The sequence below is a fragment of the Sciurus carolinensis genome, chromosome 1, assembly GCF_902686445.1.
Source record: "Sciurus carolinensis chromosome 1, mSciCar1.2, whole genome shotgun sequence".
Lineage (NCBI taxonomy): Eukaryota > Metazoa > Chordata > Mammalia > Rodentia > Sciuridae > Sciurus > Sciurus carolinensis.
Window position 1 is genome coordinate 7,627,539 of NC_062213.1, and position 288,358 is coordinate 7,915,896.

Consider the following 288,358-nt stretch of genomic DNA (forward strand, 5'->3'; position numbering starts at 1 on the left):
TCTCACAGCCCCTGTGACCAGGAGCTGAGATAATGCTGCTGCAGCTAGGGGCTGAGGACCCCTCCTGACCAGGGTTCTTGGGTTTCCCCGGCAGCTGTGCCAGATGTGTCCTGGCCAGCTCTCTGGGCCTGTCTGACAGGTGTGTCCAAAGTCCGGAGTGTGGAGGAGCTCATGCTCCTGAGCAGGGGCACAGGAGCCACTGCACATGCCCAGCTCAGTGGCCTATCTGTGCTGTTCTTGTTCTGCGCACAACTATTAGGCTACAGACTTGTGAGGGCCAAAGCTGCTGTGGGCTTGTGGGACCAAGAAGGCAGCTTGGAAATGAGAGCCATCTGCTGAGAGGCCGAGGGCTGCAGAGCAGAAAGGAGGAGAAGCTGAGGTCCCTCAAGTGGGGCGGGGCTGCCACACCACAGAGTGCATTCTGGACGCTGGAAACCCACGGCCTGTGGCGAGAACCTCTGCTCTGCTACGAGATGCTGGAGCGTTCCTGGAACTCTGCGACTCCCTTTCCTCATCTGTGCACTGGAGCCATGAGCAACTCCTTCCTCAAAGAATTGTTCTGAGAATTAAAAGCAGTGATTAGACCTCAGATGCTGCACCCAAGCTGGGCGCAGTCCTCCCACCTCAGGACCAGCGACCGCCAGGACCAGAACTAGGAGACAACAAAGGACTAGCTTGTCTAAATCCATTGCCGAGGTTTCTGCAAAGCTAACAGATACAACACGTGCTCCCACTTCTCACAGGAGCCTACCCGTTCCAGGAAAAGGACAACGCACTCCTTCTCCAGCACCTTCTGAGCTCCAGGTTTTGAAATTACCATTGCATGTTCATCTTCCAGAGGGCGGGACTCTGAGCTGTCTGTCAAACCCCAGTTGCCATGGCCTTCCTGAGGTCGCAAGGCAGAGTGAAGATGGAAGGGCAGGCTCCTTGTGGGCAGAAGCCTGTCCAGGTGCACAGTGGCCACCCTCCAACACCCGAGGGTCTGCAGATGGAGGACACATTAGCCTCCCAGCAGGACTGTGGGACATGAGCCCCAAGGAGACAGGACCAGGTTTTCTGCTGGTGACACTCAAACGGCCTAGTCTAAAATAAAGAAGTGTGAGCAGATACGTGGGCACAGTAGAGGCACTGGCATGGGCCGCAAAGCTCTGGAGGCCAGTGGTAGGGAAGGTGCTGCCATTCCAGCCTGAGGAAGTTAGTGAAGGGCTGCGCAGACCTGGGAGGGAACCACGACCTTGGAGGAGGTGAGCCTGGCAGAAGCAGGTGAAGGTGGGGGACAGCAGCCAGGAGGGAGAAGGGACTCCCACGGGATTCAACCAGGAGCCCTAGAGCTCAGACTTCCAGGGGACAAGCTGAGGCGAGGAGGGCGGGGAGGGGATCCAGGGCAGAAGGTGCGTAGCTAACATGCGGGATCTGTGGGGCGAGACCCTCAGGGATGGAGGTTCTGCAGTCTGGGAGAAAGCAAGGTCCCTGCCGCTGGAGGTCCTGGTGCAGACTGGAGGGACACACAGGGGCTGCCACTGGGGGATTCCCAGCTCAGTTAGATGGGTTCCCAAGTTTACAGCACACCAGAATCGTTTAGGAGACTTTTAAGATTACAGATGGCAGGGCCTTACCCCAGCCCTACGGAACTGGCTGCCAAGTAGTGGCTTGGGAAGAGCTGGGGGGTTAGACCCTGCACTCTTCACCTTCTAAATGACAGTCCCCCACTCACCCCAAGCTGTCAAGTGTGGAAGGAACCAGCTGAGTGCCTGGCCCCAGGAATGCCACCTGCCTGCCCCTTCCCTAGCCTGGCTGGCTGGACATGCACTTGCTGTGACCAGCACACTGCCCACAGTCTCTGTGTCTCCTTGTCTCCTCCATTAAATGGCAGTGTGTAGGACACCCAGCCTGCGTACAGAAGGTCCCACTATTTCATTCTGTAGAGCTCAGACCAACACAGGGAGGGGTGTCAGCTGGTGCTGCTGCTGCTGTGCCCACACCCCCTGGCCAGAAGGAGCACAGGCAAAGCTCTACACACAAGGACAACAAGGGCCTGCGGATACCACACCTGGAACACGTTCTGGAGGTGAGGGAGACTCACTTCAGATCCTGGGATGGTTGTCGGGCGGAAGGGATGTTGGCCTAACATACGGTGCAAAGGCCAAGGGGTGGGGCAACAGGAAAGCAAGTGGCACATGAGATGCACTTGTCTTCTTCCGTCCCGGCTTCTTCCCGTCCCCACCCGCTCCAGCCACACACCCAGGGGCCTGGACCGCAGGCCAGCACCGTGCCAAATGCACACCTGTGCTCAAGCTGCCACGGTCCAGCCCTTGCCCTGGGCCCCCAGCACGACGTCAGCCTCCGTCTTAACACTGTTCACACTGCCCTGCCAGAGCTGCCCAAGAAGGTCCGGGTACCTTGGGCAGTTGGCGATCTCCCCATCACAGACTGTGGAAGCAAAGGCAGAACCTTCTTGGTGCTGACTTAGGGAGGGACAGGATGGCCACTCTGGGCAGGGCCATGGCTGGAGGTGAGCAGCATTCCCTGTGCCTCACAGGCCATCATCCTGGTGGGGCCAAGCATGGCGAGCAGTCCCCACCACAGGCCCAGAGAGCCCCTCCTGCTCCTTGCCTGGGGACCTTCCTCCCATCTTCCTGGCTCCCGGGGGTCACCTACCTTCTCTTGGCCATGTGCCTGAGACCCGCAGAAGGGCCATTCCTCAAGGGGCTCCTTCTCCGCACTCCCCACCCTCCCTGCTCCACATAACCGAGCCACCCACGCCCACCCTTCTTGGCTCAGGATTGAAGCCTGTGCTTGCAGCAGGCCATTCTCACAGCCCTCCGGTGGCCAGCAGACCTGGGGTGCTGGGAGGGGAACATCTCCCAGGCCCGAAGCCCTTGGGCACCCTCCACCCTCCACCTGGCTCCTCCACACGAAGAGCCATCTGCTCTCGCTCGCACCCTGCAGGTGACAGTCCTGAAACCATTCTCAATCACCGTAACGAGGTATAGAAATCTGCGGGCTTCAATCTGCAAGCCGCTGCCAGTCCCGCTTTCTGTGGGACACGTGCTCCCCACGCCCTTTGTGGCAAGTTGGGGACCATGGGACCAAGCATTTCCCACGTGCTGCTGTGAGCGCCAACCTTGGGTCCCTCCTGGCAATCCTTGTTGTGGGCAGGGACCCCCAGTGGAGCGAGGAGGAGGCCCCAGAGCTCAGGGGCCCCGGCAGCTGCTGCCCTGGCGACTGACTGCCTCTGCTCCAGGCACCTGGCGGCTGCACGGGTGGCTCAGAGGAGGAGCATCTGCAGCCCCAGTGCCGGGTGCGTGTGTGTTTTCTCAGCTTTAGAGTGATCTTTATTTTGTGCAGGTTTTTCCCTCTTCTTTTATATGTGTTTTAATATTGCAAGATTTCTCGGATCTTTTCTAAGGGTAGACAGACTTCGAATGATAAATCAGTAAACACGTAAATAAATAAGGACGATGCGAACATCTTTTCTGGAGCTTTTTCATTCCTTCGTGGTGTCAGGCACCGAAGGCAAAGGCCAGGCTCATCGCCCGGCCCCAGCTACTCAGCCCTCCCGGGTCCCCACTCACCCAGTGTGCAAGAAGCACCTTCTACGTTCTGGTGTGCTGGGGCCTGGGACACAGTGGTGCCCAGAGAGAGCAGCAGCCAGGTGAGATGGGAGGGAGACTGCGCGAGTGACCAACCCTCTCCTGACGGCGTCGGGGCCAGTCCCTCCTGACGGTCCCTTCTGCCAAGTTTTTAACTCCTGAAAAGGTCAGAGATGGCGGAGGCCCCAGGATCCCCAAGTCTGTGCGCCACAGCCTCCTGCACCATCCACAGGAAAGCAGACGAAGACTGACGTGACCCCTGCTCCCATCTGTGCGGCCACCCAGAGCTGCCACTGCCCAGAGGCAGGCATGGGGCTGTGTGGGTTTCACCCTCCCCTGGGGGCCTCCCACGGTGGGGGTGGTGAGGAGGCCTGCTTGAAAGCCCAGGGCACTGTAGAGACTGGCGGCCAAGAGGGGCAGGAGGGAAGGTGACAGAGGGTCCTCTGAGTGAGCGTGGCTCACAGCCTGCTCTGGTGTCAGCATGAAGAGGGCCTCTGCCCATGGCTGCCCCTCCCCAGAACTGTGCTCCTTGTCTTTGTCTTTGACACAGCCTCTGGACGAGGGGAGGATGTCCTGAGTGACCCCTGGAGTCTGTCTTTAAGGACATTGTTAGATGATAGTGATTTTCCAAGTCCAAAGCAGAAAATGTATTGTCCCTTAACTCCAAGAAGAGAGAGAACCTTCCAGAAAGTTGGTAGACCTGTCTCTGAGGTAACATTGGGGAAGGGAGCCCCTGTGGTCTCAAGCCTGATGGCCACGTGGCCACAGAGCAGGAAGAGACCACAAGCAGGCTTTTCCAGTAGCTGGCTGACTGCTCCTCATAGCCGGGACCTGCCAGGGTGGGCGCAGGAAGGCGTCCTGCTGTGCCACGGAGCACGCCCTACCCAGAGTGACCCAGTTCACAGTGTTCATATTGGCAAAACTTTTTAGGAGTAAGAGTTAGAAAACTGCTGGCCTTGGGCAGCTGGCTTGAGAGCAGAAATCCCTTCCCTGCACATCTGGCCCCTGCCTCACTCCAAGGCGATCAGGAGTTGATACAAAACCCTCAGCTCGCCCCATCCACGATCAGAGCTGATGGAGGACTCAGGGGCCATTGCATGGAGACCTAGATGCACCTTCTGTCACCTGCCACAGAGTTGCTGGTGGCCACGCAGCAACTTCACCTTCCTGCCAATAAAACATGATTTCATGCAAATTACTCCATTGAATGACTAGATTGTCCAGCCTCCCTGGCAGCCAGGAGTGGTTATTAAGTGTTGGTCAAGAAGATCTAAATGAAAATATTATGCCGGATTTCTAAGGGAGTTGCAAGAGGACTTTGCTGGGATGGGTATCACATTGAACTTCACAAAGTCAGCAAGGAATGCAGAAGCAATGGCTAGAACTCCAGCAGGCATCTTGGCCTGTGAGGTGACTTTCAAGATGAAAGCCTACCTTTTGGGTGAGAGGGAGGCTAGGTGCCTGGGGCCTTGTAGAAGCATGATACCAGTCCTATGATCTCTAACTTATTTGTGGGCATCCTTTATGAGAGAAATAAACTTCTATCAGCTTAGATCACAATTATTCAGGGTTTTCTGGCATATGCAACCAAGTCTGTCCTCTTTGATAGGCATGCTTAGAAGAACATGTGACTTTCTAAGGTATGAGTCTAAAAGAATTCTATAACACTCAGGCCTTCCCCATGCCCAACTGGAGGCAGACAGCTTGCCCTTCCAGACCACAGCTCCCCTTGCATTCTGACCAAGAGAGGAGAAAAGACAGAGGGCTCCAGCTGAGAAGGTGCAGAAGGGACCCTTCTCCTGGGGTTCCAGGAGGACACTGTGTTCCACTGTGACTTGGGTCCCCACCCCGTGGGGGATGGGCTCATTCAGACCCTGGACAACCCTGACTGCAGTAAGGTTGCTCATCACCCCAAGCTGGAGAATCTCTGTCCGGGAGGCGATGCCCAGGGGCTCCACCCAGAACAGGTCCTCTCTCCCTTTGAAGGGTCTGAGCAGGCCTCAAAACCAAGGGAGAGTCTAGATGGTAGAGCTGTCCAGAGAGCGCATCCTGTTAAATCTTAGTTTTAGATAAACCGTGAAAAAAATTTTTGTAAAATATGTCCCAAATATTGCAAAGGAGATATTTATGCTTAATGACTTATTTGCTGCCTATCTGAAATTCAAATTAAACTGGGCATCTTGTGTTTTTATTTGCTAAATCTGGCAATCCTAGCCTGGAGGCACAGGATTTCCACTCCCAGATGAGCTGCACTCTTTGTTGAGAAAGAGTGTGAGGCGAGGTGAATGCGGAAGTGGCTTATCTGCCACTTCCACCGGTGATGCTCTCCCCTCTCCTGCACCTATCCTCCGGCCTAATTCTACCTCCGCCTTGCTCAGAAGTCCCGGCCTCCACCAAGCTTTCCCTGTGGACTCGAGCCCACAGTCATCCCTGACCTGCCCCACTTCTGGCTCCAGGACACGAGTGCCCCCAACATCAGCCCCGGACTCAGGCTGGAGGGGAATTGGGCTGAGCCCATCAGTCTCAGCTCTCCGACAACAGTGATTGGCTGGGAGCCTGGCATGTGACTCAAATCTGCCCAATCAGAATGGATCTCAGAGTGGGCTGGTAAAGATGTCCAGATCTCACCCTGGAAGGACACAGCTGTCTTGGGACGCGGAGGGGTCAACCAGTTCAGGAATGGTGCTTGCCTCCGGGGGCCAGATCCAAGAGACAGGCTAGCTATATCCTCTGCACTTTTCTGCTCACCTGAATCAATATTTCCCCTCTGGCTGGAAGCCAGCTTGTTCTGGGTTGTTTGAACACTTGCAAACAAAAGACAGTTGACTGGTACGAATCTAAAAAGCTGGGGCTGAGAATGAAGGAGGCAAGAAAGCCTGCCCCACTCCACCGTATGCCCGACACTGGGTACGTTGTCAGCCCCAAAGACGCTGGCTCCCCTGGCCTGTTTCAGGCGGCCCCCAGGGTGCGTCCACTTCAGCCTGGCCACAGCTCTCACTGGAGTTAAGCAGACCAGGACACAATGAGTGCCCTCACCAGCCCCAGCTGCTGTGCCAGGACCAAGGCTGAGCATCTGCTGCTTGTGGTCTCACTCGGTCCTCACACTGGCTCTGCGTTTGCTGCTATTCCATCTGCGCTACAGATGAGGACATGGAGGTCACCGGCCATGACAGAACCAGCCAAGCACCCTGGCTACCGCTGAGCTGAAGTGGGGCTGGCGCCCGAGCAGTCCAGCCCCGGGGCCTGTGCTCTTCCTCAAAAGGGGTGCGTGCCCGGGTGCCAGGGCTGACTGGGACAGTAGAGAGGCTGTCGGCTGCAAGCGGCAAACAGAACTCGCTCCGGAAGTTAGGTCGGACCTTGGCCCCGCCCACACTTGCCTGGGAAGGAAGAGCCAGCTCAGCCCCCTCTCCGCACCGCAGGGTGCTCACCTGTTAGGGGCCCGACGACCTGCTTTCCCTGGGTCAGCAGCACCCTGGGTGAGGAAGAGGCCGAGGGCTGTGAGCAGCTAGGGATGATGGGTGCGTCAAGCTGCTGATGCTCAGGGGAAGGAAGGTGGGCAGAGAGCGGGCAGTAGAGGAGCCAGCCAGCAGCCTGGACGGTCTTGCAGCCATGGCTGCCCCAGGAGCTGGGGAGCGAGGATACCGTGCTTCCCAGGGATGATGTGGCTCTGGTTTCTGGTTTGGGGGTCTCATCCTGGGCTTTCTGAACTGACTATTGCTGGACAAAGCATCCCTCCATGTTGTGGGGAACATGCGCCTGCTGCCTTGGGCTGGGTGCTGGGCACCAGGGGAGTCAGGAGGGTTGACACTGGGGCTCAGGAGAATCTTGTGCCTCCCTGGCTTCTGTCCTCCAGCTTACGCAGGAGACAGCTTTCACAAGGCCTGGGCAGTGGGACAGGAATGAGCTGCGGATTCTGGTGAATGTGCTGAAGCCCGTGCTGCTCCCAGCTAGTCCCCCAAGACACAAGTCCACACTCTCATTCCCCAGACCGAACCCAAAGGCCCTTCGCCACCAGCAGGCCTCCATTCTAGCTCCTGGGCAAGGCGGCGAGGTGCTACTGGACTCCTCCTACCCTCTGCCACTGTGTGGCTCTGCCCGTGCCCTGCCAACGCCCCGTCTGCACCTGACTTGCTCCTGCGGCTCCCTCTGCTCCCTCTTCCTTGCTCCCTCTCCTTAGGCTGCTAGCTGAGGCTCTGGCATTGCCTCCAGGAAGCTCTCCAGTGTCCACCCTCCTGCCCCAGCCCCCAGGCCTATGCGTCCTCCTGTGTGTTCTTTCCACTTAGAAGGATGTAACTTGTGGAGACCAAGCCTTGCGATTACTCTCAGTCCTTTTTGCCTTGGCTGCTGGGATGCTCAAGGGCCCATTTAGGTGACAAAGCACAGAAAGAAGTAAATCAAAATGATAAAATCCACCAACTTCTATGAATTATGCGACTAACAAGAACCCTACATTCTCCTGAGAGGCTCAGAGAAGGTATGCTGCCTTCACTCAGAATGTAAAATGTTGTTAGTGTTCAAGGGAAATGAGAAATGAATCTTGCTGGCTTCTTCCTACCACTTACTCCTACTAGTTTTCTCTTAAACCACCTTAGAAGTCACCATGAAATGTGCATCAGAAAATCAACAGAGAGGTTCTGTAATAAAGCTCAGTCTTCCAACTAGTTGGCAAAGCCAGGAAATTCAAAGCAGGACAGACTAACTCCCGAACTTGACCTCTCCTTCTCACACCCAAGGACTGCCGAGGTGGTCTCAGACACGCGTCTTAGCTTCCCACTGCCGCTGTAACAAATCAGCACATGCTTAGTGGCATATGCTAGGCGTTCAAGCGGGTCTCATGTTCTAGAATCATGGTGTGGGTAAGTTCTGCTGCTTCCTGAGGCTCCAGGAGACTGGTTTCCTAGCCTGTGCCAGCTTCTGGAGGCTGTCCACATTCCTTGGCTTGGGGCCCTCCTCATCACAGCAGATCACCGCCATCTCTGGATGGGCCCTTACATCTCCCTGCTCTGACTTGGACTCTCTTGCCTTCCTCTTAGAAGATCCTTGTTTATAATACTGGCCCACAAAGATAATCCTGAACAATTTCTCCATGGCAAAATCCTTAATTCGCCCATATCTGCAAAATCCCTTTTGATGTGAAAACAAAATGTTTGCAACTTCTAGAAATTAGGGCGTGGACAATTTTAGGGAGCATTTTTCTGTCTACAATGGTTTGCATTCCCCCAGAAGCAGCCTAAGACAAGGACTGGGATGCAGACAGCTGATTTGGGAGGTGCGGACAGGTTGCATGGTGAGAGAAGCAGGGCGTGCCTGGGACAAGAGCCGTGCTGAGGAGAGGTGTGCTCACGAGCTGTGTCTGTGCAGGCACCTGAGCTCAGCCTGCTGGGTCCCTCCAAGAAGCTGGAAAATCATGCTTCCGAATTTCTGTAGCAAGAGGCAGGGAACTTGGTGAACTCTCCTGGCAGCTGCCCTCCCTTCTTGGCTGAGAACTTCAGCTGGGGTATCATGGCATTGGCACTCTGCTGAGCCACAGAAAGCTCACGGTGTAAAGGGGTGATCCACGGGAACTTCTGCAGACCTCGAGTGACTGGGGGGACTGTCGGGTGGGGCCCCTGCAGTGCCTGTTGGGATTGCACTGTCAGGTCTGACCTGAAGAGGTTCGGTGAGTGCCGCAAAAGGTGAGGGAGGGGGTGTGGGAACGGGGAGGCAGAGATGCTGTGCGGTGCGGAGGGGACCCAGCCCTGCCAGCTCCCGCCTGCTCCCAGCCCACCTCCTGAGGGGTCCTGAGGTTCCCAGAGCCTGCAGTGCAATAGACTTGGACGGGCTTGTAGCAATCCCTCGTCTCCGCAAGACAGCTGAGCTCAGAGTGGACCTGGCTCTTTAGGCCTTTCTTAGAAACTGCGCCGTGCCACTCAGGGCAGTGAGCCCCAGACCACAGAGGGTGCACTGATGCGGACAGGCCCCCTGAAGAGACGCATCAGGCACGAAGTCCTCAGGAAGTTATCTTCACTCGCACTGTGGTTGAAGATGGGTTGGTGGGTGCTCCTCGCAAGGTGTGTGCAGGTGTGTGGCTTTGTCCTCCTGGCCGCTTCCACGGACTGCAAGGAAAGAGGGCCGAGATGGCACATCCTCCTGAAGTGCCTTGTCTTTGGCCCTGTCACTGCCCCTCACTGGCCATGGTGACTGTCAGGTGCCAGGGACAGACACATAATGCGTCAGGAATAAGAGGGTTCAAGGAGGTGAAGCAACACCCATCCCAGCTTGGGGCCGGACAGAGGGTCTCCAATCCCTCCCTTCCTCTTCTCTCCTTGGGATCTTGGACTAGTCATACGTGAACATGCTCAGGCTGCCGGGGTTACTGCAGATCACATCTAAGAGCAGTGTGGCAGCAGGTGGCCAGCACAGCACTTGCCCTTAGGTGGTGTCCACAGAGACTAGGTCCCTTTCTCTCCTCATGGATCTGGTCTGATCTCTTGCTATCCCGTTGGGCTGGACGTGACCAGCTTCTTTCCTCTTTTTTGGCTGTGTTTACTGCAATTTTGACTAAACAGAGCAAATAGCTTTTATGCAGAGACGTGGCCCTAGGAAAGGAGACAGACCCGGGCTGTCACCCCCAACACGCCTCCATCAGCTGGTTTTCTCCAGCTCCACACTCGAGGCTGAGTTCTCCTCTGGAGACAGGAGGCGGAGGCCCTGGTTCCTCACCCACCCCGGCTCCGCCTCTCCTCGGGTCCCCCAGGATGGCTTCATCTATTTACAAGCAGGTCATAAACAGAGCGCTGCTGTCTCAAGATAGAAAGTCATTTCAGAGCAGAGGTCCGCACTTGCCTGCGCGCTGCGAGGCTGCTTCCCTCCTTCCCTTCCTGCTTCCCTGCACTCCGCCAGGTCTCTTCTGCCTCCACTGCTGGTAGCTCGAGGGGACCGAGGGGCACTTTTCAGAGATAGTCTTGCCCACACGGTAGTGCCGCCTTCCCGAGCCTGCCCATGGGAGGGCCTGCGCCTGCCTCCCCCACATTTCCTTTCATTCTTTGCACAAACCCAGCTAGGTCACTGCTAATGTCCCACCTTCTCAGTTGAGGAAACCCAAGCTGTGGGTCAGGCCCCGAACCCCAGAGGCAGGATGCGGCAGAGCCCAGCAGGGTAACAGTGGCAGGCTCACCACACCATGGCACTCGGCGTCACGTCCACCAGAGCACCAGGTCAGGAGTGAGGGGCCCATCCGGTCCCTGTCCCGTAAAGCTGGTCCCGAGGTGGCGCTGACCCAGTGCTACCTGTGCTGAGACGCGATGCCCCCGTGGGGTCCCACTCTTGGCAGAAGCATGTCTGAGTGCCTGGATATAGCATAGGGGCCGCCCGGAATGCGAGCGGGCATCAGCCTGGGCCTGGCACAGCTCGGGTCTGGATCGGAACCACGCTGAGGCTCCCTCTGGAAGCTCCCGGGCCCATCTTGTCTCTTCCCTTCCATTTCCCACCAGCCTCTTCCCACTGAGCAGCTGCCTGTGTTCTGGAACGGCCCACTGCAGGCCAAGCTACTCATGGGCTCACGGTGCCTCCGGACCCAGCTGGAGGCAGTGACGATCTGCCGCAGCAGTTGGAACTCGGGGTGTGACCTCTCCTGGCTAGTTGCCCCCCACCCCCGCGCTGCAAAACAGAAAGCGTGGGACAAGGCCTCACCGCTCGGGCCCAAGAAGATGCAAGTGCCGGTGTGGCCCCAGAGCTGCCAGCAAGCGAGCGAGGCAGGCTGAGTGGAGGGCAGTTACAGCAGGGCCCCTGCAAGGTGCCACCCAGCAGCCAGCTCATGCTGAATGCAGCCTGCTGCTGCAGAGCATCTGCTTTAACAAGAGAGACGGAGTCCAGTTGTCTGTGTGGGGTTTGGGGCAATAAGTGAAAATAAGCTAAAGGGCACTGTGGGCCAAGGAAACCCGACTCACGTGTGGAAGGAGAAACAGGCACCTTGTTTAACACTGTCTAATGGAAAAGAAAATTTCTTTCTAAAGTATCTACAGTTTGACCTCAGTTGCTCAGGGTAATAGATTGGTAGGGAAAGGCTCGGAGGGAAATGGCTGATCTGTAACGCGGCTGCAGCCCTGGGCTAAGACGGAGGCGCTAAGGATGGAAAGGGCAGCTTGCCTGCGCCAAGCCCGCCTGGCCTAAGGGGTGACTCCTGCCGCAGGTTTTCAAATGGGAGGCAGCTTGTGGTTTCCATCCAGAATGCGGACCTCCCCAGTCCAGGAGTGCCCGGGCGGAGTGCCCTGCGGGATTCAAAGCCGCCTCGCCCCCAGCACCAGCAGCGGGTCCAGCGGCCTGGCCTCGGGCCCTCACCCTCTCCTCTGAAGACCTGAGCTCTGTGGGCGTCTTCAGCACCACCGGAAGCTCAGGTTCACACTCACATGTCCCGCCCGTTCAGGGAGTCGGGGCAACCCCTCACAGAAATGAGTTGTCCCTGCACGTGGACACTGGTCTCCCCTGGACCCTGTGGCATGGTTTTGGAAGTTGGGGTGGAAAGTTAATTAGTAAGTCATAGCATTTGTTTGAGGTGACCCTGAAGTTTGTTCAGCTGAGATATCCCGTTAGACTAGACATCTAAATGCTCTTTGTCTGATTTCTGGCTTTGGGAAAATGTGTGCTTGTGATCTTCTGATCCACCTTCTGCCCTACCCGGTCTGCCCTGCTCAGGGAAGATGCTCAAGCAGCAGTTGGTAAACAACTGAGTAAAGTGGCCCTGTCCCCTCTGTCCACATCAGCCATCCGAGAGTCTCTCATGGTGAGGCATGCCCATTTCATGGATGAAAGAACTGAGGCTCAGAGGTGGAACTTCTGTGTCGCTTAGCGGATGGGGAATGAAAGTTGAAAACAACCTAGTTCTGCAGAACCATCCAGAAGAAGGACACCAGGGGCCAAGCCACACTCAGTGTCAGAATCCAACGCAGAAGAGCTCTCGGGTGGCCACAGGGCTGCTGTTGGTTAGAGAGTCGCAGGAGGGCCTGGGGGGCACAGAAGAGCAGGGAGGGACCCCAGGAAGGAGAAAGGCAGGATGAGGACCTGACCCAGGGGAGGGCTCACAACCAGCAGCAGGGGAGGCAGAGAGCAGCGAGGACCCCCCGCCCAAGCCCCAGCAGGATGCGAGCCTCGGGGGAGGCTGGGAGTCACATGGTGTGCCGTGGCCAGTGGCTGAGGCTGCACTGGCCACACCAGTGAAAGGCAGGCGGACGGACGTGGGGCAGACGCTGGGCTACACCTGTTGGAGCGGGGAGATTGCTGAGCAGCCTGGACCACAGAGGCAGGGCAGGTTCCGAGGACGGCGTTCAACTCGGGAGGCCACCTGGATGCAGCGTAAGGCAGAGGTGTGCGTGCAGGTGCTACGGGCTACTCCACAGGAGGGAGCATGGGACACAGAGAGCCCCCTAGGAGGGATGCAGGGGCAATTTCCAAAAGCACAAGACTCCTGGGAAGGCAAAGGGATCCATTCACACCATAGGACGAGGAGGAAAAGAGCCCCATTGCAGAGTGGCAGCCGGTGGCCCTGCCAGCTCTGCCTCCTGGACAGACAGCAGCTGCCATAGCAGCCACCACAGCATCGGAGAGCAGATCTCCCCATTCCACCCTGCGTGGCTGCTGGGTCCACAAAAGCCCTGACCACGAAGACCTAGCTACTAAAATGCAAATGCCCCTTATAAGTGGCTTTGGAGAAAACCCCTGGCAGTGTGGCACAGAGACGCCCGACACGTTTTAACTGCTTTATTCCTCCACCTGTTTGCCTATTATCCCCACAGGATCCACACACCAGTAATGCCTCCTGAAGAACAGACTGCTGACTCCCTACACTGCCCGCAGGTGTCCGAGCTTTGCTGGCAGGCTAACTGTTCTGTCAAGGCATCCTAAGCAGCCCCTGCGCTGGCTGCTGGCATGCGGGAGGTTGAAGGGGGTTCCGAGCAGTCCAAGCATCCGTCTCTGAAGCTGCAACACGTTCCTGGTTTAAAATGATCTGAATGACCCAGGGAACACAGGAAGCACTTTTTTTGTCGGGAAGGACAGTAGAGTGAAGCAGACATCACGACCTCATGTACATGTATGACTGCCTGACTGATGTGATCCCGCAACACGGACAATCAGAGAAACGAGAGATTACACTCTATTTATGAATGAGCTATCAAAATGTAAAAGTGCATTCTACTGTCAAGTGCAACTGATTAGAACAAATAAAATTTAAAAAATTAAAAGCCTAGTTGATTCTATTGAAAGAGTACTTCTTTGTGCTCTAAAAATGCACCTAGTCTGCACGGTTGTTGACACCCCAAACGCTGCATGGTGACCCGCCTGGTCCTGGCTCCACCTCACCCCACGGTCAGTCACTGGGCTCTGCGGGAGGGAGCTTGGCCCCATCGGGTTTTCCTTCTCTAAGTTCAGGCCTTCCTAGTGTGGTTCTAGGGAAGATGCTCCTGCTTCAGTGGGTTAGAAAGAGCTTATCAAACATAAATCCCTTCTGCTCGCCACACCCTGCTGTCAGCTCTCCCTACCTGGACCAGGGGAGTCACCTGCCAAGGCTGCCGTGGGGGCGTGAGGCAGCCCAGGTGCTTGGCTGGGGCAGGAGCAGAGCGGCAAGGCAAGCACCCCACGCAGAGGAACGCCCCGCTAGATGGTGCTGCCAACGTGTGGGGAGCAGAGGAAGGCACACCTCTAAGGGGGTGAGGGACTCGGACTGCGGCGGGCAGAGCACGGAGGTGTGTTTTGACAAGAGCAGGTTGCACTTGCCCAAGGCGAGCCCAGTAGGTGCCGGTGCAGAGTGGACCAGTGCAGGAGAGGGAGATCGGCCTGCAGTGGAAGGTCGAGGGCTTTGCTACGTACAGAGCCTGGACACCACCGGGAGGCAACCAGACAGCAGCCGAGGGGGTGCAGGGTGAGGGGAGGTGACCAGCTCCTCAGGGAGCTCACTCCAATGCAGGTGAAGGGAAAGGTTAACACTGGGCTGGGAACCCAGGAGCATCGGCAGCGAAGCTTCTGCAGCTGTCCTCTCGCTGAAACAGACGGAGAGGAGGAGGACATGATGGGAAGACCCAGGATCTGTGGAGCGGGGGCTGTGGCAGGGGCAGGGTGGCTCCTGCGTTCCACACTGAAGTGTGGGTGTGAGGAGAGGCCCCATCTGAGGGCCTGGCACGTGTGCCATGGCATTCCCAGCCCCCGTGATGAGGCTCAGCCGCCCACGCTGGTAGGTGAGGACCCTAAGGCACAGAGGTGTGGAGGACCCGCCCGCCCTCCAGGACGGCCCCCCAGGCGGTGCTCCTCTTGCTCATGGTAGAAATGAGCCAGGGTATGAAGGTCTGTGGCTTCTGCCACTCACGGATTCCTCTTGGACCAATGACTCCAGGGAGGCTGGAGGACAGTCAGGTGGGCTGGGCTTTGGAGAGACCCTCAAGGCAAGGAGTGGAGAGCTGTGGGCAGGAGCCACGGGTGAGCCCTGGGCCAGCCACAGTGACGGCAGCCCCGGCGACAGCCTGACTTGGCTCCTGAGACCGGCCAGGTTCCTGGCCCTCAGGAAGTAGATGCCGTAACGAACCCTTGTTCTGTAACTGCGGAGTTCTGCAGCCATCTGTTACAGAGCACCGGTGGCTCACACCAGGCACCAGCCTCAGTGAGTACAGTGGCTCCAGAGCAGCCTTTGGAAGCACTGTCCCTGTGACCTCAAGGAGCTAAGCCGAGGAGCACATTTTGAGGATGAGCACTTTGGAGCTGGGGCAGCCAGGGGCAGGCTGGAGGGGCACCGAGACCACACGTCTAGGTGCTGTGTGTGGGCGAGTAGTGGGGACAGATGGGCCACTGGGGAAGAGCTCAGGAGCAGGCCGCTGGTGCGGGGCTGCCAGAGCCCAGTGCACTGCAAGCCAGCAGGGAGCAAGGAGGCAGGAGAGGAGCTGCAGGTCTGGCCAGAGTGTGGCTCGGGCAGAGCCCCCACTTGCTCAGACCGGCCTGCTCACTCTGCAGATTGTGGTCGTGCTGAGCCAGAATCCTGATTGCCAGTAAGGAGAAGAGCTCTTGGTGTGGAGTAACAACAGTTCCACACCGCACCAAGGCATCACCTTAAGCACGGGGCTGTAGACACTGAAAGCCTTTAGCTGCTACTTTTAAAAACACGGGAGTCACTCGGATCCTTTAAAACCAAACACTGGAGTGGTTATTTTCAGCCTGCTGAGATTGAAAACCTTTAATGAGGAGAGAGGACGTCAAGGAAGTACTCTGGTGCTCTTGGACCCACAGACCAACTGAGCCAGGAAGTCGGCGTGTCACAATTCTTAGGCTTCTTTCCAAGGTTACTCTTGCTGAACAACTCCAGTGTGCTTCTGCAGCTGTTCAGAGCGCTTGCCAGGGAGCAGGCCGGCCGAGAGCTGGGGATGCAGTTGCCTAAGGCAGTTTGTCCTGAAGGCTGCTATGACCTGGGTATCATTGTTCCTTCAAAACTCACTTCCTGGATCCCAGGACTCAGGGAGACAGCAGTAAGAGGTAGGGCCCTTGGGAAGTGAGGCTGGGAGGGCCCCACCTCATCAGTGGGGTTTCTGCTCGAATGGGATGCTAGAGGAGGCTCCTTGTCCTCTTCCACCACGTGAGGACACAGAAGGGCTGTCTAGGAAGCACACAGAGCCCCAGGCACCAAAGCTGCACCTCGCTGCACTCTGGACTTCACTGTCTCCTGGAAGGTGAACAGTAATCAATAAACTCCAGCTGATGGCGATTCTGTTACAGTAGCAGGAGAGATGTGCACAGACTGTGAAGGTCAGTGGTGGGACAGAGAAGAAAAAGAAAACCAACAGCATGATGGTGTGGGCGTGCGGCAGGTGCATTAAGAGCGTAACTCCAACAGCACGGGGCGTCCTCCGGGGCTGGGTGTGGGAAAGGAGGTCACGGATTGCCTGGAATCTTGGAGTGTCCCAAGATAGAGCTACTGTGCTGTGGGTGGGTCACAGGTGCACAGAGACTGATCCCTCCAGCTCAGGTGCAGCCCGGCAGGGCTGGAGAGCCCTGGGCCTCCTCCACTTAACCCAGTGAGCTGCACCTTCACTTCCTGTGTGGCTTGTCCTGTCCTGACTGGGTGAATGTGAGGAGGTACCTAGGAATAGCCAGTCTGTGTGAAGAGCTACGTGCAGCTCCTGGGCTCCGGGGAAGGTGCTGGGCACGTGGAGAGCCAGGAATTTCCTGTCCGTGTGGCAGCAGTGGAGCTAACGGGGAGCGGGGGAGGGGCGCCCCACAGCTCCCCTCTGGGGCCGGGTTAGCCACCACCGCTCGGCCGAACACAGGCTCAGGCCGCACTGTGCCTGTGGAGTCAGGGCAGGATCAGCAGAGCTCACGGAGCCATGGCAACTCGCCCAGCAGCAACGGGGGCCCCTCCCCAGCAACGGTATCAGCAGAGCCCAGTGTGCAACCCGAACCAGCTTCCCCCGAATCTGCACCCCAACGGTAACAAGGGAGCACCTCCTTCCCTCACTGAAGCAATGCTGTGGAGGCTGGCTAAAACCTTCCAGGGCAAGGGGCCTGCTGGCAGAGCGTGCCCATCTGCCGCCTCCGACCCCGCACCTCCTGGCCCCGCCCGGCCGAGTGGGTCCCACTCAGCTCTGCAGCCTCCAGCAACTTTAGATCAGGACCTCGGGAGGGCGAGTGAACAACTCTTCCCAACCTCTATCCATGCTGTGGCAAGCCTCCCTCCAGCACCGAACCAAGGCCGGAGATCTCGGTCCCGCTCACTGGACCCACCTGCGGCACAGGGTCACGTCCTCCCCCAGAGACCTTCCGCAGAAGCCTCCGTCAGGACACTCCTCCGGTCCCGCCCTCACCGTGGCAGCTCCTGCCTGGTCTCCTTTTGGGTTCCCTGCATGCCCGCGACTGGCAAGTGCTGTAACGTTCCATGGGTTCCTTCTCTGATCTTCACGCTCAGAAGACCTTCAAAGGACACCGATATTCTGATGGCTCTCAGACTTCAATCTCCAGCTGAGATGCAACCCTCCAGATGTGCACCTCACACTTAACCTATCGCCTGCTCCCCTGTCATCGTTCCTGCTCAGAAAGAGGCAGTTCTACAATTTCAGAGCTGTGGACTAAAAGCTCTGCATCATTCGACTTGCTATTCTCTGCATCTCACGGCTGATCTGTGCACTTAGTTTTATCACCTCTACTTTCAAAGTCCACCTGAAGTCTGGCCAGTTACCATGTGTGCTGCTACCCTGGGTTCCCTTCCCTCTGTGACCTCCTAACAGGTCTCTCCCTGCTTGCTCCACTATAGCCTGTCTCAGTGCCGCTGCCAGTGATTCTGGGTCCTGGGTCTTGTTACTCTTCTGTCCAGCTCCTCCATGCACCAGCGGGTGCCATGAAAGCCCCATAACCTTCAGGGCTGAGCCACAGCCAGCATCTCCACTCCCTTTGACTCTTCTTGGTCCCCTGCTCATTCCACTCTTCCTGCACTGGCCTTACCTTGTGCTGTTTCTCAAGCACACTGCTACCTCAGGACCTTGGTACTTGCCATTGTCTGGACACAGCTCACTTCTTTACTCTTTTAGGTCCCTGCTAAAAGTGTCACCTTATTATTCTTCAGCCACCCCAATTGTTTGTCCTGATGTCCTCCTCAGCTCGACTGCCACCTGCCTGCCTTTGAGGCCTATGGCCTGTCCTACCATAGGCACACACGCTTCTCCGGGAGAACTCCTGTGTGCTCTCTGCTTTCTCTCCAGTATGCAGGACATCACCCAACGTAAGAAAGGTTCTTGAAAAATGTGTTTAATGAGGTTGTGTGGGCGTAAAATAAGGGGCCACGATCTGGGTATGGAGAGCGACTGGAGGACGCAGGTGCGTCGGCACTCCAAGTCCACGGGCTTTCTCGTTGGCTGATTGGGCAGGTGAAAAGGATGCCCTCACCATGGTCCACCCTGCAGTGCCCAGTGGTCAAGAGCTGATCCGAGCCGGAGGGCGCTGACCTCCCGCAGCCCTCCTGGGCCGGCCCTCCCACCGGCTCGCTGGGCAACCAAGGTGCCCTCTCCTGCTCGCAGCCTTCCCAGGAGGAGGACTGCACCTCTGGCAGATCTAAGGCTGCAGAGTGCGGGAGCAGGGAGCCGCTTCCTGGATGCATCGCCGGAGAATAAGAAAAGGAAACCATTCAGAGTGACCCTGGGGTTGACAAAAGGCGGCAACGTGGCTCACTGTGAAGAGTGGAAGCCGCGAGGAACCACGTCTTTTTGAGGCAAGAAAGTGACAATGTCATGATGCACAAGACTGCCCTCGGAATTCCAAGATCAGGACGTGGCGTGAGCCCAGAATTCCAAGAGCAGGACGTGGCGTGTGAACCTCCAGCAAGACAGACAAGCTCTCTCTCCCGGGCCTGCCGAGTTCAAGCCACAACACGCCAGTGAAGGATGGAGGAGCACAGAGTGGCTGCCAGCTCTGCGTCCCTAACAAATCAGAGGCTTGGAAACCAGGCTCCTGCTCCATCCCTGCCACTCTGCTCCCACAGCAGCCTCTGTAATTAACCTTTTGTGTGACAGGAGATTTTGACCAAATGCTTTCGTATTTATTGGCTCATAACTGAGATGGACAAGTCATTTTCAAATCTGGACTGTGTGTCGACTCTTGCCTCGAGCAGGGGTTGCAGCTGCTCGTGGTCCTCCTGTGCGCAGCTGAGAGCTGAGCTGAAATGACAAGGCAGTCTTCTAGGTATACAGGAAAGCAGGAGAGACGTCGCAGGGGAGCCTTTATTAATCACTATACAAATCATTTTTTTGTTGTTTTTCTGAAGAGACCACAAAATAAGATTTTCTTTTCTTTTCTTAAAAAAACAGGCCTTCCAAATTAAAAAGCATACTATTTCATTAAAAACATTTAACAGAACACATATTTGTAAAAATCATGATAAACCAGGACGATTTTCAAGTTTCCAAGTGGATTCATTTACTGACTAGGCACGGTGGTGAGTTGACTATTCTTAAGCAGTCCATAAACAGAAGGGAAGCTCCTGAAAGAGAGGAAAACAAAATTTATTTTTATACATGAAAAAACTACTAGTAATTATATGCTGTGTTGGAACTGCAGAATTTAGGCAGAGAAACTAGGTAAGTAGAAATGTAATAGAAAGAAGGTTACTTAAGGAAAGCAATGCAAGTCAGAATCATTAGAATCAAGGACCCAGAATCCTTGTTCTCGGTGAGGACGTGTAGGTGGCCTGCAGCATGGTGACGAGCAGAGCGCTCACCCCGTGACATGTGGGGCCTGACTTGGGGACACAGTGCCTGTCACATGGAACCTCAGATACTAAACTAGGAAATGCTCTCCTGAGTGCACCTGGCAAGGCCCTCCCAGCCCTGTCTGTGAAGGGGCTGAACTTTCAGGCACTGCAGCACTTATTTTGACGTACCATACAGAGAAAAATTCCATTATTTTGAAAACGAGGTGGCCATCGAAGCTCAAGCCCACCACCTGGAGAAGCGTCCCTGCTCCCAGACACCACGCTGGGCCTCTGGCCACCCACTGCAGTGTTCCTGGCTCTCCAGATGCAGCCCTTCCTACATCTCCTGTACCTTGTAGTCCAGCAGGACCCTGCCTGACCTTCCATGTCCTGGACGCCGCCCCACACACCCTCAGCCAGGCTGTCGCGTCCAGCGTTTCTCTTCCCTGACTGCTCGAAAGATGCTCACTTCCAAAACACCTCCCGGGTTCATCTTGCCCTTCCCAGGCCGGGCTCATCACTTCCCTCGGCACCTCGCTGCCTTCATCTAACCCTTTATTTCTGTAGACGCCACGAGCATCTCGGGCCAACAAGCAGAGAGCAATACTACATATATGACGAATCTGATGTGAACTGTTATTTTAAAGGCTGATCCTTTAAAAAGTCAAACCCCTAGGAGAGTAAGTTGATTGATCCTTAATCAATGACGACTTCTTGAATGGCTGTGGCTACGTTCTTTAAGGTTCACAAAATGTAACAGACTCCTTTGTGACCTTACTGGGGGAGAAGGGACAACTCACACAACTAGCAGCTCGACCTCAGGCAGTCCGCAGCTGAGTGCTGTCAGCCTGCACATACAGCCGGAGTTTGCCGGCTATTTTGGCTGAAGGAAGAGAGGAAAGACCTTTGAGAGCCAGCAGGATTCAGACAGGTAGAAAGGCAGAGAAGGTGACAAAGACACTGGGGAGGGAAGTGCCCTGGGGGTCTTGTCTGTCTCCTCCAGGAGACTTGTCAGAGGCCACCTCCTTCACCTGGTGCACCCAGTGTCCATCAGGAAGCCGGCCACTCCACAGGCCAGCTCTTCCAACACCAAGCTAGCGTGAACAGGCCCAGGAGAGGACGTGCGTCCCAGGGGAGGGGCTTGAGCCCTCCCTGCGCTGCACCCGACACCCTGCCTCTCCTCGCTCAGCCTTCCAGGTACGGGGACGCTACTCGCCCATCTGAACCTGGTTTGGAGCAGAGGAATTTTCCAATGGCCAAAGGTGCCGTTCCCTGTGATAAACACACGTGCTTTGCCTTCCCATAGAGCATTTCTAAAAGAAAAAAAAAAGAAAAAGAAAAAGAAAAAGGTATGAACAGCCTGCTGTGGGTGTCTGGAGGTGAGCGGGGTTAAAACTAACTTTCCTTGGCTTAAAGCCTCTTCTGGAAGTTTTGAATTTCATACCAACCATATTTACAACTTTAAACAAGGGGCATATTTTGGTTTTCTCCTTTTTCCACTGAAAAAGTCAATGGCTGTAGAAGTAAATATCTCGTTTCCACCGAGAAAGCAAACTAAGCCCAAGAAGCACCCCTGATCATGTTTTAGGAACACCTGGTGGGCTCATCTGTGTGTCGGGCGCACCACGCAAGAATTCAGTGGTCAAATCAAACGAGACGTGGTTGCTCCTCGAGGAGAAAGGCAGGCAGGCAGGCAGAGGTCTCTTCAGCATGACACCCGCCTGCCTACCTCCCGATGGCTCATCGCCCCACCTCCCCGTTGTGGCTGTTGGACACCAGAACCCTGCTAGGTAGCAGACACGTGGTCAAATGTCACACACACCAGTACACATGTACGTGCACACGCATGACAGCACTTAACACCCCGATCTGGAAGACCATACGAATGAGACCTGATCTGGTAGGGACAAGGACGTCCCGGTCTATTTCTCTGCACCATGTGATGCTGCGTCACCTCCCTGAGTCACCTCATTTGCCACTTCAGTTGTGGTCTCACTCCCCACTTAACAAGCACATGGCAAAGTATGTTTATATTACATAAAACGTTTAGATTCTGGTAGGGGGAGAGTGGGGAAAGGAGCCGGTGTGGGCCCTGAGAGTAGAATTCACGTGATGCTGAGGGTCCCTGAGTAGGGACTCCGTGTGGAGACAATGGGCCGCGGAAGATCTCCCCGGCGAGGGATGCTTCCAGATTCACTTGCAAGTGTGGATGGGCCAAATGACCAGCCTGACCCAGAGGGAGCAGGTGAGGCCTGGGACACAGGACGTGGAAGTGCTGTGTGGCCTTCCTTACGGCAGCCTGGAGTGCGGCGGGGAGGCCCGGGAGGCAGGCAGCAAGGGCACACGGGGCCTCCGAGCAGAGCCCAGGACTGAGCCCTGCCCGAGAGCCACGGAGGCTTGCCATATAAGGCCCGGAAAACGACGTCAGCAGTGCGGGCTGATCACTGGAAGGAGCACCTGAGGTTCTTGACAGAGGATCTGAGTCAGAATCAACTTCAATTGGATAAGGTTTTCCATTAGATAAGGGAGGGCGAAATTCAGATTGGAAGACGACCCAGAGCCTTTCCCAGTCAAAGACGGAAACAGTCGAGAAGTAAACACGCTATTTTAGGGCTGGGGAGATAGCTCAGTTGGTAGAGTGCTCACCTTGCAAGTACAAGGCCCTGGGTTTGATCCCCAGCACTGCGCGGGGGGAAAAAAAAAGATGCTATTTTACATATAATGATGGATTTATTCCTTTTTATCCCCTAAACACGGATCAGCTATATAAACAGTAGATATTTGCATAGAAAGTAACATTTTATTATTTATATTCATCACATCTATTCTATAAAATGGCTTTTATTGTGGTTGACTTTTAATTCTACAATTTTTCTTTAAATCATCACTTCGCTATGGAACCCACCTGCACACACAGTGACCAGAATGTCTAACTTTGAGGTGAAACGAGGGAGCTAGACCTTCTGTACTGGGACATAGCAGCATGGCTGTGTGAGTCCACCATGCGCTGACCCCCAGGAACCGCACTGGTCCTATGAGCACGCGTCCTCCTCTCAGGGACGTACTCCCCGTGGGGGTGGTTAGGCCTGCCTTTGTCTTTCCAGTCACTCACAGACTGACTGGCTACAGGACCACCAAACAAAGTAACCAGGGGTTTGCAGTTATTTTTGGAAGGCATTCAGTCTAAGAAGGCTCTGCCTCTGCGGGAAGGAAGAGAGCAGGGCAGGTGTAAGGGTGAAGTGAACATCACACATGGAAACAGCTGCTTGTTATTTATGCTTCTTAGCAGGACCTGCGAGATCCTTCACTGTGTGTCCCTTGTCAACCCAGCATCTCTTACTGTCTCTAATTATCTAGTGTAACTCAAGTTTCTTAGATGACCGTGTTTTCTTTTAATTCAAAAAAACTTAGAGCAACGAGTTAAAGCAGACACCTTTACTTTCTGCCAGGCATGCCTCTAATCTTCACGGCAATGCTGAAGCAGGTGCCACCACTGTGCCACTTTGTGAGTGGGGAACTGCAGTTAGGGAGGTAGAGTCACCCAGGACTCTGAGGCTGAGGACTGATAGCTGGAGTGCGTATGCTCCACCAAGGCTTCCCCGTGGTCATCTTCTCCATGGGCCCTCACACCCTGGTTGGCACCTTCCCGACCTCTAGCCACCCTGCCTGGGCTGCTGCCCTCTTCCATGCACCTACAAAGCACCAAAAGTGTATCCGTCCCAGCCCTATTGACACCGTCCCCGCACATGTTCCAAAGCAGACTGGCGCCTTCAAGGACAGGAGCCATGTCTCACTGCACTCTTACTACCTGCAGCAGAGCAGATGCTGAGCACACCTTCTCAGTGAGTGCTGACACTACTGATTTGACTCACAATACCTTGAATACAGATGCAAACAAACTTAAACCAAAGACTCCCAGGAAGGGACCTGGGCCAGCGGTGGGACGGGGCAGAGAGGGACAGTTATCAGTCACGATGTCAGCAGATGCAGTGTGTTGACTCCCAGGGATGCCAGCTAACAGGAAAGAAAGCACCTCCTCTTAAGAAGCCTTTAATGGAGTGGGGCCAGGGCAGCCTGACACCGAGTGGAGTTCAAGGACTGGGGGTTGGAGTAGACGAATCTGGGCTCCCCTAGCTATCAGGTTATGAGAGCTGAGAGAGTGATTTCGCTTTCTGAAGCTGACACCTTGGAAGAAAGGGCACTGCACTGAAGACCCCTTCAGGACGCGGTGGCTTCTACGAGCAAAGGAACAGTGTCAGTACAGCACCTTCATGAGGTCATGAGTTACTGAACTGGAGGTCCCACTGATTACACATCTCTGTATCCCCAATGCCTCCTCTGCATCTAGTTTTGAATTCATGTACACGTGTACATGGTGTGTGTGACTCAGTAAATGCTGTCATATGAGAAAAATGGGTTTGGGGTGGGAGGCAAAGGTGAGAAGGAGACCTGGGAGGAGCACAATGCTCCCTTAGGGGCCTGAGAAGACTGGCTCCCACGGAGGGTCTTCCTGAGGGAGAAGTCAGGCGAGGCAGAGAACAGGCGAAATAAGAGGAGATCCTGACCAGCCAAGGAAGCTGTGGAGTCTTCTGACAAATGAGAATGAACACAAAGCTGTGCGATGATTCCTGTGAATTAGACTTAAAGACCATCGGGCACCAACCCTCTGCGTATCCCTGACTTAAGAAACCTACATGCAGGGAACAACCGAGGTGGCGAGGAGAAAGGACCAGATCAGTATTGGCTGACTTACAAGGTGGAGGAGGGTCAAAAGCCAAGGAATGAAGGCGGCCTCAGAAGCTGGCACTGGCCACAAGCTCCAGAGTAAGAATTGGGCCCTGATGGTATTTTGATTGTAGTCAGGGTTATATTTCTGAGCCACCGATTTTTAAGATATAATTTTCATTGTACAAACCACCAAAAGAGATACCTCCTTTTATCATCCGTTATGCCAATTCCTAAAGCAACTAGAAGAACAAAAACTCCAGAAAGGAAACAGAACGTTTCAATCCCATCCCACGCTAAGGAGATGTGGCACAGGCTGTAAGGAAAGAAGCCAAAACCCAAAGGGACAGTGAACTTATATGAGAAAGACGAAGAGGATCATTTCCATTTTGAAGTTCGTCTATCTGCTTCAGTTAATTTAGGCCGATGTCTTTCTCACTGATACTAAATGTGTGAATTCGACCTGACCACGGACTTCGGGCTGCATGGTTTCAGGTGGCCTAGCTCTCCCGAGTCATCTCACGTAAACTCATGCGGATGATGTGAGAAGCAAGCACCCCTGTACTGCACTGAGGTAGAACTTAGCAAGAGCCGTGCAGGACATGCAGAGTTCAAAGAGCAATACTTAGAAAGCAAAACTCTCAACAAGATCAGGGCCTGAGAACTGTTTTTAATGGTTCAGAACCAAGCGAGAAAGTCTGATAAGATCCTTTCCTTATCAACCTTTCCTTTACGTATCTTTGGATTCTGTTAAAGAATTGTCAAATAACTTTATAAAGCACCTTCTATAACACTCATCTTATGAAAGTAATACTTTGTTTTGCAAAACTCAGTAGCACAAAAAGTACTTTCATAAGACTAGGATGATTATTGTCAAAAACTTCCGCAGATCTAAATTTTTTGCGTGTGCATATATATATACAAAAATAAAAATGGGATCATATTATTCATTAGGTTTGCTGAACAGTTTCTGTACAGCTTAATAATTTGGAAAACCTTTTCATGTTGTTGGCCAGGCTGCTGCTGTTTACTGAAGAAAGTGATCTGAGTATCTAAATACTTCAAGGGCCTGCGCCTCCAATCTCTGTAGTTTACCATGCAGCTTCCTGGGCCTGACTGGTTTACACACAGGCAGCTTCTTTCTGGCCTACAGAGTCAATCTGTCGGGTCACTGGTGTGGCACTGTGAGCCAATATGGGGAAGATAGCCCTTCCTCGCATCATGGCAGTGTAGGACTCTTACCTAGGTTTGCTCCAGGTCACGGCCAGTCCCTCTGACATTCCAAGGTGGCTGACATTTCCTAACAAAAGAAAAGATCTTTTTACTCAAAATAAAGAGAAGAAAACCTCTTGAAAATAAAAAATTAACATTTTATATAATCTACAAAACAAAACCTAAGTCAAACGATTAAAGAATAACTTTATAAATCTTTGTCAGTTTTAAGAATGCCCTCAACTACTAACCAAATAATGTATTACAAATAACTAGTTATGAGGTTTTACATTTATTTAATAGGGAATAATTGGCCCCAATTAAACTGACTAAACTAAGGATTTTTAGATTACTGAAACAAATTAAACTTTTTAAAATGATAATTTAGGTGATCTTAAAGCCTTTCTAAAATGGATAATGAAACTTGCTAAGTTGTAATCTCCCTGGTTTTATTAGTTATATTAAGATAAATTAAGTGAGATTAAAATCTTATTTGATTTATTTACCTTTGAAAATGAAGACCGTTTAAGGGTTACACATCCTCAGCCTTGGCGAGTGGACCTCAATTAGTCAAGTCAGAAAGTCTTTAAAAGCTTTGTGCTTATTGCTTCCAGCATGGAGCGAGGTGTTCATTAAGGAACCAAAAGTCTCATAAAAAATCCAAAGTTGCACTAGTGAAAAAACGCTCAACAAGATGAAAACTGATCACATCTTTTCCAGAAAATCCAGTAGTTATTTTAAAACCAGTTTTAAAACAAGATTTGGTTCTGCGTAGTTTTAACGTGCCGCTCAAGCAGCTCGATACCATGTGGACTCTTTAAACAGCATTTAGACCTACTGTGAGCATATAATGGTACATTTAATTTTATACCACTTTTAAAATAAGTTGTACAATATTTAGTGTGACCCTTTTATGACAAGCATTGTTAAAGGAATTCTTTCCCTGTTTACAACTATTTATGAAGGCCTTTTTAAATAAGAAAAACATGAAATTGTTAGCTCACACACACGAAATTTCTTTCAAAAGTTTATTTAGTATCAAGCAAGAGGAGACTTTGCTTAACACTACAGAACATTTCAAGACTTGAGTTACAAAAGAATACCACATTATTTGCACTTATAATTGGCTTCCCTTTTTACGCATGTTGGCAAGAGAAAAAAAAAAAACTAGCATATGGCTGAAAGATAAAATAACTAAATTCTATGGAAACCTTTAAAATGAAAGGTGAGGCTTAGGTTAAAAGAATGGATTAACATATTTAGTAAACCTATTTGTTTTAACACTAGTTAATCAAAGTTATTTTTTTCCTTTTGATGACCTATTTTTTCATATACATACTGGAAATAACAAAATTTTACATGTCTTTTTTTTCCTGCCCAGGTTGATGTTTCAACAAAGTAGTTTTAAGTTCCATCCATTCATATTTTAAGCATTTTGATTTATTTAAAAAGGGATTGTTCATAGAAAAAAATTACTTTGAACAGTATACAGGACGGGTGGAGATTGGCTATTTCACAACATCAGACAGTACAATCAGTATCTGCCATATGGCTGGTCTCTGTAGATGCCCTTCGCTGTCCTCGCTGAAGGTGCCTTGTGTCTTGAGTTCGTCCACTCCTCTTGCCCTGTAATCGGGAAGATGAGTCACAATTAGATCATCACCATGGACCCTGCGGCCTCATCTGTCAGAATCCGACTTCGCCCTACACCAACAGCAGACGTCACATTCAAGAAACACACTTCTGATGCACCTAAAAGCAGCACAAGAGGCTCACTTTAGAAAAGCCACACACACTGGGAAACAATCATCTCACTAGAAAACCATCAACGTGGGAAGAACACTGGCTTGCACCTGCACTGCCAACCAGCTCTGTGAGAACCTCCTGTCACTAGTCACACAACCACAGCTGACAAACTCATGCACAAACTCAACTGCCTTTGGCGAAACATCAAGACATTCATGAGTGGGAAACAGAAGGGTAAAGGATCATTTCAGTTTCTTCTTATAGTGAAAATGAGGAAAGAGAACACAGATAATCTATGAAAACAGAAGAGAAAAACCAGAGACTGAAATGGGAGCAGGAAGATTGAGAGAGAGAGAAAGGGCGCCTCACTCCTCTTTGGCCCTTTCATTGACAGACTAAGGGGAAGCTGCCCTGGGCAGGAGGTGGGCCTCCCCAGCACGTCCGGGGATGGGACAGGCTGCACACCCAGGAAACTCCTCTCTTTCTCGTATTGAACGCACACTGGACCACCATGAATAACAAAGGACATTCTATCATCTTATCTCCTGAAAATAAAGACCTGCTCAGCCTCAGGATTTTTAGCAAATTATCTGCAGGTCTTTGACATCAAACAGTTAACTTCCTGCTGCAACACATAGCAATTTAAAAGCCATGTGTCCACAGAGACCAATTTAAAAAGCTGTGAAAGAAAAATGCTTAAAATGACCTCTTCTTTTGATAGGAACATGCAATCAACGTCATTCCCTCAAGCTAACTTGCATCAATTTAAGTAGACAGCAGTCAGCAAGCCAACGTGTTTCTCTTAAGTGTTTGTTATGAATAACAAAAAAAAAAAAAAAAGAAAGAAAGAAAGAAAGAAGAAAGCCAAGGTGCGGTCATCAGCTCCAGGCAGATGATACAACAAAATGTACTTCAAAAGGAACACTGAAAAATGGATTTTCAGTTATGTTCGGAGAAATGTCATAACACCCATTAGCCAGGATTCTGACTCACCTGTACTGGGCACAGCCTTCTCAGAGCCCTGCAGCTGAGAAAGCTTGGCTTCCCCGATCTCTCTGCCCTGCGGCAAAGGCGCTTCTCACTATCATTTTGTTGCTGCCACCAATTCTTTTAATTACACCTGTCATCTTTCTGCATATTGAGACTTAGGACAAGAATTCCCCAGAGCACCTCTACCAGCTCCCACTGAAGAGAAGGATTTCAGTTATCTCCCTGTGAGCTTGATGACCCTCCCCTCTTCTCCCTGGTCCAGTGCTTTCGTAACCTTTATGGAACAACTCCCAGTGTAATTTTCTGAGGACTTGAGACTAGAAATGATTTAAAACATATAGATGGGGTGGAGAATCACCTAGAGATGACGTCTTAACAGCTTCATTTCCCTTTACTGTCGAGAAGCAGAGACTTCAAAAAGACCCATGCTATCAAGTGCCCACAGTTCAGTCCACTACAATACTACATTAGATTAGCACTTGGCTATCGACCCTACAGAAACCTAAGCTTGGAATCTGAATTCATGCAACTTTCTGCAAGTCTTTAGTTCTCCTTAAATATTACATTTAAATACTAAAGGAGCCTCTGAAAATAGATATGCACAGAGGAACTGAGAGGAGGCTGCTGTTTCACAGTCAGAACAAACAGGAATTCACCCTCCAGTTAGGATCTCTCAGGTCTTCTGACAGCCACTTGCCTATCCCTACGCTGCTACTCTGCCCCTCACTCACCATAGGAATCGTAGGTCTCCTCGCTGAGTCCGTGTCCATAATCGTAATAATCAGCCCCACTGCACGAACAAAAGAACACATAGTTAGTACAAATGATCTGGCAGCTTTAAGTCATGACCAATGAAGTAGTGTAAAAACTAATAAAGGCCAGGGCTGAAAAGTCAAAGAAATTCCCTGAGATGACAGTCGTAGGACAGAAGCTTTAGGATCATCAAAGGTCCCTCTCTGAGTTCCCCAATTTTAACATCTATATGAGTGTTTGGCGTCTCAACTATGACATCTGGTCAATCAACACAGAGTAAGTGCCCTGAGTGCACGCAAAGCCGCAGAGGGAGTGCCTGCCCGGGAAGTGCTGCTTGTGTGAGCAGCTCTGGGCCCCTGTGCCAGGCGCTGTGGGGGCGGGGCAGGCAGCCAGCACCTCTTCTCTCCACAGATGGAAGCTGCAGTTTTCCTTCCATCCTTAGGTTCCTACTCTACAACTTGGTACTGCATGAACTGTGGGCACTTCACTTTGTAAGATACACACGAGGGCCAAGATTAAATGTTTTATTTCATCAGTAATACTGCATTATCAGTACCATAATGGTGGACAAAAGGTGCTTGGGTACCAATGCCTATGCACAGTGGGAGAGCAGTGTAGTCACAAAACTGGGGTCACACAGGTCGACAATCTTTTCCAAGTACAGGCAAACCTACATTCTTATCTACAATGTCCTTGAGATCGCAAGAGGGAGGAAGCCTGTTATCACTGCCATTCCGCAGATAATGCAAAAATGCATACACACAACGTATTTGAGCGGTGCATATTTTGACAGGAGTAGATCCATGGGAAAGTTAGGATAAAGTACTATAAGCATTCTGGGTACAGAGGAAAAGCTTCCACTCACATTATCAGGCTTCGTTCTTTTCTACTCAATTCTGTAGGAAAACACTCATTTCCACCATTTCAGCTTCAAAAAATCAAAAGGGAAGTGTCCAAAATGGAAAGTGATCCAGCTGTTCTGCACCTGGGGCAGCTTGGGTGTGAAGATGCACTCTATGCTGAGTGCTCCCCTGGGCAGTGGTGAGAGCCGCCGGGTCCACTGAGCTCCCAGCCACAGAGGACCTCCATCTACCTTACAGCTCGGATACTCCACAGCTGGAAGGCAAACACGCCGACTCTGGGTTATACCTAACCTGGTCCTGGCCCAAGCGTCCCTTCCAGGTAAATGAGAACACAGTCACAATCCCAACAGCTGTGGTACGGTGTGGGATTCCCACAAGCAAGGGGACAGGTCCTCCCGCATGAGGCCTCTTCTGCCAGCAGGGCTCCTTCCTCCAGGCTGCCTCCTGCTCAGACTTCAGTCTCATGCCACCTGAAGAGAAGCCTCCCCGTCAGGGCTGGCCAGCTCCCCTCACAGCACGCCTTCCCTGGTTCTGATCCCCCAGGCCTGGCATGTGTGGAGGGACTGCTGCACCAAGAAGGGGCTCTTCCGCCACTCCATGTGCCCTGGACAGCTGCTTAGTGTTCTGAAATGCCAGAAGGGCAGAGGTGAAGAGGCCAAGGAGAAGGGAAGGAAGCGAAGAGGCAATGGCAGCAAGGGCCTGCTAGGCAGAAGCAACAGTATGCACAGAGAGCCAAGGCTGGAAATAGGGCGAGACGTCTGTCTCAGAGTAGTTCTGTCGATGAAGCTGATAAGTTGATAGAGTGCCTACACTGGAATATTCCTCATACGATGCGCTTCTTCCATGTGGAGAATACAGGGCACACCTTGTTATCCTGATTGAACTGCACCCTTACCAGTTAATTAAGTTCATATATCGTGATGCATGAGCTACAAAGTCCTGTGTCCCGCTAACAGAAGCTTGCTGGAATGTGCTGTGCTCAGTGCCACTGGTTCTTAAAGCTGCCCAGGCACAGAGCAGTCACCACTACTGCTGATCATCACACTGAATGGCAACATGCAATTTTTCCACAGAGACACGTGAAGCTACAGAGTTTTTAAAAAATGGTCTTCAAATTGAGGGTGGCATTCCCAGAAGCAAGGAGGGGAGTGTGAGAGGACCCGGAATGCACCATGCCCACAGCCTCTAGTGGGCAGGCCTTCACTCCATCCACAAGCAGGGCTTGGTCTGTGTGCAGTGAAATGACAGCGGTGAAGGAGGAGATGAACTTGAGTTATTTTTGAGGTCAAGCTGCTAGGACTTGGTGACCAAATAAATATTAGAGATGAAAAAGAATTCAAGACTTTTTCTTACAACAGATGATGGAACACTATGTACTTAACTGAGAAAAGAATGATGGGGGACTTATGGGCCCTTTACAGAATTCATTCATTAACTTCATAAGAACTGTAGAGACTCGGCCCTGAGACTTAGCACACAGCTCCCCACGCTGGGAAGGCAGCCACTGCCTTGTGCTGGACATGTGCTGGAGGGGCCTGCTGGTCACATGGTGGCCAACATTTGAGAGGTCCTACCATCCTCTGCCCTGCCCTGTCACTCTTCCAGAAGTTTCTTCTTTGCTCCTTTGGGTCTCACATGACCCCTCCTCATGCTCACAGCAGAAGTCAGGTCCACAGGAAACAGTGTTACACAATTAGAGCAACTTGTATCAGTTCTCTCTGGCCTGAAATCCCTCCTCTCCCCTTCTGTGGTCCCAATTTTTCTTTAAAGGATAAGAAACAGAAGTGAGGAAAAAAGGACTAGTTGAAAAAAGAGCGAATAAATTTTCCTAGTCAAAGAGATAATGAATCCAACATAAACAACAACAATACGGCTTTCCTATGCAAGACACCACAGCTTTAAACATAAGGATGCTTTTATAGAATACTTTTTTTGTCCTGAAAACAGAAATTCAGATTCTGTCAAGTCTTGTCTTTTGATACAACGTCAGTGGTAAATATCAGTCAAAACACCTGAATCTAAGTTTAGGCCTCTGTCTGCAGGGCCACCTGGGGAAGGAGGCTCCTGCTCACTGGGTCCTGTGTCTGCCCGTCCGGGCAAAGGGCCATCTAGATGCCTCTCATCCCCCACAGCTCAAGCATCTTCCATGGTTCATCCACTGCATCTGTCCTGGAAGTAGTCAAATAACATCTAATTTTGTTGAAAATAAACTGGCTAATGCTTTTTAGAAACTCAATACTAAATTAAATGAAGCTTGGTATTCTTTCCAAAGGTCAGAAATAACAACATAAATGGCACCTTAGGCAAAGAAAACTGATATTCTTGAGATTTTTATCTCTGTTGCAGATTTGAGAATAACCTCTTCAGAAAGCTGAAAAGAAATTCTTTTACTAAGTTCTTGAATGTTTAACCCAGAACTGTGAATGTAAGTTACTGAGATCAACAAACAGAAGTGTCTAACAATTACTTGCAGACTTAACTAAGCCTCCTTTCATAAATGAAGTGAGCAGTAATGAACATCTGCATACACTGGAAATTTGTCTGTGAAGTGCTTTACCACAGCTCAGCATAAAAAAGTGGGGGAGATGAAACATGTTTTCCAATGAACAGGAAGATAAAAGGTAGTGTAATCTGGTCCAGCAATGGTTCGGTGATAAGACAATCTTAGTTTTGACAAGTGAAAACTTGAAACTGACATTTGCTATCATTTCACCCAGTTTCTGATTATTTATTGCAAGACTGTCATCAAGCCAAGAAGCTGGGAGCAGCTGAGCCCCATTCTCCCACCTGTCAGTTCCATCTGAATTGCTTTCACAGCATTTCATTTCCTGCACCTCAAATGTCTATTAACCAAAGACGTGTCCTATTTCCCAAGGATAAACTAAAAATCCAAGCTATGGCAAATGGGGAAAAACTCTAAAAATCTCTTCATTTATGGATAGTACTTGTAATATTAACAATAGGCAAGAAAACGTGAGGCTGAATACTCCTCAACTCTATCAGAAGGTACTGAGGGGCATCCCCTCCCTCAAGAGGTCAAGGGTGGACAAGTGCTATGGCCACATTCCAAACCTTCCAGCCTCCCTCCACATGTCCATCATGACCAGGGATCAAGGGAAGCCCAAGGGCTCAGTACGATTCCAGGCTGCAGTGGCTCTTGATTCCATCAACCAGGATCAAGAAACAGTCCTGAGCATGGGAAGAGGATGTGTCCCTCTGGTCCTCCCTGAGAGGAGCCAAGGTGCAGCTGTAGCCCTGGCACCAAGTCCACATCTCCCAAGGTCTTCTGCCTGCCATCAGGGAGGAAGCAGGAGGACCACAAACCGAGCAAGGACTCCAAGAAGGATGAAGCCCTTCTCCCAGATCACCGTTCAGTGTGTCAGCAAGGAACTCCTGACAGGTACCCCCTCTGCTCCTCGACCTCTTCACACCGCCCACCAACTTCTACCTTACGGCCAGCGGACCCAATCTCAGCAGGCACCTTGCTTGTACTCATGGCAGCTCAGGAAGCTCCAGACCATGACGTCACTCCATGGCCAGCCGCCTATGGTTCTCCACATCCCCTGGCTGTCCTTATCCTCTGCCCAACTCTGCAGCTCTTTCTACCATGCCCTCTGGAATTTATGCCTCAATTAATGCTAAGTCCCTTATATATTCTGTCTCTGAAATCTTCTTGCTCAATGGACAAACTTGATTCCTCTAGTGACCACTCTTTCTGGCAGCCCTCTCTAGGTCTCTACCTCCCAAAGCCAAGGTACCTCTGGGCCTAGAGAAAGGTGCATATTCTCCTCACTAAGCCTCCACCCCCACATCCACGTAAACCACCACCACTTCCAGACCACCAAGCTTCATGTCTCTGGCAACGCCTAGCTGTCAATCTGCCAGCAGCAGCACCATCCTGAGTCTAGGGAGTTTGGCATATGGGCAGATGATCCTTCCAGCAAGCAGGCCTCTTAATCCCCTGTACTCTTCTTGTTCATTGATCCTGCTTCCTGTCTCCATCTGCTCCCATGGTAAACCCTAGGATCATATCATTAGCAAAAACTTGAATTTTCAATTTCATGTGTTACTTCCTGTGATTTTCTTTTAGTTTCTAGTATTATTTGATCTTTTCAAATCCATTGCAATCATACTTACTACTCCCCTCACATTTTCTATCCCTTGTCAAGATAACAAATTCCTAGTGCTCAGGTCACAGAACTAATTGGTAATTTTAAGACAGTCGTGATAACTCCTTTTGACATGTGGCCTCCAGGACAGTACACTCCTGGCTTCCTTTCCTTGTCACTAGCTGCTTGTAATCAGTCAATCTGCTCTTTCCTCTTCTCCCTGGGAGTTGGAGTGCTCGGGAGTTCAGACCCTGGCCCTTTTCCTTCTTTGTATACAAACAAATTCCTTGGCTTTAAATAAATCCAAATAGCACAAACTCCCAAATTTATGTCTTCTGTCTAGTTATTTCTCCTAAGCTTTACATTTATGTTCGAACTGCCTACTTAACATCTCAACTTCCAAGTCTAACAAACAGCTCAAATTTAACAAGGCCAAAACTACACTAAGCCTCTGACCTTATCCCTAAATCTGTTCCACTGAAGCTTCTTAAATTTCAGTTGACAACGAATTTATCTTGTGTGCTGAGGACAAAAGGTGTGGAGCTATTCCTGTTACAGGCTGTTTCCTTTGCTAGGAATACTCTAACCTGCAAATATCTCCATGGCAAACTTCACCTTTCTCATCGGTGTTCAAAAGATCCCACTTCAGCAAGGTCTGCCTGGATGAAAACCGCGGTCAGTCCCCTACCCTGGACATCCTGATCCTCTGCATGTGCCCCTTTCCAAACATACCACACATCTGTTTATGGTGCGTGTTCTCTAAGGGAGAGGTTTGTGTCTGCTGTATTCACAGACAAACCTTAACTCCCTCAGAGCAGCCTGGACTACAGCAGGCACACTCAGTAAACACTGGTTTACTACACTGACTGACCGGATTACAACACACAATTGTTGAAAAACTGTGCACCTGGTACAATTGAGAAAAGAAAAAGTGATATTAGTTGGCCAAGTTGAATAAGAAGCATCTCCCTCTCCTTCAATTCTAAAGGGCCTAAGATGGGGGCACTTACCAGCAGTTACTCTTGTAATGCTGAATAGACTTGGAATAAAAAAGCATAATGAAGTCCCAAGCTAAGGTGCAGTCATGTGTTCAGCAGACATTTCTGGGTTCTTACTATGTCCAAAAATGGTGTTGGAAAATGCAGATGCATAAACCAGTATGTGTTGATCTCTGGTGTCGAGAAGCCAGGGAAGGTGTGCAAACACACTTCAGTAGGACAGATGTAAGCCGAGTGCAGAGGCATGCCCAGCACCCAGGTGTGCCTGGGATCAGAGTCTGGTTCTGCAGGGAGGCAGGAAGGAGGGATGAAGGAGGAGGCTTCTTAACCAAGGTGCCAGAGTAGTTAAGCAACTGAAAGAGGAGGAGAGCTCCAAGAAGTAGGAGGTCACACTGCAAAGTGTCTCATGAACTCTCAAAGGAGGCATATTTAACTCACCTGACACAAAAAGGCACTAGTATGTGATTACACCTCTAGCCCATAATTATTACATCTTAATAATGCAAATATTTTATATGCAAAAATCTCATTTAAACTCAGGACAATTCTATGGGGTGGATATTATTCTATCTTCTTTACACACAAGAAAACAAAGCCCTCAGAAGTCTAAGGACTCTCCACAGACAATCTGTGGGGACCAAGGCCATAAGGGCAATCAGGCCTGTCTGACACCCATACCAGGCTGCCTCCTTCTCACTGGAATGTTAAGGAGTCAGAGGATTAGCTTTTTTGTTTTTTTGATCCTAGGAATTCAACCCAGGGTTGCTTTACCACTGAGCCCCAGCCCCAGCTCTCTTACTTTTGAGACCTGGTCTTGCTAAGCTGCTGAGGCTGGCCTTGAACTTGTGATCCTCCTGCCTCAGCCTCCCAAATGGCTGGGATTACAGGTGTGCCCCACCCATCAGGCGCGGTTATCCTCTTGATGAGAAAGCTGTGTTTATTCACAGGGCTGGTTTCCTCCCACCTCCCCGCCCTCACCGCTGGTGTGGCTGCTGCAGTCACTCTGTGGCATACACTGTGCCCTCAACATGACGGGCAGACTCTTTTCCCTCATCCACGTCCTCTCTCCTCCCCAGGGCTGGCTCTGCCCTCCTGTTCTGGCGACCCCGGGGCTCCCTGCTGGTGCCAGCCCTGCCTGCTCCGGCTCTCCCGGCTCTCAGTTCTCAGTCATGTGCTAACTTCGGAATCCCCGAGTTCCTAACAGGCTGCTCTGTCTTCCCATCCATCTGGAGCACGACTTATTTTGCAGTCAGTCATTTGTTTTTGTTTTTAAAATCTTCTACTCTGAGATCTGTTCACTCTAGGTATTAATTCTTTAAACACTTTGTAAATTCTAGATATAGATTAATTCTTGCTTCTGAGATTCTCCTCTGCTTGTTTCTGGATGCTACACCTTGTTTTAAGTGCTTTGTTTTGGTGGCTATGGAAGGGGACAGAGTGTACCACAGGGTGGGAGATCTGTATCTGGGGCTCCTGGCCCCCGCTAGAGGGCGGTGCCACGGGAGGCGTGGCCTCGCCTGGCCACAGCTCTTGCCTGGGCACACTGCACTGCCAGGCACCGAGGTGGCCTGCACACTGCCCCCGAGGCAGCTCTTCACGCTGAGCCACTCGCACTGTGACGCTCTTCCCTCAACTGCACAGCCTCCTCCGGAAGGCCCTCTATCTGATTTTGTTTTCTCATAGATCTGGCTTTATCTCTTTTCTTTTTCTCGGGAAACTTTCAAATTTTTTTCTTGATACTCCTTGTGAATTTAAGGAGGAGGGTATTGGAGCAGGTGTGCACTCTTCGTCCCTTCTCTCGACTTAATCTTCCTTTCTTTTTAAAAGGCTGTTCTAGTTTGCAATGCATGTGGATGATCCTTTGATTCTCAACACCTCCGTCTGAAGCAGACACATTATTTTGAAGTAAGGGCCATAGAGCATGAGATAGGAACCACACTACTTCATACTTGATCTTCAGTACTTAACACCTGACACAGAGCAGCACTCTAAAAACAAGACAAAAGTGACCACGTGCACCAATCGAAAGCTCTGTCCATGCCTCCACAAACAGCCTAGTAACAGAGATTTGTGGCTATGGTCATGTGCTAGTAATATGTACCATATTTCAAATTTTTCTTTACTATTATGTCTATTATTGTGTCCTATGGCTATGATCTTTTGGGACACCATGGACTGTGCTTGTGTAAGAGGGCAAAATTCATGGGCAAATGCTGTATGTGTTCTGGCTGCCCAACCAACTCTCAGGCCTCCTCAGTCTCTGAGACACGACATTACTGAAATCATGGCTGCTAAGTGTTCAACTTAAAGGAAGAGCCACAGGTCTCTTAGCTTAAATTGAAAGGTAGCAAAGAGCAAGCTTCTCAAGGAAGGAATGTGAATGTCGAGACAGGTCAAAAGTGAGGCCTCTTTTGCCAAACAGCCAAGTTGTAATAATGCAAAGGAAAAGGACATTAAAAGCACAGCTCCAGTGAGTGCCTGAATGACAAGAAAGTGAGACACCTTAGTGCTGAGTGAGGCAGCTTCGTGGTCTCGCCAGGGCATCCAACCACCAGGGCATCCCACAAGCCAATCCTACCCAGAGCAAGGCCCTCTCTTCAGTTCTGTGAAGGCTGAGAGAGACGAGAAGCTGCAGAAGAAAGCCCGGAGGCGGCAGAGGGTGGCTCCACAGAAGTGCAGGGGGAAGCAGCAGGTGCTGGAGCTGCAGCTCGTCACCAGGAGATCCAGCCCAGGAGTCAGTGGGGCGGCCGCGCTGCGTGGTGTGCTCCCCGTGCAGACGCAGCAACCTCTGTCAGAAGATGCACCTGGACTTCCACAGCTGGAGAGCAGAAGTCAGCGCCAGCTTCAGAGCTGCACAGCAGTTTGGTCAGGGGCAAGGCAGCAGGCTGAAGTCAGTGCTCACAGGCCCCCCAGACCGAGGGCCCTTCAGGGCTTCTCTACACCTACTCTGCCAAAGCCTGGATGGCAGCACGTCTGCTTAGGGCTTGGTTTACTGAGTATCCAAAGACCACCCTTGAGACCTGTTACTAAAAAAGAGATTGGTTACAATACCACTGCTCACTGACATTGCTCCTGGTCACCTAAGAGCCCAGATGGAGATGCGCAAGATTCATGTTGCCATGCCTGCTAATGCGGCATCCATTCCGCACCAGGGATCAAGGAGTAATTTCAACTTTCAAGTTTGATTGGTTAAGAAATTCATTTTGTAAGGGTATAGTTCTGCCATAGAGAGTCCTCTGATGGATTTGGACAAAGTAAAATGAAAACCACAAAGGAGTCACCATTCAATGCCACTAAGAATGTCTGGGAGGAGGAGAAAAAATATCCATGTTTTAATACAGGCGGATGAATTTGAGGGCTCAAGACTTCAGAGGATGACTAACTGCAAATGTGGTAAAAAGAATTAGAATGAGGAGAGAGGCCAAGGCACGTGGCCAAGTGGCTACCCTCTCACGACACGACACAATGGACCAGGAGTTGCTTCTATGGACAAGCAAAGAAACAGTTTCTTGAATTTAGTTCTGGGGAAGATGCTTCGGACAAAGTTGAAATGACAATAAAGGACTCAGAATATTATATGAACTTGTTTGATAGAGTAGGAGTAGAGTTTGAGAATATTAATTGCAATTTTGGAAGATGTTCTTCTGTGGTTATGCCATCAAGCAGCATCATGTGATACAGAGCACTCTTCCATGGAGATTTCAAATCTTATTATTCAAGAAATCCATTTTGGAAGGCTATGGTTGCCACAGATAAGGCACTGCTTCTTGTGGATGCAAACTGCATGCTGTCTCATTTGAGGAAACTGCCATGGCTACCCCACCCCTCAGCAACCACCACCCTGGGCAGCCAGCAGCTTCCACCAGCAAAGGATCATGACTCACTGATGGTTCAGATGATTGCCAGCATTTTTTAGCAATATTTTTTAATTAAGGAGTGTATGCTGCTTTTTTAGGCATGGTGCTATTGAACACTTAATAGACTACAGAATAGTGTAAACATAGCTTTTCTTTATTTCAGTATTCATGTTGCTGGGGTACTGGGGAACTAAGCCCACAGTATCTCCAAGGTATGCCTACAACTGGAATATTTAAATATTTTTCAATTTAAAAGGCCAGACCAGATTTGTACTTCAATCAGGAGATCCCTGTCTCTATTGGGCACAGGCAGGGTGGTCTGATGTTCCAGTCACAGACCTTTCCAATTGGCACCGCAAGCCTGGCCATGACCGTGAGGCTGCACGGTGAGGAGAACACCCATCATAAGGCTGTCGGGCAGAGAGAAAGCAGAAAACCAGTAAAATAATTCTGCCATGTTTCTTGAGCTATGAAATAAGATTCAGCAAAAGGAATATGTGAAACGTATGGCTTAAAACAATGAGGAATTATTTCTCCTCTCCATTAAAATAATTAGGAATTAACAAAATTCTGGTTCACTGCAGGACAAGACTGTAAAGGAATTCTTTGTACTTTTTTCTTAATTTTTCTGTGAATTAAAACTTCTACAAATGTAAAGTCTTTAAAAATTATAACTAAAAATTTAGACTTCATTTTTTTTTTTTTTTTTTAGAAACAAAACAATTTTAAAATGACCAATGAGAAACAGGTCCATTCCTTTCTCTTTAATAAATCGGCCAAATATATTTAAATAATTAATAGCCATGTTAGTTTGTAAAACTAAGGGGTATTCTAATCTGAATTTTATTGTAGCATTAATATTAGTTTTCCTGTATAAATTTCTCTAAGAGAAATATACATGGTCTTTTAGGTTCTATGGTAAGAGAAAGGATGCAGACGCAGGGGCTCCCCCTGACCTGTGGGGGTGGGTTCTGAGGCCCCTAGCAGATGCTTGAACTGTGGACAGTTCCAAGTCCTCTGGCACCCCCTTTCTATCTCAACTGAGCACCATCATCATAACCTGTGTCCATCATCTCTGAAGTTTGGGATGCAGCTGTCAAAGTAGAGTTTCATGGACTGAAGACAAAGTCTTGCTGGGGTTTGGCAACCTCAGCATGTGCATTTATTTTCTTTCCTCGTTACTTTTGCACTCTCGCCTTTTCACTAAAAGGAACCACTTTATGTCTTCTCTAGGGCATATCCGAACGGCCAGCATCACTACTCTTGCACTTTAGTGTCACTGTTAGGTACAGTAAGGGTCACTGAGACACAAGCACAGTGGATCTGCCAACAGAGACAGCCACGGAGGGACAGACAGCATGGACAGTGCACAGCACCAGGCAAAGGCACAGGAGGAGACAGGACTGCATGAGCCTGCATCACACACAACAGTGCACAACCTGAAATGTATGAATTGCTCACTTATGCAACTTTTCATTCAATATTTTCAGACCGTGGCTGATAGCAGGTAACTAAAAATGCATAAAGTGACACTGGACACACACAAGCAAATACGTACATATGCACACATATTACATGTCGTGATTTTGAAGCAGATTTTATAATTCCCATTTCACAAATGAGAAAAATCCCAGATCTGATAGGTTAAGAAATGTCCTCAAAGTCAGAAGGGTGGCAAATGGCAAAGGCAAGATGAGAACAAAATCTGCATCAATGCCAAGCATGTTCTCAATTCCTCTGAGGTTAAGGTTCCTTGTTCCCCAAATCAGCAACGAGCAACCAGTCAGACACTCCTGGAAGTGAGTTTCCTAAACCCAGGGTCTTCCTGGGAAAGGGAAGCACAGCCATCTCTGCGACACATGCTCTGCGGCGCTCTGGTAACAATGGCACGTGCTTTGCACCAGACATGCCTCCTCCCCACGACACATCACCTGGTAGCTCCCCACCTCATGGGGGCCACTTCTCGGCTGCCTGATCCAGAAACACGTGTATGTGCCCCGCTTTTACCCAATCACAGCTGCAAGTTCTTACCATTACTGTTACCTTTCCCGGTCTCATCTGAGACCTTTCCCAAAACCTTCCCCACAGTGGTCATCTGGGTAGGTGTGTGCTGTGCGTGGTCAGAAGCCTGACAGGAGGGAGGGAGGGACACGGTGCTACATGGGGGCTAGCACCTGCTCTCACAGCACCTGCAGGACCCAAGCTCAGACACCGCATGGGCTCATGTGGCCCAGGCAGGCCAAAGGCCTATTTCAGCCAGTCCCCTGCCCACTTGCGCTTCAAACAGATGACTCTCCTCTCACATGCCATCTGTTTCAAATGGCTGTTGGAGGATCAGGTAAGACTATATGAAAGCATTTTATGAACAGAATCAATTATCATTATGGACACGCAGTAGAGTTAATGATTAAGAGCCCAGAGTTTAGATTAAAGGTCAATTAGTTTGGAGTTCTGTTCCTCTCTTTAAAAGCAATGTAATCTTGGGCAGGCAGTTAAATCTTGAGTTCTTACTTTCAGAAGTGGCTCAGACATAAGTGGTGATCAATAAAAACACTAAAAGAAGGAATGAATAAATGAAGTATCTGGCTTACAGTTACTGCTTGATAAGTAATTCCTGCAGCTGTGTCTTATGAAACAGGGTGATGATGAATGAGTGAGAATTCAATGAGTTCACATACACGAAACACTTTCACTGGCCTGCCTTTTAATGCAAAATAAATGACATCTATTATTCTCAACTCTATTGTTATTATTTTTCAAAACCCAATTTCAGATGTAACAATCTCTTTGTCCATAAGGTGTTTTAAATGTGGACACAGGTTGGCCAGAGAATTGGAGACATGTTTGCCTCTTACAGCTGTTTTTTCCTCTCTACTATAATTTGCTTCTAAATTTTACCTCCATGACGAAGTGCAGAACTTACTAGTACTTTGCTGCATCAAAGGGAAGAAATCCATCTTGAAAGGTCATGTGGCCTGTCTGCTGGCCTTCAGGCTACAAGTTCAGGGTCACTTGGAATTTGAAGACTTAATACCTCATTTGACAGTTATCCACTGCCTCTCATGAGTCATGTATTGTGCTAAGTGTTCTACACAAATTATCTTTCATGTTTAAAACAAATTTGCAATGAAGCTATTACATCTATTTTATAAATGCAGGTTGAAAAACTCTCCTCTTACATCACCCTTTGGGAAGGGACCATGGTAGGAACTTACCTACCCCTTTCTTCATTCAATATGTTCAACAGGTATTTATAAAGTACCTAGAATGTGGCCTTGGGAGTGTGGAGCAATCAAGGTGTGGTCTTTGCAATGAAACCCGGCTGATCTTGTGTGCAAGACCCAAGGGAGCAAGTGAGCGGCGTGGGATGATGCTGAGGACCTGAGTCCAGGGAACCCAGAGGTGGGGTGCTGGATCAGTTTGAAGGGACAGGGAAGGTTTCCTGGAAGAAGAGAAAACTAATCTGACAACTAAGAGAAAAACCAGACAAATCAAAAAAGAAAAGCATGCAACAGAACAACATTCCATCTGACTTGGTAAAAAGAAAGTAGCTAACCAGAGACATAAAATGATTCTTCTAAAGACAGGTGGCTAGGCTGTTGAGGGTGAGGACAAAAGTCAACTCACTCTGACTTCCTACCAAAGGTTCTTTCCATCCACCCCTTTTCACTATCTTCTAATTTAACTATCCATCACTACGATCTCAGACTAATGAGAGGTATGTCTAGGCACTTTTCAAAAAGCCATGTAATTCAGGGAGATAAAAGGAGATCATTGGAACTAACATACCTCATAATCAAGATCTAAGGAAAAAGAGAGAACCTTCTGAAGTTGGCAATGTTCTCCTGCTCACATGGGTATATACATGTGGGTGTATGTGTATGTAAAGATGCTGAACTATTTGTTTCAGAGAGGTGTGAATTTCTTTGCTGTATGTACAATATATTTTAGGAAAATGAAAAAAAAAAAAAACCCTGTTACTTATATGTAACAGGGAGAACAAACAATAGGCATTTGCTGCCTATTTAGCATGCACTTTCTTCTTTTCTCTACCAACATATCCCTCACAACAGGGAGGAGTGCCAGGGATAATATACAAATTCAAAACACTCTGTTTCTTAGCCAGTTTTGCAGACGAGGCAGTCAATGAAATGCAGGAAAACTTAAGGAGTGAACTTCCAGGTAATTTCCTAGCAGAAGACCAGGCACCTAGGAGGCACAGCTTTCCAGTCTTCCTCTTCCCTCCAGCCTGAACTCCAACTCAGCAGTTGGCGAAATAGCCAGTGTGACTGAGATGAGCCTGAACAGTTCTCTGTTCTGGGCAGGAGAGGCCTGATCACTGATCCACCCAGGCTCAGCATACGGGCCCAGAGCTGCTTACGTTGCTGCGAGAAAGAAAAAGAAGCTTCCGACTTGAACTGATTTCAGCCTTATTCAGAGTCTAACCCAGTCCTAAGAGATGCTGCACTATGAGCTAAGGGGTGCTGGGTGGCTGTAGTTTTCTGATAGAGACCTCTAACCATGCTTTCTTATTGGAAAAGAAGGATGGCTGTCCTGCTACTCCTTCCCACTGAAAGGCTGCAGATGGTTCTATGTAATTAAAGGAAAAAAAAAACTATGCATTTTTATAAGATTCTAAGAAAACCCAGAGCCAAAGGAAAGGAATGCTTTGTTTACAAGAACCTTTGTAGTGCGCAGCAAGCCTTTCTCCTTCCCCTGATGCCTGGTCACCTGTGCCAAGCAGTCTTGGCGATGCTCAGTGAGCCAGTGCTGGTGTGGCCCGTGGTGCACACCCGACGCCACGCCTCCCTCCCTCCTACACTCTGCCTTCATCTAAGCAGGTTTCCCCATCTCACTGCGACCATCTCAGAAGATAAGCCTGGGAGCCAAATACACATGTCAGAATCCAGGCTTCCGCACTCACTCTGGGCTACCTTGGGCAAAGCTAATTCCACGTTCTCGTCTGTAAAATTGTTCTAGAAGACATCTTTCTTAAGACTGCTGTAAGGGCTGGGGAGATAGCTCAGTTGGTAGAGCGCTTGCCTTGCAAGCACAACGCCCTGGGTTTGATCCCCAGCACCACAAAAAAAAAAAAAAAAAAAAAAAAAAAAAAAAAGACTGCTGTAAGGTTTAAGAGAAACGGTGTGCTACATCCGTACGTCAAGCTCGTCCGTGAGGACAGCTGCTGATGGTGACAGCAGGAGCAGAGGCCCCCAGTGTGCTCACTCAGCCAACATGCAGTCTTGCCTGAAGAGAAGGCCCTTCCGCTCAGTGGCACTCGCCTAACGAAAGACAGCAAGAGCTTCCTTGTGTCTACACAGTACTATGCAATCTCATAATTTCACAGAATCCCAGGAGGTGGGCAATATTCTGTCTACTCTATCAATCCAACAAGGTTTCACAGGGTAACTGTGGCTGCTCAAGGTCACCCAACAAATGGCCGAGGTGGGATTCACGTCCAGATCTGGCTTTTGGTTCAAGCTCCATTATTTCTTCTATAGCTGCCTGTTAATTTCAGCAATGAATTCATTTCTCAAAAACCCTATCATCATAACTAAGATTTCTTAAAATACAAGAGATCCACTGATTATAACCGATTTTTCGGGCAAAGATTGATTTAAGAAATACTATTAAGGACCTTCATTGTCATTAGACAATGAACTTTACTAAGAATTCCTTGCACAAAGTGTTGAAACTGCATATTAGAATTTTCAGGTGGGACAACGGGAAGATGGAATGAGAACCATGGCACAGACTAGAAAGGGTTGGGAAGTAGTTCCCAAGGGCAGAGGAGCTGGGACACTGTTCTGAACAAGTGTCAGGAGAAATAAACACAGCTCAAGCCCAAAAAGTATAAAAACATTTGGGGAGAGAGAAGGTCAGGGTTCACAGAGCCTCCTGACTTGTATGTCTGGTGTTTCCCAAGTCCAACTGAACTGGTAGGCAACCTTTTCATGTTGGATTCTTTGGTTCTTCCAATAGCATCACAAGTGGTCTATTGATATTTTATGAGCTGGTGGGCAGCATATCATTGGTTTGTTGGTTAATCTTGAATTTGTTTTTACAGCCAATCCTTCCTTCTGCTATACTGAAGAACCTTTTGGAGATTTCTGATAAATACATGATTTGATACTTGGTTTCAAAGTGGTCAATTGCATTAACTGTCTTGTTACATAAACCTTTCATTAATGAGACAAACTGTATCTAATAGTGATAATATGTCCTTTTCCTATGCCACTGCATTTGATCTGATATTTTGGTGGAGTTGTGTGTGTGTGGTTGTCAGGGCTCTGATCTGGAGGTCTCTGGGCTGTCTCCTTCTTGCCATGTCTACGTCCTGATGGTCCTGTCAAGGATCAGGGAGTGTCTTCCTCCTCTATTTCAGCAAAGACCGTGTGTGTGATACTGCTGGCATCCCTGCTTCCCTCGGAGCAGGACGGCAAACGAAAAGTCTGCGGTTTTCTTTAGTGGAAGGATTCTTACTTCCACTGAACTGTGCAGGTATTCCATTCCTCCTTGTGAAGGTTTTCCTGAACGATGCTTTTACAGGAACAAGCCGGCTTCTCCCCAGTTGCCAGTTACGCAGACACAGAGCTGCTCACAGAGTTCTCCGTCACATCTAGTTGGAAGAGGGATCTGCAGTGATGCTCCCTCTAATTCCTGATACTGATAATCTGAGTGTTTCCTTTCTTGGTCTGTCTTACTCAGTTTATTTATTAGAGTCATCTGTTTAAAAGGTCAACATTTTGCTTTCATGAATTTCTTTCCGGTTACTTTTCTATTTCATTAACTTATATTCCTATCTTTATTGTCTTGTTTCTGATACTGATTTTGGTTTAATTTGATCAGTTGTGGAAACTTTTTACGATGGAAAAGGAGACTCAGGATTGAACAGTTTCCCTCTTTTCTCGCTAAATGCTGAAATTTCCCTTCTAGGCACTGCTTGGCTGTATCCTACGAAGCCAGGTATTTTGTGCTTATACCACTACTTAGTAAGCAAAATACTCCCTAATTTTCCTTGGGATTTCTTCATTTAATAGTGTATTCCTTAAAAATGAGATTTTCTATGAATATTTAATCTGCTGTAAAGATCATACTCTGTATTATTATTATTATCATTATTATTATTATCTGAATTCTGTTCAGATTTCTTTAGTTTTTATCTAATTGTTTTTTTCTGTTCCTGGATGCCACCAAGGAAACCACTGGGCTGATGGGCGCTCTGGAGGAAAACTTCAGAGAAAGCAGCTTCTCCCTCAGAACCCATCGGCAGTCATCAAGGTGAGGTGTGAATGCTGATGCTAGCCTGCCCACTGGCTGACGTTCTGCCTGTCAGCCTTCTCCATTGTAGAGATGTTTGTTTCCTCATATTTAATATACTGTATTCCTTGAAGGGAGAAATGCTCCAATTCCTTGAAGTGAGAAAAATTCAAAATAATTCCTCCAGCCGAGTCTGGTGGTACACACCTGTAAGCGTAACAACTCAGGAGGCTGAAACAGAAGGATTTTATGTTGAGGCCAGCCTCAGCAACTTAATGAGGCCCTAAGCAACTTAGGACCTCAAAATAAAAAATACAAAGGACAGGGGATGTGGCTCAGTAGTAAAGCACTCCTGGGTTCAATCTCTAGTAACCCTCCAAAAAAATTTATGCAGGATACTCCTTGAGGGAATAAGTAAATTATTTGGATTTTTTCTGCATGGGAGATCTGTCAGTATGCCTTTATTTTCTTAATAAATCATTTATATTTATCAGTAGAATCTCATGGATATTTATTTTGTAAATTGCATTATAATCAATAGGTTAAAAGCTCCAAAAGACAGAAATCCCAACTGCCATAATTCCAAATGTTGAAATTCCAAAAGATCAATATCTCCCCCATAGTCTAAAAAGTCTTAAGCATCAAAATCCCAAATCTGTAACTGTGGGGAAAAAAATTGAAAGTATTCTTTAAAAGACATTTATTTGCATTTTTGAAAGAGGATTTGAGAAACAAAAATTGACAAACACATATTAGGCCACTTCACACAGTAAGACAGGCGACGAGAAACTTCACAACACTCAGCTATATGAACATTTGCATTAGCAGGTGAAACATAAGCATAATGAAATTGGTCAAAAGCAAAACGTCTGGACACATTTCTCCACGACTGTGACGTGGTTGGCAACACAGCTTTATAACTGCAGTTACAGGTGATAGCATGATGGGCACCCTAAGTCCTTCAGCAAGACGGATCAAAACCTGCAAATGCGGCTGCCTGAAGAGGGGAGGTCTGGAGAAAATCCACACGTACAGACTACAAAAGGACATCTCTCCACTTCCAGAGGAGGTTGCCACGTTTTTATGCACGAGCGCATGAAGGCAGTGACGGCCCTTTCATGGAGTATGTTCGCAAACAATGCATAGAATGCACAAGGACTCTCTGAAGGGCCTTCCTGGACTGGAAAAGACATGAAGATGAAGTACAGAGCACAGTGAGTTGTACAACCTAAGCTGACAGTTCAGAACAGTGGGGAAAGGTGACAAACACCACCACAGAGAGAAAACGTGCATGACTGCATAATACAGGGATGGAGTACGGGTGCTGCAGAGTGGTCCCCAGAGCTGGGTGGCTTTCATGGCCAGTAAGTATTTTTGAAGTACCACCTCATGATGAGTTTTATTGCTTTTCTCTCTTTCTTTGAGGGCATGGCTTTCCTCAGAGGATATATTCATATTCATTTCCTAGGTGGTACTCATTTTGAAATTCTCCTAAGATCCAACCTGCACTGCTGGGAGCGCCTCCCATCTTCTGTGCTGAGCTTCCGTGTCATCCTGAGGCAGAAACCAGCCCGCACCCACTCCCGTGCAGGCCTCAGTGTGCCGGGAATGATGCAGAGCCTCTGTGAGTTGTCTCATTCTGCCCTGTACATCCTGAACTTGTCCACCTAGAAACTGGGAGGGCTTCCTCAGCAATATGGCTCCTGGAATGACAGATGATAATTTTCTGCCAAAAGCTCTGGGCTGAATGGATAAAACAAACTTAACTGGTAACAACTTGAAACTCATTTTTAGATTGATCACACTTAATCCCAAATCCATCATTATGGTTTGGGGATTTGACTGAAATCCATTTAATTCAGGAAAGTCCAATAAATCTTCAAATAAGCATTTACAGGATATTTTTACCAGTCATTAATACAAAGGTAAGAGAATGTTCAGACCTGACAAGCATGTGGCTTATATAATTTGGTAAAAAACAATGGGGACAGTAGCAAAACTGTCATTGAGCAGCCAAAGTGAAGCATGAGAAAAAACAGTGGAGCACACAGGTTTTTCCATGTTGTGGCAAATACAAGAATTCTATGTTCTTGGAGAGCCAAATCTCTAGCCAGATTAATTCACTACCTAATGTGTTCTGCAACACGAGGAACCTACCTCAGCAAGTGTGTGTTTCAGGTTGCTGGGCTGGGCTGAATTCTTATTATTCTCTGACCAAGGCTGTTTTCTGAAATCAAACCTGGTGCTACTATACACAACTGAATCAAATGGCAGCTGTCCTCCACAACAGAAAATGCTGGCAATCTCTACCCCTCTTACGTAGGCTTTCAGGGGGAATGCAGTTTTTGGAATTTCAGCGTTCAGGATTTCATCGTCCAGGATTTTGATCTTTTGCTTTTGTTGGGATCACAACGCTTGGGATCGTGGTGCTCTGGACTGTGTTGTGCAGGATCATGACTGGTACTGGCAGTCAAGTGTTGCTTCTGTTGTTGCTCCAGAGTTCCAGCTGTGGCCGTGGGGAGCACTTTCAGTAGGATCCATGCTGAACTGAACCGCTGTCGGCATTTGTCCCTTTACTGGGCACATCCTGATCTCTGGCACTATGAGGGGCTTTTGCTCGCCTTGCCTATTTCCTGCCCCCCTGGGAACCAGCGTCCTTTACTGACAGAGCCACAGACTGGGCTCTAGGTGCTTCCTTATTCTTGAGATCCACAGAAGTTTCCTGAGACTGGTTTTACTGCCCGGCGCTTTCCCATGGGTGGGCACTGGACACACTCCACTCTTCTTGACTGCAGAGGTCTACTGCCATTAGACACTCAGGGACAGAGAGTGCCTTTCGACATCTTTAAGCGTATGATTTGTTATTTTCTTTCATATGCTCACTTACTGATGACTTAAATCAGTCTCTAACAGAGGGAGGTCTTAAAACCAACTACTACTGTGAATTTGTCTATATTTCGCCTTTTGCTCTTCCACTTACTCAATTTTGTGGTTTGATATTAAGCACATATACATTTTATCAAGCTGGTTTTAGTTGCTGATAACATAGTGCCACAGACAGGAAGAGGAATAAATAGGAGTGTGGCTTGGCTCGTTGTTCTGATCCACAGATGAGGGGCCATCACTGGTCACCACCCCTGTACCCAGCAAAGTGTATATATTTTAAACAATATATATAGTTAGGTGGTTCCTTCCTTTTAATCAGTTTGACAGAATCTGCTTTTCAGTTTTGATTTTTACTCCATTAATTATTGGTACATTTTTATCCACGTCTACCTTCTTAGTATTAGATTTTTAAAGCTCTAAACTGCTCTGTTTTGCTCTGTTTCTCATTCTATTCCTGTTTTTTTGGTGGAGGTTAGCTGATAATTTTTAGTATTTTATTTTTATTTTTTAATTTTTTTCATTGCTGGGAATCAAACCCAGGGCCTCACGCATGCCAAGCGAGGACTCTACCACTGACTACATTCCCAGGTAGTATTTTATTTTTTCTCTCTTCTATTGATTTTTTTCACTGTTTACTCTAAAGTTACAGTGTGTACCTTTAACTTATTCTATCTTCAATACATATTTGTTGTTATTATTTTTTGCAACTGGTGTTTGAACCCAGGGGCAGTCTTTCACTGGGCTAAATCCCCAGCCCTTTTCATTTTCTATATTGAGACAGGGTCTCACTAAGTTTCCCAGGCTGGCACTGAACTTGTGATTCTCCTGCCTCAGCCCCAGGCTGCCAGAAGTTCAGGCATGTGTCCTGCACCCAGCTTGTCTTCAATGCATATTTAAATGCTTCACAAACACTGCAAGAATGTTCAGCAGTGTGCTGTCAATTACCCCTATCTCTACTACCTTACAAAGCTTTCCTATTTTAGCCTCATATCAATAAATATGCTGTGAATTCCACATAAATCACTATCATGTTTACTTTCAACAGTTAATGGTCTGAGAGGTTTAAATATAAATAAATGCATAGGAACACTTCCTAAGAAGGTCTCCTTACTTCGCCAGGTGCCCTTCATTCCTTCGGCTGGGATGGGCCTCCACCTTGTACTATTCCATGACAGCGCAGGTCAGCTGGATACGCACTTCAGCTTTTGATTTGGTGTGAGCAAGTCTTCATTCACTTTCTTTTTTGAAGGATATTTTCTCCACATAAAATTCTTAGATGACAAGTGTGTCTTCATCCTTTTAAAGACAGCAGTCCAGTGTCTCCTGGCCTGGCGTCCAGCAAAAGCCTGCTGTCCCCCTAATTACTCGTCTGCACGGAGCACCTCTGCTCCCTTTGACTGCTCTCAGGACTTTCTTTCTAGGTGCCTTTTTCTTTTAAAGCAGTTGGCATATGTTCTGCCTCAGTGTATTTTTCCTTGTCTTTATCCTGCTTAGGAATCTGAGATTTGTATTAATTTTGGAAAATGATCATGTATCTCTTCTATTCCAAGATTTCTCTCTTCTCACCATGAGATTCCAATAACACAAGCTATGGCTATTTTACACCATCTCACAGAGCTCACACTCAGTGTTCCTTTTTCTCTTGTCTTTTTGGATAATTTCTATTGGTCTATTTTCAAATTTTAAAATTTCCTCTAGTGCAATCTGCTAAGAAGTTCATATGCAGTAATTATTCATCTATGATATAATTTTTCACCTCTAGCACTTCTACTTGGCTCTAATTCACTTTTTTTTATTATACCATTACAATTATACATAGTAATTGGGTTCATTTTGACAAAACCACACGTGTGGAATTTGATTCCTGTTTCCTCTCCCTATTCTGCTTTTTCTATCCATCTTCCTTTCACTCGTTTATTTATTGTTGAAAGGTACTTTCCACATAATACAAAATGGTGAAATTCCCTGTGGCATATTCATATGTGCATATTATGTGCCTTTGTTTAATTCATTCCATATTTCCTCCTCTCTCCAGTTCCTCTTCCCTTCCTCTTGTTCTCTAACTACACTGATCTTCCCTATCTTTGGGGTATCTGATATCTCCCCCACATTCTTTCCCTTATTTTGCTCTAGCTTCCATATATGAGAGAAAAAAATTTCAACCCTTGATTTTCAAAGTCTGATTTTTTTACATAGCATTATGTTGTCCATTTCCATCCATTTACCGGCAAATGCCATAATTTCATTCTCCTTTATGATTGAGTAAAACTCCATTGTGTATCCATACCACATTTTCTGAATTCTTTAATCTATTGATGGGCATCTGGGCTGATTCCAAATTTTTGTGAATTGTGCTGCCACAAACACTGAAGTTGCAGTATTGCTATAGTATGCTGATTTTCATTATCTGGATGAATACCAAGGAGCTGGGTCATATGATGGGTGGTTCCATTCCTAGCTTTGCAAGTAATCTCCATCCTACTTTCCAGACTGGTTTTGCAGTTCAACAAATAATGTATGGATGTACCTTTTCTGCCATACCCTTGACAGCATTTATTATTATCTGTGTTCTTTTTTTTATTTCTCCCACTTTTTTATTTTTTATCTATACATCTTCGTGGGGTACAATATACATGTATACAATGTGTAAAGATCCAATTAGGGTAATAACCACTACCATTTCCTCAAACAGTCATCAGTTCTATCTGCTGGGAACTTCTGGGCTGTTCTCATTATTTTGAAATAACCATAGATTAGTATTTTTTTATTTTTTATTTTTACAGACTGCATTTTGATTCACTGTACACAAATGGGGTACAACTTTTCATTTCTATGATTGTGCATGATGTAGATTCTTAATAATTGCCATTCTTACTGGAGTAAAATAAAATCTTAGTGCTGTTTTGATTTGCATTTTCCTGTTGCTAGAGATGTTGAGCATTTGTTCATATATTTTTTGGCCATTTGTGTTTCTTCTTTCGAGAAATGTCTGTTGAGTTCTTATTGATTTTTTTTTAGTGTTTTTCGAGTTTTTTTTTACACGTTCTGGATATTAATCCCTGGTCAGGGGAGCAGCTGGCCAGATTTTCTCCTTTTCTGTAGGCTCTCTTCAAGCTCTTAATGACTTCCTTTGCTGTGTGAAGATTTTTAATTTGATGGCATCCACTTGTTGATGCTTGTCTCTTCTTGCGCTTTAGCAGTCTTGCTGAGGAAGCTGGTGCCTACCCCAATATGATGATCCTTCAACCCTACATTTTTTGCTAGCAGTTGCAAGGTTTCTGTTCTAGTTCTTAAATCTTTGGTACATTTTATTTGTCATTTGTACAGAGTGAGAGATAGGGACCTAATTTTATTCTTCAACATATGGATTTCCAGTTTTCTAAGCACCATTTGTTAAAAAGGCTATCGTTTCTCCCACATATATTTCTGGTACTTTTTCATCTATTTGGCTCTTTTTTAGAGTTTCCATCTCAGCAATATACCCATTAGTTCACTTATGATGTCTGCCCATTGTGCAATATCTTTGAACATATCTATTATATCACTTTTTAAAGTGGCTGGAAATTCTAATATCTAGGCTACCTCTATCTCGTTCTTTCTTCCTTTTTTTTCTTTTTTTTTTTGGTATCAGGTATTGAACCCAGGGGTGCTTATCTGAGCCACATCCCTAGTCCTTTTTATTTTTTATTTTGAGAAAGGATCTCACTAACTTGTTTAGGGTCTTGTTAAGTTGCTAAGGCTGGATTTGAACTTGTGATCTTCCTGCCTCAGCCTCCCAAGCTGCTGGGCTTACAGATGGTACCACTGTGCCTAGCTGTCTAATTCTATTGATTATTTTCTCACTCAACTATTACATTTTCTTATCTCATAATTTTTATTGAATATTGAATGTTTTATGAAAACGAAAAGAGAATTTAAGAAGGTATTTACACCTGCAAAGGATATATCTCTTCTGCCTGTTAGTTGCGGTACTTTCTATTTTTGCTATAACACATTAAAAAGTTTAGCAATTTAATACACATTACTGATCTTCAGTTCTGTAGGTCAGAAGTCTGACGTGTGTCTCACTAGGTCACAGTTTAGTTGTGAGCAGGGCTGTACGCCTTCCTGGAGGCTACACAAAAGAGCCTATTTCCCTCCCTGCCCTCTCCAGCACCTCCGGACAAAGCCAACCTGTGGCCACTCCCTCCATCTTCAGAGCAACGGGACTGAATTTCTCTGGAACTTTTTTTGCACTGCCACATATTTTCTGACTCTCCTCCTCCTGTCACGAGCAGCCAAGCCAGAGAACCTGCCTGGATCTGGCTTGTCAGTTCTGGACACCCATCCCCAGAAGAAATAAGGGTACCCAAAAGAAAAATGAAGTTCATGTATTTTATCAAACAGTTAGATTATATCTCTTTCATTCCTACAGAAACAGAGGTTTCAATTTATAGAAAGAGAAGCCAGGTGCCATATACATGTAGATCTGGTCAGCAGAGAATGGCCTCACGCTACCCAGGGGCTAGCGTCATCTTCATTCTCAGCATGAGGATTCTGGGAGTTCTCGCTCGCTCTCTCTCTCTTTTTTTTTTTCACTTCCTTTTCACTTTTGTGATTATAAATGGCCTGTCAGATATTCCAGGATAATCTGCCCATCGTATGTCCTTACTTAAACACACCTGTGACGTTTCATCTACAAAGCAAGGTGACATATCCACAGGTCTGGGAATCAGGGTGAGGACAACTCTGACAACCATTATCGACCTACCAAGTGGCTTACAGGGCACGATGGCACGTGCAGGCAGCAGTCTTGTGCAACCTCACAGCTTTAAGTGTGCAAACGCTTCCAATGGTGCTAGTATTGATGTCAGGTAGAAAATTATTATGATATATTCTTTAAGAAGTTGACTTTTTACTAAGAATTATTAGAATATTTATTCTAAAGGGAAACAAAAGATTTCTATTCAGCAGATCTGAACTCATGAGTTGAAGCAGAAGGAAACTGCACCTGTCAGGAGGAGAGACACCGGAGACAGACTCCCATCAAAGGGCTCTGCAGGCACTCCTGCTCCTTCTGAAAACTCCTTCAAACCTTAAGTCATCTTCTCCACGCAGCTGACCATGCCCAACATGCTTACCACTGTCAGCATCAGAATTTAAGCTTCTTTAGGAAAGCTTGAAGTATTTGGTCATCAGTACTTCCTAAGCAACTAGGATAATTTTTGGTACACAGTAGGTACTTCATAGCTGTTAGGTCAGAAATGTCATTTATGTATTTATTTATTTGTTTCAGAAAACAAATATTTAGCAACTATCTGCTAGATGTTCTACAGGTTCCCTCATTTATACAGTACTTACTAGTCAAGAGGAACAGTTCTCAACCATGGCTGCTTATCAAAATTATTGTAGAGTTTTAAAAAAGTCAACAGACAGCTGGTCAAGACTCAGCCTGGAAAACAAGAAGCTCGGGCACAGGAGCTTTAAAGGTTGCAAAGTTCCCATGCAGCCCAGGAGGACACCTGCACTGCCAACCTGGCCGACTTCTCCCTGCAGCTTCCTACAGCGGATTCAACAAACACAGACCTGACATCATCAATTCAACTGAAACACAAATTGCTTTCCTGCTCAGTACTACACCAGGTGTTGGGGACAGAGGAGGAAGTAGAGAAGGCACCCTGTCACTGAGGGGCTCTTCACTCAAAGACGACACATTCTCAGTAATCTAGGAGGTACTTTACTGTGGCAAGCTCACCTTAAAGACGGGCTTATGCAACATGGTCGAGGGGATGTGAGGTGAGGAAGATCAGGAGGGTTCTGGATGACCTCACTGCTGACCCTAGGAACTCCAGCTCTGCCACAAGCAATCTGGCAGGGGCTGAAATGTGGAGGAAAGCGTACTGACCTGTGTATACCATTCTGGGGAATTCTAAATGCCACGTTAACTTTAAAAATGGCATCTGAGCCAGGTGCAGGAGCACATGCTTGTAATCCCAGTGACTTGGGAGGTTGAGGTAGGCAGTCTCAAGTTCAAGGCTGACCTCAACAACTAAGTGTGACCCTCAGGAACTCAGCGAACCCTGTCTCCCAATAAAATATACAAAAGGCAGGTAGCTCAGCAGCAATGTATCCTGGATTCAATTCCCCAGTACTTACTTACTAAATAAATGACTAATAAATAAGATATGTGAAGAAAATAACAGGAGGATCCATGAAGATTTTGAATGCATTAAATTTACCCTCACAAGTTATGCTCTAATTTTTTATGGAATCCATCAAAGTATAAATGAACTACAACTGAACAACTGGGAGCAAGGCTGGATGCATGAATGAGGGCCTTGTGATGAGGCTACACAGAACTGTGGCCCAACCAGAAATGCCTCTGAGGAAGGGGGTCCTGGATTTACCCAGTTAGCTGCTTGCATCAGCAATACTGTCACATGGTATGACACCCTCCAAGACCGCAGGTCACTCCCCCACACCCAATCTCCTTGTTTTTGAATCACCACACATGCTTGCATCCCTTTAAAATCAAATTTTTCATGACCACAACTGCAAATCATCTAAGGGGGCAATCACTGTCATGGAGAAGAACAGACAGACTCCCCTGGAGTTGTATGACCACGTGATATGTGCACCAACTGCCTCGAAATTCTGAATCTAAGGCATTTACCTAGGAGGGTTTTAGAGGAGGCCACAGAACTTTAATGTCAGCTACTCTAGCATCTACAGCGTGTGAGGCACCAACGTGCTCTCTGTGTATGAACTCCTTTAAACGCATGACAACCTGTGACCTGATCACACTATTAACATGCAGTTTACGTGAGAGACTTGCACAGCCCAGTGAAGTGAGTTGCCAGAGTGGCAGAGCAGAAGCTGAGTCGATCCAGGCAGACCAGCCGAGACAGCAGAGCTCTTCATGTCCATCAACGACACCTTCCTTCAGTCTTAACTGAAGCACTCTTTTATTTCTAATACTATGGCTAAGTTTTTTCTACACCCAAACTGTATTACCAGGCTATCTATTGACATGTGCTCTTTGTGATTTTATATCAACTGTCTCTAAAACATAGTAATGCCTAAGACTACATCCAATGAAAAAGACTGCAACTGAATTTGAGAAATCCTTCAACTTTGCAAACTTCCTAATCAACAAACATTCATCTTCATGTGGTGCAGCACTCCCCGTAAATGGTAGGTTTAAGGAACACATGAAGTTTTGATGATTGATTCCCTACTTTCCCATGTATGTGTCTACTTTTTGATCCATCACAGAACATTACACAAAAGCATTAGAGAAAGAAATGACCAACATAAAAGGAGAAACCATTACTGCTTCTAAGCATGCAGTGTGCTGAGTCAGGCTGGTGGTACTATGGAGCAGGGCCAGACACGGTGGATGCATCTGCCACAGTCACTGTTGAGTCCTAAGAAATGCCCGCAGTCAACAGGTGAGTGAAGGAAGACACCTTAACACTGGGTGTGATGTGCCAGCCTCTGTCCTAAGCTGTTTAGCTGTATTCTCTCCTTTAAGCCTCACACACATCCTGTGAGGCAACAGGCACTGTTACTGTTCCCACTTTGTAGATGGGAAACTGAGGGTTAGTGAAATATCCCAAGCACAGCTACTAACTCGTGAGGTCTGGTCTGCCTGACTCCCAAGTGTATGCATTTTACGTACATGTGGGAGACAGAGCATCCTACCCCAACTTTCAGGAGATCAGATGGGTAAAAACATTGGGTACACACACTTTAGGAAACTAACAAGAGAGACTAGCAAAAATAAATGTACAACAACTTGGTTATATTAAAAACTTGGAGGTAAACATTTAACCATGATAACACATTGGTAACTAATGAGAAAAATGGGGATAGAATAGCAGCTACCATTCGGATAGCCACTTACCAGTATGTAAACATTTCCACATTAATCATTTAATGTAACCGTTACAACTCCACAGACATCCCCACATCAACATGCCCCAGTTACTTTTCCCCATCTCATTACCCATTTAATTGATCGCATCACAATCTACTCAAAGGTAAGTAAGAAACTCAGCCCAACACCTATTTCTCTTGTCTTCAAATCTCAGGAGCCTTTTCTGTCTTCAAGAGCTCTTAATGCACTCACTCTTAACACTCACTGCAGTACTGTGAATCCAGACGCTTCCGGTGGAAAGAGAGTCACAGGTTAATGACATTTTAAGGTCCCTAGGGTAGATTCATAAATCACCTTCCAAAAGAAAGGTCCCTTCACAATGAAAAGTAAAAGGGGAGAATATGATCTGTACCATGGTGGAGTTATTTGCTTCTAAAGCTGTGAGCCCAATAAATGAGGTACGAATAGGCTAACCCTTCAAGCACTGGAATTCTCCATCATGAACCATCCCTCAAAAGTAACTTCAGGATTTGACATCTGTGCTTCCAACACATTTTGGGACTCTAAATAGAGTTATTTTTGTTATTTACTGGGGATTGGATGTAAGGGTACTTTACTACTGGGCTACTTTCCCAGTGCTTTTTAATTTTTAGTTTTGAGACAGGGCCTTGCTAAGCTGTACATGCTGCCCTCAAACTTGTGATCCTCCTGCCTCAGTCTCCTGAGTGGCTGGGATTACAGGCATGTGCCATTGTGCCAGGCTAAACAATTTAATTTAAATAAGTCTTTGATCATTTTTTATTTCACAAATGGGGATCAAAATGGCATGCATTAGTTTCTTCAGCTTATTTGTTGGGATTTTTACCAACTGGAATCTTTCTCAGGAAAGATTAGTAGTTTCTAGGTGCAAGAGTCTCTCAGAGGCAGTGTAGTAGAGTGCCGAGGCTCCTGGTCATGCTTTGAGAGTGGCCGGTGCATGGATTTCCTCACTCTAACATGGCATGATTAATAACATGCAGGAGGCTGGGAATAGCTTGGAGCAGTATGTGGAACCTACTGCATGTTACTGCAGCACACCGCTGACCTGCTGTTGAGTTCATTACACTTGCTACCTCAAACAATTTTCCACGTCAAATATTATTGTTACCACACTACAGATGAGGAAAAGACTCAAGTAACCTGATTAATCATACTGTCATGTATATCTGAAAAGAAATAAAAAATTGTACAACTGAGTTAGAAAAGATCACAAAGCCAAGGAACTAACGGGACAGGGATTCAAGCTCAGGTTTGCAAGGATTTATAGTTACTGCTTTCTTTACAAAGTCACACCACCTACACCGAGGACTCAGAAATTCTTAAAAAGTTATAAATAAAATAATTCTTTCACCAAAGAATATATATGAAGATTTGTCAGAAAGATTTTGTTAGAAAGCAATATACATTTTAAGAAGGCTTGAAAAACAGAGGAAGAAACATGGAGAGAAGCACTAGTGAACTTTATCTTAGTGCTAAACCAGAGTCTGATAACCAGCACGTGCACTCTCCTCAGAAGACTCGTCACACAATCTGCATTTGGTAACAAGCCTCTTTTCCTGGTGCTCGCTCTGCGTGGCATCTGTCACTGCTTTGAGTGGCTGATCACAAGTGCCACTGTAGTCTTCTCCATGCTATTAAGCAGATGGCAGCGCTAAATCCAAGTGATGTAGTACACCCCCGGTGGACTGTTTTCACACACTGCCATTACTCTGCAATCCCTCAGTGACAGATCTCATGTACCCTCAGGAACATGAAGGGGCGCGCTGACAGAGGCAGCTGACGTACTGCCACTAGCACGTCTCTGCCCAGCGGTGCCTCCGGACACACCTGGAGGTCCAGCACAGACTCCAGCAGGGAGGCCAGCACTTCCGGTGCTCTCCACATCGACAGCATCCCTGTTCTTCATGTTGCCCTGCTTTCCTTCCAGAGAAGCAGAAGAACGGGGACTTGCTCCTGAGGAGAGCTGGGCATGAAGCCCCTCTTCTCAGCTGCAGGGCTTGGTCAAGTGCAAATTCATGGGTCTCCTTAATCATAAAACTAAGGACTGACAGTCCTCCTGAGGGATTGGGAAGGACAGGCATGAGAGCACTTGCTGAGTACTCACAGGTATTTGATTCTGTCAACATTTATTAACAAATCTTGAAAAAAAAATCCCTTTGTTTCCCACAAGACTGATTCTGAGAAACTTCCTGATGAAGCTACAAAGCCTCTGGATTTATTTCCAGTACAAGGGAGGGATCAAGTGTACTTGGGCAACAAGGTGGTCCTCAGACTGATTTAGTAAACTTCCAGGAGCAGCAGCCATCCCTCACGTGGACGTGGTGTTTGCATTCATGGACACTCTAGGACCTCTGCCATCCCCATGTACACCTATTCTATTAGAAACTGAATATTACTCTCTATACTGACTTTCTTTAAATTTTAATGAATTTACTATGATTCAATTATAGCAATAATATTCATAAAAATCATACATGCAAGAACCAAATTTACTTTTTCAATAAAAAATCCGATATTTAAAAGAATGTGACCACGTATATCTGTACATCTAAAATCACAGCAGTGATGTATTCACTGGTCTTTGGAAAGCCCTGCCATAGCAGGTGTGGTAGTGCACACCTGTAATCCCAGCAACTCAGGAGGCTGAAGGAGGATTGTAAGTTTGAGGTCAGCCTCAGTGACTCAGATCCTTGACAACTTAGTGAAACCCTGTCTCAAAATAAAAAATACATAAATATAAAGAGCTGGGGATGAAGCTCAGAGGTAAAGCAACCTGGGTTCAATTCCGAGTACCTCCACCCTGCCCCACTCTGCACCCTTATAAACAGAAGAAAAACACTAGCATAATGGAAAGAAAGAGAAGCTTGAAGTTCATAGTGTCACTAAGTGTGTGACCTGAGCAACTTACATAATCTCTATTTTCTCAAGAATAAAATGTGATGATAATATCCACCTTTTCATGTTAAAATTAAGATCAGAGGAGAAGCTTCATTCTTAGTGGTGACTAATACGTTACAGTAGCTGGTCAATGCATGGTAATAACTATCAATATCAATACTTGTTATCACCTTGGCCTTGGGCTGCTTCCTCGCTTTTCCCTGTCAGTCCTTAGCGTCTCCTAAGCCCATCTGCAGAGTTCCTTGTAATCTCAGTATCAGGGAAGAATTCTGCTCTCAGTTTAGCAAGCTCTCACGTTCTGACAGTGGCTGGGCTCCCTGTGCCCACCCTCCCCAGGGCCATCTGCTGGCCTGGCATGCCCTCAGCCCCAGTCCCGCTGAGTCAGGGCAGAGCAGGTCCTGTGCACTGTGACGTTTCCATCCACGGACACCCGCTGGCTCCGTGGCTGGGAACTTCCTCGTGCCCGTGTTGCTTGCACTTGAGCCCGTCTGTCTCCTTCACCGGGTCCCCACATCCATCACCAGGGAGCTAACAGTCTTCTAGCTGTGCCTGGACAATGTCACTGGACGCTTCCCTTCTCAACAGCAACGAAGCGTCAGGTTTCCACCACGGACCTCCCTTTTCACTTTCCTCAGGTCTTCTACTGAGAAGGAATTTACAGGTATGTGGTATAATTTGGGGTTATCTCTGCTTTTTGACACTAACTAACTAGTACTGTATTAGGAACATGTTTGTTGATAGCTTACAAGGCTCAGTTTGAACTAAGAGGTTCCTTCAGGAGTTGTGCAGCAAGCTGCCAAAGATCCAAAGGGCCAGACTATGTAAAAGCACACCTGATAGGCTGGGGACGCCCCTGCGGTGCTGCGTGCACTTGGCGGCCGGGAGGCCCTGGGATGGCTGCCTCAAAGGAAAAAAAACACGTCTGACAAAAAGTTTACAAGGATGACTGAAAAACATTTTAATCTAGACCAAATCATTACATACTGATTTTAGAAGTCCTAAACAGCTAATCCCTAATACAAAGTGTTATTTTCCAAAAGACAGTATTACTGATGGTTAAATTGTAACATCTTCAGTTAAACAATAGTTCATTGCTTCCAAAGTAAGAATTCTAAATTTTTTCAGACCTCCACAGGTCAGCTCTGGAGAAGAATTAATTGGATCCATACTGCTACAGCTGCCAACAGACAGCCATAAATGAGAGAGCAGGCGCAAGGTAACATTGATCTCTGTCTCACTGCTCTCCTGGATTTGACGTCTGAATACACCAGGAGCATTCTCAGCTTCTGACAACTTCCATCACTCTTTCTATTCTGTTTGGATGAAGGGGCTTTATCCAAAAAAGGGTGTTGCTTTGTCATAAAAAGAGTCAATTATTTTATAATATAAAATTTTTCTTAGATGGCTGATCAGACAAAAACACAGACTCAAGTACTTTTCTGCTGTGTATTGGGAAAGTTGCCAAATTGCTCGATTCTCGGTTTCCTCGTAAAGAAAAAGCAACCACGCAGGGTCATCATGACAACTGTGGATGACACATATGAAGGAGGTGAGATGGCTGCGACCTAACTTTAATAAGTTTACTGCATCCTCCAACATAACAGCTGCAATTCTAAATTATTTTTTCAGGAATTTGAAGTATTTTCATGGAGGGAAGTGCTGGGGAGTGACAGTGGCCACTGTATTGTGTACTCCATGTATGTACAAATATGTAACGAAAATCCCATCAGTATGTACAACTGTAATGCACCAATAAAAAATGTGGGAGAAAAAAAATGAGACAACAACAACAAAAATGAAACAACAAAAAAGTATTCTCATGAAAATCATAGAGATTTGGAAGAACGAAACATACTTGGAGATCCTATGGAACCACAGAGTGCTAAGGAAAATTAACACATGAGTGAGGAAGTAAATTGGTCCTGAAGCTGAATGTACTACACCCACATGCCCTCAGGGATGAGGAGAACTTCACTTACTTTATGATCATTACAGGAGTCAAACACTTCTTTGGAGACTTTACAATTATTCAGAAACTGACTAAAATATTGTTGACTGTTAACAGAAATACAAAGGAGACATCGAGTGTAAACGAATTCCACCGAGCTTAGAATGAGATGGAAGCATTTATAAGCCCTCTCTAGGCATCAAAGTCATGGTATCTGCAAAGGTTTGGTCAGGGAGGCAGGCCAGGGCAGGGCCTGAGGGCTGAGGACATTACCACCTGCTCCTCATCCACTGAGGCTGGGTGTCCACAGGAAGTAATCAATGATTGCTTTTGAGCCAGTGTATATTAGAACAATTCCAATATCGTAAAGACTAGTTTATATTTCTATTCATAGTAATCCTGTCGACATCTTGCTATTCACTAAATGTGTGAAATTAGATAAACAATGTTCTATTTTATACAACAATATCAGCATTGTTAAGATCATTACAAAAATCAATGGGGCAGTGCAGCTGAACATCAGTGGACTTTGATCCCTTGGTAGTACTGTCAAATGTACTCTAACACAGAGCATGGAAAATTCGGAGAAGAGAATTCAAATTTGTAAAACCACCTGAAGAAACTTTCGGCAATGTCCAGTGTCATGAAATGATCAGCAACTAGGAAGCTTAAAAGCCATTTCTGGTTGAGCATGGTGACACAAGCCTGCAACCCCAGAAACTCAGGAGGCCAAGGCAGGAGGATCACAAGTTCAAGGCCAGACTGGGCAATTTGGTGAAACCCTGTCTCAAAATAAAAAAATGGCTGGGATGTAGCTCAGTAGCTAAGCACCCCAGGTTCCATCCCCAGTACCAAAAAACAGTCACTTCTGAAAGGAGCACTTCCACCCAGCAGGTAAGATACAAGGGGCAGCCCTGTCCCCTGCTGTCTCCTTCTGCTTTGTTTTCAGGTGAGCGATCCTGACTCCCAAGTTATAGCAGATACAGAGACCAACCACAGCGCAGGGAGAAGTCTTTTGCCAGGTATGCTGTTCTCCGGGCTCTCGGCAGCCCTCTACCGTCACCCAAGTGCTTGCTCTTTGTAGACACCTGTGTGAAGTGGGAGGCAGAAGCTATGAAGCCCTGTGGCAGGACTCAAGGCCGGTCCACGCGGCCTCCCTGTGCTACTGACTTTACCTGACTCCTGGCACTAGACCTCGAGCAGAGGCAGGAGAACAGGTGACATTCCTTCTACAGTTACCTACGAGCTTTCCTGTCTCTTTCGATCCCTGGGCCAACGTTCAAATAGAAACCAGAAGTTACTGCTGGTGTGTAGCTCGTGGTAAAGTGCTCACAGGCATGCACAAGACCCCAGGGTCAGTCCTCAGCACCCTAAATATCCCCCCAAAACAAAACAAAAAACTAACAGCTTAACATCATATAAATTGAGGCAGAAAGGTAAAATAGCTTGCCCCAAATCCACAGCCAGTAAATGTTAAAGCTGGGGTCTGAAGTCGGGTCTGTAGGAGTCTGCAGATATTCATCTCCAGATGTTGTTACAATGCACCTGTATAAGAAAAGCGTCTCTGAACTTGTAACTGTACTGGCCTACGTGCACTGCAATGTTATGGCTACATCTTGAAGTATAAAAACTAAAATGGAAATTTGAAGGACACGAACATGAGTGGAGACTCTCCACTGCTCTCTGTTCCCAGCAGGTCTCTGCCTACTCCGGGTGAATGTGCCCAGCCTGGGGAGCACTCCCTGTGCTGTGGAGCCAGAGACGGGCTCTGCCAGCACTGCTCAACCCAGTCCTAAGGAAAAGTAACAGCCACATCTGTCACTGAAAACCTTCTAGTTGTCACATTTAAGAAACAGTAAAAATAAATGGGTAAAATTAATTTTAACGATGCACCTATTTTACATTCTTTTTCTTCATATGAAGTCTCTAGAACCCAGTGTAGTTTTACACTTGCTACACGTCTAGGCCACATGCCTGATGCCCCATGTCCATGCTAGTGGCACCCACAGCGGACAGTGCGGGGTCAATCTCTGTTCAGTGCTGTCCTACATCAGGATGTGTCAGGTGACACCAACAGCCTTGTCTTTAAGAGGCAGGGCTAACTAGGAAGTCCTCAATTGCACCTGTGACACAAGAGGTACTTTCAAATTTTGAACACAGAATTATTAAAGTATGAAAGTAATTTTATAGACACTAAAGTGTCAAAATCAAGACCATAGATATTACATAGTATAATCTACCACTCAACACCTGAGACTATATGTTCCTTAGAGCACGGGATGAGATGATACCTGCTGAAAGGATTTAATATAAAGTGGGAAAAGCAAAGTTCTTAATTTCAGTAGTTAAGTCTACAACTTTACTATGTAGTGTGAATGAAATTCTGTTTAAGACAGCCTAGGCCTGATAAGGCAAAACTCAAATCCAGTTTGGATTTAAGCATAATGCCTAAAAGATTAAAAAGCATCATAAATATTAGGCATTTTAATACCGTATAAGAGAAATACAAGTAAGAATTAGTTGCAGCAACTGAAATAAAAACTATGGCGAGGGAGAGAGGAGGCAAAGGAGAACAGCACTCAAGAGAATGCGTGGGGACAGAAGGAGCTGCACCTCCGCTCGGCCTCGAGAGGGTTTATAAGCAACATGACCTCCCTTAACTTCATTCAATGGAGACATGTTCAGACTGAAGGGAGAGACAATTTACTAAAGTCCATGAAATAGTGCCAGTCACAAAGTAGTCACTCCATAACTGAAGAGGACAGTGAGGCTGAATTCCTTGTTAGTGCCCACTGGTAAATACTAGAGCTAATTCAATTTGGTTTATATGAGGCATTTACAAGGTGAGTTGCATTGAAATGAGGCCCTTAGGGGTGGATTCTAACTAATTTCTACTTTTTTTTTTTTTTTTTTTTTTTTGAGATTAGGATCTCACCATGATGCCTAGGTGGGCCTTGAACCTGTATTCCTCCTGACTCGGCCTCCGTCTCTCCAGAGCTGGGATCACAGGTATGAGCCATCACACCCGTTTCTGACTGGAGTTCTTAGAGGAGAAAACAGGGAAACACAAAGACGCTAGGGGTGCGCACACAGAGGACGATCCTGTGAGGACACAGGGCAAAGGTGACTGTGTGTAAGCCAAGGAGAAAAACCTCCAGAAACACACCGTGCAGCACTTTGATTTTGACCTCTCAGCTCAAGAACCATGGGAAAATAGATTTCTGTCACTGAAGTCCCAGACTCGGCACTTTTGTCACAGCACCACTGGCAAGCTAATAACAGCACAGGACCCAATTCCCCGCCCAACTCCACGACAAGGGCCCTCGCTTCAGTCGCCACTTGGCGGTGTGGAGCAGCTGGGAACACTGTGAAAAGAGCGGTGGGCTCAGCAGTGGAGGCTCCGAGCTGCTCCTTTGCTTCTCAGTGTATGGTTTCAAGCAAATCATGCAACTTCTCAAAAAAGAGATGTCTATTGTGCATATTACTTGGATTACTGAGTGACTGGTGTGCCCAGCCAACAGTGGCCTCTGCACTGACCACACTGCAGTGACCATGTGATTTCCTACTTCTTCAGGTAGGACAAGCTGCAGCCCTAGAAAGATCAGTCTGAAAAGGTACTTGGCTGTCTTGCAGGATGCTTCCCCTAGCGAGTCTTTCCTGACATTTAAGGGCTTATAATTTATAATGCACACGCTTCTTCACTGGTCTGCCCCTGGGCTCGCCATCTGCCAATCCAGGCTCTACAATGTCAGCTAATTAATTTCTCTAAATTCGAGTCTAAGCACATCATTTGCTTGTGTGTAACTCTTCAGGGCTTCTTATGACGGCCCTGAGGAGGGCACGCCCCTCCTCCGGCCTCCTCGCCCTCTCCCCGCTCCTCCTGGGCATCACATGCTCTAGGGGACATGCCCGCTGCTCCTCCCGTGCACACATGCCATAGCCGCACTGAAATGATGATGCTTTTGTTCCATGTCTCTGTGTCTGCCTAGGCTTGCTCTGTGGAACTTGCTTCTCTGTTTGTCACCTGGGGACTTCTACTTATCCTTCACCTTCTCAGGGATATGCCTCCAGGTTCCAAATCAGAATTCAGCACTGTCTTTTAATGGGAATACTGAATTTCTCCTCAGGGATTACCATACTAAGTTGCATTTAAATATGTGTGCTCATTTCCTCCCGGCCAGGGAGGCTTTCAGGGATAAGGTCTTGTCTTGATCCTTCCTCTGCAATCATCAAGCACAGTGCCTAACACAAAATACACATTCAACAAACAGTGACTGAATGAATGACCCAAGGAACGGGAATGGATGCTACAGTCAGTCATACTACCATATCATCACCGCTTAAAGCAAAAAGACCACAGGCTCTGTAGGTCGGGTTCCCATTGGGGTTAGTCAACTACTTGCCTGAGCCTCAACTTCTCATGCACAGTAATTCTTGCTACCGTCTTTTGGACTGAACAAAACACGGTCAATTCCATGCCTGAGAACAGGCCCTAAGTCCATGCAGGCTCCTTCCCGTCGTCTGTTCGCTCACCAGTGTTGACGCTGTGGCATCGCCCTCCTCCACAGACCACAGCACTCAACAGGGCAAATGTGTGAACCTGGTTCTTTATGTCAAGTATCAGAAAAGCAAGAGGCCAGGAGGAACTACACTCCTGCACTGCACATGCACTTCATTAGAGCTGCCCTCAGCTCTTGGCCTCTCAATCACAGATGACCACGGCTACTGCATGGGGGACAGGACTGGAGCCCACGAGGGTCAAACAAATCAAATACAAATGCACCAGCACAGTGTCTGGAACACACCAGGTCCTTAAACCACACATGCAGTTCAACCAATGACATGTCAGAAGTGCACCATGCACTCGGCAAATGGTCTGGAGGTGACAACTTGCTTTGCCAAGATATTTAGACAAAAACTGAAATACCTGTGAATGTTTATGTTATTAAACAAAATCTGAGAAAGACCTAGTTATCTATAAAGAGTACGGAGCTTCCAGTTAGAAGATCCGACCTGGAATTTCATCATTCCACTTACTGTGTGATTTTTAGCAGATGATACAATGCCGTGCTGCCTTTCCTCCTCTATACAACAGGAGCAGCACCACACCTCTACAAACATCTCCTCCAGGGCTCAGGATGTGCCAGCTCCAGGGCTCCACAACGCTGGGAGGGCTGCTACCCCGCACTCCGCAGGACACAAACGTGATGCCCAGACTTGCATCAGAAAGAGCAGCTGTCAGTTGAAGTCTGAAGGCTGCTTAATTATTATAAGTTAAAAAGGAAATGCTTTGTTGGGAGCAAAAATGAAAAAATTATAAGTACCCTTGTCTGCCTAGGCATCACAGTGAACAAGTAAGAGAACCTGGGTAGTCCCAGCTTGAGGGCCACCATGCAAGTTCAAGTGGGAATCTATCATCCATCAACGTGAGTACAGAGGCCATGTTCTCTACACTTCATAACCGCTGCAAACCAGCACTCTGTTTTATGTGTGCCTATCTCTGCCCTCCACTCAAAATTGTAAACATGAAGCAAAGGTTTCCAGGCATTTAGGGAATGTTCTATGCAGAATAAACACTCGTTTCACCAACCAATCAACATCGAGGGACGTCTCCACGAGAGGCAACTACAAAGCCTGTTCTGATTCTGATGAAACTTATTTCTGGGTAAACACTGCTTTAGAAAAGCAATCAGAACCAACTCACTATGCATGAGGAGGAATCTGAAGTCGTTAGGAAACAGGAGCATTGCTGCTAAGAAATCAGGAAGTTCTATGAGCAGGAAACAAAACGTCTGGCACCTTCATCTTCAGGCACTAAGGGCATTTCTACATTTCTCACATTATTTTGGCCTTAAGGCTGAATAGTCACATCCTTTGAGGCTGTTCCTTCTTGTTCAGAATACTTTGAATGCTGAAGTCAAATTTTTATGATAAATAAAATTTTTGTTTCCCAAGCATGAATGCTTTAACAGAAAAGTACATCTGGGTGGGTTAATACATGTTAGTTGGTAAAACAGACAGTGATTCTCTGATGAGAAGAAACAAAAAACAAAACAGGTTAAGTCAAATCACTCTCACCTACTGCCTGTCCCATGGCCCAGAGTACACCCAGGCAGAAGGCAGGAGTCCACGGGACTGGCAGCGAGGACGGACTTACCTCTGAGCTGGAGCACTGTAGCTGTTCTCGTAGGAATCATAATTCTGTTCATCATACGCAGTGCTGTATCCATCGTCGTAGTCCTAAAACACAACAGAAACACAAAGACATTCAGAGAAAAATATTCTGGAAAAAAAATCATTATACTTTTAGTACATTTTTGTTAAATCAGCTAATTCATGTCTAATTAGAGTATAAAGAAAAATACAGGAGAGACTTCAGCACAGATGGTAGAGTAAGAAACTCCAAAGCACCAAAGCAAAGAGATATCAAAAAAACAAAAACCGCTAAGATCACCATTTTCAGGATGATGAAAATTTAACAATGGACTGCAGAGATTTAGGGTGCACTTTCTTTTTTAACAAATGGCTGAATCTTGGTAAGAGCAGCAGTGAGCTTTGTGATCTCTAACTTGGCCTGCTGCTACCTGCAGCCTCACTAGGCAGGAGCTTGTGCACCAACAGCAGAAGAGGCAGCAGTGTGGAGGCCGGGGAGGCGCTCAGAGCTGGGCTGGAACTCCTCCAACCAACCCCAGAACTACCTGAGGTGACCCAGCTCCGGGCTCACCCTGGGCACAAAGCCTATCTATCCTCAGGGTGTCTCAAGAAAAGGGTTAGAAGCAATTGTTTTACAATTTTAGCTGTCTAAGGTAGTGTAGAAGAACTGGAAAAAACAGGCTGACCAAAACACTTAAAAGGAAAAGAGGGGGATGAAATATCCATATAAACGTTGAAGAACTCTGAAAACTAGAAGGCCACATCCACACCAGGGAAGGCTGGGACCTGAGGAGACCCAGAGGGCTCTCTCCTGAGACTCAGCACTGGCAGGAAATGGAGGCTCTCCCAGAGCTAGTTGCAGATTGGGTGAGAGGTGGATGTGAGTGCCAATATAGATCCATAGGCGCTGGGTAAATCTAGGTTTTTAGGCATTTAATGAAATCTCTGTCCACGCAGCAGTTGAACACTAAACTTCAGTGTTAATACGTGATAAATAAAGACGTTACAGAATTGGTTTCGAGAAATCAGTAACACATAACAAAACTGACAAACCCTGTAAAACTTGATTTTATAGTTGATAAATTATATTAAAGTTTTAACAAAAAAAGACATGCAAAGAAACATGAAAAATGTTTTCTATAAAAAAATTCAATACAAATTGTCCCCCGAAAAGCTCAGTCTGAATTCACCAAAGAATTTAAGATAGCTATCTTAAATTGAGAAAATGTTTCACTTGCAGATATGCTTTTAAAAAACCACTGTGAGGAGTCCTTTCAGGCAAAGGAAAGGTCAGTAGCTTGAATCGACATGAAAAAACAAAGAATACTGGGAGAGGTAAATATTTAGGAAAATAAAAAAGAGAATATAAGCTAGGTGCAGTGGCACACTCCTATAATCCCAGCGGCTCAGGAGGCTGAGACAGGAGGATCATGAGTTCAAAGCCAGCCTCTGCCAAAGTAAGAAGCTAAGCAACCCCGGGAGACCCTGTCTCTAAATAAAATACAAAATAGGGCTGGGGATGGGGCTTGATGGTCCAGTACCCCTAAGTTCAATTCCTGGTATCAAAAAAATAAAAGGATTATAAATGAATTCTTGTTTATAATTCTGCTATCTGATTTGAAGTACACCTGCGAGAAGACATAATTATAAATGTATGAAGACATAAGGACATGACACCAACACAATGGTGGGAGAGAATGCAGCTGTAGGGAGGAAAGTTTTTATGTACTGTTAAAAAATACTTTATTATACTTTATATTAGGTAGAGGGGAATGTAAGGAGGGGAAGGGGTATGGGGGTAGGAAGGATAGTAGAGTGAAACAGGCAGTATTACCTCATGTACATGTATGACTACATGACCAATGTGATCCTACAATATGTATAATCAGAAAAATGAGAAATTACACTCCATTGATGTATGATCTATAAAAATGTATACATGCATTCTGCTGTCATGTACAACTAATTAGAACAAATTAAAAAAATTTTTAAAAATTAAGTGGGTACAATTCTAAAATCTCCATCACTCTGTAAATTCGGATGTAAATTGTAATTCCCAATGTATGTTTAGAAAATAATACAAAAACAAAAATTTAGAAAAGTAACAAGGAAAGTCAAGTGATACAGTAAAAGAACAAAACAAATAAAAATAAAAACACCAACTAGCATAAAAAAGGCAATAATTACAAAAGACACAAAAAACAAAGAGCAAGATGAGAGATGTAAATCCTGCCTTATTAGTAATTACAGCAGAAAAAAAAAAAGGATTAGATAAGCTAACAGGCTTTATCCAAGGATAGGCTGCCCACAAAAGGTACATTTTGGATTCAGAGATAAAAACAGGTTAAAAGAAGAAGGGTGAAAGAAGATATACCATGAAAATAGTAACTTCCCAAAAGAGCTTGAGTAGCTATAATCCTAAACATCAGACAGAACAGATTTTAAGATAAAATTTCTCATTAAATTTGCTAAAGATAGAAAAGCTAACCCAAAACAATTAGCACACATTCCTAATAACATGAGGCAAAACCCAGCAGTTCAAAATGCACGAGACAAAACCTAGCAGTTCTGAATAACCAAAGAAACCATCACACCTGATAGGCATCTATAGGACACTACACCCAATCAAAGTAGATTATGCATTCATCTCAAATGTACATGGAACACTCTCTAGGGAAGATCATACGTTTTCCCATTTTTAAAATTTACAGCAAAGTTGAATTAGTAAAAACAAGGTACTACTGGCAGAGACACACGGATCAATAGAATAAAATTGAGAATTCAGAAATAAGCCTTTGATCTTTGCACTCAATTCTTTTTCAACACAGGTACCAAGACATTCACTGGAGGATGGAATAGTCTTTTCAACAAACACTGCTGGAACAACTGGATGTCCACATGTAAAAGAATAAAGTTGGATTCTTACCTCACAACACATACAAAAATCATACAAAGCACATCACATATCTAAGGATATGAACCAAAATTATAAAATTATTAGGAAAAAAAAGCATAGGTATAAATCTCTGTGATCATAATCAGTCACTAATTCCTTAGATATGCTGCCAAAAGTACAAATGGCTGAAGAAAATATAGATAAAACAGTTAATCAAATAAACCTTTATCTTTCAATAGACACTAATAAGAAAGTTAAAAAATCTAATAGTATTGGAGAAAATATCTGCAAACCATATATCCGATAATGGTCTAGTATCCAGAAAATATAAAGAACTCTTACGACTCAACAATTATGACTCAACCTAAAAGAAACACCTAGTTCCACTGGGGGTACATTTCAAACTCAGCACAAGCTGAAGACATAAAAAAGCATGCTATGGTTATTTTAAAAGTACAGTGGAATTTTAAAAATTCTAGAAAAATGATTTTTCTGTAAGCTCAAATAAGATGTGTGTCCCTGGATGACATTTAAGTCCATGAATGTGTAAATGTGTATGACTGATTCTGAGTTCCCAGGGTTAATTACGCAGTGACCTTGGATTTATTAGTATTTTCTTAATATTAAAATGAACTTAGAAATAACATCTTAGAAAATCAATATTACCAATGTAAACTGAATTGATTGAAGAGGGAGGATACATGAGACTTCTTCAAGAGGGAAATGTAGGCTAGTTATAAGAGAAAGCATCTAGGGTCAGATGAGATTCTGCAATTTGGTCTCAATTTTTCCAAGCTCATCTATTTACCAGAATCTGCTTTTTTACCTTTAAAATGCAAATTATTATGAACACTTTTTTGTGGGTGTGATACTGTCAGTAGAATCCAGGACTTTCCCACAGCTGCATAAGCACATCGCCATTGAACTACACTCCCCACCCCGTTTTTGTACACAACTGGGGTACACAACATTCATTGTACACAACTGGGGTACGACTACTGTTTCTCTGGTTGTACATGAAGTAGAGTCATGCCATTTGCATAATCATACAAGTACACAGGGTAATGATGTTTGTCTCATTCTATTATCTTTCCTTCCCCCGCCCCCCCAACCCTCATTTCCCTCTACACAATCCATCCTTCTTCCATTCCTTTTTGAAACGGGATCTCTCACTGAGTTGCAGAGACTGGCTTCCAACTTATGATCTATCTGCCTCAAGACTCCAAAGTAGCTGGGACTGCAGACGTGTGCCACTGCCTGGCTTCTTAGAAGTATTTTGAAGGAATGAGAAATGATAGACACATGTGTGCACACATTCCACCACAATGCCTGACACATGTGAAGAGTTTGTAAAGGAGAGTTACTACTCATTCCAGTGCAGTGTTACCCAGGCAGATCTCTCCCCCGGATTCCTCATACAGGTCACAGATGAACATCAGCAGCCGCTACTGCTGTAAGGGTTAGAGCCCAATGACTGGTTCTGAAGGGATTGCCTTACTCTCTTCAATTTTAAAAATTGTACATATTGTACATATTTTAGGATACCATGTAATGGTTTGCTAAATGTTTAAGGAGATGGAAATGCTAATTGCTCTGATTTGACCATTACACATATTCTCTTTTAAAAACATTATTAAATAAAAGAACTAAATTCATTATGTGTCTTAGAAAAACAAACATCTAAACAGAAAGTCAAAGTGGAATGCTTCTGATTTTGTACAACAAGCACTAACGTGATGGAAGAGTACTAATTTTGTAGGCTTAAGACATGATACATAAATGTGTGCCTATATTTTAAAAACATTATATTACAAAAGATGAACTGAGTATTTGTTCTGGGCTTTAGAAACAACATAGAATAAGAAATGAGTACTCTTTAAATGGGGAAAGGCAACAATAAAAGTTAGGGATGAGGTTACAACATAAATGCCAGCCACCAGGCTCCCCAAGGAAGCTAGAGGTCAATCCCTAAGCTGGCTTGCTCTGCCAGTGGCCCATGAGTAAAGAAAACTGCAGTATTCTGAGATGATTCTGGTTACCAGGGAAGCAGCAAAATGTAAACATAAATTCGGACAAATGAATAAAATTAAAGGAAGCTGGCATCTCTTAACAAAAGGAACATTACTGTTTATAAAAAAAAATTTAAAAAGTTCTCATGTTGCACCCTCCCCAGTTTCTGGCAGCCAGCTATATGCCCTGGATGGAAAGGATCTGCAGTCTAGTGGGTTCGCTGGCATGAGATGGGGTGGGACAGAGATACAGACAAGTGAGGAGACAACTAAAATTCAAACGTCCAAGGTAAGCACTGAGGTGGGACGGACTAGCCCAGTTGGCGGAAAAGGGGAATGGGAAGGAAGTCTCCCGGAAATGTCAATGTTAGAGTTTAGTTTCAAAGTACAGAAAAGCAAAAGCTGCAGGGGAAAGTCATTAAAGATCAAAGCCAGGCAGAAGGAACAGCAGGTGTAAAACAACGGCAGTACAGACAAGCCCTTCTCAAACAGGGAGGCACACAGCCTGCAGGTATCTCGTGAATGCAAGTGGAGGAGAGCAGGAAGAAGGCGCTGAGAAGCCACAGACCAGGACATGAAGGACCCATCAGAGAATACAGGCTGGGATTCCCAGCCACACAATTCACCTGTGTTCGAAACTTCCCTCAAAGGCATGTGGGCCTGCAGCAGAATGGCCATCGAGAAGGCGGACTCACAATGAGGCCATGGCACCCTGCATCCAGATTGGCAAAATGTGTAGATGATGGTTTCTTTAGTAATTTGTTGGTAGTTTGGAAAGAATGTGCTTATTTAAAGAATTAAGATCGTAAATGACTACAATTTCAAAAATTCACTAAAATACCAACTATCCACTTTTTTAACTCTACAGTTACATCATTTAGTATCACCTCAATTATTCAGTTAGTTGTTATGATACTAGCAATTTGTTTCAATTTTCAATTTGTCACTGAATTACTAACTTTAGTGTTTCATACTGAAGACTGAAAGATTGAACCTGCAGTTCTCACTGAATTTATTTCATAATGATGGGATGCTCAGATGGGATGAACCAGATGGCCAACGTGATAGCTGGGATGCCATGGTGGTCCAGGGGAGAAGCTCTGAAGGACACTGAAGAGCCTGATAATTCCTCACCTTGGGCATGAAGAGGAAGGGATAGGTGTGACAGACTTAAGAGGTAAAAGGGATATTTTGAGCTGGCTGGAAGGATAATGGGGTGGCGAGGCAGTGAGTGCTGATCCTGTCCAGGCAGAAGGGCCTCGGGTTGGCCACGCCTCCTGGGCAGTGCTTTGCTCACAGGTCCCACACTGTTTCAGGAGTGGAAGCAGGGGGTAAAAGGACGGCTGCATCCTGACAGCAGGACACCTCTGTAGGCTTCTTCCAGGGGAAGCTGGGTAGTGGCTTCCAGTAATCGACATGCCTGGTTTCCTCAGTTTCCACCACCTGAGGATGGCTAGAGCTCTGAAGAAGCAAAGAAGCACTCAGGACAGAAGGGAAGACGGGTGGGAAGAGACCATGGAGACGGGTAACCTGCAGCCTGAAAGAGTGTCCCCATGTGCATGACTGTGTTGGGCAAAGGCATCGATGAGACAACCCACTTCCTCCTGGAGCAGGGACAACAAGCCAGCCAGGTATGTGCAGCAGGGGGAGGCAGGCACGTGTGTTGGGTCCACTGACACAAGGTCTACACACCACGCAGGTGCCACAGCCTGTCTGCAGGGACTGGGAAGCTATGACAGAATTGAGGGCTCATTTGAGCTTCATCCCCAAAAGTTCACTAGGCAGACAGGATGAGTACAGAGGGAAGCAGCACGTGAACTGGAAGAGGCAAAAATGAAGCTGCCATGCAGACAGGTCACCACATCACAACTGGAATGTTCTCTACGAGAACATACAGAAATGCAAGAAATCACACAAGATTTCCAGTGTAAAGAGAATCTGTCAGCACACTGGAGCAGTGTCAACGGGGAAACGTAGTGAGTTCCAGCCCAGGTTCTGGCAAGCTTCTTGACGGATAGATTCCAAACTCAGATGTATGTTTGAACTAAATCTTTAACATCCCTTCTATACTATATTTTATTATTCCACTTGGTTATATATTGAATCATAACAATACTTTCACTATTTTTAAAAATTCCTACTTTAGCCTCAGAAGAATGTAAAGGCGAATTTTTATAATGTTAAATGATGTAAATAAGAAAAAATGAGCAACCATTTCAGTACTCTGGAAGATAAGAAGAGTGGAGAGAAGAGACTGCTAAGCCCCAAGTGCCTAGTCCCAGACTACCCTGCTCCTGTGTCCATGGCCCTTTCTCATTTTAACCAAGACTCGGCTGAGTTATTTTCTGGCTGATCGTCCCTTTTGTTCCTGACCACCCAGGGCCAGGGCTGGCTCTCTGCCTGCCTGCCATGAGGCAGGACCTCGCCCAGGCCCTGGAAAGCTCTGCCTGCCATACCCACCCTCTCCTCCCCGCTGCCCTCCCAGGTCACTTGCGGTAGGCCCACCAGGAGTCAAGGCTGAAGCAGACTCCTCCTCTGTGGCCTTCTAATAGTTGCTGACGTGCATCTGCAAGGCACCTGCAGTTGTTTCGTGGCTCCTCTCCATCTCACTACTCTTCCAGGGTCTTAAAGGTAGGGACCAGACTGTGTTCTACTCTCTGGCCACAGGAAGCACACAGTCATGTCTGCTGAGTGAATAAAGAGAGGAACTAATTAACAACCCAATGGCAGGAAACTATTCTTAGAGATGACTGTGAACTAAGCAGCTACTACAGATGATCAGTATATATTAAATTATTATACATTATGGTAAGGAGAACTCTCCTGTGAAACATTAAATATCAATCTTACATTCCCTTCCCTGAGGAAAAAATTCCCTTTGGAACTCTATATTCTATTTCCAAGAGTCAGAACCCATTATTAAACATAAAGAAGAGTCAGATGCAGTGGCGCATACCTGTAACCCCAGTGACTCAGGAGGCTGGGGCAGGAGGACGGCAAGATCAAGACCAGCTTCAGTAACTTAGCAAGACAGTTTCAAATTTAAAAATGAAAAGAAAAAGTGGTAAAGTGCCCTGAGTTTCATTCCTAGTACTACTACCCTTGAACACATAAAATACAGAATAAACGGGCACCAGGAATGAGTACTTCATATTCTTGCCTCATTAAAAGGGCCATGCTTGAGAAGAAGCTACACATCTAAGTTTTTAGCTTATAAATGATACTAAACTGGCAGTTCATCATCTGGACAGAGGGTGGAAGCCAGGCTACAGGAAGGGCAAATGTTCTAATACAGGCAGAGTCTGCAGGTGCCACTCCTGATCTTAAACCTAAACCAGTCTACTGCTAAGCACCAGAGAAATCTTGTGTTGAAAAGAAGCTCTTCTGGTTGAAGGGAACAGCATGACCTATTTAATTCTATTTCAGTTACAAGTAAAATCAAGTATAACAATTTTACCCAGGAAAAATTGTTTTCATATATTTTAAAATCATATTTAAAAATATGATTTCAGTTTTGAGCCCTTTTCAAAGGAAATAATTATACTATGTGATATAAAACTTTAATTAGGGTAATAAGTGGTCATTTCAAAATATAACAAGTTTTTATACATAATATACTCTTAAAAGCTTAGTTAAGGCTTACAGAGATTATTTTGAGTTTACAAAACAAAAAGCTAAAAAAGTCTTCAGAAATTCATTTTAGATGGGGTTCTGGGTAATATCTTTGTTAATACAGTATAAATCATTAATATTATTAATGACTATCAATATATAAACCAAGCTATTTTAATAATTTAAAAATCATTATATTAATAATTCTAAATAAGAAATCTTTCCCAAGTCATTCTAATTAAACATCATTTATTTTGTTGAATCACTTGCCCAGTAGCTTATTTCATGGCTGTCAGGAGTATGCTACATGGCTTTTGAATGAATGTCACTTTTTCACATCAGTCTTTATAGAGTATGGTGATGTGGCCTAAGTCCAGCTCTGTCCACTTATTAGCTGTACAACTTTGAGAAAACTACTAACCTTTCTGAACCACGATTTTACAATTTTTAAAATGGGAATCATAACACAACTTCTGGATGTTTCAAATGGTTGTGGGAAGATTAACAAAAAAATGTAAAAATCATTTGCACAGTTCTTGTTCAATGAAGGTAGGTCTGTTTTATTTAAGACCTATTCCTTATAACACTCTTATGTTCGGAAAAAAAAAAAAATCAAAACTGCCCAGGTATTTATCTTGTAGAAGGTGATGAATTCTTAAAATTTGTCTAAAATTCAGTATCTGCAAGTCCATTCTGCATATAATAGAACTTACTACTGTGAGTTTTAGATAAAGAACTTACTGACCAAGATTAGCTTATTCACATTTATTTGCCATCTTATTCACATTTGAATACAGTCTTAAAAATACACCTATGTTAATTATTCATAGAACATCATCTCCTCTCTCAGGTCATATCTGAGGCAGAATCACATTTGTTTGGATTTTTCAAACTTGCTCAATGAACAGTAAAAAAAGAATGAAACAACAATGAAGCTAACCCAGAAATCCCACAAACCAGGGAAGGAAAAACTGTGAACAGCAACTAAAGAATATGATATTTAATCAGAATCCTGTAAAGACGGGGAAAACAGGGAATAAGTGCATTTTAGAGTCCATACCAAGGTGGCACCATGCTAAATGAAGTTTTTCACACCCCGGGGCAGACAGTTGAACACCTGCCAAGTGCCAGGCACAGGCACTGTTTTGAGCACTGGGGATCAGCCTGAAACACACAAAGCGCAACACAAGCCTATGTCCTCATGGGGTTTATGTTCTAGTAGGGAAGCACGCAAACAAAGTGAATTTCAAATATATCATATGTTAGATAGTGAGAGCATGCACGAGCCAGGGCAGGTCTTCCAGAGACGGGAGAGCAAATGTGAAAGAAGAAACGGAACCGGCCACGCAGACTGCAGGCTGGGGGATAGAGCATTCCATTCAGTAAAAAGAAGGTATGCAGAGCATCAGGGACAGGGAGCTGCAGTGGTGTACCGAGAGCTGGTGCCTCTGGGGCGTGACCGAGTCCAGGAGTACTGTCCAGGGAATAAGACTGATGCCCTTAAAGAAGCAGCTTCAGGGTGCCCAGCCTTCAGTCCTGCACCTCCCTCTTGCCCTCATGCCATGTGAGGACACAGCAAGAAGTATCAAGAAGTAAGCCTTCACCAGACACTGACGCTTCAACGACACACCCCCAGGAAAGGCAGAAATGAAGGTCTGCTATCCAGAGGTCGCTCCAGCCAAGGCATTTGCTATGCAGCAGGAACGGCCTAGGACGAGCGGTAAAAGGGGTGGGCTGGGAAGAGGGACAGAGGCCAGACCATGGGGGCCTTTGGGACCTTGAGGCCTCATGCTATTCTGTTTTGCAGTGTTTTGGGTTTGCATTTCATTGTTCTACCTCTAGTAAAATATTTCTTTCTTCAGCTGTGTCTAATCTACTATTAAACTCATCTATTTAGTTTTCTTTTCAGGTTTTTTTTTTTTAACTTTTTAGTTGAAAAAATTTCTTTCTTTTGTCAGTACTGAGAACTGAACCTACAGGTGCTTCACCATTAAGCTACATCCCCAGACCTTTTTTTTTTTTTTTTTTCTTCCTCTGGAGACAAGGTCGTTTGTCAGGCTGCTGAGGCTGGCCTCAAACTTGCAATTCTCCTGCTTTAGCCTCCAGAGAAAATGTCTTATTTTTTCTGTATTTTACAATTCTCTCCTAAATAATCTATCCTAACTTTTACTTTCTTACTTATAATGAGCACAGTTAAAAGACTATTTGCTATCTGAATCTACTGTGGTCTTGTATTATTTTTCTTTTCTTTGTTATAATGACTTCTTACATGCCTTTAAATTTGGATTATTTAAAGTCATGCATAAAAATTACTTTTAGATATACACAGTTACATTTCACCAGAGTGAATCTATATTTGCTTTAAGTGTCAGATAAATAACACTTCCAGATGACCCTTCATCCCACACAGGACAGGACTGGAAGCTGACCAGTGGCTTCCTCTGGGAGGACAGCGTTTTGGGTTCCAATCCAAAGTCTAGGGGATTCACCAACCACTTTGACCAGACTTGCTGGACTTTAACCATCATTTTTCTTTTAAACTTTCCAAGTCCTGATCTTTCAAGCGTACATTGCACTTCCCTGCTAACCTCCTTTAGGAGTTGGTAGAGGCCCACAGCCACCATCCTCAACCAGGGTTCAAAAGGAAAAGCAGCCTGATGTCCAATGACAGCCTGTGTATAAAATGAGAGTATCTGGTCCACCAGAATAATTCTTTTAACTTGCAAACTGATTTTGTTAAACTTCTCATTCAAACATAAAATAAGACAGAAACAGGTATGAATTCAAAGCTCACAGTTTAGAGGTTCTCACCAAGTGAGCACAGATGGTTACCACCAGGTGTGACCAACAAGAGGATCAAGAATAGACCACTCACAGTCCCCAAAGCACACAAAGTGCATCTTTCCCATTATCATCTGCTCCCAAAAGAAGCACTATGTTGTCAACAGCACTGGTGAGTTCTACTTGCTTGAGCTTTATGTAAATGGAACCAGGCTGCCTACTATTCTGTGTCGGATCTCTCATTCAGCCTTGTTTGTGGAATCCATACATTTCACCACATACAGAAACAACTGCTTTTTATCTGCTGCCTATGGTATTTTGCATCCCATCTACTGTTGACAGATATTTTGCCCACAGCAGGCTGACCTGAGTGCCCTGGTACGCCTCCCTGTGCTGCTCTGTGAGGCCCTGGGAAAGGAGGTGCTGGTTTGTAAGGGACAGCGGCACTCTTCCCAAGTGCTGTGTGGTCTTGCATTCATACACACGGTGCGGAGCCTCCAGGGCTTTCTCCCAGCCAACACCTGAAATCCTCTCTCCGATATCAGCCATGCTGCTGGGGTGTTGGTCCTGGACGTCATGCTTCTCACATGCCAATGTCTGCACAACATAAGGGTCCTCCCCGAAACCAGCGCTCCACTGGTAAACAGAATTAGATTCCTGGGTTTGCTTTTTAAATATTTTTGTGGTACTGGGAATTAAACCCAGGGCCTCACACACGCGAGGTAAGTACTCTACCATTGTGCTACACCCCAGCACGCAGAATTTGATTTCTGAGCCAATGATAACTAAAATACTCATACTCCTCGTTTATTACTTTTTATGGGTCAAGTACTATTCTAAGTGCTTTCCATCTGTCAATGCATCTAACTTCATAACAACCCCATGAGATAAGCATGATATCTCCACCTGTAGACTAGAAACTGAAGCACAGGACAGTTACACAACTTGACTAAGGTTATACAGCAATTAAAGGCAGGGCAAGGACTTGAGACTAGTTGTTTTGGGTCTCCAATTGCCGGTAACCACCATGATTAACAGCCTGTCTACATGAAGCAGACTTGGGCCTGTGCTGTAGTGACCTCAGGGTTGTGCCAAGCCACAAGGTCACACTGCTGGTCAGTTGATCTTCCATGGTTACTGCACAACTGGTGAGGTGCCTGCATTTCACACTGTTTCATTTTACTTTGTTCATTTTAAACTGCTGTGGCTCCTAAGGATCTTTTAAGGGCTGTCCTGCCAGCCCTTCCTGCCCCAGTGCCACCAGTCCTCTACCTGCTGGGCTCAATGTCACATGCTCTTTGGTCCCTCTACGTATTCTTTGCACATAAGTCAATTATATGTGTTCTCATCTTGAAGGGTAAGTGTTCCACCTCTGTGTCAAGACATCAAACACTGAGTTCATCCTACACATGGGGCCCTGCAGATAAAAAGACATACCCTGTACCATCAATGACTTAAAACCCAAGGGGAAACAATAAGACAAGGAGGAACTACACTGCTTTAAGACAAGTACCCAGAGGAAGATATGTACACCTGGATCCAGAAAATGGACTACCCACCTAAAACCAACAGGGGGCTCTGGAAGGATTCAGAGGAAGGGGGAAGACTGTGGCAGGAAACCAGATACGTCACCATGTTATCATAAGGATTATTTTGAGCTATGGGCAAATGAGAACAAGAAGATATGAGAAAAACTCTCTGCCCTACCCTGTCTAGAACTTAGACATGTGTTTACATGTGTCCCTCCTCTCTCCACCAGCAGGGACAAAGGTTGATCACTAGAGACAACTCAGACCCTTCTGAGCCTGAAATGGAACTGGAGGAATTTACATTAACTAACTCCCATTTACTTGCCTTGCCCCAAGTTGCTGCCTCCAAGACTCAAAGTCCTTGTTTGTCTAGTCACTTCCCTAAAAATGCACTGTTGCTTGTTGAAGATGCTATACATAAACCATCTCTTTGACAAGCACTCATTTCCTGGGCATCTCCTATGCATACAAGAAGTTCTTCTTTTGTTACATAGGTCCATCCCAGCTAAGAACTCAGAGTGGGAGAGAAAATAATCATTCCTTCCTTACACTCTGTTCCTTCCCAGACTCTGCTTTCCTTGAGGGCATAGAAAGAGTTCTATGAACATTAGTTAAATGCTCAAGAAAATGATAAAATCAGGATGCCTGGTTCTTGTAGAAAACCACAAGGACAAAGAACTAATCTAGTGGTTTTTCAAGTGCCACTCCCTGCCCAGGCCAGACTTACTGAAGGGTGAGACATCCCCACGTTAGCTCAAATGCTCTGCAACCACTGTGCTAGCTGGGAATGGAAAGCCTAATTATGAGGACAACAAGTGTGTCCAGGCCGCAGTTACAAAGTCACTTTAGAGCCCTGCACTTGCTCCCTACAGCAGATGCTTTTTGCTGTCGCTTTTGCTTAAAGAGGGGAGTGGGGAGGAACACCTCTACACTCACATATTTAAAATGGAATTATTTCCTAAAGTCTTATGTTTCCAAAATAAGTCGACCATTCAAGAAATTTAGGAAGAAGACTGACTCATGAGGCTTTTGATCAGACATTACCAGTAAACTGCATCCTGCTGCTCTTACCCTTGCTTTTAGTAAAGTGAAATTAAAAAATTGTAAAACCTTCATTTTTTATCTAAAATAAAAAGGTGTCCCTAGGCTTTTCAATTCACATTTAAAATGCATTTTCATAAATAACCTTTTCACAATCTGCACTCTGTTTTAATTAAATTTCTCACTATGGAAAACAAGATAATTGAAGCAGTTTAGAGATTAGTTAACTGTCAACCATTATGCCAGTAGCCACTGTCCTGGGAGAGTCAGCCGGGGGTACAACCCTCATCTGTACAAAGATTCCTGAACAGTCACATAATTAAAATTTCAGGTGAGCTCTTGCTTTGTAAAAAGAATGAGGAGGATTATGACCTCGCTGAGTCTAAACAAAATTCATATTAAAGAATAACACGCACATTTTAAAAGGACACTTGGTTTTCCCAGAAGGCCAAACCCCATGTTCCTTGGCATCAACATTTCGGAATCACAAGGGAGGAAGTGATGGCCCCCGTGTTCCCACAGGCAAGGACCCCTGATGACTTTCACCTCTCACGCCCAAGGCATCGTGAAGCTGGAAGGCACAGGGAGGCTCCCCTGCCCCCAGTGCACGAGGCTCAGAGCTCTGCCTCTGTTCTAAATGGCCTCTGATGAAGTCAGATTGCCACATTCCAGTCTCAAGGGTGTACTGTCCCTTTATGATGAAGCTCTGTCTGCTCCTCAGACCAGAGGTGTCTTTAAACTCTCTCCTGGGGATCAAGAGCCTGGAAGTCCTAGTGCAGGTCTCCTCTGCCTCTGTAGGCCTAGCATGCACGAGGCCCTAGGTTCAATCCTCAGCATCACATAAAAAAAATTTAAAAATAAAGGTACTGTGTTCACCTACAACCAAAAAAAAGACATACATATATATATATATATGATAAAAATGTTAAAAAAAAGAAATACAGGTACTGTGTCCATCTACAAATGTAAAACAAAACACAGAAACCAAATGTATTAAAAGCACAGCCCCCAGGTGCAAAGCACAATCATAAGGCACAAAGTGACAGGTAAACTGTGCTATAAAAGATGGCCATCTGTGAACTGACCGGCTTAAATCAGAAGGGCATGCAAGCCCAGGGATACCGGGCTCATCAGGGAATCCAGGCCCATGAGTTCATCAGACACACCCACCACAGACGGCTGCACCCCACACCTGGGACGCAACCGAGGACAGCACCTCAGACAGTGGCCTGGTGGCACACACTGGCCTGCGGTCCCACCAGACCATCTGGTGAACACACTGAGGTCCACAGGCAGCCAGCCCCAACTGTCCTCCAGGCTTCACCGCGAGATCTCCCGCTTGACCTGGCGCACGTGAAGACTGCAGAGGGAGCTCCATGTCCTGAACGGCTCCAAGCCCGGAAGCATCCTCTGGCACCATAACCGCAGGGACCACTGCAGTGACCCTGCCTCTGTCTGCTCTCCGCCTTTGCTCCCAGGGCTGCCTCTCGAAGCCTGTTCCTGGCTTCTCCTAAGGCACACTCCAGAGCCTAAGACACGACGTGAGACTTGAACCATGCAGACCTGGTGCTTGTGACTGGAATGAGATAAAAGAACTCGCACGCATCTCAGTCACACAGCAAGTGAGCCATGTGTATTTTTAGTGAATTAAAGTGAATGAAAGAAATGTAGCTTGTGAATTTTTAGTCAATAAATTCTGACAATGTGGAAAGACGCACCCAAACATGTCTAGTCTGTTAAAGGATAGCTGGCTTATGGTCATGGACCCAATAAGGGAGGTAATTTAAAGAAACCTAAGAGCACATGGAGAGAAACAAAGCGTTGGAGCAAGCCCCGCTCCTGAGTGAAGAATGGCGACTGTACAGAAGAAACGTGAAACCAGAGTGGGGACAGCAAGAGACCGAGCAGCTGGGCAGCTGAGCAGGACCCCAGGAGGTCCTTGGCTCTATCCATGGAGACCATGGGTGAAAGTGAACGGAGCTCTCTCCTGTGGGGAGGAGTGCAGCAGGCGCAGGGCGGCTGTGAGGCTCGGGTGTGGCCTTCCACACCACGACTCCGACTCTCAGGGCCAACGGAATCATCCCTGGGCCACAGCCACTCAGACTCAGCTGAGAATGAACTATTTCTTATTTCTTTAAAGCAGAGTTGTAATTTTGTCTACGATAGTGAGGTGGTCATAGTAAGTAAATTGTTGACCTAGTTCCAAGCCAACCTAGCAAATTATCAAATGTGAGGAGGAGGTGGGGGAGACTTCCAATTTGTGGCCAAGGTGGACAGCAATCGTGGGTAACCAGGGACCCCCCATTATGGTTGGTTTCTGAAGAGGGCACAATTGTGGGCTGAGCTCTCTCCACGTAGCTAGTGTCACAACTGAGTGAAACTGGAGAGCAGCCTGTCACTGTCTGCCACTGTCCACATGCACAGTACAAAAGTGAAGTTCTGAGGGTCACAGAGGAGTAGAGAGAAAATGGGAGTTTTCCTTGCAGTTGTGATCAACATACCTGTGTTTGGGTTATAAAAACAAAAGAAAAATCACCTTTCAAAATGGAGGCAGTGGACCACTGGGAGGGCATGTGTGTGATTTCTAGCTGCTGCCTGGAATGCACACTTTGGGCCCTTCGCCTGTGACCTGGGACACCTGCAGCAACCTAGCACGTCTACGATCACACTGCACGCGAGGTGGCGGGACCCTTCTGTCCTGCTTGCGCCCTCCTGCTTGGCCTCCACTCCTTCTCACCATGCAAGCTCCCACGTTTCCTGCCCTCCTGTGAATGACAACTAGAGCCACCCTGAAGGCCCCAGTGAGGTCCCTGCACTTCTGCAGTTTGGGTTTTAACCGACTGGCAAGGTTCACAGAGCTGCGTCGGATGGACGCACGTTCACCCCGGCTGCACATCTCTACACATGCTGACCCTGCAGCAGCCATCAAAAATGGCTTCACTTTAGACATCTCTACGCGTCTTTCTCCACAATCTCACCGCTGCTTAACTTGTGAAGTGCTCTTAGTGAGTGCGTTCTGGGCTATGCTAATTTTCCAGTTATTCAATTATTCATACAAAAGTAATAAATCAGGGTCATTATGGGAAATAGGTACTTCTTGTTCTCAAAAGAGAGATGAGTTACTGTGATTATGTCCAATTTTTCCAAGGTTCCGATTTGTACTCAAATGCTTAGAAACACACCCATTGTCTATTTTCTTCTTTTGGGGAAAAAAAACCTAATCATGCTGAATTGCCTTCTTTTCTTATTCTAGATGACAAGTGTCCACCAAGGGGATTTGGTCTTGCAATGGCTAGCCTGTTCTAGTCAAACGAGGACTGTGTACGCCAAACGTACCCTCAGAGCAAGCGTCCAGTGGTCAGATGGGCTCATCTGCCAACGGGTGTTCTTCTCCATGACCAGCACTCAGGGAGTCTTTCATGACAGTGACTCTGACAGAGATCAGCTGGCTCAGATGCATTAAAAATGATCACGTATCTTCACCAACTCACTTTGAGGAAAATCAGTTCAACTTCAAAGGCCCACTTGTTGTGAATGGCTGGGTGTCTCACCTGGGCTAACAAAGCACATGCTTTCGTAGGGTGTTAACTACTTACCAAAAATAACTAGAACATGTCTTTCTTGGGGCTGTGCCTGCGTGAAGATGCTTTTCACTTCAGGACAGGTGACGTGAAGAACGGTATCTGAGGCCTTGACAGGTACACTTCCTCATCAAGCAGCACTTGTGCCACAAATTCAAAGAACAGAATTCCTCCCACACTTTTCTGGTTTAAATAAGCAACTATGAGATGTATTTTTCATCTTTTATTATGGAAATAATGGCTTTGGACAGGTCTTATATCAATGTTAAAACGGACAGCAAACGGAGTTGTTAAATATACTTTTTCAAGTTCTACAGAAGTGAAATTTTTATCACTATAAATGTATTTCAAGGATTTTTTTTTTTTTGGGCTGTGTAGAGTTAGAATCTAATGCAGGGCCTGCCACAGCTACGCACTGAACTAAGTGCATAGCACTAGTGCGGTTCTATCACTGAACTAAGCCCCGAGCTTCAAGGATGTTTTTTTAAAATTTGTATTTTTGAGTTATAAAACAAATAACAAGCTCTTCTCAGAAATGAGGATGCTCTGAAATTATTTTTTTTTTCTTTGTAGTACTAGGATCAAACTTAGGGCCTTGCACATGCTATGTGAGAGTTTGCCAACTGAGCTACATTTCAGTACCTTTTCATTTTTAATTCTACTTCTGCAACAGGGTCTTGCTAAGTTGCTCAACCTGGCCTTGAACTTGCGATCCTCCTGCCTCAGCTTCCTGAGTACTTGGGATTACAGACGTGTAATCTACTGGCTGAAATTCTTCTGACAAGTGTAGTAGGAGCGGTAGTTTTTTTCTTTTTTTTCAGTCCTAACCCCATCCCATTCTTTCTAAGAGTTCTCTCATCTATGTGCTCAATTAAAGTAGTCTTAGCAGAGAACTGTCACTGACATCCATGAGAAAAATGTACTCTGTCTCTGTGTGGAGCTGTTTAGATCAAGAGACATTTACCAGTGTGCCAGGAACGCTCAGAGCTGCTGAGCTGAGGTACTCAGCTGATGCTCCCCAGGATGGGCAAATGAAGTCACTGTACCACCCAGCCACATGCCGGACTGTGCACAGAAGACACTTGGAGGAAAAGGGACTCATGCAGCAGGCTCCTGGCCAGCTCTGCAGCAGCAATGTCCTGAAGCTTAGAGCTGAGGACACTCCATCCTTCACTCAACAAACACTACAAGAAGATTCAGTGTTCTTTGTGCCCCTTGCAATCCAAGAATTCTCAGCTTAAATGGTGTGCCAGACATTGTATTAGCTGCTGTGAATGAAAAGTGAGTGAGGGGGAGAAGGCTTCACTCCAACAGAGTTTAGAATCTAATTTATGATGAGTCTGGTTCAACGTAATACTTTAGTAAATTCTATGATGACTAACTTTTCCACTTGATATAATCAATTCTCTGTGTCATGGGATCCTTGGCTTTCTTTCCTTTTTCTCTTGGTACTGGGGATTGAACCCTGGGGTACTTAACCACTGTGCTACACCCACACTCCTTTTTAGTTTATATTTTGAGACAGAGTCTCACAAAGTTGCTGAGGCTGCCCTCAAATTTGTGATCCTCCTGCCTCAGCTTCCTGAGTTGCTGGGATTACAGGTGTGCACCACCACGCCTGGCTAGGTTCCTTGGCTTTCCAAATTAGTATCTTGTTGCATTCCCACCCTGTCTAAAGAAAACAGAGAGAAACAAAATAAATGTCTTTCCAACTTTTCTTCCTGCCCCCCGCCCACCTTCCCATGCTGCAAAGCTAAGCGTGTTGCCTCAGTACCTCCAGGATTTCCAACAGTCAAGACCAATGGACAAGGTATGGAGATATGGCAGACACTGAAGAGCTGGGAGGAGCAGATCCTACCAACGTTTGGTCAGGAGAGGAAAGTGAGGCCAGTAGGGCACAGGTGAGGGCAGTGCTGCTGAGGGTCTACTCCTGACACAAAGTTCCTGACGTGCAGCGTTCAGCTCTCCAAGCTTCTGCAAATGTGCAAAAAGGTTTTTACAAGATGCCAGACTGGCGAAAACCCTTCTTCTTGGCTATGAATCTCAAAAAGGTTCTCAGGAACACCAGACGCTACACTGTGTGCATCAGCGATAATATCTACCATCTGAACCCATGAGGGCAGGCTGGGACCCACAACGCCACCTAAGGCACACCTGGAAAAGCACAGCTTGGTTTCAAGAGTGCAAACACGGTCAGTTGTGAGAGTTGGTGAAGATGCTCAGGCGGCCCTCCACCAAGTTAAGGCAAAGAGGGGTGATGTGGTGGCCCGTTAATCAAGGAACACCGCAGTGGGGCAGCAGGAGTGCCGGCCTTGGGCTGAAGTCGCAGTTGCAGTGACAACCAGTGCCTGGAAGTGTCAGCTGAGAGTCTGGGACTCGCAGTGAGGACTTCCCTTCTCAGAGCTCTCTGTCTTTGCCTGCCCGGCTCCAGCCCTCTCCTACAGGGCAAGTCCCGGGTGGTGGGTGGGAAGGGGGACACAGCAACTCAGCGGGTATCTTGTAGGGTATCTGTTTCAAGGTCTTTCCTATTTTCTATCAAAAAAAGAAAATGAACAAAATCACAACAGGTGTGGTGGTGTACGCCTGTCACCCTAACTGCTCAGGAGGCTGGGGCGGGGGATACAAGTCCAAGGACAGGCTGAGCAATTTAGTGAGACCCTGTCTTAAAATAAAATGAAAATATGGGGATGTGGCTCATGGTCGAGCATTTGCCTAGCACGCCCAAGTTCCCGCGTTCAACTCCTAATACTGCAAATAAATAAACAAATATTTAAAAATCAGAGATTATTTAAAATCAACAGCAAAACCAAGTCTCTTGAGGTTTCATTTGCTCTTCCTTTCCTGGACAGTGAAATTTTGAATTTACTCATCTAATTTATTCTAAACCGACTGACTACACAGGCTGAGACAAAGAACATGAGTGCCTGCTTGGTCCAGGCACAAGGCCAGGAATCATCACTGAGCAAAAGGTCAGTTAATCCACGCACAGGCGGCAATGGCTACTTCTTTGGCAGCAAGTGGAGTACGAAGCCACGTGTTCAATCAAATCTCCTCACTCCAAATTCATGGTAAAATGAGACCTGACACTTCTACATTAAACCTAATCCTGGTAGAAGCAGGTAAGCCAAGGTGGACATAAAATGACACTGCATCTGCATGAAGGGATCTTTAAGTAGGCTCCCTCTTCTCGGTACATCTATTAACTTTCAGGAAACTCAATGTTTGGGGAAGAATGTGAAGAACAATTAGTGTCAGTTAGATAAGAATATTAGGAAGCAGAACACGTTCCATTGTAAGAAATAAAAAGAGAAGACATAGGAACCACATTCTTCTACAACTAAATAACAAAATGGTGAAATTGTTTATTACGGAATTTGTTAAAAATAATTCACTGAGCTCTCAGTATGCCGTCAGTTAAGTATGAAGAAATAAAAGCTATCCATCTCTGCCCCACCAGAAGTTCAGCCTAGGTGTGAGAGAGACATGTAACAGCTGTTGTATGCCCAACAGATTAGTTACTACTACTTTTGAGTTTCTCTAGCAACAGCTGGCCTAAGTCCAGAGGGAGAAGAAGAGACAGTTAGAATAGGAGAATCTTCTACGCTGAGCAGGCAGCAGAGCCAAGTTCTGGAGGGCTAGACGGCACACTCAGAGAATTACAATACCTTCAGTATGCGCAAGACAAGTGGCCACAGATGAAGCTCGAGAGGTTGTTGAAGGACAGGGGATCACAAAAATGTTCTAGAAGCCATGCAAGAGGTGCTCAGGACCTAGGAAGAGATCTCCAAAGCGTGAACCAGGTGCACCTGTCAGTCTTGCCTGTTACTGTCACTACTTCCTTCTCAGTGCCACCAGTTCACAGCCCCTCTCTTCAATATCTTCCATTAACAGGATCAGTCATCCCTCTCTTTCCAATTCCCCATTTATGAGAAACTAGGATGCTACAGTAAAAATTCCAGGGGGTCTACATTCTTCAAGAATTTCTATCAGATATGGTGGCTCATATCTGTAACCCCAGCTCCTGGGGAGGCTGAGGCAAGACTGCAAGTTAAGGCCAGTGTGGATAACTCAGCAAGACCTGTCTCAGAATAAAAAATAAAAAGGGCTGGGGACGTGGCTCAGTTGTTAAATGCACCCAGGTTCAATCCCCAGTACCAAAAAGAGCCTTTCCTGTTTCCTTGCTCTTCGTGGTTTTGTTTTTTTCATGGTTATATATTTTTCTCTTAGGTTAAGTCTATGAACCATAGTAAAGAATTAATAGATGATAAGTTAAAAAATTGATTTGTATCAATTAAAAAACAAGTTGCACTTTTGTATCATTTGTATCATGGAAAACAAGTTGCACTGAAAGTATCTACCTAGCAGCACATCTCAGAGAGCCCTGAGCAGGACCCTTCAGAGAGTCCTTGGGCAATCTTCTTTCAAATGACCGACCTGCTCCCAGGCACAGTCATGGTAGGACAGGAAGGCCTGTTTCCTGCAACTCCAGAGAGGGCCGAGGACCCACTGCTGGACACCAGAGCTGCAGCTCCCACACTCGTTCCTGCCCAGCCTCAGGGTGAGGCAGAGGCCAGGCCCTGTCTACACCTCTAGTACCAGGGGCCTACTCAGCCTCCATGACTGTTCGCAGCACTGAGGCACGACATTCCAGAACTAAACAAGGTGAGGGGCTACACTGGCCTGTGCTACCCAGAGCCGTGTCTAGACCAAGTCACCCTGACCAACAAAGTTGCCATGCAACACTGCCACTCACATACTCTCCGTAGGTCTCTTGTGTCGGGGGTGGTGGTGGAGGTCTGTACCCAGTGGGGGGCACGCCTCTTGCTCTGGGAGTGAGAAGGCCTCTTCCCCGACTCACTGGCCCCCGGGTGGACAGGACTCCTCTGGGAGCTGGAGTGCCACGGGGCACACCAACGCCGACTGGCCGGGCGGCGACTCCTCCTCTTCCCCTGCAAATGAGAGGGTCAGGTTAGCAGCACTTAGTATGTTTTCTGAGAGTCCATTCTTCACATATGTTTATAGCTCAAATAAATCACTGTTCCATATTTCCATAAAAAGCAAAAAGGAAACCATAGGAAAGAAAGAACCTAAGCAAACATGAAGCAGGTTTCCACCAAAAGGAAATCCAGCTACTTAGGCAGTCCAGCACGACATGGTCACATCAGAGATGGAGACGCAGCATCTGGTCACAGAAGGAGCAGGCTGCTGAGACCTCAGGGGAGGTCACAACTTCAGTTTGATCCCATGCCAAGGCTGTACCCAAATGTCACTCCAACACAAGATGAGCCATACCTTACTGATCTCTGGACAAGGAAACTGAAGCTTAGAGAGCTTTTCAAAGTGCCTGAGAGCAGGTAGCAAAGTTAGGAGTCAAGACATATGCCACAGTAGCACCAGGGAGAACACAAAACAGACCAACGGTTTCTAAGGGAGAAACAGGAGGGGTGTCCCTCGGGTGAAAACCACCTGGTGCAGACCACCACACAGCAGGAGAGTGTGTCCTGAGGGTGCCCAACGTACAAGCCACCACAGTGTCCAGCAAACAGGTCGCCTTATGTACACGAAGACTCTGGCTGCGAGCTCTACCAGCCAGCACCCCATGACAGAAAACTACAGTCAGATGTGAACTTGAAACAAGTCTATCAGGAATTTTAGCAGCTTTAAGCACAAGTGAGGTAAGGCCACAATCAAGGGAATGGTTCCTCAAGTTGGCAGGTGGAAGGCCTTTCTCCAGGCTTACATTCCAAAATGAAGAAAACTCCTGTGGCCTCATCTCTTGACGATATTTTCAACTTGACAGAAACTGACAACTCAGTCAGGACCCGTCTTCAGGAGCAGAGCAGCCCGTGAACGATGGCACTGGCACGCTCCACTCCAGCACTCTGGGAGGACATTCATTCTGCACTTGAATTTTGAAGAAGGAATGGGCAAAAGCAATTTAAGTGAAACAGGTAACACGGCTGATTTTACTATATTTCTATATAAAGACAGAGCTATATAAATACTGGAGAACTCTTTTTTTTGGTACTGGAGGTTGAACTCAGGGACATTTTACTGCTGAGCTACATCTCCAGCACTTTTATCCTTTTATTTTGAAATAGGGTCTCACCAAGTTGCTGGGGATCTCACTAAGTTGCCCAGTCTTGCCTCAAACTTGCTATCTTCCTGTCTCAGTCTCCCAAGGTGCTGTGCACCACTGTACCTGGCCATAGAACATTTTTATATACTAGATTTACTTAAACAAGCTATATGTCATGAAAATGAAAGTTACATACATACACACAGATATAGAAATATCTACCCATCTATCTACAGCCACATGTCACTTAATGACAGATGCATTCCGAGCAATTCATATGTAGGAGGTTGTGTCACTGTTCACATACCAAAGAACACAGGCACATGAACCTGGATGGCAGGGCCTACAACAACCGGTAGAACGGTGTAGAATGGGCAGTGCAATAGGGCTGTTTAGATCAGCACTGCCAGACAGACGAGCAGTGTGTTGCACGACAGTTACCATGGCTACTACATTGACAGCTTCAGGCATTTTCCAGCTGCATTACAGGCTAATGACCACCATTGCATATGTGGTCAGTCACTGATTGAAGAGGTCTGTGCTGAGAGACTATCTCTGCATTACCTACCTACTTATCTACCTACCTATGTCAATAAAAAGAGAAGAATGCTGGCATTATGTAAGCACCAAGTCTGGAAGGCTGTATTCTCTTTGTATGGATCTGCATGTATTTTCTGTTCTCTTTCAGAGAAGATCTGAATACGATGAATGATTTGAGTCTGACGACCTCAAAGGGATGCAAAGGTGACTGCCTGGCTGGGTGTTTTGCATGTGCTACACCATATGTGAAAGTCCCTAGCCCATGAGCACAAACCACAGGCTCCACACACAAACTAACAAGCAAAGACAGTAACAAAGGGAAAGTTCAAGTCCGAAAACTTTTGAGGATATTTTTAAATGCATTATTTGACACATTACATATTTTGGGAAAACGTACAAGTTTCCATCATAACAAAACTGAGACTAAGGAGGTAAGCATGTAGGCTGAATAATATCAGCATTATGTTGTCCCAGTTCTGGTGACCTGCACAAGTTTCCTGCATTAGAAAAAGGACCCTCACAGCTGTGATCAGGACCTTTAGATGGAGATTACCCTGGATTATCTTGTCTTGACTACCCTATACAATCACATGAATTCTATAAAAGGGCAGAGGGAGGACAGAGACAGAAAAGGAGAAGGAAGGGTGAAGACATGGGAGGGATCACTGTGATGTGGCCACAAATCCGGGCATGGTGGCAGTCACCAGAAACTGAAGGGACAAGAAAAGAACTTGCCCCCAGAGCCTCCAGAGGGAACACAGCCCTGCCAACACCCTGCCTTTGAACTACTGATACTGATTTTAGTCATGTGGCCTCCATGACTATACGAGGATAAATTTTTATTGCTTTCAGTTACCAAATTTGTGGTAATCTGTCATAGCAGCTAGCAGTAAACTAATACAACACATAAGTATTTTTAGGTACATTTAATGTTGGAAGACATAAAAATGAAAGAGGCAGTTAGGGTTTGCTGAGCACCTGCATGTATCTCATTCCATGAAATCGTCAATGAAACCTTCTTCCTGGTACAAAACCCCCACCTGCTCCAGGCCCTGACTGCTGTTTACTTTATATCGCAGTAGCATACAACTTCTCTAACATTGCTCCCATTAGCAACTCTCAACAGAGGAAGAAAATTCTCATTCTCTCAAAGAAACTTAAGAGACCTATAAGAACACTATTTTAAATGGTTTCATCCAAACTTCTACCTAAAAATAAATCAATGTAGTCATGTGATTAAAAGAAAAATCTGTACTTTTTACCACTGATTCCTTTTGGAACAAAAATGGAAAAATTAAAAATAATTTCCAAATAAATTTGACATAGTCATATCAAATTTTTGATTCTCTATAAAACATTTCCTCTTAAAAGTAATCATAGTCTGGTATGGTGGTACACACCTGTAATCCCAGCATCTTGGGAGACTGAGGCAGAAAGATCACAAGATCGAGGCCACCCTCAGCAACTTAGTGGGCCCTTAAGCAATTTAACAAGACCCTGTCTCAAAATCTAAAAATAAAAAAAGAATTTAAAAAAGGGGAGGGTGGCTGGGGATGTGGTTCAGTGGTTCAGTGACCCTGGATTCAATCCTGGTACCAAAACAAAAAACAAACAAATGTAATAACAAACCAGAGACAGAAGTTAAAAAAAAAAAACAAAAATTGTGTGCCTGGACGGGCCCAAGGATTTTCCCATGCCACAGAAGAACCTGTAAAGAGCAGGCTGACAACAGACCTGTGGGCACCCATGCGATGCCCCCCGTCTTTGAGCTCTGGTGGTGTGGCCAAGAACCAGCCTCAGGAAGCAGGACCAGAGGCAGACACAGGCACCATCAGCTCAATCTGCACATCGATGCAAACCCTTTCACAGAAAAGAACTACGATTTTAAAGAATCGACCTCAGAGTGAGTGAGAATCTGCCTGAAGTGATCAGCGAGTAAGTGGAAGGGTGGAAACGGTTAAGCCCAGGAATATCTTACTCCAAGGTAAATTCTCTACATCTGACTCAGCAACATCTGAACACAGGTTTCCTACAGATTCACTTACAGAACAGTTTCTGGCCACTGATATGAGAAAGCTCAAAACTATTGCCATGGCACACAAACCTTAAAGAAAAATAAGCCGATTAATAAACACCTACCTGGTTATGGCTGGGGCTGGCACACCTCTTGTCCGCAGGGTGGGTTTCCCCCGAACCACTGGGACATCTGCATTTTCTGAACCACCATTCAAATACGTTAACTCCTGGAGCTGTGCTTGTCTGATCTCATCATTGTAGTCCTGTAAAGGAGAGAGAAGACAGCACGCGCTGACTCACGTAAAAGTTCAGAAGTATTTAGAACAAATAGTGAAAAATATTTTAAAGAAAAAAGGATTGGGAAAATAGCTGAATTCACTAAACAAGATATGACTTTATTAAAATGAAAACATATTAATAACTTTCTGTAAGAAGGGAAAGAGAAAAACCACAGTACTATTCCCCAACCTAAAATTTCCTACAATCAACCATCTTTCCTTTGCTTCCCTAGGCAAGGTTTCCAGGTAAGCACTTTGGATAAGATGAAAGCAGAGTTAAACACTGTCTGATAGCACTGCTCCTCACAGCTCAACTCCAGCGCAGTCAGTGAGCATCTGAGATGCCTCGGTGACAGGAAAACAAAGAAGAGTCGCCACCGTCCAACAGCCAAGGACTCACTCCAGCAAAGGAGAAAGACACCCAGCACAGCGGCTTCCCTGGTGCACTTTCTTTTGTACATTCCCCCTGCGATGCTGCATGAGCTGTGAGAGTCAACATTTTGAAAGTGTAATAATAATCTTATTCCTGAAATTACTGAATTTACTTATCTTATTCCTGAATTTACTTCAGCTTACATTACTGTCAAATACTCAACTTGGAAACTATGGGAGTGAGCCTTGGTTCCTCCCTCTTCTGACCATCCTCCACTCCACACAATAGCCAGCAGTGGCACAGAACAAATAAATTGTCTCGTGTGTTTTACAATCAAAGGAAAATTCAGGTTCAGAAGTTGAAAAAGAAAAGTCATGGAAGGCAGCTGTTGTTAGTAAGAGATGTAATCTCAGGACCAGTGAGACTGAACCAAAAGAGGCCATACAGAGGAGGAAAACGTACTTAAGACTCCAGTAACATGAAATCCAGAAAATCAAAAGAATGCTGTGAGTACTATTTGGCTGGAGCATAAAAACAATTTGGGGTAGAGGTGGGGCTGAAAGGGAAAGGGAGAGCAGATGCCACATCCCATGAAGTCTTAAGTTGCTTTAAAGGTAACTTTGGATGCTCGGAATTAAAGGGGGCTGAGAAGTCCTTAATCATTTTAAGGAGGTAAACTGCATATTCAGGTTTGGGTTCTATAAAGATTATTCTAGTATTAGTGAGCACAGACGACATAAACTTGGAAAGCACAGATGAATAAAACACTATACACTGCAAAAGAAGCATGCCTTTAAGTGCAAATGGAATATTCCCAAAGGCAGACTGTAAGCTAGGCCATCTCACAGGCCGTGATAATTTTAGAAGAGCTAAAATCATTCAAGTGTATTTCCTGATGATATGGAATAAACTAGAACCCACTGAAGAAAGAAATTCGGGAAATTCACCAATATGAAGAAATTAAAGAACATAATTAAAATAACCATTAAATCAAACTAGAAATGATGAGGAAAAATAGAAAACACTCTTAAGATGAATACAAATGAAAGCACAGCATATTAAAATGTACAGGGACATGTAAGGCAGTACTATGAAGAAAATCTATAGCCTTAAATGATTATATTAAAAATACAAGATTTCAAATCAATAACCTAAGCTTTCACCTTTATAAATATAAAAGAAACAAACCCAAAATAAGAAAAATTAGAGCAGAATAAAAGAAAAAAAGAGTAAAATCAACAAACTCAAAAGTTGATTTGTTTAGATAAACCGAATGATAAACCTTTAGCCACATTAACCAACAGTAAGAGAAGACACAGGTTACTGAAACAAGGAATGAAAATGGAGCATCGCCTGGCATCAATAACGACACAAAAACCAGCCACTGGGGAGGCTGAGGAAGGAGGATCAAAGTTGAAGGACACCTCAGCAATTCAGAGAGACCCTCAGCAACTTAGGGAGACCCTCTCTCAAAATAAAAAATAAATATGACTGTGGCACAGGGTCATGGGGCAGTGCCCCTGGGTTCTGTCCCCAGTGCAAACTAAGTACAACAAAAATGACAAAGGGGCCTCACCTGGATTAAAAGGATGACATAGGATCAGAAGGGAATGCTATGAAAACTGTGTGCACACAAACCAGAGGCCTTGGACAGCATGGGTAAGTCCCAAAGGACCAGCACTACAGAAACCGGCTGGGGAAGAAAGGACGTGTCCTTACGAAATACATACTTGGCTTGGCCTAATTCCTGCCACCTAGCCTCTCACTCAGAACTTACTGAGCCCCAGAGGTGTGAGGAACAGCTTTCCTTTTTCCTAATAGGCCTCTCAAGGATGCCGGAGTCTGTGCTAATGAGAGAACTCTAGGAAAATGGGGGCTGAGTGTTGGAAAGACCAAGGTGGGACTGCAGGGGAGGAGAGAGGATCTGGAGACAGCCCCAACCACCAAGGGCTGATGATTCAATCAGTAATGGCGACCTAATCCAGTCTCCAAATGCATGAGAAGGGATCAGTATTGCCCTGATAACAGAACCACAGAAAGAGAACATAAGATAATGAGATAAAAATATGCAAAAACTACAAATACATTTACCAATACTGATGTGAGGGAAAAGTTTTCAAAAAAGAAGCCAAACCTAGTAAAAGAATTCATATAAAAGAACCAAGTATGATGTATTCCAGAAGTGCAAAGTTGATTAAACATCTGAAAATCAATTAACACAACATCACAAAATAAAGGACAAAACCACAACATTTCAACAGATAGAGAAAACAGCTGACAGAAAAATCCATCAAACTTTAATGATAAAAACGCTCAAGTAGGAAAACCCACAGCTAACATTATATTTTAAGGTAAAAGATGGAAAGTGTCATCTGAAGGTCAGGAATAAGACCACGCTGACTTCTCTTACCATTTTACTTGAGGCCAGGACATTTATGTTATATTATAATGTTGGCCAGGACATTTATGCTATTATTAAAAGAAGAAGCATCCAGACTGGAAAGGAGGAACTAAATAAAACTCTGTTCAGAGATGGCTTACATCTTTATACAGAAAATCATAAAGAATAACACACACACACACACACACACACACAATTAATAGAGTTAATAAATGAGTTTTAACAAAGTTACAGAATACAAGAGAGAGATATGAAAATCATTTCCATGTCTTTAGAGAGCAATAATGAAAGACTAGAAATTAGGAAAACAATTCCATTTACACTATATCAAAAACAACAACATACTTGGGAATAAATGAACAAAAGAAGTATACAGTGAAAACTACAAAACACTTTGACATAAATGGAATGATAGCCAATGCTCGTGGATAGACTCAGTGTTGTTACGATGACCATACTTTCTAAACTGATCTTTCCATTGAAAAAAATAATCCCAGCTGACTTCTTAAAAAAATGAAAAAGTTGAGGCTAAAACCAGGAGTACAGGAATAGCTAGAACAATCTTTAAAAGAAAAAACAAACTCGAGGAATGATGTATTCCCATTTCAAGACTCACTACAAAGCTACAAGCAGTACAACTGTGTGGTAACGGCACTGACATCAGGGTCAACGGAACAGAACTGCAAGCTCATACATAAGCCACAGGGAACTGATCTCCAAGTACTCTCTTTTACAAGTGGTACTGAAGCAACTTACACCCATATTTTTTTAAAAGTGGGACCCTTCATTCAATATCATATGTAAAAATTAGATCAAAGTGGATCAGAAACCTAAAGGTGAGGACTAAAATTATAAAACTGTTAGATGCAAACACAAGAAGTAAATTTTCGGAGTAGACAGCAAAGATGTAGTAAGAAGCTGAGAGCAACAAGGAGATGATTATATAATAAAGCCAAAGAAAGTGAGTATTGCATTTACATTCCCTTACTCATCCATGTCTGCGGGATTTACTAACAATAAAGCCACCACTGACATCAGAAACTGTAGTTCTGGTGAAGGGCAGAGTTTGAGTCCATTTCAGTAGAATAACAGGTGAACGCGAGTACGTCACAGACAATGTACAAAGAAGCATATTTGTGCATGAACAGAAGGTTCAGAGGAGTTCCTGAATTATTTATAATATAGAATTAAAATGTGAAAGACATTTAGCAAATCTATAACAAAAGGTACACTGTCTGTTTCTTACTATTCAAAAGTTCAATGGAAAAAAAAAAACTTATAGAAGGCATTATGAAATAAGAAAAACTCATATGAATACCAATCAAAAACGAGGCTGAAGTCTAACACTTGCAAAAGCAAATGATGACTAAAAATTCAAGTTATTGTGATTTGCCAAAAAACTTAGGGATTAGGAAGTCTATATTTTACTGTAAATATAGAGTCTTCCCCTAACCTCAGGAGTTCTCCAAACCTTTCTATCGCAATTTCAATTTCTCCATCAGAAGCCTACTAATAGGTTCCTAATGATACTAAAATTCACAAAGATTAAATCATTTGTAAACCACATAAATAAAATGCACTAGATAAATGCTAAATATTTGTCCAGTTGAAATCTGTTGAGAAAAGTGACAGTCATATGCAGCTAAACACAGATGGGGGAAATGTGGCTGAGGCCCTGTCCCAAAGCACATTAAAAAATTTAAAATTAGAAATGAAAGCACTGCTTTTAAGTAAAGGTCAGGTCACTATAATGGTGTCATGAACCTCCAATTAAAGTTCATTTTAAATATCGTCTTTGCAAAATTATATTAAAACAGAGAAATGCTGCAATAGAAAAAAAAGGAATTTGAAGTAGCCTGAATTCAACCAACTGAACTTAACCAGCTATATGGTTTTAGACAATTATTTAAGATTTTAGGTGACAGTTTCTTCTAATATCAGAGAAGTGCTACTGACATAATCATTGTTGGTACAATTTTCTTGGTCTTAGAAATAAGGCTTTTAAATCAATAGAAACCAAATCATGCATGATGGCTTACAGACTAATTTCCCCATTGAAAACAAAACTATTATGACATCGACATTTTCATCAACTGTGGAGAGCAAAGATGCAACAATTCTAATTAAATACATACATGTAGTATTTTCCTACTGAGTTTAGAATCTATTTAACTGTATGTTAGTGTGGAGAATGCAAAAAAGTTTTTAAATGAGGTCATCAAAAGTAACTTATTGAAAATCAATGGGTTCTCTGCTAGAACTTTATACTTCAGATATATTTTCCAAAATATGCCAATATTTAAGGTTAATGTAGTGGTCACTGTTTACATTGTAATATATATTAAAAAAAACCACAATGTTCATAAATTAGAGGTGTGGCTAAATAAATTCTGGAATGGGCATATGATATTATGCAAATATTAAAAAGAATTAAATAAAATTTTATATATGTACATAAGGACAAAAGTTAAACACCACATGTCTTAAAAAATATGGGAAAAGACTGAACATGGTATTTTTGGAAAAGTGGGGACAGCCTCCCTATGAAGACCAGTAATAGTCAGGCATGGTGGAGCATGCCTGGAATCCCATTGGCTCTGGAGGTCTAGGCAGGAGGATGGAGAAAATACATCAGAATTCAAATTTGCTATAATATGTTGTGTAAAATCCAGTTTTCATCAGAAAAATGAGGGACATGGGAAATGTGACTCATCCCGTGAGGCCACTAAAAAGAAACCATCTTGGAAAGGTCCAGATATTGGATTTGCAAAAGAGGAGAAAGCAAAGTGCAATAATTCAATTTCAAACTCAGCAGAAGAGCTCAATGGCAGATTTGAGGGGGTGGGACACCAGTGATCTTGAAGATAGTCGATCAGAATGATCCTGTCTAAGAACATAGAGAAAACAGGGTGAAGAGAAGTGAGCCTGCGACTTAGGAGACAGCAGCAGGGGTGCCGATAGTACATCACGGGAAGCCAGGGTGGAAGGGTGGGAAAGACAGAAAATTTTAAAGAAATAATGGCTAAAAGACTCCTACACTTAAAGAAAGTCATAAATCAATAAATCCACAAACCTAGCCAAAAAGTAGGATAAACTTATACATCAAAATCCAGTTGCCCAAAACCAAAACCAGAAAATCTTGACAGTGACAAAAGATAACAAGCGATCATGTACAGAAACACAATGAAGTGGTTAGTGACTCTCCTCCAAAGTCATGGAGCCAGAAGGCAGCAGAGGGCACTTTACAAGTGCTGAGGACTGTCAACCTAGAACTGCACAGCCTACTGTTAGGTGGAATACAGTCGTTCTCAGAAAAACAGACCAAACAATTTTGTCAGCAGCTCTAGTTTACAAGAAATATAAAAGGAAGTCTTTCAGCTTTCAAAAGAAATAGTACTATTTTAACACCATGAATTGCAAAGGTATGGATTAATGTAAAAATGAAAAAAATAAAATAAAATAAACCTACTATAAACCATTCTTTTCTCATGATTATAGATGCAAAAGTCCTTAACAAACTATTGGCAAATTATATCCAGCAACAAATAAGGAGTATTATATAACATGACGAAGTGAAATGCAAGTTTGGATTCACATATAAAAATCAACTAATGTAATACACAATTAGTGGTAGAAATGAAGAAGGAAAAAATACATGATCATCTTAATGGGAGGAGAAAGCATCTGGCAAAATTCAACACTCCCATTTATAACATTTATTCATGATTAAAAACTCAAAACTAGGAATAAAAAATGTTCTTTAACAGGATAAAGAGCAGCAATAAAAATCTAGCAGTTAATGCTAAAAGACTGAATGCTACCCTTTTGATTTCAGCAATATCATCTCGTGGAAAGTTCCAGTCAGTGCAAAGATGGAAGGTTCCAGTTAGGATAATGGGAAGGAAAGGGAAATACCAAAGGCATGCAGCCTGTATATGCCTGTAGAGAAGTAAAACTGTCTTCATTATCAGAGGACATGATTCTGTATGTCAAAGAATACTAATAATTATGCTAATCAGGATTCCACTTAATCATGCTAATAACTGTATTACAAAACAATGCATTCGAACTAATAAACATTTGGCAAGGTCACAAGATAGAAGATCAATATGTAAAAATCAACTGCATTTGTACATACACATGGCCATCTGAAAATCAAATCTAAGAACAATTCTACTGGCAGACATGGTGGCATATGCCTGTAATCCCAGCGATGTGGCAGGTTGTGAGGCGGGAGGATCACAAGTTATCAAGGCCAGTCTCAGCAACTTAGGGAGGCCCTATACAACTAAGTGAGACTTTGTCTGAAAATAAAAAATAAAGGGCTGATGATGTGGCTCAGTGGTTAAGCGACCCTGAGTTCAATCCCTGGTAGCAAAAAAAAAAAGAGGAGGAGGAAGAGAATTCTACTCATAGTAACATCATAAAACATAAAATATTCAGAAATAAATTTTAGAAAATAAATGCAAGACTGGTACCCTGAAAATCAAAGCATTGCTGAGAAATTAAATGTTTGTAATATGGTTTGGGTTTGGAATGTTGTCAAAAGTTTCATGTGTTGAAGGTTTGGTCCCCAATGCAGCAGTGTTCAGAGGCGGACTCTTGGGACCTGGCTAGACCCTGAAGGTTCTGAACTCATCGGGAGATTAATCTATCGAGGGCTTCTTAGCTGATGGCATTATTGGGAGGTGGCAGAAACTGAAGGTGGGCCTACTTGGAGGAAACAGGGTCCAGGAGTGTGCCCCTGGAAGATGTTTCCCATCCCTACTGCTCTTTGCTTCCTGGACACAGAGGTGAGCAGCCAGCCTCTGCCCCCACCCTTTCAGGAGGATGTTCTGCCTGGCCTTGGGCACAAAGCACTGGAGGCAGACAAACAAGGACTGCAACACTGAGCCAAAACAAGTCTTGTCTCCTCTAAGTTGTTTTCTCAGGTACTTGTCCCAACAAGGAAAAGCTGATTAACACAATCTTTAAAAAAAAGTAGAGAAACGTTTCATATTCATGGATTTGAAGACTTGAAGATAACTTGATCTACATATTGAACACAGCATCTATTAAAATCACAGCACCCCTTTAAGTAGAAATTGACAAGCTGATCCTAAAATATATATGGAAATGCAAAGGAACCAGAACAGACGAAACAAATTTGAAACAGAAAAAAAAAAAAAGATGGAAAACATATACAAACTGGATTCCAGAAATAACAGAAGTATAAAGTAACTGAACACAAGCTACTATCAAGTCCAGCATGGTGGTGCACTCCTGTAATCCCAGTGACGCAGGATGATGAAGAGGACCGTAAATTTGAGGGCAGCCTGGGCAACCTAGTGAGACCCTGTCTCAAAATAAAAGACAAAAGAAAGGGCTAGGAATGTAACTCGGAAGTAGAGCACCTCTAGGTTCAATCCCGAGGACTGCAAAAAAAAAAAAAAAAAAAGGAATGCTGCTGTGATAAGGATGGGAATATAAATCCATGGTTCTATGCCCATGGAAGGTACCAATGGGCCTGGGGACAGCAAGGCCCTTAGGAGGTGGTTTCAGAGTCATATCAAAGCTCACAACGTGGAGCGCTTAAACTGAACTCGTGACTGTGCTCTTCAAACTCTCCAGCCATAGAAACTTAGCAGTGTTATTCTCACACACCACAGCTCACATATAAAGAAGAGATGGTGCCAAGCAATTCACAAGGGCCTGTGACACCTACTTTACATGACCCATATGAAGTTTTCTAACAGATGAATACCTATGCAAATAACAATCACTAGCAAGAATTAACAAGGACTATAATAAAGAAACAACTTTAAAGTACCAGTTAACTATCAATCAAAGTTGTACTAACGGGGATGAGGAACTTTTTGATCTCTTCCAAGGCATGGCCCATCCGGGCATAGGCTTCTGCTGGTGGGGCAAAGACTTCAATGAGAACATGGAGGTCATCATTGAGGTGAAAGTACTTAGCTTCTCCACTCTTCCTCAACTCTTCTTCCTGAAGAAAGAAATGTCAGGTTTAAAAATGTGTCATTATAAGAAAAGAAGAGCAAAGCGGAAGCTCCCCAAAGCTTACTTGCACGTGGCTGTCACAGAGAATTCACTTGACAGCAAATAATGACCCTGAGATACAAGTTTTACACTGCAGGCCTGGATCCTGCCATTCCAGGCTTCCCGGTGGCTGATGCTGGCCCTCCGGGGGCAGGAGTGCCCTCTGCTCTCTGTGCCTGCTCTGGCTCTGGCCTTCTGTCTCCTTGCCCACCCCCTCCACTGCTGCACAGGCGTGCTCTGTGTTCCTCAGCCAGGCTGAGCTCCCAGGTCCCTTCCACACTGGTTGTGTGTGCCGCTGGTGTTGATCCAAAGCACTACCCCAGCGTCCCAAACACCTTCACGACCCTTCACTCTTTTCTCTCTCCCCTCCCTGGAGGGTGATCACTGTGAGGCAGAAACTGACTGACTGGTGATGACTTTCCCATGTCCAGAAAAGTGTGTGTATCAGGAGGTGCTCCACAAACAGCTGCTGAGTGAATGACTAACATCGTTCATTCATGCTGCCTTCACGTGCACGTTCATCTACATGCCAGGCATGATGGGAAGAAAATAGTGAGATGTATGAAATGCGATTTTATACAATTATGACGAGGTCTGAAACTTTTAGAATTTCACACAATTATGACAAGGTCTTCTTAAATTTTTGTTTACTTAATAAAATTCAAGGAATATTAAGGGCGCAAAAATGGCTAGTTAAGGGTCTACTGATTTGGTTCTACTACCCAGCTTTTCCTAACTATTACAGTTCCTGATTTTAGAATTACACTTCCTGATTTCCAGGATCCCATTAGTCTTTGTTTTAGTGTATCTTCCTTTTCAAAGTCTATCCCATAAGAGAATCCCAGGAATTCTTGCAATGGCTCCTTTTAACTCCAACAGTGGCCCAGAGGCCAACAATGTGAATGCAAGAGGAACATGATTTTGTTCCTTGATTCTGACTTTTAAGGTTGTAACTTTTGTCTTAACTAATTCAAATTATTATGAAGAAAAGAAAGATTAACAATTTGAGTATGAAAAGGACATGGGATTTAATCGGATGCTCCTGAATCTTTGCTATCTCAGTTACCAGCTGTGTGAGGTTAGACAGATTATATGTAATCCAATAGCTAATTCACAAAATCAGTCTGGTGGTGATACTTGTGCATTAATGCAGGGCCACCGAGGATGCAAGTGCCTGAAAAAGAAGATAGTGTACATACTATCTAATACACTGCACAATGTACAGTGGGCACTCAATAAATGCTTGTTTTCTTCACATTTATGGAAAGTGAATTAAAAGTTGAAAGGAAAAAAGAAAAAAATATGAGAGAATAAATATAAGGTACCATAATATTCTAAACACCTCCTTAGAAATTTTGTCTTCAGTGTCATGAAAAGTATATTCTTTTGTGTCAACTGTTGGTTGTTTTGATCAAACAATCCAAACATTTGATTAGAAACTCCTTGTTTCATAGCTGAAAGTTTAAACTTGGATTCTGTCCACTGCAGTTCATCTCTCATAGCACAAATTTCTAAAAAAAAAAAACTTTGCTATCAACTAGGAAAATTATCTTTGTTCCTTGATCCTGATTATCTTTTCCTAATATGGTAGCAAAATGATGATTTTAACTTGAGGTTATACTTGTTGGTTCATATATTCTCATTTCTATCACACATTCAAGCTGGAACAAGGAGGATATCTTACAACTGTAGCCACTATGCCATCCCACAGTGAAGGTTCCCAGGTATGCAGTGGGCGAGAAGCATCGTGTTGTTTGGGGAAGAACACAGACTCTGAAGATCTGCATTGAAAGACCCAATACAACCCTCACTATGTGACTTTGGTCAGTTACTTTATCCGCTTCTGGAGGGGGTCATTTTTAATGTGGGTAAACATAGTATAGTATCTATCTCATAAGCTTGTTAAAATAAGGAGCAAATGCAAAAGAAACTGAGAATCCTGCCTAGCACCTCAGCACCCTAATGCAGGTGATGTGGGCAGAACATCTAGCATGATACACAGACAGTATCCTCAACAGACCACAGCGCTACTATGCGCCTTAGGCTGCAGTCAGCTGCTGTGTATCAGTTGAGAGTCATGCAATTTTATCAATGTAGCAAACAAAGAGGAAAATGAATTAAGTTCTGTTTAGACTTTTTAAAATAGTGAACACTCTCAAAATTTAAAGAGAGTAGATACTTTTAGAATGAGGGTTTGATATTTATGTGAATCTCATTAGAAATAGGCATTATTAACTGAAAATTTCTGCAGACTACAATTAAACCAGTGAAAAGGACAAACTGATATCAATATTAAAGTGTCCAAGCAGTGAGCATCTCATTATAACATAGCAGATGGGATACAGGTAGTATCCATTTAAGTAGCACACCTGTTACTTAAGTTAACACCTGTGGTCTTATTCAGTGAAATGCGTTCAAAGGTTTAAATAACGTGCAACTGTAGAGTGTGACAGGTGAGAGGAAAAGCTGCTGGGATGAGTGAAGTGGGATGTTTCTTACTGAATTCAGAGTTTAAAGAAGGAAATGAGAGACTTGGCTTGCTACGATTTGGATCTTGAGTGTCCCCAAAAGCCTGTGCATTAATGGCTTCATCTCCAGGGAGACACTACTGAGAAGCGGTGGAACCTCCAGAAGATGGGGCCTGGGGGGACATCTTCAGGTGACTGGGGTGCCTCCTTGAAGGACAGAACAGAATCCAGTCACTTCTACTCTTTGGTTTCCTGGTCACGAGGTGACTGATTCTGCTCTGCTACCACCTCCACCCATGATGTGTTGTCTGGGCGCAGGCCCCAAACAAACAGGCCAATTAATCATGGGTCAATACCTCCAAAACTATGAGTCAAACCTTTTCTCTTTCTACATTGATGATTTTAAGTATTCTCCATCATCGAATGGAAAGCTGACGAGTACAGAGCTTCAAGTTGTCAGCCCAAGATCAGAAGATCCCTAGAAGGTTTCTGTACTCACAGCTGAAGGCTGATGGGGCCATCAATGCAGAGCTCAATCTTGTGTGCTGCTGAAAGATGACACAGGGGCCAGTCCCTTCTCTTATTGTGAGAAGAAACGGTGAAAATCTGATAATTGGATTGGCAACATTTAGGAGAATTCAAACAATTCTGGTTATCCAAATGCTAAGACCCCACTGAACCTTCCACACCAGCAGAAGTCTACCTGGGAGGCTTTTCCTACACTGCAGAGAGAGTCCCTGAAGGGAGATGGCCACTCCCATGCCTTGTTTCCACTCCTCACTACCTCTTGGCCTACCATAAGTTCCGACCATACTCCTGTTCCATGGTTCCAAAGAATAACTGAGTTAAATCCAGAAGAGGAAGCTAATCATATACAGCAACTGCCACATCTCCTGGTGAGTGACACTTCTTCCTAGTCTTCCCAACAAGGGTCTGAAACCTTTTACCAGAGTGACTGTACAATGAGAATACGTTCCTAGACAGTCTGAGTATTAACAGAACTGATTCTGATCAAATGCTGCTCCACCAAAGACCACAGATCTGAGTGATCAGAGTTGGGCATGTGAAGTCAGGAGACAGATGTATTTCTGGTCCTGGTCCATTGACAGTGGGCAGCGGACTGTAAATCCACAAAGTGCATTATTGCTCTAGTTGCTAGGTATCCCAATGGAGTGAGAATGATCAGTCAATGGAAGTCCTCCTTTTGATCTGGTGACCCATGTGGTCAGAAACACAGAAATGAAGGGACTAATGAATGTGTGAAAACAGGGTGCCCCAAGCAGATGCAGAGCTGGCCCTCAGTGACCAGGCAGTCAAGAGGACACACTGTGGCATGTGTTCAAGTGCATCACTTTCCGTCTCAGGACTGCTCAGGGTATTCATAAACAAAGGGGCCACAGGAACAGCATTTATCCACCACTTCACAACACTCTCCTCTTCTTGAGGAAGACTGGCTACTGCCATTGATGAGTGCCCAATATGCCAACAGCACAGAAGGGCCACAAGTCCCTGACATGACAATGTAACTGAAAGGACCACTAAATCCTGATAGTAAACTAATAATGGTTAGGGTTCCATTCACACGGGAATGGCTAGGAACTAACTATAAATTGGACATACAATCTAGGTGAATTTGCCTCCCTCACTGCACACAAAACAGTGCTTCTATCATAGATCTCCCTTTGTAACAAAAAAGAAGTAGGATGATAGACTCTGGTCTATGGGTCTCACTGCTCACATCACAAACCTCATGACCAGACAGCCTCACTGGGACTGAATCAAGGTAGCAGCAAGGGTGGAGTGTTTTGCTATAAGATATACACAATTTCTCATCAACTGGCCAAAATATGGTTCCATTTTCTTCTATTGCAAGAAAAGATGATTTAGGGGAACTGGAGTACCATCACTTGGGAGAGCAATGCCCAGTGAGTAGTGGGCATGCATTAGGATCATTTTGAACAATTTTGAGTTTCTACCCTAAATATGTCTGGGAATCTTTACTTTTAAACTGTTTTCCTATACGTCTGACACAGGCTACACTTACCATTGCTATAGTGGAAAACCTAATGTAATAGTGTCAGAAAACTGGTTTTATTACCTTTGAGCCAAATAATACAATGAAAATAATGTCTCTGATTAAGCTAGATAATGACTCAAGCTCACTGAATCTGTTTTCTTATATGTAAAATAAGGAAAATGTTGTCTTCTTCCATTTTCCTCAAGGAAAACAATGTAGAAAATATCTTGTGCTGTGCCTGACCCTCAGTGGCTGTTTGAAAAGCTAATACTGGTTATTTTTACTATAAAAACTATTGCTTTAGGTGGACTTTTTTTTGTGAAGAGACTGGATTTCATCTAAAAAACTTTCACAACTAAAACTCTCCTTGCCTAACATTTCATGGTAGATAATCATGGAATGTGGATTTGGTTTTCAGTAATGTAAACCTTTGAATAAGAAAACAAGTGATAAGAGAGATCAATGTAAGTGGCACAGAATATGATTTGTGGAAATATCTTTCAAAAATTTAAGAAAGTGATCAATAAAAATAACTTGGTAATTTTTAGCCTGTCAAAAAGCAGAACATTTAATGTGAATACATCAAGGAAAACAATTATGTTTTAGAATAGTAAAAAATAATGGAAACACTTCAAATCAATTTTAATAACTTCACAAAATGCATATAATATCAATTAAAGGTCAAAAAGAAAACTTAAATGTATATACATTATAAACTCAACTACAGTCATGCATCACTTAACCCCAGGGATACATTCGAATAAATGCACAGTTAGGCTTGTTCCTTACACTTGTTCCACGAGTGTTAAGTCCAAAAAGACAACCACAACATCACTAAGCAATTCAACCGCGCAGGACCACGGTCACATATGTGGTGCGTCACTGCCAAAACACCACCATGCAGTACAGGACTGTAAAAGAGCCTAAAGGACTGGTCTAAATGCAGTGAAGAGAGACCATGTGGTGACATTTATGTCTCTTCATCCTCATTTTAGTACTGTCACTACCTATAGGGTGACGTATTACTCTGGAACAAACAATAAAAGCATTAGCATTGTTTCAGATGCAGGTTATAATACTATGAATGTTGAAACTGGTCAGTGACTTCTCTTTCTAAACAGCACACAGATAAATCACCTCACATCACGTTTCATACAGTTCCATCTGAGACCCCTGGTTAGCTTTCGTGACCCAGGTATTAACACGATGGATGATCTGAAGACCCAGGACACCACCCAGGAAAGCGGCCACTGAGTACGATGCACATTACCTTTGCCTTGTCTCTCATGGAGCCTTTTCCCAGGATGGACATTTTTGTCAAGGTTTCTTCTTGTAACCGCTTCAGGGAATTGCCACGTGGACCCAAAAGCTTCCCCACAAAGTTGAACTAGGAAAAACAAACCAACCAACCACATTTGTAACAGTCTGTCTTAAAGCAGTGACACTGTAGCATGCAACATCACTCAATGAAAACCAGAATTCACCTTCCCGCTTTGTGCACATACTGCGAGGCCTTCCACAAACCATGCGAAGTGGAATTAATGACCAGAAGATTCTAAGAGATATACTTTATGCCCATCCCTTTAAATTGTGAATAGACTTAATTCCCCATAATTCCTGACCTCTATCCTATCAACAATGAGCAGTGCTAAGAATGCAGATGAAGAATAGGCTATCAGATTCACTGGACATGCACTAGGCTGGCCACTATCCTTGCCTGGACTCCTCTGCACCATCAGCACCCAAAACTCAGTTCTCCAGCCAACTTGTGGACGGACCTGGATGAGTTCTTGGGCACTCAGTGGAGACAGAAGCTTTACAACAAAATCCATTAACCTCTTCTAAAATAACCAGATATGAGAATGTAGCATTATTTAACCTGGATGCCTGCAGTTTATTTAATAAGCAGAGTGGAAATAAATTAAGAGGATGGCCTCTGAGGTTAGAATGTGATGCCTTAAAAGCCAGGTTTTCCACTTACCAGCTGAGTAACCCTGGGCAAGTTACCTCACCCTCTGTCTATGTCAGTTCCCTCATCTGTGAAAAAAGGAATAACAAGAGAACTGACTTATCCTCCTAGGGCTGTGCTGAGGACTAAGTGGGTCAATATAAATAAATCAATTTCACTTAGAACAATGCTTGGCAGAAAATAGATGCTCAATGATAAATGAACATATCGTTGGTTTTTTGTTGTTGTTGGGTTTTTTGTTGTTGTTGTTTTTAACCAGGGATTTAACCACTGTGAGCCACATCCTTGGCCCTTTTTGTTTGTTTATTTTGAGACTGGGTCTCGCTAAGTTGCTTAGGGCCTCACTAAGTTGCTGCGGTTGGCCATGAACTTGCAATCCTGCCTCAGTCGTCAGAGCCACTGGGATTACGAGTATGAGTCACTACCCCTGCTTCAATTAATATATCTTGAATAAAATAATTTTACTAGAAATTCCATACAAATTTTAAATGCTTTACTATAATTAAGGTAAATCACAAATGTTTCTGTTTACCAAACAGAAGCTCAACCTGTTCACCAGGAACAAACTGCTCTCTCTGCAATATTCTTGATTATAAACTCATACAGTTGCCACTTCTTCAGTGATCTATCTGTGCCTCTGTTGTGTTTTACTGTTTTTAAAAGAAATAGCTTCCTGCTCTATCTAATTATGGCAACTAAAATAATTTTCTTGAAATTAATTCTTTAAAAAATCAAAATGCTATTTTTCCTTGCCCACGTTTAGTTTTCTGGTCTTCAAACAAAACTCAAATATACATTTTTAACCTTCACATGTAATTATATTTTGCTTTTCAATATTTAAATGTGCTTCAATACAAAAGTTATATTCCACAGTTTTTAAAGTTAAGAACTACTACTACAAGTTGTGGGGTGGGGTCAGTGTGGTGACCCACCCACACATCCTATTCTTGCTTCCCATTCCTCGTTTCACCTCTTTGGAATTTCAATTATTTAGATACTGGACCTCCTGAGTTGGATCGTGAAGATTCTTCCTTATTTTTCCCAATTCTATTTTACTTTCTGGAAGATTCGACTCCATTTCTTATATATCTATAGATTCTTTCATTTGTGCACTCAAATATTAAATCAATAATAGGGATTTGCTGTAGTTGCTTCCTTTTTTGGTATTTTGTTTTTATTTTGTGGAAGAAAACAGAGCTTATTTTCTTTCTGCAGAAGTTAATGGCAGTGGCCCCTCATGCTTTGGAATTCACAGCACATGCTTCTTCCAAAGGCTTCCTCCTTCGTTTTGAGAGCTGGCTCTTTGCACCTTCTGGACTGCCCTGAGATGCTGGATAACCCTCTGCTACCTGCTCTTCGAATCAGACTGCGGCTCTAGAATGCTGACTGGGGTTGTGCTTTCTCTGGCAGGGTTGATCACTGGTAGAGTACGCTGTGAACACGCAAGCCCACTTTTTCATTAAGCACTGCTCAAATTCCGTGACTATACTTCCTCTCTCTTGGGTACTGCATTTCACTGAAAGGGATCACCTAGTCTTCTGAGAGGAGACATTCGCCTGGCTACCAGATCCTGGGAACCCACTGTTCAGCCTGCACACTGTTCAGGATGCAATCCCCTTGTGCTCCTCGTGACATTGCATCCACGCACTCCGTCATTTTAGGGTGGAAGCCTCCTCTTTCTCGATCTCTTCGGAAAACCCACTCTGCCTTTCACCAGGGTGTGGAAGGGCAGATGACTGGCCTCTCAGATGGGAAGAATGTCTGGCAATACGACAACTTGCAGGAACTTGCAACCACACCGTCTTGTTCCAGTAGTATCCTCTAAATCCACTTTTCAGAAACTGAAATCTATAGTTCCTAAGATTCTGCAAGGTTCCCCCAACCAAGAAGCATGCTCTGGGTGAACACAGCAAGCTGAGGGCACCACATTCTCCAATTTTGAGACATGACCACCTACCCACAGGTCTGCAGGTACCAAAATTTTACTGACTTTATCTTTTGTTGTCTCACTCTTCCTTTCTATCTTTGCAGATGTCTTTATTCATTTCTATTAATTTTAGAAGGTTCAATGATGGAGTAAAAATGAATTTTTGTGATTATATAGTCATATTCACATTGTGTCAAACATTTCCCAACTGATAAAAATTAAGAGGTGTTAGAAAACATCCAGTCTAAATATCCAAGTTTATAAAGAAGAAACTGACATCCACAAAAGAGTGTGATGTAATCAAGGTAACTCAATAAAACAGGATTCTGGCTGAACACACAGAAAGCAGTAAACATGACACACTGCATCAACAGAAGGAAGGACAGAACAATAAGATCACCTTAAAGATGCAGAAAGGCATTCAATGAAATCCAGCATCCTTCATGACAAAATCACTGAAGAAACCGGGAGCAGAAAGAACGTCTGAACATAACATAAGAAGCCAACCTTACACTGGACTAAAAAAAAGCTAAATACTTTCTCTCAGATCTAGAATAAGACAAGGAGGCTCACTTTTGCCACTTTCATTCAACACTGAATGGAAATCCTAGCCAGAGCAATCAGGTAAGAGAAAGTGTCAAAGTGCCACTATAGATGACATGATCTTACATAGCAAATCCCAAAGCAAAAAGCTATTAGAATAAATAATGGATTTAGCAAAGCTGAGCATACAAAATCACCATACCAAAATCAGCAGTGTTGCCATATGCCAATAGCCAATTATCTGAAACAAAAATCAGAAAAGCAATCTCATTTATAATAGCTATGATTAATAAATAAAATGCCTAAGAATGAATTTAATCAAGGAAGAGAATGGTGTCAACGATGAAACTGCAAAACTTGGGTGAAAGAATCCAAAGAAGACACATAAAACCCAAAAGGCATCCTGTTTATGGACTGGAAGAAACAATGTTATTAAAATGTCCATACCACCAGAGCAGATTCAAGGCAATCCCTGTTAAAACACCAATGACATCCTTGACAGAAAAAAAAAAATCCCAAAACTTGTGTGGAACTTCAAACATCCCCAAACAGCCAAAGTCATCCTGAGCAAGAAGAACCGAAGCATGAGGCATTACACTGCCTGCCTACGTAATTTACTACAAAGTTAGAGTGATCAAACAGCACAGCTGTGGCACAAGAGCAGAAACAGGGACAGAGGAGCAGAACAGAGAGGCTGGAAGTACACCCACACATCTCAGCCAACTGATCCTCAACCAGGCGCACACATCGCCCCACAGAGGAAGGGCAGTCTTTCTAATAAACGGTGCTGGGAAAGTTGGATGTCTAGCTGCAGAGGAAGAAAGTAGACCCCTGCCCTTTACCAGCCACAAAACCAACTCAGATTGACTGCAGAGAGGAGTGAAGGACCTCGAACTAGGAAAGCACTAGGTGAAAACAGGGAAATGCTTCAGGACATTGGAATGGGCACAGAAAGCAAAAGCAAAACAGACAAATGGAATTACATTGAAGACCTTCTGCACAGTAAAGGAAACGATAATCAGAATGCAGAGACAACCTAAAGAATGGAAGAAAATATTTGCAAACAATACCTCTGATAAGGGTTAATATCAAGAATACATAAGAAACTCAGAAAACTTAATGGCAAAAACATCTGATTAGAAAACATTTCTCAAAAAAAAAAAAAGACAAAAAATGGTTAATAAGAAAAAATGATCAACATGACTGATCAAAGTCAAATCAAAATCACAATGAGGTTATCGGCTCACTTTGGTAAGAATGACATTGCACACTGTTGGTGGAAATGCAAACTGGCACAGTCATGGGGAAGGGTACCAAGGGTCCTCAAGATACTTAAATACACTACATAAGATCCCCCTACCGGGTTCACATCCAAAGGAAATGAAATCAGTACACAGAGAAGGCATCTGCACTTCCACGTTTATTGCAGCACCATTCACAACAACCTACGTGTACATCAACTGATGAGTGGATAAATATCATACATTTATACAAAGGAATACCAATGAACCATCACAAAGAAAAAAAAGGCTGCTGTTCTGTCAACATGCATGGAATGCAGTGCATTCTGTTAGGCGAAATAAGCCAGGCACAGGAAGACAATGCTTTGTGTGCTCACTCCTGAGGAGCGGAGGTCCAGGGATGGGAAAGCTTCATTAACTGTACTAAGTTAGGAGCAAGGCGATTACGTGTTTTGATTTTGGTTTTGGTACCAGGGATTAAACCGAGGAATGCATAAACACGGGACACATCCCCAACACTTTTACACATTTTATTTAAAAACAGGGGCTCATTGAGCTGCTTAGGGCCTTCCTAAGTTGCTGAGGCTGGTTTTGAATTCACAGTCTTCCTGCCTCAGCCTCCTGAGCAGCTGGGATTACAGGTGTGCGCCATGGCACCTGGTGTGATGGATGTTTTAAAAGCCAGAAGAAATGACTTTTTTAATTTTAACCATAACAAACAATAAGTGTTTGAAGAGATATTTTAAACCTGATTTAAACATTATATAATGTATAGATGTATCAATGCATCACTTGGTGCCCCATAAACACATACCACTCTTAGGTCTTTACTATCAACAAATAAATTAATTTTTATAAGCAGGTTTCAAAAATTGATTGTTGTCTACTTTGGGAAGTTTGGGCCACTGTCAAGATGTCTACAAAAGTTTTGGTGAAGAAAGTCAAAAAATGAAGGAGCAGAGAGTAGGGAGAATGCTGGGCTGAGCCGAGAACTAATGATGCACCAAGGACATTCTATTTGCTGCTGTGATCAACTGTTTATATAATCAAGAAAAAAGAAGTCATAGGAGTCTATGTATTAAGGACATAAAATCATTATACGTGATTTTGTAAACCCGTAGGTTTCTTTCTCCATCTAACGACTAGCCTTTTGTTCACAAAAAGTATCTATATGAACACTTTCACAACCAGAAACACTAGTCCTTTCTTTGTTCTTGACTCTACTCAGCCCTACACTATGTGTCACTAGGCACTCTCTAATCCAATTAGCCCTCCTGAACACCAGACTCTTGGTCTCCAGCACAGGGATGATGGCCCTACCACGGGTGTCTGTGTATGAACTGAGTAAGAAGACACATAAAAGATGCCTACGAGAGCCCTCAGCAGATCATCTACACTGGATGCCAAATTACTAAGTAAATGACCAATGAATTCAACTACTGTGGGCATATGGCATTCTCTCTGAAAGACACCCACCTAACACAGGAACTGACTCCCCTTCATTCACAAAGCTACTAAGGGAGGCAGCACACTGACAAGACAGGACCAGGTCCAAGCCACTCAGGCGGGCCAAGCACTGGATGCCTGCATGGACGCGGGGGATGGTGAGGCTCAGACCTAACTGTGCACCTGTCCTCAGAGCTGGGCCAAGCTGATGGCAACATTCTCGGCTGTTCTCTCGGCTGTTCACTCGGCTCTCAAGCTGCAGGTTGCGTCACCTCCCTCGGGCATTTGCAAATATCTAGCAAAGTTGTTTGGCTGACAATGATTGGGTTGCTAGTGGGATTTCGTGTACTCCATGACAAAGGCCTTGATGTCACACATCAGAAACGATGGGCTGGCCTGCACAAGGAAGAAGCGCCCTGTGTAAAATGTCACCTGTGCCTGTTAAGAGATTCTACTCAGAAGACTCACCAATACCGGTGACCTTCTATTAGACTGGAAGCCCTCATTACTGTCCTCTTGGTTCATAAGTTCAGTTCCTCTGTGGATTCTATAAAATACCCTAATGTAGTTAAAAAACAAGATTAAGCTGGGTCTGGTGAAGCAAGCCTGTAAACTCAGTGACTTAAGAGGCTAAGGCAGGAGGATCCCAAGTTTGAAGGCAACCTAATCGACTTAGCAAGACCCTGTCATAAAAAGGGCTGGGGATGGAGCTCAGTGACAAAGAACACCGGGTATAATCCCCAGTACTGCAAAACAAACACCAGAAACCAAACAAACAAAACTCCTAAGAATTAAAAAAAAAAAAAAAAAAAAAATCTCTTGAGTTCGCCAAAGTCAGTACTCTCAAGAAAAGTCACAAATGATATCTGAACCCTTTAGGCGACATTTTCCCAGCCATGGTCCTGCAAGCTCTCCGCAGGGTCTGCTGCTCTGGACTTCTGAGGAAGTCACGGGGATGTGCTCCTCTAACCAACCCGAGCACAGCAGCCCCAGGCCTCAGTTTGACCACACCTACCAGTGTGGTGGTTCGTGAAAGCCTTTAGACTCCAGGTTGCTGGGGAGATGAAGACAGCCTGCAACGTGCTGAGCACAGCCACAATGCTGAATGTCACTTGGGAGTTGTCTGCGTTCAAGAACAGCAGTGACGGGTCAGAGCTCTGCAAAGGACCTCTCCTCCCAGATGATGAAGACGAGGCCCACAGACAACCATGGATTTGCTTATGACAAGGCCAGACACAGACCCTCTAAATTCCTGTTCTTTATCCCGTAAAAGAGTAGACACATTCTGTCCACGGATCAATCAGAAAAGGCCATATGCCCCGAGCTGACTAAACTTTAGTTTGGCTTTTCTGCCTGGTTCCCTGAAATATGTTTTTCCCACAACCTGAGCCAGAAGAGAAGCCCCTTGGAAAAAGGGCCAAGTTCAGATAAAAGACTGCTGCTGCTGCGTCCTGCCATAGCTATCCATTCCTCCCACCTGCCCATACCTGGCCGCCTCCTCACTTCCGCCATAAAAGCCCTGTCTGCTTGCCTCTAAGAGGTACCTACAGCCTCACACTCAGCCAGATCTTCCCCTGCTGCAGCAGATCCTCTCTGAATTACAGCAATAATCCTTTCAAATAAAGTCTCTCCTTATTTAATTACAGATTTGTTTTTTATTTAACAACTATATTCTGCAAGATAGATTGTAACAACAATACATTTCGATATTCATTTTATAAAAAATTTCACGTGTCTAAGTAAATTCATTACTCCATTAATCAATATGCTATGCACTTACTAGTAATTTCATTTGTTCATCTGCATTGAAGGTGAAATGTTCTCATTTCTAAGACCAATGGTTTTCTCATATACAACAAACACTGAAATTGTAAATAGAAACAAATTTAAGTCTTTATGAAAGTGTCAAACCAACAACAGTGAGAATATTTGAGTTTCACTACGAAATGTTTGTATAAGTTACAACAGCTATATTTTTCATTGGCAAAGACCAAGTGCCTTTCTGACCTAGTCCTAATTGAGCTAAACTCTATTTGTGGCTTGACAATGTTCCCTGGGGAACAATTAAGTTAAGCTGTCATTTCACAAACAACTCAACCTGAAGAACATGGCATGGTCTCCATTAAAAGGTTCCCCTTTCCCTTAACTGGGTACTCATCAAAAAACTGAGAGTTGAACAAAAGGATGTTTTACTGATCTCTAACTCAACACTCGAGGCAACTGCTAACCCTCTCCACCACAGCTTCAAACCTGTTCTTTCAGAGTCTGCCGCCTGCAAGGTGCCCTCCACACAGTGATTCACACACTCACCAATGTCCTCTGAGGCACTGGCCAGGTCTTCTCTGCTCACGCTCTACTCTAACACCTGGCAGGAAGGGTACTAATGAATGCTTAACGAACTAATTGTTTTAAATCGTAACAATTTTACCTCTGAATTATCACTTAAAACTCCATTTTTCTCCTGCCTACAACCACCACCCTAGTCCAGACCATCATCTCCTCTCAGGCAGCCCACTGAAGAGTTCTCTCTGCGTCCACTTCTGTCTCCTCTGTCAGCGATGTCTTTCTGAGACACCAGGCTGACCACATTCTCTCTACATAGACCTCTTCTGTCCTGCTACTTGATGTCCTGTCCTCCTAAGCAAGCCTGCTCACCTTCTAGCCACTGCTCCTGCCTCTGACTTGAGCCTTTCTGGACTGTTTTCAGTTTCTCCAAAAAACAGCACATTTAGTTCAGATGTAGAGGACTGGAAAGAATATCAAGTCACACCCAACCTTTAAAAAGTACAAAAAAAAAAAAAACAAAAGAAAGAAAGCTGCACAGAATGCAAATTGATGCTACGTCGCAGGGCAAATACTAACCCACAGAGCCCAAAAGACATCTGGGGTGGGCTAGCAAGAGAGCTTGAAGTCCTGAGGGCCCTGCATTAGGAGGGCCGAATCCTTTTTAAGGTGTTCTTTACAGGGCTTCCCCAAGCCACAGAGGCTCACAAGGAAGATCAGGGAGCACGCTGAACCCACCTCCTGTGAGCTGGTGGGCCAGAGGCAAGCACCATGCTGACACTCCCCTGAGCCCATCTATTCCGCCTTCCCCCTGAAAAAAAGGCCTTAGTCGACAAGGGCAACAACTGTTTTGTTTTATTCTTTGTAATATTAACAAATTCAGCAAAACATGTGCTGGGCCAGTGCCCAGCCCTCAGCAAATGTCATTACAGCCACAGGTGAACATGCTCCAGGTGCTGGATGGAAACAGAGGCAGACAAGACCCTGTTCTTACCAGGACGTAGGCTCCAGTGCCAGAAGGCAGATGATGCATAAAACATGCGTGCAGTAACGGTGCCTGCGACTGAGAGACAGGAAGCAACTACAGAACGCGGGCCCCCTGACTGCAGGGACAGTCAGGCGAGGCCGGCCTCTGAGGCTGTGCGGAAGTGTTGCCCACACCAGGATCTGGAAGCAGGAATGTCCTGCGAAGTGAAGGCAGGGCCGAGAGCCCTCACACAATAAGGACTTTCTGAGAAACACAGCAGCCAGACTGGACTGACTGGAGGAGGAGGGCAGAGGAGCAGAGACTAGGGAAGAGAGGAGACACACAGCAGGGGCTGCGCAGAGCCAGGGTGGGAGCCTGGCCTTAAAGCAGATGCAGTCCAGGTGTTCCACTCTCTGTGCACTTGGTCACAGCTCACATGCTCCACACTGATATGAACTCACCATTTTAACAGTGACAGAAATCTACACTGAAAAACAAGGACAAAATCAACTCTAAGAGTTCACGTGCAGCTCCTTCCTCAGCTCCTGCCCATCTCGCTGCCCGTGACCTCTCCACACACCTCTGCTCACATTTTGATCCTGCAGTCACTCTCCTCTGCCTGCATCTCTCTGTGAGAGAAAAATATGTACATTTTTTTCCTGCCCATATGCACTACAGGACACTTCCATGTCCAGGACAACCAATCCTCCAGTAACACCCACTGAGTGCCCCAGGATTCAGTGAATTCTGACACCACCTACCTAGAGACAGTTTCAAATCCCACAGGTTGAGCACAGGTCCTTCCACCAGACTGCCACACCTCAGATTCCAATCACAAGCCCCAGGCTGTGGTCTGTGCTTCTGACCAACTGGCCATAAACTCGGGTTCCCACAATCCTTTCTTTGGGTTTGCCTCGTTTTCTAATTAAGAAATAAACAAAAGGGTGTCCTATTCTACTATTATCTGTCATATTACATCAAAGGATAAAAGATAATTTCTAATACAGCATTTTACAACATTTTTGGGCAATACACATATAAAAATGGAATATCATGATAATGTTCAAACTTTCTTCAGGATTTTATACAAGCTATATTCTAGAGAAAACAGTGACTACCTACTCGCAAACAGATGGAAAACACATAATTTCCACACAGCCTCATATGACTTGGCAATGAAAAAATTAGTGACAGAAGAGTTCCACTTTAGTATTACATCAAATATCTACTTTTGGATAACAGACTACCAAAAAACAATCTTCAACAGCAATTTTACTTACTTCTCACAATTCAGTAATCTGGGTTGGGACAGTGATTTAGTCCAATTTTTGCTATAAAAAAATAATAGCCTGGAAACTCTTCAAAGGAAAGAAGTTTACCTAGCTCACTGTTCTAAAGGCGGGAAGCCCAGGATGAGGCAGGTGCCTCAGTAGAGGGCCTCGTGCTGCATGGTCACAGAGCAGAACCACAGAGGAAGCAATAAGAGCAGGCGGGAAAGACAGACACAGGATAGCCTTGCTTTGTAATAGTTGCCTCCCTCCATAGCCAATCCAGTAAAATGGAGAGCAAGAACTCACCCACAGTGGCAACCAAATAAGCACGAGTCCCGGAAAAGAAAAACCATATTCAAAAAATGGGAGGCGGGAGCATGTAGTGCAAAGCTTCCTTTGTTCTGTATGGCAGCAGGCAGATGGACTGGAGCTAGAGGGTCCCATGTCTAGATGGCTTGTTCACATGGCTCGTCTTTCAGTGGGGGCTGCGAGCTGGAAACCACAGTTCTCATTGGGTGCACTGATTCTCCACTAGCTGTGTGTCTAGGACTTATACTTACAAGGGTGGTCTCAGGATGACAGGGCTTCTGCATGCTGTTTGATTTCAAGATCAGAAAAGTAGTCAGTCCCCTGTAAAGCTCAGACCTAAATCCTATAGAGCATCAGTCCTGCCTCTACTAGGGTAAAGTGAGATGCAGGGTAGGAAGAGACTCCAGGGAGGGGCACTGTGCAAAGAGCAAGTGTGTGGTCATGTAGCCACAGGGGAGCGAGCACAAGACACCACAGATATGACGGTAAAGCAGTCATCCATCCACGGTTACAGTTCCATGGCCTCAAACATCACGGCTGCTTCTCACACCTGGTTGTCTACCTGCCTGCTTTCTTTCCCCTCAGTTGGGGAGTGGCTGGTGACCTCTCTCACTGAGGTCAAAGGTCCTGTCTTTTTCATCTCTGCAACAACACCCAGCTTCTAAGAGGCAGCCATGCATCATGCATATGAAAGGGAATGACTAATGCCAACCAAAATTAATGCCCCAAACATGTCAATCAATACCCAAGGCATTATTTGAAACAAAGCATAGAATACACCAAGTAGACACAGAAGAAGTAAGTACATTTCTGGTATATGGGTCTTAACTGGCCAACGATGTCTTCCAATTGAGCATCTTACAAAATCTGAACACTTATTAAAAATACTTAGAGATCTGAAATCAAAAGATAGTGGTGAACTGCAGCTACATGGCAACCCGCCAACCCCTCCAGAGCCCAGAAAGGAGGTAGTGAAGGAACAGCTAACCCCAAAATGGGTGACAGAGTAAATGCTCTAAGACTCACCACTGGACAGTCTGAGGCCTAGAGAGACTTGACATTTGGTAAGCGGAACAGAAGGTGAAGGCAGAGTTCCTCCACCCCAAAGCTTGCCAGGGAAAGAGGGAGAAGCACAGTACTCAGTTCCTCTACCACCGCTAGGAGACCAGACCAGGTGAAACCACAACAGGCCTAGAGTTCAGTGGAGATCAAGCAGTTTAACCCCCATGGTGAACAGAAACCCACAATGGGCACCGCAGGCATGGCTCCACCTGCAGACAGCAACAGGTAAGACCATAGGGAGTGCCCTGCAGCAGATGTCTCCTGACCCACCTAGAAGGCACCTGCAAGGGGCACGCTGGCAGCAACAAGGTGCCCACATGCTTCCCTGCACTAGGGAAGAAATGGGCTGGAGCACAGTCAGCTGCCACTCCAGGAAGTGCCAGCCTGATGCTGGGCCACGGCCTCCACTGGAGCCCAGGCAGAGACCCAGAGACCAAGAGTACGCCTGTGGTTCACAGAGGTGGGAAGAGGGCAGGGCGGCTGTGTCTGTCCCGACAACAGAGGGCAGAGGTACCCGTGACTCAACCGCAGCAGGGCTAAGGCTCCTTCCCAGTCACAGGGAGGTGGGCCAGTGATCTGGGTAGGTCAGGGGACGCTCTGGCTCCACGGACCACTCACGGAGAGCCCACAAACACCAGTCCCACACATGCAGACAGCCGCTAGGCTCTCTGCCATTTTGAAGAAGACCCTATGGAAGGAGCAGGAGCGGTCACTGATAACCCAGAGTCTACATCCTGAGCTCCTGTACTAACAGAGACAACCAGCAGACACTGCACCATACCCTCGCGTATCCAGCCTCAGGCCCTTGCGCTTACTAACCGGGAGTCAACTGGTGGGAAGTCCATAGCAACCAGGGAAGTGGCTTCTGTGGCCCAGCACCTCTGAGGGGACCCAGAGCTGAAGAGTGATGGACGTCTTCTCAAGGCTCCAAATCCTGATGAAATCCAAACCCAGACTCAACAAAAATTTCCTTCAACTTGGCATGGTTTACTATATACAGCTCTGAGGTCAACTATGATGGTACGTGTTGCCTTCATTTTTATTCCATAGTTGTGACCCTAGTATTCCATCCTGTGCTCTCAACCCATCCACTTGTATTTCTGGTACTGTTTCAAGGCATGACTTGGAATCATGCTCTCTGTTTTCCTAGCCTGGCTTATATGTGCTCCTCTTACCTCCTCTTCTAACTCACATTCCTGCTACTGCCTCAAACAACCCCCATTCACCTTTTTCTTCACTTACCCTGGTGTGCATTATTCTTCTCTACCTTTTCTTTCCTTTTTTTCATCTTGCTTCTTTTCAGTTCCTATCTAATGTTATGACAATTTTATATATCTAATAATTAACTTTTCAAACTATTGTAGAACTTCATTAAGTTTATACCTGTGGAAAAGAGAATCAAAAAGCTTTTGGGGTTTCCTAAGACTGAATAACATGGGGTTTTGCTTTAAAATTATTGTAGTAAAGAAGGTTTAGTGTCTTTTCTCGAGGTGGGACAGATAATGGGAATAGCATAGGATACACAACACTGACTAAAGTATCAATACCTGGATATTCACTCATTCTATGGCTTTTAAGTGAAAGAAGCTCACTAAACAGTCTGTTGCATAAAGAAGTGATAATCATCCCAAGAGATGGATAAACATACAAACCATATGAAAAAGCAAGTGAACAAAAGACCCAAAGCAGTCCACAAGGGACATCAACACATCAACAAGGGACTCTACTGACACCATAGTGGAGGAAATAAATGTTGGAGAAAGAAAGAATTTAGAAAGTTCATAGTTAAAATGTTCAATAAGCTAAAAGAAACTGTCAGTAATGATCTTAGAGATAACATACAGGAAGTGAAATATCATTTAAATAAAGAGATAGAGATTTTGAAAAGGAACCAAATAAAAATGTTGGAAATGAATTAATAAATCAAATTAAAATTCAATGAAAAGCATCACCAATAGATTCAACCACTTTAAAGATAGATTCTGGGACCCTGAAGGCAAATTATATAATCTTGAAAATAAGTTAACCATAAAGAAAACATTTTAAGAGACTATGATCACAATATTCAAGAAACCTAGGATAGCATTAAGAGACCAAATTTACATATCATTGGGGTAGAAGAGGATTCTGAAATACAAACTTAAGGAATGTGAAATTTTTTGACAATGAAATAATATAACTTTTTCCAAATCTTGGAATGAGATGGAAATTAAAATATCAAAGGCATAATGAACACTAAATAGATAAGATCAAAAAGGATCCTCACCAAGACTCATTACAATGAAAATGCCTAATATACAGAATGAGAAAAGAATTTTAAAAGCTATAAGAGAAAACTGGAAGGTCACATTTAGAAGTAAGCTAATTCAAATTTCAAAGGATTTCTTAATTCTGACCTTAAAAGTCAGCTCTGACAGAAAATGGGTACCAACCAAGATAACGTTGATGATGATGATGATGATGATGATGATTATACCCAGCAAAACTATCGTTCTGAATTATAGTGGAAATAAAAACATACCATGATAAACAGAAACTAAGAGAATTCATAACTACCATGTTTGTACTACAAAACATACTCAATGAAATATTTCATAGAAAAGAAATAAAAAATAAAAATGAGAACCAGCACAGGGATGAATTGAACTAGAGCAACAATAGTCAATTAAAAGAGAATCAAGATAGAATTGAGCATTAAAAACAAATCAAAATGTCAAGAAATAAAAATCACCTTTCTAGAACCACATTAAATGTAAATGGTTTAAACATCAAACAAAAGACATAGATTGGCATATTAGATTAAAAAAACAGGACTCAACCACAGGTTGTTTATCAAAGTCTCATGTTAGAGGCAAAGACATCCAAAGCCTGAAAGTGAAAGGATGAGAAAAGATATACCATGAAAATGAAACCAAAAGCAAGCAGGAATAGCTATTCTCAGAGCAGAAAAGTAGACTTTTGTGCTACAAGTAATCAGAAAAGATAGAGGAGATAACTTCACACTAGTATCATCTAAAAACAAGATATAATGATTATATATTTGTGCCCAAAACAGCAGTGTATTTACTTACATAAAACAATGTCTTCTCAATATAAAGAATCAAATAGACCACAATACCATAATACAGGGCAACTTCAACACATCTCTCTCACTATTACATAGGTCATATACGCATAAAGTAAATAAAGACCTAACAGATATCCATATAATAGTCCATCTATTGTCAAGAGAATTCCCTCTATTCTCTGTGGCATATGGAGCTTTCTCTAAAACAGATCACATTTTAGAGCACAAAGAAAATCTTAGCAAATACAAAAAAGAGAGAGGAGGGAGGGAGAAAGTTAATTCCTTGCCTCCTATCAAATCATAATGGAATGAAATTAGAAATTAACAAGACAAAAAAAAAAACTGAACACTATATAACACACTTTTTAATGGGGAATGGATGGCAGAAAAAATAAGAGGAGAAATTTATTAAAAATCTTAGAAACAAACGAGAATGGAGATATAACTTAACCAAATCTCTGGGACAGTATATAGGCATTCCTAAGAGGAAAGTTTATAGCACTAAATTCTTACACTAAAAACAGAAAGATACTAAATAAATAAACTAATGTTACACCTCAAGGTCCTAGAAAAAAAAGAACTGACACCGAAATCAGTAGAAGGCAAGGGATAATTAAGAATGGAGATATAATCAATGAAATTGAAAATAATAAAAGTACAAATGATTGGTAAAACAGAGTTGGTTTTTTTAAAAAAATAAAAAAGATAGATAAGCCCTTATCCAAACTATCTAAAAGAAACAGAAAACCTAAATCAACAAAATTAAAGATGAAAAAAAGGAGATATCACCACAGCTACTTCTGAAATCTGAAGGATCATTAGAAACTGGTTTGAAAATTTATATTCCAAAAAGCTAGAAAATCTTAAAGACACTGACAAATTCCTAGACAGATGACCTACTCAAATTGAACCAGGACAATATAGAAACTTAAGCAGACCAATATCAAGCAATGAAATTGAAACAGCTATTAAAAGCCTCCCACAAAGAAAACCCAGGACTAGATAAATTCTCACCCAAGTTATAGTAGACTTTTAAAGAAGAAACAATGCCCATCCTCCTCAAATTATTCCATTAAATAGAAGAGTAGAAACACAAATTCATGTTATGAAGTCAGTCACCCTGATAACAAAATCAGACAAAAACATTGAGGAAAGAAAACTTCAGGCCACTTATCACTGATCGACACAGATGCAAAAATACTTAATAAAAAATTGGCAAACTACATTGAAAAACACATGAAGAAGACATGTACACCATGATCAAGTGAGTTTGATCTCAGGGATGCCAGGTTGGTTTAACATACAGAAAGCAATCAACTCAATTCACCACATTAGTAGTGGTAGGGCAGGGACAAAAATCACATGATTACAAGAATAGATTTAAAACACTGGAGAAACTATGGATAGAAGGAACTTATCTCAACATTGCAAAAGCTATATATATATGACAAACCCAAGGCCAAAACCCATAGTGAATGGAATTTTATTCAGCCATAAAATGAAATCATGGCATTTGGTGGTAAATGGATGGAACTGGAAAATATCATTCTAAGTGAAATAAACCAGACCCAAGAAGTCAAGGGTGGAATGGTTTCTGACATAAACAGAAGCTAGACCAAATTAAAGGGGAGAGGGATAGTTATAGGGGCTGGGGTGAATCTTATGAAAACAGAAGAGAGATTAGTGGAGTAGAGTAAGTGAATCAAGGGAGGGAGGTGGGTAACGGGAGGAATGATGGGATGAATCTGACCCAACTGTTCTATGTGCATATACGCACATACCAGAGTGAATTTCACCCTTATGTATATCCATACTGTACTCGCTGAAAAACAAAACTATAAACAAACAGAAGACCAGTGGAGTAGAAGAAAGAGAATGGGGGAGAGAGGAGGAAAGGGTACGTAATGGGTGCTGAATTGGAGCAAATTACACTCCATGCTTGTATAACTAACTACATCAAAATGAACCCCGATATTATTTATAACTAGAATGCACTAATAAAAAATGGAAAAAAAAAACCTATGTAAAACTTACTGACTTAAGGATTTCTGAACTAATACAAAGTTCATGGAGAGAAATGTTAAAATGCATCCTATAATTAAAAATGAATTAAAGAAATATATATCAATATATGCTTAAAAAGACATCCAAGAACAACTGTAAAATCATGGGGTAATGTATTAGATAATGTCAAATTTCTCTACAGATGGTCTGAAGTAGATTGTTAAAAATAGAGAGTATAAAAATTGTCTAAAAAATTTTTTTAGTGTTTGCACTGAACCCAGGAATGCCTTACCACTGAGCCACCTTCCTCGCCTTTTTATTTTGTGACAGGGTCCTGCTAAGTTGCTAAGGCTGGCCTCAAACATATGATCCTCCTGCCTCAGCCTCCCAAGTCCCTGGAATAACAGGTATGTGTTACCATGACTGGGTAAGAATTAAAATATTTATATGAAAAATATTGGTGGCACATGCCTGTAATCTCAGCAGCTTGGGAGACTGAGACAGAAGGATCACGAGTTCAAAGCCAGCCTCAGCAAAAGTGAGGTGCTAAGCAACTCAGTGAGACCCTGTCTCTAAATAAAATATAAAATAGGGCTGGAATGAAGCTCAGTGGACCAGTGCCCCTGAGGTCAATCCCCAGTACAAAAAAAACAAAAAAAAAAAACAAAAAAAAAACCACCACACTGGACCTTGGCACCTAAAGTGTATGAGCATATGTATGATCTATCTGCCTATCTAAAAAGTCTAACCCGTTCAATCAAAGGTTAATAAATAAAGCACCACCTCCCGAAGGCAAGAGACACCCCATTAACACATGGGGTGTAGAGATACAGTTCTCATCATATTTGTGATTACACTTATAATTTTTCCCCTGGAAATAACTCTCCCTGTTCCCTTAAATTCTGCCTGATTCTCTTACTCTAATTCATTCTTTATCCTATATCATTTAGTAACTAAGTTATGGTTTCCCCTATTTATAAATTCTTTGGGAATAAACAGATACACATGATTTATCATTTTTCCTATATAATGGTTTCTCAGTAAACACTTGTGGAATTAAAATCATCTCCCCCAAATAGCACTATTCGACAAAGTTCCCATTAATTTTCTTTGCTGCAGAGATTACTGTATATATTACAGCAACAGATAAATACTATTATTTAACTGTATTAATTTTCCAGCCACAAATCACTAAGTATTATTGGTGGCTGAAATTACAGAGCTCCTCATTTGAGTGTGATTTTAGCATAGTTTGTGTTTTAAGTGATGAACAGGCCAAGTAATTTAGGCATTACCAATTTTTTTTAAAAAATCAATGAAGTGGACAAGCATCTTTTTTCAGGAGAGATTATATAGGCAAAACACACACACACACACACACACAAGTAATACACAATCTTAGTTTATATCTCCATTTGCTCAAGGCTGGATATGCCAGTGGAGAAAAAAGGAAGACAAAAAAATTAGAATTGTTAATCCAGAAAATCCCAGATAACAACAGAATGACTAAGAATGCAGAGAGTGAAATGGACAGTTAAAACCAAAGGGACGATGTTGAATAGAAGTGGTGAAAGAGGGCATCCCTGCCTTGTTCCAGTTTTTAGGGGGAACGCTTTCATATTTTCACCATTTAGAATGATATTGGTCATGGGCTTAGCGTAGATGGCCTTTATAATGTTAAGGAATGTTCCCACTACCCCAATTTTTTCTAGTGTTTTGAGCATGAAGGGGTGCTGTATTTTATCGAATGCTTTTTCTGCATCTATTGAAATAATCATGTGATTCTTAACTTTAAGTCTGTTGATATGGTGAATGACATTTATTGATTTCCGAATGTTGAACCAACCTTGCATCCCTGGGATAAAACCCACTTGATCGTGGTGCACTATCTTTTTAATATATATTTGTATGCAATTTGCTAAAATTTTGTTGAGAACACTCCTTGGCCTATACCCAAAGGACTTAAAATCAGCATACTACAGAGATACAGCCACATCAATGTTCATTACTGCTCAATTCACCATAGCCAGATTGTGGAACCAACCTAGATGCCCTTCAGTTGATGAATGGATAAAGAAACTGTGGCATATATATACAATGGAATATTACTCCGCAATGAAGAATGATAAAATTATGGCATTTGCAGGCAAATGGATGAAATTGGAGAATATCATGCTAAGTGAGATAAGCCAATCTCAAAAAACTAAAGGACGAATGATCTCGCTGATAAGCGGATGAGGACATATAATGGGGGGTGGGAGGGGTTAGCATTAGGGTTAGGGATAAGGAGTGTGGTAAGAATGAAGGAAAGAAGGACTGTATAGAGGGAAAAGAGGGGTGGGAGGGGTGGGGGGGAAGGGAAAAAAAAATGAATCAAACATCATTGCCCTATGTAAACGTATGATTACACAAATGGTATGCCTTGACTCCATGTACAAATAGAGAAACAACATGTATCCCATTTGTACACGATAATAATAAAAATAAAAAATAAATAAAAAAAAAAAAACCAAAGGGAAGAATTCACACGTGAATGAGCTCCTAGGACAGTCTGGGAAGGGATGAAGGGCTCTGCAGTGTGACCCTGGAACGCACAGGGGCTGAGACCACTGAGGAAGCCAACGCTCGGTCTCTGAAGCAAGCGGGGAGCAGTGACCAGGGCGCAGCCAGGAGGCCACACAATGATAACATTTAACGGACAGACACATAGTATACTGTGCTACTCATCACTTGCTGAAGGAAGAAGCACAGGAAAAGGTCTGGACAGGCCCAAAATGACAGGCACGAAGCACAGTTACGGAAAGGTCATCTAGATGCCTGTGCGGCATCCAAAGAGAAGTGCCCAGTCGTGGTGTGGCGGCACTGAGCCAAGGAAGGAGACACACACAGTGCTGGTCAACAGAAGAGCCAAACACCAGGCGCAGGCAGGCAGCTTTGGTCTCCATCTGCCACCATGTTTCTCCAGTGCCCTTTACAGGGTGTGGCCCTTGTTTCATAGGTCAGTTATTTGTCCATGGTATGAAATTCTCTCATTTTCTTCCAGAAGTCTGAGTCCTAGAAGAGAAGTGCTTTGATACATTTTTTTGCTGCTACAGGAGCATAATCTGAGCCAGGGTAATTTATAAAGAATGGATGTTTACCCGCTCATCATTCTGGAGGCTGGGAAGTTCGAGGGTGTAGCACCAACATCTGCATGGCATCTGGCGCCAGCCTTCCTGCTGGCTGCACCATGACACGGTACCAGAAGTGCAGGACATGGGGGCCACGGCCAGGGCACCAGCTCAGGTCCCGCCTCCTCTTCTCAGAAGGCCTAATTAACATATGAATTTGGGGAGTAAATTAAATTTGGGAGTACACATTCAAACCACAGCAGGAAGGACTGAGTTCTGTTCATATGTTCTATCTCCAACATTAGCACAGACATGCGAATTTCAGTGGATCCACGTAGGTGGTATTTATAAGGTCTAGAGCCAAAACAAAAGTATGGCAACAGTTAAAGATATTTAAGTCAATAATGTACGGGTAGAACACTAAAAGTATGTTTACTTTTGAGCTCAACAACACACTCAGAGACATTTTCTCTACTATGTTCGCCAAAAAAAGTAAGCAGAATTGAATTACAGTTATATACAACAATATTTATTAAAGAAGTCAGTAATTTCTAAATTTAGTTCTTTGTAATCAAAGTACATCTACAGAGGATTTTTAGTTTTTTGAATATATGAAGACTCTAGGGGACACATAGGAGGATTACATGTAACCAAATTTTATAATTTCTCATTTCGTTCAGAAAAATTATTGCAATATAATAATAAATCTTCAAAGCAACATGAGTAGATTTTTTTCAGGAGTGCCTTGCTAATAAATGCCTGGCTCTTTTGGGATTCCACTTAATAAATCTAAGTTCTAAAGGTGATTTCTGGTTCAGCCAAACATTTTAAAGAGAATAAGGGAAAACTCAAAAATAAAGAACATTTGAAATGCCACCAAAGTATTTCTCAAATGCAATCCAATTGCAGATCCGACTTTCTCATTATCACGACAGGTGCCATGTGCACAAGAACCCGAGAGCCAAGAGACTGGTGAGGAGGAAGGAGATGGACTTCTGAAAACGCCTCCTCACATCGCCCGCTCAGTGCCTGCATGAGGTCCGGCAAAATGAGTGAGGGTTACCGTGCCAGGGGCCATGTGTCACAGAACAGTGGCCACCGTGGGCCAAGAGTGTCCCAGAATTCCTGTAACCCAGGACGGCCTTCCTACTTCACCTGAGAGTGCCAAGATTCAGTGAGCACCAGGAAAGCCACTCCAGGTGCTGCAAGTGGCGGCAAAGGTATATTCAGATACCCCGAGCAGTGACTTCTGCTTTGGTGTTGAGCCTCCTTGACCGCAACACGCTTCAAGTCCCCCGACGGTCGGCTGCTGTGGTTTGAATGTGTACCTGGCACTGTGGTGGTGTTAAGAGGTGGGGCCCCTTTGGGCAAGTGTCCAAAATGTGTTAGTGACATTTTAAAGGGCTGGAGGGCGCAGTCAGTGCCCCTATCTGACCTTCTACCTCTGCCATGAGAATGCGACAGCAGCCAAGTCCTCACAGGAGCCCATGCTGGTTCCCGGACCTTGAACTTCCCAGCTTCCAGAACTGAAGGAAACAGAGTGCTGCTCTTCATGCCTACAGCAACTTCACCAAAGTGCACATCCAGAGAAAAGAAACAGGAGTGCTGAAGAGATGTCTCACACCCACACTCAATGCAGCTTTATCCACAGCACCAAGATATGAAAAGGACGAAAAGGTCCATCAACCCACCACAGAATTTTAAAAATGTGATATACGTGCAGAATGAAATACTACGCAGCATTGAAGAAGCAGGGAATCCAGCTGCTGTGACAATGTGAATGAGCTGGAGATGTCATACTAATGGAACAGGTCAGGTAGAAGCACACTCAGGAGAGCAACACGGACAAATGCAACTCAGAAGTGAGGAGTACCATGGTGCCTACCAGAGCCTGGCTGGAGTCAGAGGAAGGCAGGTGGGGAAGAGGGACGCTGACCAAAGACTGCAAAGCTTTGGTTAGAAGAGGGCAGTAAGTTTTTGTGATCTACTCCATGGAATGAATGAAAGCTAATAATGCATATTTCAAAATAGCTAAGCAGGAGGTTTTTAATGTTCTTACCACAAATAAACATGAACATGTGAAAGAGCTGCTGAGCGGCCTGACTGACCATTCAGTAACATCTGTGTGTGCTGTGACAGCAGACACCTGCATTTCAACCCTCACCCAGCAGAAAGCTGGCCAGGCGGAGGCACGCTTGCAAAGACAAAGCCACTACACACAGCAGATGTGCACATGCCAGAATGCTTGGAAGTCACAAGAACCACCATCGAAACAAGAAATGCAATAAATTAAATTACACCTACAGTTTTTAACTCTGCATTGTACACTAAACCTTGAAAATCTAGCCATACTACAACAACATCTCAATTTATACACAGATTTTTCCACAAAAATGAAAACGTTTGTTATTCTAAAGTTGTACTACGTAATTGTTTAAAAACTGAAGTGCAGAAACATGCAAAGTAGAAAATCCTGTATAAAACAATTCTCCAGAAGATAATTGCTATTAAGAGTCCGAAAGTCAGTTTTTTCCAGGAACTTTTCTAACTGTGTTTTATGTCTTCTGATATGGTTTAGATATTGAGTGTCCCCAAAAGCTCACGTGTTGAAGACTGAATCCTCAAAGCAGCAATGTCCTTGGGGAATCTGGGGAGTTGACCGGATCAGGAGGGCTCTGAGGCTTCTGCGGACTCACCCACTGAATGGGTTAATACTGGGCATGTACTAGGGAGGAGGCGGAAGCTGTGGGCAGGGGTCATGGCTGGAGGAGGCAGGTCACTAGGGACGCTGGACGATTTCTTATCCCTGGTTTCTTCCTCCCTTTCCCAGCCCTGCCCCTTCTTGGCTGCCAGGAGCTGAGCTGCCTTCCTCTGCCACGTTCTCCCGCCACGATGTTCTCCCTCGTCGCAGGCCCAGAGCAATGGAGCCAGCAGGCTGTGGACTACGGTATCTGTGACCAGAAGCGGAAATAAATCATTCCTCTTCTATGTTGTTCCTGTCAGGCATTTTGGTCACAGCAATGAAACGCTGACAAACACACCTTCCTTTTCCTTTATTTCACTTAATATTATAAAGCAACACCACCCATTTATCCTCGGTTTCTCTTTCTGAGAGTTCAGTTGCCTACAGTCAATCCTGGACCAAAACAGAAACTGAAAAATTCCAGAAATAAACAATTCATAAGTCTTAAGTTAACTTTTATCACAGTATACTGTTATAATTACTCCATTTCTTTAGCTATTCTTATTATTCTCTGTGCTTAATTTATACATTAAGCTTCGTCACAGGCATATATTTGCACACACAGGAAAAACATCTTTACAATAGTGCCTTTTACACAGGTTCGGCACTCCAGGAGTCTTCAGGCACCTGCAGGACACCTGGAACACATGCCTCATGCCTGACGACCAGGCACACACGTTCTAACCAGCGTGCTGGGGACGCAGGACCGCGTCACCTGATGCTGCCGCTCAGCTTTCACAACCCTGCTAAGCATGCCTTTGCCCCAACACGCCACTCAGGGGCCACTGCTTCTCCTGAAGCAGGTCACCAGCTGGAGAACCCACACCTCCTCCAGAGAGCTCAGACGGCCTCTCCATCCTAACCTGGCACCCGGGGGCAAACGCCCTCAAGCTCTCTTGACACTGTCACGTACGGCTGTTATTAAAACCCGCATATTTTACTGAAATTCATCTGTTTAGCCAAATGAGAAGGTTTTAATCTCTCAGTGCCGCTGGCACAGGTACGGTGTTCTTCTGTTGTGAGGAATTCCTCGGCCTCTTCCTGTTTTCCTCCTGCCTTGACCCAGAGGCCTCTTGAGAGACAGCCTCCTCCGCGCAGCATTCTTCCATAGCTCAAAACCATCTTCCTGCCTGACTTTCCAGAACACCCTCTAAGATTACTGTTCCCGTTCCCCACAATGCTGAGAGTTTCTTGAAACCAAAGACTGAATCTTAATCACTCTGCTTTGCCTGCAATGACGCCCGGCCAGGCAAGACCCTCAGTCAGTCCATATGAGGTGCGTGAATGGATGGACAAACCGGCAGGTGAAGAAACAAACCCAAACCTGGGCCGTGGTGCACCTCAGTTCCTCACAGACAGCCCCTGACCCAAAGCTGACGTGGGATCTGTGGAACGCTGTTCCATCTAGACACTGCTCAGCACAGAGAGGAGGGTCGATCCTCAGGAAAACTATGAGCAACAATCCCATAGTCTAGAAAGCGGAAGGAAACAAACAAGAGTGTAGAACATAGTGCCATGTGCTCACTTTGAGTCTCACACCTTCCAAGCTCAGATACATAAGAGAGCAAAGCACTCTAAGTAACTTAGTGAAATCCTGTCTCAAATTTTAAAAACCAATAATAAAAAGGACTGGGGATGTGGCCCAGTGGTTAAGTGTCCTGTGGTTCAATCCCCAGTACCAAGAGAGAGGGAAGGAGGAAGGGAAGGAGGGAAATCATTCAATGAATGGAAATCACTATTCAATAGAGTATTACAAATTCTCCTCCCAGAAGCTGAACACATGTGGCCAGCACAGACACCACAGCAGGCTGCACTCCATGCAGCCACTGCAGAGGCCAGCGCAGCCTCCACGCCCAGCCTGTCAACTGACACAAGCAGGAACGCTCTCCCCTGGAACTGACCGGAGCTACAGGAGCTTGCACATAAAGCTGGCTGAACACTTACACATCTTACCATTCTGAACAGAACTGTCCTTTCCTCAGTGTTCTGAAAGCATGGACTCCTACGTGAACTGCCTCAGGTATCTCCGTATTGAAATGGACTCTGCTCCTGCTGCACACAGACATAATCTCTGTCTTCCTCTACTGCATCAAAGTCAACACTAAAAACCTGTATTTTTTTACTTCACACGCTGCATTCATCTATTTTATTTCATAAAGTAGCTCATATACAAAAAAGTGTTAATTTCAGGTTGATCATCATCTAGTAGATTAAAACAATTAAAGAGGGGTTATATCTGTAGATCTTTCTACCTACTGCACAATGAATATACAGAGCCTACTGAGCATACAGAATCAATTTGCAAAGGTTTCCATGGACCATGCTTTGTTTAATAATGATTCTATAAAATGTTCATAACTAGTTTTCTGCTTACAAAAAAAGTATATGACCATTTCTGTAGGTTAGGGTGAGTAATCTAACAGATTGACCACCCAGAGGTGTCAACCATAAACTCTTAAACTCCAAACAAAATATGAAAGCAAACAATCTGAAACCTTGGAGTGGTCAAAAATAGGTAGACTCAGAGAGTCAAGACTTAAAACAAATATCCTAGGACAAACTAATTTCTGAGTTTTTTAAAAGAGCCCAAGTATCAGCGTTTGAAGCAACCAGAGTGCTAATATTTGAGAAAGAAATCCTAGAAAAGAAAGAGTTGGGGATTCCTGAATTTTATAAAGAAAATTTACTAAAATATTCAGCTGACCCCAGAATTATGTATGCCAAAAATTAAATGTAAAAGTCAGACTTTTGAGACTAAGGAAAGATTCAAATTCCTATCAAAAAAACAAAGTCCAAAGTCTGCTTCACAAGGTTAAGCAGTTGTTAAAGCAAAGATACCCACAACCTTCAGAGAATTAAAACAGAATCCAGGGCTTCCACAGTGTACATTCACAATATCCAGTAACACAATCCAAAATGACCCTGTGTGTGAAGAACTGGAAGAGAAAGGCTCCCTGTCAAGGGAGGAGAATGTCAGCGCCTAAAAAAACACGACCAGGACCTCAGAACTGAAGGACAGACTTTCAAACAGCCACTTTAACTGTACTCAGTGAAAGAAAGGCAAATTCACAACAAATGAGAAAAGAGAAATCCCAAACAGAAGGAAAACATGCCCCTTACCTCAACCCCACCCACACAAATCAAATTTCAATACTGAAACATAATTACAATAATTATGAAACATGACATAAAAAAATTTTATTGATAGAACTAATAACAAAATGAACATAACATTCGAAAAAAATCAAGTTTAAGATCCAGCAGTAAGAAGCGGGCATGGTGGTACATGCCCATAATCCCAGCAGCTTGCAGGTTAAGGAACAGGAATCTCAAGCTCAAGGCCAGCCTAGACAACCTAGGGAAACCCTATCTCAATATAAAATTTGTAACAATGTTGCTGGAGGTAGTTGAGCTCTTGCTTAGCATGGGGGAGGGTCCGGGTTTACTACCTGCATAGCAAAAATGAATGAATAAAAACTGTAGCAGCAGAGCAGCAATAGAAATCATCCAATCTGAAGAACCACAATGTATAAATAAAAAACAAAAACCAGGAAAGAATCAGGCACAGAGAGCTAAGTGAGAACATCAAAAGTTCAAAAGTGTGTATAATTAAAGTTTTCTAAACAGAAGAAAAGAAAAAAAAAAAAAAGGGTCAGAAGACATATTTGAGGAAACAACTGCTCGGATAAAGGGCTCAGAGCCTGAAACAGGGAACTTCCACCGTGAATGGCATCTATAAAAAGCATGCAGCTGGGGTAAATTTAACAACAAGATCCTCCTGCAAGCCCTCCTCCTCAATGGGAACGAGGGGAGGGCAGCTACTCTCAACCACTGTATTCAGCATCACGCTGGAGATGCCACCAACACATGGATGTCAGCAAAACGAATACAAAAGGCGTGAAAACTGGAATGGAAGAATGAAAACTTTTAAAGCAGATGATAAGATTATATACACAGAAATCCTAAGTCTACAAAAACTTACTCAGACTAATGACTTGACAAAGCAGTAGATAATGACAATGTGCAAAGTTTTATATTGAAAATAAACACTTGGAAAATGAAAATTCAAAAATATTCATCATGCAATAGTGTCAATACATAAAATAATAACTAGGGTAAGTTTAACAGAAGACACAGGAGACCCATACCCTGATGGGTACACAATGTTCCTAACAGAAATCAAAGAATATCTAAATAAATGGAGAGCAATGTCATATTCAGGAAAATGCTCAAGCGACTCACTGCAACTGCCATCACAATTCCAGCTAGTCATTGGGTGGAAATCAACAAATAGATTCTTAACTTCATTGGAATTGTAAAGGACCTAGAATATCTAAGCAATTGTGAAAAAGGAGGACAAAACTGGAGGGGTACCACATTATCTAACTTCACGCTTCACTATAAAAAGTTGCAGTAACCAAGACACAGTGGTACCTGCATAAGGATCCATGAATAGATCAATGAAACAGAATAAAAAGGTCAAGAATTTACACAGTCATCTGATTGTCATCAAAGGTGCCAAAACAATCAGAGGAGAGAAAACGTCTTTCAGTAAGCAATGCTGAGAAACGTAGATACTCGAGGGGGAAGATGAAACTCAACCACCTGTGATCCCAGCAACTCAGGAGGCTGAGGCAGGAAGACTGCAAGTTCAAAGCCAGACTCAGCAAATTAGCAAGGCCCTAAGCAGCTTAGTAAGACCCTGTTTCAAAATTAAAAAAAAAAAAGTGCTGTGGATGTGACTCAGTCATTAAGCGCTTCTGGGGTTAATCACTGGTACCTAAAAGAAAAAAGAAGAAAAAAAAAAAAAAAAGAACCTGACCTCTGTCTCCTTGTCTTAGTACATTTTCTGTTGCTATAACAAAATAACTGAAACTGGATGGTTTATTAAAAAAAAAAAAAGAAGAAGTTTATTTGGCTAATAGTTCTAGAGACCGAAAAGTCAAAGAGCATGGTACCAGCATCTGCTTGGAATTCATCGAGGGCCTTCATGCTGCCTCAAAACATGAAAGAAGACACTACATGAATAAACAGCAAGCACACTAGTTTGGGTCTCTCTTCCACTTCTTATAAAGTCACTCACACCATCCAGGGTGCTCCATCCTCATACATTCATCTAATCCTGATTACCTCCCAAGGGCCTGACCTTCAAACACCATTAATTAATGAACAGAAGGATTAAATTTACAACCCAGGGATTTTTGGAGGATGCTTTCAAACCATGGAAAAATTCTATCACACCATATACAAAACTTCATATGAAATGCACCACAAACCTTAAAGTAAGAGCTAAATGATAAAAAAAATCTTTCAGAGAAAACAGAATATAATCATAACTTACCAAGGACTCTGATAGTGCCATAAGGTTTACCAAGATTTTTTAGTTCACAGAAGGCAATGACCATAAAAGAAAATGCTGATGAATTTGGCCCAATCAAAATTGAAAATGTGGGTTTATCACAAAGGCATCAAGAAAATACCAGGTGAGCCAAGGACTAAGCCAAATATGTGCTAAGAGCATATCTAACAAAAGACTTGTATCTACTCCTACCAATCAATGATGAAGACACACACAGGTAAAAGGCATAAACCTCACAAAAGAAGATATGTGAATGGTCAATTAGTGTATGAAAAGTTGCACAAAATTATTAGTTTCCTGTTGAGATTAAAAGAGGATAATGACATAACATCAAAATAACTAAAATAAAATTTAAAATGACAGCACCAAAAGCAATAAAGTATAGATAGGGCAATCACAATGTGCAGGTTTTATTTGTGGACATGAGACAAAGTATGGCCACTGTGGGGTAAAAAAACAGACAAACATGGGAGTTTCTTTCAAAAATAAATACACAGCAGTGAGGACACTAGGTATTCACCCAGGAGAAATGAGAAGATGTGCCTTAAAGTTATTTTACAGAAATGCCACAGTGATTCGACTTTTAACAACCCCAAACTGAAAACTGTCTAGGCAAACAGAAAAATAAAACTGCAGTAATTCACATAATGGATTATTATTCAGCAATAAAAGGAAATAAACTACTGACAGGTGGGACAGCATGCACCAATCACATATAGAAAAAGACAAAATAAAAACTAAAACGAAATCAGAACACATGACATTTGAACACATATGCACTAAGCACTGTTCTAAGCATTCGACACGGACGGTTGTTTTCCATTCTTACCATCCAGCTCCATATTAGCAATGAGGAAACAAGTATGAGCTTGGCTGCCCACATCGATGGGAACTCCACAACTCACATGGGAGTCAGACAGAAAGGAGAGAATCACTAAACCCACTAAGTCTGCTGTTACAGTACTTATTAACTTAAAACCAAGTTTTTAATAATATACACATGGAGGTGCTAAGAGAAACATCTCTAGAAAACACCAAATAGCATATAAATCAACCACCTGCTCCCTGTGGTTGAGGTCGACACATCTGCAGTGTAGACCTTGGCGTCTTACCTTAGGAAACTGTTTTACAGGAATTAACACCTTCTGTCCCAGCTTCATGTTCTTATTAATCACCACGTCAATGTACTTTTCTTCATCCTTGCCTTCTCCTTTTTGAAACTTTTCTATTTCTGTGGAGGCAAAAAGATAACCATGAAGTGTATGACCCGGAACTACAGAGGCTGGAAGTCTTGGTTCAATCATGTGACATGAAAATAAGTGCAAAATGTAGGCACTTAAACCCCATGATTCTTTCAAGGACTGACACATTCCCTACTTTATCACTGACTCTTCATAGAGAGGAACCATTCACGTACCAGGGTTCGGCAAAGTCAAATCTCAACTGCCTGTGCTAATGGAGGGGAATAACAAGCTGGGTAACAAACGAAAAAACAAAGGAACCCCTAGGGCTTTCTGGAATTCAGAGAAAAGCTGATCAAACAAGGAAAAGGCAGAACACATTCTGAGGTCAGCACTACAAAACTGGCTTTCCTCTTTAGCAGGCCTGCCCGGCCTGTGCAGCTGGGCAGTCAAGGACAGACTCTGCGATGGCACTGACGGCCTTGACAAGCTGCATCAGCCGGCCTCCCCGGCAAGCCCGCCTGCTGTGCTCACTGTGACACTCAGGATGCACCCGCAGGCTCTCCCCACACTCATCTCACTAAACCCCACTTTTTCTTTCCCCCAGTGTAGCAGCAAGAAGGCGAGAGTGGATCATTCCCACCCTGATGCTCACAGCGCACGTGTTCACCTCTATGCTGCCCTTATATGAAAGAGACCGTCATAGCTCTCCCACCAGAACGGACCTCTCAGTGGGATCTTCCTTCCTTCAACAAATGTCTATACCAAGGACTTGGTTTGTGCGAGTTCCAGAGTCTACAGTATGTATCAGCACACAGTCTGGAGCATGTGGTACAAGAGGCACCCATCAGGTGCTTGAGTGACTGCTGAATGGGTGTGTGGGCTGCTACCTCCAAACCACAACTGCAGAACACCAGGTGCAAAGAAGGGTCATGGCATCCTGGAGAAAGACCCAAAGGTGGCATTAACTGAAGAAAACAGTTCTCACACCGATCCGTTTAGCCTGTCAGGCTAGAAGAGTTCAGAGATCCACATGTACCAGCTCCGGTCCAGGCACCTCAGACTCTGACATGAGTCCATCCTCAGGACAAGAGGTTCAGAGAGGTGACTTGACCAAGGCAGCCAGGAGCAGTGGGGCACACCTGTAATCCCAGCAGCTCAGGAGGCTGAGGCAGGAGGGTTGTGAGTTCAAAGCCAGCCTCGGCAACTTAGTGAGGCCCTAAAAACTCAGCAAAATCCTGTTACATTATAAAATATAAAAAAGGGCTGAGGGTGTGGCTCAGTGGCTAAGCGTCCCTGGGTGACCAAAGCAAAGGCAGGATCTACACCCCAGTTCTGTCTGACGCCAAATACCACGTGCCACTCCAGTCTCCTGCATGCTCTTTAGTGTAGGAAAGAACGTAAGATTCCCCGGGGGCATCCGGGAATAAATGGAGGACACATTTAAAGCTGGAGACTTCAGATTTGGGGCTCCCGTCACCACTAAGAAGTCAATGGGCCTCATAAAACCACTGGAGGAATGTCTGCTACTCGCTGTTGCCTCCCATGTCATACCTGTCTGCTGTCTATGATAAAATGACTTTCAGTGGAAAAGAAGGAAGGTGGCAATTCCAAAGACGCTAAATAGGACACAAAGATTTCAGGATTCTGATCCCAGATCTGCTAATGTAATTGTCTGTGATTCTATCAAAGGACACCTCTTAGGACTCGGGTTCTACATGCGTAAAAACAGAGCATGTAGGACTTGGCTCTAGAACACCAGGATCCTCTGTGACTCACGGAGGCTCAAAGAGACTCTCCTGGACAAATGTGGGTCACAGTAACCACGCAGTCTTCCTGAGTTCTGTGGGTCCCCACAGCAAACCGCCAAACCTGAGGTGATAGAGGGAGGATGTAAGGCCCAGGTGTGTGGTCAGTGGGCTGAAATGTGGGTGGCATGGGGCACAGTGAAGTGGAGAGAGACCTCTGGGGCTGAGCCTCAGACTGTGCGTGTGGCAGTGCAAGGAGTGGGGTAGACTGCTGGATGTGCAGCTGGCACTGGAGGAAGGGACGGCGTCAGAAAACAAAGGGAATGAAAAGCGGAGGGGAGTGGGAGGAGGAAAGGACCTGGAGAAGGGAAAGCCTGCCCAGCGAAGGCGGCAGCACCCTGAACCCGCAGCTCCTGACCACAGCCCTCAGCCCCGAGAGCTAAGAGTCACGCCAGGGGTTCATTCCAGAACACAGATTCTAAGTGGAGACTGCACAGTAACAACATGCAGGGAAAAAGAAGCGCCCCTTTAACGTACTGACGTTGTTTCTATGAACGTAGAAATATGTGCACGTGGTGAGAATTTAAAACACTACGACAGGATGAACTTAAAGGAGCGCCTCGCCTCCCGTCTCCCACACTCCTGAGGTAGATTCACTCACGCGTGTTCATGTGCACGTACACGGCCAGATCCACACACGTGATTTCAGAAGTTTTCTATAAACTAATACATGCAGTTTGAAAACTGTAGAACTAATGGTATAAGTGAGCCAAATTTGTTTTTTGATTTTCTCAGTAAAAAGCAAAAGTCACACAGCAGTTGCTTTGGCAATTATTAATAATTCATGACTTCAGTTTCAATTAATAAAAGAAAATAAATTCTATCTTGTATTATCTTCTTATGAAATACCTGGAGATACTTTTGGCACAGTTAAAAGATTCAATGAAATTAGGTACACCAAAACTACTACTTCAAAAAAAAGAAAAAAGAATTTTATATATATGGACATACATCAACATGGTTTTAAGTGCCTATTTTCTTTTCAAATAAAAAAATTTAAATTTTTTTAGAAATCACAACAGATGCACAATATAACATTTAATTCTAAAAAATCAGAATTTCAAGAACTCCTCCTTACATTATTGACGTTTAACATTTTGGAATAATAAATAGTCACATAGGCAAGTTGTAAAAATTAGAAAATTATGTATTCTACTTTATATTAATATTTGAGCATACCTATGATTTTAAAGAGAAAAATAAAAGAATATCTAAAATAAATATCTTTTTCCTCTTGATACACAGTCTACAAATCACTGTTTTGGCTTAAATAAGCTTTGAATTAAAGTAGAATCAATATTTCACTTCTTAAGATTCATTTTTAAAACATGATTTGAGTCTGGGGGTCTCATACTGCACCTCAGGCAGCACAAGGCCATGAGCCCACGCCTACCACTGGAGTCAAACAGCCCTCCTTCAAACCAAGACTGCTCTACTTCTCTTAGGCCCTTGGGTCTTTCCATTATTGAAGTCAAAACTGATCAAACATTTTATAGGTGCTATTCAATCAAAAATTTTACATTATCTTTAGTATTTTTTTATAGTTAGTACATTTTGTTTTCTGGGTTTTTCCATATTTTTATTAGTTCACTATAATTGTTCATAATGATGGGATTCACTGTTCACATTCATACCTGCACACGCTATAACAGCATAATTTGGCTATTATCATTTCCTTTTCCCCTCCCTCCCCATGGTCCCTTTTCTCTACCCTACTGATCTCCCTCTGAGACCCTCTGCCACACACACACACACCTTTCTTTTCCTTTTTCCTTTCTAGCTTCCACATTTAAAAGAAAACATATGACCCTTGATCTTCTGAGTATTGCTTATTTTGCTTAAGGTTATGTTCTCAAGTTTCATCCATATTCCAGCAAATAATAAAATTTCATTCTTGTTTATGACTTAATAAACACTCCATTGTGTATATATACCACTCCATCTTTTCTTTATCCATTCATACCTCGACAGACACCTACGCTGGTTCATTGTGAATCGTGCAGTATAAACAAGGATATTCATTGATCGCTATACTATGCTGACTTTCATTCTTTAGGAAAAATACTGAGGAATGGTATAGCTGGGTCTTTTGGTGGTTCCATTCCTGATCATTTTAGGAACCTCCATACTGATTTCCATAGTGGTTGTGCCAATTTACAATCCTACGAACAGGGGTGTCCTTTTCCTCCACATCCTCTCCAGCACTGATTATTGTTTGTATTCTTGACAGCTGCCATTCTGACTGGAGTGAGATTAAATTTCAGTGTAGTTTGGATGTGCATTTAAATTAAACTGATTTTTTTTAATTTTTAAAGAATTTTTTTAAATACTAAAACTACATAAAATAAAAATTTATACTAAAATAGCCAGGCTTATTCCAACACATTTTTGGAGAATTTATCTGGCACACATGTCTCACTTAAAGAACAAATATGTTGAAAATTAGATATAAAACATTTTGAGAATCCAATAATATTCAAATACAATGAGGTTTACCTGTGGTGGGGGAATTAGTATCTACCCAAAAGAGTGAGTTCTGATACATGAAGAAATTATACTAGAGCTGAAACAGAATGTGAACCCATAAACAAATGTAGTATTATGTACAGAGTGCTGCAGAAAAGGGAATAATAGATACAGAATTTTAATATTACTTTAAAAGCTGGCAAATTTGAAGTATGCACTAAAGCCTTCAGGGGTAAGGAATGAAGACCGCCAGGCTCAGGGACCTAAAGCAGTGCTCTGCAACACCACTTCGCCTCGCTCATCCACAGGTACTACCTGGAGCTGAACTAAGCTGTCATCATCTACCTTTTGTCCCTTTACTCTTCTATCAAGACAAGGTGGAAAAAGGCAGTAGTCATGACAAAATCTTCACTCACAAAGGCAGTAAGTGGACAGGTTCACGCACGAACTGATTTCTTGACCCTGAGTTCTGGGCTCTTGCAGAAAGCCTGGACGGATTCAAAGGAGAAGGGCCATGCAAACAGGCCAACAGGAGGACAAACAAGGAGAGGTAAATAGAGGTCCTAGCACTGACACAGGAAGAGACCCCAAAACAGCCACTAAACCATCGAGTAAGTCAAAGAAAGAATGAATACTCTAACATAACTGGAATGACTCCAATTTTATAAAGTTTATAAAGAGTTAATTGTCACTGCTGGAAAGTGATCTTCTAGAAGTCATAACTCGTTCTCTAAAAAACACTGACTGAAATTCATAAAAGGGCCCAAAAAGGGTAGCTGACTGACGGAGACCAGCCTGCCCCATGAAGCAGCACTGCGAAGGGCCTCCCGACTCAGAGCCCCTTCCAGGCGCCTTGGCTCTTCCCAGTTTTAACAGAAGACGAACTTGGCCGGTCTACAACAGTGAATGGTAATACCTCCATGCTGCACATCTGTCAAATCCTGCAACAGTCCAGCTGCAGGGAGAACAGATCTGAAAGATACATAAACAGCATTCCCAGCCTTCATAAACTCTATTTGACAGACCGCTAAAATGTTATTGTAGCTACTGGTATAAAAAAAAAAAAAATTAACTTCCAACATGACAAATGCTTTCACTAAGAAATTATTTTATTTAAGCAATCCAACCTGGCACCTATTACATTCAAACCAGAGATGAATACGCTAAAACCTGCCCAAACTAGATCTGAGTCATTAAGCTCATAATCTTGCAAACAGTGTTCCTAAGCAGAAGTAAATGGCCCAGCAGAGGAGAGAGACCTATCAGTGTCTAATAAGAATAAACTCATCATGAACACATACATACATACATGTGTACACACACACACACACACACACACACACACACACACCACCAAGGGAGAACAAAATAATACTCTAAATATTAAGAATTCTTGGAAGTAAACTATTTTTATAAACACGGTAAATATCATTATACATACAACATATTAAAACACATACAAGTAAATGAAAAATTCCTTCAGTTGAGATGAATAATTAACATGATGAATGATTAATGAAAATATAACAATGGTATTGGCAAATGGAACTTATTCAATGACCGTTCAGGTATTAATTCTGAATGGTGTGACCAGGTAGATATAATCTTCATTGCACAGAAAGTAAGTCCTCACTTAAATACACCCAGTACCTCAGCTGAATTCCCAAACAACCAGGATCCAGGATTCTAACCTGCGATTATCTGATTCCTTAAGTCCTTGGTACTTCCACTTTCTTGGAATTACTGTATAAGAGGAATGGTAATTTTTGAGTGAGTAAAAAAAAAAAAGTGCTTTGGATTATTATAATATTTGGGGAAAACTCACAAAGTTATTACAAATACTAAAACAAATGTTTGTCAAAGTGCTTTGAAAACTACAACACATAATGTGAATATAGGTTGTTATTGTTCACTTAATAAAATACCTAATTTGTACTGGTCTATGTATTCTCTCAAAAAAAAAAAAAGAAAGAAATTAACTGCTCAGCCATTTTCTGAGATGGCTCCAGAGCCTTGGGCCTTACAGGAGAAAACAGCCCAGCCAGACGGGAGGGAACGGCCCTCAGCTGGGACACCCCACCCAGCCAGTGCAGTGCTTTCCTACCAGGCTACCTCCAGCCACTCAAGGTCGTGTCGTCGGGTCTGGGGCCTGAAGAGCTGGAGGGCCCCTAAGCACACACTCATCTGTTGCTGGATGGGTGAGCCCAACCCAGCTGCTAGGACCAGTCCTGCGGCAAACGCTGGCACGCTGCCAAACCTCTCACAGGCTGACCTCACTTCCTTCAGACAAACAGCAAGCACTGGGGACTGCTGGGTCACATCACATGGTAGTGCTATTTTTAATTCTCTGAGGTACCTTCCTCCCGCTTTCCAAAATGGCTATCCTAATTTCCACTCCCACCAACGGAGTGTCAGGGTTTCCTTTCTGTCCCCCACATCCTTGCCAACACTTAAGTCTTCTGTCTTTTTGTACTTTCACCTCAATTTCTCCTGACCATATGCAGTTATTGACCAAACAACAGACACCAGGGCAGAAACACAAGGATGTGGTGTGGTCATCCGAAGCCTCAGTGAAATGCAAATGTGTCCCCTGAATAAGGGCAAATACTCCAAGGCCTTCAATGAGCAGGTCACTAAATTCTGGAGCAGAATGCTAACCATTTTAATATAGACAAATTGAAAAGGTTGGTTGGCATTTTAAAGCAAGAAAGACCAAAAACCAGAAATTAGAGATGAGATGCTCCATAAAACTGCAGAAGAAATCTAATCAGTTCAGTAAGAAAGCATGGTCTCCCAGACACTCCTCTGAGGGATCTCCATACATTCAGTCCTTGCAACTTCTCAGACAGGACAGGAAGGGTCAATATCCATTTTCTCATACCTAATAATTGACATGGTTAAAAGCTGGACTCCAGGATTGTGTGACTCAAAGTTATGCTTGCTTCCCAAATCACCAGTCAACAAAATGTTGGCTTCAAGACAAAACAAAACCTTCCAAGTAAAAAGCAAACAAAAAAGGTTAAGTGTCACCTCCAACAAGTATGAGGACATCCATGGGGATGAGCAACTGTGTGTACTACTGTTTGCTGAGAAGTGTGACAAGAGCTGGGGAGCAAGTTAAGAACACAGTAAATGTAGAAAAGAGCAGATGAGTTTTCTCCGTGTTACGCGCTGTGGGGAGGAGGAGGAATGACTACCTCAGTCTACCTATGGCTTTTGGGACCCAGTGGTGGACACCAGCACTTTCCTCTTCCATTGGCCCATTTTCACATGCTCCTAAGAAATGCTCTGAAATTAATATTAATAATAAATTAATATATTAACATTAATTAATATATTAATTAATTAATTAATTAATATATTACTGACACACCTGGGAAGACTCGTGCAGCGTCTGCTTAAATAACTCTAAAGGACATATAGGAAGCTGGATCCAGACAACAGGTATAAAATGGATGGGACATTTTGTCTTCCTAAAGGAAACAATCCCTATTCCTAATGATTGAGGACAGTTCCTTAAAAAATCCAATGCCCTGCTCAAATAAATTTCCCACGAACCCACACACTACATGAAGTAACTGAGACACTGGGTTCACTCAAACTAATAAGGACTTAGGAAAGTAACTACTGGGAAGAGAGGAAGAGAGTAACGATAAGATTGAAAAACAGAAAATCCACTTTTCAGTTGTACCTAAGGGTTAAACCGCATTTCTCACTTTTAATTGCAAACACAATTAATATACTGCAGAAGACCAGCTATCTTAAACAATTATCAGGCTCCAGAGGTCACCAATTAGAACCCTGCAAGGATCTGAATGTAAAAAGGTTTTATGATTAGGTGAAGTAATGACCCAGGAAAGAGCTCAGCTCTGTTCAGGCTGCACTCGTTATGAAACCCATTTCCTCTGTCTTCCTCCATTCCCCCGGCATCGCCACCCTGTGAGAAATGGGCTGCGCTCAAGGCACTCGACAACAAACAGAAAACAGGAACATCTCGCTCTCTACTACTGTCTTAACCAATAAGATTATAAGTGAACATTTTCTACTGGTGAGACGTACAATGATACAGTAACAGACTGAAAATACAGAAGTAGAACTGCAATACATTTTTAGGTCAATTTTATAATCAGTCTGTATTGCAGGGGGTGGTTACTGGGGACTGAACTCAGGGCACTCTACTACTGAGCCACATCCCCAGCCCCTTTTTTGTGTGTTTTATTTAGAGACAGGGTCTCACTGAATTGCTTAGCACCTCACTATTGTTGAGGCTGGCTCTGAACTCGGGATCCTCCTGTCTCAGCCTCCTGAGCTACTGGGATTACAGGTGTGCACCACCATGCCTGGCTATCAGTCCCTGTTTATATAGCAAAGAGAAAGAACAAATGGGCGGGGGCAGGAAGTTTGAGGCACCAAGACATATTTCTGAATGATTATTTAAAAGGGTCATTAAAAAAACAAAAAAACTTCTGAAGACAAACAGCATGATCAAGGACTGCAATTATATCCCAAAAACCACATCTCTGGTGCTGTTTAAATGACTTCAATGAAACCACAGGAGATATGCCAGCACAATAAAAACAGCTAAACCACTCAACGAGAAACACAGCTTAATGTTAATACAAAACATACACAAATGCCTAAAAATACCATATTTCTCTACTACTCAATGTTCTTCTTAGTCACCTGAAAACTGCCAAGCATGCATAAAGCATTTTTAAAAAGCAAAATGCAATTGCAGCAGGTACATACATACTGTCACTCAGATTTAATCATGATGTAAAATTAAGACTTGGATGAAAAATAAATTTCTATTTATAGTCACAGCTTCTGAGGACATGAAGTATCTCATCACAGACCTATATAAAGAAAATGAAGAATATTTTCCCATATCAGGTTAGGTACAGATCTGCACATTCTAGACCAACTCATACACTGATATTATCTAGGGATGCTATAAGAAAGTAACCACACCAAGGCCAGTCAGTAGCACCCCTTTGCTTCCATGTGTCCTTCGACCTTGAATTAGTAGCTCAGCGAGTGTGCAGGCTAGGGGTTCCACTTTCCACATCTACTGACGATGGACTGGACTGACTGGCTTTCAGGCTGAATACAGACTGCTAGTTGCTTTACAGAATGGTCCCACGTGGCCTGTCTGGGCAAATGAGACAGAACCAAGGACACATGCAGAGCTTTGGTTCTACTGAAACAGACACTGCACACCTTAGGTGGGTATCCGACTGTCTTCTGTGCTCTTGTCTTAAACGCAGGAGGTGAGGTGACTGGATCCGAGCTCTGAATGAGTGGCCAACCAAGATGCCTTTGCTAAGATTAACGACATGGCCAGGAATCCAGAGAACTCCATGAGATCAGGTCTAAGAGTTCACTGATCACTGCAGCAACCATCACTGCTGGCTCACCAAAGCTCACAATATGCCTCGGACGGACACTGTCTGAGGTATCACTCCTTTTCGTAAGGGAGGAACTGAGGGAGTGACAGGGAGGGAACACTGTCAACAAAGACTCTGGAGGGGAAGTATGATAGAAAAGTTGGTCAGCCCTGCCCAGCAAAGCCAGCTGAAATAACTGAAAAGGCTCATCTTAAAGGAGAAACGATACACACAAACATTTCTGTATATCATGTAATGGGAATTAAATTCAGCCAGTGAAAAAGCCAGGGCAAAATTAGGACCAAAGGAAGAAAGCACAGAAAAAGGAGCTCCCACTCACAATTACACAGATGAAGGTTCCCATATGCAGCAGGATCTGCCAAAGCTGGACCTGACTATTCATCAGTAGAGCCTGACCAGCAATCTGGCAGGAATGGCTTAATTTAAGGTTCCTTTCAACCCTGAGCTTTACCCACAGTTTCATCATCTGCCTCACTGACCTGTTCTTAGACACATAAAGCCGTTTTCATCACTGGAAGCCCAGCAGCTGGTTCCGTATCCTGAACATAATATGCACTTCAAAAGATACTTGTTGAGTGAATGACTGAATAAATGATGATACTCCTAGTGGAAGGCACCGTGAGGCCCGATAAACATTTTAAGACTACTTAAGGTTTGAATTAACAAAAATGGAAATCACCTGTTTCTTTCATGGCCACAAACCAAGACCTCCACCAGTTATGAAACCACGGCCGCTGAGCTCCATGCCTACCCTTCTGCACTGGGCTCTAGAATGCTGGCGGGATTCTGAACACCTGTTTTCCATCCCTGGTTCCCTCCCAGGTTCCGAGGCTGGAAATGCTAGGGCAGGGAGACTGATGGACTGGTTCCTTCCTGTTTTGTTTCCAAACAAAACAGCACACCCAACCATGGTTCTAAATTCTGGCAGTAACAGTGATTTTTGCCCTACATTTCCAGAACCACAATCATTGTACCTCCTCAGGAAAACAGAACCCTTTTGCTCAGAGGTCTCAGTCAGAGCCTTGTGAGGTCTCCCTTAAAGTTCCTAAAGGAATAATACCTAAGGTTCCTAAGAGGGTGTGGAGTCAAGGAGGATGGCTTGCTGGAGTCCTATGGCACTACTTTTTATGTTTCAAATTAGACCTTAGCATTCCCGTCACCCTGTGCCTATCTAACCAATCCTCCCAGCTGGTGCCATTTCTGTTTACCTGACTAGACCCTGACTCATGCCCTCTCAGTAAATTCCTGATGGAACTCATAGTTTGCAGGACTTAAATGTTTTGTGCTGGGCATGATTCTAACATTATAGAGGACACTCAAGGATCCCAATGTCTACAAGCAGGACATTACAGTGGCCGAGAGGACACAGGCATGGGAAGGCAGACTGAGTTTAAGCAGGAGGGAGCCCAGAGAACAGCTGGCAAACCACTTTGCCTCTATGAGTCCTAGATTCTCCCTGGGTAAAAAGGGGAGGAAGCCCATGCACTGTGACCCTTTCACCTTGCAGGACGGGAGTCACTAGTCTAATGACATCAAGACCCTCCTGACTTGTTTCTTTCAGTTCAATACTGCTTGGAACACCAAATAATTAAACTTTTTAGACCTATGATTTATTAATGGTAATAAAGATCTAAAGGAAAGGCCAGACAGGTGTTCCTGGGCAGGCAGCCTGTTTTTGCAGCATCTCTCTGAGCAGCTGAGTGCTTTCCTCCTGTCCTCAGTCTCGACCACACCTTGGAGGGACAGGAGTGGGGTCCACGAAGTGCTGCTCAGTGGTGCATCTGCTTGTCACCTACCCCACCCTACCACACGTCACAGTGATCACCAGCACTAGAAAATGGTGACCGTGTAATGACATTGGCACAGGCAGATAGGTGTCCTCGACACAATGGACCATAATGAACATTCCTGGAGGCTGAATCTCAGCTAAATTTCTGATTTCCTGTGTGAAAAGCACAGGAAGACAATATAATCTGGAAATATGAAACTGCAGGTGATGTTTACCTTTAGAAGCATACCTATCGGCATTCTAATTCGAGTAGTATAGAGTAAATTTCTATAAATATATAACCATTCAACACATTATTCAAAGGAAAAGTGTTTATCATCTTCAAAACACTTGCTATTCCAAGAACTAATTAAGTTTACAAACTGTGTTGTGAATACCAGAAGGCAGTAGATGTACAAATCATATTGTTAATTATGCCTCTGACAAAAGAAACTGTACTGCAGGTATCACATACAAATGCTCCAAAAGCCAAGTCCTCTAAAATCCGCCATCTCAAGCTCCGGAACAAATGAAGCCAAAACACGAGCATAAGATGAATGTAAAATTAAGTTGCTGAGAGAAACATGCAAAAATAGCCCCACGTGAATGCTAGATCTTGTGTTTTGTCACCTGTTTTTGCTCATGGCATTCCCAGAACAGCATATTAACCTACAGCCTCCAGACAGGCACAACTGTCTGGCTTCTTGACACCTGCAATAAGCAAGTATAAATTAATAATAATATGGAAAGAGGAGTTTAATTTTGCAAGATTTGAAGTAATAAAAGTGTGTTCAAATCAGAGACCAGAACTTACCGTATGACAATGAAACAAAAAGAGAAGCCCGAGGGTGCTTGGCCACCTTGACTCTCATTCAACATGTTGATATATACCTCTGAAGTCATGAGGCTTATTGGAACACCTCAAGTGACAAGCCCAGAAACCACACACAATAACTCGAACCTCCTGCACCCGATGTTTCTTCACATTAATAAGAAAAGCATATATAAAAAGTTAAAGATATTTAATTAAAACTTTAAATACTAGTCTAATTAGAATTGACAACAAAAATCCCTGACACAGATCAAGGAAGAATCATAGAAAGTCCAAATTTTCTGGAACTCAGAAAACCAACCAACTGCAACCCTATTACTGATAAGGACATCAGCATGGTAAAATTAGAACTCCGTCACCAAGATGAAAGTTCCAGATGCTTCTGTTGTAACTCACTCCCCTCTAAGGGTTTGTTTGGTAAGTTATTTATCCTCTGAATATCAGTTTCATTATGCATAACACGGCAATCATCTACTACCTCAATTTAGTTGAGGTGGAAATTAAATGAGACCATGTAAAGAAAATGTTCAGAACCTAAATGAAATCCTCGAACATCCGCGTGGCCCCAGCATGGGTCTCAGGAGGGAAACTTGAGCAACAGCCGGACGTGACAGAAAGATCTGTCCTTGCCGGGAACCTCGGCAACCGTAGTCAACCAGGCACTGCCTGCGGCCTGGCGCTGGCAGTGATGGCAGGGCTCGCTCTGGAGCTCCCAGCTTCCGAGGAGAAGGAGGCCTGCTCCCTCCACGGATGAGTCGTGCTGGCAGCAGGACCAGCACCTGTGCTGGGGCGCCTGAGGGAAACAGACCTGTGCACACTGTACACGGAAGAGAGCTTCTGGAATTACCTACCAGATGCAGTCAAAACCATCTGGACAGCACTGTCCAGCACTGTCTGTGGTGACAGAAATGTCCTCTACTGGGCAGTTCAAAACAGTGGTCACTGAGCTCTAGAAACATGACAAGTGTGAGCAAAGAACAGAAGTTTTAGTTTTACTTCATTATGAGCAGCTTAAATTAAAATTGTGTCCAATGGCTGGGAGCTTCCCCAGCATACATCCTGACTGCAGTTAAAAGACAGGAAGTGAAAAAGGCATGTGACCAGCAGGAAGAGACGCCATGAAGCTCAGACACTGATTCCCTAGTTCAACAACAGGGTTCCAAGTCCCTGAAGCATGCTCTCAGCATCAGCGTTCCTGATGCATAAGGATTCCCAGCAGCATCTTGATGCACATGCACACATAGATGCAGGGGACAGGCAGTCCTGGGCCCAAAAGAGCAGTTACATGTAAGGCCTGCAGGGGCCCTACCTCCAGAAAGTGTGTGCAGCCAAGACTGCAGGTGCATACTCACAATGCAAGGTGTAAGTTGTCACATTAAGTACAAATGAAATACTACAAAACACACAGAAGAGAGCAGACAGTCCTAGGTCAAACAATCAAAGGGAACTTCAGAAGGAGTAGCATTTTAGCTAAGAAGAATAAACGGCCTGGATGTGCGGAAGGGGCATCCCACACACAGGAAACAGCAAGGGTGAGACTGTGGACATGCCCACTGTAATACGGAAGCAACACAGGGTAACACAAGTCTGGGGATCAGGATCCAGGGACAAAGGGGAAAGGCATAAAAACTGAGGACATACTGCAAAGGCCTTTTAAGACCGTGCCTCTCCACAAAGCAGTGGCAGGAAGAAACTGAAGGCTCAGAAACAAAGAACTTCACCGTATAGCAAGGTCCTTACCGTTCTGCTCTGATGAGTGAGTGTCCGTGCTATTTATATTAAGGTTAGACTACTTTAATAAACAAAGATGTCACAAAAGGCTATAAAGAAATAAAATTTAAAAATCTTTAAAAAATTAAAAAGTGGTTTTAAGACCCTCTATAGGTGCTTGTAATTATTTACATCAGAAGAGTGAAGCAAATTAAAAAACTTCAATAATATGTACAAAATGCAAGATGTGCTAGCATAAAATTTATGTGACAAGAAAAATAAAAAAAAGAAACTCCACCCATCATATATTAAATCTAACACCAAAGGGCCAGAAACTCCAAAAGGTGAGGACTGTTACAGAACAGTGACCCACAATGGCTCCCTATGATTACGAGGTTGCTTTATGAGGACAAAAATACTGAAACTAATAGTAAATTCCCTTAAGAAGAAAATTCCCTTATGTGATCTCTATGAACCAAGAACAAAATAATCCCTATATTCCAATATTTCTAAAAGAAAAGAATTGACAAGCTACATTTTTGGACAATTGATAAAAGTTAAAAATCTTACTCAGGTATGGGTAAAAATATATGACTTCATATTTCTTTTTCTATAATCTTACTTCCAGTTCAAATATTTTCAACTTATTCGCTTCCATCAAATGCATTAACAAATCTTAAGTATTCTTTAATACTTAAGTTTCTTGTTCAATAGCTATATTTGACCCTTCGGAAAAAATTTTTACAACTCTAAGAAACAACATGCTAAAAGAAAAAACTTAGTAAAACAAGAATCACATCATGTTGGCATTTTATGTGGGCTTTAAAAGATCTGAATGCCATCACATTACATTTTTGTATGCTCATGTGTCAACAGTCAGGTAAATTCAAAGACCCTGAATTCTATGAAAGATGACATTACAGAATCAGGGAAAAGGGTTCAGAATCTAGTCAGCTTTGCTTTTGTTTGTTTTATAAATTAAATGTCTGTTCAGTCATAAATTGAACTGGATATAGTTGAAGGACAGGAAGAGATGAGGACCAGCACTTACTAAGGGCTTACTGAATAGCACACAAACACATTTCACTCACTTTTATACATATTGTCACAATCTTACAGGGAGGCAGAAAAATGCAGGAGGGTCTTTTCTTCCCTATGAAGCTAAAGAGTAAAAGGAGTAGGTACCAAATTAATATCTGATTAAAGGTACATATTTTTATGGTTACTACAATCTTAGGTGGGAATATTTAATACAAGTACAATATACTTAACACAAGCTCCTGCTAATTCCTAGCTAGTCATGTTACTCCTCTTTCAAAAGCATTCATCCCATGCTACTTTGTAGCATTTACCACAAATTATCTAGATGGTCTTACTCTGCTCTCAGGTGAGTGCCTTGAGTATAGTGAGCATTAAATGAACAAATGAATACAGAAAAATATCTGAAACCATCACAAGCGTTCTTTTTTTGGTTTACCATGAACTTGACTAGTAACCTTAACTAAATCACAAGGTTTCTGACGCTTACTCAGAGATACTTCCCCGGTTCCCCACCTCTTCTTACCTGCAGCCAGCCAGGGCATACTGTTGCCAGCCAGCTGCCTCCTAAGGAAAGAGGAAGGTGGAAAACTCCTCTGCCAAGGGGCCCTTGCTTCTGCCCATTATAAACCACCCTGCTAAGAAAGCCAAGTCTTATTCCTGCAGCCAAAGCAGTTTCTGTTCTTTGGAAACAAAGGACTCACAACATGGAGCGTAGCTTCTGCCACACAGGAACTGCTCCACTATTACTTCTAACCCCTTTTAAATAATAATGATAAAAAAAAATATAGCCAGACTACCATGCCCTGACTCACAACACCTCACGATGACCTGAGTTTTCTCTCACTGGCTACTCCACTAAACATTCATCTCATTCTGAAATCCTCTTAGTGCTAAGACAGCCTGTCAGCAGTTGCAGTGATTTTCTGAGATCAGTGATGTACTTTCTTCAATTCAGAAATGAGATGCAGCATCAGAAAATATAGAACGTGATTTCCTTAAAAAAATGAATCATGTCTTTATTTGCATGGGTGTACATACAATATTAGTTTAAAGGCATGAATATTACACACACACATAAACATACAGATAAATGTACACACATGTAAATGTATTACAAATACATGCATATAAATTGGGTGTTAATGCAAACAATCTCACTTTGCACCTGAGAAAACAATTGCAACAAAGGCATCCTTCAGGAATGTGGCTGGTATTTCTGCTCCTCGTGCTCTGTTCCATGTGGTTTTTGTCTCAGTTTCCAGAGAGTATCTGGACTCATGCAAAACCAACCAGTGAAAGTGGAGAGCATCACCAAGTGAAAGACAGGTTGTCTTCATGGCATTTCAAACCCTACCCATGAAAAAGGTGGGAACCAGGGGTTGTGAATGCAGATGTCACCAGTCAAGGTCTAAAGAACGAGGTGAAAGGACCTGTGTTTAAGGCTGGGAAACTGAGTGGGCAAACGTGAGAGGAGATGCACTGGCCCAGTCAGGCTTCTCTGTGGAGGGAGCGAAACTCATTCGGATGAGCTGGTTCCTCTTCTCAGGAGTTAGAGAGAGGCACAGACAGACACCAGCACAGCTCCTATAAATTGTCTGTCCAGAGCTGGCCATTAGGAGAGTGTCAGATGTGGACTGTGCAAACACAGGCGTAAAAATCACAGTGGAACGTGGGGTTGCTCGCCTCTCTCCCCCGCTTCTTTTCCTTCTCCGCCATCCTAGGGCTGGAACCCAGGGCTCGAACATGCTAAGCAAGCCCTCTGGGACTGAGCAGCACCCCGGCCGGGCGCAGGGTTTCTTCAGGTTCTGGCGAGTGCTCTGCAGGGTGGCTAAAGCTGGCTCGACCGCCTCGACACTGACATGGCCACCTCTGCTGGCACAGCGCGAAGGCTCCTGCTTCCCTGGGGTGTGCGCCTCTTGGCTCCCACAGAGATCTGGCTTCCGCGGCCCTCACAGTCCTCTTCTGTTTCCCTCTCGCTCAGACTCCTAATTCTCCAGTGTGTCTTCTTCACACTGTCCCTGCTCTCAGCAGAGGCCATTTCACTTCCAGACACGGTCAGGTGGCCAACGCTTAACTGAAGGGTTGAACATGAGCATTTTAACACAGGATTCGGGAAAAGGAAAACATCTTCAGCACCCAAAGCGGCAGAGAGGGCCGAGGAGCTTGAAGGGAAGGGCCTGGGGATTGGGCAATAGAGAGGTCCTGCCAAGTCCTCTGTCCTACAAGCCTTGTTCCCACCCACCCCCTCATGTCCCTTTGGGATACTGTTCTTTCACTGCTCCACAAAGGTCGTAACTGAGACACTGAAGGTGAACGGCTGTGCGTGGCACTTAGGAAGGGGCATGTCTTGTACTCACAATAATGTTCCTCTGATTTCCCTAGAGAATTTGATTTTCTATTTAAAAATTCTGAAGGTTTTAATTGTAGCCATTATATAACTTTATCTCCATGACAGGACTAATAGTAAATGTCACTCTTAATGTATCAAAGCAAGTACTTTTACACTTCATTTCAATTTTTTGGTAAAAGTAGTAAGGAACTGTAGCCTAAGGAGGACTACATAAAAGGAAAGGAAAACTGTTAAAAAATAATCTTTCACTATTACTTAATACAAAGTCTCTTTGATCAAATAAACATTCAGAACAAATCTCTTTCTTCCTGGCAAAGCTAAAAATTCAGAAAGAATATTAATATGATAAATGAATACAAAACATGCTGATGTTTCTACAGTGAAAATTAATAACTTTTAAAAATTGCAATAAAAGAAGAAAGTAAGAAATGCAGAAAATATAACATAACAAAAATAAGACCTGCTGGCTATATCCCATACCTAAGATTTTATATCTTCAGAAAGAGGAGACTATATTGAGAGATCAAATTCCAGATGAGAAAAGAGTTGCAATTTGTATTTTGTATAGATAAAAGAACACAAATACATGTAGCTAGGTCTGGAAGTTATTAGTTTTAGTAGCTTCAAGATGAATCACTAGAAAGATTAAGAATAGGCAGAAGTAGGGCTAGGGAGATAGCTCAGTTGGTAGAGTGCTTGCCTCACAAGCACAAGGCCCTGTGTTCAATCCCCAGCACCGCAAAAAAAAAAAAAAAAATAATAGGCAGAAGTGAATTCAAATCACTGCCCTGTTACTTAGCAGCTGCATGACTTTGACCAAACTACTTAACCTCTGACGCTCCGTTTCTTTATTGACAAAATACAGATTATAATGTCTAATGTGCAAGGCTGTTTCAAGGAACTAAAACAGAAAGTATATATACAATGCCTGGTAGCTAGTAGATACTGGTATTAACAATTAATATTGTCATTATATTTCATGTATACATTTTAAAGTGCTGGAAAAAAGAAAAAGAAAGGGGGAAGGGGAGGGCAATCCCTGAAAGTAACTACCCTTTACTCCCGTAAGTACCATCTCCTGTGTTCTCAACTACTGTCCACCTCTTTTACCTGTATGATCGGATGCTTGCCCATTAGAATAGACACCAAGGTGCCTGTGATTGTAGGGTAAGAGAATTATGAAAAGAAAATCAATTCTTAGCATATATATATATAATGAGCAGAATCACTCTAAAATAGATTTAACCAAATACACCATAATGAAAATTGTTTTAAAACATGGTACTATCCAGCTCTGTCCAGGACAGGTGCACTAGTCCAATGCTTTGACAGCACTTGCCACAAGTAATACTGTCTTCTCCATGCACCAGACTGTGAGCCTTCTGACTTCCATACCCTGTGTGCTTCAGAGCACAAACTCAACACATTTTACATGACTGATCATGATCACCCTATGTGTATTTATTAAAAATAAACAAACCGGGCTGGGGAGGTAGCTCAGTTGGTAGGGTGCTTGCCTCACAAGCACAAGGCCCTGGGTTCAATCCTCAGTGCCACCAAAAAAAATAAAAATTAAATTAAATAAAAAAATAAATAAACAAACCAAGGAAACAGCTAACCCTGGTCATTATTTGAAAGCCATTTGCATGTGTCCATTAACTGACTGCCTCTAACATTGTCAGTGACTGATGATGGAACTAGAGTTCTTCCAGAAACAAGAAAGACACAATTCTGGTGATCAAGAAACGAAAGTAGAGCAGGGAGGTCAGACATCAGGGAGCAGAGCCATGGGTGGAGAATGTCGACAGGAGGGCATACAGGCCTTTGAAAGAAATAAGCAGGAGGGCACAAACCATGCCCTCCAGGCCAAAAGGGACATGGCAAGGCTTCCCACAGGGGAAACAGGTGATCACCTCCAGCTGGTGGCCAAACGAACACCCCAAGAGGGTGGCATGCCACTAAGAGTCTGCTGCTGAGAGGCAGCCCTCCTACCTGCCACCCGACCATTTCCCCAAAGAAAGTCTCATGCACAGCAGCTTCAATCCCAGGAAGCAGTGCAAAACTGGTAGAAATAACTGGGCTTTGTCCTCCCATCCATTCCTTTCATACAGATATGAAATATCCTTAAATGAACAGTGAGCATAAGAATCAAACTACAAACTGCCAGGTTCCCAGGGCAGTGTACAGCTGCAATCGAGCCACGGTGACTCAGTGCCAACGGTCAATACTGCTTGCTGTTTTATCACCACATATAACCTCTCTCAGATTTTTTCAGTTATTAGCAGAATAAGGATACCTTCTTGATAAGTCAGATAGGAAAGTACAAAAAGAATGTCGAATTTCTACTTTTATGATCTCTCAAAGCAACTTACACATTTGGTTCACACTTTCCTCATCAGTAAAAGGGGAGAAAATACTATTTACTTCTCATAGTTACTGAAAAAAATAAGGTGCATAAAGAGCAGCAGCTAAGCATGGTACTGGCCACAGAGCAGACAGTGATCAATGACTGCTCCTCTAGATGCATTAACAGACTGTTGATTTATTTTGTTATGGTGCTGTATTTGTCCTGATGACCCTATAAGCTGTGCCTGTGAATTCCCCTCCTGCCCAGTAGAAAAGCTTTCAGGTATGTCACTTCCTACTAGTAACTGGCCACAAGAGATGCTTGTGTTAAAAGGTAATAAAGTTGAATTCATACAGAAAGTCAACATTTACAAACCCTGGAAGACTTGAAAACATCCATTAAAATGTAGCAATAAAAAAGAGAAAACAACATGTAGGAGAAGGGGTGCTGACGTAGTAATCCCTTTTTTTCAGACATATCCTTCTAAACCCCCCTATAGGACCTGTGGAGATTTCTGGTGCATCTACTGTTGACATATCGGTTGAATTTCTGAAGCCCCCAAATGGCACTCAGAGCTAAGTCTAGGAGTGAAGCATGGAATTTGCAAAGTGGATAACCCACTATGCTCTAAAGGCCAGGGGGGCTTATAAAACAAGAAAACCTCATTTGAGTTCATCACAATTCAAATAATAAAGATAACTGCAATTTCTCTGCTGCTTCTTCCAAGCATCTGATTCACTTCCCTTCAATCTGTGCTCACTTCAGAGCCCAGGGTAGCATAAAGAAAGGGAAGGAAGTCACAATCATGTCATGATGATTTAGTGCAAATGTGCAGGGCTGCTTCCCATTTTATCATCACAGAACATGGTGACAGTGGCATCCCGGGACTTTCCAGACAAAGCCTTAAGAAGAATTTCAGTCCCACCTCACCTCTTCAAGTGCTCACTCCCAGGTCAATCCCTCTGGAAAGCTTGTCCCTCTGGCTTTAAGAGGCCAGAGCCAAGATGAGGCTATGGGTAGACCACCTGGCCCACAACTCCAACTAGGCCCAGATGAGTTGCCAGGCACTAACAGCCAGCATCACCTGGCAGCCACAGACGTGAGCCTTGCTGAGCATCAGACGCTGACTAGCACACATCAGAGACTCCACATGAGAACCTCTGGGGCAGTCCTGTCAGCCACAGAACTGTGCACGTCAACTACACACTGACTCAGGCACTTTGAGTTGGGGTAGACAAAACATGGATTTCAGTATGTGGTATGTATATTTAAGTACCAAGCCGGTCACTCGCCTCAGCATTACCCATCCTCCCCAGGTTCAGGGTGAATATTTACTTTCTGACCAAACCAGGTGCTTGTTTTAAAAGATGCTTCTGACGCGCTTTCTTTAATTTACCATCTACCTACTTGCTAGGTTCTATGTATGTATGTATGCACTCATTTATCTGCAGAGCCTGCCCATTCCTCTACAGTTTTTCTTCCTATTTTTGCCCTCTACTACCTCATTCTGTCCATACGGTTCTCCGACTGCAGTTAGATGGGCCCATGCTCAAGGTTAAATGCCTGCTCAGCCTCATCCTGGCCCTCCGCTCCTCTGCAGAGGCTACTTTCACTCATTTCTCTATGGCACATACTTACATCCCAACAAATTTTACTTGGTTAAACTGCACTTAGCAAAATGTTAAAAATATCACACATCTACACTTAAAACACAGAAATCTACTTCTGTATCTCAGAGAATCATCTCCAAATTCTAAGCATCGCCTTGGAGGTGGAAATTAGCTTCTAAAACTGTTCTTCTCACACCTTTAATCATCTATTCACCTACCTCCAGTGGCTGCACCAGATGCCCCACTACCTTGCAGCCATGGGAACAATGATCTAGACCACCCTGCCTTCAAGAAAGTCACATTTTAGTAGAATAAACAAACTTACCAAGAAAAAAAAATCATGAAATTATATGACCAATGGCATAAGAAATGCAAAGATAAACACATACCATGGAGACAGGGAGCAAATCCGCTCTTCACTGGCAGAAATTCAGACAAGCTCACCTTTCTACTCAGGTGGTCTACCACACTCAAGTCCTCCGTGAGGTACCTCCACTCCTGTACGGCAGCTGAAGTATTAACTTCTGGCACTCAGAAGCTTAGCAGGCTGAGATTCAACTTCTACTTAGGATCCAGCAAACAACAAGGGAGTATTGCTTGTCCCTTGACAATGAAAAAAGTTAGATAATCTACAAAATATTCTTCTGAGCCCATCCAAAACCTGAGGTCATAAAACAAGGTGAACTGAGCTTTGAGGGAGATATGCCCCCCCAAAGGCAATAGGGGTGCAATTAACACTTCACCTTTGGCAGAGCACAGATGTGGTCACCATAAAAGGAAGAAGGAAACAGCTGAAATCTTAACACATTGCTGGACTTCGAATGTGTCCTGGCAGGACACTTAAACATGCTCACTCATCAACTCTTCTCCACAACCCCCACTGGACGCTCACAGTAACTCTGGGGGAGGAGCAGGAGAACAAGGAGAGCTCCTTTAGGCATATTAGAGGCCAGCGGGAGACAGAATGAATAAAAATCCTACTTCATCCCAGACCCTCTCCTATACAAAGCAAAACCAGCTGCCATTTGGGCAGAATAATCAGTCCTCACCAATGCCTTCCTCCATCTTCCCTGGTTCCAGCAGATGGATGGAAGCAAAGTCAAGGTGGAAGGTTACTAGAGGGTGCTTTGGTGATAGGTATGAGGAGAACAGAGCCCCCTGGGCCTGCTGGGAAAGAAAGAAACACCCAAGCTCATGCACACATTCCACTAACAAGGCAAAAATGCATCTGCTAATGGAGAAAGGGCAGAGAGGAGGTTGCTCAGATCCCTCATCAATGCAAATGCTAGTATTAGAAAGAAGAAAGGTCTCCATCCAATAACCAAAGCTTTCAGTTGCAGAAACTACCAAAGAGCAAATTCAGCACAAGAAGAAAGAGCAGATATCGATGAAATTACAAACATAAAAAAATAGAGAAAAGAACAATAAAGCCAAAAGCTGGTCAAAGCCCAACACAGCAAGACTGATCAGGAAAACAAAGGTATTAATATCAGAATAAGAGGAAAGCAACACATATCTTACGTTCACCATAACAATAGTATTGACATTTTCACACCAATAAATTAAGGAATTCAGGTGAGACATGATTTTCTTCATAGAAAAAAACTACCAAAGGCCACTCAGGTAGAAGAAGATGTCATAGAGAGTCCCCTGTTCTTAACTGATAACTGAATTTATAGTTCAAAAACTCTCTAGGAAAATCTCAGGCCAACATGACTTCACTGGCAAATTCCACCAGTCTTGGAGGGCAGAGCCACACCAGTTCCACAGTGTCCCAGAAGAGAGAAGAGTAAGCAATCCCAGCTCATTTCATTAGCCTAATACCCAATCAAAGAGTTACAAGAAAACTATCCACCAACATTCCTTATGAACACGATGAAAAAGTCTTAAAATTCTAGCAAACGGAATCTTGTAATATCCAAATAGGGTAATACATGATCACCAAGTATGGATTATTTCCTTAAGCTAAGTTCATCTAACATTTGAAAACAATTCAATGCAGTTCACTATATTAATGACCTAAAAAGAGTAAGATCTTCTGAATAGATGCAGAATAGCATTTTAAAATAGTAAACATTTATTATAACCAAAACAGGAGTAAAGGAAACTTCCTTCACTGATACAGCCCATCTATGAAAAACCTATAGGCAACATCGCAACTAATGGTGAAGCACCATTAGTGGGTGCAGTCAGGAACAGACAGAAATGTCCTCTTTCACCACATCTACTCTACACTATAGTGTCCTGAGCAGCACTGTAAGAGATGACAAAGAAACAGAAAAGTAATTCAGATCACAGAAGAAAAAACAAAACTGTCTTCAACCAGATAAAGTCAGAAAATCCCAAGTAATATTGGGCAAAGCCACCAGAAGTAACAAAGAGGGGCAAAATTGCTGAATATAAAAGGGTAGTAGACAACAATCACCTGTATTTCTATGTACTAACAACAAAGAATTAGAAACAGAAACTTAAACAATAACATTTCAATAGTATTAAAAATAAGAAATAAGGGTAAGTTTAACAAAATATGTGCAAAACCTATACACTGGCAACTGCCAAACCTGCTGACCAAAGCTTCTAAGACCTGAGTAACAGTGATGAATAACACTGTCCATCAATCCGAAACTTAATACTGTTAACTCTCCCAGAACTGATTCATAATGTTTTGCAACCCCTAAAGGTGTAAGCTGCTTCTAATCCATATATGCATGCAGAACTTACATGAAAAAGAACACTGCTGAGTCATACTACCAAATGTCAGGGCCTGACCATCAAGGCTGGTACTTTCCTTGAGACAACTAACAGAATAGGCATCCAGAATAGGTGCTGTATATGGACTTCCCTTTTGGTCACAAAAACATTTTTTAAGAACGCACTGAAAGAGTGAGATTCAATAACATCAATGATTTCAACTGCTGTATGAAATATATTCTTAAGTGAAACTTGTCATCAGATCTGCTATTATTCTCCTTCCCCCACACCATTTCACAACCCAGACTGTCAGTCTGTGAACATCCCAGCCAGCTACTGGTCCACTCGTCAGCCTATGAACATTCTCATCAGTCACTGGTCTGTTATTAGCCTACGAACTACTTAAGAATGGCTCCCCTGCCATTCTCTCTCTCCTCTCCTGGCTTTCACTCTCTCTCTTGGATTCTCTCATTCTCTCTCTCTCTCTCTCTCTCTCTCTCTCTCTCTCTCTCTCTAACACACACACACACACACACACACACACACACACACACACACACAATGTTTGCCTTTACCAAGTACTACTTATTTACTCAAGTGGAATAAAGCTTATCTAACGAATGTACAAGTTTCAGATTATTTTCTTCATCTCTGACTTTTTTCTTTTCTTTATTTGATGAAAAGAAGACGTTTTCGTTTTTCTTAAAATCTAAAGAGTACTTCTAGGTGCATTAACAGTGGTCAGAGAACAAGAGGTCATACACACGAAAATAGATATCTTATATTTAGGGATATAAAATAAAATTGCCGATACCACCTATTAATCCTCCTCTAAATAAAGGCAAGAGGAAACCAAACAGATACAGAGACACACACTCAAAAACCCAGACTCCCAGAGCTCACAGCCTACTGGAGAAAGGTGCAAAGGGAAGCAAGATCCTTGGTATAAATGTCACCCTGTCGATGAAGGAAGACAGTACTAAAACTAAATGAGCAAGAAGGTCAGATTCACGTTTTCAGCAACACAAAGATACAGACATCTAAATCTCTAACTGACAAACAAACACAAAGAAATTGACTACTGCAGCTATGACTAATAAACAGCAGAGTCGAAGAAAATAACACCAGATAGGATTTCCTGGTTTCTGAGTTAAATGTATTATAAATTTAGAAATGGAGTACCCAATGGAGCCTGGAAGTTCTACCCACAGCTGCTTCAAATCTGGCCAGAAACATTTTACAAGCACGCTGCTCTGTGACTCCCTATTCAAAATGCTCTCCCCTGTGCTTTGGCATTTAACTCTTGTAGTGTGCTTGCAATTACCAAAAAAAAAAAAAAAAAATCAAACTGGTTTTGTGATTCATAGCACAGATGAGAGCTTAGGAAACTGAAAGAAAACTGTGCTTAAAGTACAAAAAGAAACTTATAAGTCATTATTTTCATTTTTTATTAGTTTTATCTGAAAAAGTATTTTTTATTAAGTCAGAGCCCAGTTATTAATATTGTCCACACTGTATCATCCTACTGTTTCCTACTGAATTTTAAACTTGAGGACAAAACCTTGTTCTAACCTTTAATAAGCACAATCACCTGGAAACATGGAAAAGTGGCTTTGGAACCACAGAGACTCCACTGCAGGAGCTTCCCTCTGCCAGACAGGAGATGGGTACACAGGAAGACACAGCTAGTAATCACCACTGCTAGGTTCTGAACACAGGGTTTGCCGGGCAGAATACTCAGTAGCATCCACTGAGGAGATGTTTATTAAGCGTCAGTTCTGAGCAGGAACTACCGATATGCTGAGTCCGCAGTAACAATCAAGACGTGTCCTTTTCCCATCTACTTTACACTGATACAATATGCAGAACGAAACGCTGTTGAGCAGTCTCAAATTGAACGCAGGCTCTTTCTGTTTCTGGGTATAGCCAGGCTCCCAATCAAATATGAAACCCATACTATGAATATAACTCTGCTTTCTCTTCTTGGTGAACTTCTCAACTATACCTGATGTGGAGAATACCATGATTTTTCAAAAAGGGACCTGGTATCAGACTGATGAGACCTGCCATCCTCAACTTTCTCTAATCTCTATATGCTCAATCCAAATACTAGTACAGATAAAGGTATAAATTAAGATTTTTGTGGAAAGTGTTTTTCCTAACAAGCTACATTTGGAGTAGGTCTCCAAATTCCTTATCTCTGCCAGGCTGCAGTGTCTATTCACAGTAAGAAAAGTTCTTCTAACTGCTCATTAATTGAAACAAACATGGGTCCTCCTGAACGCTATCATTTGTACTTGATAAAGCTATATGTTCAATAATTGGGTAAGAACAATTAAATGATCTAAAAGTTTTTAATTATCCCTTTAATTCTGTTTCTAAGACCAACATGGTACTAATCTCCTCTGCGTCAAGGAGCAGCATCAGCATGTGAATAGGTTAAAATAGTTTAAAATCATATGCACATGAATGCAAATAAGTTTAAAATCAAATACAAACAACCATGATAAACATACCCTAGAAGCACATACACCACTTCTATGTAAACATATTCATGTGCCACAGAGACATGTCCCTTCTGAAGATTGACAGCCTCTACATAAGTGGATCAGCCTATGTACACACACTAACGATTTCTGGAAAAAGTATGATACATTCAAACTGAAACTGCGAACACAAAGTTTCAAAAACATGTAACTTTTGAAGCACTGCCATGTGTGCTAAGATCCACTAATGTTAGAATCCTTTAAGCCTGACCTTAAAGAGTTAAACGCCTCATCATTCTGGAATCCACCCTGGTCTGTCAGGGCTCCTTGACTGTAGGAGCTGTGACCTCTCCTCTCTACCTCCAACCTCATGAAGCCTTGCCCCCATCTCAAACGTGCACTCCTGCGAAAGCTGCACTGGAGGCCTGCGAGTCTCACCCTGCAAAGGCGCTTCCAGCGCCTAGGCCCACTCCCACCAGGACAGCGTCACCTTACTTCTTAGTGGTTTATTTGTGAGTATGACATCTTGAAAGCAGAGGATATCATCGTTGTTCCCCTCTCTATCATGATGTTTAACATAATGTTCAAGCAATAACTTATTCCAGCCATCTGAAGCCCACTACATGTTAGAAAATCAAGAAAGACAACATGATCCTCTTGGATCTTAAATATTAATGTCAATTATGTTAACAACATTGGCACATGATATCAAAGTTAAAAATGTATACTCAGACACTTCATGTATGATATTTAAATGATTTAATATTTGAATAATGAGAAAAATTTTAAGAAATATAAAGGAAAGACTATAGTAATAAAATCTGTTTTAAAAAGGTCTTAAAGGTTCAAAATCAAAGCCCCAGCTATTTGAGAGGCTGAAGCAGGAGGACTGCAAGTTGGAATCCAGTCTCAGTTACTTAGCAATACCTTGTCTTTTAAAAAAAAAAAAAAAAAAGGCTAGGGATGTAGGGATGTAGCTCAATGGTGGAGCTCCTCTAGGTTCAACCTCCAGTACCACAAAAAGAAAAAAAAAAAAAAACCATAGGTAGGAGAGAAGTCACTTTGATTTTCCCTCCTCAGAGATACTCTGAAAATAAGTAACTGTGTTAAGGTATGATTCATGTTTGCTCAGATCTGATAACAGTATTTCTGCAAGTCAATTTCTGTCACAATTAAGCACACAAATTTTAGATCAATGCATGCAATATAAAGGAATGGGATTTGCCACACAGGTAAACACTACTATTATTATTCAAACTGTGTTAATGTATATTGAAAGCATCCAGAAGACAACACAGGAGACCTGCATATCTAAATGTGCAAGCTTCCATAGAAACAACAATTACTAGCAGTCCCTTCTGATGGAGATGAGGAAGACACTCAACAGGATTCTACAGACATGGGTTCTGAAAGCCTTTCTGCCACTTGCCTGCCTCTCTGAACCCTGTTCTTTTGATTTAGAAAATGAAGACAATTTCTGCCCTGCCTACTACTGAGTCCTGATTTCTGGAGATGTGGGTAAACCTCCTTCATCTCCCCTCTATCCGAAAGCAGGAACTCATTTAAGGGTCCAGGGCAAAATGAACTACCATGAATAAAATCAGACCTATTTAATCCTTTCATGCAAAATGTTTGTTGAGCATTTTGGACATGTCAAGCGATGTTTTGGCAGTCTGAGACCCAAGTAACACAAGGACTGAGTCCTCATAAAGCTTCCAACTGGAGAATGGACGGTGCCTTAAGAAAGAAAAGCAAAGGATGATGAACGGTCCTGGAAAGGGACTTGGGCTCACAGGCCAACATTCCACTGACCTGTTTTCAACTCTGCTTCTCAGACCTTGAGGGCGACAGGCTAAGGGCACCCCTGCCCACGAGCACTGCTCCTCTCAGAAAGCTAAGAGGGCACAGGCCTAGCTCCAAGGTTGCCGCTCCATATCCTCTGTACCCAGGCCCAGCTAGGTTAGTAACAAAGCGGAGCCACGGTCTTTAATGAAGTAAGCGCCCTACCAGTGAGTTACCCCCAGTCCTGAACCAGGTGTTCTGAAGGCCCAGGCCAAATGAGAAACACACAGGAACTAGAGATGCCAATCAATCCCAAATACCAAGAGTGCATTCAGTGGTCAAGTGCAGTACCCGTGAGAGCACTGTGGTGGGAGTCCTGTGAAGTGCTGTGTAAACGCCATCGCCACCGTTGTCTGTAGCCCTATTTCATACAATCTGTGCTTAATTACAGCACCAAGCAATAGTTGGTATTTTAAAAATTAATCTATGCAAAAGGTGAATCTATTAAAATAGATTATATAAAAATTAATGTATTATAGGAAATCTTACACTTAAAACAATAAGTTTCCTGCAATAAGCAAAAAAGGCGTCTAGATGAAGATAAGACTGATAAAAAGTAAGTAGACAGAGAGCGAGTTCCTACCACCTCTGTAAATGAGCCCTCCTGGCACCTGTGTGGGCAGGCGCGGCCCTTCCGCAGGCACGCCAGACTTCTCGCCTCCCTCTGCTCCTCTGGCTGGAACATCCTTCTGCCCGGTACAGATATGGCAGGCTCTCCCTCCTCCTTCGAGGCCCGAGGCGAGGGGCAGCCTCTCTCCCGGGAGGTCACGACTTCCATAGAGCCTCCAGCACTGCCTGGTACAGCATTTTTTAAAACACCTGTTACATGTTAGTCACTGTTTTAGTTGCTGGGGGGACAGCAATGAGAAAGGCACTGTTTACATGGGGTGATGGTCTCCAGGGACAGAAGATTAATGGATTAAATGTCAGAACCCCAGAGTCCCTTCTGAGGAGAAGTGAACTGGCACAGAGGGCAGCTCAGGGGGAGAGCAGAGGCACTGTGTGCACGGCACTCTCTACACTGCACATACAAGTCTCCTGCACACGTCCTAGTGACAAGTGTCTCAGGTCAAGAGCTGCCTGTTGCTCATCTCCATGCGCCCAGCAGTCAGCACAGCATTAACAAACCACAACTGGAAAACAGTGGTCGTGGCCAACTTTTACTGAATGCTACTCCCTGTTATCAATGTGCTTCACGCTTCCAGCGCACTTAACCTTTGCAGCAACTCTCGAGGTGATTATTTACACCATCGGCCATATTTTACCTTAAATGAGGAAATGAAGACAATGACAAGGCCTCAGGCTCTAGAAGAGCACCCCAGCTCTGGAGGCAGCATGAGGCAGGCACAGGAGGGTGGCAGAGGCAGGGCAGGGGAAAAGTCGAGCAGGGCCCGAATTCAGAGTGTGACTGCCACTCAGTGCTCCAGACGACTCACTTCCAAAGACTGACTAGTTTCAAAGAAACCAAAGTCCAGAAAATGCCCTCTACCCCAGAGCCACAACCGCGCTTCACCACCCCAGGGCCAGGCAAGCTCGGCCCCACCTCGCGCTGCCTTTCCCGCCACCATCCGTCAGTGGCTGAGATTCCTGCTGCACAGCAAGGTGACGACAAGGATCACTGGCTTGCAGACAGGTCTGTCCACAGTACCACACACTTAACTATAAAGGAAGAGCCAGCAACCTGCAGACATGGGCGGGGGCCAAGATGCTTAGTTAGTAAATACAACACTGCAATAGAGAAAACCCACCAAGTTTGACCCTTCGTCACCGAGAGGGGGAGAGCAGAGAAAGACTTGGTGTCTAAAAGTGCTATGAGAAGGGAGGACTCACCAGGCATGAACAAGCTGGTATAGTAACAAAGCCCCGCCACTCTCTCAATACTTTCCCCAAGATTTATGGAATTAATTCAAGTGGTAATGCTGAATATGCAAAAGTGAAGCAAAAATCGGGGAGTAAGGTGCACCCTTCAGGGCAAAAGGACCCAAGTCCTGAAGTCAAAACAGTTTGGTTTTAATCTTGCCCTGCTGCACATTAGTAAACTCTAGAACTTCAGATTCATTACCTAGCAAATGGGGGTACGGATATCTGAATAAACCTTGGCATATATTAAATAAAATAATGCGTAAAAAGACTGGAATTATTATATGTGTGATAAACGGCGGCTACCAACGTCACTGCTGCATGTTTTGTATCTGAGGGTGGAATATCCCAGGACAAGTGACATGACGTTGGTAGGCCACGCCTTCTCCTTGGTAAGCCCTCACCTCTGCCACGGCCTAAGCAGTCCTCTCCTCCACTTCCCCTGTACTGACCGCTGGTGTAAGTCACCGGGCAACAGTCCCTGCCTTCTGACACCTGCTCCACTGTCACCTACCATTTCATTCTTATTCTTTTTATACCTCGCTTACCCACCTAGTGTAGGGAGTTTGTAAAGCCATGAACCACGCAGCTTTAAAACAAAATGAAACAAATTCAAGTTCTCACTCCACTGTTACACTAGGTAGCCCGAGGACGTCCTTAGCACTTCTGATGCTCACTGTCCCTAACTACTCAGCAGAGACACTGATGCTACCTAGAGGGACTGAGGAAACCATGTGCCAAATCCCCGCACCACACAAACCCGCCATAAGGCCTCGCAGAGAGCAGGGCAGAAATGCACAGCTGGTTTGATAGGGAAGCTTTGAACTTGTAGTAGTTCATAGATCAGGTTCTCCTTGAAGTTAAGGATGCTCATTTCCACTTCACAGACAGCAGCACATTAAGAGTAGATAAGACTATTTTGGGGAAAACAAGAGCAGTAATTAAGGACAAGCACTATAAATATTTACTAAGGCTGATATGGTCTACCAGCATCTAAAAAGTAGAGTGGTAGAAGGAAGAAAAAAAGGAGAAAAGCAATCAAGTTGGCTGATTAACTACCTGACATTTTACATCTGATACTAAAAACCCTTCTACAAATACTCTGACAGATACTCTGAATATTACCCAGACAAGGCCTCACTGTAGAGGAGGCAAGAGAAATTACCTCTTAATCCCCTGTGATTTAACAGGAAGAATATGGATCTGGAAGCAGGACTGATGAAGTCCAAAGCATCTAGTTACAAGTTAGCCCAGTGACCTCAGGCCGGTCACAACTTCTAGGGGAGCCTGTTTCCTCACCTGTAAAATGGAATTTATGTCAATCATCTCAGGCAGCTATTCTGACTATTGGAAAAACCATGGTCTATAAATGCCCTGGCAGAAAGTATGATGCTTAACAAGAACTCCACAAATCATATCTCGTTATTAGTAGTGATTATGTGACAGTGGCAAATCATGTAATGTCTCCAAGACCCCTGATGTATAATTTGAGATAATGAAATAGTGCATCCTTAAAACCAGGCTGCAGATACACCAGGCACTGGACAAACATGGGTTCCTGCTGCAGGCCCCAAAATCCCTGTGGTCAGCAGAACAACCTCTCCCCTCAAAGACACATGTACCCTGACCTCCAGAGTCTGGGAATATCAAGTTACATGGCAAAGGAGAGTCGCAGTTGCTAGTCAGCTGCCCTGACATGGAGAGATGACACGGGATGATCCAGGTGAGCTCAGTGCAGTCACAGGACCTCACAAATGGAAGAGAAAGAACAGAGGGAAGGGAGGGTGGCAGCCTGGAGAGGACGCAGTCTGTGCTGCAGCCCTGCCCACGCCTGTGGCAGCTCCCAGAAGCAGGGGCAGCCCGGAGCCTCCAGAGAGGAGCAGAGCTGTGTCTGCACGCTGCTGCTCCCGAGACTCCTCACCTCCAGGACCGTAAGATGATAAGGCATGAGCTTGAGACAATTTGTAATGGCATCCGAAGGACCTAACCTGCTCTCCAGCTTTCTAGGCTCTATCCACTTGTTTTTGGTACTGGGGGTGAGCTCAGGTTTGCTCTATGACTGAGTTTTATTCCGGGCCCCTTTTCTTTTTATTTTGAAACAGGGTCTTGCCAGGTTGCCCAGACTGGCCTCAAGATTCCTGTCCTCCTGTCTCGGCCTCCTGAAGTCACTGGGATTACAAGTGTGTAGCACATAGCTGACTTTAGTTCCATTTATTTAAATGGATCCCAAAGAACATCTAAATACAAAAATATTTTAAAAACAAAAAAAAGATGCTCTCTACATAGATGCTAAAATGAAATCTCTTGACATCACTTCTTACTCAACTGAAATTAAGTTGTGATTTTTTCCTTAACAGGGCTTGATTCCAGGTCTTTGCCATAAACATGTTAGAGGATGTAACATGATATATAAACTGAGTCACTAAAACTCTGGACCGACAGTGTGAAATAATTCACAGCACAGAAGTTCCTGGTACTACAGGTTATCAGAAGCCACATGGGCCACCAGTGTGGACGTCAGGCAGCCTGAAGCACACTGCATGTCAGCTTCTACTGCAGCCTGGATATGGCTTGTCTTCCAAAGGCTCGAGTTCCAGAACTAAGGCCCCAGTGTGGCAATGTTGATACTGTAGGAAAGCTCTTTCGTTTCTGTTTTTGTGTTTGCTGGGGGGCAGCGGAAGGTGATTGACTGGGTCAGGCTCTGCCATGGATGGATTCATGCCACCTGTCTGGAGTGGGTTAGACAACATGTGATTAGATTAGTTCTCTTAAGCACAGGCTCTTCAAAGGAAGGCCATTGCAAGCACTGAGCCCCGTGGCATGCACTGGATTCCCTTCCTTCCCCATGTTGTGACCTAGTCAAGAGACCCTCAGCAGGATGCTGGCACAGGCTGGTTAGGCTCTCCAGTCACCAGAGCCATGAGCCACACAGACCTTTTTATTTGATAGGTCACTCAGTCTCAGGTATTTTGATATAGCAGCACAAAATGACCATGAAAGAACTCAAAGCAAAGTCTGTAATTCAAAATCTATTCTGAATATCATGACTTTACTCAGAAAACACAGTTTCCTTTATATATATGTGATAGCAGTTGAGACCAGTATTTTCTCTCTGAATAAGGACTCCAAGTCAAGATAGGTAGAAAAGTTTATTACTGATATTTTTCAAACAGATGGCAAGAGTAGCTTGGAAAGGCAACTTTTACAAGTTACTCAAGCAGACACTGACAACTTGAAAGTGAATTAAATGAACTATGAGACTGTGAACTATGAACTAACAATTCACTAATTCCTAGGTTCTGTAGGCAAAGGAGTTAAAAACCCATCAGTCATTTGGTCAAGTCTACTAAAGATAACAAGGATCCCTGCTGGCCCCTCCCCCCAATCCTAACATCACCACAAATGAGACAGAACTGAGGCCATGCTCTTGGACTCTTCTGGGACTCCATGCTGGGTCAGAAACTACAAGGTGGCTCCCACGTGGGAGTAGGCAAGAGGCTAAAAAGCTGTCTTCTGAAAAGGGGATTCTTTTCTGGGCTGTCTCCAGAAACCCCTTTTTGGCCCATTTTATCATGTGACTGTTGCAATTAAACCCAGAGCACCACCGATTTTGGATGAGGCTCCTACCATTTGCTCAAAAAGGTGACCCAGGACGAGGGTGCAACCCAAGAGAGCCGCAACATGAAGCAGACAGCAGGGTCTGCTCCCACGCTGAGCCCTGACCGAAGGGAGCTGGAGACATCTGCTGCAATTCAACATCGAAAGGTCCATGGCAAAGTCCTTCCGTGACCACAGGGGTCTGCCTGCCTAGAATGCTGTCCCTGCACTCGACACACACTGCCAAGGACCCTCTTGGTCAGGACATGGTCCTTGTTCCAGGACCTGGAGATATGGGGCCACAGGACCAGCCGAGCTGTAGTCAACCAATCAATAACATCCACGTGAAAAGTAGCAATTTCTTCAGGGACATGCTGGTGAGGACGAGAAGTCACAGAGCACGACATTTAAATTTAGTGTCCTGGGAAAGCATGAACCCAACTCCAGGTCAATTTGGACGGCCTGTGGTCACTGGTGAAGAGAAGCTGTCAGGAGCCGTTAAGCCTGTGAGAAGTCTCCCACAAATCCTGTGCTCTTTGTAGTAAGGGATGGGGAGGCGATCGAGGGCAGATACAATTCAGTGCATGATGTACGTGTGCACGGAGAGGACACAGTGAAACCCACCAAATTCACAATTTATGTGACTGATAATCATAATAAAGGAGAGCATACAGGGATCCTATTTTGCCTCAGTATCAGTGGCAATCGTAAAGTTCAAGTTTCGTACTTAAAAAGAGAAATAAATCACAAAAGAAAGAGAAGAAAGACTTTTAAAACAAACAATTTTTAGTGTAATTTAACAGGATCACACACTTTTGTTCAATTTTTTGTTCTGCAGTACTAAGGACTCAACCCAGAGCCTCACATATGCTATACAAGCACTTCACCACTGAGCTACATTCCCAGCGCTCGCTATTTTACTAAATTGAGACAGGGTTTCACTAAATTGCTGAGGCTGCCTCAAACTTGCATCCTATGCCTTAGCCTCCCAAGTAGCTGAGGTCCAGGTGTGTGCTACCACACTGGGGTCACACACTCTTTATGAAGTCACTTAACTAAGGAAACGACTGGGTTTCTTTTCCTTTGCCCAACCCTTCAGTGTTCACATGGCAGTGAGGATTCTTTCCCTTGTCCTTTTCTCTCTTGACCCAATGTGCACCCTGGGCAAGCTCATCCTCAACCTGGGCTTCAAATAGAGGATGGTGCCTTTCAATGAAAGTAAACTCCAGAAAGACTACATATGTAACTGGACTCACACAATTTAAAACCTTTTCAACTTGCATTGTTCAGCATCCCAAATGGTATTTCAAAGACACAAAGCTGACCATGTCAATCTCTTGCATTCGATCTTCCACCGTGTTCCCGGATCTTAAAATGCACACATTCCTCAGCCATCCATGAGGCCCTCTGCATTCTGGCCCCTCCCTATCTCTCTTGCCCATTTCTCAACACTTCCTGCTTTCACGTCATACTCCAAAGGGAGCAGAGGAAGGTGCCCTCACATACATCATTCATTCAACAAATACTGAGCATTTCTCATAAGCTGGGCATAGTTCTGGGCACTGGAGACCTAGCAGCCAAGGTTCCAACTCTCAGGAGCTGGAGTATAATTATGCACCGTCTTAATGCATGTCACTAAATGCTCACCATAGGTCTGGGAGGTAGTCAGAATCATGCCTGCTTTATAAGCTGAGACACCTGAGCTCAAAAAAGTGGTAGGGTGATCTCCCACAAGGTCTGAATCTCAGCCCCAAAGCCCAGCACACATGTCTGAGAAATGGCAGATCTCACCTCAAAATCAATAAGTGAAAACTCAAATAAAAGGAAAATATCCTTTTTCAGTCTTCCTTCACCAAACCATACAAAGAGAATGAATTCATTGCCTTCATCCAAAGGAAGAAACTTGGACCAGTTAGCTATTTGTTCCACAAACACTTAGGGAGTGCCCACTAGCTGCTGGGCTGAGCTCTGGGTACTGAGTACTGCAGAGTGAACCAAAGACTATGAGTCAGATTTCCAGCCTGTCAGGGGCCTGGGTTTCCAGGACAGAAACAACTCCCAGCAAAGCATGGCGGTCGAGTGGGACAAATGCAAAGATGGAGACGAAGAGGAGGGCACGGCACCGGGCCCTGGGAGTGCAGAGAGGGAGAATAGCAGCGCAGACACCGCACATCCTGCACCAGGACCCTGCAGTCCTGCAGTCTCGGTGATGCCAGGAGAGAGGCTCCGAGAAGCGAACCGCTTGGGTCACAGCTGCGCCCGCCACTCTGGTGCCCAGGATGTTTCACTAACACATCAGGAGCCATTTCTAAGTCTCTTCCCCCTCCCCCAGCTGGGATAATGCACACACAGTACCCCGCATTTGTCTTTGGATAGCACTTACCCACCCTGCAATATAAATGTCTTTTAATTTGGCTGCTTCCTACTGAGCTGAAAACACTTTATGCAGGGATAAAGGACTACCCAGCCCGTGTTCCAGCACTACCCAGGATAAGCACATGGTCCTCACTAAGAACCAGAAACTGCTCCAGTCTGGAGGAGCCTGGAGAAACAGCCACCCTACACTTTCCTCCCTAGAGGCACAACGCAAGTCCGAAGTCCTAATGGCAGATCATGCTCACCTTCCACCACGAGCTCACTCTGGACCCCACCAAACTCCGGTCGGCCAGCAGCCTTTTCCTGGGAGTAAAACTGTGGACAAGTCGGGAATTCACAAGACTCTCCTAAGTGTGCACGAACCTGAGGCATGTCTCCTCTGTGGCCAGTGCTCCGTGCTGGGCTCCATGAGGAAGGCAGCAAGACATGTGTCCTCTGGACCAATGACCTGGGGACGGAGGTGACCCACTTTTGAGTACCAAACAGTAAGTCAGGCGCTTTACACACACTCCCTGTGATGTGTGCAGGCGAAGGAGCTGATGCTCACAAAGCTCGTCACCGAAGTCACACACCACTCAAGGATGGGGAGCCTGCCCAGGGCAGAAAAGGAAGCCGTGACAGAACCATCCAGAATGCTACAGAGCACTGCCAAATTATGTAGCTGACTTCATTCTTCTTGCCCCTGTTCTTCTAAACTATTGCAGACTGCATAAAGGGTGGGGAATTATGGTTTCCTCTTGCCTGAATTTGGGGTATGTGTAAGCCTTACGTCCAGAAGTGGACAAAGTCCTTTCTCCATGTCTCTCTGTCATAAAGAGACACATGCTGAGGAGTAAGTTCCTTAGTATTTTTCATATAAACACAAGAAAACAAAAACCATTAAAAAAGGCAAAATCTCATGGGGCACCTCAAGACCTAGAAGACAAAATCAAAGCTGAGGAAGGAGGCTGCTTTGTCTTCCCAGGACCACAAACTGTCCAGCCACACAGACCTCTGAGAGCACTTCTCTGGATTCTAGAGAAGGGGCCACACTACAGTCTGACACAGAAATGCTGCTCACCAGCAAGTTTCAGACGGATTCAGATTTCTGGAATTTAAAGAACATGGAAGTGGCCGTTACATGCCTAACTTGCTCTCGAGTCACCGCAGACCCTGAGTTGGCACAGCTGCACAACGCACCCTGATGCTGTGATGCAGCCTCTGCTGCAAAGCGCCAGGTGCTTGGTTTCGTTTTCCGTGTCCATCAGCACCTCGAGGGCAGGCAGCAGGCACTGCCAAGAGGTGGCCTTTCCCCGGGGGCACACTCTCCTCTGAGAACCTGAGCGCTTCCTGATGAACTCCATCTGTCGCTGCTGTAAAGGATTCCTTTTCCTGAATAAGTTAGAGCAATAAATTACATAAGGAAAATCGTGAAGAAACAAATCTACCCTGTGACAATAAAAGGAGTATGATTTTGAGACTGACGCTGGAGGCCTGTCTTTCGGCTGAGGCTGCAGGAGAGTGTCTGACACCAGACCAGGGCAGGGGCAGGTGCCAGCCTGCATGCAGCACTGCCTCCACACAGGCCTTCCTAAACTCAGGCAACTGCTCTATCATGTAGCAAAAATGCCCTCATGAGTTTATGAACTTATTTTCTCAGTATTACTTTGTGTATTATAAAAGACTTTTATCTTACAAATAAGGATCTTAGTAAATTGACAAGTCACAGGAAACTGATGTCCAGAAGACCTATATAAAAGAAATGAATGGTCTGCAATACAAAGAGCTCACAATTACCATGTCGGTATTTTTATCACACACTAATTGTAGATAGCACTGGTGAAACAGAATTTTACCAAATTTGGTAATCAAGCCTGGTTCTTAGTCTCTAAGAGCAGGGTGGGATAAGCAGACTCAGTTCATGGCTAAAGCTAGCGTGCTGCTTTTTTTTTATAAAGATTTATCAGAACACAAACACTCTCATTCAATTACATACTGTCTAGAACTGCTTTTCCACTATACAGGCAGAGACTGAATACAATGTACACCCCAAAATACTTACTCCTTAGCCTTTACAGAGAAAGATTTCTGGCCCTAGGCTAAGAGATGAGCCTAGAGAGTGCAGATCTGCCAGTCACACCTCTGCTTCCAGATGTCTGGAGAAAAGGCCTAGAAGCAGACATACCCAGCCACCCAGACCTCGGTATCTAAACAATATTCCTGTCTAAAAGAAAACAGGTATCCATCAAGGAAGACACAGGTGATTCTAGGGCAGGCAGAGCACAGAGCACCAGAACAAAATGTTCTTGGAAAGTAAAACAAAACTTGAAAAATTAAAAATACAGAACTCTCTGGTGAACCTGAAAGATGGCTTCCGGCACAGCCTCAAACACCAGCCTCCACAGATGCTCCGTTCCTTGATGTAACATGGTATCATATTTACACGAAACCTATGCATACCTCCCATATCCTTTAAATCATCTCTCTTTATTTATAAAACCACTCCTCTAAATAAATAAATAAAATGCAAACATTACGTAAACAGTTGTTATACTGTGTTGTTTACAGAACAAGATAAAAAGTCTGTACATGTTTAATAAAGACTCAGTTTTTTCCCAAAATATTTTGGATCTAACATTGGTTGAATACACAGATGCAGAGCCCAGGCATACAAAAGCCTAAATGTGCTCAAGTGTGTGGGATAATCCTGTCAAAGGACCCAGGGGCCAGGGCTAAGGGCTCTCAATGGCCAAATCTGGGATAATTTGAGTATCAATTTATATAGTGATAATAAAAGATTATAGTCCATTGTATTAAAAAAAAGAACCCATGAATATCTTATAGACAAGAAAGGCAGATGGATCAATAGATAAACAGGAGGGAGGGAAGAAAGGAGAGAAAGAAAAGGAAAGAGAAGAGAAAGAGATCTACTGTCAGCAGAAAGCCAGTCAACAAAAATAAATGAAGGTGAAGTGAATGAGTTGGCAAATTGCCATTTTATAAACATCATGGTAACAGCAATGTTTCAGGGAAGCAACATGAGGCGCAGAATATTTGTCTCAAGGTACCTCCCCAGGAAAGTACTGATTCACCACAAAAGAAACCAGTTACATTACAATGGAGATATCTTGGCACACAGTAACCCAGCGACCAAACTGATCCCCAGTAACAGGGAGAGTGACACTGACATCATGTGCCCTGGTGGGTCTTCTGAGAAGACCACCTTCTCTGCAGCATTCCTGCCAAGAGTGCAGAACCTGAGTCCACCTTTCAGGAAACATCAGGCCACCCAAACCGAAAGACATTCTGCAAAAACTGACCTGTGTTCTTCTGAAACGCCTATCGTGAAAGGCAGTGGACAACAGAGGAGTTGCTCACAGAACACCCAAGGGGCCCTGACAACTCCAGGCAACACGCAACCTGAGCTGGGCCTTAACAGGCAACGATGCGGCCGCAGGCAACACCAGCCTGCGGGCAGCAGCTACTAGTGCTTTGCTGCTGCTAAACTTCTTAATTTTGATAACTGGCACTTAACACTCAAAGCCCTTCTGTAGACAGGTCTACCTCCACGCGGGTCAGGAACACGATGAAGACAGCAGCAGCAGCAACCGTCCACACGTACTGATTCCGCACCAGGCACGTCACCACACCACCCTTCACAGCTGAACGGCATGGAAATCCCCCAGGAATTTAGCTGTTTGTTTTTGATTTTTTATCACTATTTTGCAGACATGAAACAGGATGAAAGGGATTAATGCAGTCGACATCACAATACCAAGAAGTGGCAGAGCTGAGATAGGAACTCGTGCTTTGTCATAAATCTGTATTCTTCATTCTTCTTCTTAGCAAACAGTCTGAATCTGATTTCAGTATCATTTTCGATTAACCATGGCTTGCACATAGTAGGCAAGCAAGTGATAAAAGGGATTTTTCTAAGTGTTAGACTTCTGTTTGTATTCTGAGCCACTCAAACTGAGAGCAAAGTACCGAGGATAGAGGAGGCACAACAGACGGTAAGAGAAACCAGACCTAAAGAAAAGAAAAGAGCAGACAAGAAAGCAGGTCATCTACTGTACTGGTGGATAACGGTGAGCTGAAGTATGCAATTCAGATATGAAGAGGACCTGAGGAAAAGAGGCGCGTCATGATCTCATATTCTCATCAGCATCATCGTCACTTCACCTCAGTGACAAGCCACGATGAGACGGGCATCACTGCCACGTGCAGCAGTGGGAAAAGTGGCTGAGAGAAGTAAAGTAACTGGCTCAGAAGTAAAGCAACAAAGTCAGAAGTGCTAAATATTCAAGTTCAACAAGTAACAGTTGAATAAGTAAGTGAAACTTTTGAAATCTTGTGGATTCTTGATCCAGTGACCCCATATTCTGCCGTGGTAAAAATTACTAAAAATAGAATCATGGTTCTATCCAAACTTCTTCCTGGGTTTAGTGCCTGATGCTGACAAGTCCCTCAGCCCACCAGGACTCGAGTCAGCAGACAACGGAAGCAGGAAGCAGGACTTTCCACACCAGCTGACAATATCTTTTGTCACTGCTGTTTGCTTCCTTACACAAATCAGAGATTTTGACAAACAGTCCAATGCAATTTAACAGTGAGGATTATAATTTTCCCCCAAAACCTCATATTACAAAGCGGGTAGCCATAAGTCAGACTACCCTAACATCTTTGAGAATGTTTTTTCTTTAGGTCACAGTGATCCCTATAAGGTTAGCTCCATGATCTTGAATGAGTTATATAACCCTCTAAGCACCATGTCTTTATCTGTAGAATGAAAAAAACCAAACTAACTTCATTCACATAGTTGTCATCAGAACTAAAGGCAGAAACGTGCGAAAAGGAATCTAGCAACAGGGCACAGCACAACTCAGGAACTCAAGTCATTGCTTACAGCACAAAAACGTCATGGTTTTCCACAACAACAGTTAGAGAGTAACAATGCATGAAAATCAGAAGCAAGGCAAGCTGGCTCAGGAGACCAGCTTCCCTTCAGGAGTAGCTCCCGATGTGGGTGGAGAGGGTATCCCGGCTATGTGGAGCACCATCTAGTGGAGGAAAGGCAGAGCACCAGGGTGCGAACGGTATTGGAAGCAAAGCAGGAACATATGAAACTCACCCTTCTCCTTTTCTTCCCAAACAATTGCTCAGTGGGCACTCGAACCAACAGTGACCCCAAGTGTAAGATTTATACCAAAAAGAGGTCACAGAGGTTGCTGTCACATATTCCTTTATCAAAACTAAGGAAGAACATCAATAGGGTGCTAGGTACACCTTTTAAATCCTTAAAAAAGTAGCAGAGGCTGATTGGTGAAAAATCAAGGAATGTAAAAAAGTAGAAGAATCGACAGCTAACACATCCTGTGCTTGTGGAGGCTGCTAAGTGTCCAGACCTGATTTAATGCGTTAAGCTCTACAGTTAGAAGACTGCTGATGAAACTTCACGTGTTAATTGACGCTTCGGGTGCTGCGTCTTGAGTAGCATAATAAAAACCAGAGATGCTGCTAATTTTATACTAATGAAAGAAGCTTCCTAAAGAAGGACTTTCTTATTCAATATTTCTAGGACTGGAAAACTAAAATTATTCTAATATCATAAAATTACTCCAAGAATTACAACTAGATGATTTATGTATTAATAAAATATGCTTTAAGTCTGGAAGGTGATGCCAGTATTTATAATACCTGCCTCAGGGCACTATATAAAAATAGCTGTTTATTAAATACCTATTATGTGTTAGATGCTATACAAATGTCTAAAACAGCAGCCTTAGAAAGAGGCACCAGACCCGCAATCTTACTCATAGTGAAACTGAGGCTCCAAGAAACTAAGCTGCACAGACTAGAAAGCTGTCACCTCCTGTAATCATGTGACACTTTTCACACAATTTGTCCCTTGGTAAGCAAGGCTGTTCCCCCAAGTAAATACCATTCACCAGACTCTTCATGATGGCTCTGGTCAAAAAGTTTCTGTCCCTTGCCATGCCAGGCTCTGTCCCTCTGTACAGTACGCAATCTTCCTTGCTCACCAGATCACCAGTTCATCACCAGTTAACCTGAAGAGTTGAGTTATCAAAATCCCCCATGAAAATCAAACACAAAATCAGAAAGCTTCTACAGCTACCTGGTACTCACAAGTGAACTGCATAAAGTTAAGCAGATGACGATCTGAATCCTGGTTCACCCTTACTAGCTGTGGGCCCTTGGGTGAATTATTTGATCTTTCTGACCTCAGTTCTCTTATCTGCAAAATAAGATAGAAGGATTTACTCGTTTAAGAATGTTAGAGGAATTAAATGAAATAATATAGATAAGGCATGTAAACTAGAAAGGCTCTTTTGTTTTTTCAGTTGTCAATGGACCTTTATTTTATTTATTTATACGCGGTGCTGAGGATTGAACCCAGTGCCTCACACATGCCAGGCAAGCGCTCTTCCACTGAGCCACACCCTAGCCCTGGAAAGGCTCTTGATAAATGGTAGACACTATTACTAGCAATTACAAAGCAAGTACATTTAAACCTAACGCCCCTTCCAGAGAACCAAAACCACTATTTACAGGAATTATTTGCCTTGTACGTTGATTTTTTTTTTCTTCTTTGAGTCTATTTTTAGAGGACGGAGAATTTCTAAATATACCATAAACTGACTATAAATCTCTGATATACTCTCAACCATTTCTGTGATAAAGTATTAAACTACAAAAGGCTCTGTGCCTCCAAGAGGTTCCCTCAAGGTAACCAGAACCTTAGCAAGAATTTCATTTACAAACTTTCTATACAGGATGTTTTCCTATTTTCTCTTTGACCACTGAAATATATACATAATTAAAAACCCTTACCTGGCACTCCTGCTGAAAACTGAAAAATATTGCTGGAGAGCACAGGAAAAACAGTGAGCTTGTCTTTTTGGTAAAACACATTTTCAGAAACCTTTTTTTAAAAATTCATCACCACCAGTGGAAATTCCTAATGGTTTTTACTGTAATGAAACTTTTATTTAAAAACAATGTTGAGCAATGTCCTTTCATCTCTTTTGTTAAAGTATCCTATCAGAGCACTCTAGACTGATAAAATCTCAGCCTAGCTACTTACAAGCTGTGCACCTTCACTGAGCACGTTACCTTACATTTCTGAGCCTTAGATGCCTCATCTGAAAAAAATAAAAGAAGCTGGCAGGGACTGAAACCACCTACCCTGCAAGCCCTCCTGTGGACCACAGAGATGCCTCCACAACACCTGGCACAGGGGAGGCCCTCCCTGGGGCAGCTTTTATTATAATCATTATCCCCAATGCTGAGAAAGACCCTGCTTTTACTGCTTTACTAAAAAGTGGGAGCTGTTCTCTCTTTACTCAGTGGGGACGAGACAACAGGCAAAGGGGTCTTCTGACATCCATGTTGCCCTTGGCATTCAGTTTCCAATTTCAGTTGTCTCTCTGGCTTTGGGTTTCTGTTTTGCATTTGACATTGCAGTTTAACTCCTTCAATTCATAAGAAGGCTTATCTGGCATGTGACAAGGGTTTCCAAAATTCTGCTTTTACTCTGTCAAAAAAAAAAAAAATCTCATTCTAGGTTTAGGAAAGGAGAACTAATTGTACTAGAGAGCAATGGCTTAACAAGTTTCTCAAGAAAAAAATAAAAGCAAATAAACATCCTATTCAAAGAGATCTGACAGCATCTTCCCATCATCTCCTAGAGAAGGACCCCTATGGCTGTACCACAGTTAAAGAGCCCGCAAGACCCGCTTGTCTTAACACGCCTCTCATCAGACCCTGTCCCTGAAGCGTGCCCAGCTGTTACAGACTGATCCCAGCCCCAGCACTGGGGCTCTAAAACGCTCTGGCAAAGGGCTCTTGACTGTGCTGAATTCCATACAGACTCTCTATTTCCTCTATTTTTATAATTAAAAACAACAATGAAATGAAGACTGGAGTTCCAGTCACAAGGCTATATACCAAGAATATCAGGTGCTTTCACACAGAGATGTTCAGACCAGACTCCTCCTCCCAGCACAGAGAGATCCAACCAGTGTGCCCACGAGACTTAAGCACTCAGTGCCATGGGACCCCAGAACATGGGCAGTGGAACCCACTAGAGAGAAAAGGAAGTGGTCAGAGGAAACAGCAGCAATTTGGGGAGCCAAGCGTAAATGTGGATGCTGTATCATGTATCTTGCAATCCTGCAAGACCAAGAAGCAAAGAACAAGCTGCTCCTAGGAAGCCCAAGGATTTCCCTCTCCTCCTCTCGCTCCCGCACTCTATCACCAAGCTCTGACCAGGAACTTCACAAGTAGCCCTCCGAGCGTCTGGAGGGCACGTGAGACACACAATGGAGACCAAACTCAGAGACCAAACTCATGCGCTGATGTTTTATAAGCACGTCCCTCGGGCAAGTTACTCTGATTGTCAGTCTTGTTTCCTACCACTGAAACACTGGCACTATGTGGGGATGTTACCAGTATTAAGATTACAAAGATGACAGGGCAGGGAAGTGCCTCAGAATGTCCATACGCTGTCTTAGTTAGATCCAAATTATCTGGCCTCTAGATGTTTCAGAAGAGCAGTTGAAGGATTAATAAGACGCTCCTTAGGAAAGAGCACCTATAAGCCCCTCCTCTATCACAGACAGGACAGCAGGGTCTCAAAGCAGAGACTGTTTCTCCTCTCTACCTCTAGACCAGCCCAAAAGCCGAGCGTGGAAGGCTATCATTAAGCACCTAATTAATGTCCAAATGCCAAAACATTGAAGCAATCACTGGATCACTTTGTGTCATAATACACTATATAAAACTCAGAAATGGACTACCTAAAACTGAGTCATCACATCCATTTTCTTACAAAAACATACCAAAAAAGTTACAAATAAAAAAAAACTGATAAAACAATAAAAACAATTAACAATTAACCACATCCTCCTCTGGATGCAGCACAGACTCACACATCATAGCATGAAGGCATCCCACCCAAATAAAATTTGGCAATTCTCATTCTTGCTCCCTCATTTACCCAGTTGACAGCATTCAGGCAAATCAAAACTGTTTTCCTAAAGGAATCCCCAAAATAAAATGTTAGGCTACTGTGTCTCATGCATTACATAGAAATGCACATAGGACATGCATTCCTATGTTTATACATTCCCCCTTTATACATCTGAATGCCCCACATATATCCTAGGTAATGCTAAGCATCCTAATACTTGAGAAATTGATGTAATATAAAAAAATACTTATTTTGAAATCCCAACAAGAACTTTGTGAATCTGAACACAAACAAACCACACTTCCTCCTGTAACCAACAAGTAAATGTGCCTTGGCAGGGAATGAGCCACCAACCATATATTACATCAGATAATTAAAACACAGCGTTATGTCATCTTATTTAGTGGTTACTTGGCTTGGATTGAAAACCATCCAAACCAACACTGGAGATTTGGATTCAATTACAATGCATAGACATTTCTTAAAATGCTTTTTAGTAAGAGTCAGCACAACCCTACTAGCAAACACAGTATAAAACATGCAACACTACGCTCATCTCCAATTAACCTCCTAGCAAGAGATACAATTCAATTCAACCTACAGGCACGGGGGGGGGGGGGGGGGGGGGGGGGGGGGGGGGGCCAGGGGCACCCTGGGGGCAGGCAGTGGAGAGAATATATCAAAGTCTATTTGCTTTGATTCCATTTTAGCATCAGGTAAGCATTACCCTTTTGTTAGAGAAACAAATTCAATATTTGAGGGAGGGGGAAGAGATCCAGTTATCCTGAGAAACAAAAATAAAATCAGTAACTAATGCCCATCATGAGGACACAAATCAGGAAAAAGTAAAAAGGTCAATCTGTACTGGATAAGAGCACATCTCTTGATGTCATTCAGCTCAAGTTCTTAGTTAATGATTATTAGGAAAAAATAATTCAGCCACAAAGTTGATCGATGTTTATGAATACTGGATTTCTAAAATGTTAACTCATTACATCTCGTTTATTATTTTCATTTTCATAATTTGCTGATTAGTAAACAAAAAACTGGTTACAGAAAGGCTTTAATTCAAAAGTGCCTGTTGACCTGGCATTAAAATCCTGTACTCCAATGAACATTTGTTTTGTCAAAGAAGACAAGTACAAAAAAACTTTTTAAAAACTCAGGATAAGTCTTCCTAAGGACTCACGCTATTTACCTTATGTTTAAGTCAACCAGGAACAATCATATTAATTATGTTGATTTCTGCAGGGTTTTAAGTTAGCATGTGCAAACAGCTTCATTCCATCTTTGGGGAAGACACAAGCACAATGACCTTAAAGAAAGATGATTGGGATCAAATTGGGGGCTATCTAAAGTCTATTTAGCTGGGGTCCTCAGCTCCCTCCCAGAAAAGACACCAATATCTTGACTAACAGAGATGCACGTATGAGACAGAAATACATGTACATGTCAAGGTGTCTTGGAAATTTTAAAACACTAAGCAAGCATAAGGTATCGTTACCATTTGGAGAGGTTAATTATAAAATATATCTATTGCATGTCACAACACAGTAAAATAAAAGTTCACAATGCTGACCAACCATCCTTCAAGATTTAGTACCAGGTTAAGATTTAGTGCCGGGATAAGAATGACTTCTGAAAACAATACTTTCCTTAGAGGCAAACAATTAAAAACAAAGCTTAATGAGAATAAAAATGCTTTCATACAGGCAATAACAAGGATGGTCATCAGATCTAAAAATCAAACTTTCCTAACTAACATTCAAAGTCTGACTTCAGACACTATGCTTTAGAAAGGCACTTGTAATTTTGGAGTTATGTAACAGAGTATAATTAATATTTTAAATGACAGAGCTTTGCATTCTGGATAGCAGCCTAGAGTTTAAAGGAAACATTTAGTGTGAAGCCATCTAATTAACAGCATTAATGGGAGCATCTGAGGAACACCTCTCCTTTCACATGGGAGAAATGCACTTCTTACAAGAATTACACTTGTCATGAAAAGTAGGGTAATCAAGCTTAACACCCCAAAATCACTAAACGGCAACATTTCCCCAATATCTGTCTAAAGGAACTGGAAGCCATTATCACTTAAATAAAACACGAAAACCAAAAGAAGTGTGAATGTATTATCAACGCAATACTGGGGCAACATGACGCAGAAAATAATGCTGACTTATGAAATAAGATAACTCATTACACATTTAGTTAAACCTATTCATCAATTGAATACCCTGCAACTTTGATTCAGTTTCTTTATTGGAAAAGTGCACTTGCTGCCACAGTCCAGAATATTTCTAATGATCATGATCTCATACAACATACAAAGAAATTTCTTTCACAAGGCTGACAGCTCAACAGGCAACAAAAGATATATGTAAATGATAGAGCAAGGAGTACAACCCTAATTGCAGAACTGCTCAGAAGGGCACGGGAATAAAACTCACAATTCTTTTTCTTTAATTCCGGAATGCATGCCCATTACTTTTTCACAAGCCCTTTTTATTAAAGATATAAAAATAAGCATGCAATTAAAATAAAACGGGAGACCTCTGTGAACCTATTTCTGTTCAACAATCCAAATATGCTTAAGTGCTTGGAGACAGCCCGAGTCTTTCCACCATCCCCACCAGTCAACACAAGCGCTACTTCGTAGAACTGGTTTCGACAGGTACCGGAGGTCGTAGTTTCAAAATATAGAGCCCATACACAAATAGAATATGTCTGCCTCGTCTTTCATTTCCAACAATAAAAAAGCCAGGGCCAACATTAGGAGTAGCTGCCCCAATTTAAATAGGAAACCACAGGCTGTCACAGCACAGAGTGATTCCTGCAAATGGTGACAGATCTGACCAGATATTTCTGTCATTTCCCGGAGAAAAGCAGCCCTGTGTCCCCAGCCCGAATTCCTGTGAAGCACACATGCTGGATACAGGAGTAGTGGCTGCCCCCGGCAAGGAGGGCTGATTCACCGTCCACCCGCGGACGAGGCAGGGCGCCCAGCAGGGCACGCCAGGGGCACCTGTCCCGGGTAGGCGTGCCCCAGGAACCCAGATCCCACGCTCCGCACTTTCCGGTGCCAACACACCGCGCAGGCTGGAGGAGTGTGCAAAGGGCACTGGCAGCACAGGCTCCTCCGCCTGAACCCCAAGTCAGCCGCCAAGGGTCGCCCACCCGGAGCTTCCCAAAGACAGGGGGACAAGCCCAAAAGGGCTCTCCGCCCGCCTGCTCTCGCTCCGCCAGCCAAGGGCCGCCTGCGAGCCCGGCTCCGGAGCGCAGCCTGACCCGCCAGGGCAGCCACCTGCCCCGGGCAGCGGGAGGGTGGGCCGGGCACTGGGCTTCCCCTGGGACCCGGCCGCTCTCCTCTAAGGCGCTTCAGGTCTGACCAGAAGCCTCTTTCGAGGTCCCCAAACTTCACCAACAACCCAAGCACCTGTTCCCTTCACTCGTCCGCATTTGATCCCCGCACGTCCTTCCATTTTCCTGCAGTTCTTTCTTCAGCTCCCAGACACACCGAGCACCCGGTTCCCGAGTCCCCCTCCCCTCCAATGAGATCATTCAACCTCCTCCCCACGGAGCCCCCACCCAGAAGTTTCCCCTGGGTATCCCCGAGTCCCCAAAGATTCCCTGCAAGTCCTGTCCCAACGCCCCGGCCTCCCGCGTCCTTCCCGAGCCCCAGGTGCGCCTGCCCGTCTTCCCCAGGCGTCCCACCTTCGCCCCGGGCCCCGCCCAAACGCCCGGCGCCGACCGGGTCACCGCGGCGCCCCGAGTCCTCGCGCGGCAGCCCCGGCCTCTGCCCAGCGCGACTGGCCCCGCGGGCAGCTCTCGGCCGGCGCCCTCACCTTGGTTCACCAGGCGCAGGGCGTGCGTGAAGGAGGGGTCCAGAGAGTCCTTCTCCGCCATCAGCTCCGGCAGGTACTTCTCCTCCATGCTCGCCGGCCGCCCGGGCCCCGGACGCGGCCCCGCAGCCCGACCCGCGCGCGCCCCAGCGGCGCGGACCCGGCCAGACACCGCGGCGGCGGCCGAGCCGGGCGGGCGGGCGGCGGCGCGGGGCGGGCACCGGCCGCTCAGCCCGGTCCCCCGGCGCCCGAGAGCCCGCGCGGGCGGCCGCCGCCTCCGGGACGCGCCCCGCGCTGCGGGCGCCGGCGCGGTCAGGCGGGCCTCGGGCCGGGCGCGCGGCGCGCGCGGAGACCCAGACGCAGGCAGCCCGGCTCGCCAGCCAGCAGCGCCCGCCCCGAGCTCCGCCGCGACCCGCTCCGCGCGCCGCCCCGCGCACTCTGAGCCGCCGCGCGAGCGCCCCGCGCCCGCGCCCCGCCCGCCGCGCCGCGCCTGCGCGCTGCTGCCCAACCGCCCGGCGCGCGCCGCCTCGCGGGCCGCCCGGGATGCACCGGCTGGCGGGACCGGCGGGGGGGCGCGCAGGGCCGCCGCCCGCCTCCGGCCGTGGCCGCGCGGAGCCGCTCGACACTCTCAAGGTCTCGCCAGCCGCACAGGCCGGGAGACCGAGGCCCGGAGAGGTCGGGTGGCGCGCCAAGGTCACCCAGCCAGCTATCCCGCAGGCGGGACGAGGGCCGAGCCCGGAGGGAGCCCGGGTCGGCCGCAGCGGCTCTGAGGAAAGGCAGCGGACACCCTGCGCTTTACAGCTCGCTGGACTTCCCCAACTTATGTCGCTCTGCTGCCCACGCGTGTTTGCTGGAAAACGACGCCCCGTCCTTCCCCCTTGCCCGGGCTCTGAGTCCCGTCCTCCTGCGACCCGAGCGCCCGCCGAGGTCGGTTACATAAAGGCGCGCGCCCTTCAGTGCGCCTTTGTCATCCACCACTTGCTTGGCGTTGTCATTCTCTTCCCCCAAAACAGCTGTGGCTGGACTTGGTTGAGAGCGCAGCGCCGAACCGTCCCCAAGTGGACGCGTCGCACGTGGGTGCTGGAGTCCTCAGTCCCCTCTGCTCCCCCACCCACCCCCCAGCAAACGCTCCCCCAGCCCGCTGCAGATTTCCCAGGATGTATGTCTGCAGCCGGTCAAGGACTCCAGAGTCCTTGTCCAGACATTGTTCTTGCCCTGAAATCCCCACTCAAGTCTAAGGCCTCAATGTCATCTTCTCTGGACAGCATTCCAGGACTTCCCAGCACAGCTGGTCACTTCTCTGTCCCTACAGTCAGAGGTCATTTCACAGAACTCTACAAATTCTCTACTTTCATTAGACCATGAACATCTCAGGGGCAGAGCTAGAGTTTTGGTTTTTTTTTGGTTGAAGGTCCTCAATGCCTGGTGCTGGAGACAGGTGTGAGGGCACCAGAAATGTTTGTTAAGAAGTGAGGCAGGAGCATACTGCTCTAGTCAGTGGCCTGGAGTCAAATCCTCACAGTCCTGAGGCAGCCCCTGTGCCCTGGACCTCAAGCCGACACCCCCAACCAGCTATGGCGTTTCTAGCAGCCCACAAACTGCTCCAGCCCTGGTCTGACCTGATTCCAGGTGAAGTGCCACTTCAAAGTCCCTAGTAAGAATCAGCCTCATGCCTCTCTTTGGTCTGAGCTTCAAGGGGCAGTCAGATGGTTAAATGCAAGGTGTGCTGCTCACTGGCTGATTCTTGGGCAAGATATGTCACCTGTGCCTGTTTCCTCATCTGTCAAGTGGAGAGGACAACCTATTTAACAAGAGGGTCATGAGAATCACGTTAACTCATCATGAAATACCCCAGTATCCAATGAATGTTTAACTGTTCTGTTCTTTTCCCCTTAATGACTGCTTTCTGGGTCTGAGCCACATCTTTCCTCCAGTTGAATCTCCCAGAGGCACTGGGCAAACACCTCTTGTGGTATCCTCACTGCTGGACTGCTGGATGTGGTGCATGACCCCTGCAGACTAAGGGAGAACTTTGTGACCAGACACCTGTATCTGTCCCTGAGCCTAGAGGCTGGTAAGGCAGGAGGGTGGGTGACTGCCACCAGCTCCACCCTGACACTATGCCAGCTTGGTTGATTAGCCTGAGGTCAGAGCTTCAGATGTGCACCTCCAATAGGTTATGCCAAGAGTCCTGGAGGGCCCCTGGAAGATTCAAAGGGAAATGTTTTCTCCTTTTACAGCTGAATGGAATGGCATACCTCTAACTTATATTACTCTCACAGAACTTGCATTCTAGAATTCGATTCCCTGACAGCTGCTTGGAAAGGGAGAAAGGGGGATGGAAAGTGTCTGGGATGAGCCCCAGGAGAGGAAAATGGGGACCAGATGCTCAGCCTCTCCCCTGTGCACACTTGGTCTTAGACTCTCTTTGCAAACAGCTCTTCTCCCTCTACATCTTCCAATTAGACCTTCTGCCCCAGTGACAGTCCAAACCTTGAGTAATCACTGTTTTTATCAAGCATTTACTAAGTGCCAGGCACTGGGCTAGCAGCTTTGCTTACAGTTCTCTCTACATCCTGCAGGAAAGATTCTATTTATCACCATTTACAAATCAAGGAACCAAGGCTGGGAGAAGTTTAATATTTTGCTTAATGTCCCACAGCTGTCAGTGGGTGATCCCAGGACTGCCTGATTCTAAATCCCTCCTCCTCTCCCTTCCTGGTTCTGCCTTCCCAGGTAGCAATCAGGGACTCCTGAGACTGGCTTTCCATCCCGCCCCCATGCAAGCAGTTGGCAGGGATGTCCCGCCAGCAGCTGGGGAGGAGGGCTGTACACCAGGAAGCTGACAGCAAAGGCATTGAATCTTTTGCTCCAGACCCTCCTTCCCACAGAACCTTCCAAAAGGGCAGGTGCCCAGCACTGTGAGTGCCCATACCAGATCCTCCAGGGAGGAAGGAGACGGATGTCTCTGTGAGATGATCAGGAAATTGTCTCCACCTTCCAACCTGGCTGAACCATTAGATGCAGGGTACCTGTGTGCCTTGCGGCACACTCTGCTAGTGTTAGATTGCCATCCTGCAGGCTCCAGCCTGGGGTCCTTTGGAAAATGAGAAAATTGGGTCTTGGGAAAAGTGATTTTCCTATGAGCAGCTGTTGATAGTCCTCAAATGCAGGTCCTTGGCTTCCAGGCCGGAGATTTGTCTAGAATATACCAGCGCTTACTGAGCACCTACTGTCTTCAAAGTCTGCTCTGAGAACAGGGGGTGTAGCATGAACAAAACAGACTTCTTCAAAGCCACTTCAGGCTAAGGGCACTGGGCCATTGCAGCTTGTGTGTGCATAGCTTGTGTGTGCCCTGAACTGGAGACCCTAAACTGCCATAAGTAACTCTGGCTGCTTTGTCCCCAGAGCCAGGTCAGCAGAAACCTCTCAGTTTCTTCGAGAGAAGGGACACCTCCCAAACCAAACTCACTCCTCATCTCCAGTTCATCTCAGGGACCACAGTAAAACCCCAGCCCTAACCAGCAACCACCACAGAGTTGTCCTTCAGAATTCCCAGCTGCCTCCACCTCCCCCACTCGCAGGGAAAGACACCAAGCATAGTAAGTCACCCACTGCAGCAACAGCTAGTGGGATCAGAGGGTACACTGAATGTAGGGCATGTGCCTATTAGAGACTTTTCCTGATTGTACAGTTTGCTGCTCACACCACAGGCTTCCCATTCCTCTTGTGAACCTTCAGCACCACAGGTGGGGAAGTTCAATTCTTACCGTGCCAAGGGCCCAAGAGACTTAGTTCATCTTGCTTCCTGGCTGTGCAAGCTTGCATTAGCCCTCACATCTCTGAGCGCAGGGAAAGGATGATGCCTATCTTGTAGGATCACTATGAGTTTTAAAGTGAGACAGAAAACTTGTCATAGGCTCTAAGTTCTTTATAAAGCTTTTCTACTTTCCTTCCTCTTGACTCAACAACCTGTGTAAACCTCCTACATCCAAAATACAGAAATATATCTGGAAGGAAACTTGGAGCCAGTTTTTCCCACCTGTGCCATTCTCTCTCTCTCTCTCTCACACACACACACACACACACGACTTACATATTCCTCTCAGTCTAAAGGTAGGTAGAATCAGATCTTCAGGCCTAGTCACTCACACACCCGGAGACACCTAGCCTTCTGTGTCTCATGTGCCTTGTAAGTCTATACCCTCCTCTGGTCATTTGGTGGATGGCAGATCCAGCTTCTCTTACTTCTCTGACCAAAGCAAGAGCCATCCTTCTGTTCAGCACTAAGAAACCACAGGTATTGCGCACACACCCCCTTGTGGCCAAATTTGGAAGCGCATGTCCCCGAAAGTATCAATGGAGAACCTCTGGGTTTGGGCAGTTTGTTCTCCAATGAAAAGAAGCCCCAGGTAGGACCGTGATACCCCACCCCCCAGCAGGAAGGATAGTGAAATGTGATATTAAGTCAAAGAGAGTGAAAAGGGAGATGGTAAAGACAAAATGGATAAGTTAAGAAAAAACTAGAAGGAAAAAAAGAACAAAAGAATTTGAAGATACATAGGAGTAGCAAGATCAAGAGAATAAGGAGAATTTAAAGAAGGACTGTTTCTCAGGGGTTAGCCTTTTTCTGTTTCAAAGATAAACACACAAAAATAGTAATGGGAGGGAATAACTGACATATCAGTGTCACCTGACTGCCCTGAGCAGGCAGGTGGGCACAGATGAGTCAGGCAGGAGAGGGGACAGGGATCCCATATTTGACCCCATCACTGCCTGACCTGGTGATCTTTTCAGATTCCAAATCTCTCCCTGTCTCTATTTCTGAGCTTGTAAAGGATAGCTAATAACCATTGCTCTCTTCCTGTTTTATTGAGATCTGATGAGAACAATAAAGACTTGCAGAGAAAGCCCTGAAAATTGCTCTGAGCTCTCAGAAATAACCATCATAGAAACGTGTTTTATTGTTTTCCTTGATGCAGCAGCTGCCCCTGTCCTTTGCTTCCTAGTCTAAAAGTTGATATGAGCCACTGGACTGCCGAAGCACTTGCTGTATTTCAACAATGCATCAAGTTATCACCACCTCCGGTGCTTTGTATGGTGCTGTGATTTGAAAAGCACTGTTGAAATGTAAAACATTATTGCTACAGTAGTAAAAATACCCATGTCCATCTCCTAACCCACTATTTCTTGTCAAGAAGCATGGAGAGATACACAATACAATTCCGTCCACATTAGTAGCTTTTTTTTTTTTTAACAGTAAAACTGCACATATCTGAGTTTGACAAAATAATCAGAAACAAAATATTTCTGGCAGTATCAAGTTACCCTCCACATTTGAACAGCTACCAAGGGGGTGATGAAGTTTTTAAAGTCCACTGCAAAAGTGAACACGTCCAGGTCTCTCATAAAAATGCGGGATTGTGCTTGTATTTTTCTTTAGTTAAAACATGAAAAGATAAACCCAACAAAACTGGCTGTGGAAAAACAGACATAAAATTGAAGTTGTGTACTCTTGCAAGATCATTGAATTACAAAACAGTATTCCAAAACAAAAATGAAGCTGTCAGTGACCGTTTGTAGACTCCCTACCTTTCTCTGTAGATTTCATTCTTTTTGTTCTCTAACATGACTCTAGCCTTCTCATTAATCTCAGTCATTTTCCCTACCCTGCCTGGATTTATACGGGGTGATATATAATCCATTCCTGCTTGTTAGTGGGGAGAGAAGGAAGGTACTTGGTATATTCAGGCAACCTGGCCAACTTCTTCCTGTCTCAGATGAAGAAATGCAGGAACATACCAGCTCCCTTTGGTAAACCTTATCCTCAGAATCAACCCCTCTAGCTCTCCCTGGGCATTCTCACTGGGAACAGCTGTCTACAAACAGCAGCAACTTCCATTATAAAAACTCCAGTGACCTTGTGCACAATTCCACACAGTAAGTTATTTCTGAACATAGGGAAAGTTCCTTTGGGCACATAGGGCTAATGCCACCAACTGAGGAACCACACAGCCTGTCCCTAGTCAGCTGGGTGCTCTGGGGCAAGGCCTCTCTTTCAGGCCTCTTTCCCCTCTTATAAAATGAAAGCAGGGTCACTCCCCGTTGATAGTTTTCTCAGAACTCCATGAAGAGCCTGGCACTGACTGGGCACAGCACAGTAAGAGTGAGAGTAGGACAGCACTGTCCCAAAGAAAGATAGCATGAGCCACTTAGGTGACTAAATCTTTTAGATGCCAGTTAACACCATGAAAAGAGACAGGTGAAAGGTGATTTTAGTACTGTCATTTATTTAACCCAATATATCCAGAATGTTACTTTGACATGCAATCATAATTTTAAAGTATTAATGAGATCTTGCTTTTTTTCATTTTTTGCCACATCTTTGAAAACTGGTATTTTGTACCTATAACACTTCTTAACCCAATGCAAAACTTTTCAACAGTTAAAGTAAAATGTGGTCTGACCAAAACTGTAACATTTTGTTTATTGGAAAAAAATCTGATGCTGCTTCTATTTTAAAATTTAAATTCAATTGACTAAAATTAAATAACATTGAAACCTCACTAATGCTACTCCCAATTAAAACACCTACTAGCCACGTGTGGCCAATGGCCATTGTATTGGGTAGTACTTGAGATGAAAAGATTCAGGGATGTGGCATGGGAAGACCAGCTGTTGGCGCTTCACTGAATGGTATGTCTGTCTTACCCCAAAAGTGTGTGCCCAGGGCTGGTGCAGTGGCTGCAAGATGTCATTATGGTGCCAGACTCCTTTGATCTTTCTGCCTCACAAACTGAGGGTGGCAAAATGGGTTCCCTCTTTACAAGACGAGTGCCATGGCCTCCCTCCAGGCAGGAAGCGCCAGTTGATCCTACTGAGCTGTTAAGATGCTTTCTTTTCCACCACGGCTGCAACTACCACTGAACTACCTTCACTGGCCTCTCAGTCTCCAAGGACACTCTCGTAATCTTCAAAAACTAAAATAACGGTGCTGTGCACGTTTTGCTTGTTAAAGAACCCTAAACTCCCTGCAGCACCACATCTCAGAATCCAGCTGACTACGACCCATGGAATAAGACAGATGGGGACAGGAGGACAGGAGGACTGGACTGCCTTCCTGCATGAGCTGTGGATTTTGTGGGAGGGAGGCAGAGGCTGTGGCTCAAGTTAGTGGTAGATGTGGGAGTACAGACCCGCCCAATGGAGGCGTGCCCAGGAAGGAGCCAGGGACTAAATGCCCAACCTCACTCTTCCTCCCTCTGGCTACGTTCAGGTGCCTCCCATTGTCTAGTCTAAGGAAAGCCAAAAGTCAGAGGAGCCTGACTGATGTGTTCCATTGAGGTTAACCTCCCAGACCACAGGATTGGGCTGAAAAGATGGAAAGTGAATTCAGAAGGGCAAGAGCTCAGCGGCCATGCCACTGTGCAGTGTGCCCCAGAAAACAATGTCTCCTTAAATGCTCATCACTGACTTTCTGGATTGCAGACATAGTTCTCGTTTCTCCTTTTCATGTTTGAAGTCATATGCACATGGCTTCTGCCAAGAGTGCAGAGACAGAGAGGCATCATGTGCCATAGAAAGCACATAGATTCTCACAGGGTGCAGTGGTTCACAACTATATTCCCAGCAACAAGGGAGGCTGAGGCAGGAGGATTGCAAGTTTGAGGCCAGCCTGGACAACATAGTGAGAACTTATGTAACAGACAGACTCTGTCTCAAAAAAAAAAAAAATTAAAAAGGTTTAAAGATGTAGCTCAGTGATAAAACACCCCTGGGTTTAAGCCCCAGCACAGAAACAAACAAAACAAAAAAAATCCCCAAAACAAAACAAAAACAAAAACAGAAAAACAAGAAAAGCCTCACCTGGCCCAGAATTTCACACCATGCCTCTTTGGCTCACTAATGGCATGTGACATAGGCAAGCTAGCCGGCTGCTCTGAACCTGCTCTGCAAGCACTGTCCTGGGAGGCGAGGTGGCCGCCTCGCTGGTGGAGAACATTGAAGGAAGTGGCATGTTTCCTATGCCTTTGCCGCCCTCTGGGAGCTTTAGCATGTGTGGGTTCAAATCTCAGCTCTGACGCTTGATTTTTATGTTCCCACACTCCTTACGTAACTTCGCAGTATCTTGGTTTCCTCATCCACAAATGGGAGAAAACGATCCCCATCGTGTAAGGCAGTTATGAGAACTGAATGAGCTGTGACATGGAAGGCACTCACTGCCCCCACTGTGGTGAAGCCCGAGTGGCACAGGCGAGCCAGTCAGTGCTGGATCCCTTCCTCCTTCCCCTGAGCACCTTGCAGGAATGGTCAGCACCAAGCATGTGGACAGCACCCTCCCAGCCTCTCCAGAGCCAGGCTAGGCCTCTCTTCCTTTTCCCCGTCTTATGTGAGATGCAAGTATTTTGGACGTAGGAGCAGGTACAGAGGACACAACAGCGTCCACACTGAAGAAGGAAATCACGGAAACCACATCCCCATGCTTTACCCAAGAAATAATGGAGCTTAGTCCAGGGATCAAGCCACTTCATGGTTCACAGCCTAAAGCGCGCGCTTCCTGGCTGTGTGACCTTGAGCTAGTTACTTAATGTCTCCACACCTCGGTTTCCTCAATTTTAAAACAAGAATAACTGTGTACCAACCTCACTGGGTTACTATGAGGATGATTTAGTTAATATTTGAAAGTGTTTAGGATAGGGCCAGGCACCTAGGAAGTGCTTTATAAAGGTTTGCTGTTTTGTTTTGTTTTTTTTTTTTAATATATAGAGTAATCTTAATTCAGTAAACAATTTTTCCCAATTGATTGATTTTCTTAGAGTCTGGTTCTGATCTGAGACGCTATCCTCCCTTATGAGACAAGATCAAATAAAAACTGTTTGTCAGAGAAAGAGAAAGAGTTTAAGTCAGCAAAATCAAGAGGTCATTTATTGATACAAGTCACTCAGATCCACTATTTAGCATTCCATAGCCTAAGAATATTTTGGTTTTTTATCTCAGACAAAACAAAGCCCTGCCAATATTCCTTGATCATGGACAACAGCCTGTGTACACTGGAAGTGGAATTGGTGCCTCCCCTTACCATGTGACTTTGCTAGGTTATTTCACCTTTCCTTGAGTCACCTTTCCATTTCTCACCTATGAAGTGGGGGCAATTCCTGTTTTTGATATTCCTACAGCCACCTACAAGCCTCTCAGTAAGTGGAGTGGTTTCCTTCTGCCTTTCATCCTGAGAGTCAATGAATAATAAGGAAGTCCAGGAACAGACCAGTCTGGGGACTGGATTTCATGATAGCATCATTAGTTAATGAAGCATCAATGAATTTGAAACCAAGTGTCCAGCAGGTTTTTCTTTTTCTTAACCAAGCAATGTGCAATGATGCTTCTTGTATGTGCAAGCAAGAAGGCTCTTGTTCTACTTGAATAGAAGGGCTATTACCTAGGAGCCTGTATTAGACCTTTTTTTTTTTTCCATTGCTGGACCTAATACCTGAGGGTTTATAAATAAAAGAGTCTTATTTAGTTCACAAATTTGGAAACTAGAAGTTCAAGATCAGGTGGTCCCACCAGTCCAGCTTCTGGCGAGGGCCCAGCAACAGATGTCACCTGTCACGTGTGCATGCGAGAGACATCAAAAGCAGATAGAAAGTCAGGATAGGGAGAGACAGTTTTGTTCTTTTATAGCAACCACCTTGTAGGAACTAACCAGGGTTCCTTAAGAACCCCTTCCAAGGGTTGTGCCCACAGTGACTTAAAGGCTGCCCACTGGGCCCCACTTTCTAAAGGTCCCACCGCCTCTTACTATCACTAGACCAGGGACCAAGCTTCCTACACAAGGTTTGACACACTCAAACTATATCCAAACCACAGCAGAGGCATAGCAGAAAGAACAAGACTTTAGAGCCAGCTTTTCCAAGATGTGTGATAGCCTTTATCATGTGACTTCGCTTTACTCAGCCTCAGTTTCCTCAACTGTAAATACCTACGCTACAAAAATATAGAGATTAACTAACATTGTGTACATAATCGCTTGCGTGCAGTAAGTGCTTAGCAAATGATAAGTGCTATGTGTTCATGTGCTCCTTGAGAAAAAGTAGGCTTCTTGTCAAATCAAATAGCCATGTAGAGTGAGTTTAGAAAAGCCATATAAATTGCTCTTACATTGATGATTTATTTTCTAGATTTCCTAAAACATAGGGAGGAATAAAACATTCTACTTCAAAGAAATAATGGCACTTCTGTCGAAGAGCTTTTAAGTTTTAATGACCTGAGGGCAATTTACTTCAAGTGAAGTCCAAGCAAAACCCCAGTGCTGGGGAAGTTACTTCTAAACAGGCCTTAAAATGAGCCGAGACTGAGGTGCAAGGTAAGGGGTTATTGCTGGTCACGGAATAGTTTCTCCAAGACGCTGTATTTGCTTTTGTTTTTTGGTACCAGAGATTGAACCAGGGATGCTTAACCACTGAGCCATGTCCCCACCCTTTTAATTTTTTTATTTTGAGTCAGTCTCACTCGGTTGCTTCAGGCCTTGCTAAATTGCTGAAGCTGGCTTTGAACTCGTGATCCTCCTGCCTCAGTCTCCCGAGCTGCTGTGATCACAGGCATCGGCCACCACACTTGTCTCATATTTGCTTTTCTCAATTATTCTGAGTCCTTAAAGCTTCCCCGGATAAAACATTCATCTTGTTTCCTGGTCCCTAGCCTAGGGACTGGGAGCTGCTTGGAGTGTCACTCTACAACCTGGCACAACCACATTTTCCTGCCCTGGGTGAGGTGGCCTCTACAGGGCTCCAAGAGTGCTGGGTGTCCTCATGCACATCATGTCATTCCCACCGCAGGGCTATGCTATGCTGGAGCCAGAGGCCACAGGTATGCAGTAAGTGTTACTTGGATAGCTAAACAAAGGACTCATCGCTATCCTCGCCATGAACTAGTGTCAGTTTCTCATGCATTAAGAGTGTACTTTTAAACCTGTGCTATTCAAACCATCTTCATCCTTTCATCTCCACCATGTGTATCCTGGACTGATATTTTCTGAGCTCTGGTAGTTTCAAATGCCAAGCAGAGGAAAACTAGTTATAGGTAACTAGTTTCAGCATTTAGAGAAAGTGCTTTATAACTATCACCTAGAGAACATTTAAGGAGGTAGGCTTGGGGCAGGCTTTATCAACAGAGCATCCTTTCCCTGAGCTCAAGAGAAGCATCAAGTTTCAGGGCTTCAGCAACCACGAGTGTGAAAACAGGTGTTGACATACTTAGTACTTTGTCACAGATGTCAGGTCCAGAAAGGCAGTCACATTTTAAAGAACCCACATCTATTTGAGTGAAATTGAAATCCACGTGAGTTGAAAAGTTGGCGGTGTTTTTCCTCCTCTAGCAGCTGATACTTAGGAACTCAGGACATTGTCTCTTCCTCCACTATGATTAGAATTTTAGTCATTTACAGATTGCTGAGGGCCATTGCCGAGCACTGAGGAGCACATGCGTTGCCTCTTCTCTTCCTCTGGGGAAGACATATGGTAAGCAACTAAGCTCATGTGCCAGTGTGGAATTTACTAATGGGGACAAATAAATGCTGTCAGTGACCCACTTCCATCAGGTGGTCAGGAAAGTGAGGGGCTAGAGAGAGGTGACATGTTTCTGAGTCCTCATTGCATGGGTGGCAGGGGTGGCTGGTGCTCGTGGCCCTTGGAGGGAGGCTGGGAACAGACGGCAGGTGCAGTCCCCCTTCCCCAGCAGAGGCTGCTCCGCTCACCTGCCGTGTGTGCCACACACCTGCCTCACTTAGCCAGCTCACCTTCACAAAGACAGGCTACGCTAGGTTGGTGCTGAGGTCTTTCCACCTCCTGCAGTGTATGGACTTGTTTTTTAAATTCACTCAAATGCACACCCCTCCAATATTTCCTTTTTTTCTGAAGCAATTATAAATCATGGTGACTTCCTTGGGGGAATTACTTTTATCCTTTATGGCCATCTATCCATCTGTGTGTATAGGTACACACATACATGTTTTCTTGTAATAGTTACAAAACTGCATTCTTCTACAGCATGATTTGTCCCTGAAATAGCACGTTATGTTAACAGGTGCAGATGCACCACAAAACAATTGATTGAAGACCCACGGGGTTGAAATTGTGGAAAAGAAAAGTACAGCCAGGTGAGTCATGCTTGTTTTAATATCTATGTGATCAGGGCCCCGGCTGCAGCTCAGTGGTGGAGCACTTACCTAGCACGTGGGAGGCACTGGGTTTGATCCTCAGCACCACATAAAATAAATAAATCAATAAAAGTATTGTGTCCATCGACAACTAAAAAATGTTTTAGATATCTATGTATCCAGCATCTATATGCAGAAGAGACTTCTGAAATAGTCTAAAACTATCCATATTTCACCAGGTAGCAATAGAATGGTATTGTCAATGGTCTGGTCCCAGAGTAAGTTCTCTGCAGTCTGCAATTAATTAAGCAAAAGGACAAATTACACTTGAAGATCTAACGGAGTCTCAAAACCATTATTCTTCTCATATGAGATACTTTTCTCGCAATGCATCTGATCCCTCTGTTCTCTCCACCCCAACCCCCTGTGACTGCACAGAGTCCCACAATGGCAGAGTCCTTGTGCCACAATTGTAGCCATCTCTGGATTGTGCCTTGGATCCCCAAACACTATCTCCTTTCACTGACTATTTTCTGGGATTTCCCATGGAGGTCTCATTATTTGTATCTAATACTTTGTTTTAAATTGAACAGAAATTCCTGTAGGGGTAATTCATGTTTCCCTCCCTCACTCACCTTTTCTTTCTTTCCACTTTTCCTTCTATTCTCTCTCCTTCCATAGCTCTTTCTGCTGTTCCTTCCCTCTATCTCCACCCTTGTCCATTCCCAGCTCCCTTGTACCCCAAATAGCGGAACCCCTCAGCATGTCAGGCTGAAGCAGGAGGAAAGGAGCATTGCTACTTCTGTCCTCTCCTCTCCTCTCAGAGATGGCAGGGGCCTACAGGACTCTGGACAGGACAGCTCTTGAGCTCCACTCACTCAGACAGTAGAGAGCCACAGAGGCTGTCTTCCCCTGTCCCTGGCCTCCGCAGGGCGCCTGCAGCAGCTCCTGGTGTCCTCCAGCTGTTACACAATGATGCCAGTGGAGCCGAATCGGAGCCAGCTTGCTGGCTGGGAGTTAGGAGTTTGATCTGTTCCTGCTGTTCTCCTCCAGCTGCTGAGGAAACACTCATTCTGGTGGGGATGAGGCTTTTCCTGTTATGATACAGTGAAAAGTGTCAGGCAGACGTGGCTCAAGTCCTGACTTCTCATTCACAGGAACGTAGAGGCTTTGGGCAAATCTCCCAGGCTCATTCCTCCATGTCTTGTCTCAAAGCAGGGGTGCCAATACCTCATTGGATTGCTGTGAGGATGGAGATGGGCTCACACCCAGGTCTCCCTGGGCTCTGACCCATCAGGTCTTGCCATCTGCGAGTGCTGCGTGGCCTCCACCTGGAAGAGGAGGCTGTGGGTGGGAAGTTGCACCAGCCCTGATGAGTTCCTGCCCTGGCATTTGGTAAGCACCTGCTCCACCTACAAATTCGCTGCTTCGTGGGATGCAAGAAAGATCTACCACAGGAAGTAACCATTATGTTTGAATAGATCATTTAAGCCATCTCATTATTTGGTAACAAACTGGGCCAGCTGCAAGCTCCCCTGGATGCCAATGAAAAGAAGGGTAGAAATGGTTTAGTTCAACAACCTGCCTTCTCTTTCTGGAACATTGATTAAGAAATGAAAACACTTGCTGCCTCATCTTCATGGCCTATCACCATACAAGGTAAGATAAGAAACTTAGCAACTCTTTTTTCCATTTTCTTACAAATTTAAAATCTATCATCAAAGCAGTGCACCCATGTGCAGAATGTTGGCTGAAGAAGAGTCACAGCTTCCTGCCAATGTCACGTTTCTGAATACATAAAGAGCGAACACACAGTGTGACAACTCTGTGTTTCCCACTTCATTGTCATGTCTGCCGATATTTCACTCGTTCACTTATTCACTCACACTTTGATTGATGCACTCATTCAGCTGACGTTAATCAGCTTCTCTCCTGTGCCAGGTGCCATTCAAGATGCTTCACCAAATCACTGTCAATCCAGACAGCAAACCTGTAAGATCGTTGCTGTCACTCCCACAGTGCAGACGAAGAAATGAGTCTCGGGAGGTTAGATGATCGGATCAGATCTATACCATGAGTAAGAAGCAGAGCCCTATTGTGATTCCAAAGTAATACCCTTGTAAATAACAACTTGCTTCCTCAAGTCGGGTAGTGCACACCTGTTATCCCAGCTGCTCAGGAGGATCAAAAGTTCAAGGCCTGTCTCAGCAACTCCGTGAGACTTTGTCTCAAAATGAACAGTGAAAGGGCTGGGCTCCAGCTCAGTGGCAGAGCACCCTGGGTTCAATCTCAGTACGGCACACACACAAACAAACCACTGGCTTATTTAGGTGACACCTACAAGTCCTACAGTTGTTCCCATCTCAGTCCAGATGCAAGTTGTTTTCTGTCATACTTTTCACCCAGTCCTTCACAAGATCATGTGGCCTTGGCCTTCTAAGTAAGTCCAGAGTTGAGGCTGCCTCCTGACCTCACCACTGACTCGACAGTTGCTGCCAGTCTGTCATCTCCCTGCTCTGGCCTCTGCTCTGGCCTCTGCTCCCTAGAGCATGTTCTCAACTCTGCAGCCATCTCCAAAGTCCCCCACCTCAGTCAGAGTAAAGGTCAGTCCTGGCAAGGCCTGCAGGTCCTCTCTGGTCCCCGCTCCTACCATCAGGCCATCCTGCCCTAGCCGCTGCCTGGGTTTGTCCTTCTGTCCCCAAGTCTCCTTTGCTAGAACCCACGTGGCCTGTGCTCCACCTCTCAAGCACTTACCATACCTTGGACGGGCACGGAAGACATCGTGCTCAGTGAGCTAAGTCAGACACACCAGGGTGAGCGCTGTAGACTCCACACACAGGGCCCTGGAGTACGCATGCTCCTAGGGACAGAAGACAGGGTGGTGGCTGCCAGGAGCAGAGGGAGGAGGAAATGAGGTGTTCATGTGCAAAGGGCACAGAGTGTCAGCTTGGAAAGATGATAAAGGTGTTAGTCATCTTTTCATTGCTGTGATCAAAAGACTGACAAGAACAACTTAGAGGAGGGGAAGTTTATTTTGGCTGATGGTTTCAGAGGTTTAGTCCAGGGTCAACAGAGTCATTACTCCGGGACCAAGGTGAGGCAGAACATCGTGATGGAAGGGCACGGCAGAAGAATGCTGCTCTGCTCGCGGCAGCCGGGCTCAAGACAGTGGGCATGAACCCACCTCTTAATGTGAGAAGCTGAATTCACAGACAGGGAGGGAAGGAACTGATGCAGACCGTCACAGATAGTGCTCCCGAATGATTTAAAAGATACATGCAGCATGTCCTTGCACAGAGAGGGTCCTAAAGCCCAGGAAGAGGGTAACATCAAATATTTAAATCTCTGGGAGAAAATATAACGGGGCCTTCGTGTTAAGGCAGTGAGTCAGGAGAGGCTGGGGCTGGGGCTGGGGCACCAGGCACATCTTGAGATGGGGACTTGGGCTCCTATGCCTCCAGTCCAGTTACCGGGGCTTTGTGCTCATCTGTTGCTAAAATGGTAGGAGGCGGGCTGGAATGAACTCACAGCACCAGTGCAAGCTTGATTCTGACGGGTTTCGACCACAGTTCACTGAGGTAACTTCTTGCAGGACCGAAGAATAAAGGGACATCTGTGGGCAGAGGCCTGTTGGAATAAAATTAAGGAGGCCAATGGTTAGTTCGATCCGTGCAGATAACCCAAGGAAAAGACACTTATTCAAGAGGTAATCCAGGCACCCTACATGTCCAGTGAGCCTCTGTCCGTGTGTGGCTACTCTCCTCTGGGAGAACTCAGCATGGGCAGGGCAGGACACTGGGCATCCTCCGGGGGTACAGTTGTGTTTGACATTAGTGAATCTAGCATAACTGTTAAACCAAACTCTGAGACATTCTTGTCTAGTGTGCAAACTGAATTTTTAACATAAAGTTAACAGTTCAAAGATGGTTCCCTCTTCAGTGGGTCATTGTGTCCGGTCAAGCCTAACTCCTTGGCTGATGGTTCCCTGGCTGCTTCTTACTTCCTAGCCTCACTCAACCAAGCCAGTTCACTTCTGCAAACGTTTTGTGACTGGCTGGAGGCAGGACTGAAAGTGGGTGGGAGTGCAGGCTCTGGGCTGCCTCCTGTACTAGCTAAGTGACTTTGGAGTGGCCTACTCCTAGCTGGCTTAATGGTAGTCTCTAAACCCCAGTTTGAGTTTTCATCTTTCCTAAACTAGGGTTAACCCCAGTAGCTCTTTCATAGGTTGTAACGAAGACCGAAAGTAAGTGATTCAATACATATCGACTAGCGTTGTTATCATCTAGGAATACAGCATTTTGCTCTCATGTCTGAGTCTTTGAACATGCTAGTTTTCTGTCTACACTCATTTCCCTACAGGGCCACTAACCTTCCCTTAAAACTCAGTCTCCCTGTCACAACCCTGGGAAGGTTGGTCTAACATCCTGCTGTATGACCTACCTCCCTGGTCACATGTAAGTCAGGGATTCTCTTGGTAGCCCTCTGCTTCCTTCTCCCCTAGCATGCAGCCCACCAAACTCAGAGAAGTAATTGCTTCAAATCACACACACACACGCGTACACACACACACACACACACACACACACACACACACACACCTTGAACACTTGAGCTTTGGGAGGCAGGGGGCTCAGTCTTGGAGAGTGAGTCTAGTATAACGGTGAACAGTCTTGGGGAAAAGACCATCTGGGTTCAAATGCTACTGCTGCCTTTGCTTTGAGAGCTTGGGCAAGTTACTTTCTGTGTTTCGATTTGCTCATCTGGGAGAAAGGAGATAATGATAGTGACCTGTACTGATTTATACCAGGGCAGTGTGGGCCCTGGGCTCCAGAGAGCACTATGCTGGCCTCCTCCTGCCACACCCTTCCCAGGTAATCAAGGGAATCCTCCACACCTCTTCCAGATCCTGCTCTGGGTCACATCGTCTCTGGAGTTCCCTGTGCATACTCCCTCTTGAGCTCTGCTTCCAGGGCCTCCAGAGCTTCCTCCCTGGTCAGTCCTCCTGAGGCCAGCCCATGCCTAGTACTGGGTCTGGAGGCTCTTTGAGACAGGTTTCTGGACCGAGCTTGAGCTTGTGACCAGGGAGGGCATACACTAAGTACTGCCCCTTGTGATGACAGACTAGGACAGGAGGAGAAAGGGGGGTATTTCCTTTGAATGCGTATCTCCAGCAGCCTCTTAGGTTATTGTATTAGATGGATTAATGCTCACAATATGCTAATGTGCACTGGTGTTCCCTGAATCCGTCAAGTGAATGAATCAAGGAAGACAGCAGGGAGAAACATTTCTCAGGGCAGTGTATGGAAGGTGAGGCTCAGGTGGGAGACCCTTGTGCTCTGCTGCCTGGGTTTGAGGGTGCAGCTTGGTGAGGACATGTAGGGACGGAGGCTGAGGTGCTCTGCATAAGAGCATAAGGAGAATCTGAAGGGCCCCAGGGCCATCCTGGAGGATATGTAGGGAAGAGAGATGGCAGAAAGGAAGGGTGATGGGGAAGTAAGAGAGCAGGGAGCTGCGTGGTGTGGTGCAATCCCCATGTAGCCGCCAAATCTACCAAGTCCATGAAAGGCAACTGTGAGCAGAACAGGTGTGTGTGTATTAGTCAGGGCTCTACAGGCAACGGAACCTGTAGCGTGGAGGTGGCACGTGCAGTAATGGAGGCCCAGCAGATGCACTTTACGCAGCTGCAGGCAGGAAAGCTGGTGGTACCACTCAATCTGAGGCCGAAGGCCTGAGAAATTGGGAGTCACTGGTATAAATCTCAGTGTCCAAAGGTCAGAGACTAGGAGCTGTGAGGCCCAGGGGCAAGAAAGGGAGGCTCCAGCACAAGAAGCTAAAGAGAGCTTCCCCTTCTTCCTCCTTTGTGCTCTCAAGGGGCCTCAAGGGGTTGAGGGACGCCCTCCAATGTTGGTGAGGGTGGGACTTCTGCACTCTACTGACTCAGACAGTGATCTCTTCCAAAAACACTCTCAGAGACATGCCAGAAATAATATTTTGCCAGCAACTGAGCACCCTTTAAACCAGTCAAGCTGACCCTTACAGAAACCACCATAGTGTCTGCTTACCTGCCTCAGTCTGTTCTTTGTTGCTACAACAGAATCCCACAGGTTGGGTAATTTATAAATAATAGAACTTTGTTTCACAGTTCTGGAGGCTGGAAAGTCCAAAAGCAAGACACCAAAAGCACCCAGCAGGGGCCTAGCCTCATAATGTGGCAGAGGGCCGGTGAGCATGTGCAAAAGAGAAAAGAACTCACTGCAGTGGGGGCTCCCCTGTGATCACAGCATTTGTGAGGCAGAGCTGCCATGATCTAATCACATCATAAAAGCTCCACTCCCAATTCTGCTGCAATGGCAATTAAGCAGTATTAAACTTACATACCAGTTTTGGGGGGAACTTTCAAGCCACGGCAGTACCTGTGTGCACACATGTAGGCGTGAGGAGCAGCTTGCCTTCATGCTGGTCTGCCTGGTGTAGAACAGGCTGCACACACAAAGTGAAGTCTAAGAGGATGAAGCAACTCAGGAGGGGGCACCCTGAACTTCACCAAAGTTGCACAGGCAGGTGCTGAATTTCAAGAAAGCAGCAGCGACGTGTCTGACACCATTGCATCTGGGTCTCCCAGGTGCAAGCGAGCACAGCTGACATCTGGATTACTGGAGTAGAGAATCCAGCACTGATGGTTAGGGTCAGGATGCAGCAGAGGGCATCTGAATAGGTCAGGAGCTCAGTGAGCCACAGTCTCAGGACAGTGTGAATGGACAAAGCCAGGGAACCAGAGAGCACTGCTCATGGCTCTGGGGTAGGAGCCTGGTTAGAGGTGTAGCTGAGGGTGTGGAGAGAATGAGGAGGTGCCTCCCCATTACTTGATTTCCTTGGTCATCACCCTTCACAGAGATCTCTGCTTCTCAAAACTACCGGATCACATTCACCTCTGTGCTGCTGGGGTCTATTAGATGCCGGCTGGTATTGAGATACTAATAAGTGTTTGTGGAATGAACAAATTAATGGAGATGTTTTTGCATATAAAACAAGATATGTTTCTTAAAAATTCAATGTGTGCTCAGCTTTGCAGATGCACATCTGTTTCAGTAGTTGGCTATTTTAATTACATTTGGCTTTCTCTCGCAGCATTATGAAGCGAACGGTGGCAGTAATATAATTAGACTAATTAGAGTAAAAAGCTAAAAAGGGTCATCCAAGGTAGATTTTGACCCTGAATTATATGACATGACTGCCATCCTTCAAAACATATTAAAAGGCACTGTGCTCCAGCGGGAGAATCCAGTCCCTCGGAGCAAACTACTCAGTTTGAATCCTCGTTCTGGCTTTACTACCTTCCTGAACTTGAAACAAATTCTCCCTTGTTACATGAGGAATCTTCCTAGGAGGTGAGGCGGAAGAGTGATTATGGCTGAGCATGAATGTGAGAAAGTCCTAAGAATTCTCTATTCAGGTAGTGCTGCTCTTGAACCCGAATCTTTACAAGTGGTGAACTTGAGGTGGAGACAGACCAGTTGCGTTTGGAATCAGCTCCCTCCTCAGAATCCAAGCACCACGGATGACCGGAGCCTGGACTCTGCCTGGCTTTCATCCAAATCCCGTGACCCAGGCTTCATCTAGATTCAGTATGAAGTTCGATCCCAAGCACTGAAACAATATTTAATATCAGCCCATTGTGCCACTGAGTTCTGCTGTAATCCGCTTTCAGATCTGCTGAAGTTTTCTTTCTGATTTTATCAGCGATTATTTCAGATGAAATCAGCACAAGGCAATTGGATTACTCGTGTCCTGGTAGACAGTGAAAGGTAAATGCAGTTTCACAGTGGCGTGTCAACTCCTCGGTGTCGCCACAGGGAGAAGCGGCTCTGGCCTAGAGCGGTGCCGCGGGAAGGGATCCCTGGGTCCAGCCTGCGCTTCACACGTCACTTTATGTTCTTGAGACTTAAAAAACTGAGGGTTTTATAAATCAGCTTTTCATTGTTTTTCCAGTAGATAGTCATACAAATCAAACTTCCTACCACTAATGATAATGTGTGCGTACATATGAATGTCAATCCTTTAAGATGACATTTTATCTTACCTGTAATTCCCCAGGATCAGAAGAGTGACGATATGATCAGCAGGGAGAGCTGGATTTAATTTTCACTTCAGCACACAGTTGTTTCATTTGTAAAATGGAGGCTACGGACTTCCTGGCAAACTAGCTATGAAGACGGAAAGAGGTCGCCATGGATGGAGGCTGTTCAGTCCCTTCAACTCTTCCTTCATGTGCAGATGCAACTCATCTCTTCAATAAACGACATCCACATCAGGCATTAGCCTAGTGGAATAGATCAGATGATTCTCAATTATTTACTTTTTTCCTTTGAAAGGATTATACATCATTTTTTTTTTTTTCAATCACACTGGGGACTGAACCCTGGGGTAGTTTACCACTGAGCCACATTCCCAGACCTTTTTATTTTTTTAAGACAGTGTCTTGCTAAGTTGCTGAGGACTTTACCAAGTTGCTGAGGCTGACCTCAAATTTGTAATCCTCCTGCCTCAGCCTCCCAAGTTGCTGGATTACAGGTGTATGCCACTGCACTAGGCTAAAGAAGTCTATCTTACCCTTGTCTGGAACTTTGAATATGAAAACATGTGGAGAGGGCCTCAGTCCAATCTGCAGCATGCATTAAAGTGTTGAACCTCACTGAGGTGTGGAGCTTGTTGATACCATGGAAGATGCAATACATTTTCTGTTTTGTGAAAGCTACAATCGAATGAAGAACACAGATAGTAGACAATTAATCATCGTTAATTATTTGTGGTTTATGTGAGACAGAAATTCTCTACAGAAATAAAAGCAATAGGATGGGTATGTGTTTTTATGCATGTGTGTAATGAATGAAGAAATTTATTTTAAGGTATTGGCTCATGGAGAGACTTGGTGAGTCCAAAATCCAGAGGGGAGGCCTGCAGGTTGGAGACTCAGGAAAGAACTGAAGTTCAGTCTAATGGTGACCTGCCAGTGGACAAGGAAGAGCTGGCATTGCAGCTGGAGTCAGAGGGCAGATTGCTGGAGAATCCCCTCTTGCCTTTTATTCTACTCAAACCTTCAAGTGATCTGCTGAGGCCAATCTGTCCCACTCAGAATCCATTGACTTCAATGTAAATCTCACCCAAAAACAGCCCTACAGGAACATCTAAGTTAATGTTGGACCAGACACTGGGCCCCATGGTCCAGCCAAGTCAACACATAAACTGACCAGTCACGGGGTTCCATGAGGGGCAGGTCAGGGGCCACACATGAGGCTGCAGGCTGCTCGACCTGTCCAACACACAGCCCGTGGGGCTGAGCTGGGATCTGTACGTGGGCAGAACAGTGACCCTGCAGGATGCCCCACCTAGTTTCTGAAATCTGAGGCTGCATTATGTTACAGGGCAAGGGAATGGAGTGTGCAGGTCGTTGGAACCTGTTCATCAGCTGACCTTAGAGAAATAGCCCTGGATCCGCTGGGCGGGCCCGGTGTGGTCACAGCATGCTATAAAGCAGGAGAGGGGGCCCAGGTGGCAGCAGAGGCCGGAGAGAATGGGAGACACCACACTGATGGCTTTGAAAATGAGGAAGAAGCACAAGCCCAGGAATGTAGGAGCCCCCAGAGAAGCTGGAAGAATGAGGAAAGGGCTGGTGGCTCCCCAGGAGCCTCTGGGAGCTCGGCTCTGCCAGCACCTTCACCTCAGCCCCTGAGACCCTTGCTGGATTTCTGACCTTTCCAAGTTAGTAAAATAATAAATTCTGTTGTTTTAGGCCATGAAGTCTGTGGCACCTCATTACGGCAGCAATAGCAAATAACACAGTCCACCTCTATCTCCACAGCTCCTTGCTTGGGGTTTTTGAGAAAATGCTTCCTATTTTCTCTACAATTTGCTCTCAGTCCTTCCAGAGTCATGATTTAATACAAACGACAAGCCTACTGGTACAGAGGAGCCACGCTGGCTAGACCCCACCAGCTCAATGCCCAGTTATTGGAAATGGGAGCAGCAAGAGAGACTCATTGGGCTGGGCAGGGTGGTGCACGCCTGTGATCTCAGGAGCTAGGGAGGCTAAGGCAGGAGGATCACAAGTTCAAAGTGAGCCTCAGCAATGGCAAGGCACTAATCAACTCAGTGAGACCCTGTCTCTAAATAAAACACAAAATAGAGCTGGGGATGTGGCTCAGTGGTCGAGTGCCCCTGAGCTCAATAACCCCTCCCGCAAAAAGAGACTTGTTGGAGTGAGAGGGCTAAGAACAACCAGGATCACCCAGCCCCTCCCATCTCACAGATGGGCAAGGAGGGTTCAGAGGTTCAGAGAGGGGAGGAGCTTTCCTACAGTGGCAGAGTTGAGTCGCCACTGGACACCAGACAGATGTGCCCTCCTCATAAATGGCCTGCAAGCCCAACTCAGGCCCTCCAGCAGCTCTCCCTTCCAGGCCAAGTATGGTGCACAGGAGCTGGTCCTCTGGAGACCACAGAGTGCCAGGGGCAGGCGGGGCAGTGGGGACACTGCCTTCATCTGTTGGAAGGGCTCTGCACATTCGCTGGGAGCCTTGGAGATACCAGAGGCAAGCCGTTCCTCTGCAAGGACTCCAGCAGGGCTGTGGCAGGTGGGTGAGATGAGGCTTGACAGCGACTCGAGGTTCCCAACCCTCACCTACAGGTGAACTGGGTGCGGGAAGGTCAGCCTCCCCGATGGGTCTTTAAAGCCCAGGGTTGCCTCTTTCCCCAAACCTCCCCACCCTCGCTTTTGCCAGACCAGCAGGATGAGGTCTCAACTTTGTGCCTGTTGCTTCTGTCTTTGAACCTTTTCCTTCTTCATTCCAGGCCACCGGGAGATATATTTGTCTCACTTCAAAGGCCCCTGGCGGCTGGCGGCTTTTGGGCGACAGACACCATGCCAGGGCCGAGCTCATTTGCGAGCAGCCCTCTCTAAGGTTCAGGTCTGCTCGCTGGCCCCAGCCGGAGTCCCTGTGGCTTCTGCTGTGCTGTCCCCACCCTGCTCTGTCCTCAACACCTTTCTCTCCTGCAGAAGAAAGGCTCCATGGCCCTGTGAGCGTGGCGAGGGCACAAACCTCAGCAATCCTCAGACCCTGGCTCCACGGGCTCATCTCCACACCTCTGCAAAAGCCTCAAAGCCACCTGGGAGACCTCCTTGATGTTTTGCAGGGCAGGGGTGTTCTGGGACCTGGAGGATGAACCCAGAACATCCAATTAACACAAGCCTCCAGCCAAATCTCCCTGTGCCTCGGATACCACTGATGTATTTCACGTTTTACTTACCACAGGAAAATAACAACTATGGCCATATCGTTTTGTTTTTCTACACCAGAAATTCTTTTGTAGGGTGGTGGGAAGACTGGGCAGGAGTTCTGTATTCATCTCCTGCACCCAGAGGCCAGCGCCCATTTGAATGAGGCAGCTGCCTTGATCTGCACCTTCCTTCAAAGGCCCAGTTTTCAGGGAAGGCCGTTGACCCTGGTTTGGTTTCAGTGTGTCTGTTTTCTGTTTTCTGCATTTGGGGCCTTTCTCCATGTGTCATTTTCTTTCTTCTCTTTTTTGTCGCCTGTGCAAGAGGAAAGAAGACAGAGACAGAAGGAGGACACAGCGGGGCCCTGGTTCCCTCTTGTTCCTAAACAAAGTCTCCGGTGGAGAGTGGGGTGGGGCATTTTTCACATTTGTAAATTGCAACTGAAAAAAAGAGAAAGAGAAGTCCTGATGGGGAGGGATGTGAATATGGTTCGGGAATACAAAGGAAAGGAAGGGAGATTTTTTTCTCCTAGATGTTTTGAGGGGAAAAAAAGAAAAAGGAATTAACCTGTGCTGCCTAGTTGTTTATGTAAGATGGAGAAATCACCTGAGACCTGGATGTTTTAAATTTTATTTAGAAATTGCATATTATTTTAGGACGTAGTCCTTTTCAAGGTATTATTTGGACAAGGTTAACGTAAACAGCCATCTTCTCTGCTTCATTAGCACCCCTGGGAAGGAGGGTCTTCCCATCGCCTGTTTTGCTGTTTGCTGTGTCCTGGAGGGAGGTGGGTAAAGGAGGCTGGTGCAAGCTCTCCACTGCTGGCACTGCTCTCTGTGCACAAACCCTCCCAGGGGTCTAAGAGAGGAGCGAGGCTCTCGGAGAGGTTCTCTCTCTCACCCAGGCCCACCTGTGAAGGCATGAGTGAGGGACAGGGTGGATGGGTAATCCGGATGCTGAAGCGTCAGTCCCCTGTGCAAGCTGCAGCCTCTCTTCTCTAATCTCCTTCATCAACTTCAAGTTTAACTGGCCCACAAGTGACCCTTGATTTTCTCTCCCCAGTTGTCTTGTCTCCAAGCGTTGATTTCCCCACTGCTCAAGTTATCTACCACTGAATAACAAACCATCCAAAAATTTAGTGACTTAAAATAACCATCATTCCATTATGTCATATCATCGTGTGGCCCAGGAACTCAGGCAGACTCAGATGAGCGATTCTCCCTTCATGGGGCTCCGATGGAGGTTGTAGGTGGTATTCAGTTGGATGGACTGTCCTGAGGGTCCCAGATGACTGGACAGGGACAGGGGACCGCTCCCATGTTTGGTGTTGTGGTGGGGATAGCGGGAAGATGGGAGTATTGATGCTTGGCGTCTCGAGCAGGGCTCTATGAAGGTCTTCAGCCTTCTTACCTGGCCATAGCCATGTCCTCCTAACTAAAGGCCTCAAGAGGTTTAAACTTAACACCCAAGGCGACTGTATTCAGAGGTTTAGTCTTGAAGGCTCATCCCCAAGGATGATATTAGCTCCTTGTTAAAGAGGCTTAGGAGAACCACCTATTCCCCTTCTGCACTTCTGCCATGTGAGAATGCAGCAAGGGTACCATCTTGGAATCAGAGGACAAGCCCTCAGTAGGCCTGTCTCTGATAACACCTGGATCTTAGCCTGCCCGGCTTCCAGAGCTGTAAGAAATAGTTGTCTATTGTCTACCAATTACTCATTCCAAGGCAACGCAAATGGACTCGGACGCTACCCTCACATGTGGACTGGTCTTATGCCTCACTTCTAATGAATACAAGTGATGCTCTGTGACTTCCAGGGCTAGATTAGAAACAGTAACACAATTAAGGCCTAATTTACTCTCCCAGAGCACAACTTGGAGTCCTGGACTTGTACACACGTTTGGTGACTCTGAAGCTGTCATGCTGGAGAAAACATTTGAAGAGACTACACAGAATTAGACATGCCCAAAGGACCCCAGCTGCTTGAGCCCCAGATGTCGCAGTCTTCCCAGTCTGGGCATGAGCCATGAGTAAGAAAGATCAGCCCAGCCTCCAGCCTCTGAGCCAACAGGATGGCCCAGTAGTGGTGAGAACTCTCCACTGTGCCCTCTGTGAATTTCTGACATTCAGAATTCATAAGCATCACATATTGTTCCTTGACACGACTAAAATTCTGTGTCATTTGCTTTGTAGCCATAACTAGTAGAATAGTGGTGAGTCAGAAATCTAGGAGTGTGCTCTCCTGCAAAGAAGAGTGAGTTTCCCAAGTCTGCTATATCCTGGCCTTGGAAATCTGTCACTTCTGCTGCACTTTATCAGTGACAAGAGTCAAGGGGGAGATGAGAGAGAATCCACCTCTTTCTGTGGGGGAGGTAAGAGTTTGCAGCCATGTTTTAAGATCCTCATAGCCAGGACAGCAGCTATTCAAGCCAGAAGCCTGGATACCACTCTTTAACCCTCCCCCTCCCTCATCCCCACATCCAATCCATCACAATCAGCAAGCCTTGGTGAATTTCCTTCAAAGTTTTGGCAAATCCATCCACATCTTCCTTTCTTTCCTACTCCCCTGGTCAGAGCCACTGTTGCCTCTTGCGTGATGTACTGTCATTGCCTCCTGATAGATCTTCTGCTCCTCTCCTTCCCCCACAGTATCAACCACACAGCACCAGGGGACATCTTTAAAAATACTAATTGTGTCTTTCATTGCCTTTCCACTCTCAGAGAGGCCCTCTAAGCTCACTGTGGCTTACAAAGACTTAAATGCTCACTACTTGTTTCCCACTGTCTTCCTTTCATCTTCTGTCTCTCATATCAAGCTCTTTCCCACCCCAGGGCCATTTTGCATGTTATTCTTTTTGCCTGAAATTCCTTTATATTAGATTCTTTGTGTATCTGGATACTTTTTGACCTTTAGGTCAGAGCTTCAATGTTCCCATCTCAGTGAGAACTGTCCTGAACACACTAGCTAATATCTGCCTTTTTTTTTCCTCATTCTCTCCCTCAAATCTTGTTCTTGCTATTGTTTATACAATGTAATTACAATGTAATTAAAATTTACACACTGTATCTCAGATGCACAAAGTGATTTCATAATTTTTTATCTGTAGATAATACATGTTGTCCTTACAACCCTCCTGTTACAAATGTTGGAGGTAATAATAGGTGTCATCATTGTGGAAGATACAAACTCAGTGTCTTCCCATGTAAAAAAAGTCCAAGATAGCCTATTTTAGGCAAATTCTGTACCTTTTGTGAAAATACTCCATTCATTCTAAGTCCAAACTAACCATCTGAATAATCCCTTTCTTCTTTTAGTTGTCTCCTTTCTCCATTTATTTACTTATATACTATCTAGGTACTCAAGGAATTTTTGTCTTCCCCAATACTAGGAGAAGGAACCTCTGTGGACTTCCTATCTTGGCATCTCCACCATGGTGTGGTCAGTTTGGTCCAGAACTGGGTTACCAATCTTTACCCTTGTGTCCCCTAAGGTATGACTAATTCTGTCTGGACTTCACAGAGAAACCAAAATGAGCGTTTTGCAGTATCTCCATCCCAGGTGAGGATCCTCCAGATCTCTTTCTTGCCTCTGCTACAGAAAGCAAGTGTCTGGCTTCTTCTCCAGTGGGCACATCAGCCTGACTACCTCCAGGCTCTTCATATTCTTGGTGCCTTTTGGAAATCATGAGTTCCTTCTGGATTCTTTCTCAGTATTCCTGTTTTCAGTGTTTTAATCTTCCCTAAGGCAATGAGTTCCTCTGGGATGAACATGGTAAAAATCAACAAAGGAATTATCTTTCACATGTGAAGGAACGTGAGTTTATGAGTGTGTGTGTAACTGTGCCTGTGTATGTGTGTTCATGTATACGTGTATGTATTGACATATGAAGATGCATAAAATTGTCCCTCTTCAAAACACTTAACATGATTCTGTCTTGTGTGTAGCTATATTCCTATTGCCTGAGACAGTGCCCAATCTGTCAATGGCACTCAGAAAGTATCTATTTAAGGAATGAACAATTTTGGATTCATATAGCTCCAAGATAATTTGGAGCATTTCATTTAATGTATATATTTTACCATTAGGTTACTTGGGTGTTATGGTTTGAATATGAGGTATCCTCTAAATGCTCCTGTTAATGTAGGGATGTTCACAATGAAATAATCAAATTATAAAATCTGTAACCCAATTAGTGGATTATTCCATTTGATGAATTAATAATCTGAATGGACTACTGGTAGTTACATGTATGCAGGTGGGAAATGGCTGGAGGAAGTAGGTCACTAGGGGCATGGCTTTGGGATTTATATTTCACCCCTGGGTACCTTGCCTTTTCTCAGTTTCCAGTTACTATGAGCTGAATAACTTTCCTCTACCACACCCTTCCTCCATGATGTTCTGCCTTACCTTAGGTTCAGAGCAATAAAGCCATTCAAACATGGACCTAATCATTTAAACTATAAGCCAAAAGAAACTTTTCTTCCTCTAAATTGTTATTGTCAGGCAATTTGGTCACAGCAATGAAAAGCTGACCAACATAGAAATTGGTACTGAGAAGTGAGGTCAAGTTGCTGTGGTTAATTTGACCATGTGGCTCAGAAGCCTTTGGAACTAGTTTGTGGAAGAAGTTTGGAAAAGTTTGGAAATGCAGGCTGGAAAAATCATAGAATGTTGTAAGCAAAATGGACAATTCTGGTGGATGTTCAGACCAGAATGCTGATAGGACTGCTGACAGTAAAAACTGTGTTCATGGGGTCTCAGAGGGCAACAGCGACTCTATCGAAAACTGGACTAGAAACATCTACGCTATATTATGGCAAAGAATTTGTCTATGTTTGACCTATTCTGAGACTTTGGAAGGTTGAATTCAGAGGTGACGGACTAATTAATCTGGTGGAGGAAATTTCAAAATAGCACAGCACTTGGGTGATGGCATGGGTATTGCTGACAACTTTTAGTAAGGTTAACTGTGGGAATCGGGAACAGAAAGCAGAAAGGAATATTTGAAAAAATTGCAGTTTGGCTGAAGTAGAGGCACATGTAATATTGGAACCAAGGAATTTGTGGTTTCTGAATAGATTACCACCATTAAAGAGAAGCTAAGTACTTTGCACTCAGACAATAGGAGAGATGCCGTGAGGACATCTCAGGGATCAATCAGAACACATGCATCATAGGCTCAAGGGTGTAGAAGTGAAAGCCTTTAAGAGACCATGGAGGTATTCTGCTTACCCAAGGGTGCTTAGAAAACATTTCCCCCAGAATTTGTTTCACTATGCTCAACCACCCAAGCACTCAGAGGCCACTGCGACCATAGTTTAAGAGGGCCTACTTACTGATCAAGCTGGCAGTAGACCTTGGCATTATCCAAGTGGTGCTGATTCTGCAGAAATGAGTTAAGGAGTCACAGTGACTTCCTTGGAGATTTCTAAGAAAGGCCTGGGAGGCCAGGCAAAGTGTAGCAGAGTTGTAGCTCGTTCATACCAACTCTGAGATTGTGATGAATAAAGCTGTGATGATGAAGCTGAAGCTGGAATGGAGGCCGCAGGAATTAAGAAATGCCAGTAATGTGGAATTTCTGCCAAGGAAAGCTGCTGATTACAGACAGAGCCAGTCTAAGACAGAGGCCATGATGGGAGGCTTCCCAGTCCTTTTGGAAATCACATCTCACCACCATGTGCTCTAGATGCTGAACGTGGAGTTACAGAACTTTGCCTAGCTGGATTTTGGCCTTGCTTTGGTTCCATCCCTTCTTTCTATGCTCCTATTCCTCTCTTTTCTAATGAAAATGTTCACTCTGTGCCTTTTTTTTTTTTTTTTTTTTTTTTTTTTTTTGGTGCTGGGGATTGAACTCAGGGCCTTATGCATGCAAGGCAAGCACTCTACCAACTGAGCTATATCCTCAGCCCTACTCTGTGCTTTTTGATATGAGATATTTGTAACTTGCTTTTGATTTTTTAGAGGGACTCACAGCCTGGAGTTTGCCCTGAGACTCAGATGAGACTTTAAACTTGGACTCTTGAGCAGTGCTGGATCTGTTAAGATTTTTGGGAACTCTTAGAAATAGAGTAAATGTCTTTTGTACTGTGACATGGACATGAGTTTTGGGGCACCAGGGTTGAAATGTTATGGTTTGGAAATGAGGTATCCCCACAGAAAGCTCATGTGGGAGCAGGAATATTGGAAGCTGAAATGATTAGATTATGAGAAGAGTTGTAACCTATCGGAGGATTCACCCATTTGATGGATTAATAATTACTAGGTAGTAATTATAGGCAGGTTTCACCGTGGCTGGGAGAACTGCAACCCTAGGGGTTTGTCTTGGGGATTATATGTTTTGCCCCTGGCTTCTTCCCTTTTTTCTCTGCTTCCTGGTTGCCATGAGCTGAAGTTTTCTTAGAACACACCCTTCAGCCATGTTGCCCTGCTTCACCTTGGGCAGAGAGTGATGGAGTCAGCTGACTATGGACGGGTCCTCTGAAACCATGAGCCTGAAAAAGTCTTTTCTTCCTTTAAATTGTTCTTGTCAAGTATTTTGGTCACAGTAATAAAAGGTTGACTAACACATGGGTTTTATTAACTTCTGAAGTACTCAAATATTTAATAAACTTATGAACAAAAGAAATACCAGTGCTTATTCATTAGGTCTTATACTGTGCAAATTATTTATGTGAATCTCTTTTAACACTTACAACTACCTTATGAGTTCCTTTTTAACCCTGATTCCCATCAAGAAAACAGAGACTTAGAGAAGTGAAGTGACTTATCCAAGGTCAAAGGAGCAAAAAATGACAGAGCTGAACTTGAGTCCACATTTGTCTTACAAAAGGAAGATCCCATACATGACCTTGGGAAAAGAATGTGTTTGGGATCATCGCAGTGCCTGCCTCATAGTGTCCTCAGAGGATACGCGCAGTGAACACATGTGGACAGAACCATGCTTGGCACTTTAAAGCAGCCTTTTCCTGTCTCTCCTCCTATTCTCCCATGTCTTCCAAACAGAATCAGCCTCACCTCAGGCCTCACAGTTGGAACTGGAGGTGACCTGACAGTTTCAAAGGCTTATTACAGACTAGAGAATGAAGTCACTATTCCCAGAAGTCAAGGTCACCTTAGCACAGCACCTTTCTGTATTGTAGGTGCAGGAAGGATGGGGCAGAGCTTCGGTAGCCAGGGAAGCTCAGAGCCTGGTAGGGGCTGGTGCCTGGGTCGGGGTGCCTGTGAGCAGTTACCCAACGCCAGCTTACGTGGAGCCAGGATGAGCATGGGGTGAGTCTTGCTGTCTCAGGAAGACCAGGGCAAGATCTGGCTCATTCTCTGAGAAAACACTGGCACTCCTCTCTGAAGCAGCAACCAGAGAGGAGACTCAGGGAAGAGACAGAGGTGCAGATTAGAGCCTCCTCGGGCTCAGGAGCCCCAGGTTGTTCTCCCAGGGGCACCTGTGGAGCTCCCCATGGTGAAGAGAGAGGCTCTCACCTTCCTCCTTCTTTTCCATATCCTAAACTGTGAAAAGGCTTTAAACTTACGTTAATTCCATTCAGGGAATGGTTCACATTATTATCTCCTTCCTTTCTGCAAAGTGGGGTCCGTCCTCAGGGACCAGACTGGTTCAGAGTTGTTAAAATGGTCCATTTCCAGTCCCTTCAAAGAAAAGGATCCCATCTTTTGATGTGAGTAAAACCAGAGATGAACTGACCATTGCAAACAAGAGCCTCTCGAGCCGGCAGCTCCAGGCTGCCACCGGTGGGAAATGCACATTAAAGGGACTGCAGATGTCACAGAAGAGCAGCCTTCCAAGGACCTGAGACATCTGTGCCCGAACAAAGCTGCACAGCAAGGGCGCTGTGGAGCTGCCTGGGGGCCCGTGGGTGACTGTCAGCCGGTCTCCCAGTCCTGTTTCAACCTCGTCATTTCTACTTTTAGACTTTTCGTGTTGGGTTTCTGCACAAGATTTCACTTGCAAAGTTATTAGAGTCACGGCTGCATGAAATGTTCAAAGCTCCCTCTGCTTCCCTCTGCCAGTGCGAGAGGAAGGGAAGTCCTAGGGAGGGCAGAACCTCCCAGAGCAGAAGCCGCTCCGAGGCAGAAGGGAGACTTGAACCCAGAGCCCCACCCTTAGTGTTCAGAAGGGAACAAACAGCTGAGTCCCTTCCTGATCCTTTATGAAGTCATTTCCTGAGTCAAGCAAGTGGCTTGCTAGGACCTCACGACTGTCCCTGCCCACAGCCACTCACCTCCCATGAATGCTTTTTCTGATTAAGGGCCTGGGCCAGGGCCAGGCTGTCTCAGGAGCTGCTTATCTCAGATGCAGGACTGAGGAGCAGAGAAAAACCCCTCTTCACACAGTTGCATCAAAAGGCTCTCCGACCCCATAGTCCAGAGGTGACTTTATTAGTCCAGGACTCTCTTGACGTCTAAAACCAGACTCATCTTGCTAAATCTAGGACTGATTCATCCCTCCTTCCCATGGTCCTGAGAACACAGGATAGTCATAATTTTCTTATTAATCCAACTTTTGCCCAATTTCTTGGGAAGTAATACGATGGTCTTAGGGGAATGCAGCCCCCTCCGGCCCAGACTGAGATTAGGAAGCATTCTGCAATGCGAGTGGAGTTAAAGAATATCAGGGCATTTCTTCTTCTTAACACCTTCCTTTACCCAACCACAAGTGCAACTGCTTCGTGAACAGTGACAATGCCGATTTCATTCCCGACAAACTAAGGGAGCGAGAAACAAACACTTGACACACAAATTCAGAGGTTTAGTAGGTTTGGTAAAACTTTCATTATTAGCCACAACAATCAGGTTTAATGAAGCAATACATCTCCTACATCTCCTTGCAAAATTATAAGTGATTATTAGAATTGTAGACAAAACATTCCTTCGCACAGAAGGCCTAATGGAATGAAAACAGTAATCACAATGCCAAAAATATTGCTAAGTGTTAAATCTGACACCAGGAAAATGAAACACTTTGCTTAATTTTTGGTGACATTACATGTTGAGACCTGACATGCCTCCATTTCGATTGACACAAACCTTGTTTTTTTCACTCAAACACATCTTATGCTTTCACACTCTGCTTTGCAATATGATTTCACAAATTGTGACCTGACTCCAGGTGGTTTGCAAAGTTTCACGGGCTGAAGTTACCTTCCATTTTTCCCTGTGCATTACCTAAATTCAAGAGTTTGGTTTTGCTGTTATTGTTGTTTTCCTCTTGAAAGCAAGTCTAATGCTGTGATCTGAAAAACTATTGCTTACTAGTGTCAGCTCTTTACTAGTGTCATGTTAAGAACAGAAAGTGAGACTGGGACCCACTGAGATTAGCTGAACCCTAGGCCCTACACCCACGTACAGGTACACTAAACAAAATGCAAGCTGGGAGTCGTTTTATGTCGTCTGACATTTTTGGACAATCAAGAGATTTCCTGGCAATGGTTTGCCATTTCTATTTTAATACACCCCCTGTAATATATGCAGGTTTCTACCAACAAAAGGAACCCCACAAATTTCAGCAGGTCGACAGTCTGAAAGGGCTATCTCCTTGGAGCGCTGAAATCAGCAGCATTTGAACAAAGCAGCCTGTCCTTTTAAGAAAAACCCCTCTCTAGAAATGCTGTAATTTCCCTGTTACAAAGGAGCCTTTTTCCAGGCACGTAAAGTGCCAGTTTGTTCAGTGTGACCTCCGCTTTCATTCTATCAAGGTTGTATCTGATTACAATGTAAGACAGATGAAGGGGATGCTGTTCCAGGCAAAGAAAAAAAAGTTTTAGTCTTGGGTCACTTGCAAAAGTGGTTCATCACTTTTATTGGCAATGTTTTCAATATCATTCTGGGGTGGGTCTGCTATGCTAGTCTAAAAGGATCTGTCTGGGGTGTATTTTCAGGTGCTTTGATGTGCTTATTGACGGTTGTCTTGCACAGTGAACCCTGGGCTGTGTTCCTGCTGGAGAGCAAGGTGCAGAACAAGACAGATCTCAGCAAATATGGGTGTCAGCATTACCTGCTCCTGGCCACAGGGCATTTGGTTCCTGAACCTGTACTGGTCCACAATCCAAATCCTCCAGGAGCTGCTGTGACTTCTGTAAAAGCTCTGGACCCCTATAAAGAGCAATGCACATTTTATTTGTGTTATCACTAGAAGACAGAAAACTATGATAGCGCAAAGTCCAACAGAGCTGGGTTTGGAAACCTGCTTCTACTACCTAGATTATTGTTCTTCTGTATAATTTGTATCATGCAATGTCAGTTGTAAGTGACCTTGGGCAAGTTAATTAGCTCTCTGAGCCTCAGCTTTGGCATATACTACACAGGGTAGGTGCCAAGAGTTGTCAAGAGTTAAATGAGATGATGTATATAATTCCCTGGGCCCAGTGTCTGGGACTTAGTAAGTGTTCGGGAAATGTCAGGTCTGGTTATTACTTGCGGTTTTAGTACTTTTAAGAAAGAGAGAAAGACCCGGGAGTTTCTATCTCACTGAGAGTCCTCAGAAGGAATGTAGTTTAGTGCAATCAAAATGGCATGGTCATTAGTGTTGGGCTTATATCCTGTCCTGGTGGGGAGACTTGGCCTAAACCCCCTTGTGACGTGGAGTTTCTCAAGTACTGAAGTGGAGGTGACACTTCTGCTTCCTGGGGCCTGACCTGTGGATGATCGTAATGTCTAATGAGAGCAAGGATGAGATAACAAATGTATAGCATGTGACGTGGAGCGGCTGCTCAATGGCCACCCAGTGTTCGGGACAATTTCCATCTCCATGGAAAGGGTGCTTTGGTCAACTCTACTCAAAAGCACACCCCAGCCGTGCCCTCATCCAGCCCTCAACCCTGCTGGGAGCAGCAAATTCCTCTCTGGTGTCCAGGTGGCCACTCTGAATGCCACCAGCCATTCCCCACCCTGCAGTCTGGACTGTCTGAAAAATAGGAGTCAAGTCAGTGACTTCCTGCGTGGACCCTCCTGTGGCTTCCCTGTCTCAGAACAGACCTGTGGCTCCCAGCCTGGCCTGCCTTTGGCCTGGCTGGCCTGGCCCTCTGCCTCTCTCCCCCTGCTCATCTGATGGCACCACGGCACTTGCTCTTCTCTAATGCCTTCGGCTTTGTCTGGTCTCCCTGCCTGGGCGTTCCTTCACCAGGTCTTACCTGCTCCCCTTTTCTCTTCATCCAGCTTTCCATGCACACGTCTTCTCAGAGAGGCTCCTGGGCCACATGCTGTCCCTGCCACCCTGTCCCCTTTGACCATTACCACATTCTGGTCTCCATGGCAGTTGTCACTCCTGGATGCTCTCCTTTTCATTTTTAAGTGTGTCTCTTGTCTGTCTCCCTCTCCTCAAATTAAACCACTGTAGATGAGGGGCTTTGCACGGATCATTCAACCTTGTATCATCCATGCCTAGTACAGGCCCTGGCATATGGCAGGTGCTCAGTCGATGTTGGATTAATGAACATTGATTGCTCGCTATGTGCGGGGCACTGGTTAAGGTGTCTGGGATTCAGAGATGAATGGCTGTTTTGTTCTCAGAGCAGATAAATATTGCAAGAGAGATAAGCTTTGCATATTACAGGAGAACAAAGGAGAGCAAAGACACCTAAATAAAATGGGGAGGATGCGGGGGGCGACAGAGCGGCCAGTAGAAACTGGATCTCGAAAACCACATACCAAATCACAATGCCACCTCCCCACTCTGTTGTACCCGGTAGAAATGGGTTGTGTATGAAAGCGCTTTGTAACCCATGTCATTATTCTTGCTGTACCACATCTCTGGGTAAGGGTGTACATTTGCTCTTGTTCCTCTGAACCTCAAAGCCTGTGTCAGGCTGGTTCTTTTCTTTACTCATGCAAAGAAAGCCCCAGGCCTTCAAACTCCAAATTTGAGCCTCTGTATTCACATGGAGAGCCGGGGGGTGAGTTTAAAAGGGCAGAGTTGCTGCTGAGGATCCTGCTCTGGGAAAGAGCTTCATGGCTGCAGGAAGGTGCTCCTGCTGCCAGAGCGCGCCACCCCTCACAGTGTCGTCAGGGGAGCTGCTGCTGAGAGGCCCCCACAGAAACATGCAAGAAGAATTGCTGTTAAAAATATTGTGACAAGTTATGTGGTGCACCGAGGGACACTCCCGAGTTCTCAGGAGTGAGGCAATCGTCCCCACAGCCATAAAAGTGCCTTAGCAAGGGAGGACAGCCAGTGTAATAAAAGGGGGCACGTTGTCTGAGCCCATAAAGGAGGCGGGTGATTGTGTAGTTACAGTCCTTCATAAAATCCTTCAGCACAGCAGAGGGAGAGAAAGTGGGTCAGCGGGCAGTACCACCGGCGTGCTTGCTAACCCGGACAAGATCACTTGGCTGAAAAACAACAGGACCATGTCATTATTCTAGAGAATAAAGGCTGGCCTTGGGGAAGTGACCTGTCATTTTAGATTCAGCACAAGACACAGTTCAAGAGTAGAAAACTTGCTGGACGATCGTCAAGAGACCTGAGCTCGTGGCCTGTTTTATCTGAGTTGCTGTGTGGCTTGAGATAGTCACTCAGTGAGTTAGTGGTTAACTAGTTGCTGTAACAAAGGGTTCCATGATACTGGAATACTAACACAGTAGGTCAGCAGAGGACTCTCCCCATGCACATCAGGCCTCATCAATGGGTGCTTCCATCTCTGATGCATGACTCTCAAGGTCATCTTGGGTATCACGCTCCAATCTGTGGTGGGAAAGAGGGAGAGAACATGGGGGACCACAAGGGACAGCTTAGGGACCCAAGGACTTAGAAACTAAAAGTATCAATTATTCTTTCCTTCTGATGTGCAAATATGGAAAAGGGGCAAAAATTCCACCATAAGAGCTCTCATGAAGAGAAGGGAGAACACTGTGCATGGTGATTCGTGGTGATAGGAAACTCTGCAGGGCTGACACTGTGGAGCTTCCTCACCCGGCAGGGTGGAGGCTCCTCAAACTTCCTTCTACTCTTTGGGCCGAGGTACTGCTCCCGATCTCCTTGATGGCCCAGGCTCCAACCTCTTCAGGAGGGTGTTTCTTGATCATCCATGAAGACATCTACAATGGCATTGGGGAGAAGCTCTTCTTGGGATCTGTACAGTGTTTGGAGCCTGCCCTTTGCCACTGGACCATAGGAGGGCCAATGGTCATCCAGGACCCCTTAGTCTGAGCTTGTGGTATTTTTGGTGATATAATCCTCTGCAAACCTAGTGGACTTCTGATCTTTTTGCTTTCAGTCAGTTCCATGTACCAATAACCATAACTCAAGCTCTTTCTGGGACATGTTTTCAATCTATTTTATTTCTTTGCTTCCTTGTCCCACTTCCTTTCTCTCCCAACTTCATGGCACATTGAAGTTGTCAGGGTTAAGAGAAGTGGCCACATTACTAATCTGATTTTGTGGTAGAGTTTGTTCTGATTGCTTATTTAGATCAAAGATTTTCTCAGTTTTATTTCTGCCATTTGGAGTGTCTAGAATCAGCTCTTTGGATCCTCTGAAGTCCCACATTTCTGGATTCTCTCTACTCCCTTTCATTTTTGCTCGTAAGCCAGCTTATGGTCCCCTGAGTACATCTTGGTTTTGCAATGCCTTGTCAAGTAGCCGATATCAGTCAAGCATTCCCAACACTTCATTTTCTACAGAAGAGGAGGACATTATTATTTCCAGTCTAGCCCACACAAGATGTCCTGCTTCTTGGATCTATTCCTGCACCGAATAATGAAACTGGGGTTTCAGGAGAAGAGAAATCCCTCCAGGCACTCTAAGCAGTAAGGTATTTAATGCAAGTAATTGGAATCTCACTCAGTCATTGGAAGCGCTGAGGAGAAAAGGTGTCCTCCGTTAACACTCAGAGATGGAGGCCACACAGAATCTGCTATGCATGTTCTCCCATGCACACCACGTGCACAGCCGCACAGCCTGGTGTGACCCAGGGAACGGGAAGTGAGCTCTCTTCACTCTTTCCTCAACACAAGCTTCCAAGTGTCATCGCATGAGTACTACACAGCGCCAGGCACTTGGGTATTGTGAAGGCTGGCCTCTGCAGGTCATGCTATTAGATGGTTTTCAGCAAAACTTACAGGTAACAACAGTGTTCGGATTAAAGTTCAGCATCTGGATCCAGAGCTCATAAGCAGAACGTCTCCTTTTTCCCATTGCTTCCAAGTAAAGCCTGCACCCTTCGCATGCACATGAGGTTGGCTCTTCATGGTCTGCCTTTTACCTCTTCAGCCTCTCCGGTCGGAAACTCTTAGACATAGTTAATCTGTGTTTTTCACACATGGTTCACTCCTTGCCTGGTTGTTGATGGCCACAAATGCCCTTGCCTTGAGAGCTTTCCTCATCTGACAAAATGTAAAATGTATTTTGAACTAAATAAAAGTGAAATTCCAACTTATCAGGAATGTTTTGATACAGTGAAAGCATCGCTATAAGACATTTATAGATTTATGTTTTTATATTGGAAAAGAAGAAATAATGAAACTTAGTGCAAAAATCAAGGAAATAGAAAGCAGGAAACAAAAGGGGAAATTTTAGTTCTTTGGAAAGATCAATAAAACTGATGAACATCTCTATTCATAGTAAACAAAGGAAAAAGAAGAGGGAGTGAAATGGAGAGAGAGAGAGAGAGAGAGAGAGAGCCAGAGAGAGAGACAGAGAGAGAGAGAATACAAATTATCAGTATCAGAAACGAGAGGTCATTGCTACTGATCTGATGAATGTCAAAGGATAGAAAGAACTATTGTGAATACTTTTATTTGATGATTAAGATCAAATAGACCAACTTCTTAAAAATGCATAAGCTACCCAAATTCACACAAAGAGAAATAGATAATCTGAATTTGAATCAATAACTAATAACCTTCAAGGAAATAAAAACACCACTGTCAGACTTCACTGGTGAATTCTACAAACGTTGATGCCGGCTCTCCATGACCTCTTCCAGAAAACGGAATCGGAAGGACTACTGTCTAATTCATTCCATGAGGCCAGCACTACCCCAAACCAAAACTAGATTAAGAATTTACAACAAAAGTGCAGACCCTACACACACACAGAAATCCTCAACGAAAAATTAGAAAATACAGTTCAAACATGTATAAGCAGAATCATACAGAGTTAGATAACTTGACCAAGGGAGATTTATTCTGGGTATTTAGGATAGTTCCACATTTGAAAAAAATGTCATTAAGAACTACCATGTCAAAAAAAAAAAAAAAAAGAAAAGAAAAGAAACTACCATATCAACAGGTTAAAGAAGAAAAGAGATCATATGATCTTATCAATTGATGCAAGAAAAGCTTTTGACAAAACCCATTCATGATAAAACTCTCAGTAAGCCAGGAATTAAAAGAAACTTCTCAACTTAAGAAGAGTAGCTACAAAAGGCCTGCAGCCAACATGGTGCTTCATGATGTGGAGCTTGGTGTCTTTCCTGCTAAGGTGAGGACTCAGGCAAGGACATTCTCTGTCAACACCATTTAACTTCACACCAGAAGTCGGAGGTAGTGCAACAGACAAATAATAATAATAATTAATAAATAATAATAAATGTTTTTACAGAAGAAAGATAAAGGAAAGGGCATAAAGGGGGTACAAACTGAGAAAGGAGAACCAAAACTCTCTTTGTTCACAGGTAGAGAATAGCCAAACAATTCCTGGAAATCATCAGTGATTATAGAAAGGTTGCAGGACAACACATGAATACAAAAAGTCAGTTGCTTTCCTGTATCACAATAGTGAACAATTGAACTTTGAAATTTAAAAATTAAACACCATTTCAGTAGCACCCCCGAAATGAAATCATTAGGTAAAAAAATCATCAAAGTACCTACAGGACCACAGTTTATAACGAAAATGACAAAATTTTAATGAGAGGAATGAAACAATCTAAATTAAATGAAGAGATTGGGTTAGTCGGCTTTTCGCTGCTGGGACCAAAATACCCCACAAGAACAGCTTATTGGAGGGAACTTTCTTGGGGCTCATGGTTCGGAGGTGGAGTCCATTGCTCTGAGCCCAGGGGAAGCAGAGCATCACGTTGAAAGGCTGGGGTGGGGCGGCACCGCTCCACTCATGGCGGCCAGGAAGCAGAGACCGGAAGGGCCACAGGAAAGGGGCACGTCCGGGGCAGCTCTCTGGGCAGCTCTCAGGGCCCCACCCGCTCCAGCCTCACCCACCTGCCTCAAGTGGGCTGATCAGGCTATGGCTCTCGCAATCCAATCATTTCCCTTCAGAACACTCCTGGACAAACACTCCTGGGGGTCACTTCATGTCCACACCATAAGAGAAATATTCAGTTTCCAAGTCGAAGAACTCCATGTTGGTGAAGTGTCAGTCCTTCCCAACCTCATCTAAGGATTTAGTGCAACCTAATCAAAATCCCACAAAGGCATTTTGTAGATGTCGACAAAATGATTCTGATGTTTATGTGAAAAGGCAAAAGACAAGTAAGAGTCAGCATAATACTGAAGAAGAAAGAAAAGAAAGTTGGAGGGCAAATAGTGTCCAATTTCAAGATGTACTTTCCTGTGGATGACTTTTTCGATGTAGTACCAAAAAAAAAAAAAAAAAAAAATGATCCAGGAAAGGAACAATGGATGAATGGAACTTTATTGAAATTAAACATTCCTGCTACTTGTATGATACTGCTAAGGAAATTGTAAAACTATAGAATGAAAGAAAATATGTACAAAACACATATTTAATTAAAAAAGAAAACCCTTGTGTCCAAAATAGATGAAGAGCTCTTTTAACTCAGCAGACAAAAATGGGCCAATAACTCAACAATGAACAACCCATTAAAAATGGGTAGAGGATGTGAATAGATGTCTCCAAAGAAGGTGTATAAGTGTCAAGAAGCATATTAAAAAATGTTCAGAATCACTACCCATCAGGGAAATGTAAACAATGAGATTTTACCTCTCACCCGTTTGATCATTTACTACCACACACACACAAACACACACACACACACACACACACACACACACACTAACAAGTGTTGGTGAAGATGTGGGGGGAAAACTTGTTCATTGTTGTTGAGGATGTAAAATGGCACAAATACCATGAAAAACAGTAGGGTGGATTCTCAAAAAGTTAAACAGAATTACCTTAGTATCTAGCAATTCCACTCTTGAGTGTATACCCAAGGCAACTGCAAACAGAGCCCAGAAGAGATTTCTGTGCACCCATGTACACAGCAGTATTATTTTCAATAGTCAAAATGAGAAAACAACTCACATGTTCATCAACATTGGATAAACAAACTGTGGCACATACATGCAAGGGAATATTACTCAGCCTTGAACATGAAGGAAATTCTGACACCTGCCACAACAGGATGAACCTTGAAGACATCATGCTTAGTGAAATAAGTCAAACACAGAAGCACAATAGTGGACTCATCTTAGTTTCCAGACTAGTAAGATTCACAGAGAAAGTGAATGGCAGTTACCAGACATAGGGAGCATGAGGGAAAGGGAAGTTATTGTTAAATGGTGTTATGGTCTGGATGTGAGGTGTGCCCCAAAAGCTCACATGTGAGACAATGCAGGAAGGTTCAGAGGAGAAATGACTGGGTTGTGAGAGTCTTAATGAAATCAGCGAGTTAATCCCCTGGTGGGATTCACTGAGTAGTAACGGAAGGCAGGCGGGTGTGGCAGGAGGAGGTGGGCATTGGGGTGTGCCTCTGGGGTGTATATTTGGTATCTGGTGAGTGGAGTCTCCCTGTGTCCTGACCATCATGTGAGCCACTTCCCTCCACCACACTCCTCCACCATGGTGTCCTGCCTTACCTTGAGCCCTGAGGAGTGGAGCTGGCTGTCTAGGACAGCCTTTGAAACTGTGAGCCCCCAAACAAACTTTTCCTCCTTTAAAATTGTTCCTGTCAGGTCTTTTAGTCTCAGCAGAGAAAAAGCTGACTGAAACAAATGGGTAGAGAGTCTCAGTTTGGCAATGCTAAAGAGTATGGGAGTTAGATGTTGGTTGCACGATGACGTGCATGTAGTCAATGCCACTGAATGTATGCTTAAAATGGTTGGAAAGGTCAGTTTTATGCCATGTGTTTTTTACTACAATAACATATGAGCAAAAGGTCTGAACAAACACATCGCAGAAGAAAATACACAAATGGGAATTAATATGAAAAAATGTTCAGCATCACTTGTCTTTGGGAAATTACAAATTCAAATAATCAGTTATCACTATTTGCCTAGTACAGTGGTTTTCATAAAAACCGAACACCAATTGTTGGCAGACATGTGGAGACACAGGAATTCTTCATTGCTGACAGGAATGCAAAGCGATACAACTACTCTTCAGTTTCTTACCAAGTGAAAGTCATTCTTACCACAAGATCTAGCAATTGTGCTCACAGGTAAGTAACAGAAATTATCTGAAAATGTGTGTGCACATAACAACCTACACATGGAGGTTCACAGCACCTATACCCATATTCACCAGAAGCTGAAAGCAGCCATGATATTCTTCAATAGGTAGATGAATAATCAAACCGGGATACAGCAATGATGTGGAATATTATGTAGCAATGAACAGAAATGGACCAGAAATGAACATGAAGGCAAGGAAAGGAATGGAGGAAACTTAAATATATTTTGATAAGTGAAAGTAGTTAGTCTGAAAAGTCCAAATATTATATGGTTCCATGTAGAGAGAAGGTTAAGTGACCAATGGTTGCCAGGAATGTTGGGAGGCAGGGAAAAGAGAGGGTTCACATAAGGAAAACAGAAATTTGGCGAGAGGTGCTCGTCTGTGGTATCGTCATGGTGAACACATAACACCATGCATTTTTCAAAACTCACAGGATTTTACAGCACAAAAAGTAGACCTTAACATATGCAACTGGAAGTCGTCTAGGAGGTCGGCAGAGGACAGAAGGGAGTGAAGAGTGTGATTGGCATCTCACTGTGCTATGGAGACGAGGTGTTCCCCAAGACTCCTGCTGAAGGCTCCGTGCCTGCAGTGTTCAGAGGTGGGACCTGGGGAAAGCACGGGCTCGTGAGGGCTGACCTTAGCACTGGCGGGGTTCATTCAAGGGATTAATAACTTGTATGGACTATTGAGAGGTGGTGGGAATGCGGGAGGGGATCCTGGTTGGAGGAAGCAGGTCACTGGGGACACGCCCTGGAAGGGCATTTCCTGTCCCTGACCCCTTTCCTCTCTCTGCTTCCTGTCTGCCATGAGTGAGCGGCTTTCCTCCACCAGCCTTCTGCCATGATGTTTCTGTCCTGGAGCCAGCGGACCATGGACGACCTAAACCTCTGAAATCTTGAGTCCAGGAAATCTTTCCTCCTCTAAGTTATCTTTCTCAGGCATTTGTCGCAATGCCAAAAAGCCAACTAACACAGAGAAACTGTCTTACAAACATATGAAACAACCTCCTGAAGGGGTTAGGGGAAAGTTGCTGACTTTGAGCTTTAGAAACGAGTGGAGTCTGTAAGGCCGAAGGCTAAAGAAGCTGCACAAAAGCACTGCACTTCAGGGGAGGTGTTGCTTTCTATAGGGACACAGGCTAAACTTCCCATACCACCATCGGAATACTGGGATTTAACGATAAGGAAAGAAATGTTGGTAGGAACCTAACTTGAGGTATAAACCTAAAGGTAAACTAAATGTCCACGAGCTAATACTGACATAAATGAGGGATTAGATTAGGTGCGGGCAGAAGTTCATTTGTGTACATGAACTTGCCCTTGAGGAAGCAGAACACAGCCCCATTCCTCAGGTGTGAACTTCCTTCCAAAGGACATTGTACGGAAGGATAGTATACGGAAGGAGGAATGAGAGTGTATGGAAGGAGAGTGTATGAATAGTGTGTGGAAGGACAGTGTGAGGAAGGAGAGTGTATGGAGAGTGTAAGGAGAGTGTATGGAAGGAGAGTGTATGGAGAGTGTATGGAAGGAGAGTGTATGGAGAGTGTATGGAAGGAGAGTGTATGGAAGGGTAGTGTATGGAAGGGTAGTGTATGGAGAGTGTATGGAAGGATAGTGTATGGAAGGGTAGTGTATGGAGAGTGTATGGAAGGATAGTGTAAGGAAGGGTAGTGAATGGAAGGAGAGTGTATGGAAGGGTAGTGTATGGAAGGACAGTGTAAGGAAGGGTAGTGTATGGAGAGTGTATGGAAGGGTAGTGTATGGAAGGACAGTGTAAGGAAGGGTAGTGTATGGAGAGTGTATGGAAGGATATTGTATGGAAGGGTAGTGTATAGAGAGTGTATGGAAGGGTAGTGTATGGAAGGGTAGTATATGGAGAGTGTATGGAAGGATATTGTATGGAAGGGTAGTGAATAGAGAGTGTATGGAAGGGTAGTGTATGGAAGGGTAGTGTATGGAAGGGTAGTGTATGGAAGGGTAGTGTATGGAGAGTGTATGGAAGGGGAAGAGATAACCCTGCAGTAGAGAGCTCTTCTAATCCCACCTCAGCCAGGTGACCCCGGTCAGCCCCACAGTGGTGTCCTGTGGGTAATGCACACGCTGGCATATGATGGCCCTCTCTCTCTGCAGTCCCCAAGTCACGGCTCTGGGCTAATCATGAAGCAAATATCAAAGAAATCCAAATTAAAGAACCTCTTGTGGGGTGTGGTGGCACACCACTGTCATCCCAGTGTCTTGGGAGGCCCAGACTGGAGGATCTCAAGTTCAAGGTCAACCTGGACAATGTACCAAGACTTTGTCTCCAAATTTTAAAATAAATAAATAACAGGGCGGGGGTGTGGCTCAGCGGCAGAGCACCAGTTGAGCACGCAGCAGGTGCTGGCTGCAGTGCCCGTCCCACACTCCCACGCACACAGAGGAACCAGTCCTCTTCAGAACTGTCGAATCTCAAACACAAGGCAAGTGGAAGAAACGGTCACAGCTGAGGAGCTGGGGAGACCTGAGGAGTAAAGGTCCCTTGGCATCCTGGAGGGAGTCCTGGCAGAGAAGAGGGCCGCTGGGTGAAGACACAGAAATTCGGGAAGCACAGGGACGCCAGCTAATGCCACTATCACTGCAAACCCTTCCTTCCAAGATGACGGCACAGAGGAGAGTGCGTTAAAAGGAGCTGAGGCGTGCTCCTGGGGAAGGCTCAGTGGATTCCTTGAAGATGCTGGTCCAGGTGGTCTCTTTATTCCCTCAGAGCCCTACAGATTATAGGACTGACATGTTAGAAAGAACTTCAGTCTGCCAGTTAACCTCCTAAAAGCATTTTCTTCTGGCTTCTGTGAAAATGAGAAGGTAAGGGAAACGTCAAAGCAGTTCTGTGAACCACACCCCAACACTGGCCTTGTGCAGTGTGCAACCTGGAGAGTCACAGCAGCCCTGAATGGGATATGCATCAGGTTTAAGTCCTCACCTTGCTTTTCTTACAAAGAACATTCTTTATCCCAAATTGAGTCTTTCTACTTTTTAGGGGTCGGGGGTGGAAATTCTGAAATATCCTCTTTGTAATGTTACATAGCAGAGTTTTCCCCTCACTGTTTGATTTTTGTGTTATCACTTTGCAAAGCACAATGCTGGCAATCCTATGTTTGTTTTAAAAATATACTTTGGAAAGTTGCTGATCCATCAAATCCCAGAGTCTCTGGTCCCCTGATCTAGTGCAGCCCATGTGTGGGCTCCAGCTACTTCAGTGGCATGGAGGGGGAACTCTCCTTGGCAAGTTGAACCTGAACTCGCCTGGTTCCTGTCTGCAGTTCAGGAACAATCGGAGAAGGGGGAGACATATATGTATAGTGAAAGATCTTTGGCCTGAGCAGAAAAAAGTTTTGATTAGGATTCTGAATTTGAAACTAAGCCTGTCAATAAGACAGAAAAAAATCAGAACAGCTTCCACAAGGCCTTGGTGAGGTTCAGATAAACTAGGTGATATAGGTTCCCACCAGATGTAAAGCAACCTAGAAATGCAAATTGTCAAAAGTAGCAATGATGATAATGTGCTCATTGCTACCAGGGGCTTTCCTGTGGATTTCAGGGTCACCTGCAACCCTCTATCTCCTGTGATCCCACCAGGGTCCTCTGAAACTGAATCTGACTCCGAAACCCGCTCCACGCCCTTGTCTCTCCTTCTGCAAAGTCAAATGTTAATATGCCGAGTTCCTTTGTGCTCCTTGTTAACAGAAGTCCTTGTCTTTCAGCAGTGGCCTTGCTGTCATCAGAAGGGACATGTGGGGACGTTTTGCATTACTCCAAGTGACAGACTGGAAGCACATTCCTCCCTTCACTAGCCTTGGGTTCACTTTCTAGCAAGAACAGCTCAGAATAAGAGCTTCAGGGCTCACCTCCCGCTCCATCCTTCAGTCCCAGGGTGAAGGAACACACTGGGCCTGCAAAGCAAATGAATGAACCAACGGTGGGCGGCGGAGTGGGTGAAGAGCGCCTCCCACGTCTAGTACTGTTCTGAAGCTCCACGTGTGTTCTGAAGGTCCACAGCCCTTCGAGGCTGGCACACGGTTCACCCCATCGTGCAGATGAGGAGAGGAGACGTGGTGAGATCAGATTCATGACTCAGCAGCTTCAGGGCTGCGATTCGAGCCCAGTAGTCCTTGACCCAGAACCTGGAAAAAAAGCTCCTCAGCTGTGTTAAGCTGCCCTACAAAGGAAAGTCCAGGAATTTTTCTTTTTTAGTTTTTTTTTTTGATTGACTTTTTATTTGTTCTAATTAGTTATACATGTCAGTAGAATGCATTTGGGCATTTTGGTAAATCCTACGTACCTGGAAGAGAGTTCCTTGCTTTCCTGGTTGTAGGATCACATTGACTGAGCAATCACATATGTACCAGACGTAACAAAGTCCTTCCTACTCCCACGCCCCTTACCCTCCCTTCGGAAATGGCTCAGTCCCTCGTGGGCTGTCTGCCTGGTTGTGAGCACTTTCCTCCCCAGTCCTCCTGGTCTGGCCCCCCGTGCACAGTGCACAGTACTCTGAAGGTGCTTCCTGCCTTCCCTGAGGTCTTTGCACGGCTCTTCTTTTATGCTGGGGAAGGACTGTCCAGTTCACCTGACTGAGGCTTAATAGCGTCAGGAGAGTCCACAGGTCACTTCCCCCACGCAGGTCCCCTGAGTATTCCCCACCCCACACCCTGCCCCTCGCAGGTCTTTTTCTGGGTACGTTCCTGGGGCTGTGATGCCATGGGTAGACCCTGGAGCCACCCTCCCGGAGTTCAGATACTGACTCTGACCTGAGCTGGCTGGGAGGTCTTGGAAGTGTATCTAAATCTCTTTGCCTTGGTTTGTTTTTTTCCATCTGTAAACTGGGGTTGATAATGCTGTGGGAATTCAATGGATTTGTTTCTGTAAAGCACTTTAAACAGTGCCTGGAACACAGTAAGTGTTTTAGAGCTACTCACCACCAAACCCCAAACACCCTGAGAGTGGAGACCATGTATTTCTGAACCCCCAGGCCTGGTGCAATGTCCGGAAAACAGTGGGCACTCCACAAGCATACATGGACTCAATGAAAATGTATCTGAGTAGTTCTTGGGAGAAGGCACAGAAATGCACAGGCTCCCTGAGAGTCCAAGGGAAGCTCTGACCGTGGCATCCTGCTTGGGGCTTTAGGGAAAGCTGAGCGTTGACTGACTGCTGTTTACCAGTCAGAGCCCAGGATGTGGCTTGGAAGGACAGTCATGGCTAATGCAAAGGGCTTTGCCTTCAGCTTTGCCATATTCCACTCTTCAAGCAGCCCCTCACCTCTCAGTGCCTGGGCGGTTTGTGTTTCCATGAGCCTTGGGTGCTGTGTGGAGTGGAAGGGCTACTGACCAGCGGAACACAGAGCACTGGGGGAATCACAGATGGCGCCATTTGGGGTCTCTTCCCAGGTCTCCTGCTAGGACTCGTTGATCAGCTAGAAGTGTAGGGTGGAGGATGCTGACATGGGCGTGGTTCCTCAAAGAAGCCGTCAGAGCCACAGGCTGCTCTGCCTCTCCATCCCACCATCCGTCTCCACTCTGTGCTGGTCTTTTTGTGGTTGCAATGTAGTTGCTGGGACTTGCACCTTTGTTGGAGGAAATAAAGAGGAAGCAGGATCAGTTCCAAATGGCGAGGTCCCTTTCATCAGGAAAGCATGAGCTATTCCAGAGGCCCCCGCAGCCTTCCCTTTGTACCCTGTTGACCAGCACCTCATCTTGCTGTCGCTCCTCACTGCAAGGGAGGCTGAGAAAATACCTGGCTTTCCAGCTTCCAGATTGGAAGGTGGAGAGGGAAAGGTAGCTGGGAGTAGCTGTGGCCAGCCAGGCTACAGAGCCATCTGTGTGCTCGAAACACTTCTGAACCACTCCTATCATCACCTGCTACAAAAGAATTTAGAGATGACTTGTGTTAATGTTCCACATGGTGAATTTAAGTTTTTAAATGCTCCATGAGGGCAAAACTGACTCCATACATACACACTTCCTAGCACGGTGCATGGTCAAATTACGCAGTCAATGAACGTTGTCTCAGATGTAACTGGGCACTTTCCAAGTTGGCTCATTTTCAGATTCCACAATCTCCTTATTCCCTGCTGAGTGAGGCAGCTCTCGTTAGTGCCCACCTGTGCTCCCTCCAAAGTCCCTCCCTCTTCTCCCCTCTCCCACTGTCCCTCCACCCAAGTTCACCTGGTAACAGTAGTCTGCGGTGACCCCATTGTGGAGAAGCATTGCAAACTCGGGTTGATCTAGCAGGACATGAGCCGAGGAGCTGGAAGTGGGATTGTTGTCCCTGAGCTTGGCTGAGTCAGAGGGTGACCTGGGAGCTGCCAGGGTGCAGTGGCCGGGTGAGGTCTGGAGTTGGGGTGCGCAGGCTCAAACTGCTTTTCAGGATGAGGAGAGGGGATCAAGGCTGTGGTTACAATCAGGCATCTAATTCCATCAAGGAACCAGGATAAGTGCAAGCTGACTGGGAGCCAGCTGAAGGTTCAGGGCAGATTGTGTGCAGCACTGTCTCACCTGTGGGGACCAGTGAGTACTTGGAGCAAGTGGGATCAATCTGGGTTAGAGAGAGCCAGGAACCATCCAGAGGATACTTGACAGGCCCTCTGCCCTCATGGGGCCTGTGGTAAATGAGGAAAAGATTAACCCATAATAATAGTGCAAGGAGGGACATGCCAGGCAGCCACCGTGTGCTCTGGGCACCCACGGCAGTGAGACGCTTCTACAGTCACTGGCATCTCTCTTTGGACAGAGATGCAGGAAGGGCAGAGAAGCCTTGGAAACTGAGGAATCAGAGGCCCTCAGTGTAGAATTCAAGGTAAGGAGCTGTGTGTTAACTGTGTGGGGGCCCGTCCACACAGCCTCCCCAGCCTTTCTGTCGCTTTTCTAGAGAAATAACTGGTTTTGGAACAACACAAGGTTCCGACTGGGCCCCCTAACACACTACTACAGTTCGAGATCTGAATAAATTCCGATTCAGAAATATCCACACGTATGGCAAAGCTTCAGTAAGATAGTGCCAGGTAGAAATTAATGAGCCGAATCTAAAATTCACAAGGAAATAAAATGTCTATCCAGAATAATCATAAGGAAATATAAAGACTATCCAGAACAATCTCCAAGAGAAACAGTCTCCAAGATCACACACTCTGATCTCAAAACTTAGCTGCAAATGTATGGTAGTTAAGACCAGGTGCTATAAAGAGTAAGATAACATATAGATCAATAGAATAGAATTGGGAGTCAGAAATAAACCAATATATTTATGCTCAATTGATTATTAACAAGAATGCCAAAAAATTTAATGAGGGAAAGAATAGATTTTTAAAAACAATGATGCTGGGACAACATTAAATTCATATGCAAAAGAGTTAAGTCCTTCACACCACATAGAAAATTAACTCATAATGGGTCAAAGACAAAGATAAATCAAAGATCCAAATGCAAGAGCTAAAACCATAAAAATTTTAGGAGAAAACATGGGTGTAAATATTTGTTATGTTGCATTAGGCAATGATTTCTTAAATATGCACCAAAATCACAATAAGAAAATAAGATAAATTAAATGGATAAATTTAAGTAAATTAAATGGATAAATTAAACTCCATCAAAATAAAAGACTTGTATATCAAGGGGCATTGTCAATAAAATTAGAAGACAATGGAAAGAAAGAGAGAAAATATTTGCAAATCTTACATCTGATGAGGAACTAGTGTCAGGAATACATAAAGAACTCTTACGAGTGAACAAAAAGATGACAAAGAAAAATTTGACAAGCAATTTAAATAGGTATTTCTCCAAAGAAGACATACAGGTCATCAAAAAGCACTTGAAACCTGAAGTGGTGGTACACATCTGTAATCTCAGCAACTGGGGAGGCACAGGCAGGAGGATCGCAAGTTTGAGGTGGCCCTAAGCAACTTAGTGAGATGCTACCTCAAAGTAAAAAGTAAAAAGGTCCGGGGAAGTAGTTCAGTGGTATAGTGCCCCTGGGTTCAATCCCTAGTCCCCGCCCCCACCACACACACACATACACACACACACACACACACACACACACGTGAAAAGATGCTTACCATAAATTAGCCATTAGGGAAATGTACCTCAAATTCATCATGAAATACTGCACACCCATTCATTGGGTGGTTATAATAGATAATAACAAATATTGGTGAGGTTGTATAGAAATTGGAATATCATACATTGCTGGTGGGAATGTGAAAGGGTGCCTTCATTTTGGAAGAAAGTTTGGCAGTTCTCCAAATAATTAAACATAAATTGTTCAAGATGACTCAACAATTCTATTCCTAAATACATACTCAGTACCCACTCAAAAGGATTTAAAAGAAGTTGTCCAATTAAAATCTATACATGAATGTTCACAGGAGCATTGTGTATGATAACCAAAAGGTGAAAACAAAACAATTTGTAAATAGGTAAACAAATGTTATATTTACACAGTGAAATAATGAACTTCTGGCACATGGTATGACATGAATGTACTTTGAAAACATTATACTAACTGAGAGAAGCCAAAACAAAAGACCAGATAGTCTATAATTTCATTTATCTAAAATATCCATACTAAGCAAACTTATAGAAGTATAATGTAGATTAGTGGTTGCCTGGGGCTGAGGGAGAGGGAGAAACTGGGGCTACCAACAGGCACCAAGGTTTTCTTGGGGGTGCAAACATTAGTAGTAGTGATGGTTGCACAACTCCATGAAGACACTAAAACCCAGTAAGCTTGTATTAAAGGGTGAATTTTTGTGTTATGTGAATTATATTTTAATAAGTGATAGTGAAAGATATTGTAGGACAGTCTCCCTAAATCTTGTATTTGATGACTTTTCAATGTTTCAAGATTATTTAAATAGTGTCAGCATTTTTTTTTTATATAAATAAGATGTTAACAGGAAAAATCTCAGTATCTATTGCCACCATCATTTTTTGAGGGTTTTGGCATCAGAAAGTGGGAAGGACATACTTTCAGAATAAGGTTTTTAAATTGACTGCTCTGTTTGATGAAAAACTTTCTGCATTGATTTATTCACTCCGGACCCATTGCTCAAGTATTTACCATGTGTCAGGCCTGGCTTTGGGCAAGGCTGGTGGAGCGCTGGACTCCATGGGGACAGTGCACTGACCATGACGATGGGACACATCATCGGGACCTGTCCCGCCACGCCTGCTGTGAAGTATCTTGAAACTTGCCTTTCACACTGGACTCAGAGAAACAAGCAAACTAAATGTAGGCCTTTCCCCATGGAAAGGACAATCTCCTAGGGTGGGAAGATTGTGAAATGAGAGAACTAACACATGAATCCACAACCAAAGATTCTGACAAGGTCCCTGAGCCACGAGAATTGGAATAAATGGGTACATTTCAGTGGCGGAAACGGGACACGGCTCTCGGAGACTTTCTCCCATTTCACCTGGGAGAGGTGAAAACTTCACAGATGCTCTCTGTTCCAGAGCTGGGAACGCAGGAGTGGGCAAGAAGGCCTCAGGACAATGCACAGTGCCAAGCGTTAGATGAGACCTGGGTGTGCGACTGAAGCTGACTGATTAACATGGAGCGCCTCCTGTCCTGCGCGGCCCCTGAGGACCCGGGTGGGAGCAGCTGGAGAAGAGGGTGCCATCTGTGGGCTTGCCACGCTTCTCGTCACCCTTTCCCTCTCTCTCCCAGGGAAGCCAAGACACCTGGCCTAGCACCTCCCTGTTCTCCACCCAGCAGGCGAGGGGACCCTGCAGCTGAGGAAGCAGGAGGAGACGTGAAGGAGGACAGCATGCCTGCCAGGCGCCGGCTGTTTGCTATCTGCCCTGTACCCGCTGAGCTATCCTAGCAAGGGAGAGGGGGCTGGGGCTGGGGACTCCTCATGGGGATTTGGCTTCTCCGAGATGAAGGCTCATCCTGGAGTCATTGGAAAGCTGAGAGTGGCAACGTGAACCAAGGCCACATCGGCGGGGAAGGCCGAGGTCTCGGCCTTGGTTATGTGCAGAGGAACGCCACTCTTTTGGAGGTGGGTGTGTCTGAGGCTGCATTAGGAGGCTGCATTAGGAGGCTGGAAGTTGACTGCCTCAGCCCTGATCACAGAGGATCAAGAAAGTTAAACTCCTGTCCAGGAACCATGCAGGTCTGAAATGATCCAGCAAAATAGCTGTTGACATGCAAACATGAAAGACAAATAACCAAGCCTGACAGTCTGTCCAAGTTAACAGGACAGCTTGTTAGGTCGGGGGTGGGCAAACCTGGCCCTTGATCAGATCCAACCATGGCCGGCTTTGTGAACGGTGTGACTGGAATCCAGCCACGCCGCTCACTCATGAACTGGCTCTGACTGCTCATGTGTTTCTCTGGCTGATGAGCGGCTGTGGCAGAGACCATGTGGCTGCAAGGCCTCAAAAGGCACCACCGAGCTCCCACAGTCCAGGTGTGTGGACTGCTCCAGGCATTGGATGCACTCAGGTTCACCTGCCGACATGCTGGTGGACACTCATGCAGCACATGCGCACTGGGAGCCTGCTCTCAAGTGTGCCCTCGGCCAGAAGGCGAGAGCTAGAAGGTCGGGTTCTTGTCCTTGAGAGCTCTGTGTTTGGGGCAGTGGGGCAAATGATTGCTTTAGGAGGGTGGTTACTATGGAAGCAGTAAGCAGGGCCGGGCCGGCTGTTAACCCAGGTGGAGTGGGGAGGGAGGTTGGGGAGCACATCCTGGATTCTGTGATTTGGGTGAGTGTCCCCAAAAGGCCCATGTGTGAGAGGCTTGGTTTCCAGACTGCGGTGCTCTTGGGGGTGGTGGACTCTTTAAGAGGCGGGGCCTAGTAGGAGAAAGTTAGGTCCCCTGGGGTGTGCCTTAAAGGGAACTTGGCACGCCAGACCTTCCTCTCTCTCATTTCCAAGCTGCCATGAGGTGAGCAACTTCCTCAGTCGCACATTTCCACCATGATTGGCTGCCTCACCACGGGTCCAAAAACAATGGCCCAACCAGTCCTGGACTGCATCCTCTAAAACTGTGAGCAAAAATAAATGTTTCTTCTCTTTAAGTAAATTATTTCAGGTATTTTGTTACAGTAACAGAAAGCTGACTAACACCCTGAATGATAGGCTCTCTGGCTGAGTTTGCCTGAGTGTAAGTTACAGTGTGCCTGCCGGAGTGAGGGCAGTAGTACTGAAGTCATCTGAGTGCTTTTCAGTCGTGTAGAATCTCCACCGCCTGCCTCTCCCTCCCCAGAGAAGAGGTGGGGCTTAGGCCATGGAAGGGTGCTACCCTCTTAAGGGACTCAGGCAGTTCCCGTGGGACATCATTTGGTTTCCAAGAGGGAAGGTTGTTATGAAAGGAGGAGGACTGGCCCTCCCCAGTCTGACTTCAGGTCTTACTCCTGCTACTGTGCTGCCATCCACCCTGAGACCTTCCCCAGAGCCAGGCTGAAGAAGGGGTTGTGCTCTGGACCTCCAGATCTGTTAGCTAAATAAACCCTTTTACTTTACAAATCCCCCACTCCCAGATAGTTTGTTCTAGCAGTGGAAAATGGGCTAGCTCAGGGGTTTTACAGACACCCTTGCTGAGACTAAGTGACCTCAGAGAAGCCTGCATGGTAGCTATTATGACATCCCTTGAACAGATGAGAAAACTGAAGCCCAGTTCTTGAGTTTGCTGAGATTGTACCTTACCTTTAGGTGAGTATCTATTAGCTTACTTTAAACTGAATTCATATGTGCTAAGATCTGCAGAAGTCTTAGAAGTTATCTTTGTCACCCGAGGGACTTAATTTGAGTTTCCCCAGAGAAGGAAGGCACCCAATGGTGTGTTTTAAACCAGCTACCATATCAGGCCCTGAATCTTCCTCCCACGGATAAAATGGTGCAGAATGCACACCTCAGTGATATTCCTCCTCAGGAGGGGCCACCAGGGTGTTTAGGGGCAAGTCCCAGGAGGTGCCCATCCCAGGCACTGTGAGCTGTCCAGTATGCCCCAAGGCCTACAAGCAAGGCACTGGCAGTTCCCACTACAGCCCCTTGAACTGATTTTGAGTCCTTTGGTGAGGGACTGTGAGACTCAGCTCAGGAAGAACTGCTGTGCACCCCTAATGTCAAAGGCAGACGTAACCGTCCTAGCCCTGCCCAGTAGGCAGGACATTGGCAGGGTTGGGACCTTTAACAGCCAGCACTTGCTGTGGACACTGGGTTTCTGAGAGAGCCACTAGGGTGTCCCTGGGTCAAACGTAGACGTAGACCACCACCAACACTAGCTCTTTCAATAATCTGTGGCTGTAACAAACCCCTCCCTAGACACAGAAGCTTAGAACAACCACTGTCCCCTTCTCTCTCACTTCTTTGACTGAATTGAACTCAGCGAGACAGTTCTTCTTCCTGTGATAGCAGCTGGGTTACAGTCACAGGAGGGCTCAGCTCATGGGGGACAGAATACCCAAGATGTCCCTCATGGGCTCAGCAGCCGGTGTGCGCACTGACAGGGAGCTCAGCTGGGTCAGTGACGGCAGGGCCTTGTCCTCTGCCATGTGGCTTCCGCATGTGACCTGGGCTCCTCACAGGGTGGTAGCTGATCCTAAGAGAACTCCCGGGTGGCAGGAGGGAAACTGAAGGCTCTGGAAGCCCAGCCTGGGAAGGCATCACATGCCCGCAGGCTCTGGTCAGCCGCGGTGCAAGGTCTGAAGGGGATTCCGCAGTGGCGGGGACGCTGGGACCAGCGCTCACTGGGGACCCTCTTTGGAGACTCACTGTCTCCTAGGGCAATGACCGTGTCTGGCAGCCCCGGCAGGAGGGAGTCGGGAGGATCTTCACATGGGGAACGACCTTCACAGGGCAGTCAGGAGCCAGGTCCCAGGTCCTGTGAGCGGGGAGGATCTTCACATGGGGAACGACCTTCACAGGGCAGTCAGGAGCCAGGTCCCGGGTCCTGTGAGCGGGGAGGCGGGTTCCACTGGGCCAGCCTCCAGGAGGCAGGCTGTGCCTTTCTCTCCCTCCTCTCCTTCGCTCTGCTTGGCACACAATGGAAACAAAGTCCACACACCGTTGGATTCCACGCACCGTTGGGTTCCACCCATCACTGTGGCATGAGGGAATGAATGCGCCATCTACAACACATCAACTGGCTCTCGGGTTTCTTCAGGAACACTCTCCCAGACTGAACGAAAACCAAGGCTTCAAAGATGCGTTTTTAAGAGGAAGAATATATATGGCTCCCCCTCCTCCCCAGAGACAGATCTCTACTCATCTAAATAAAGTCTCCGTCTAGCTTCATATCCTGCATGGAAATGAATCCACACGCTAATTTTGGGACTGGCCTATGTGCCTCTACCTGTTAAAAAAAAAAAAAATTAGTGTGTCCTGCTAAGAAATAAGTCTGTGGTCCAACTGGAATAATCACGCAGACTTCGCAGCATGTTGGCTGCTTGATGACTTTGTTATTTTGTTTTCATCTTGTTATTCCAGTTTATTTTCTCCTTGCCCCAGTTTTCTAATTTATTTTTATTTTTTATCTTGCTGTAAGAACTTCCTCAAATTATTTTCAGAACTAGGTTGAGTTTAAACAAACACAATAAACAGATGTGTCCTCCTGGATTCACACAAGCCGAGGCCACTGTGCTCCTCAGCCTTTCTTGCCATGGTCCCCTCCCCACCCCCTGGAGGACATGACTTACCTGCCCTTGAGCTCCTGGTGCTTCTTGACACCAGTGATGGTCACTGTAGAGTGGAAGGTCCTGCGACTTTACACCAGCCACGAACTGGCTCTGCACCACACCACAAAGTGTCAACAGGGCGTCCGGGTTCCCGACTTCCAGGCTTCTAGTCCCAGAACCCTGAAGAAATTACTCAGCCATAAATGCAAACTCAGGGGCTTTTATTCATCAGTAATTCTTTTACTAAGAAGACAAAACCTTTTATTCAACGATAATTCCATAATTTATCAGTATTTTCCACAAAGCAAATATATCTTATTTTTCTCTTTGTGGAAATTTCTTCAGAACTGAGGTAACAAATGTTATTTATAAAAGTCAAATCTTCTAAGATTAGTTTTACTATTACTTTGGCAGCTGCAGTCTCGTATCCCCTATCCTGGAAGAAAAGGTAACATGTCCCATAATCGGCGTTCCTCTTAAGCTTCAGGACCAGTTCTTTTCCTGTCTGGCGAGTGTCTCTTTCCCACAGTCTCCCCGACTCTTTGGTCCATTTCACCTCCATCACCCCAACCCTGCAGGCAGGGATGGTCATTCAGCGAGCTGAGAGTGGGTCCTGTCTCCACAGCCCCGGGGTATAGAAGGGTATGCCCGGCCCTGGGATGGTTCTGTGACTAAGCAAGGGGACTTCTGCAGCACCCGTAACCTCCTGCAGCAATGACCTTCATTACGCTGAAAGGTTTGCATCTCATTTGCTCTAATGAACTTTGTACAAGGCAAACAACAGGAAGTGAGAGGAAGGAAGAAGGGAAAAATGCATATTTAAAATAATCATCCTTATCTTCTGGATTTTATGTATCATGAAAATTTTAATTAAAAGCTCATCTCAGATTCAACTTCTCTGTTAAATGGGGACAGCGAGCTGAGAAGGGTGAAGCGGTTGCCCTCTAGGGATAGAGATGTGGTTTTCCTTGACTACTTCAACGTCAGCTAAAGGTGGTGACCAGGCAGGTAGTCAGCCAGCTCTGAGGAGCTCTGCTTTAGTGCTTCAGGTGGCTTACAGGAGACTCGGCTGGTAACGAGTTGAGTGGAACTGTGAATACTTTGAAAGGAAAAGAAGAACATCCAAGTCCCGCAGTTCCCAGAATCCCTCATCACAGTACGGCAGGAAGTCCCTCCTGCCCACCCGCTGCCCTCCTGTTTGTCTGAGTGCCCGGTGCGTCCCGCTGCAGCACTGACCTTTCTCATTGCCACTGGGATGGTCCCCTCCATGCCCTTGGCTTTCCCTGAAGATGTCTTTGCAGTTCTGGAAGCACCAGCCTTCTTGACCCAGGGCTTCTCAGGGCAAAGGAGGGACACTGCTCTCTTTAATCCATCGTCCCAAGATGTGTGGTTCTGTGTTGCTTAGCAGGCCTGTCTGCAGGCTTGAGCAAAACAGAACGATTGCAACTCAGAGGCACTGACGCCCATGAACTGCTTTGACATTCCACTGGCAGCGCCTCTCCCCAGCTCCCATTGCTTCTGGTCTGGTGCAGATTGAGAACGGGTTCTTGTGCCCCCGTGTTGAAGAATGGACACCCAGGGAATGCCACAGCAAGCCGAGCAAGCAAGCTTTATTAAACAAGTGATAGAGAACAGACTCCTCTGGAGAGGAGGGGGCCTCAAGGCCAAAAGTCCATGGGAGGGCGTGACTTGCTTTCTTAGAGACCCCAGAACCTCCTCTTTAAGCATTTTCTTCTCTTTCTTCCCCATATATGTGACCAGGAGCAGGAGTGTGGAGGTTAATTGTTAGCAACCCAGAGTGCGAGCAGGGCAGTCTCAGAAGTTCGCCGTTAGCAACAAATTCTCTCCTTGATGACCAGTTGATCCCCCTTACTCATCACCTCCACTGACTGCCTGACCCTTGCCCCTGCCTCACCGTCCTGTCCTGTGCTAAGGCCTTGTGACTAATCCTGGCTCCTCTCTTGAGCTGAAGTCCACCTTCCTCTTTACACCACCTGAGAGAGGTGTAAAGAGAACATCTCTGTTCCTCCTTGGGACCATGTTCCTCTCTTCTTCATCTCAGGTCTGCCTGCCGAAGCCTCTCCTCTGACTTCAGACCTGCTCCTGGCAGTCCTGACCCATTTCTCATGAGCTGGACTTTACTACTGTCTTCCAAGGAGGATGATCCCACCAGAATACACTCACTCCAAATCAGTACAGGCAGCTTTTCGGCCATCCTCCTGGAGCTGACTGGCTCTGATATTAAGGTGAGGCCTCAGCAAGCTAAGCCTGGTGGACTGCAGGTTCTCTGGTAGGTGGAGATGGTGGTGAGGCCCCAGGGCACCTGTCCCTCCTGGATCTTCAGGGTCTCACTTCCTCACATACACAAATATGTATACACTAAGAACCAGATAAACAGGTTCCATAGAAAGACACAAAAAGAGATTCAAATGGGAAAAGAAGAGCTAAACCTAACACTGTTGGCCAATGACATAATTCTATCTTTAGAAGACAAAAAAAAAAAAAAAAAAAATCTCCCCCAGGAAATTTCTAGAACTCATAAATGAATTCAGCAAAGAGGCAGGATACAAAATTAATACTCATAAATCATTTGAGTTCCTATTCTTCAATGGTGAATCAACTGAAAGAGAAATTAGGAAAACCATTATATTTGCAATAGCCTCAAAAAAACAAACAAACAAACAAACAAACTTGAGAATCAATCTAAAAAGAAGAGGTGAAAGACCTCTACTATGAAAATTATAGAAAACTGACGAAAGAAATTGAGAAAGATCTTAGAAGATGGAAAGACCTCCCATGTTCTTGTATAGCCAGAATTAAGATTCTCAAAATGGCCATACTTCCAAAAGCAATATACAGATTCAATGCAATTCCCATCAAAATTCCAATGATGTTCTTCATGGAAATAGAAAAAGCAATCATGAAATTCATCTGAAAAAACAAGAAGTCCAGAATAGCCAAAACAATCCTTAAAAAGAAAAGTGAAACAGAAGGCATCACAATACCAGGCCTAAAATTATACTATAGATCTATAGTAACAAAACAGCATGGTATTGGCACCAAAATAGGCAAGAAGACCAATGGAACAAAAGGGAAGACACAGAGACAAACCCACAAATACAGTTATCTCATCCTAGACAAAGAAGCCAGAAACATACATTGGAGAAAATATAACCTCTTCAATAAATGTTGCTGAGAAAACTGGAAATTCACATGTAACAAAATGAAATTAGAACCCTATCTCTCACCCTGCACAAAACTCAGCTCAGAGTGGATCAAGGACCTAGGCCTTAGGCCAGACATCCTCCACACACTAGAAGAAAATGTAGGCCTAGCACCCCACATACCAGCTCAGGAACTGACTTCCTTAATAGATCCCTAAAGCACAGGAAGCAAAATCAATAATCGCTAAATGGGATGGCATAAAACTATAAAGCTTTTTCATAGCAAAGGGAGTAATCAAGAACATGAAGAGAGAGCCTACAGAATCGGAGAAATCTTTGCCACCTACACCTCAGATAGAGCATTAGTTTCTAAGATATATAAAGAACTAAAAATACTTAACACCATAAAAAAGAGCAGATAACACAATCAATAAATGGACAAAGGAACTGAGCAGGCACTTTACAGAAGAAGAAATATGAATGATTGAGAAGTATATGAAAAAATGTTCAACATTTCTAGCAATTAGAGAAATGCAAATCAAAACTACTCAGATTTCATCTCACTCCAGTCAGAATGGCAATTATCAAGAATACAAGCAACAATTAATGTTGGCAAGGATGTGGGGAAAAAGTTATGTCCATAAATTGTTGGTAGGGCTGCAAATTGGTGCAGCCACTCTGGAAAGTAATATGGAGATTCCTCATAAAACTTGGAATGGAGCCACCATTTGACACTGCTATCCCACTTCTCAGTTTATACCCAAAGGACTTAAAATCAGCATACTGCAGTGACACAGCCACATCAATGTTTATAGAAGCTCAATTTACAATAGCTAAGCTATGAAATCAATGTAGGTGCCCTTCAATAGATGAATGGATAAAGAAAATGTGATATATATACACAGTGAAATATTGCTCAGCCATCAAGAAGACTGACTTTATGACATTTGCCAGCAAATGGATGGATCTGGAAACTATCATGCTAAGTGAAGTCAATCAGTCCCCATAAAAACAAAGATCAAATGTTTTCTCTGATAGGTGGAAGCTAACACACAATAAGGGGTGGGGGTGAGGGGAAGAACAGAAGTCCATTGGATTAGACAATGGGGAATGGAGGGAAGGGAGGGGGGATAAGCAAAGGAAAGACAGTGGAATAGATCTGACATAATTTCCCCATGTACATATATGAAAACAACAAAGCAAATCCTGCCACCATGTACATATATAAGAATGGGATCCTTACTAGAATAAGATACATTCCATGCTTGTATAATTGTATCACTATGGATTCTGCTGTCATTTATAACTAAAAAGAACCAAAAAGAAGAGAAGAATTAAAAAAAAAAAAAAAGAAAAGAAAAGAACAGCACCTTTGCCTGGAAAACACAGGTTATACGCACTTGACTCTTCCCAGGTCGGGTTCGTTGAGCTGCCGGGGTGCAGAGCATTGTAAAACTGTGCACCGAGAGGAGGGTCTCCCTGCACAGCTGTGGGCCACAGGGAAGGGAGACTTGAAGGCTGTGCTCCTCTCCTCGACCTGCGGGGCCGTTTCCCTGTGACGAAGGCAGTCTGCAGAGGTCAATTCAGCTGTTCCTCTCTCATAATGAACACTTCTTAGAGGCTTGGAAGAAAGAGACTTCAAAGGCTCAGGACAATGACTTAGTCAGAGTCAATGCCTGGATGCCCCTCTGCTCTGTCCCAGTGCCGTGGACACTCAAGAGCACTGGCCTGGGAGTTGGCAGGAGCGGGTGGGGGGTGAAGGAGGCACTTCCCCTTCCCTGGTCCTGCTCACAGCTCCTGCTGCCCTCCCTTGCCCCTCGCTGCCCCAGCGTGTATGTGTGTGTGAGCGCCCGGGCAAACTGAATATAAATTTCATCAAGCACCCAGATGTTTTCAGAAATCTGTCATCACATACTTGATTGAAAGACATTTTTACTCAGCACCTGGTTTTTGCTGTTTCAACTCAGGGTAAGAAAATCAGAGTTTTAGAACTGGAAGGGAATGTGTGGGTTCAAATGCTCCATGTCAATCCAAGATGATTCCTGACTTAATGGGTCAGAGTCTCCTGATCCTGGCTGAGTCCTCCTTGGCCCTGGCTGTGGTGGAGTGGACAGTGCAAGAGTGACAGAATGTCCCTGTGCTTGTGCTTCAGGTCCTGTCCAGCTCAGGTCCTCAGCTCTAGCCTTCTCTGAGAGCCCGAGCACAGCCCTCCTTAGTACTAATCTCCAGTCGCCTCCCCTGGATTCGCTCACACTGCCTGCTCACCTGTCCTGTCTCAGGCTCTGGTTTTGGGCAGAGAAGGCTAAACTAAAAGAGTGGGTCGCTGGAGTGGCCTTAGAAGCAGTCTCTGAGGACGAGAGCTTTGAACTGGGTAGCTCGCTGGTGGACAGGAAATGCAGGGGGTGCCTGGGTGGCGATGGCCACTGGTCTGCAGTAGCATCTGATTCCAGAGACTTGCTCTGGTGGTGGACAGCAATGAGGGACAGATGGAAGCTGGGCTGCGGACTGTGAGGCAATGAAGCAATGGTAATTTTAAGAGCTGGGAATTGGTTACTTTTTTAAAATGGCTTTGTAACCTGGAAAAAAGGGAAATGACAGACTCTGGACAGCCACTTAATACCCTGCGGCTCACTGTGAAAACAAGAAAGTCTCTACTTCTATTGAAAGACACCCTTATCTCTTGCATCTGTAAGGGACATTGAAATGAAAATTAGACTCAGGGTTTAATTCTAAGGGTGCTAGTCTTTAGGTAAAGCCCCACTCAGCCTTAAGAGGGCTCCTGTACTGAGTTAATAACCTTGAGACCTAAGTCAAGTGGGTGAATCCGGGAACTTCAAACCTCTGGATTTCCATGAAGGTTTTGAGTGGGCAGAAGCAGCCCCCTCTCCTTGTTAGAAGAGAAAAATCTCTCTTTTTGTCTAGAGACCCTGGAAAAATTACACGTGAGAAGGGTATCTCACAAAATGGCAGCTGTTTTCTTCAAGATCCACGCGGTTTTCATCGTTGCCTCCCAATTAATAACTCGAAGAATTGAGTCTAATTAGTAAGTCAGGTGGAAATCTCACACATGCAAAATGAAGGGGAAGAGCTAGCCAATGTATATCAATTGACAGAAAGGGGGAAGGCAGTTAGGATAGGCTTGAGGTGGGTGCAGATTGTGAAGCTGGACAGAGACAGTGCATTGAAATGGGGGAACCCTTATGACTCAGGACTCAGCATCCCAGAAGATGCTTGGAGCTGGTCCTAACACACGGTTGGGATGGTGCTGTCAAGTTGGACACCACAACGAGCTCTCGTAAACAGGTGGAGAATATTGAGGAAGGAGACAGACAGCTCACAGAGTAGGAGTATTGGAATGGGTTATTTTGTAGGAATATGGAACCCACCATCTGACTGTATTCCTCTAGAGAACCCAGGGGATACCTTTTATTTAAACAAGAAATGGGACAATGGTTTTATTGAGAATCTCTGTGGTGGCTACACTCCAGGCTGGGTCCACCATGAAGATGTCCTTCATTAATGCATGAGTTCTCTTGCATTAATGAAGAAGGTCGAATTCTGGAACAGCAGAGATCAAACAGCAGCACTAAGACATCAGAGGCAAAGCAGTTCCAACCATTGCCACTGGCAGAGTACAACCAGGGATCACTGGCTTTGGGGGACATGGGGCAATGGCTAATCAATTGAGATATTCCTGGGAGCAAGAGAGATGGTTGCTTGATTCACAGGGCCAGAAGAAATTGAATGTTGGCAAGTACAATGGAAAAAGCGCCATCTCTCATCCAGTGTCCAGAGCTAAGTCAGTTCATGACTTCAGGACATCTCTCCCTCTCTCATTCTGCAATGTCATTGCAAGTAAACAGAAGGAACACGCCCACGAGCCTTCCTCAGAGGGATTCCTACCAGAGTACACGCACAGGGGATAGAAAATACCCAGCAGTTTTGAGTTATTGGTATGAACTGGCAGTCATTTCAGGAGAACCAAAATTCTGTCATACCTGCTCCCTCGTTAAATTGGAGGCTCATGGAAGACGAGTAATGAAGGTTTTGAAATCATAACCCCTTCCTTGTGAATTTCAACATGTGTGCTGCCACCAGCACAGAGGAGGCAGATGTAATCTTCTGTACCTTGTGTCCTACATTTGACTTACTAGTAAGATTTCTGTGGGAGAAAAGGACCCTAAATTTGACCAAGACAGTCCCAGTTTCAGCTACCAAACCAGACATGGTATCTGTACTGGAACATGGTAACCCTCACACTTGGTGTGGGGCTATTAACATGGCACATGCTTTTTTTGAGTCTCATAATAGGGAGGCTCTGGTGCACTTTATCAGGGTGTATTCTGATAAAATGGACTTCTGTCATCTTTGTGGTCCTGAGGCTAACACATCAAACTCAGGATTCTTCTTCCAGTGCAGTGCTTTTCCTAGGGTAACTTTGGCAGAACCCAAGAAGGATTGGTGTTAATACCCATAACTCGAGTGATCACATACCTAGCTCTATGCTTGGCACTTACTCTATATTATTACTTTGATTATCATATGAATCCCATAAAGAGGACTTTAAAAAACCTGTTTAACTATGGAAATCAGTATGGAATTTCCTTAAAAGACAAGGCATGGAAGCACCATAGACCCAATTGTACCACTCCTTTATATTTAAAAGAATTAAAGTCATCATACTATCGTGAAAAAAAAAAAAAAAACCTGTTTAAAAGGCTGAGTACAAAGATGGGACAGTTTCCAAAACTAAAATGTCAATATATGTGGCTCTGACACAGGTATGTGTGTCTGCAGAATCCTGCATTTTCCGTTTTTCAGTCAGACAGTCAAGTATTTGATCTTACTGAGTGAGAGTTCGATCGCTACCAAGAACTAAACGATGGTTCTGTTGGTCTTTCTCTTGCTATAAACCATTGTCTCATTGTATACTCCTTATTTCATGCTTGTATATTTTAATAACAGCATGTTTACTACATGCAAGATACTTTTCTTAGTGTTTTTCCTGAACCTTTTGAGCCCCCTGGCAATTTTAAGTGATTTAGCAGATGAGAAAACAAGTTCAACCACTTGCCTCACTGGTGAGTCTAAACCATATCTTCTTGCGCACTGTGCTGCACTGTGCTGTTTAGCAAGGAGCCCCAGAAGCAGCGTCTCTGGGAGTCGGCGCTGACTAGGAGCGTGGAACCCCGCTGAGCACAGGACCGCATAGCTACAACTTACCCGTCACCACGTGCTTTCCTTGCCACCGTTCTGGCCATCAATCTGGGTCCACCAGGGGCTCTGCTTTCAGCTCCCCCTTTCTGTCTTCCTGAGTCTCAGTCTTTGAGTCTGAACAGGTCAGAGCAGGGAGAGTGACAGAGGACACCCAGCGCACTTCGTTGCGTAGACAGTTGTAGTTGAAGGTGACATCTATTAGAAGAGAGAAATATTTTCTGGACAGAGCACTTCTGTTATTGTTCTACAAAGAGAATTGCCAAATTGTGAAAATAAGACATCTGGCTCTTTCACCATGTAGACAGGTGTTCAGGCATGACTGATGGCTCTAGCTCAGTCCCCAACACACACATGGGCCAATACTGTGAATTCTTCTTTTTCTTTCTTTCTTTTTTTTTTTTTTTTTTTGTCCATACATCTCAATTAAATTCCCAGCATTGTTGATACACTGGGTGAACAATATCTCCGTGAGGGGAGCAAGCCTAGGGAAGTAAACTGAGCTGACATAACTGAATTAGGGCAGGTATTTCAAGAAAGGAGCCATGAGGGGGCCATCTCAGCAGGAAGATGAAGCATGGATCGGGGCCCCAGGGCCTCAGAAGACTTCCAGGTGAGTGAACCGCATGCTTCAAGGAGCGCCCGCCCGGCGGAGGTGTCTGCTCCGAGGCTCACCTTAGCACTGGTTGTCATTCCTTCACACCCCAACCAACCACTGAGCACCCACCCTGAGCCTGCCGGGCCTGGGAGTGCAGGTGTGGATGAGCCACCTGCTGTATCCCTAAGGGGAAGAGATCCAGAAACAAAGGCCAATCCGAAATTCTATCAAGGGCACAATTAAGATACTAAGGGAAACTAAGTCAGCTTCTCTCAGGTAGTAAAGTTTGTGTCTTGAAAACCAAACACGATTGTCCACGTTAGAGAGGAGGAAGGGAGCTCTGGGCAGAGGAGACCGCATGCAATGGTCAGGGACACGTGTCCCAGGCTTTGGGACTCATCTGGAAATGGGTGGATGAGGCTCAGAGATAGAAAGGCAGCGGCCAAGTCATGCTTAGGAGACATCCCAAGGAATGTGGACTTGATCCAACAGCACTTTTTTAAAAAAACTTCTTTATATTCACAGACGTTAAAATAACATGCCTTCTTTCAACATTGTTGAAAATTGCAAGATAAATTATGAATTGTTTCTAAAATAAAATGGAAACAGTGGTGCAAAGTACAGGATTTTCTCCCAGGCATTCCTTTGGAAACCACGGTCAGAGACCATAGGAACCCTGGGAGGGAGAGGTGCCCATGGGGGCTCTGAACAGCGCTGCAGGGAGCACCCACCTTCTGGTCCAGACAAGGAAAATGGCAGTAATGTGGAGACCAAAGAAATCGAAAAGGGTAAGACCAGCTCAGTGAGGCCTGGTGGGGAGAGAGGAACTGAGCACAGTTCTGCAACCTCTGCCACACATCAAAGGCCGACCTCAGGCCAGCTCCGTTCTTAAACTAACCAGGAGCTCAACCCTACATGTTCACACAGAGCTCACCCATTCTTAGGGCCTGATGCACCCGGAACACTTGTTACAGAACATTGTCACAGACAAGTAGACACCACTGATTAAGTTGTACTAAGAAGGCTCATTTCCCATGCAGTAGCCCCAGTTGCAAGTGGATTTGTGAGTCCTGGTCTTTATTTTCTTTCTCCACAAGGAAGATGACCATGGAAAAATGAATTGATCCCAGGAATTTGATTAGTGGACATTCAGGACATTCATCCACTCAGTCAATGTTCATTGAACCAGGAACTCTGGACCATGTGTGTGTGTGTGTGTGTGTGTGTGTGTGTGTGTGAGAGAGAGAGAGAGAGAGAGAGAGAGAAGAGCACAGCACGCATAGTGGCTACAGGATACCTGCACTGAAATTGCTCGTGAGCTACCGAGGAAGATGAACAAATGCCCTGATACAGATTCTTGAGTGTAAGAAAGAGTTATGAGTCCAGTAGAATATGAGAAAAAGAACAGGACTCTCCTTAAATTTTTTAGAAACCATATATCTGCCAGGTATTGGTCACATCTGATTGCTGGTACAGCTCTTGGCAGGAAGTGACAGTGTTTTCAAATGAAGTCATTAATAAAAACCTAGAACAGAGGATTTTCAGTGAAGGTGAGAGTAGGAGAAGTCCTCTTGCCAGACGACCAAGCATTTTGCATGGTACTGCAGCTTGTATTAGTTTCTTAGGGCTGCCATAACAAAATGTCACAGACTGGGCAGTTTAAGGGATGGAAATTTATTTTCTCGAAGTTCTGGAGGTTAGAATTCTAACATGAGTGTATTTGCTGATTCAGTTTCTTCTGAGGCATTTCTCTTGGGCTTGGAGATGACCATCTTCTCCCTGTGTCCCTTCATGGGCTCTCCCTAGAGTGTCCTCTGTCTCCAAATTTACTCTTATGAGTATATCAGTCGTCCTGATTAGGGCCCATCCCATGACCTCATTTAACCCTATTTCCTCTTTAAAGACTTCATCTCCACATACGTCAGTATTCTGAGTTACTGGGGGTTAAGCCTTCAGCATGCGAGTGGAGAGGACACCAGCCGGCTCATGGTAGAGGTCTTTGGCATCCATGCTGAGGGTGAGACTGATGAAATGGGAAAGAGCATCTCTGCTCTGACCCACCTAGGTTAGGGTGTTTGTGACAGGACAAGAGGACCTGGAGATCAAAGAGAAAGCAGGTGGGGTGGACCTGCTGAAGCTCCCGGAGCCTGGGACCCAGGGCAGTGACTTGGAGGGTTAGCTCTGGAGGCCACCAGCTCCTGACCTTGCCCACAGGTGGTCTCTGTTAGCCTTCACTCTTTCAGCCAGCTCTTGCTGAGATCTCAAAGTGGCTGGTAATGTCACACCCAGACAACGGAGAGAACCTGACCAGGAGCCTGAGTGCACACAGGCGCTTTGCCAGCAGAGCTGTGTTCCCTGCTTCCTGGGGGAGTAACCTAAAACAGAGTTGCCTTCCCTACATATGTCTGCTAAGCCGTACCGTTCCTAGGCTTTACAATCATATTTGGAATTCCAAATGAAGGTCATATATTAGTCCCAATTCAATTTACCTCTATTGTTATATTTAGCCCACACTCTGAGAAGGGTGTTTTCCATCAACCCCAAGCTGTGTCTCCTGGGCCAAGTCATCCAAATATTTTTGTATTAGGCTAATGTAAAAATCAAGATTAAAATATTTTCTTCATAAGATTTCAGAGGGGAATAAATGAAATGTCACAAAAATGACTCTCATCATTGCACAGTTCTGAGTTCATAATGAAATAAGAACTAATCACTTAGGATCCCAAGTTCAGGGGAATACTTGGGAAGGAAGGGATCCCCAGAGTTGAGAGCAGATCTACGAAGACCTCTGTCCTGTTACTCTGTAGTCAATCTCTAGAGACTTACTATGTGTCCAGCCTGGGTTTGGAGGGGTCTATCCTCTGGCCTAAACCCTATCCGAGCCACCTGGGCTTGGAGTCCCTTGACTTTGTTCAAACTGAATCTCCCTGCAGTCTTTCATAGACACTAGTGTGTATGGATTGTATCTCAGGCAACCTAGTCTTTTTTGCATGCCGATTTTGTCACTCAAATTACTTAATCATCTTCCAAGATCTGTGTCATCTGCAGCATTAATTTGTATCATCTATGTTTTTATCAAAGTTACCCTGGTACACTCACTTTTACTCTCTGTCCATACCATCAAATCCACCCTGAGATTTTATGGGCTCCTAAGTTCTCCTCCATACCTTTCTCTAGTCTGTTTTGCTATCTACCAGCTCTGATCCCGAAGAAGGTGGAAATTTTAAGGTGGGAACGGAAAATGTGGGGTTCACAGTGTCAAGTTCTCTGCCCTCCCATAGTCAGTTGTGATTTGGGGGATGTTTGTAGAACTTTGTCCTACTTTTTAGAAATTCTCTGAGATGAAATTTGAGATTTTTAATTTTTGTGTGAATCTGGGGGAAGAAATATAAAAATTATTCTACACTTTTCAAGATGTCAAAATAAGAGTCTTATTTTTTTACATTAAAAAAATACAACATTGGTTGGAAATTCAAGATGGTGAATTAGAGGAAAGCTGAATTTCCAGTTTCTTCATGGCTTGGGATTCAAGCAGTATCAGGACAGCTTCTCACAAGTTGAGTGAAAGAGGGAATTCATTAAAATTCAAAATTGGACAGTCAGAGTGTCTTAGAGACTCAGAAACCTGGGTACGTTGAGCAAAGAACAAAAAAGAGTACATTGGAGCCAAGCCAGCTGTGGCAGTGGCTGCAGTCTGGTTAACTGCAGAGGGGAAGGATTACAGAGAGAAAAACTGAGGATGGATCTGGAGTGGGAAAACTGTAGAGCAGAAAGACAGCTTGAACTTAGTTGATCCAGAGGCTCCACAGTGAAGTGGTGTTTGAAAAGTGCTCTGTGCTTCTCAACTGGAAAGTCAAGAGCTGAGGCTGCAGCCACAGAGACCATGCTGAGGCTAGCTGCTGCGAGAGTCCAGGAGATTGTGCAGAACGTTGCCCAACTGTCTGGTAAGTACCTACCCTATGACCAATGGTGAACCTAGCCTATGAAACAAGCATAGAGAAGATTGTACCCAGGGGATTCAAGTCAGGAAAAAAAAAGGGGGGGAGCGTAACTCACCTCCCTTTTGAGTCTGGTAGCTCATGTGACCAGCTGAACGGGGTAAGCAAACTGAACAGGCAGGTCTGAATGCAATCAGGGGTTAAGCATTGGTGTTGTGGTTTAGGTATTAGGTGTCCCCAAGAAGCTCATATGTGAGATAATGCAGGAAGATTTAGAGGTGAAATTATTGGGTTATGAGAGCCTCAGCTCAATCAGTGGGTTAATCCCCTGATAGGGGTTAACTGAGTGGTAACTGGACACAGGTAGGGTATGGCTGGAGGAGGTAGGTTATTGGGGCATGCCTTTGGGGTATGTTTTCTAACTGGCAAGTGGAGTCTCTCTCTCCCTCTCTCTGCTTCTTGGTGAAATGCCCAAAGTCACTTTCCTCTACCACACACTTACACCATGATGTCCTGCCTCACCTCGAGCCCCAAGGAATAGAGTCATCTATGAACTAAGACCTCTGAAACTATGAGCCCCTGAATAAACCTTTCCTCTTTTAAAATTTATCTTGTCATGCTTTTTGGTAACAGTAGCAAAAAAGGTGACTTAAACATTGGAAAGCCTTATTTATGGGCAGTATGTGGAAGGTTGAGAATCCCAGTCCATGAACGGAATTCTTGAGAGACCCTGAGACCCAGATATTCAACAGAAATCAGCATCTGCCTCGCCTTAAGGGTGTGTTGATGTAACTGCCGCAGAGCAGATTGCACCCAAAAAGTCCATAGGCCTATCATAGAGATAGATTCTAGCTTCTGAAACGCCCTTCATAGAACTCTGCAACAGTTCACCCTGGGAGCATATGGATCTGATCTGTGCAGACAAATCTCCAATCAACAGTGCTTCCTATTTCATCCTCACTTAAAATGGTGAGGACAGCTGAGAGATTTTAACCAACTGTAGTTTTAGGCTACTCCAATTGGTAGCTTGGTGAACAACACAAAAATAGGAGTGGTTTAAGAATCCCTAGTCTGTATTCTCTCTCTCTTTTGGGACATAAACAAAAAGAAATGGAAAGAACAGTTGGACATAGGCAGTGACCATCCTCACTGTTTCCACCACTTCAGTGGGAAAATTCTTTCATTTTTCGTTAAGAGTCTTTCTTTCCTTCTTTTTTAAAAGCTTTATTGAGATACAATTCACATACCATATAATTCAACCATTTTAAGTGCAAATTCAATTGTTTTTCAATTATGTAAAGCTATATAAAATTACCAACACCGTCTTAGACTTTTTTGGTTTTTAAATTAATTTTTTCATACATGTATTTAGGGTAATAATATCTGTCTCATTCTACTGTCTTTCCCATCCCCACCACTCCAATCCTCCCCTCACTTCCCTCTGCATAATACAATGTTCTTTCATTCTTCCCTACCCACCCCCAACTATGGATCAGTATCCACTTATCAGAGAAAACATTTGGGTTTTGAATTTTTGGAATTGGCTTATTTCACTTAGCTTGATAGTCTCTAGTTCCATTCATTTACCTACGAATGCCATAATTTCATTCTTCTTTAAGACTGAGTAATATTCCATTGTGTAGGTGTACCACATTTTCTTTATCCATTTGTCTATTGAAGGACTTCTAGGTTGGTTCCATTGTTTAGCTATTGTGAATTGAGCTGCTATAAACATTTATGTAGCTGTGTCACTCTAATATGCTGATCTTAAGTCCTTTGGGTATATACTGAAGAGTGGGATAGCTGGGTCCGTCAAATGGTGGTTCCATTCCAAGTTTTCTGAAGAATCTCCATACTACTTTCCAGAATGGTTGCACTAATCTACAATCCCACCAGCAATGTGTGAGCATACTTTTCCCCTGACATCCTTGCCAATATTTATTATTGCTTGTATTCTTGATAATTGCCATTCTGACTGGAGTGAGGTGGAATCTTGGAGTAGTTTTTATTTTTATTTCTCTAATTGCAAGAGATGATGGACATTTATTCATATGTTTGTTGAGCAATCGTATTTTAAAAAATTATTTATTTATTTATTTATTTATTTTTTACAGACTGCATTTTGATTCATTGTACATAAATTGGGTACATCATTTCATTTCTATGGTTGTGCATGATGTAAATTCATACCATTCATGTAATCATACATGTACATAGGGTAATGATGTCTGTCTCATTCCACCATTTTTCATAACCCCCCTCCCTCTCATTTCCTTCTACATAAAGTTTCTCCTTTCTTTTCTCACTCTCCACTTCCCCCACCCCCATTGTATCTCATCATCCACTTATCAGGGAAAACATTTGGCCTTTGGTTTTTTGGGATTGGCTTATTTTGCTTAGCATGATATTCTCCAACTCCATCCATTTACCTGCAAATGCCATAATATTATTCTTAATGGCTGAATTCCACTTCTTGGTTTATACCCAGAGGACTTAAAATCAGCATACTACAGTAACGCAGCCACATCAATGTTTATAGCAGTGCAGTTCACAATAGCTAGATTGTGGAACCAACCTAGATGTCCTTCAACAGAGGAATGAATAAAGATATTGTGGTATATGTGCACAATTGTATTTTCGTGTGTGTGTGTGTGTGAAGTGTCTGTTCAGCTCCTTAGCCCATTTATTGATTGGGTTGTTTGTTTGTTTTGGTGTTAAGTTTTTTGAGATCTTTTTATATCCTGGAGATGTATGCTCTGAGGTGCATGTGTTAAGGATTTTTTCCCATTCTGTAGGCTCTCTCTTCATGTTTTTGATTGTTTCCTTTGCTGAAAAGAAACTTTTTGGTTTGAATCCATCCCATTTATTGATTCGTAATTTTTCTTCTTGTGCGTTAGGACTTTTGTTAAGGAAGTCAGGTCCTAAGCTGACATGATGAAGATTTGGGCCTACCTTTTGTTCTATTAGGCATGGGATCTCTGTTCTAGTGCCTAAGTCTCTGATTCACTTTGAGTTGATTTTTGTGCAGAGTGACAGAGAGAGGTTTAATTTCATTTCGTTACCTGTGGATTTCCAGTTTTCCCAGCACCATTTGTTGAACAGACTATATTTTCTCCAATGTATATTTTTGGTGCCTTTGTCTAGTATGAGATAACCATATTTATGTGGATTTGTCTCTGTGTCTTCTATTTTGTATCATTGGTCTACATGTCTATTTTGGTGCCAATGCCATGCCATTTTTTTTGTTACTATTGCTCTGTAGTATAGTTTAAAGTCTGGTAGGGTGATGCCTCCTGTTCACTCTTCTTACTAAGGATTGCCTCGACTATTCTGGGTCTCTTATTTTTCCAAATGAATTTCATGATTGATTTTTCTATTCGTATGAAGAATGTCATTGAGATTTTAATTGGAATTGCATTTAATCTGTATAGTGCTTTTGGTAGTATGGCCATTTTGACAATATTAATTCTGCCTATCCAAGAGCATGGAAGATCTTTCTAGTTTGCAATGTCTTCTTCAATTTCTTTCTTTAGTATTCTGTAGTTTTCATTGTAGAGGCCTTTCACCCCTTTTGTTAGATTTATTCCAAAGCATTTTTTTGAAGTTATTGTGAATAGGATAGCTTTCCTAATTTATCTTGCAGTGGATTCATTGCTTATGTATAGAAATGCATTTGATTTATGGGTATTGATTTTATATCCTGCTACTTTGCTGAATTCGGTTATGAGGTCTAGAAGTTTTCTGGTGGAATTTTTTGGATCTTCTAATTGTAGAATCATGTCATCAACAAATAGTGATAGTTTGAGTTCTTCTTTCCCTTTAATTTCTCTCATCTGTCTAATTGCTCTGGTTAGAGTTTCAAGGATGATGTTGAATAAAAGTGCTGAAAGAGGGTATCCTTGTCTAGTTCCAGTTTATAGAGGGAATGCTTTCAATTTTTCTTCATTTAGACTGATGTTGGCCTTGGGTTTAGCATAAATAGCTTTTAAAGTTGTGGTACATTCCTACTATTCCTAGTTTTTCTAGTGTTTTGAACATGAAGAGGTGCTTTTTCTGCATTTATTGAGATAATCATATTATTCTTGTCTTTAAGTCTATTGATGTGATGTATTACATTTATCAATTTTCATATGTTGAAACAACCTTGTATCCCAGGGATGAACCCCACTTGATCATGGTGCACTATCTTTTTAATATGTTTTTGTGTACAATTTGTCAGAATTTTTTGAGAATTTTTGCAACTATGTTCATCAGGGATATTGGTCTGTAGTTTTCTCCCTTTGATGTCTTTGTTTGGTTTTAGTATTAGGTTGATAGTAGCCTCACAAAATGAGTTTGGAAGGGTTACTTCCTTTTCTAGTTTATGGAATAATTTGAGGAGTATTTGTGTTCGTTCTTCTTTGAAGGTCTTGTAGAACTCAGCTGAGAATCTATCTGATCCTGGGCTTTTCTTGGTTGGTAGGTTTTTGATGGTGTTTTGTATTTCATTGCTTGAAATTGATATGTTTAAATTGTGTATGTCCTCCTGCATCAGATTGGGTGATCACATGTCTCTAGAAATTTGTCCATATCTTCAAGTTTTTCTGTTTTATTGGAGTATAAATTTTCAATATTATTTCTAATTACCTTCTGTATTTCATTAGTGTCCATCATGATATTTCTTTTTTCATCTTGAATTTTGGTAATTTGAGTTTTCTCTCTCTTTCTCTTTCTTAGTGTGGTTAAGGGTTTATCAATTTTGTTTATTTTTTCAAAGAATCAACTTTTTGTCTCATCATTTTTTTCAATTCCTTCTTTTGTTTCAATTTCATTGATTTCAGCTCTGAATTTTAATTATTTCCTGTCATCTGCTGCTTTTGGTGTTGATTTGTTCTTCTTTTTCTAGGGCTTTGAGATGTAATGTTAGATCATTTATTTGTTGATTTTTTTATTCTTTTAATATATGAGCCCAATGCAATGAACTTTCTTCTTAATACTGCCTTCATAGCATCCCAGAGATTTTGATATATTGTATTGGTGTTCTCATTTATCTCTAAGTATTTTTTATTTCCTCCTTGATTACTTCTTTTATCCATTCATCATTCCATAGCATGCTATTTAGTCTCCAGGTATTGGAGTAACTTCTATTTTTCATTTTATTGTTGATTTCTAGTTTCATTCCCTTAAGACGTGATATAATGCAGGGCAGTATTTCTTTTTTCTTTTTTCTTTTTTCTTTTTTTTTTTTTTGCATTTGCTGAGAGTCACTTTGTGGCATAACATATGGTCTGTTTTAGAGAAGGATCCATGTGCTCCTGAGAAGAAAGTGTATTTGCTCATTGATGGATGAAATACTCTGTATATGTCCATTAAGTCTAAATCATTGATTGTATTATTTAATCCTATAGTTTCTTTGTTTAGTTTTTGTTTGGGAGATCTAACCAGTGGGGTGAGAGGTGTGTTACAGTCATTTAGCATTGTTGTGTTGTGGTCTATTTGAGTCTTGAAATTGAGAAGGGTTTATTTGATGTATGTAGATGCTCCATTGTTTGGGGCATATTATTTATTATTGTTATGTCTTGCTGGTGTATGATTCCCTTAAGCAGTATGAAATGTCCTTCTTTATCCCTTCTGACTAGCTTTGGTTTGAAGTCCACTTAGTCTGATATGAGGATGGAAACCCCTGCTTGTTTATGCAGTCCAGGTGAGTGATATGTTTTTTCCCTAAACCTTCACCTCAATCTTTGAATGTCTTCTCCTAAGAGGTGAGTTTCCTGGAGACAGCATCTTGTTGGGTTTTGGGTTTTAATCCAATCTGCCACTCTAGGTCTTTTGATTGATGAGTTTATGCCATTAATATTCTGTGTTATTATTGAGGCATGATTTGTATTCCCAGTTATTTTTGTTTATTTTTGGTTTTAAACTTGACTTAGTTTCTCTTCTGATTGACCCTTCCTTTAGTGTAGTTTCTCCCTTTGCTGGTTTTCATTTTTATTTTCATTTCCTCCTCATGGAATATTTTGCTGAGAATGCTTTGTAGTTGTGAATTCTTTTAAATTTTTTATTTAATCATGGAATATTTTTATTTCATCTTCAAATCTGAAGCTTAATTTTATTGGATATGAAATTCTCAGTTGGCACCAATTTTCTTTCAGTGCTTAACATATGTTATTCCAGGACCTCCTGTCATTGAGGTCATGAGAACATGTAATTTGATTTTTTTTTCTCTCACAGTCTTTAAAATTCTGTCCTTATTCTTTATATTAGTCATTCTCATTATAATGTGCCTTGGTGTGTGTCTGCTGTAATTTTTGTACATTTGGTGTTCTGTAAGCCTCTTGTAATTAGTTTTCCATTTCATTCTTTGGATTTGGGAAGTTTTCTGATATAATGTCATTGAAAAGATTGTTCTTGGTATCTCCATGCCTTTGTCTATTTTGATAGTTCTTTAATTTGGTCTTTTCATGTTATTCCATATTTCTTGGAAGTTCTGTTCATGGTTTCTTACCATTTTCTCTGTGCGGTTTACTTTATTTCCAAGAGTATATATTTTGTCTTCATTGTCTGAGGTTCTGTCTTACAAGTGGTCTAGTCTTTTGGTGATACTTTCCATTGAATTTTTAATTTGACTTATTGTTTCCTTCATTTCATGGATTTCTGCTTGATTCCTTTTTACAATCTCTGCTTCTTTATTGAAATGATCTTTCACTTCCTGTGTTTTCTCTCCAATACCATTCTTTATTTTGAAGATCAATATATGTATTTTCTAAACTCCTTCTCTGACATTTCTTCTACTGTGTTGTCTATGGATTCTATTGTTGGAACATCTTGGCTTGTTGGAGGCACTTCGTTCCCTGTTTTTTCAAGTTGTTTGTGTGTCTTCTCATCTAGTGGTATGGAGCTGAGGCAGTAAAGATTCTGCCCCATAGTCTGATAGTGTCCCTGAGACCTTTCAGTACCTCACCTTTAAGGGGAGACCAATATTAACAGCACCCAATGCAAACCATATACCATCTTAAACCAAATGACTCCTATTAGGGCGTTTACAGTTTCATCACAATAGACAGAAATGAAGGGTCCAATTATTGTCTACAATATAAACAGTAATTTTTTTGCCAAAAGGGTTTATCATTTCACATGACGGACAATGAGGCAACAGAATAGTGCAAGATGTCATGTTCATGAGGGAGAGGGCAAGAAGATAGAGGTAAAAATTTATAGTAAGAATGAGGGAGGGATTAATAGAGGTTAGCTATTAGTATGAGATAAGAGAGAAAGAAAATCCAGGGAGACAGATATGTAAGAGAAAAAAATACATACAGATTTTTAAAAATGTAAAAATATAAGACTACACAACAAAACTATAATATACTCTTCAGACATTTCATTCCTCAATAAATTGATGCATGAAAAATATTTGGAATCAAAGATGGTAGAGGTGTGAAAGAGAGAGTGAAAAAAGGAAAAAAAGGAAAGTCTCAATGAAAATTGAATGATTGCTTCCTTTGGCTTTCAAAAATTTTCTATTTCCCTTCTCTGCCAATAGGTGGGGTTGTCTGAAGTTTGATGCCAGCTCCAGTTCGGTGGGTGCTGGATGGCTGGGTGGGTGAACTGATAGCAAGATGCCCTCACACCCTCTTATAATCTTCCCACCTGTTGTAGCTGGCTTCTTCATCCCTTCCTGTGCACTTCAGGACTCGCCGAGCTGAAGAGAGCCCAGTTTTCTCCAGTTTCAACCTGTGCTCACCCCAGAGAACTGCCCCTAGTCTCTGGCTTTCCACAGGCTTATCAAATGCTCACTGGCCCACACAAAACCAGCTGCAATCTGATGGACCTGGGCTTCAGCTTCCCCAGACTCTGTCTTTCTGCAATCCCGGGATCTCAATGCCCTCCCAGCTTACAGAGAGATCACCAGGGATGTGCTCAAACAAAGGAGAAACCCTGCAAAGAGGCATCCAGATGGCAGCCACTACCACACGGAGAAGAGAGATGTCAGGTGCAACCAGACCTGCAGGTTATCCCAATATATCTCCGGGCCCTAGCCTGTGTCCCCAGACCAAGGTGGCAGCACCAAACCTGCAGGCCCTGGCGATTGTCCCAAGAAGGTGGTGTAACCAAACCTGTAGGTACTGTAACGATGGACTTCTAGGCAACAGAGGGCAGCATGTGATCCACTGGTGGTCAGCGGATGATCAGTGGGTGGATGATGGGCAGTGGGCCATGGGTAGGTGAAAGGCGAGCAATGGGCAGGCAAGAGGCAGGCAAATGGGCTAATGGCAGATAATAGGTGGCAGTCAGTGAGTGATCCTAACCTCAATAGGTAGGAGACATTCTGGCAGCTGGTGGGTCATCTCAGTAGACAAATGGGGGTAAATAGCAAGGGATCAGTGGGCAGGGACAACTGCCTTGCAGTGAAACAGTATTTCCTGTGCTTGAATCCTGAATTACAGAGTGACAAGGAATGCAGCCTTCCTCTAGTCCACCATCTTGACTTTCTCCTAAGAATCTTTTAAAAAGTATTTATTTGTTTATTTTGATATTCTTCCTACATTGATTAGTTTTTGAATATATACACATTTATATATTTGGGGTTTTTCCACATTTTTAGTATTTTTATGATAACTATTTTTCCTTGTCTTTTGAGTGTTAGGGTTTTCAGTTTGTTTATTTTTATTTTGTTTTGTTTGTTTTTTTTTTGTTTATCTTTCTTTCCTTTTATCTCCCACTATCAACCAAAATCTCTTTTTCTTTTTTCTTTTCTTCCTTTACTTTGTTTTTCCTATGGTTCTCCTCCTTCAAGTGATAATAATCACTTGTTACATCTCTTGTGTATTCATTTAATTCACATTTTGAATGTTACAATCTGTCTTCTGCTTTCCTATCACATTGTTTCTCTTAATGAACTGTATTTTTACTATCTCTTAGATTGATTTTGTTTATATAACTCCTGTCCTCACCATTTATGTAGTTACAGTTATCAACTCTGTGGATGACAGTTAACACCTGCTGTTTACTTTAGTTACATCTCTAGTTCACAGTTATTCATTGGTTTCATTTTTGACAATTGCTGACCCCACCATTCCTGTTTCTTGTGGTAGTTTTGTAGATATCATAGTAGCACAGGATATTTATTTTAATGCTATATATTGTTCACGTCAATTGTTGCTCTTACTTGCTTCCCGTTTTCTGTGAGTTTCTGGGGATCTACAGGGACACTACAAGTTCACAGGGTAGAGACTCTTTTGCTGCATTAAATCCAGGCAACAAAAAGGGTAGCTTGCTCAACACAAAAGCACATTTAAACTTCAGGTATATTTTAATACAAATAATAAAAACCAAAACTAATGAGCAGTCCCCAAGTAGGAATGGGGAGGAGTAGGCCCTCAGTTCCCACTCATGGACATCCACTCTATGGGTACCACACATACGAGGATTCTCAATCTAGATCACACTTGGACACATTGACAAGAGAAAGCTCTTCCCTAAAAAGGCCCACACATAAGAGAGAAGGCCACATTAATAGATGCATAAAAGAAAAGAGAAATAAAAGAAATAAGAAAAAAAGGTAGCACAACACCTCCTAAAGTTCATAATTCACAATTGACTCCAAACATAGTAAAGTAGATGAAATACCAGATAAATAATTTAAAAGAATGATTATGAAAATGATCAATGAATTCCAAGAGAATACAGAAAAATATGAAAGAATTAAAGAAGATAGTGTAGGACATGAATGAGAAATTCAATAAGGAGATAGAGATATTGGAAAAAAAAAACAGAAATTTCAGAAATCAAAGACACACACAAAAAAAATGAAATGTCAAGTTTAAAATCTCTTTAGTAGAGTAGACCAAGCCAAAGACAGAATCTTAAAGTTAGAAGAAAAAGTGGCTAGCCTTGAACATTTAGATAGTATTAAAGAAAATAAGTAACAATGACTAAAATGTACAAGAACTCTTGGACAACATTAAGAGACAAATTTAAGAATCACTGAAATTGGAGAAGGTTGTGAAATGTAGGCTAAAGGAATGGATAACTAAAGAGAAATATTAACAGAAAATATTTCCAAACCTTGAGAATGAGATGGACAACCAGATACAGAGACATTCTGAACCCCAAATAGACAAGATCAAAAAAAGACCTTCTCCATGATATATCTTAAGTAAAATGCATAACATAAAGAACAAGGAGAGAATTTTAAAAACCTTAAGAGAGGAATGTCAAGTCATATTTAAGGCAAGTCAGTTGGAATTACTTTTGATTTTTAAGCACAAATTCTAAAATCTAGGAGGGCTTGGAATTATGTGTTCCAAATTCTGAAAGAAAATGACTATCAACCAAGATTGCTAAATCCATCAAGGCTATCTTCCAGAATCATACCAGAAATAAAATTTTCCAAGATAAGCAGAAACTAAAAGAATTTATGACAATTAAGCCATCACTACAGAAAGCACTTGAAGAAATACTTTACATAGAAGAAATTTAAAAAACCCAGAGTTCACAAATAAACAAATCTCGTTTGAAGACTAGCTAAGCAAATGAGAAACAGGACCAAATCAAAAATTAGAAATAAATAAAACAGCAGGAATTAATAAACATCTCTCCATAATAATATTAAATATAAATGATTTCAACTCTTCAATTAAAAGACATAAACTGGATGGATTAAAAAATAAGACCAAATATATGTTGTTTGCAAGAGACTCACCTTAAAGACTGAAAGTTAAAGGATGAAAATTGATATACCATGTGAAGCCAGAAAACAATATATGACAAAATCAAAATTAACATTGTAGTGAAAGGGAAAACCAAAAGCATTTCCTTTGAAATCTGGAACAAGCCAAGGGTGTTTACTGCCACCACTCCTGTTCAATATAGTACTAGATATTTGCTAGAACAATTGGTCAAGGGAAAGAAATAAAATTAATAAAAGCAGGAAAGAAAAATTTCAAATTTTCATTGTTTGTAGATGATATGACCTTATACTTAGAAGATCCAAAATATTCCACCAGAAGACTACTAGAGCTAGTAAGAAAATTTAGCAAAATAACAGGTTACTGAGCCAATATACAAGAATCACTAGCTTTCCTACATTAATAATAAATCAGATTAAAAAGACTTTAGGAAAACAATCCCATTCACAAAAGTTTAAAAAGCAAACAAACCCCAACCAAATAAAAACCTAGAAATAAATATAACCAAGGAGGTGAAAGATCTCTACAATGAAACCATAGAACATTGAAGAAAGAAACTGAAGAAGAGAGAGGAAGATGGAAAGCTCTCCCATGGTCATAGTTAGGCAGAATTAAAAGGTTAAAATGGCCATACTACCAAGAGCGATATACAGATTCCTGCAATCCCCATCAAAATACCAATGATATTCTTCATAGAACCAAAAAAATAGTCCTAAAATTCATTTAGAAGAATAAGAGATCCAGAATAAAAATAATTCTAAGCCAAAAAAAAAAATAATAATGCTGAAGCATCATAATATCTGACTTCAAATTTTAATACAGAGCTATAGTCATAAAAACTGTATGGTGCAGGCATAAAAACAGATACATAGACCACTGTTACAGAATAAGGTACAGAACAAACCAACATATTTGCAGTCATATAATCTTCACAAATATGCCAAGAACACTGGAGAAAAAGAAAGCCTTTTAAAAAAAATGGTGCCAGCAAAACTGGTTGTCCATAAGTAGAAGAATGTGACTAGTGTTATCTCTGACCCTGCACAAAAATCAACTCAAAATGGATCAAAGACCTAGGAATCAGATCAGAAACTATGCACCTCCTAGAAGAAAACAGGGTTATTACTCCATCACATAGGCACAGGCAATGACTTTCTCAATAGGACCCCAAAGCTAAGCAAAGAGACTAGCAGTCAACAAAAGAAATGGCATCAAATTAAAAATCTTCTGTACATAAAAGTAAATATTTAAGAACATGAAGAGAGAACATATAGAATGAGAGAAAATCTTTGCAAGTTGCTTTTCTGACAGAGGACTAATATCCAGAATATATACAGAACTCAAGAATCTTAACGCCAAAAACAAAAACCCAATTAATAAATGGGCAAATGAACCATACAGATAATTGTTCAAAGAAGAGCAGCAAGTGGTCAACAAATATATGAAAAAATGTTAAATATTGTTACCAATTAGGGGAAACCAAATCAAAACTTTACAGATTTTATCTCATTCCTGTTAGAAGGGCAGATATCAAGAATACAAACAGTAATAAATGATGGAGAAGATTTGGAGAGAAAGAAACACTTTCACACTATTGGTGGCATTTAAATTAGTACAATGACTATGAAACTGGTATGAAGTTTCCCTCAAAGACTAGATATGGACTCACCATATGATCCAGCTATAGCACTCCATGATATTTATCCTAGAGAATTAAAGCCATCACACTATAGTGATATATGCATACCCATGTTTACAGCAGCACAGTTCTCAATAGCTAAATTATGGAACAACCCTAGGTGTCCATCAACAGATGAATGGATAAAGACAAGGTGGTGTATATACACAGTAGATTATTTTTTAATCATAAAGGAAAATGAAATTATGTCATTTTCAGGAAAATTGATGGAACTTGAGAACATTATATTAAGCAAAATAAGCCAAACTCAGAAAGTCAAGGGTCCTATGTTTTTCTCTCAGACGTGGAAGATAGAGAGGAAAAATGGAATGGAAGGGTGGCAGGGAGATCACATGAAAATCAAAGGGAGATCAGTAGAAGAAAGGGACCAGGAGGTGGGAGGAGAGGGAAATGGGAAATACAGGGGGAATGATATTGACTAGATTACATTGTTATATTGTGTGCATATACGAATACGTAAGAACAAATGCCATCATAATATACAACTCTAATGCACCAATAAAAAGTATGGTTATCATGAAATGAAGTTAAGTGAATGCAATAAGAAAGGGCTCAATTTGCCTGGGGTGTCAGTGTGAGCTTGTCAGAGGGTGGTCGACAAGTGTCTTCAAGGCTAAGTCAGGGTGGACCCATTCATCTACCCTTTCATCCATAGAATGTGGCTGAATGACCAAGGTAGGGATCCATTTATTTTTTCTCATCCCATCCTCTAAAATGGTCCTGAGCAGTGGCCCATTCTCACCAGAAGACATGGCCCTAACGTAGCTCTGTGGGTGCAGGAGTATCTATAACAAAGGATCAGAATGGCCGCGGGTGACCAGCCTTGGGTCCATGCACAGACAGCGCTCTGCTTGTCTTGGTGGGGTATCATTCCAGGTACCCCTCGACCGTGTCACAGGTGGGCTCATTTTCCATAAACTACCTGTATGTTTTCTTTTCTTCCAGAACCCGCTATGCCTAGGCATTGGGCTAAACAATCTTCTGTTATTTATAGCGTCCCTAACTGTGCATTCTGCAGCTTCCTCTTTCTACATCTCTTGATAGATGGCAGGGTTTCCTGTTTCCCTACAACTCCCAACCATTGCCCCCAGTCCTTCCATTGGGAAGCTGGAGGCAAGACAATGACCATACTGCTTTAGAACGTGAAGTCGATTTCACACTCTACTGGCCTGACTCTGAAAATTCTTTGGCTTTTTTCCATTTCCTCTTCTATTTCTTAATATCCCTCAAACATTCGTTAAGAAGGCTTTGTGTTAGGGACTCAGATGATGAAGGCGAATGAAATTTCTGGACACCAGAAGCCTCACAAGGGCAGGGGCCATAGCTAACTTGTTTTCTACTGTATCCTCAATGGCTAGCACAGGGCCATGCAGAGCTTTAGTGGATCTTTATTAATGGCTGTCAGGCCAGAGGCAAGCAGGCAGATAATCTCTGCCCTCGAGGAATTTGTTATACAATAAAGGAATAGTAAGGAAACAATGTTATTCAGTGTGGTAGGTCTGAGATGGGGGTTTGCATAGGGAATAGTGAGATACCATGAAAAGAAAACAAACCTACCCGTGGAGGTCAAAGGGGTTGGCAGAGGAAATTATCCATGGACCAATTTGGTGGAAAGCCAAAGATTTGCCAGAGGGACAAGTGACATTTCAGCTACAGAAGCAGCATGTGCAAAGGCACAGAGACCAGAGAGAACATCAAATAAGGAAGAAGCCACCAGCATGTCAGCATTCCCTGAGCCCCTGGCATGTGCCCGGAAGGCTCCAGGGCCTCTGCTCCAAGACATTGCAAGTGTCTATCACTGCCTGAGTTTTTCAATTCTAAAATCAAGAAAAATCAAGAAAATCCAGGTTATATTCCCACATAGACTTTGATCTGTTAATGACTTGTTATTTATCATTATTCCTCTTTGCAAGGCACAGTCAACCATACAGTACCGGGTAATGCATCATAAAATAGCAAGTGAAAAAATAATTACATGTTCCTGAAATTGCTTGGTGGTTATCCTTGAAATATCAAATCATTCTGATGAATTACTTGGTAATGTAACTTTTCTTTTTTAATTTCGTGATAATGTTCCAATTTACTAGTCACAAAACTCCCTGACATCCCTGCAGTCCTAGCAGGGTGGATATTTTAAGCAGTTTTGACAGTATAATTATGGTTATTAGGTGGATATTTGTTTCTCATCTACTAAATAATAACACCTTGTCCCATGAATGTAGGTTTCTTGGAAGAATCTCAAAGTGCTTTACCAATAAGCATTATTTGGGGCTCTTATAGGCCCCAGGTTACTGACCCAGAGTACGTACGAGGTCAGTGTGGTTAAAGGAGATTCTGGACCTGAGGTGGGGCTCAGGAGGAGCACCTGGTAAGATCGCCTCGGCTCTGCTCACTTGTGGGCCCAGGGCCTGGTGTACGAGCCAGGTCACTAGATCTCAGGGGCCTTATTCCCCCTTCAGGAAGGTCAGGGGTTTGGACCCTATTTCTGGAATTTGGCTTTTTGACTCTGGCTCCACGGTAAGACTAAGTGAGTCCCTGAAAGTCTGCTGCATCCCCAGACCTGAGGCTGGGGCAGTTTTTGCTCAATGTATTCTTTTGTATAAAACTAAAACCAAATTCTTAATTTAAAAAGTGTAGTTCATTAACAATTAGGGTAACATTAAATAAAACAACTTCTAATTTGCCAGTGAACATCTATTGAATAAACAATGGCACGGATGCTGTCAGGGAGAGAAAGAAGTGCGAGTCTACATTGCCTAATCTTTCTAGAGAAAAGCAACATGCAACTGCACCTGAGAGACTGTATTTCTTGGCTTATCAGTTGCTTCAAGTGGGATTAAATTAGAGAGGGCTTGACTACCTTTCCTGGCCCTTAGTAGGTCAGCAAGGAAACTATGTCTTTTTTACTTTAGGTAATGCTTAGTCCAGTCTTCCCAGAAAAATAGCCTGAAGCATAGCATGTGTACAAATGCTTTTTTTTAAATTATTTTTTTATTTTTACAGACTGCATTTTATTATATTATGTATTATATATATATATATAGCAACAATGTAGAAGCATCAAGGAGAATGCTTCATTTATTTATTTTCTATCTTTTACAGAATGCATTTTGATTCATTGTACACACATGGGGTACATCATTTCGTTTCTATGGTTGTGCGTGATGCAGATTCACACCATTTGTGTAATCATACATGTACACAGGTTAATGATGTCTGTCTCCTTCCACCATCTTTCATAACCCCTCCCTCTCATTTCCCTCTACATAATCTAAAGTTCCTCCATTCCTCTCTCATCCCCCACCCCCACTCCCATTACATATCATCATCCACTATTCTGTTAAATATAGTATTATATGTTTATTATTTATTTTATTAATCATTACATTTGAATTGTATAATTAGTCATATTTTGGATGGGAATTTGAATTTCATTTTACTTTCATCTTATTAGTGCATTATAGTCATACATAACATTGGGATTCATTTTGACATAATCATACGTGCATGGAACGTAATTTGTCCCAGTTCAGTCCCCAGGACTTCCTCTTTCCCTCCTTTTCTCCCACCCCATTCCCCTTCCTCTACTCCGTTGGTCTTCCTTCTTTGGGGAGATAAGATACCAGGATGGCGAGAGTCAGGTACTCTAAAACACAGGTTTCATTATTTGGTGAGGTCAACAGATCAGGAAACAAGATGGAAAAAGAAAGGGATGTGCTTTGCCATGTACGATCAGCAGGGAAGTTCCAGGGTTGGTCAGGAAGCAGAGGGATGAGAGGGAATCGGGGACAAAAGTCTGTATTGAGATTACTACAGGAAGTAACATGCCAGGCAGGGTAAACAGGTTAGGACAGGCTAGTACATGTAATTTCAGCAGGCTCTAGAGGAGAGACAATCCCTCCTGTAGGATACCTGGCCCTGGGGTTGTCAGGGTAGGTGAAGAGCAGCCCTGAGTGTTAAGAGCCTGCAGAAGGTAGTATGGTTGGGGATGTGAGGTGTCCACCCAAAGCTCATGTGTGAGACAATGCAAGAAGTTTTAGAGGAGAAAAGATTGGGTTAGAAGAGTCTTAACCCAATCAGCAACAGGATTAACTAAGTGGTAACCGAAGGCAGGTAAGGTGTGACTGGAGGAGGTGGGTCATTAAGGGTATGGCTTTTGGGTGTGTATTTTGTATCTGGTGAGTGGGGTCTCTCTGTGTCCTGACCATCATGTGAATCACTTCCCTCCACCACACTCTTCCACCATGTTGTTCTGCCTCACCTCAAGCCCTGAAGGGTGAAGCCAGCTGTTTATGGATTGAGATCTCTGAAACCACAAGCCCTCCTTCACAATCGCTCTGGTTAGGACTTTTAGTCACAACAGTGAAAAATCTGACTAAAACAGATGAGGCAGTTAGGACTAGTTGGTTTTCACATGAATGGCACCTTCCCAGGTAAGTCCCTTGCTGTCTTTAGCAATCGATGTGCCCTGTGAAAGGCAGTTTCTCTATGGTCACCAGTGCCCCAGGTGTCAGAGCATCAGAAACATGTGACTGATATGGCAAGGGAAAGGCAGAGAGTTAGGGAAAAGAAAGGAAAGAGTTAAGTGGCAAATTAGTGAGAAAGTTACAGTTTCCCAGGAAAATGTAGCTGGATACTTGCTTGTGTGGGATGTCTCAGATACTGTCTTAGAACACAGTTTAGTGAGGTGGGAAAGATGCTCCTGTCTCCTACAGCTCTCTGGACAAGGATTACCCTTCAGGTATATGTACTTCCAGGTCACATTGCAGAGGCACCAACAGGCAGAGAGCAAGGGAGTGATGAGCAGGGTCCATCTGAGGTCTGCTGTAGATTGAAACTCAGAAAAGGAACTAAGTGAAAAAGAAGTTGTTATGGGACCCCACAAAGAATGTGACCTTCTTTGGAGGCAGTTTTCAAGAAGATGACTAAGCTAAAGAGGGGTCATGAGGGTGGCCCTAGTCCAGTATGGCTGGGTCCCTAATAAGAAGAGGAAACCTGGACACAGATGGGCACAGAGGGAAGACCAAACAGAGACACAGGGAATGATGGCCAGCAGCAAGCCAAGGAAAGAGGCCTCAGAGGAACCAGCCCTGCTAAACCTTGGTCTAGGACCTCTGGCCTCCAGGACTGTGAGAATGTACATTTTTGTTTGAGTGACCCAACCTTTGGTACTTTGCCAAGACAGCCTGGGCAGACTGATATGGAAGCCATTGTATGAAGTTTTTCACAGGCTCTGCCATTGAAATGCAGACTTGGGAAAGGCCAATCATGGAGCAATGTCTGGTTCAGCAAGGTAATGAACTAGCACACAGTTGCTAAAAATGGAAATTCTTAGAGGGTGCACACAGTTGCATGCACTGAGTCACAGGGAGCAGAGAAGGCAGAAGGGGAAATGGAGTGCGCACCCTGATTACAAGTAAGGTGAAGTGCATGTGAACTTGTGTGTTAGAGGATCAGGGAAGACTGGAGAGTGAACTTTCCCCCCCTCAAAGTTGTTATAGTTAGCCTAACTATACTATAATTAAATAAATCTATATTATGTTCATTTTATTTTTAAATCATTTTGTTCAAAAAATTTTTTTCCTTTTTAAAAAAAATTTAATTAATTTTAATTTTTCTAATTAGTTCTACATGACAGTAGAATGCACTTATATATTTTGATAGATTACACATAAATGGAGTGTAATCTCTCATTTTTCTTTTTGTACATATTATAGGATCACATGGGTCATGCAGTCATACATGTACATGAGGTAATAATGTCTCCCTCACTTTACTATCCTTTCTCTCCCCTTATGCCTTCCCCACCATTCACTCCTCTCTACCCAATCTAAAGAAACCCTATTCTTTCCTATGCCCCAGCCCTTACTTCACAATAAGCATACACATATCAGAGGAAACATTTAGCCTTTGATTTTTTTGAGTTTGACTTATTTTACTTAGCATGATATTCTCTAACTCCATCCATTTACCAACAAATGCCATAATTTCAATCTTCTTTGAAGTTGAGTAATATTCCATCATATATATATATATACCATCATATATATATAATATTCCATCATATATATATATATATATATATATATATATACACACACACACACACACACACCACATTTTCTTTATCCATTCATCTGTTGAAGGGCATCTAGGTTGGTTCCATATTTTAGCTATGGTGAATTGAGTTTCTGTGAACACCAATGTGAAAAACCGTGTGTATGTATGTGTGTGCATGTGTTAGTGTGTGTTTGTATGTACATACATTGACTATCCACCTACCTATTTATTCATCCACCCATTCTTCTCCATATCTAGACCTGTATCTAGATAGATGGATAGATAAGAGATGAGAGAGAAGATATACATGTGACAGAAATAGCTATGACTTTGGCTATCGGCAGACACAGACTGGCCCTGACCAGTGGTTTATGACACTGGCTGATTCTAAACTCCATGAGTGACACACAAAGAAGAGGGGTCGAAAAGGACTCGGAGACCCTGTGTAGACCAAGCAGGCCAACATGAATGGCACAGGGAGAGCACACACCTGCCTTCATGATTTTTACAGACCAGTTCAGATTTTATTTTGTGATTCCAACGTAATAGCAGACAGTCTTTGCAGTTTAGAATCTATGCTGCTTATTGGCTATGTAAATAAATAGTAGGGGTGTTTTTGAGTGTGTTTCACAGAAGTGCGCACACCCTTGTTCAAAGGCATACCTGGTCCTGGTTTTCAGATATGTCACATTGACGGCCTCAGTAAAGAACCTGCTGCTATTAATTAACTGCACTTTGTTCCCCATTTGATTTTGGATTTCTCCTTTCTCTAGGATTAGGGTCTCTCTTGCTGCCAGGAGTCTATTGTTTCCTGATTGATCTTACCCAGCTTAGTTTATGTTTCCTAAACTAAAGTCAATAGTGAATCAAACAAACCTGAAACCTCTCACCTAACTTCCACTAATCCTGTTTCTCGAGTGATGTAAAAAAAAAAAAAAAAAAAAAAGTTAGTACTGTCATTTCCGTAGCCCTTTAAAACTTGCAAAACATTTTCTCATGTGTTTTATTTTCCTACATCAACCCCCAAGTAGGTCAGGCAGAGTCCAATCATTATTCCCAGTTTACAGAGGGGCTTTGTGATTTTGCTGGGGTTGCATAAGTACATTTTTTTTACCCTGGACTTGGGTCTGACTGACTCCAATCTCAAGTTCTTCACAGCACATAGCACAGCGCTACAGAAAGTCACATGTAGGTGTAATGACATCTGCTGACTCCGGTAGTAGTCCCAGGGTGCTCCTTAGGAAGTTTAGGATCAGCCAGTGTCTCACACCAGGAAGGCCAGTCCATCTGTGTCTATGGTTATAGTTACAGCTCTTTCAATCAAATGAGCATCTTCTCTCTTATCTAGTACCTACCTACCTACCCACCTAGGTATAGGCATCGATATAGAGATGCATGGGTAAATATGTATATGGTTAAAGGTATGTATATGTAAGTATATACATGCACACACATCTCTGGAACTGTGCCAGGCACTATACATATATTTAGTTTGGTTTTCACATCAACATTGTGAAGAGTGAATTTACTCACATTCACTGACCATAGAACCAGAGAAAAACAAAGTCTAGGTCACCTTCCCGTAGTGGCACAGTGAGCTGGAAATACCAGGACAGTGGAACACAGCTTTGTTGGACTCTGAGGTGGGGACCCTGTGGCTGCGTGTGGCTGCATTCTCTTTCTGAACTACCCAACCATGTTAACCAGACCACCCAGCTGATCTGAGGTTTGAGCAATTCTCTTTGAAAAATCTTCACACATGATAGTTTGGTAGAGACTTTGTAGAAAGATTCTCACAATTGAATTGTCAACCTTAACCGATAGCATGTTCTGTAACTCCAGCTGAAAGCAAGAAAAATAAAATAAAATAAAAAAAAATGATTAAGATTTTAAGTACCAACTAAAATTTCAAAGTTGGGGATCTAATTAAAACAGGCTAACAGGACCACTCTGATTTAGGGACACAGTATGAAAAGTGTGTTTAACCTGAAGGAATCACAAATAAACAGAGGGAATAAAGATTTATCGCAGGGAGAGAGAGACAAATATAAATGGTCAAAAGAAGAGGGCCAATGTTGGAGAGTTATTTGAAGCCATGGGTATCCATACCACAGATTCATATTAAAAGGTTTTGAGTAAAACATTAAAAAATAGCACAACTTTCCCCTAAAGATTGAAAGAGCAATAAAGGCAATTCTATTTGATGATATGAAAATGCAAGATCCCAAGATCCATTCCACACCAGATTCAGGAAAAGAAGAGTCTGGTTCCTCCTACAGTCTCACTGGGTGGGTGTGCTGGAAATCAAATGGATCCCAAAGCATCTCTCACTGGCTGGAACGGGTAGAGCCAGAATGCGACTACAGGACAGTATTGCAGAGGATCCAGCACAGAGCCCTGTCCCTGCAGTTGACCTATGGGCTACAGAGGAAGATGCCCCACATCTAACAGGTCTTCACTGCTCAGATCCTGCTTTCCAGACCCTGTACAGATGCTTTTAAAGGCGTGATTTAATGTGACCATTGTGATCATATCAGCAATCCTATTAGGTAAGCGTCATTTTCCCTGTTCTAAGGACACTGAGACTCTGAGAAGTTGAAGTTGTAATAGACTCTGCTATGGTCCAGAGAAGAGGTATCCCCAAAAAGTTCACGTGTAAGACAGTGCAAGAAAATGTAGAGGTGAAATGATTGGGTTATGAGAGCCTAAACTTAATCAGTTCATTAATTCACTTGAGTGGATTAACTGGGTGGTAACTGCAGGCAGATAGGTGGTGACTGGAGGTGGTCACTGGAGGCCTGTCTTTGGGTTATATATTTTGTTCCTGTTGAACAGAGCTCTCTCTGCTTCTAGATAACTATGTCCTGAACTGCTTTCCTCCTTCCACACTCTTCTGCCATGAGGTTCTGCCTCACCTTGGTTCCAGAGCGATGGAGTTGGCTGTCTGTGGACGGAAACCATGAGTGTCAGATGAACTTTCGCCTCGCTTTCTCCAGAAATTTCCAAACTTGACAACATATCAGCTCTTCCTGGCCCCTTTTAATAAGATGAAAAGTCCTGGAGCCCAAAGACAAAAAAGAGTCATAAAATTTTCTGCTTTCAAAAATGTGAATTTGATGCAAATTCTAAGATCCAATTTGGGAATCATCACTGTCACTTTCTATTTTTAAATTGCATCTTATACACAGGTGAAGAGAGAGAAAACACAAAGTCAGCTCTCTCTTTTCCTTGGAACACATGGATACTTAAAAGGGACACAGATTTCCAGAGCGGCTGCAATGTGAGGCACCTGCTACCTTGCAATGCGCCTACCTTGGTCCCACTCCTGGGAGGCAGGGAGGGCTTCCTGTCTATTACTGATGAGGAAACTGAACCCCAATCAGGTGCCTTGCTGGGTTAACTTCCTCGTTCTACTGTTACATGTAGCACAAACCAGGTAACTTGAAACCTTAGGAACATATTGGCTCAGGGTTCTGGAGGGTGGTAGTCCAAAGTCAAGGTGTCAGACTCTGCTTGCTCTGAACCTATGGAGAGAACCCATCCTTGCCTTTCCCAATGACTAGAGTTTCCCAGTAATGCTCAGCTTCCTCAACCTGTAGATGGGTCACCCCAGTCTCTGCCTCTGCCATCAAAGACCATTTTTCCTACATGTCACACTGGGTTATTCAATTCATATAAGGATGCTACCCAGATTGGATTGAAGTTTTAGCTTATTTTAATTTAACTAATTATATCTGCAACAAGAACTCTATTTCCAAATAAGGTGACACCCTGAAGTATGGGAGTTAAGACTTCAATATCTCTTTTCTGGGGACACAATTCAATCCATACACTTGCCAAAGTCATTTAGCTAGTAAATGGCAGTGATGGACTTGAATATAGATCTGGCCCTTTTCCATTCTCCAGAATTGATGGAGTCTGCATATGAATAAGTGGGTCCTTACCAAAAAGAGAATGAAGCTCCAGACTTCTCTGTGCCTTCCTAAGTCCTTCCAACAAGTTCTTGGCGCCAGAAAGTCTCCCAGGTACCCTCACTTGAGAGCTCTGTTTTGCTCTACTGAGCTCAAGTAGGAGAGGAGCTCATGTCTGCAAGTCTCTTGTCTCTATTCCAGAAGACTTAGCCACTTTATTTCCATTCTATTCAGCATGAAATTGCTCTCCAATGTGCAGAAGAGGAGGCTTTTTATTGAAATGGATTGTTCCTACCTAGGAGCAGTTACATCTCTTGGCCTTTTGGATAATATCTGCTGAAAATTAACCATTCCTATTCTTGGCCCATTTTTAAAAGTTTGGACTATTAGTATTTTTCTTATTAATTTGTAAGATCCTTGTCTATATAAACCTTTAGCTATTAAGAGAATGGTAACATTTCCCCCCATCTGTCATTTGTCTTTGGACATTGCTTCACATCCTCTTCTCATGAAAAAATCATGATTCTCATGTGATCTAGGTGTATTCTATTTCTCCTTTATAGTTTCTGAAATTTCTGCTCAGGAAGTTCTCCCTGATCCCTGTGTGTCCTCCTTAATTCCTGTTTTGTTGCTGTTGTTACCTTGAATTTTATTACTCTTGCTTAAATGGAATATGCAAATGTTTGGGGTGTTGGTGATTCTACCAACCAGATTAATTGTGCTGAAGTCTGTTTATTTAATACACACAAAACATAATTAGTCCATACTAATAACAGTCCTATGTAATTTCTGGATTCAGAGAGTGGGTTCTCAGCTCACTGAATCAACAGTGTTGAATGCACAGGTGTTACTGTGATTCTGGGTAAACTGAAGTGTATTGTGCATGGAGAGAAGAGAAGGACTATTCCTGTTCTTCCCTTTTTGGCTTATGCTTCCCTCTGCAAGGTTTGATTGACAAGGTACACAATAACACATACATCCCCATGTGTGTATGCATGTGTATGTCAGAGACCATACACAACACATATGCCTGCATAGGGAAGAAAGGTCAGAACTTTTCCTCACCAATCACTAGAGTCAGGGCCAACACTCCCATAACAAGAGGGGAGAGGGAAAGAAAAAGAAAAGGCTAACAAATCCATTTAACAAAGTTTTTTTGTTTGTTTGTTTGTTTGTTTTTGATGTAGGAGGCTGCAGTAAAGAAGATTCAAAGACTCAGGAGGAACCTTGTGATTTTATGCTAAATCTGATGACAGATGTGGAGAGCTGCACAGAAACGTGATTGGACATAACAGGCACCATGCAAGGGTGATAAATGAGGTGGTGTGTTGCAAGGTCTGTGAGTGCAGATCCCTCTTGACTTCTCTAGGTCTGAGCCAGGATCCCACTGTGGCAAGGTTTTGGATCCTCCTTATCAGGGGAGATAGGTGAGAGTGGCCTTTCTAAGTGTTACGATCTGCTTTGGAAAAGAGGATTCTAGTTTCTATGCTCCACCTCAAGTGAGAAGTATTCTGGCTTCTATGGCTTGCCTAGGAGGGGAAATAGGGCAGAAGAAGGTCAGAGAGACTCTGCTTTTGAGGCCTGATCTACTTCAGTTCAAAGCACTCAAAATGACAAGGTGCCATACTTTGGGGTATTTTTTAAACCCCAAGTTGTTAGAAGGTGGGAGATAAACTTCTGAAGAGTCTGGTGACTATCACCATGGAGGAATTGTGTGCAGTCAGGTGTCTTATGATCTGGGTTGTGTTGGGACATGTCCTCCACACTCTAGGGCCAGTTAGCACACCTTAGGCTTCCTGCAAATAACAGATGGGCAGAGTTCCTGCTGGGCCTCTGTGGATCTAGAAGGCAGCAGGCACTCTGCTCTAACATTTGATTGGATGCCTCTGTAGTTCACTGGTTTTGCTTAGGGCCAAAAGAAAGAGAGGTTCTGCCATAGATTCAGAAGAAGTTGAAGAACTTCATTAGAAGTTGCTCCCCAATGGAGCCAGGTAATCTAGCCGACGAGGGCCTCAGCCCCACCCATAGGACAACAACACTGTGAAGAGAGACTGGAAAATTCACTAAAGAATCACAGAGCAGTTCTCTAGGTCTCTGGATCAAAGATGTGCTTCTACCAGAGAGAATGACACACTTCAAAAAGCAGTTTCTGCTATGCTACTGAACTTTAATATGTCTGATCACAGGACATCTAGTGCCCATGCAGTTAAGGCTGCCCACCAAGATCTAGGTATTTCCAGCTCTACTAGGTCATGGCCTTGGCAGGTGCAGCCACTGTCATCATATGATGAAGAGATAGACCAAGCCCAGGCAGGTCTAGAAGGTGCAAGTCAATGACGAGAACAGGTAGTTTAGCTCCTTTGTCTCCAATGCCTTTCTCATCAGCCTCCTCTCCACTTACACTATGGTGTCTTCCAGAGCTTCCCATGACCAGTGATGGGGAAGGAAAATCCTGGTCCTCGTTCTTGGATGGGCCAGCACAGTTTGTTAGGGATGCTGACCATTGTCTGCTGCCACCACCCAGCCCCACTCAGGGATATCCATGAGGGGATATCTCGACTCACACACTGTAAGCAGACTCGATCATTATTAACCTGTATGGTGGTCAAAGTCTTAGGAAAGGATACACTGAGGAACGGCTTACCTGGCTGGATCAAGGTCTAAAGGAATGTGACTGGAAGGTTGGAGGCAGAGAAGGCCAGGGAAGAGGCATGTGCACAGACCTACAGAAGCAGATATTGAGAGTGTTGCCATCTTTCCCAGTAACGTTCTTGGATGACATTTTACCTTTAAAACCTACAACTCTTGGTCCTGCTGGACTAAAGGTCTTAGAGTGTTTCTACCAGGTAACACAGTAAGGGTTCTTCTAAGTCTAAAGTTATGGCTGCTGTCTGGTTATGCTGGACCCCTCATGCAGGTAGACCAGAAGGCAGGGGGGAAAAAAAGGCGTGACTATATTTTTAGGATAAATAACTGATTTATCATGAAGAGTTGGGGCTGCCAGTTATCATGGAAGGAGACAGGAGTTAAGTTTGGTTCAGCAGATTCACTGAGGCTCCCATGCTCATTCACCCCTCTGAAGGAGCCATGATGAGGTAAGGTGTTGAAATTACCTCCATAAAGAAGGTAAATTTCTCCACTGGGAAAGCAATTTGCACCAGCAGAGGTACTAGCCAAGGCTGAGGACCACCGTGAATGAATGGCAGAGGATGAAGATGGGCAATAACCAGGATACTTCCCTGTAGGTCCCAAGAGAGGACAAAGTGATCTTAATGGCAAGGGTGGCTCTGAGTGGTACTAGGGTGGAACTGAGCAGATGCCACCTCTTTGCCCTAAGCACAGAACCTATCTTGCACTGGCTTCCTCCAGCAGCCACACCTCTGCCAAGGAACTTTTCGACTGCAGGAGCTTGCCAGCCTCAAACTCAGTTTTAAGTGCCAGGGAGTTAATTCCCCTACCATCTCTCCACTCCTGGGAGTAACCCTCAAATAGCAATGGATGGGACTCACTGAAGTTTGCTCTATGACTTTTCTCAGAAGGTTTTAAATGGGGTAAGAGCCAGAAGCCGGAATAAGAAGCCATAACACCTCCCTGTCTCTCTGATTCCCCCGTGTGCCATTCACACCCCGCTGCTGAGCTTCCTCAGCATGCTTCCATATAAATAACGCACACCAAATCCTCCTCTTAGGGGGCAACAAACGTGGGCTTTCTCCTGTACGTGTTAGAGGCGTCCATCCAGGCTCTTCTCCAGTTTAGAAAGACAAGTTGATTACATTTCAGATGCCACTAAATTCCTAATAATAATGAGTACTGGAGAAGATAAAAGAACAGAAGAATGCAAGTTTCTGAAGCCAATGAGATAGAATTTAATATAGATAAATGTAAGACAATGAGCCTGGGGAGGTGGTCATCAGCATTCATTTGTAGTGGGAGCCCCTAATCTTGAAAAATCATGCCAACAAAGAGCTGGGACTAATAATGTATAATAAATTATGAATTGAGAAATATGGTGCTACTCAGAAAAACAAAGTCTACCATCTTCTAGGGCATGGATGAAAGGAGGAACAGAAATGTCCTTCCGGAACCTGTCCTAGGCAGAGCTGAGGCTCTAGGTTGGGTCTGTCAGGTGGAGAGGGAAAAAGAAGTCAGGATGAGATATGGGGTTCAACAAATCTGTGGGGGCTTCTGGACTTATGGGGTTGAAAGGAACCGCTGGGTAAGCAGGCCAGCACCTGCCGGCACGTGGTAAGCAAGATCAGAGGTCAGTAGCAGGCTCTGAGCCAGGCAGAAGCAGGTAGCTGGCTCACAGCACTGGTCACGGAGATTCCGGGTCTGAGGTGGACAAGTTACTCTCCGAGTGTCAGAGCAGGAATGAATGCCAGGAAAATGCTGAACCTCCTGCCCCAAATATGGCCAAGGTGCCGTATTTGGGGGTATCATTTTCTGAATCCCGACTCTGCCAGAGGATGTGAGACAAAACCGTACAGATTTTGGTGACTGTTACCTTGGTGAGATCAGGTGTATCGTCATCTGGGCTGTGTTGGGATACGCCCTCCACACTACAGGGCAAGTTAGTCGACCATTAGCTTCCCGCAATTAAAAGATGGGCAGAGTGCCTGTTGGGCCTTTTTGGATTTAGAGGCAGCGTGTACCCTGCTCGGGTCTGCAGGTCACTGAGGGTGTATCTCATAAAGGAGCCAATATGTTGTTCCCTGGTAGTGTGGGAAGCTGGTCATTCCTGTACTTCCTATGCCAGTTGGGATCCTGTTCCACTGCAAGTGAGAGTAAGCAGGACGCAGTGGCTTAGCTATGTACTAAGACATCTCGTTTCTCTCATGAAACAAGACATCTCAAAGTTGCCTGTTGCTGGCATTGTTTCAGCTGCTTGTCAACATCAGAATCGAGGTCTCTAACCTTGTCTTGGTCTTTCCTTCATGATCAAATGGGGACCACCATAGTGTTGGACACCATGATCTGTTTAAGTCAGGGAGAAGGGACAAGGGAGGGAAAACAGGGATGCCGAGTGCTTATTTTCACTTTCATTAGATGAAAAGCTTTTGCCAAGTGCAAGCCTTTGCAGGGTCAAATGCACAGGGGTGTGTAGACAGGGATGTGACCGCCATCACCATCAGCCACCAATGCACATCGTCCCTTTCTTCTTTGATATCAAAGCCCGGTTTTGTTTGGGAACAAAATGATCAGATCAAGTGTTTGCTTTCCCAGTGTCCCTTGTAGCTAGGCCCAGCCAGGTCTCAGGTTTTGATCTATGAAAAGCATGTGAAGGTCTCCCCTCTGGCAGGACACTGTCCTTTCCCCACATGAAAGGTAAATGGGCACAGGACACCACTGCTTTCCTCTCCTTCCCTCCTCCTGACCTGAACAGAGCATGCGGCCTGACCACGGAGGCGGGACCAAGACAAGCTCAGAAGGCTCCATCCTTAGGTCTCGACTTCAGAGCCCCGTGGACATGGGCTTCCCTGACTCTCTACCCACACCAGCTTCTTCAGCTCCTTTGTTAAATTCTTCCTCCAGCAATCATTTCATTCATTCTCCAGTGTACTTTCTGTGTTAATCTTTTTCTGTCCATTAAAATGTGAGTGGTTTTCTACTGTCATGTATGACTAATTAGAACAAATAAAATAAAAACTATTTAAAAATAAATAAATAAAAATGTAAGTGGCTCCTTTGAAACCAACATTGTTACCTCATGTACACGTATGACTGCATGACCCATGTGATCCCGTAACATGTATAATCAGAGAAAGGAGAGCTTACACTCCATTTATGTATGAGCTATCAAAATGTATAAGAGCATTCCACTGTCATGTACAACTAATTAGAACAAATAAAATTAAAAATTTTAAAATGTAGGTGGCTCTGCAAAGCCAGGCATAGTGACAAGTGCTGAGTAGCTGCTCAGTAAACATTCGCTAAATGCTGTGGTGGCTTTTCCAGGAGGCAGGCGCTCTCATTCTAAACCTCTCCCTCTGGGATTTAAACCTGAGAATTGAATGTCTTCCAGGAAAGCCGGGCTTCAGCTTCTGCTGTGACTTAGTGAGATATTGGTCAAATCACTCCATCTCTTCCCTGGGCTTTAGATTTCTTTTCAGTTAATGAAGGTCCTCTCAACCACATAACTGCTGTCCTGGACTCTGATGTCTCTAGGTTTTTCTTTTGATGGTAGGGTGTGTTGGAGGTCGTTTGATCATGACTCTCTAGTAATAGTAAATTTTATGTCACAATCCACTGTGTTCTTGGTCAATAATGCATTGCCTTACATTTTTTAAAAACGTTAATTTGTTTTCAGGACCTATTAAAGGATGGTGACTTGAACTTTGAAGAACTTTGAATAAGGTGATTTGTTCCATGCAACACTCTACTTAAACATATCTCACTTGGAAGAACGTTTTCACTAATGGTAATATTGATTACAATATGATGTATTATTAACACAGTCTTATATAAGGTATGCATTGATGTAATGTATAACTGTATATAATAAAACCAAAGCAATGTACGTATGGCTCTTCAGAGTTCTGAGAGTATCTCGTTTATTTATTGTGCCAACTCTTTAATGGGAGTAAATCCATTTTTCATAGGAGAAAATGAGCTCAGAGAGTAATTATTAAGTTGAAGACCATTTTGCAAGTCAGTGCCAAAGCCAGGGCTTGAACCAGGACTTTAAACTCCCTGTTCAGACCTCTTTCTCCTCATTAAATGCCAATTTAGGTTCAGAAATTTAGATGACTCTTTTCCACTCTTCTGGCTAGCATGTCTGTCTGCTGTAGCATCCACTCTGACTCAGCAGAACAGGGATCTGAAGGTGAGGAGGCACACACAGACCCCACCAGGGGGTGGGAAGACCTGAAGGAACTTGAGCAAGCTATCTGACTTCTTTGAGGCTGTTTCCTCGTCTGCTCCCTGGGGACGGTTGTAATTGCTCTGGCAGGATCAGGGGCTCACTGTGGTGGGGCTGTTGGAGACCCTGGAGAGTCTGAGCCTACCTATTTTCGCAAAGTCTTGTCTCTACCAGGATGTTGTCCTTTGGCTTGGCACAGACTAGAGATCCCTCACATCCTGTTCACGAGTCTAGAAGAATTAATCAGGCCTTCCCCTCCACTTCTGCTGAGTGTTACTTTCACCTAGATCACAGCCCTTCCTGTGTCCCATGCATGCTTCCCACAGTGGGTGTTTGTTAACTAATTTATAAAAAGCAAACATTTCCTGTACGTTCCTGGTCTTGGCTGCGCTCTGGTACTCATTCAAAAGAACAAGTGCATTGCCTGGCTGAGCTCAGTAATCCTCACCAGCTACCCAGTGTGTGGAGGGAATCAGAACGCCCCTCTACTAGGGAGCATGTTACGTGATGAGTCTCCTCCAGACCTGGTGACTTTGATGGGATCCATGTGGCATCTGTGGGGAATGTCATCATCCCTGCCCATCAGCACCCAAGGAGTGAGCATGCCAGGAAGATGACTCAGTAGAACATCACAGTCGGGTGGACGAGATCCAGAGCAATACTCTACAGGACCATCATCCAGGAGAGAAAGGAGAGTGTTCTGATCATCATCACAGGGAGGTGCTGAGTGATACAGGGGCAAGCGAGGACTCTAGGGCGGAACGGCCTTGGTCATGGCTGGTCCATCCTCTTCCCCCTTTCCTACCTCCCTCCTCCAGTGTTCACCAGTGTTGGTTTAAAAATACCGATTCTTACATCTTATGAAGCTTGTCTTCTGTTAGGAAAACAGCAAGTGGGTAGAACAACAACTTCAGATAATGTTATTGTTTGCATAGGGTTTGTTCATGTGCTTGGGCCTTGGTTCCAGTGTGAAAGTGTGGGGAGGTGGAGGAACCTTTAAGAGGAAGACTCCAGTTGGAGGTGATTAGGTCATTGGGGCACCACCCTTGGAAGGGATTAAAGTCCATCTCTTGGCAGTAGGCGAGATCTGGAGGGACCAGTCTAGGTACCTCAGGAGTGGGTTGTTATAAAGTGAGCTCCACCTTTTCAACTGTTCTCTTGCTTTCTCTCTTACCCTGTGCCCCTCTCTCCTATGTGCTCCTGCCATGTTATGCCTTCTATGGTATTATGATGCAGTATATTATGCAGTAAATTTTGTGGGCCTGACTAGATGTGCAAGTCTGGACTCTTCAGCCTCAAAATGCATGAACTCAATAAACCTTTTTCCTATATAATGTTCCTAGTCTCAGGTATTTTGTTATAGTGACACAAAACAGACCAAGAAAGATAATTACCATTAACAAAGCAGAAGAGTGAAATAGAATAGAGAACAACTGAGCATTAAGAAGGGTCTCATTTGCTGGAATTGTCAGAAAAGGCTTTTCTGAAGTAGTAACATTTGGGCTTAGACTTGAATGATGGGGAAAAGGAAGTTAGACACACAACTCCAGAAAGAGTATTTTGGTCTGAAGCAACAGCAAAGGCAAAGGCCCTGATATGTGCACAAGTCTAGTGTGTGGAGGCTTGTGTAGAACAACATAGAGATAAGAGTCTTTGGGGTATATGGAGAAGAGGGAAAGTGATAGGAGATAAGATCAAAGAAAGACCCAGGAGCTTGACTATATATGCCAGACAGACTACACAGTTAGCAATGACTAGGGAAAGATGAAAAATGTTTTAAAATTATTAAAAATACCAAGACAGTGACAGTAGAGAATGAAAACAAGCTTGGGGTTCTTCTCAACATAAGCGTCCAGGTCACACACCCTGTTGAGCTGGCCTTGGGTGCAGGGCCTGGTAAGAACTTAGCTTGCCATTTACTTTCTTTGGTGGGGAGGCTCTGGCGGGTCAAAATCAGGGCGTACAGAGAGCAATTTTACCTAAATCATGGAAAGCTGTGGGGACCTGCGTGGAGGCTGTGCTAGGAGAGGGTGGAAGCAGGGCTGGTATCTTGGTGCCATCCGTCATCGGAGGAAGAAGTAACGGTGGCTTGAAACCTGTCATGGCAGTGAGAGACCAGCCCTGGGCTGCAGCATTTTTTGGAAGTGGAGACTTAAGGACTGATGTGTTGGCTGGAGCTTGAGGGAGAGCGAGGACTTGAGGGCTTCTGAGCCTTTGGTCTGGGCTCGTAGGTGGATCCTCATGCCATTAACCCAAACAGAAACAGCCTGTGAAGGAAGACGGGGAGACACAGCCCGTGAAGGAAGAGGGCCTGGAAACAGGTTGAGATCAACACGTGCATTACACACCCCAGCAGGGATGGCGAGGAGGCAGCGTGGAGCCGGGGAGAGCTCAGATGGTGTGGATGGCACGGCTCTGTGGAGACCGTATGCACACAGTCAATATCCACCACCAACACGCAAGGCCGTGCTACTGCGTTGAGTCCAGCTCTGCCTCGGCCAGTCAGTGCCTTTGGACATGTTTCTTGGCCTCTTTGCATCTATAAAGTAAGAGTAAGCACACACCTTGCCTAGGGCAGTCATGGAAACTTAGTGGGATGATGTCTTAAGGTCAAACACAGCATCTGGCAAGAAGGAGTAACACCAGCCACTCGTTATTAATGCAAATCAGTCTCTCTGCATGATGAGATCACTGTGCCCCAAATGTTGCACACATGAGAGTCGAGTATTCAGATAGAGCAGGTTAAGTTATGCACATAGGTGGGAATGTCTAGGACTCCCTCATGCACCCCCTCCATTTCCTTAAAAGATAGAGTAGGGTGAGAGACTAGACTCTGGCATTAAAATTTCCTTTTTCTTCTTTTTTATCTTCCACATAATTGCTATAAGAAACCTCTGCTGTGCTTCCTTATTTTTCTTGCTTACAGACATTGAAGGTCCTGGCTAAGAATCCAGACCCTCTGGTATAGAAAAGTAAGTAAAATAAATCTTTAAAAGCCAGAGGCAGTCTTAGCTCAACTATGTATGAGATGTCTGGGCTTTAAGGTGGAGGTGTGGGTTTTATTTATAATCAGAAAGATGGGATCCGAGATAATGAGATATCGGGAACCAGGAGGAGCAGCCCAAGCTCCCTCCATGGCGGGGGCTGGAGACCTGTTATCCCAGCCACCAGAGGACCCAGCAGCTGCGCCCTCTCTCCTGCTGCCCAGTCTCTGACAGCCAGGCCTGCAAACATCTGCTCATCCCTGGTTGCTTAAACTGTGAAACATGCTAAAACGCACAGAGAAGGGTAAACACTCCACCCTGGTGTTTATGTCACGTACTATTAAAAAGTAAAAGAAATGAGCATGAAATGGAAGTCTATTCATTCAACTTGGTTCTCTTCGAAGGCAATCTGGATCTAAAACTGGTGCTCATCCTATCAAGGTATGCTTTTATAAATTTATGGTTTTAGCTTTTTCACTACTATGACTAAAAGAGCACACTAGCACAATTGTAGAGGAGGAAAAGTTTATCTGGGGTTTCACACAATTTCAGAGATCTCAATCCATAGACAGTAGACT

General features: G+C 44.3%; 1 protein-coding gene across 1 annotated transcript; it reads right to left on the reverse strand.

Moving 5' to 3' along the window:
- Positions 1-19,171: 19,171 nt before the first annotated feature.
- Khdrbs3 (KH RNA binding domain containing, signal transduction associated 3) lies at positions 19,172-187,446 on the reverse strand. The gene is made up of 11 exons (XM_047560381.1): positions 187,228-187,446; positions 138,151-138,269; positions 109,008-109,124; positions 103,053-103,199; positions 94,285-94,424; positions 90,280-90,475; positions 68,082-68,164; positions 29,187-29,245; positions 26,226-27,345; positions 25,750-25,807; positions 19,172-19,572 (listed from the first exon to the last, which is right to left on the reverse strand). The coding sequence occupies exons 1-9, from the start codon at positions 187,313-187,315 to the stop codon at positions 27,254-27,256; spliced, it is 1,041 nt and encodes a 346-aa protein (XP_047416337.1). The 5' UTR covers positions 187,316-187,446; the 3' UTR covers positions 19,172-19,572; positions 25,750-25,807; positions 26,226-27,253.
- Between the last annotated feature and the right edge of the window lie 100,912 nt (positions 187,447-288,358).

Bases quoted from the DNA above. Each gene is read 5' to 3' on its own strand.
- Khdrbs3 (XM_047560381.1), bottom strand. From the start codon at position 187,315: ATGGAGGAGAAGTACCTGCCGGAGCTGATGGCGGAGAAGGACTCTCTG. The intron at 94,425-103,052 runs GTTAGTACAACT...TCTCCTTTACAG, and splicing joins TCAAAAAGTTCCTCATCCCC to GACTACAATGATGAGATCAG. The intron at 27,346-29,186 runs GTGAGTGAGGGG...TCCCGATTACAG, and splicing joins GGAGACCTACGATTCCTATG to GGCAAGAGGAGTGGACGAAC.